Consider the following 288,358-nt stretch of genomic DNA (forward strand, 5'->3'; position numbering starts at 1 on the left):
TGTATAGTTGACTAGTATGCTGTGTGTATAGATGTCTAGTATGCTGTGTGTATATATGTCTAGTATGCTGTGTGTATAGTTGACTAGTATGCTGTATGTATAGATGTCTAGTATGCTGTGTGTATATGTCTAGTATGCTGTGTGTATAGATGTCTAGTATGCTGTGTGTATAGATGGCTAGTATGCTGTGTGTATATATGTCTAGTATGCTGTGTGTATAGATGTCTAGTATGCTGTGTGTATAGATGGCTAGTATGCTGTGTGTATAGATGTCTAGTATGATGTGTGTATAGATGGCTAGTATGCTGTGTGTATAGATGTCTAGTATGATGCGTGTATAGATGACTAGTATGCTGTGTGTATAGATGACTAGTACTGTGTGTATAGATGTCTAGTATGCTGTGTGTATAGTTGACTAGTACGCTGTGTGTATAGATGACTAGTATGCTGTGTGTATAGTTGACTAGTATGCTGTGTGTATAGATGACTAGTATGCTGTGTGTATAGTTGACTAGTATGCTGTGTGTATAGATGTCTAGTATGCTGTGTGTATATATGTCTAGTATGCTGTGTGTATAGATGTCTAGTATGCTGTGTGTATAGATGTCTAGTATGCTGTGTGTATATGTCTAGTATGTTGTGTGTATAGATGTCTAGTATGCTGTGTGTATAGATGTCTAGTATGCTGTGTGTATAGATGTCTAGTATGATGTGTGTATAGATGTCTAGTATGCTGTGTGTATAGATGTCTAGTATGCTGTGTGTATATATGTCTAGTATGCTGTGTGTATAGTTGACTAGTATGCTGTGTGTATAGATGTCTAGTATGCTGTGTGTATAGATGTCTAGTATGCTGTGTGTATAGATGTCTAGTATGTTGTGTGTATAGATGTCTAGTATGCTGTGTGTAAAGATGTCTAGTATGCTGTGTGTATAGATGTCTAGTAGGATGTGTGTATAGATGACTAGTATGCTGTGTGTATAGATGTCTAGTATGATGTGTGTGTAGATGTCTAGTATGCTGTGTGTATAATTGACTAGTATGCTGTGTGTATAGTTGACTAGTATGCTGTGTGTATAGATGTCTAGTATGCTGTGTGTATAGATGTCTACTATGCTGTGTGTATAGATGTCTAGTATGCTGTGTGTATAGATGTCTACTATGCTGTGTGTATAGATGTCTAGTATGCTGTGTGTATAGATGTCTAGTATGCTGTGTGTATAGTTGACTAGTATGCTGTGTGTATAGATGTCTAGTATGCTGTGTGTATATATGTCTAGTATGCTGTGTGTATAGATGTCTAGTATGCTGTGTGTATAGATGTCTAGTATGCTGTGTGTATATGTCTAGTATGTTGTGTGTATAGATGTCTAGTATGCTGTGTGTATAGATGTCTAGTATGCTGTGTGTATAGATGTCTAGTATGATGTGTGTATAGATGTCTAGTATGCTGTGTGTATAGATGTCTAGTATGCTGTGTGTATATATGTCTAGTATGCTGTGTGTATAGTTGACTAGTATGCTGTGTGTATAGATGTCTAGTATGCTGTGTGTATAGATGTCTAGTATGCTGTGTGTATAGATGTCTAGTATGCTGTGTGTATAGTTGACTAGTATGCCGTGTGTATAGATGTCTAGTATGCTGTGTGTATATGTCTAGTATGTTGTGTGTATAGATGTCTAGTATGCTGTGTGTATAGATGTCTAGTATGCTGTGTGTATAGATGTCTAGTATGATGTGTGTATAGATGTCTAGTATGCTGTGTGTATAGATGTCTAGTATGCTGTGTGTATATATGTCTAGTATGCTGTGTGTATAGTTGACTAGTATGCTGTGTGTATAGATGTCTAGTATGCTGTGTGTATAGATGTCTAGTATGCTGTGTGTATAGATGTCTAGTATGTTGTGTGTATAGATGTCTAGTATGCTGTGTGTAAAGATGTCTAGTATGCTGTGTGTATAGATGTCTAGTATGATGTGTGTATAGATGACTAGTATGCTGTGTGTATAGATGTCTAGTATGCTGTGTGTATAGATGTCTAGTATGCTGTGTGTATAGATGTCTAGTATGCTGTGTGTATAGATATCTAGTATGATGTGTGTATAGATGTCTAGTATGCTGTGTGTATAGTTGACTAGTATGCTGTGTGTATAGATGTCTAGTATGCTGTGTGTATAGATGTCTAGTATGCTGTGTGTATAGATGTCTAGTATGCTGTGTGTATAGATGTCTAGTATGATGTGTGTATAGATGTCTAGTATGCTGTGTGTATAGATGATCTATTTATACCGCTTGCCCTGCTTGCCTGCCGCCTCCTCTTGGCCGCACCCCAAATCCGCCAAACCCTACAAGGGTTGACCTCACGCGGAGAGTCCCCGCCGTCCAACCACTACCACCACCAGCACCACTAGCACTACCAGCACTACCACCACTACCTCCACCAGCACTACCACCACTACCAATACCTCCACCAGCACCACCAGCACTACCACCACTACCACCAGCACCACCAGCACTACCAGCACTACCACCACTACCTCCACCAGCACTACCACCACCTCCACCAGCACCACCAGCACTACCACCACTACCACCACCAGCACCACCAGCACTACCACCAGCACTACCAGCAATACCACCACTACCTCCACCAGCACCACCAGCACTACCACCACCACCACTACCTCCACCAGCACCACCAGCACTACCACCACTATCTCCAGCAGCACTACCACCACTACCTCCACCAGCACTACCACCACCACCACTACCTCCACCAGCATCACCAGCACTACCACCACTACCACCACCACCAATACCTCCACCAGCACCACCAGCACTACCACCACTAACTCCAGCAGCACTACCGCCACTACCTCCACCAGCACTACCGTCACTACCTCTACCAGCACTACCACCACTACCGCCACCAGCACTACCAGCACTACCACTACCGTCACTACCACTGCCTTGGTCTCCGTCGTGTTGGTGTCTCCACACACATCAGCAGGTATTCATTTAAGGATGAGTTGACCTAGGGGAGGCCCAGGACCGGTTGAGACTCCGCTCGCCACTGATGCTTTGCTTGGCTGCAAAATCAAACTCAGGTGGTCAAGCTCACGCTAATCACTGCACCACCGCTCCATCCTTCCCGTTGAAACTTCGACACAAAGACAAAGATCCCCCGTATAGCCTTAACAGACTCTGAAGGCCAACAAGGCACACGAGGTGGTGGGTGGCCAACACCATACCCAGCCGCCTTTGTTTTCCCAGTGGCGATGTTTAAACACCGCACCAGGTACTCATTTGAGGCTGAGTCGGCCTAGGGGAGGCCCACGACCAGTTCTGATAATCACCACCGGTGTCGGCCGTGAGTGGGAATCGAACTCGGGTCGCCGGGTTCGCAGCGCGGCGTAGCGCTAACCGCTTCACCACCGCTCCCCACCTACACAAAGACGCACACACAGACACACACACACACACCTGAGGCTATCGAACTCAGGTTTGCCCGGGTTTGCAGCACAGCGTGCTTTTCACCGACTGCGCCCCCGACAACTCTCCGCGAGCGTCCACCTCGTCGCACCAAGATAAATCCCATCAGCCCCGCCGCCTCAGTCGCGAGAGCCGACCTCTCGGCTCCGAGACCTACGGCAAATTTATTTGGTTGCGTTTTATTTTTGTTATGCCCGCGGGAAGTATCGAAATTTTTGGAGAGACCCAGACGACCGGTTGGGACGTTGCCCGCCACCGACTTTGGGCCTGGCCGGGAAATCAAACTCGGGCGGCAGGCGGTGGCTCGTAGCGCGGTGCGCTGATCACCGCGCCACCGCTCCACCGCTTTCCGCTAAGAGACTTCTACGCAGGGACGAAGATCCCCCTCGTAGCCTGAGCCCTCTGCGCGTTGCAGGTTGGGGGGGGGTTGGGATGTCCCGTTCACGCCGCCCAATCACGGAACGGCGCAAGCGGATTCGGCGCTAATTTTACTGAAGAGAGGCAGCAGCAGCAGCGCCGTTGTGTTTAAAGACTTTTCTTACTCGCCGCAAATAACCGTGGCGACGCGGCGGCCGCCGCTCTGCGATAGCCGGCGCGCCAAACCGGGTCCCACGCCTCTTCCCGCAAGGCCTTGTGGGAGCCTTGGTACCGATGAAGTTTTTTTTTTAGCCATCGGAACGTACGGAAAGACTGAGAGCGTACACCGAACAAAGATCCCCCTCGTAGCCTGAACCCTTTTTCCCATTCCGAGACGTCTCGGGGAGTGCCCCGTACGTCATCGGAACGGGAAAGGGAGGCGAGTGGTGTTAGTGAGCAGCACCTACGAAGGCTGGAACAGCACAGCGATGACAACCTTCCCGCTCACGTTGGAGGGGGGTTCTTCGTGTGCTCATTCCCAGAGCCCCCTCCGTCTTCCCCTGCCTCTGCGTCACGTCCGGGTCTGGGCTGCGTCGCGGAACAAGAAGAAGATCGCTCCGACGCCGACGCGATCCGCCCTCGTCCCCCCCGGCCAGCTTTAACGCCGACCCCGCCTGCAGGCATTGTCCGACCGTCTCTTCCCGATCCGTAAAAAAAAAAATTCTGGCAGCCCGTCGCCAAGTTTTCCCCGGCGGTTTTGCCGCGACGCCGACGCCGCCGCGTTCGCCCAACGCACGCCAGCCGTGTTCTCGTCACTTTTTGGCGACTCGGTCCGCTGCCATGCTCCGCCCGCGTCAGTGTCCACCGATGGTTGCCACCATCCGGGCCTTCTGGGATTCTTTCGCACCGTACGTAGCCAACCGTGCTAGTCCTTGCCAACTCGTCACAACTGCTGCCCGTCACATTTGGGAGTACTCCCTAGCACCGTGTCCAGCTTCTGAACGAAACGAAATTTGTTTAAAATGTTTTTAAACTAAACTATTTTTTGGTTTTACCAGGTAAGGCCCACTGAGCTGTCTGGCTCTTTTTCAGCAGCGACCTGTCCACAAATGATCGCTCAACGAAGCGGCTTATCATCATTTACAGCAGCCAAAGACTCTAAAACGCGTGATAAAGATTCTGAATGTGCAGGAGAGCCCGGAGAAAAATCCACGTGACCACGGGGAGAGAGACACGCAAACTCCAAATATACAGCAGCAGGCGTCAGGGTCGGGATCGAACCCACGACCTCCTGCACACCAGGCGAGGGAGTTAACATCTCCTAGCCACCGTAGCGCCCTTGAAGGCCAGAATTGCGCACGAGAGCGTGGCATGGCCTGCACCACCACATCTGGCTGCCTTTGTCTCAACGCTCACGTTTATACACCGCACCAGGTACTCGTTTATGGCCAAGTCCACCTAGGTGAGCCTCAGAACCGGTTAAAACATTCGCGACCGCCACTGGTCGTGAGCGGCACCCGCGTTCCCCCAAAAGAATGTAGATAGGTGCGACCCACCACACACTGACCCAGGGAAACCCTTTCAGATATAAAAATCTCACGCTGAGTCTTATGCGGCAGATCAGTTGGTTCTCAACCTTCCGCTGTTACCGCCCTTGTTGAACTTTGTTTTGGCCGAGTGTACCACCCCCCTCCCCCCTTCTCGCCTGACCCAACACAATCTAACCCCAAAAAAACTGTACGTAATACTCTCTGTATTATGGATGATATTGGTCGCGAGAGCCGACGTGTTCAAGTGGTCCTGAGGAATAAATGTGTGACTAATGAACATCACCATACTGCTTGGTTCTTTCGGTAAAGTCACGTAGGTATAAAATAAAATAAATCACGACTTTACGGAGAGAACCAAAGAGTATGGATTCCTGCAGTCACGAACGCTTCAAATCAAGATTGAACCTCATTATTTTAATGTGTTGTCAATTTTGATCGTTACCCTAACTAGCTAATCAACTGCGAGTGAATAAAAAACTAATTCTGCGCGCGTCACGTAATTAGCGCTCGTGCACCGGTTACCCTTGGAAACCCCGCGTGGTTTGCGATCGGTGAGTTTGGGAAGGTCGTTTACGTCGTCCTTAGGTTGCCAAGTGGATTTTAATGTCATCGTAGTTACGTTATATTGGCGCGATTCACCACGTAACTATTCACCGATGGCTCTCACGTATGACGTAATATCACACGCTCATGAATCGCCTCCCGTGCTCCCCCCAAGGGGTTCCGCGTATCCCCGATTGAGAAACCACCGCTGTAGATCACGCGAGGGGTCAGCGAACGCCGATCAAGGCTCTCCTTCGCATTCCTCGGTTGTCCACGGCGCGCTGTTCGGCACTTGCACGTGCCGAGAGCTTCTTCAGCGACTGAACTCGGTCCTGTGAGCGAAACGTCAGACGCCGCGCCGAGAGCACGAGGGACCATCGGCGTTGCCGGCTCAGAGCGGCGGCACCCCGACAGGCACCCGGCGGCACGCCCGCGAGCGAGCGGCGCGTGACGCGGCATCTCGTCGCGCGCGGCACGCCGCCCGTAATCCACACCGGCGGAGCGCGACAACGCCACACCTTGTGCCGCCCCAGCCGCCCGGCGGGGATTAACCGCGGGCCGGAGCGGGCGGCATGCCGAGGGCGAATGCTGCGCCAGGCCTTCGGCGATCGCCGATCTGTTCGCTAAGGTCGCTCCCCCCACCGTCCCTCCACCGGCACCCAATCCCTCATCGCCACGAGCGCGATCAAGATCTCTGGGGCACCGCGGTGGCGCGGAGATTCCATCTCCCTCGCCTGGTACGCAGGAGTTCGTGGGTTCGATCCCGGACCCTGACGATGCCTGTTGTATATTTGTAGTTCGTGTGATGTCTCTCCCCGTGGATTGTCCTCCGGGTTCTTCCAGTTTTTGTCGCCCTCCGCATTTAGAATGAACGCGCCTTGAGATGATTTGACCGCTACTTTTATCTCCCCACATCCCCGGCCATCACCAAACTCCAGATGAGCCAAAATGCCACTGCGAGATTTCTCAAGTGCACGAGGCGATGCCACTCCTACCCCCCGGTCCCTCCACCGGCTACCAATCCAATCCCAGATCCAATTCAAGGTCGTGCGACTCAACCAGCTTCCAGTGCCTCCTCCATGGACTCACCCCGACCTGCCTCTCCCCCATATCTCACTCTAGTCCCCTCCATGCACTCTCCTAGCTCTCCCCCATCATCTCACTCTACTCCCCTCCACGCACTCTCCTACCTCTCCCCTCTCATCTCACTCTACTCCCCTCCACGCACTCTCCTACCTCTCCCCCATCATCTCACTCTACTCCCCTCCACGCACTCTCCTACCTCTCCCCAATCATCTCACTCTAGTCCCCTCCACGCACTCTCCTACCTCTCCCCCATCATCTCACTCTACTCCCCTCCACGCACTCCCCTACCTCTCCCCCATCATCTCACTCTACTCCCCTCCATGCACTCTCCTACCTCTCTCCCTCATCTCCACGCACTCCCCTACCTCTCACCTCGTATCTCACTCTACTCCCCTCCACGCACTCCCCTACCTCTCTCCCCTCGACAAAGGCCCCCAGCCAGCGTGTGCTCAGTGGGAGGCCGCTCTCATTCTTCGTCGCCGCCCCGTTGCGTGAAACTCCGTTCCCGCAGCCGAGGACTCTCTCACACACACACACAATTACGCGCGCACTCACGTCTACACAAATGTTCCCTGCTCGTGAACAACCAAGTGGTTGTAAGACAGCGCCACGCCCGGCCGCCTTTGTCTCCACAGTGCTGATGTTTACACACCGCAGCAGGTATTCGCTGTTAAGGCTGAGTCACCCTATGGCAGGCCCCCAGGACCGGTTCAGACATCACTTGCCTCTGATGTTAGCCGTGACTAGGAATCTAAGCCAGGTCTCGCCGGATTAATAGGCCAGTGCGCTAGCAATACCACCACTCCACCCTTTCCATTAACGACTTCTACAAAGACAAAGATCCCCGCGTATAACCTTAACAGATTTCTGGTGGAGGCAAGTGCTGTTAGCGAGCAGCATCTATGAATTATGTATGTTAAACTTTTTTCGCACTGTACGTAGCCAACCGCGCTAATCGGAGGTGCGGTGGAAGGACAACAAACTATGGGTCTCTGTGTGAGTCTGTGGGTCTCTGTGTGAGTCTATGTATCTCCGTGTGAGTCTATGGGTCTCTGTGTGAGTCTGTGGGTCTCTATGTGAGTCTATGGGTCTCTGTGTGAGTCTGTGGGTCTCTGTGTGAGTCTATGGGACTCTGTGTGAGTCTATGGGTCTATGTGTGAATCTATGGGTCTCTGTGTGAGTCTATGGGTCTCTGTGTGAGTCTATGGGTCTCTGTGTGAGTCTGTGGGTCTCTGTGTGAGTCTATGGGTCTCTGTGTGAGTCTGTGGGTCTCTGTGTGAGTCTATGGGACTCTGTGTGAGTCTGTGGGTCTGTGTGAATCTATGGGTCTCTGTGTGAGTCTATGGGTCTCTGTGTGAGTCTATGGGACTCTATGTGAGTCTGTGGGTCTCTGTGTGAGTCTATGGGTCTCTGTGTGAGTCTATTGGTCTCTATGTGAGTCTGTGTCTCCGTGTGAGTCTATGGGTCTCTGTGCGAGTCTATGGGTCTCTGTGTGAGTCTATGTGTCTCCGTGTGAGTCTATTGGTCTCTGTGTGCGTCTATGGGTCTCTGTGTGAGCCTATGGGTCTCTGTGCGAGTCTATGGGTCTCTGTGTGAGTCTATGGGTCTCTGTGTGAGCCTATGGGTCTCTGTGCGAGTCTATGTGTCTCTGTGTGAGCCTATGGGTCTCCGTGCGAGTCTATGGGTCTCTGTGTGAGCCTATGGGTCTCCGTGCGAGTCTATGTGTCTCCGTGTGAGCCTATGGGTCTCTGTGCGAGTCTATGGGTCTCTGTGTGAGTCTATGTGTCTCCGTGCGAGTCTATGGGTCTCTGTGTGAGCCTATGGGGTCTCTGTGCGAGTCTACGTGTGTATGTTGAACTTCTTTCGCACCGTACGTAGCCAACCGTGCTAATCGGAGGCGCTGGAGCGGGCGGCCCGCAAGGCGGTGTGGGGTGACCAGCACCACAGTGACCACACACGTGGGCCAACGCACGCCCCCGTGTTGCAGGCCGTTCTGGACGAGCGCTGCTTGGCAAGCGCCTACTGAGGCTGATGTGGAGCACGAAGGAGGAAGTTGGGTGGTCAGTATCGCAATGTTTCGTCTCCACGATTTCAGACACTCATTGTACGCCGAGATGACCTGGGGGGGGGGGGGGGGGCCAGGCCAATCACCCTAATGGATTCCCTCAAGCACACAAATGCACACATTGATCATCTCACTTCGGCGCAACTAAAAAGGCAAAGATCGCCCGCGTAGCCTTAAACAGACCGTTGGGGAAAGTGCCGTTAGCGGGTAGCGCCTACGGAGGCCGCAACGGCACACGAGGGGGTCGGTGGCCAGCACCACGCCCGGCCGCCTTTGTCTCCCCAGTGGCGATGTTTTTACACATCGCACCGGGTACTCATTTCAGGCTGAGTCGACCGAGGGGAGGCCCAGGACCGGGTTCGGATAATCGTCACCGGTGTTGGCCGTGAGCGGGAATCGAACTCGAGTCCACGGGTTCGTAGCGCAGCGTAGCGCTGACCGCTACTACACCACCGCTCACTTCTGTACACACACACACACCTACACAAAGATAAAAAACGATCCCCCGTATAGCCTTAACAGACTGTAGGGGCAAGTGCTGTTAGCGAGCACCTATGAAGGCCGGAACGGTACACGAGGGGGTGGGTGGCCAGCACCACGCCCGACCGACTTTGTCTCCCTAGTGACGATGTTACACACCGCACCAGGTACTCATTTGAGGCTGAGTCGACCTAGGGGAGGCCCGGGACCGGTTCAGATAATCGTCACTGGTGTTGGGCGTGAGCGGGAATCGAACCCGGGTCGCCAGGTTCATAGCGCAGCGCGCTAACCGCTACACTATCGCTCCCCACTACACACACACCTACACACACACACCTACACACACACACCTACACACACCTACACACACACACCTACACACACACACCTACACACACACACCTACACACACACCGGCTATTTAATAAATGCACACCTGTAAACATACGGCACACGTGTACACACAACTACAATAACACATGCACATACGTAAATACCTACACACACGCATACGCACCCGTACATCATCATACACACGCGCGCGCGCACCAAAAGCCATCACTGATTGCCCGAGTGACAGTGAGGTCACCGGGGCACTTGTGCCAGGCTATGTGCACCTAGAGTGCCACCTAGAGATCACACAAACACACACTCACTCGTGTAAGTGTGCACGCGCACTCACACAGTCACTATACATGCTAGCATGTAGGCGAGGTGTACGTTACAGGATTGTATTTGCCGCTGTCGTAACAACCAGATATGTGGAAACACACACCTACACACACTTCTACACATCCACGCAGACACACACCTACACACATGCACGCAGACACACACCTACACACACCTACACGCAGACACACACCTACACACACACACACAAAACAAAGATCCCCCATATAGCCTGCAACAGACTGTAGGGGCAAGTGCTGTTAGCGAGCAACTATGAAGGCCGGAACGGTACACGAGGGGGTGGGTGGCCAGCACCACGCCCGACCGCCTTTGTCTCCCTAGTGGCGATATTTACACACCGCACCAGGTACTCATTTGAGGCTGAGTCGACCTAGGAGAGGCCTGGGACCGGTTCAGATAATCGTCACTGGTGTTGGCCGTGAGCGGGAATCAAACCCGGGTCGCCAGGTTCATAGCGCAGCGCGCTAACCGCTACACTATCGCTCCCCACCTACACACCTACACACGCACACACCTACATACACCCACACACCTACACACACACACCTACACACACCTACACACGCACACATCTACACACATACACACCTACACACACCTACACACTTACATACACACACACACCTACACACACCTACACACACACCTACACACGCACACACCTACACATATCTACACCCACACACCTACACACACACACCTACACACGCACACACCTACACACACATACCTACACACACACACACGCACACACCTACATACACCTACACATACACACCTACACACGCACACACCTACACACACACACCTACACACGCACACCTACACACGCACACATCTACACACACACACCTACACACTTACATACACACACCTACACACACCTACACATACTACACACACACCTACACACGCACACACCTACACACACCTACACATATCTACACCCACACACCTACACACACACACCTACACACATACCTACACACACACCTACACACGCACACATCTACAAACACCTACACACACACACCTACAAACACACACCTACACACGCACACAACCACGCCTCCGCCCGTGCCACTGCTAATACCAAACATGGCCAGGTATGGGCACAGCGCGGATTACACGTGACGTGTTAAGTGTCACGGCAGAACAAACACCACATATACTACACACACACAGACATAGTACACACACACTATACACAGCACACCCACTCACTGTCAAAAGGCACACACAGTACACACAGTACGGACACAGACAGTACATACACAGTTCACATACACTATATATACGCACAATCAAAACACACACACACTATACACACGTGGTGTACACACAGCACACAAGTGCACACAGCACCGTTATGTCTCACGTGTTCAGCGTCATTGCAGAGCACCACACAGACAAAGGTGCTCCTTGTAGCCTCGAGCAGGCTGTTGGGGCAAGTGCTGTTAGCGAACACCTCTATGGACGGGAACACAGCAACACAAACTCTGTAAAATACACATATACACACAGCAACACAAACACACATCTACACAGACTCTGTAAAATACACATATACACACACACATCTACACAAACACAGCAACGCAAACACAGCAACACAAACAGCATCACAAACATTTATATAAACACACACATCTACACAGACTCTGTAAAATACACACATACACACACACATCTACACAGACTCTGTAAAATACACATATACAAATACACACATACACAGACTGTAAAATACACATACACACAGACACATCTACACAGACTCTGTAAAGTACACACATTCTTCACACGTGGCATTAGCCATACACAGCAGCACCGTTATAAGTCTGCGTGAGCACACGTGACGGCAGACGACGGTGCTCACACAGCAGCATCACACACACACGCAGGCACACACACACGCAGGCACACACACACACGAGCACACACACACGCGCACACGCACACACGCAGGCACACACACACGCGCACACGCACAAGCAGGCACACACGCGCACACACACACGCACAAGCGCACACACACAAGCGGAAACACACACACGCGCACGCACGCACGCATGCGCGCACATATGCGCACACACACACGCATGTACACACACGCGCGCACACGCACACACACACGCACTGTGTTGCATCTGCACTATACGCGTAGACTATTCCGTAGTATACACAACACACACACACGTGTACAAAGATAAAGGTTCCCCCCCCGCCGTGTAGCCTGTAGCAGAAAAGGGGGGGGGGGGTGTTTGGGTGACCAGCAACCACGCCCGGCCGCCTTTGTCTCCCCAGTGACGATGTTTACTACACACCGCGCCGGGTACTCGTTTGAGGCCGAGTCGACCTAGGGGAGGCCCAGAACCGCTTCAGATAAATCGTCAGCGGTGTTGATGGCCGTGAGCGGGAATCCCAACTCGGTTGGCCGGGGGCAGCGCGCTAACCACAACAACCACCGCTCCCTATAACCCACCTGTACAAAGACAAAGATCCCCCGTGTAGCATTCAACAGACTGTTGGGGCAAGTGCCGCTAGCGAGCAGCAGCAGCACCCTATGAAGAACGGGGGGGGGGCGGAGTGGCACAGCAACCACGCACGGCCGTCTTTGTCTCCCCAGTGACGACGCACGGACACGCTAATTCACCACACACGCACATGGTGCCATCCCAGTCCGCATAGACCATACATAAGCACACACGTACGCGCGTGTGCACTGCGTATTGAGATGCAGTTTTACCGAAATTAATTCAACATTGATTGTGCTGACTGTACACTACACACGTGCTGCACTGTATACACCGACAAACACGCGTGTACTGTATTGAACGCAGCACCCACTGTATTATATACAGTACTTACTGTACTCGCAGTACAGTAATGCACACGTGGGCGCTATGTTTGACACGCGCTGCCCTGTGACGCCTCTACTCCAACCTAGCCACGCTGTAGACACAGCACACACCGCACAGCATACCACAGCACACAGAATACCACAGCACATAACCACACATCATACCACAGCACATAACTACACAGCACACACCACACATCATACCACAGCACATAACCACACATCATACCACAGCACATAACCACACAGCACACACCACACATCATACCACAGCACACACCACACATTATACCACAGCACACACCACCCATCATACCACAGCACACACCGCACAGAACACAACCACACATCATACCACAGCACACACCGCACAGCACACCACACACACGTGTGCTACACACATACACGTGTGTGTAATCACACACACCCACGTGTGTGAATCTCACATACACCCACGTGTGTGAATCTCACACACACACCCACGTGTGTGAATCACACACACCCTTGTGTGTGAATCACACACACACGTGTGTAATCACACACACACGTGTGCAAAACACGTGTGGGTACACACACACACATCCATGCGTGTGTTTAGCAGCGTGTAATCAGCGTGCAACAACACTAAACGCGCCCCAGTAAAACGTGCAACGTTGTTGGTGGCAATGTGGTTGGTTGGCAAAGGGGGCCCACACGCTCCACGCTTGCTGGCGATCTCCACGTGTGCGCGCACGGAGGAGCTGCGATGGAGATGTGTCCATGTGTGTGTCTCTCGGCATTCGGCTCACGACGCCACAGACTCGGGATGTCCCGAGTGGCCGTGGACGACGCACGCTGGGAATATCGCAAAGACAAAGGTGCCCCGTGTAGCCTCCTCTGCCTGTTGGGGGCAAGTGCTGCTAAAGGCGAGGAGCGGCACCCGTGAAGGTCCGGCAACTGTGGTGACACCACGGAGGGGTGGGGTGTGTGGGTGACAGAGCCAGGCACACCCCAACACGCAACACCCTACACACCAGACAAGACAAAGGTGCCCAGTGTAGCCTCAACACAGACTGTTAGGGCAAGTGCTGTTAGGGAGTACCTATGAAGGCCGGCACGGCACACGATGGTGTGGCCAGAACCACGCCCGGCCGCCTTTGTCTCCCCCAGTGGCGATGTTTACTACAATTCCGTACCAGGTACTCATTTGAGGCTGAGTCGACCTAGGGGAGAGGCCCAGGACCGGTTCAGATAATCGTCACCGGGTGTTGGCCGTGAGCTGGAATCAAACTCTGGTCGCCGGGTTCGTAGAGCAGCGTAGCGCTAAGGCTGATCGATTAATCGATTTAAAATCGAAATCGCAAATTTCAAACAATGCGATTAGCAAGTCGCCAAGGCTGCGATTTTTTGCGATTTTAAAAGTCCGCTTACTTTCTTATAGGAATTGTTTTATTTTGTACTATTATAACTTTATTTAATCTTGATTTCATTATTTGAGTTAACATATTGTTCTATGTTTGATTGTTCTACTTCAGTTAAAACTATTTTAATAAATACATGTTGGAAGCAATTCATATCCTTTAAGTTCTCATCTCTGCATGAGAATATATAGAGCAGTTCATATTGTGATGGTATCACGTGGTAACGCTCCATCACGTGTTTTACATCGATTACACAATGCATATTGAAATTGAAGCTTGTATTACAAACAAACAAAATCGCAAATCAAATCACAATATCTGTCAGAAAAATCGCAATTAGACATCCCCCCCCCAAATCGTTCAGCCCTAGCGCTAACCGCTCCACCACCGCTCCCCACACACCGCAACGATACAACACAGCGGTGACACGTGCCCACAGCGGTGACACGTGCACACGAGATTACACGGCTGGCATTCGCAGAGCTTGTACCAGGCTTGGTGCACTTTGATGCCATCGGCAGGAGGTCTAACCGACTAGAATGACTGGAAACACGTAACACCCTCGCTTACACAATCATACACCGCTGGCCACGTACGGCGCGAAAGAAGTTCATCAAACACACATCAGTACACTGTACATACGTACACCAGCATACACACGAGCATACACACGAGCATACACACGAGCATACACACGAGCAAAGCACCCCAGCTAACAAAGATCCCCCGTATAGCCTTAACAGACTGTAGGGGCAAGTGCTGTTAGCGAGCACCTATGAAGGCCGGATCGGTACACGAGGGGGTGGGTGGCCAGCACCACGCCCGACCGCCTTTGTCGCCCTAGTGGTGATGTTTACACACCGCACCAGGTACTCATTTGAGGCTGTGTCGACCTAGGGGAGGCCCGGGACCGGTTCAGATAATCGTCACTGGTGTTGGCCATGAGCGGGAATCGAACCCGGGTCGCCAGGTTCACAGCGCAGCGTAGCGCTAACCGCTACACTATCGCTCCCCCTAACCCCAGCTAACACACACAAACACACGCATCAGCTCACACACTTTCACACCAACGATACCAAACCCACACGCACCAAGACACGCCACACACTTGACACACAGACACACACAAAATCTCACTGAACCCATTAAGAATTCTGGGAGACTCAACCTTGAACCACCCTGTAGTGCCCCCCCCCCCTAAACACACACCCCCCTCGTTAGCCAAGCAGCGCTGCTTCTCTGCGCACGTGGGCCCCGTCGCCCAGCGCTGGTGGATGCGACGTTCAGTTGGCAGCGCGAAAATGTTGCTCAATGGGAATTGGAGGTGCCAGCATTATCCCCGTCCCAGGGGGCTTTGCCGGCAGAATGTGGCAACCAGCAGCAGCAGCAGCAAAGGTGTGGACTTGACAAACATCTGTCCACGCTATCTTCTGTGTAGGATAGAGCGTTTCCCCCCCCCCCCCCCTTTCTCTTCCCTGCGTGCCTTATAAATAAACACTTTACCATTGCGCTGAAAACATCTTAATGCGTGTGCATAGAGAGAGAACTGCAGAGCAATTGCCGATGCCGCCGGTTCAGCACTTGGCAGAATTCCGGCGATCGTGAGACGCAATTTGCGTGAACGACGTTGTACGAGTCACATTGGTTGCCGTCATTCGTTCCACGCCCACAAGACCGCCCACTGCTCAGGTAGCCCCGCCCACCACCACGTTAAACCGTGCTTCAAGTAAGCCCCCGCCCACTGTCAAGGTAGCCCCGCCCGCTGCTGTTCCTGCAGCACCGCCCACTGCGCCGTTGGCCCGCCCACCGCTCCAATAGCTCTCCCGTCCATTGCTCAATATCTAGTAGCCCCGCCCATTGTCGCAATAACCCCGCCCACTGTCGCGATTACCCCCGCCCACTGTCGCGATAACCCCGCCCACTGACGCGATAACCCCGCCCACTGCCCACGACATAAGTTGCGAGAGAAAGGAGGGCTCGGGAAATTTTTGTTTGGGAACAAAATCCAGATTTTTTCCCCCCCCCCGCAAAAGCTTTTGAGTCAAAGAGGAAGGCGGAGAGAGATGATGACGACGACGATGTTCATGGGACATCTTCACTGCCTGGCCAAGAGTGGTAACTCCAAGACTCTGTCCCGGAAACAGCTTTGTTGTATCACACGCAGCTACTTTGGACAAGTCCTCGGTGTGGGACAAACTCTCTTCTTTGTAATAACTGCGGACGGACAAGAGCCCCGTGGCGTATGGGAGAGTCGTCCATCTCTCGGCCAAATCCTCTAAACGGAACTTTGGGACACGGGGACTGACTTCCTGAAACCCACCAGGACTGAATCTAGATCTGAAAGTTTCTGCCCACTACAGCAATTTGCTTCTTGCTGTGGCTGTTGTTCCACCTGATGACGGACGCTTGTGTTGCTTCCGGTAACGTCGTGATTTCATGTATTTTATTTTATACCTACGTATAAAAGAACCAAAGAGTATGGACCACCAGGACTGCTCTGGTCAAACCAGGATGGCTCATAGGCTTCAGACAACACAACAAAGACAGATCACAAAACTAAGACAGATCCACCCCCCCCCCCCGTATAGCCTCAACAGGCTGTTGTTGATGGGACAGATGCTGCGTGCGAGCACCTATGAAGGCCGAAAACCACGTCCGGCCGCCTTTGTCTCCCCAGTGGCGATGTTTACACACAGCACCAGGCACTCATTTGAGGCTGAGTCGACCTTGGGGAGGCCAAGCATCGGTTCGGATAATAATCATCACCGGTGTTGGCCGTGAGCGGAAATCGAACTGGGATCGCCAGGCTCACACCGTAGCGCTAACCGCTGCACTACCGCTCCACATAAGGACGCAAAAGACAAAGATCCCCCTTGTAGCCTTAACAGACTGTTGGGGCAAGTGCTGTTAGCGAGCAGCACCTATGGAGGATACAACACACATCAGCACACACCGAATATGATGGAACACCCATGAACACCAGGACACACACACACACATCACGCTGAGTGTGTGTGTGTATCCATCACAATGGCAATGCCATCTTGGGCTCAACCCTAAAAGGAAACTGACCGTCAGGCCACGGCGATTTACGATGATGACGATGGTGACGACAACAACGAAGGGCATCACGACCGTAGTCAGTACATGACGAAGCACAGTACAACGTGGGGTGTAGTACTCAAGTGGGAAGCACACAGCTGCCAACCCATCACGGTTCACCCCGTATTCCTGTACGGGCAAATAGAGTTTTCAGGTATATACGGCGGACAGCCGTTTAAATACGGTCAACAAAAATAAGTGTTTGTCTATTTCTTTGTGTTTCTCCCTTGTGGTGATGGGACTTTGTAGGATGAGCGTTGAGATTTATAAGGGCACGGGGTGACCAATAGGGTCTGGATTGGTCTGTAATAAGGGTGGGGGGGGGCACTGACAAGGGATTGACGGGTATGGAAGCAGTAAGGGTGAGGACATCCCAGTTCACAGCACAGGGGCGACACACAGTACGCACCACAGTACACAATGGTGGTGCATCACACAGTACGCACCACAGTACACAATGGTGGTGCATCACACAGTACACACCACAGTAGACAATGGTGGTGCATCACACAGAACACACCACAGTACACAATGGTGGTGCATCACACAGAACACACCACAGGACACAATGGTGGTGCATCACACAGAACGCACCACAGTACACAATGGTGGTGCATCACACAGTACGCACCACAGTACACAATGGTGGTGCATCACACAGTACGCACCACAGTACACAATGGTGGTGCATCACACAGTACACACCACAGTACACAATGGTGGTGCATCACACAGAACGCACCACAGTACACAATGGTGGTGCATCACACAGTACGCACCACAGTACACAATGGTGGTGCATCACACAGTACGCACCACAGTACACAATGGTGGTGCATCACACAGTACACACCACAGTACACAATGGTGGTGCATCACACAGTACACACCACAGTACACAATGGTGGTGCATCACACAGTACACACCACAGTACACAATGGTGGTGCATCACACAGTACGCACCACAGTACACAATGGTGGTGCATCACACAGTACGCACCACAGTACACAATGCTGGTGCATCACACAGAACACACCACAGTAGACAATGGTGGTGCATCACACAGTACACACCACAGTACACAGGGGTGGTGCATCACACAGAACACACCACAGTACACAATGGTGGTGCATCACACAGTACACACCACAGTACACAATGGTGGTGCATCACACAGTACGCACCACAGTACACAATGGTGGTGCATCACACAGTACACACCACAGTACACAATGGTGGTGCATCACACAGTACGCACCACAGTACACAATGGTGGTGCATCACACAGTACACACCACAGTACACAATGGTGGTGCATCACACAGTACGCACCACAGTACACAATGGTGGTGCGTCACACAGTACAGAACACACACCACAGTACACAATGGTGGGCATCACACAGTACACAATGGTGGTACATCACACAGTACACACACATATCACAGTACACAATGGTGGTGCATCACACAGTACACACACCACAGTACACAATGGTGGTGCATCACACAGTACACACACCGCAGTACACAATGGTGGTGCGTCACACAGTACACACACACCACAGTACACACTGGTGGTGCATCACACAGTACACACCACAGTACACAATGGTGGTACATCACACAGTACACAGTACACACACGACAGTACACAATGGTGGTGCATCACACAGTACACAATGGTGGTACATCACACAGTACACACACATATCACAGTACACAATGGTGGTGCATCACACAGTACACACCACAGTACACAATGGTGGTGCATCACACAGTACACACACCGCAGTACACAATGGTGGTGCGTCACACAGTACACACACACCACAGTACACACTGGTGGTGCATCACACAGTACACACGCCACAGTACACAATGGTGGTGCATCACACAGTACGCACCACAGTACACAATGGTGGTGCATCACACAGTACACACCACAGTACACAATGGTGGTGCATCACACAGTACACACCACAGTACACAATGGTGGTGCATCACACAGAACACACCACAGTACACAATGGTGGTACATCACACAGAACACACCACAGTACACACTGGTGGTACATCACACATCACACAGTACACACACGACAGTACACACTGTTGGTGCATCACACAGTACATCGTACAGTACATCACACATCACACAGTACACACACGACAGTAAACACTGGTGGTGCATCACACGGTACACACTGTTGGTGCATCACACAGTACATCACACATCACACAGTACACACACGACAGTACACACTGGTGGTGCATCACACAGTACATCACACAGTACATCACACATCACACAGTACACACACGACAGTACACACTGGTGGTGCATCACACAGTACATCACACAGTACATCACACAGTACATCACACAGTACACACACGACAGTACACACTGTGGTGGCCGTGGTCTCGTACCGTTATTTCGCCTGGGGTTGGACTGTTTCCTGCGCTTGCACCTGGGCCCGTCAGCCATGGCGTGGTCACACTTGAGGCTTACATCTGGCGGACATGGGGCGAGTGGGTGTGCATGTCAACACGGGGGTGTGCAGGTGTGTGTCTGTGTGTGATGTGCAGGGGTGTGTGTGATGTGCAGGTGTGTGTCTGTAATGTGCAGGTGTGTGTCTGTGGTGTGCAGGTGTGTGTGTGATGTGCAGGTGTGTGTCTGTGTGATGTGCAGGTGTGTGTCTGTGCAGGTGTGTGTGTGGTGTGCAGGTGTGTGTCTGTGGTGTGCAGGTGTGTGTGTGTGATGTGTGTGTGTGTGTGAAGTGCAGGTGTGTGTCTGTGTGATGTGTAGGTGTGTGTCTGTGTGATGTGTAGGTGTGTGTGTGGTGTGTAGGTGTGTGTGTGTGTGATGTGTAGGTGTGCCGGTGTGTGTGTGGTATATGTGTGTGATGTGTAGGTGTGTGTGTGTGTGGTGTGCAGGTGTATGTGTGTGATGTGTAGGTGTGTGGTGTGGTGTGCAGGTGTGTGTGGCGTGTGTGATGTGTAGGTGTGTGTAAGATGTGCAGGGGTGTGTCTGTGTGATGTGTAGGTGTGTGTGTGTGGTGTCCAGGTGTGTGTGATGTGTAGGTGTGTCTGTGTGTGATGTGCAGGTGTGTGTCTGTGTGATGTGTAGGTGTATTGTGGGTGTGTGTGCGGTGTGTATGCGTGTGTGTAGGTGTATTGTGGGTGTGTATGCGTGTATGTAGGTGTGTGTTGTGGGTGTGTTGTGTGGGTGTAGTCGTATTTTTGCACAGCAGGACAGGCCATGCATCTGTCAGTCATCTGAGTCAATCAACACATGGCACTTGGGTTTGTCCTGTGAGCTCCTCTGTCAGCGAGACTTAAGACACTCCACGTGGCCTCAAGGTGCACCTAGCCTGGCACAAGCCCTGCGGTTACATCAACGCTACTTAGTGTGCGAATGACGACGACTGGTGTGTTTGGGGTATAGGTGTGTGTGTGTAGTGCACGTAGTGGGGAGCGGTGGTGTAGCGGTTAGCGCGCTGCGCTATGAACCTGGCGACACGGGTTCGATTCCCGCTCACGGCCAACACCAGTGACGATTATCTGAACCGGTCCCGGGCCTCCCCTAGGTCGACTCAGCCTCAAATACTTGGTGCGGTGGATCAAAACATCGCCACTGGGGAGACAAAGGCAGTCGGGCGTGGTGCTGGCCACTTACCCCCTCGTGTACCGTTCCGGCCTTCAAAGGTGCTCGCTAACAGCACTTGCCCCTACAGTCTGTTAAGGCTATATGGGGGGATCTTTGTCTTTGTAGTGCACGTGTCCCGCAGGTGTGAGATGTGGGTGTTGCGTTTTGGTGTGCGGTTACGTGCAGGTGAGTTGGATGGTGCATAGCGTGCGGTGTTCAGGTGTGCGGTTGCATGAGAGTCTGGTCTGTGGTGTGTGTGCAGCTGTGTGTGTGTGCAGCTGTGTGTGTGTGCAGCTCTGTGTGTGTGCAGGTGTGTGTGCAGGTGTGTGTGCAGGTGTGTGTGCAGGTGTGTGTGCAGGTGTGTGTGCAGGTGTGTGTGTGCAGCTGTGTGTGTGCAGCTCTGTGTGTGTGTGTGCAGCTGTGTGTGTGCAGCTGTGTGTGTATATTGAGTGCAGCTGTATGTGTGTATGCAGTGTGGAGGGTGTGGTGGATGTGAGTATATTGGTGTGTGCATGTACAGTGAGGGAAAAAAGTATTTGATCCCCTGCTGATTTTGTACGTTTGCCCACTGATAAAGAAATTATCAGTCTATAATTTTAATGGTCGTTTATTTGAACAGTGAGAGACATAATAACAACAACAAAATCCAGAAAAAACGCATGTCAAAAATGTTAAAAATTGATTTGCATTTTAATGAGGGAAATAAGTATTTGACCCCCTCTCAATCAGAAATATTTCTGGCTCCGAGGTGTCTTTTATACAGGTAACGAGCTGAGATTAGGAGCACACTCTTAAAGGGAGTGCTCCTAATCTCAGCTTGTTACCTGTATAAAAGACACCTGTCCACAGAAGCAATCAATCAATCAGATTCCAAACTCTCCACCATGGCCAAGACCAAAGAGCTCTACAAGGATATCAGGGACAAGATTGTAGACCTACACAAGGCCGGAATTGACTACAAGACCATTGCCAAGCAGCTTGTTGAGGTGACAACATTTGGTGCGATTATTCGCAAATGGAAGAAACACAAAAGAACTGTCAATCTCCCTCGGCCTGGGGCTCCATGCAAGATCTCACCTCGTGGAGTTGCAATGACCATGAGAACGGTGAGTAATCAGCCCAGAACTACACGGGAGGATCTTGTCAATGATCTCAAGGCAGCTGGGACCATAGTCACCAAGAAAACAATTGGTAACACACTACGCCGTGAAGGACTGAAATCCTGCAGCGCCCGCAAGGTCCCCCTGCTGAAGAAAGCACATATACATGCCCGTATGAAGTTTGCTAATGAACATCTGAATGATTCAGAGGACAACTGGGTGAAAGTGTTGTGGTCAGATGAGACCAAAATGGAGCTCTTTGGCATCAACTCAACTCGCCGTGTTTGGAGGAGGAGGAATGCGGCCTATGACCCCAAGAACACCATCCCCACCGTCAAACATAGAGGTGGAAACATTATGCTTTGGGGGTGTTTTTCTGCTAAGGGGTCAGGACAACTTCACCGCATCAAAGGGACGATGGACGGGGCCATGTACCGTCAAATCTTGGGTGAGAACCTCCTTCCCTCAGTCAGGGCATTGAAAATGGGTGGTGGATGGGTATTCCAGCATGACAATGACCCAAAACACACGGCCAAGGCAACAAAGGAGTGGCTCAAGAAGAAGCACATTAAGGACCTGGAGTGGCCTAGCCAGTCTCCAGACCTTAATCCCATAGAAAATCTGTGAAGGGAGATGAAGGTTCGAGTTGCCAAACGTCAGCCTCGAAACCTTAATGACTTGGAGAAGATCTGCAAAGAGGAGTGGGACAAAATTCCTCCTGAGATGTGTGCAAACCTAGTGGCCAACTACAAGAAACGTCTGACCTCTGTGATTGCCAACAAGGGTTTTGCCACCAAGTACTAAGTCATGTTTTGCAGAGGGGTCAAATACTTAATTCCCTCATTAAAATGCAAATAAATTTATAACATTTTTGACATGCGTTTTCTGGATTTTTGTTGTTGTTATTCTGTCTCTCACTGTTCAAATAAACCTACCATTAAAATTATAGACTGATCATTTCTTTGTCAGTGGGCAAACTTACAAAATCAGCAGGGGATCAAATACTTTTTTCCATCACTGTATATATAATTGTGTATATATAAGTGTATAGATAGGTGTGTGTATATATACAGTATATAGTACTGGTGTATACAGAGGCTTGTTTGTGTATAGTTGTGTATATATACTCGTGTGTACACACGTGTGTGTGTATAGGTGTACACGTGCGTACTGTATACCTATGCCCAAAGGATTGGTGGGAAGGGGTTAACCACACACCACACACAACACATACACAACACACACACAACATACGCACAGCACACACACAACATATACAACACACACAACACACACACACCCAACACAACACACACGCACCACATACACAACACATACACACAACACATACACACAACACATACACACACACAACACACACACAACATATACAACACACACACAACACACAGACCACACACACACCACACACACCACATACACACAACACACACACAACACACCACATACACACAACACACACAACATACACAACACACAAACACCACACACAACACACACACCATATACACACAACACACACACCACAAACACACCACATACACACACAACACACACACAACACAAGTGAGACACAAAGGTTGGCCAATGGTCTAACACAGTACAGGAAGTACAGCCACACACAACACACCACGTGTGTGTACAGTATTGTATATCACGCGCACACACGGAATGTCAGTGACACACAACACACATACAGTATGTCTGCAGGTATCTACGTACACAATTGACACAATCACAACATTATACATATTGCACGGACACACACACAGTGTTACTATCCACGCAGGTACAAACATAGGTAAAAGGTGGACACACACAGACACACAGAGACACACAAAGACACACATACACAATGGCTTATACTATGTATGCTTGCAGGCACGTGCATAGGTAACAGATGGACACAAATACACACAAAGACATTAGACACACACAGACACCAGCGCACACAAAATCATGGAAGTCCGTACATAGGTAACAGATGGACACAAATGCACAAAGACATTAGACACAAACACACACACACAGAGGCTCACACAACCGCACAATGTATTCATGCAGGTACGAAGATAGGTGAAAGATGGTCACACACACAGACACACACGCAGACACACACGCAGATACACACACACAGACAAAAAAACAGACCCAAAGCCACAAAGCTGGTACACAAGAAACGCCTACACAGCGGACACATGGAGGAGGGCTGAAAGGAGAGACGGACAGACAGACCGTGTGGGTGGTGAATACGAAACGTACCGATGTTGTCGAGGTAGTGGTGGAGGTTGTGTTGGTGTTGTTGGTGGTGGTGGTTGGTGGTGGTGGTTGTGCTGCTTGGTTCGTGGCGGTTGTGGTTCTCACCCCCCACCACCACCACCAACCACACCAATTCACATTCACGTGAAACGCGGCACCGTTACGTGAGCAGGGAAACAGCGGCCCCGCCCATCCCTCCCACCCACACACAGAGAGAGCCACACACACACAGCCCTACACACACACACAGCCCTACACACAGCCACACACACACAGCCACACACACAGACACACACACAGCCCTACACCTACACACACACAGCCACACACACACAGAGAGCCACACACACACAGCCCCACACACACATACAGCCCTACACACACAGAGAGAGAAAGACACACACAGCCCTACACACACAGCCACACACAGAGAGAGCCACACACACACAGCCCAACACACACACAGCCCTACACCTACACACAGCCACACACACACACACAGAGTGCCACACACACACACAGCCCTACACACACACACAGAGAACCACACACACACAGCCCTACACCTACACACACACACAGCCCTACACACACAGCCCTACACACACAGCTCTACACACACACAGCCATACACACACACACAGCCATACACCTACACACACACACAGCCCTACACCTACACACACACACAGCCCTACACACACACAGCCCTACACACACACAGCCATACACACACAGCCATACACCTACACACAGCCCTACACCTACACACACGCAGCTTTACACACACACACAGCCCTACACACAGAGAGAGAACCACACACACAGAGAGAACCACACACACACACACAGCCCTACACCTACACACACACAACCCTACACACAGCCATACACACACACAGCATATACCTACACATACACACAGCCCTACACAGAGAGAGAGCCACACACAAAGCCCTATACCCACACACACAGCCCTACACACAGCCCTACACACACAGCCCTACACACAGTCATACACACACAGCCCTACACACACAGCCCTACACACACACACAGCCCTACACACACACAGCCCTACACACACACAGAGCCACACACACAGCCCTACACACACACACAGCCCTACACCTATACTCACACACACACACAGCCATACACACACACAGCCCTACACACCCACATAGAGAGAGCCATACATACACAGCCCTACACACACACAGAGAGCCGTACACACACACAGCCCTACACCTATACTCACACACACAGCCATACACACACAGCCATACACACCCACCCCTACACACCCACCCCTACACACACAACCATACACACACAACCATACACACACAACCATACACACACAACCATACACAACACTAGGTGCCGGTGACGTCACCACAACGCTCGTGCCAGGCTAGGTGCACTTTGAGGCCACGTGCAGTGTTGAAGGCTCGCTGTCAGGAGGTCACGGGACAGACCCTGCAGGTGTTATGAGTCGACTGACTGAGATGACTGACAGATGCACCACCTGTGCCCCCTACTGTGCCAACCACCACTAATAACAAAGACAAAGACCCCCCCCCCCGAATAGCCTAAATAGTGTTGAGGCAAGTGCTGTTAGCGAGCAGCACCACGCCCGGCCGCCTTTGTCTCCCTAGTGGCGATGGTTTTAGATCGCACTCATTTGAGGCCGAGTAGAGTAGACCTAGGGGAGGCCCAGGACCAATACAGAGATAATCGTCACTGGTGTTGGCCGTGAGCGGGAATCGAACCCGGGTCACCAGGTTCATAGCGCAGCGCTGACCACCACACGACCGCTCCCCACACACACACACAGTCACACACACAAAGACAAAGATCCCCCATATAGCCTTAACAGACTGTAGGGGCAAGTGCTGTTAGTGAGCAGCACCTATGATGGCCGGCACGGCACACGAGGGGGAGGGTGGCCAGCACCACGCCCGACCGCCTTTGTCTCCCCAGTGGCAATGTTTACACACCGCACCAGGTACTCATTTGAGGCTGAGTCGACCTAGGGGAGGCCCGGGACCGGTTCAGAAAATCGTCACTGGTGTTGGCCGTGAGCGGGACTCGAACCCGTGTCACCAGGTTCATAGCGCAGCGTAGCGCTAACCGCTACACTACCGCGACAGACCAGGTAGCTTCCACACAGCGTTACGCAACCGATGAAAAGATATTGCCGCTCGACTGATTGGGAGTGAGACCTCTGCTGTTAAACTGGAGCCGGTCATAAGCACACTGCCCAGGTATGGGAAACTCTCCACTCTCTCCACAACTGTCCCATCACACATACACACACTCACTCATACACACACTCACTCACACACACACAGTCACACACACTCACACAGACTCACTCACACAGTCACACACTCACTCACACACACAGTCATACACACTCACACACAGTCATACACACTCACACACACACAGTCATACACACTCACACACACTCTCCAACAGTCACACACTCACACACACACTCACACACATACTCACACACATACTCACACAACAACAACAACAACAACCGCCAATCGCCACTAAGTGGCGGTGACGTCACCACGACGCTTGTGCCAGGCTATGTGCACCCTGAGGCCACGTGAAGTGTCGAACGCCCGCTGGCAGGAGGTCACGGGGCAGACCCAGGTGCTACGGGTCGACTGACTGAGATGACTGAGATGGCTGGCTGATGCACCACCTGTGCCCCCTACTGTGCCAACCCGCTGTGCTTTAGCCACCCGGCGCTCCGCTCGTTGTTCTGAGCGTCGCTCCTCCGCCCTCCGTTGTTGTTGGAGGGCGACTGCCTCCAACTGCCCAGTAGCATCCTTCACGAGCCTCCTCCACAGAGGCCGATCTTGACACCGCTGGTACCAGTCATCGGCAAGTCCACTAAGCTCCACGCCCTCCTGTATCACATCACTCCATCTCTTCTCTAGCCCGTGCCGCGCCCGTTTAGCCCCCTCGATCCGGCCGAACAAAATCTGTTTCGGCATGCGGTGGCTGGACATGCGGGCTACATGACCCAGCCATCGCAGCCTTGCCTGCCGGAGGAGCTCACCGATGGGACCTTGCCCAGATCTTTCAAGGATTTGCGAGCTCCTCACAGAATCCAGTCTGGTTAAACCCAGGATGGATCGTAGGCAGGCCAGCCTAAATGTTTCTAACCGGCGAAGATGTTCCATTAGGGGGGTCCACGTTTCGCAAGCGTAGAGAAGGGAGGGAATGACCGTGGCCGAGAAGACCTGAAGCTTAGTGCGGAGCGACAGACCAGGTAGCTTCTACACAGCGTTACGCAACCGATGAAAATATATTGCCGCTCGACTGATTCGGAGTGAGACCTCTGCTGTTAAACTGGAGCCGGTCATAAGCACACTGCCCAGGTATGGGAAACTCTCCACTCTCTCCACAACTGCCCCATCACACATACTCACACACACTCACTCATACACACACTCACTCACACACACACAGTCACACACAGTCACACACACTCACTCACACAGTCACACACACTCACTCACACTCACTCACACTCACTCACTCTCACACAGTCACACTCACTCACTCACACTCACTCACACACACACACTAACTCACACAGTCACACTCACTCACACACTCTCACTCATACACACACACTCACTCACACACACACAGTCACACACACTCACTCACACAGTCACACACAGTCACACACACTCACTCACACTCACTCACTCTCACACAGTCACACACACTCACTCACACTCACTCACACACACTCACACACACTCACTCACACAGTCACACTCACTCACTCACACTCATACACACACACAGTCACACACACTCACTCACACAGTCACACTCACTCACTCACACTCACTCACACACACACACTAACTCACACAGTCACACTCACTCACACACTCTCACTCATACACACACACTCACTCACACACACACAGTCACACACACTCACTCACACAGTCACACACAGTCACACACACTCACTCACACTCACTCACTCTCACACAGTCACACACACTCACTCACACTCACTCACACACACTCACACACACTCACTCACACAGTCACACTCACTCACTCACACTCATACACACACACAGTCACACACACTCACTCACACAGTCACACACACACTCACTCACATTCACTCACACTCACTCTCACACACTCACTCACACACACTTACTCACACACTCACACTCACTCACTCTCACACTCACTCACACTCACTCAGTTTTATTTCAGTTTTCAGTTTATTTATTTTGGTATAGCCCTGTGAGCCATTCGGCTCTTGAATCGGGTGCAACCACAACAAACAAAAAAACAAAAACATGAACAAGAAAACATCTTAAAGTGACTATGTGTGACTGTGTAAACAGAAAATCCATGAACAAAAACAGCAAAATATTCCTGAAAAAAGCACCGTACACCAACGCTGTGTGCAAAAAATCCCAGTGGGATGCAAGTCAAACAACAACAACAACCACAAGAAAACTTAGATTAAGGCCATCAGTCTAACTCCGTACTACAACAAAACAAACATGTCCAAACCAAAAAACGTTTTCCAAATCACCAAAAACTAAAGCCATAATTGCAACGTAACAGTGATCACAGGGACTGTGACCGAATTTTTACAATAAACTACATAAATAACATGTAACACCAAATCCTAGAGCCATAGCTGGCTGCATGAGTTACTCCACAACAACTCACTCACACACTCACTCACACACACTCACACACACCTATAAATACATACACACGCGCACGTGTATACACACACTCATAAGACAAATATCCCCCATGTAGCCTCAAATTAACTTTAGGAAAAAGTGTTGTTGGCCAGCACATGTGAAGGCCGGGCACAGGACACGATGGGGTGGGTGGCTAACACCACGCCCGGCCGCCTTTGTCTCCTCAGTGCTGATGACAAAGACAAAGATCCCCCGGATAGCCTTGACACAGACCGCTGGGGCAAGTGCTGCCAGCAGTCTACTTAGCACAACGAGTCGACATCTGAGCTTCCGTGCTCACTCACCTGGCTGAGGAGGCATCGACGAAGACTTCTTCGTCTTCAAAGTCTGAACAATTCCCCTAGTAAACGTGCCGTGCCTCACGTGGTGGCCACGTGGTATGAGAACCGTTAGACCAACGTTGGGCCAACGTTAGCGTGTGGTTAAAACCGTTGGGCCAACGTTGGGCCAACATTAGCCTGTGGTTAAAACCGCTGGACCAACGTTAGCCTGTGGCTAAAACCGTTGGGCCAACGTTGGGCCAACGTTAGCCTGTGGTTAAAACCGTTGGGCCAACGTTGGACCAACGTTAGCGTGTGGTTAAAACGGTTGGGCCAACGTTGGGCCAACGTTGGGCCAACGTTAGCGTGTGGTTAAAACCGTTGGGCCAACGTTGGACCAACGTTAGCGTGTGGTTAAAACCGTTGGGCCAACGTTGGGCCAACGTTAGCGTGTGGTTAAAACCGTTGGACCAACGTTAAGCCGACGTTCCATGCTTACCGGGCTATAACATTTCAAGCACAACGTGGGCCTACGCTGCAGTGCCGCCGCTGTCAGTGTCTGTGACACACTCACAACACCACGCCCGGCCGCCTTTGTCTTCCCAGTGCTGATGACAAAGAAAAAGATCCCCTGTATAGCCTTGACAGACTGTTGGGGCAAGTGCTGCCAGCAGTCTACTTCGCACAACGAGTCCCATCTGAGCTGCCGTGGGGAATGGGCCATGGCTCAATCACTGCACGGGATGGAATTCCTAGCGAACCAGCATCAGGGATTGTTCATCTGAGCCAGGGTAACTGATGAGCCACAACACTCGTGATCACTCGGCGAGTCAGTCACCTCCTGATCATCTGTCGCTGCTACTGCTGCTGCTAACGTGACAATTGTTGTGAACTTCAATCACTGACTCATTCGACCGTGTTGAGGACTCGGTCGACCATCCGCACTGTGTGTGAACCACCACACTGCAGGTCACAACAACACGCTCACCCACCCGCTCACCCACTCACTCATCCACCCGCTCACCCACTCGCTCATCCATCACACTCACCCATCACACTGCAGGTCACAGCAACACGCTCACCCACCCGCTCACCCACTCACTCACCCACCTAATCACCCACCCACTCACCACACTGCAAGTCACAGCAATTCACCCACACACTCACCCACCCACACACTCACCCACACACACGCTCACCCACCCACACACTCACCCACTCACTCACCCACCCACACACTCACCCACTCACTCACCCACCCACTCACCCACCCACACACTCACCCACTCACCACACTCACCCACCCACACACTCACCCACACACCACACTCACCCACCCACACACTCACCCACACACTCACCCACACACACGCTCACCCACCCACACACTCACCCACTCACTCACCCACCCACACACTCACCCACTCACTCACCCACCCACTCACCCACACACTCACCCACTCACCACACTCACCCACCCACACACTCACCCACACACCACACTCACCCACCCACACACCAACCCACACACTCACCCACCCACTCACTCACCCACACACCCACCAACACACTCACACACACCCTCACTCACCCACTCACTCACCCACACATCCACCCACACACTCACCCACTCACTCACCACCACACTCACCCACCACCACACTCACCCACCCACACCCACCCACACACTCACCCACTCACCACACTCACCCACCCACACCCACCCACACACTCACCCACCCACTCACCTACCCACTCACTCACCCACCCACTCACCCACCCACACACTCACCCACACACTCACCCACCCACACCCACCCACCCACACACTCACCCACACACCCACCCACACACTCACCCACCCACTCACTCACCACACTGCAGCTCAACTTTTCTGTCCGCTTCTTCCCTCGCACCGCTCCACTTGGGAAACTCCTTCCTCCCACCATCACCGTCTCCACCCCCTCCCCACAAGACTCTATATTGTACATTGCGATATAACTGTTCCCCAATTCAAGAAACGTGTTAACTGTTACCACTTCGAGCAGTGCTGCTGGTTGCTGGCCGTTAGGCGTTTTTTGGGGTTGGGCGAATTCTAGCCCACGTGCTCTGTAAGTGTAAAAAAAACCCCACTCACTGTATACACCACCATCATCACCATCACCGCCATCATCATCACCGCCATCATCATCACCGCCATTACCATCATCACCACCATCATCACCACCATTACCATCATCATCACCACCATCATCACCACCACCATCATCACAACCATCACCACTACCATTATCACAACCATCACCATCATCACCACCACCATCATCACCACCATCATCACCACCACCATCATCACAACCATCATCATCATCACCACCACCATCATCACAACCATCACCATCATCACCACCATCATCACCACCACCATCATCACAACCATCACCATCATCACCACCATCACCATCATCACCACCACCATCATCATCATCATCACCACCACCACCATCATCACAACCATCACCATCATCACCACCATCATCATCATCACAACCACCATTATCACAACCATCACCAGCATCACCACCATCATCACCACCACCATCATCACCACCATCACCATCATCACTGTTGGGGCAAGTGCTGTCAGCGAGTAGCAGCGCACCACGCCCGGCTGCCTTTGTCTCCCCAGTGGCAATGTTTACACACCGCGTCAGGTACTCATTTGAGGCTGAGTCGACCTAGGGGAGGCCCGGGACTGCATCAGATAGTTGCCAGCGGTGTTGGTGTGAGCCACCAGCGGGGATCGAACTCAGGTCGCCGACTTCGTAGCGGAGTGGGCTGACCACTGCGTCACCGCTCCCCATTCACTCACAATCATATCAACAGTATTAGCACCACCACCACCATCATCATCATCACAACCAACAACCCTCACCACACACCCTCACCACCATCATAGCAAACAACCCTCACTACACACCACCACCATCATAACCAACAACCCTCACACACACCACCACCATCATCACAACCAACAACCCTCACACACACCACCACCATAACTAACAACCCTCACCACACACCACCACCACCATCATCATCACGACCATCAACCCTCACCACACACCACCACCATCGTCATCACTACCAACAACCCTCACCACACACCACCACCACCATCATAGCCAACAACCCTCACCACACAACACCATCATAACCAACAACCCTCACACACACCACCACCATAACTAACAACCCTCACCACACACCACCACCATCATAACTAACAACCCTCACCACACACCACCATCATCATCATCATCACAACCAACAACCCTTACACACACAACCACCATCACAGCCAACAACCCTCACACACACCACCACCACCATCATAACCAACAACCCTCACATACACCACCACCACCATCATAGGCAACAACCCTCACACATCATCATCACCACCACCACCAACCTCCCACACACACCCCTATCATCAACACCATCACCACGTCACACACACACACCTATCATCAACACCATCACCACGTCACACACACACCTATCATCAACACCATCACCACGTCACACACACACATACAGTACACACATCAAAGACAAAGATCCCCCTATATAGCCCTGACAGACTGTTGTGGCAAGTGCTGTTAGCGAGCACACACATCATCATCATCACCACACACACACACATCATCACCACACACACCACCATCATCATCACCACACACATCATCATCATCACCACACACACACATCATCACCACCACACACACACATCATCATCATCACCACACACACACACATCATCACCACACACACCACCATCATCATCACCACACACATCATCATCATCACCACACACACACACATCATCACCACCACACACACACATCATCATCATCACCACCACACACACATCATCATCACCACGTACACACACATCATCATCATCACCACGTACACTCACACACATCATCATCACCACACACACACATCATCATCATCACCACACACACACCATCATCATCACCACCACACACACATCATCATCACCACGTACACACACATCATCATCACCACGTACACTCACACACATCATCATCATCACCACACACACATAATCATCACCACACATCATCATCATCACCACCACGATAATCATCACCACTACCAACCTCACACACACACCACCACCATCACCACCACGTCACACACATACAGTACACACACATACAGTACACACAATCATATCAACTACACACACACAGCACCACACACACCCAGCACCACACACACCCAGCACCATCACCACACACACCTCTGTCACCATCACCACACACACCCAGCACCACACACACCCAGCACCACACACACCCACACCTCTGTCACCATCACCAGACACACCCAGCACCATCATCACACACATCCACCACCACACACACACCTCTGTCACCATCACCATCACCGCGTCACACAGAGATACAGTACACACAATCACCATCACCACACACACCCAGCACCACACTCACACACACACACCCATTTCTGTCACCATCACGTCACACAGATACAGTACACACAATCACCATCAACACACACACGCAAACACTCCCATCACCACACACACACACCCAGCACCATCACCACACACACACCCAGCACTACACACACCCAGCTCCATCACCACACACACACCCAGCACCACACACACACACCCAGCACCACACACACACATCTCTGTCACCATCACGTCACACAGATACAGTATACACAATCACCATCACCACACACACACACAGCACCACACACACAAACACCCAGCACCATCACCACACACACCCAGCACCACACACACACCCAGCACCATCACCACACACACCCAGCACCACACACACCCAGCACCATCACCACACACACCTGGCACCACACACACACACATCTCTGTCACCATCACGTCACACAGATACAGTATACACAATCACCATCACCACACACACCCAGCACCACACACACCCAGCATCATCACCACACACACCCAGCACCACACACACACACCTCTGTCACCATCACGTCACACAGATACAGTACACACAATCACCATCACCACACACACACACAATCACCACACACACACCCAGCACCACACACACACACCCATCTCTGTCACCATCACGTCACACAGATACAGTACACACAATCACCATCACCACACACACACACAGCACCACACACACACACACCTCTGTCACCATCACGTCACACACAGATACAATACACACAATCACCATCACCACACACACACGCAAACACTCCCATCACCACACACACAAACACACACCTCACTCACCTCGACCTTGCCTCGGGGTTGAACCCGACCTGGTGGACTCTTGTTCGACGCTACCTGGTGTAGGGGCCGAACGTTAACTTGACCAGGGGGTTGGAGGTGGTAGTTGGTGGGTCACTGGGCTTGGTTTGCGATTCGCATGGTGGTTGTGTATGAACCGCTTTTTATCCCCCCGCCAACCCCCCGTGTCTCTTCCCTTGCTGCTGTTTCTGCTGCCCTCTAACGTGAGGCACACGCACGCGCACTGGGCGAGCAATGAGAATGTAACGGTGCCTCGTGTCGATTTCCCCCAACGTGAGCGAGGCCGACCAGCCCCGGCCATTGTGAACCCACTCCAGGCGCTCACTCGCACAAGCCACTCGCTAGAATGAGGCGCCCAGACAGCCAGAGGACTAACCCGCCTAGATTGTACTAACTTTAGGCGGTTAAACCACTAACAGTACTTTGCTCACCCAGACAGAGTGTTAAACCCACACAGTTAAACTAATAAACCACCGACCCAGACTATGAATCCACCTCAACTACTAATCCATCATATCAGCGATCTACTAATCATACACAATCATACACGGACCCAACCTGTCAGCTAACTAATCATCCAGCCAGCTATTTGTCCAGCCACTCGGCTATGTAACCAGCCATAAGCCACTCAGCCATCCACCCATTCAACCACTAATCCAAGCATTCAGCCAACCACCCACCCATCCATGCAGCCACCCATTCAGCCATTTGACCATCCAAACAATCAACCAACCACCCATTCACTCAGCCAGCCACTAAACCATCCACCCATACAACCATCTACCCATTCAGCCATCCAATCAACTACCCAGCCATCAACCCAATCGGCCACTCAACCCACCCATACAGCCATCTACCGGCTCAGCCATCCAATAGTCCACCCAGCCACCAATAACAACCACAAACCCGGCCAGCCATCCACTCACTTACTCATGCACGCAGCCAACTATCAATTCACTTAGTCATTCAATCAGCCACCCAGCACACCAACTCAGCCAGCCTCCCAAGACACAAAAAAAAATCTGGATTACATTTCTTTCATAGGGGAATTATCATCCAAACGCTGTCAGCAGGACGTTCCAGATAATAATTAAATGGGTGTTTGGAGACTCGGTGAATATTTTCAGAGTAAATATGTGAATTGAAATCATTAGCTAACGAACATTGCAGAATTATTTTATGTATTTGTAATACTTTTATTGTGAATGAAGGAAGCACTTTAACATATGTCGCATGCCAGTTCTGTCTTAATGGTTTATCAAGAAAAGTTTCTTTCCGAACCGTGAGCCCAGAGTGAGAGTCAGGGTGCGTGTGTGCGTGTGTGTGTGTGCCTGTGTGTGTGCGTGTGTGTGTGCGTGTGTGTGCCTGCGTGTGTGCGCGTGTGTGCGCGTGTGTGTGCGTGCGTGTGTGTGCGTGTGTGCGTGTGTGTGTGCGTGTGTGTGCGTGTGTGTGCGCGTGTGTGCGTGCGTGTGTGTGCGTGCGTGTGCGTGTGTGTGCGTGTGTGTGTGCGCGTGTGTGCGTGTGTGTGCGCGTGTGTGCGTGCGTGTGTGTGCGCGTGTGTGCGCGTGTGTGTGTGTGCCTGTGTGTGTGCGTGTGTGTGCCTGTGTGTGTGCGTGCGTGCGTGTGTGTGCGTGCGTGTGTGCGTGTGTGTGTGTGTGCGTGCGTGTGTGTGTGTGATCCGAGTTCGATTCCCGCTCACGGCCAACACCAATGACGATTATCTGAACCAGTCCTGGGCCTCCCCTAGGTTGACTTACCTGTTTGGGAGTGTGTAAACATCGCCACTTTCGATACAAAGGCGGTCGGGCGTGGTGCTGGCCACCCACCCCCTCGTGTACCGTGCCGGCCTTCATAGGTGCTCTCTAACTGCACTTGCCCCAATATGATCATCATTTGCACGTGAATATCTTATGATTAACTGCAGATGTTTCAACACCGTAGTGTATACATAGCATTGCACAATATTGCACTCTCGTCCCTTGCAGTACAATGTCGTCTACTTCATGTGCTGCCAGTGGTAATTAAAAACTATAAACTCAACTATAAACTATTTTTTGGTTCTTTCGGTAAAGTCACGTAGAACGAAAATAAATTAAATAATAGAATACGACGTTTCGATTGCAACAGAAGCAATCGTCATCAGATAGAACTACATTTGAAAGAGAGACAAAACACAGACACGGAGACACACAGACAGACACACAAGCAGAGAGAGACAACACAGAGACACACAGAGAGAGAGAGAGACACACAACATAGACACACAAACAGACACACAAGCAGAGAGAGACAACACAGAGACACACAGAGAGCGACACACAACATAGACACAGAGAGAGAGAGAGACACACAACATAGATACACAGAGAGAGACACACAACGTAGACACACAGAGAGAGACAACACAGAGATACACAGAGAGAGACACACAACATAGACACAGAGAGAGAGACAACACAGAGACACACAGAGAGAGACACACAACATAGATACACAGAGAGAGACACAACATAGACAGAGAGAGACACACAACATAGACACACAGAGAGAGACAACATAGACACATAGAGACCCAATGCCTCTGTGTCGTGGCCTTAAATAGAGAGAGAGGTGGGGGGGCAGAGAGAGAGAGGTGGGTCTGCTGGTGCAGAGAAATTAGCATATCAATGAGAGAGCTGAGTGGAAATCCACCCCGCGGTGGCAGGGGGAGAGAAAGACCCAGCAAGTCTGGTAAATTTTAGAGAGAGTTGCGTGGAAATCTATTAAAAAAAACTATTTTTGTTTTACCAGTTAGGCCCAATGAGATGTGTAGCTCTTTTTCAGAAGCGACCTGGCTCTCACAAATTAAAGTTAAATGAAGTGGCTCATCATCACTTGGAAATGTATAGCATCCCAAATGCTCTAAACGCGTGACATTGATTATAACTAGATGTGGAGGGGAAAACCGGAGGACCCGGAGAAAAATCCACGCGACCACGGGGAGAGAGAGAGACACCGCAAACTCCAAATATACAGCAGGCATCGTCAGGGTCGGGATCGAACCCACGACCTCCTGCACACCAGGCGAGGTGGTCAACATCTCCTAGCCATCGCTAAGAGCAGGCATTGTCAGGGTCGGGATCGAACCCACGACCTCCTGCATACCAGGCGAGGTCGTTATGATGAACCCTAATGATGCCGAAACCGGTTGACGGTTGTGTCTTTGTTTCGGCAATGCCCATCGGTGGCAGTAATCGACCGAATGGTCAAATCTTATCGAATCTTATTTGATATTTACGTTGAGTGCCTTCGCGCGAGGCACGCAGCATAATGTAAAATAACAGCGACAAAACGACTGCAGTGTTATTATTATTAAGATGGCAGGGGCGTGCTACAAGAGTTTAAGAATCAGTGGCAGCTATGCAGGGGTGCTTTGGGGTCACGACGAGGTATGGGGGAGGGACGTGAAGGAGTGGAGGTGCGAGGGGAGAGGAAGGGAATAGAGAAGAGGTGAGGATTTAAGAGAGGAACGGAAGGAGGATCAAGCAATGCGGACTGCCTTAATGTGCAGGGGGAAGTTTATTCCATTCAGTTCTTTTGAACCTGTGGTCTGGATAAGGCCGACGCGAAGCTTTCGCGAGCGCAGCGCCGCGCCCACCTTTGCGTGTCGCTAAATCCACCCGAGGTTCAGGAGTTGCACGGTGCATGCTTTCTCCATTTGGGGAGGTCAGATTAGTCCATCGGAGAGGCACGCTTTAGATTGCCGTGCACGGTGAATCTGCACGTGGTGGCCACTACGTGGTGGCCCGCCCTAGCTCTCGACCGCAAGCCACGTAAAGCCCCGCCAAGGTGCAGAGCCTGCGGTGAAAATTCCGAATTCATATTTCCGGGACAAGCCTCGCCCATACAGGACAACCAGTGCCGGTTCTGTTGATGATGGACTACTGTGCTGTTATGAATGCAAAACCAAAATACTAATTTAAAGCAATTCTAGATTTGAAGCTTTCGTGACTGCAAGGATCCATACTCTTTGGTTCTAAAGAGTAATTTAAAGCACCTTGGTCAATCCACTGCTGGATGAAGTCCCCTCCCACACGCCGTGTCTGTCATGGGGGTTTGTGTATACGTAGGCTGGAGGGGAATCTTTGTGTTCGGCCATACTTCACCGCGCTGTTCACTGCGGGTTGGTGAAGGGTAGTCCCAGAACGGACCAGGCTCAGGTATCGTTCGCCACTGTTCTTGGCCGTGGACCGGAATCGAACTCAGGTCGCTGGGTTCTTGTCAACACGACCAGGAATGGGATTGATTTTTAAAACAATGAGCACCGCATTGAGGGGCATTCAACAGCGGTTGCCCTATGCAGGGCATCCCGTCATAGGAACGGGGAATTTCCACCACTGCCTCATTTGAGCAGGAAATGTTTTGGTTTTAAACGCCACGTGGTTGACGGTGGCGTCAGCCGCAGCGTAGAGTTCACAGAGCGGTGAGGATCCGTGGAAAATAACAGGTGAAGGGTGGGCCCCATGTCTCCCCCTTCACAGTCCACGTCTCCCATCCCCTCCACTACCTCCAGTCCACATCTCCCAGCCCTTTAACCATCCCCAGTCCACATCTCTCAGCCCTTTAACCATCCCCAGTCCACATCTCTCAACCCTTTAACCATCCCCAGTCCACATCTTCCACCCCCTCCACTACCCCCCCCCAGTCCACATCTCCCACCCCCTCCACTACCCCCACCCCCCACCAGTCCACATCTCCCATCTCCCACCCCCTCCGCTAGACTTGATGTAGCCCAAAACAAAAACCAGACAATACAAACCTCCTCCCCAAATTTGTCTTAAATACAATTCAGTTTTTTGTGGTTTGTTTACAAATTCCAGAAGCGTGTTCAGTTCAGTTGAGTTCATTTATTAGTTATAGCCCTGTGATTAGTTATAGCCCTGTGATTAGTTATAGCCCTGTGATTAATTATAGCCCTGTGATTAGTTATAGCCCTGTAATTAGCTATAGCCCTGTGATTAGTTATAGCCCTGTGATTAGTTATAGCTCTGTGATTAGTTATAGCCCTGTGATTAGTTATAGCCCTGTGATTAGTTATAGCCCTGTGATTAGATATAGCCCTTTGATTAATTATAGCCCTGTGATTAGTTATAGCCCTGTGCTTAGTTATAGCCCTGTGATTAGTTATAGCCCTGTGATTAGTTATAGCTCTGTGATTAGTTATAGCCCTGTGATTAGTTATAGCCCTGTGATTAGTTATAGCTCTGTGATTAGTTATAGCCCTGTGATTAGTTATAGCTCTGTGATTAGTTATAGCTCTGTGATTAGTTATAGCCCTGTGATTAGTTATAGCTCTGTGATTAGTTATAGCCCTGTGATTAGATATAGCCCTGTGATTAATTATAGCCCTGTGATTAGTTATAGCCCTGTGATTAGTTATAGCCCTGTGATTAGTTATAGCCCTGTGATTAGTTATAGCTCTGTGATTAGTTATAGCCCTGTGATTAGTTATAGCCCTGTGATTAGTTATAGCTCTGTGATTAGTTATAGCCCTGTGATTAGTTATAGCCCTGTGATTAGTTATAGCCCTGTGATTAGTTATAGCTCTGTGATTAGTTATAGCCCTGTGATTAGTTATAGCCCTGTGAGCGTGTGGCTTTAACATGGCCAACAATCCTCGACCTGGTTCCTATATTCTGCGTCTCATCGGGAAACCAATGCTGGTCAACTCCCGGATGTTGATAGGCAATGGTTTGTTTTGTCATTCGGTGTCTTATCGGCAGTCTTGCTTGCCCGAACCAATGCTCGTGAACTGCCGGATGTGTGTTGGCAAGGGGTCGTCTCTGTTAGATATGGGACGTGGTTCATAACACAACATTATCGCTCTATACAACAAAACACACAAACATACCGAGGCTTTCGTCCAACTAGGACTCATGTACGAGTGTCCTTGCCTACAACGTCAGGCAGTTCACGCCTCGTTGGTTAAAGGGAGCCTGCCTCTGCTGATGAAGCACTGAATGTCAAAACTGGTCCTTGCCTGTAAACATCTTTCCCGTTCACAAGCATTGCTTCAAGCGAGCCTGACCCTGCTGATGGGACAATACATGTTGACACCCACAATCATCAGCGTCGTTGATAGTTCCACACACAGATGGCCATTGCCAAGGAGGGAGTGATGTTGCCCGTGTCTCGATCGGTTTGTCAGCACCCCTCGCCCGTCCGCCTTTGTCTTCCTAGGGGAGGCCCAGGAATAGTTTTGGCCGTGAGCGGGAATCGAACTCGGGTCGCCGGCTTCGCAGCGCTGCGCGCTAACCGCTGCGCCACCGCTCGCCACACCCTCCTCGTTTGCAGGTGTCCGGCCTTCATCATCGGTGCTCGCCGACAGCACTTGCTCCAAAAGTCCGTCGAGCTTATACGGGGGATCTTTGCCCTGTCTCGTGGTTACATAAAGTTTACCCGGCTGGACTTGACGCCCCCCTCACCCTCCTGGCACAGGAGTTTGTCGCTCACCCCTCCCCTCACCCCTCCTCTTACCCTGGCCAACACAGCGCAAACAATAAATACATCACTGGAGCGGAAATTCCTCCCTTGTACGCTCAGGCAAACTCCCATACGCACGCGCGCGCGCGCACACACACACACGCAGACCATGCACGCTCGCTCATACAATCTCATGCACACCCATGCACTCTCTTACACTCGTACGCATGTACACACAACAACAGCAGCCATCACCACTCGACTCTAAGCGGCGGTGACGTCACCACGGGCGATTGTGCCAGGCTAGGTGCACGTTGAGGCCACGTGAAGTGTCGGAAGGCTCTCGCTGTCGGCAGAGGTGACGGGACAGACCCAGCAGGTGCCACGGGTTGACTGACTGAGATGACTGGCTGATGCACCACCTGTGCCCCCTACTGTGTGAACTCGCTGTGTTTTAGCCGCCCGGCGCTCTGCTCGTTGTTGTGAGCGTCGCTCCTCCGCCCTCCGTTGTTGTTTGAGGGCGACTGCCTCCAACTGCCCAGTAGTAGTGTCCTTCACGAGCCTCCTCCACAGAGGCCGATCTTGACACCGCTGGTACCAGTCATCGGCAAGTCCACTCAGCTCCACGTCCTCCTGTACCACATCACTCCATCTCTTCTCTAACCCGTGCCGCGCCCGTTTAGGCCCCTCGATCCGGCCGAACAAAAGCTGTTTCGGCACGCGGTGGCTGGGCATGCGGGCTACGTGACCCAGCCAATGCAGCCTCGCCTGCCGGAGGAGCTCACTGGTGGGACAGTGTCCAGATCTCTCAAGGATCTTTGAGCTCCTCGCACAATCCAGTCTGGTTAAAACCAAGACGAATCCTAGGCAGCAGGCCAAGCCTGAACGTTTCAAACCGGCGCCGATGTTCCTTCAACAGGGTCCACGTTTCGCAAGCGTAGAGACGGGGGAGGGCAATGACCGTGGCCGAGAAGACCCGGAGCTTCGTGCGGAGCGACAGACCAGGTCGCTTCCACACAGCGGTAAGCAGCTGATTGAAATATAATGCCGCTCGACTGATTCTGAGTGAGGCCTCCGCTGCCACAAACGTGAACACCCCCACCCCCCCCCCATCATCATCTTCGTCGTTCTGCTGTCAAACCCAACAATGGTTTCAAAACGGTGTGGCGGAACCCCCTGACGCTGACGATGCCTTATCGGCGAAAGCGGCTCCCGTCTGAAAGTTAGTGAAGCAAAGCGGCTCTACGTCCTCTTCCACGGCAAGTTGGAAGATCTTTTCAGTTTTTCAGTTTCATTTATTTTGGTATAGCCCTGTGGGCCATTCGGCTCTTGAATCGGGTGCAACCGCAACAAACAAAAAACACATAAACAATAAAACATCTTAAAGTGATAGTAATAGGTTTTACCCTTTTAACTGGCACAAAAAACTGACACCTTTATTCAAGACATCATATCTACAATAACCGCAACACAAGCAGTCAAAATGCAAACAAAAAGACAACTCGATTATTGCAGACATAATGCCCTGAATAAAGGTGTCAGTTTTTTTGTGCCAGTTAAAAGGGTAAAACCTATTACTATATCTTGTTACTGGCAAAGGAGGTCTCATAATGTAAATCTTAAAGTGACTATGTGTGACTGTGCAAACAGAAAATCCAGGACAAAAAAAAACCCAGCAAAACATTCCAGAAAAAGCACCGCACACCAACGCTGCGTGCAAAAAATCCCAGTGGGATTCCAGTCAAACAACAACAACAACAACCACAAGGACAACTTAGATGAAGGCCATCAGTCTAACTTCGTACTACAACAAAACAACAGGACAGTGGCAGCGCCCAGACTCGCCCCCCGCCAGCTGCACCGCGACCAGCTCGTGGTCGACCGGCCAGCCCCGTTGGAGTTTGTTCCCCGATTTGAATGCCGCGCCGAGAGACTGAATGGAACCGGCGGCACAATTTTTTTTTTTTAAACCTGTGGATTGCAGAGCCAGCGTGTTCCGCTTAACCGCCGCACACCGTCGCTGTTGGCAAGCGGCCTTCGTTGCTCGGATACAGAGGTAAGGAAGGGCTACGTTCGGTTATTTCTGGACAGTTTCGATCCGTGCGGAACGCCGGTAACTGGGTGCCACCGGCGTTTTCGTTCCCTAGTCGGTTCCCAGCAATGCGACGAGGCAGACGGCGCACGCCCCAGTCCAATTGGTCACTCGCGTGCTGCGTGGCGAATATAAATAACACAGACACAGGAGCATTGCGTTATTCGCGTATCTGCCCCTCCACGTGAACAAAGAAATACCAAAAAAAAGGATTTACACATCACAACAGCCGCACATACGCGGCATTCTGGGAGTGCGTCATTTACCAGCAGCATTGATTCAAAGCAAGCAACAACTCATCATGTTTGTGCAGTATGTTGAACTTCTTTCGCGTCGTACGTAGCCAAACGTGCTAATCGGGAGCTGCGGGGGAAGGACAACAAACTATGGGTCTCTGTGTGAGTCTGTGGGTCTCTGTGTGAGTCTCTGGGTCGACGTGCGAGTCTGTGGGTCTCTGTGCGTGTCTGTGGGTCTCTGTGTGAGTCTGTGTCTCTGTGTGAGTCTGTGTCTCTGTGTGAGTATGTGGGTCTCTGTGTGAGTCTGTGGGTCTCTGTGCGAGTCTGTGGGTCTCTGTGCGAGTCTGTGGGTATACGTGTGACTCTGTGGGTCTCTGTGTGAGTCTATGTGTATATGCGTGAGTCTATGGGTCTCTGTGTGAGTCTATATATGCGAGTATGTTGAACTTCATTCGCACCGTACATACCTAACCGTGCAAATCGGAGGTGCGGGCGGGGGTAGGACAACACACGAAACACACAACAAGCAGTTCTAAAGAGATGACTTTGTTCAATCGAGACGACGATGATATAAAAGTGCATCACCGCTCCCAGTGGCTTCCTAATTTCGGAAGGGAAGAGCGTTCCAGACGGCCGCAGAAGCGCTTGGCTCGCAACCACAAGCCGCCGCCGCTGCTGCGAGGATGATGACCGGAGTTGCATGAGCAGCAAAGTCAGGCTCGCTTGAACCATTGATTCAACACAGGCAGAAAACTCTCCACCAGTTTCGACACGCAGTGTCTCATCAGCAGGCAGGCTCGCTTAAATCAATGCTGGTGAATTGCCGATCTCACAAGCAGATGTATCCACGTGATGCTCTGCGGATCGCTATATAACAATTATTAGCTGTGCTACCCGGCTTCGCCCGGGACTTGGATTCACCACGCCCGGCCGCCGTTGTCTCCCCAGTGGCGATGTTCACACAGCAGAGCAGTTACTCGTTTGATGCTGAGTCGACCTAGGGGAGGCCCAGGACCGGTAAAAATAATCGTCACCGGTGGTGGCCGCGAGCGGGAATCAAACTCGGGTCGCCAGGTTCGTAGCGCGGCGCGCTAACCACTACACTACAATGCGTTACGCTTCCACACAGACACACACACAGACAGACAGCGCGCTAACCACTACACTACAATGCGTTACGCTTCCACATGCGCGGGTCACGTGACAGATTTGACGTCACAGCTCACTTGCCGTGAAAAAAAATATAAATGCATTATTGAGCTCCCCCCCCCCAAAAAAAATCAAAAATGTATTTTGATTATTATTGCATGGTGTACAGTCTGGAAAGTACCCACATGGCCAATTTCTAGTTTGTTGCATGTCGGGAAGTACGCTAAACATTTTGAACAGACACACACAATCACAACTTTGCCCTTTATATATGAAGCAATTGGCGGGACCCCGGGGTCCCATCACTGCCCCGGGGTGGGAAAACCCGCGTAGCGACACGAGTCTTGTCGCCTTACCGACAACAACAAAACTGGCGGTCAATCGATTGGCCTCGCCGAGAGCTACTCGAGGACACTAAGTTTTGTAAAAAGTTGAAAAATTACACAAACACGTTAAATTCACCGCCTGGGGGTGGCGGTGGGGCTCGCCTTGCCAACGAAGCCGAGGATCGGCGACGGCTGACCGGAGGGCGTCGTCGCCGCTCGCGACTGCGGCGGACGCCCCCCGGGGCTCGCGTTTGGCCGGTGGGGTGGCGCCCGTCGTGGTGATCGCCGCCTGCTGGCGCTTGTTGGTGTCAGCAGGCGGCGTCCTTGCGGGGTCACGAGTGGGGCGGACTGAACAATAATAATTATTGACCTGATTTTTGCGGGACCCCAGGGTCCCGCCAAATGATTCATATGTAGATAAACAATTATAAGTAACTCTTGACACGACTGGTACCAGCGCAGTCAAGATCGGCCTCTGTGGAGGAGGAGGCTCGTGAAGGACGCTGCTGCTGCTCCTGGGCAGTTGGAGGCAGTCGCCCTCCAGCAACAACGGAGGGCGGAGGAGCGACGCTCACAACAACGAGCGGAGGGCCGGGCGTCTAAAACACAGCGAGTTGGCACGGTCAGGGACACAGATGGTGGTGCATCTGCCAGTCATCTCAGTCAGTCAACCCATGGCACCTGGGGTCTGTCTGTCTCCTCCTTGCAGCAGCGAGAGCCTTCGACACTTCACATAACGCCAATTGGTTTACTACTTCAGCCCACCGGTGTGTTGGAGAGTAAATCCACAACATTAACAATTTGTTTACTAATTGGCTGTGTCGGGTGGTGGAGGGTTACGACACATTCTTACTTACGTGATCTAACCCAAAAAAACCTTGAATACGAATAATCTCCATGTGTTCCACAGTGCCTTCCCGTGAGCTAAGATGGTGAGCCGTACCCCTGGCTCACCAGGGGAGGGCGATACAGCAAAGTGTGGACTAATCTCCATCCGTTCCATCTGTTTTGCGATATAGTGTTTCCCCCTCGCACGCGTATAGCTTTTGTCCGGGTGCTCCGGTTTCCTCCCGCACGGATTGGCCGATGACATCTTCATATGTAGAGGACCGCAGAGCTTGGGGTGGTGGTGGTGTTGGTGGTTGGGGGGTAGTTTGTGTGTTGCCTCTCACACTCGTCCGTGGTACCTCCTCGCACTTCTGCTTCGAATGCGACAAATCCGTCCACACTCATTCAAGGCGCTTCCCCCTGCACACGTTACACACTTCTCCTGCACGGTATCCGTGCCGCAGCCTGTGGGCCCACCCCCGCCCCTCCACCCCACCCCTAAAAGCGTTTGCGTCCCGTGTGTACACGCACGCACGCACGTGTACGTCACCGCGAGAGTGAGTGAGATCGCAGGGCCATTGGAGAAAACTCCAGGCCAGGATTTTTTGCATCCTAAAAGCCCAAAGGCAGCAGCAGCAGCTGCAGCTGCCTTTGGGGCCACATGGGCCAGAGGTCAAATGTCAGAGGCTGCCATAGCGCCCGGGCCATTTCTCAAAAGGGTCGCGTCTGTTTGTTAAAATAAATAAGGGTACGTGGCGTGGAGGAGGGGTGTGAGTGTGTGTGGGGTGTGAGTGTGTGTGGGATGTGTGTGTGGGATGTGATTGTGTGTGTGGGGTGTGGGTGTGGGTGTGGTGTGTGATTGTGTGTGTGGGATGCATGTGGCGTGGAGGAGGGGTGTGAGTGTGTGTGGGATGTGTGTGTGGGTGTGTGTGTGGTGTGTGATTGTGTGTGTGGGATGCATGTGGCGTGGAGGAGGGGTGTGAGTGTGTGTGGGATGTGTGTGTGGGATGTGGGTGTGTGTGTGGGGTGTGGGTGTGGTGTGTGATTGTGTGTGTGGGATGCATGTGGCGTAGAGGAGAGGTGTGAGTGTGTGTGGGGTGTGTGTGTGGGATGTGAGTGTGTGTGGGGTGTGGGTGTGTGTGTGGTGTGTGATTGTGTGTGTGGGATGCATGTGGCGTGGAGGAGGGGTGTGAGTGTGTGTGGGGTGTGTGTGTGGGATGTGAGTGTGTGTGGGTGTGTGTGTGGTGTGTGATTGTGTGTGTGGGATGCATGTGGCGTGGAGGAGGGGTGTGAGTGTGTGTGGGGTGTGTGTGTGGGATGTGAGTGTGTGTGGGGTGTGATTGTGTGTGTGGGATGTGAGTGTGTGTGGGGTGTGAGTGTGTGTGGGGTGTGATTTTGTGTGTGGGGTGTGAGTGTGTGTGGGGTGTGATTGTGTGTGTGGGGTGTGATTGTGTGTGTGGGGTGTGATTGTGTGTGTGGGATGTGAGTGTGTGTGGGGTGTGAGTGTGTGTGGGGTGTGATTTTGTGTGTGGGGTGTGAGTGTGTGTGGGGTGTGATTGTGTGTGTGGGGTGTGATTGTGTGTGTGGGGTGTGATTGTGTGTGTGGGGTGTGATTGTGTGTGTGGGGTGTGGGTGTGTGTGTTGGGTGTATGGGGGCAAGTGCTGTTAGCGAGCACCTATAAAGGCCTGCACGGCACACGAGGGGGTGGGTGGCCAACACCACTTACACCCACAGTCTGTTAAGGCTATACGGGGGATCTTTGTCTTTGTTGGGTGTATGTGGCGTGGAGGAGTGTGTGTGTAGGTGTGAGTGTGTGTAGGTGTGAGTGTGTGTGTGAAGCGGTAGTGTAGCGGTTAGCGCACTGCACTACGAACGTGGCGACCCGCTTTCCGCGCACGATCAACACCGGTGACGATTATCTGAGCCAGTCCTGGGCCTCATCGCCACTGGGGAGACGAAGGCCGCCGGGCGTGGTGCTGGCCACCCACCCCCTCGAGTGCCACGGTGCCGGTAGCCTTCACAGGTGCTGCTACTCGCTCACAGCACTTGCCCCTACAGTCTGGTACAGGCTACACGGGGGATCTTTGTCTTTGGCGCGATTGTAAGATGTGGAGGATGGGTGTATGTGTGGTGTGTGTGATTGGTGTGTGTGTGTGATTGGTGTGTGTGTGTGATTGGTGTGTGTGTGTGATTGGTGTGTGTGTGTGATTGGTGTGTGTGTGTGTGTGATTGGTGTGTGTGTGTGATTGGTGTGTGTGTGTGATTGGTGTGTGTGTGTGATTGGTGTGTGTGTGTGATTGGTGTGTGTGTGTGTGATTGGTGTGTGTGTGTGTGATTGGGGTGTGTGATTGGTGTGTGTGTGATTGGGGTGTGTGTGATTGGTGTGTGTGATTGGTGTGTGTGTGATTGGTGTGTGTGTGATTGGTGTGTGTGTGATTGGTGTGTGTGTGATTGGTGTGTGTGTGATTGGTGTGTGTGTGATTGGTGTGTGTGATTGGTGTGTGTGTGATTGGTGTGTGTGTGATTGGTGTGTGTGATTGGTGTGTGTGTGATTGGTGTGTGTGTGTGATTGGTGTGTGTGTGATTGGTGTGTGTGTGATTGGTGTGTGTGTGATTGGTGTGTGTGTGATTGGTGTGTGTGTGATTGGTGTGTGTGTGATTGGTGTGTGTGTGATTGGTGTGTGTGTGATTGGTGTGTGTGTGATTGGTGTGTGTGTGATTGGTGTGTGTGTGTGTGATTGGTGTGTGTGTGATTGGTGTGTGTGTGATTGGTGTGTGTGTGTGTGTGATTGGTGTGTGTGTGTGAGATTGGTGTGTGTGTGTGTGATTGGTGTGTGTGTGTGGTGTGTGTGATATTGGTGTGTGTGTGTGTGAGATTGGTGTGTGTGTGTGATTGGTGTGTGTGTGAGATTGGTGTGTGTGTGATTGGTGTGTGTGAGATTGGTGTGTGTGTGTGATTGGTGTGCGTGTGTGTGTGTGAGATTGGTGTGTGTGTGTGATTGGTGTGTGTGTGGTGTGTGTGATATTGGTGTGTGTGTGTGAGATTGGTGTATGTGAGATTGGTGTGTGTGTGTGTGATTGGTGTGTGTGTGATTGGTGTGTGTGTGTGTGATTGGTGTGTGTGTGTGAGATTGGTGTGTGTGTGAGATTGGTGTGTGTGTGTGAGATTGGTGTGTGTGTGTGTGATTGGTGTGTGTGATTGGTGTGTGTGTGTGATTGGTGTGTGTGTGTGATTGGTGTGTGTGTGTGTGTGATGGTGTGTGTGTGTGATAGTGTGTGTGTGTGAGATTGGTGTGTGTGTGTGTGATTGGTGTGTGTGAGATTGGTGTGTGTGTGATTGGTGTGTGTGTGTGAGATTGGTGTATGTGTGTGTTTGGTGTTGCGTGTGATTGGTGTGTGTGTGTGTGATTGGGGTGTGTGTGTGTGATTGGTGTGTGTGTGTGTGATTGGGGTGTGTGTGTTTGGTGTGTGATGGTCCTGAGTCTGCCACGTCTTTGTCATCCTTTGCGGTCGTGTATTGTTCTACGTATGTGTGTTGGACTTCTTTCGCACCGTACGGCGGTGTTCCAGGACGAGTCGACCTAGGGGAGGAGGCCCCGGACCGGTTGAGGCCAACATCCCTCGTATTGGTGGCCGTGAACGGGAATCGAACTCGGGTCGTAGCCGGGTTTAGTAGCGCCGTGCGCTAACCGCTGCGCCACCTTTCCTCCCCACCCACCCACCCCACTAATGAAACAAATCAACAAATAAATGGACGCTCACACTCCAAATCTGTGCAGAAACACAAAAACCAAACCGCGAAACTCCACGAAAGCGCCCGAGATGAGAAGCGAAACCCCTGGAGCTATTGAGCTCCAAAAAGATGAGGTGAGGGGGGTTGGTGGGAGATGAGGTGGGGGGGGGGGGGGTTGGTGGGAGATGAGGTGAGGGGGGGTTGGTGTGAGATGAGGTGAGGGGGGTTGGTGGGAGATGAGGTGAGGGGGGGGGGGTTGGTGGGAGATGAGGTGAGGGGGGTTGGTGGGAGATGAGGTGAGGAGGTTGGTGGGAGATGAGGTGAGGGGGGTTGGTGTGAGATGAGGTGAGGGGGGTTGGTGGGAGATGAGATGAGGTGAGGGGGTTGGTAGGAGATGAGGTGAGGGGGTTGGTGGGAGATGAGGTGGGGGGTTGGTGGGAGATGAGGTGAGGGGGGTTGGTGGGAGATGAGATGAGGTGAGGGGGTTGGTGGGAGACGAGGTGAGTGATGATGGTTGTGAGCGTCCCACGTGAAGAGCTCTCGATGTCTTCTGCGTCTTGGCGATGCTGATTTCGGCAAGGTTCTGAGCAAGGCTGTAGCCATGGAGTCAACATTGGGGGGGGGGGGTGTGGGGGGGATCTTCCAGGGGGTCTTGGGGGTCCTCCCCCCCCCCAGAAAAAAAATCTAAATTTGAAAACTCATTTCCTGCCATTTCCTGCCTAAAATATAAAAAAAAATTCACGAGGGTTACTGCTGCTCGATTATACTTGAACGCTTCAAGGCGTTTTCTCAGCCCAATGAATGACGGAGGCGCGTTTCTTGTACGCGCGGAGCACAAGGGGAAAACCCCCACGCCTTGCGCGAGGGGGAAACGCTCTATCCCCAGGTCGCTTCCGAATAAGAAGCTAATGTCTGAGTGGGCTTTACCTAGTACAGTAAGATAAAACATATATATTGTTTTCGTTTAATTAGCATTTTTAAGTGATTAGTTAACTTTATCAATACTTCGTACTCTTATCGTATTGAGATCCTAATGTGCATTACAAATTTGATGTATTATCATGTTTTTGCATTTTTGTTGGTGTAACGTTCTCACCCCATTCCCCTTTACTGGACATCTGTGAAAAAGAGCTTTATAGCTCATCCGATTCCGCCAATATAAATACATATTCTGATTCTGAGATAGATGGCGATTGATCCACACTTGCTGTGCCGCGTTCCGATCGCGAGCCAGGGGGCATACGCCTCCTCGTCTTGGACGTCCACGAAAAGGGGGAGTTTCACAATCCCATCTGTGTGCGATCCACTAACCCTCGCCGCTGCTGCTGTTGCCACCACCACCACCACGTGCATAGCGACCACCTTCCGACGGGAACATCGCATCTCTCCCACGCGAACATCATTACCACTCATTCATGAAATGCGCTCTGAAGGAGGCCCATTGCCCGAAACGACGCACGATACCTCTCCATGTATTTTTCCCTTTCAAGGTCACGCGAGGATTTCTCCGCCGCGGACGATGCAGCATAGATCTTGACGTATGACTTTCGTGACTGCGGGAATTCATATTTACCTTGGGTCTTTCGGTAAAGTCAAATAAGATAACAATTGTTATTTTTTACCCAAAGAGTACCCAAAGAATAGTCTAGATTTGAAGCTTTCGTGACTGCAAGGAATCCATACTCTTTGGTTCTATTCGGTAAAGTCACGTAGGTAAAAAATAAAACAACAAAAATCACGACGTTTCGGCCACAACACAAGAAGAAGGCTACTTGTGTTGTGGCCGAAACGTCGTGATTTTTGCTGTTTTATTTTTTTTACCTACGTGACTTTACCGAATAGAACCAAAGAGAATGTTCTTTGGTTCTTTCGGTAAAGTCACGTAGAATGAGAATAAAATAACAAATTGATAAAATATTCTCATTCTACGTGACTTTACCGAAAGAACCAAAGGAGATGAATCCTTGCAGTCACGAAAGCTTTAAATCGAAATTTCACCAAAGAGTACCCAAAGGATATTCAGCATAGACTCTCGCTAGCGCCACCCCGTGTCAGGGCGCGAGTACTGGAAGCCGCCACCGGTCGAAAGGTCCCACGTGTACGCGGGTCACGGCGTATTTTGTTCAACCAGCTGAGTTGAGAAGTCTTATTTAGAGGGGGAGGGGAGGGGGCCGAGAGGATAAGAGCCTCCCATTGGCAGCAGTGAACTCCTGGACAGAACCAAATTGGCAAAAGTCCAAGGAACAAAAGCACGCGTGCGTGCAGCGAAGAGAAATCATCGCGAGAGAGAGAGAGAAAAAAAGACCTAACAGCTGATCGCTTGGTTGCTGCTGCGTCGTCGCTTGAGAAATCGAAAGATATTGCACACAAACATAAACCAAAATATTTATTTATACTGGAGCAATCCGATGAGCTGTAAAAGATATTTTCCTCCCACAGATGTCCATAAAAAAAAACAATCGGTGGTCAGATGTAGGTCATCTCACGTCGCTGACGTCGGCCGGGGCAGATTATGTTTAGACGGATCGTAGCAGACTTACAATTATAGAAACAAATAGGGTGATTATTATGAGATGGGTTACGTGATGATGATGATGCTGGGTTGGCAGTGATGAACAAACAACAACAATCACTCAACACGGTCCGTGTAAATAACACTGCGCGTGGGTGGCCTTAATAAGACAATTATATAATAGGCGACGTTTCAAGCAATGGCCCTGCTTCACAGGACATCAACAGAAGAGAAAGGTAGAGCAAAATAAGAGTTGAAGACATCACGAGTCGGCGACAGGACTGGTGATGTTGACTGTTGTTGTTGTTGTCTTGTTGTGGTCTGGGACTGTTGTTGTTGTCTTGTTGTGGTCTGGGACTGTTGTCGTCTTGGTGTGGTCTGGGATTGTTGTTGTTGTCTTGTGGTCTGGGACTGTTGTCGTCTTGGTGTGGTCTGGGATTGTTGTTGTTGTTGTTGTGGTCTGGGACTGTTGTTGTTGTTGTCTTGGTGTGGTCTGGGACTGTTGTTGTTGTCTTGGTGTGGTCTGGGACTGTTATTGTTGTTGTCTTGGTGTGGTCTGGGACTGTTGTTGTTGTCTTGGTGTGGTCTGGGACTGTTATTGTTGTTGTTGTCTTGGTGTGGTTTGGGACTGTTGTTGTTGTTGTCTTTATGTGATCTGGGACTGTTGTTGTTGTTGTCTTTATGTGATCTGGGACTGTTGTTGTTGTTGTCTTTATGTGATCTGGGATTGTTGTTGTTTTACTGCCTTGCCCCAACCTTGCATTTGGTGTTTACAAATCGTCAGGAATGTCTGTACTTGTGCAATTTCTACTGTACTTGTATATTTTATTTATATTTATTTAGTCACACCGTCTTGCTGGCTTTCTCTCGAGCTTCCCTTTCTATCGTCTCGTGCATTGCTTGTTGATGTAACTCGCTGACCCGGGCCCTACAGGACATCTGTGAAAAAGAGCTGTATAGTTCATCGGATTCCTCCAGGACAAATGAAGATTCTGAATCAATAGAAGATTCTGAGTCAGATGTCCCACCGACTCGTCTCCACTCTTCCTTTCTGTCGTCTCTCTGCGCTGTGAAGAAGGCAATTGCCCCAAAACGTCGCTTGTGGACATACAGAACCCCGCTCCATCTTTTAGGGCCGCACGGTGTTGTTGTTGATGTTGTTATTTGACTAACGTGTATCTGCCAACCCTTTACCTTATTACAGACCAATTCAGACCTTACTGGTCACCCCGTGCCCTTTACACATCTCAACGTTCATCCTACAAAGTGTCATCACAAGAGAAACACACAAACAAAATAGACAACATGTTGTTGTTGTCCGTATTGAAACGGCTGTGCGCTGTATGGACCTGTAAACTCAATTTCCTGTACAAGAATACGGGGCGAACCGCGATGGGTTCACGGATATGGTATATTAGTGCAGTGTATTGTGCAGTGAAAGTAGTGTAATGTATAGGGGCCGTCCATAAATGACGTCACGCGATTTTTGACGATTTTTGACCCCCCCCCTTCGTCACAAAAAGTCAGACCCCCTCCCCCCTCAAATATGACGTCACAAAGCTCTGCCCCCCTTTTAAACTATTGTCATTTTAGTGCGTATTTAATGTGGCGCTCCACTCTGATGTTGTAGGAGAAAACATTTATTAAAAAGTCAATTTAATTGAGTAGAACGTGTTGTCTATATTTATTTAAAGTTGCGCATTTTGATGTGACGTCACATTTCTTAACCCCCCCCACCTCGTCACACATCGTCACAAATGTCTGCCCCCCCCCCCCCAGGTGCGTGACGTCATTTATGGACGGCCCCTATATAGTAGTGTATATTAGTGTAGTGTATATTAGTGTAGTGTATAGTAGTGTAGTGTATAGTAGTGTAGTGTATAGTAGTGTAGTGTATATTAGTGTAGTGTATAGTGTAGTGTATAGTGTAGTGTATAGTAGTGTAGTGTATAGTAGTGTAGTGTATAGTAGCGTAGTGTTTCGTAGTGTATAGTAGTGTAGTGTATAGTAGTGTAGTGTATAGTAGTGTAGTGTATAGTAGTGTAGTGTTTCGTAGTGTATAGTAGTGTAGTGTATAGTAGCGTAGTGTACAGTGTAGTATGTGTAGTGTATAGTGTAGTGTATAGTAGTGTAGTGTATAGTAGTGTAGTGTATAGTAGCGTAGTGTATAGTAGTATAGTGTATAGTAGTGTAAGTGTATAGTAGTGTAGTGTATAGTAGTGTATAGTAGTGTAGTGTATAGTAGTGTAAGTGTATAGTAGTGTAGTGTATAGTAGTGTAAGTGTATAGTAGTGTAGTGTATAGTAGTGTAGTGTATAGTAGTGTAAGTGTATAGTAGTGTAGTGTATAGTAGTGTATAGTAGTGTAAGTGTATAGTAGTGTAGTGTATAGTAGTGTATAGTAGTGTAAGGTGTATAGTAGTGTAGTGTATAGTAGTGTATAGTAGTGTATTTGTAAATTAGTGTAGTGTTTCGTAGTGTATAGTAGTGTAGTGTATATTAGTGTAGTGTATAATGTAGTGTATAGTAGTGTAGTGTATAGTAGTGTATAGTGTAAGTGTATAGTAGTGTAGTGTATAGTAGTGTATAGTGTAGTGTATAGTAGTGTAGTGTATAGTAGTGTAAGTGCATAGTAGTGTAGTGTATAGTAGTGTATAGTAGTGTAGTGTATAGTAGTGTAAGTGTATAGCAGTCTAGTGTATAGTAGTGTTAAGTGTATATTAGTGTAGTGTATAGTAGTGTAGTGTATAGTAGTGTATAGTAGTGTAAGTGTATAGTAGTGTAAGTGTATAGTAGTGTAGTGTATAGTAGTGTAGTGTATAGTAGTGTAAGTGTATAGTAGTGTAGTGTATATTAGTGTAGTGTATAGTAGTGTAGTGTATAGTAGTGTAGTGTATAGTAGCGTAGTGTTTCGTAGTGTATAGTAGTGTAGTGTATAGTAGTGTAGTGTATAGTAGCGTAGTGTTTCGTAGTGTATAGTAGTGTAGTGTATAGTAGTGTAGTGTATAGTAGTGTAGTGTTTCGTAGTGTATAGTAGTGTAGTGTATAGTAGCGTAGTGTACAGTGTAGTATGTGTAGTGTATAGTGTAGTGTATAGTAGTGTAGTGTATAGTAGTGTAGTGTATAGTAGCGTAGTGTATAGTAGTATAGTGTATAGTAGTGTAAGTGTATAGTAGTGTAGTGTATAGTAGTGTAGTGTATAGTAGTGTAAGTGTATAGTAGTGTAGTGTATAGTAGTGTAAGTGTATAGTAGTGTAGTGTATAGTAGTGTAGTGTATAGTAGTGTAAGTGTATAGTAGTGTAGTGTATAGTAGTGTAAGTGTATAGTAGTGTAGTGTATAGTAGTGTATAGTAGTGTAAGGTGTATAGTAGTGTAGTGTATAGTAGTGTATAGTAGTGTATTTGTAAATTAGTGTAGTGTTTCGTAGTGTATAGTAGTGTAGTGTATATTAGTGTAGTGTATAATGTAGTGTATAGTAGTGTATAGTGTAAGTGTATAGTAGTGTAGTGTATAGTAGTGTATAGTGTAGTGTATAGTAGTGTATAGTAGTGTAGTGTATAGTAGTGTAAGTGCATAGTAGTGTAGTGTATAGTAGTGTATAGTAGTGTAGTGTATAGTAGTGTAAGTGTATAGCAGTCTAGTGTATAGTAGTGTTAAGTGTATATTAGTGTAGTGTATAGTAGTGTAGTGTATATTAGTGTAGTGTATAGTAGTGTAAGTGTATAGTAGTGTAAGCGTATAGTAGTGTAGTGTATAGTAGTGTAGTGTATAGTAGTGTAAGTGTATAGTAGTGTAGTGTATAGTAGTGTAGTGTATAGTAGTGTAAGTGTATAGTAGTGTATAGTAGTGTAAGGTGTATAGTAGTGTAGTGTATAGTAGTGTATTTGTAAATTAGTGTAGTGTTTCGTTGTGTATAGTAGTGTAGTGTATATTAGTGTAGTGTATAGTAGTGTAGTGTATAGTAGTGTATAGTGTAAGTGTATAGTAGTGTATAGTGTAGTGTATAGTAGTGTATAGTAGTGTAGTGTATAGTAGTGTAAGTGTATAGTAGTGTAATGTATAGTAGTATAGTGTATAGTAGTGTAAGTGTATAGCAGTCTAGTGTATAGTAGTGTTAAGTGTATATTAGTGTAGTGTATAGTAGTGTAAGTGTATAGTAGTGTATGGTAGTATAGTGTATAGTAGTGTAAGTGTATAGTAGTGTATGGTAGTATAGATTAGTGTAGTGTGTAAGTGTAGATTAGTGTAGTGTTTCGTTGTGTAGTGTATAGTGTAGTGTTTCGTAGTCTAGTGTATAGTAGTGTATATTAGTATAGTGTGTAGCAGTGTATAGTAACAAACCTGTCAACCCCTTATCAGTGCCCTACCTTATTACAGACCAATTCCGACCTTATTGGTCACCCCGTGCCGCTTATAAATCTCAACGTTCATCCTCCAAATCACAGACAAATAGACGGAGCAATTTCCCCGTACAAAAGAATCCGAGTAATCCGTGTGGGTTTTGACAGCGGTGCCAACGTGGAGATTTTAGTTCTTGTTTCTCAAGAGCCACAATCAGGCCGCTTGAACACGTGCCGCAGACACCGAAAGACGTGGGCGGGGAAGAGGGTGGGGCTTGCAACGGAATGGGCGTGGCTTCATTGTATTCCACGCTTCTGATTGGCCAGCGGGCGACGATAATTTATGAGTCGTGGAGTGGTTGATCAAACTGATTGGCGGGGGGCGTGGGCGGGGAAGAGGGTGGGGCTTGCAACGGAATAGGCGTGGCTTCATAGTATTCCACGCTTCTGATTGGCCAGCGGGCGACGGTAATTTATGAGTCGTGGAGTAGTTGATCAAACTGATTGGTGGGACGGGCGGGCAGGGGGCGTGGGCGGGGAAGAGGGTGGGGCTTGCAACGGAATAGGCGTGGCTTCATAGTATTCCACGCTTCTGATTGGCCAGCGGGCGACGGTAATTTATGAGTCGTGGAGTGGCTGACCAAACTGATTGGCGGGGGACGTGGCCTCGTTGAGGGCGTGGTCTATCCGTGACGTCACGGGGGTTGTTTGAGTAGACGGAGCTCAAAGTGCACCTAGCCTGGCACAGGCGCCGTGGCGAGGTCACCGTCACTGAGGCCACTCAGGTTGTGTTGGGGAGGTTGGTGAAGGACGCCGCCGCTGCTGCTGGGCAGTTGGAGGCAGTCGCCCTCCAGCAACAACGGAGGGCGGAGGAGCGACGCTCACAACAACGAGCGGAGCGCCGGGTGGCTAAAGCACAGCGAGTTGGCACAGTAGGGGGCACAGGTGGTGCATCAACCAGTCATCTCAGTCAGTCGACCCGTGGCACCTGCTGGGTCTGTCCGGTGACCTGTCAGCAGCGAGCCTTCGACACTCCACGATGCCTCAACGTGCACATAGCCTGGCACAGGCGACGGTGGCGACGTCACCATAACCCCGTGGTGATTGGCTGCTGTTGGTATCGGGGGGAGGGGTTATAAAGTAGGCGTGGCTTATCGCGCGAGTGGCCGGGGTTTATGGGAAAACGAGGCGGGATCTAGATTTGAAGTTTTTTGTTGTTGTTGCCCACTTTAGCAATTGTTTATTGCTGTGGTTGTTTCCACCTGGTGACGGGCACTTGTGTTGCGCCCGAAACGTCGTGATTTAATTTATTTTATTTTATACCTACGTGACTTTTACCAAAAGAACCAAAGAGAAACGAGGCGGGGCTTGCGACGACATCCCCGGACGTGACGTCACAATCAAAGGCGCGCGCTCCACACGTGGCAGTCGACGTCGTCTTTGTTGTTACAGCAGTTGGCTGGAGGTGGCGAACCGGAATGTTTATGGTGGAGGAATCAGATGACCTTCAAAGCTCTTTTTTTTTATTTCCACAGCTATCCAGAATCCTCATCGGTAGTGCGGGGTTAATGTGAATACGTTAATACATGAGTGGGCTTTGCCTGGTAGGATGAGGATGGTTTAGTGTTGTAGTTGTACGTGTTTGGGTGATTTGTTTAACACGTCGTCTTTCGCGAACAATATCCCCAAAAAATGTTTGGGTTAGTGTTGAAACTGGAGGATTTCTCCACAAATCTGGCTGTCACCTGATGAAGCTAGCTGTAATTACTGGCGAAACGTCGCACTCATTGTACTAGTAATGAACTGGCAATTGGCACGTTCTGTTTACGTGACAAACCTTACTGACTAGCCTTTTTGCCCGTCCAAGGACGGGTGTATTTAAATAAATCTGAAACTTGCAAGCGAAAAGCTGCCCGTGACGTGATATTTATTGCATCAATTCGTGTGCAATTTGTAACGCCGCGGTGACACAGACTTGCTTCAGTTATAAAGGTTATAATCCCTTGTTCATCACGACGTCCTTTTTACTTCGATGTCTCAACAGCGTTATGGAGATCACGTGACGTGATGAGGGTTCTGCTTTGTAGTGAGGGTTGTAAGTTGACGCCGAGGAGGGGGGAGGAGGAGCCTCGCCCCCCCCCCATGTGGAGTGACGTCATGCGCTGGAAGACGTCACCTCTTCATAATTATTAATGTGGGGGCTGTTCCGATGCGGAGTGACGTCATCTGCTCATTAATGAGGGGGGTGCTACATGTGGAGTGCCATCACCCGCTTATGATTATTAATGAGCGGGGGGGGGGGGTCCATGTGGATGACGTCACCTGTTCATGAGTATTAATGAGGGGGGTTGGCCGACGTGGAGTGACGTCTCGCACGGGACACACAGACATTCTTGGCTCATAGTAAATTGGCTGTGTCGGGTGGTGGCGGGTTTAACGATATATTTACACGATCTAACCCAAAAAACCTTGTCATGGATTTGGGTGATTTGTTGACCTCTCTTGCACGTGGCAGTCCTGTAGTTTTGTTGTAATGTTTGTCGTTGTAACATTCTTACCCTCCCCGACTGGACATCTGTGAAAAAGAGCTTCATAGCTCATCTGATTCCTGCAGTATTAATGTCCACGTGATAAGCCACTTTCTTGAGCTATCGTTTGTGGCCAGGTCGCTTCTGAAAAATAAGTTAATACCTCAGTTGGTTTCATCTGGTTAGATCAGAATAGTTTAGTTTCATTTGTATCTTTTTAAAGTGATTTGTATACCTTTTCTATACGTCCCGCTGTTTTTGTTTTTTTGTATGTATTGTAACGTTATGACCCGTACCCCTACTGGACGTCTGTGAGAAAGGGGTTTATAGCTCATTGGATATCTCCTGTATAAATAAATATTCTGATTCTGTCTGGCCTGCGATGACGTTTCAGGCAATGGCCCTTCATCGCTCATAAATATAGAGGTTAGATAGATGACAGTGTGGTTTTTAAAAAGTTGGAAGCTGCACTTTAGACCATTGGGGCCTGATAAAAATTATATTTGTCATGTTAATATTTATCTATGCATATATATTGAGTCACAAACAAACCTTTAAATAAAAAAATAATACTAATTACAACTAAAATAAAATAATTTAATGTGAGGAGTTTTTTGTTTGTTAATTTGTGCTTATGCACCGCTGCCAACGCAGCAGAAGCACATCAAATAATTTATCATCAAATTTCGTTGCATGTGTAGAGGTGTTACGGGAGGGTGACACGCGGTTGTAGGGCGGTGGCCACAACCACATCCGCTACGGCCACCACCCTGGGGGGCTGTGGGGGACGCTGTGATCCCTCCCAGCCCCACCCCTCAGAGAGGGACAGTATAAAAGGTGGAACCCGGGGAGCTGAGAGGGAGTTCGACTCAAGCAAGATGAAGAGCCAGTGAAGAAAGAAGATCGACTAGCCAGACCCTGGAACTCCTTTGGCCCGCTGTCCTTCTGAGGGCCGGGCAAAGCAAGCCAGGGTGTGACACCAGAGCCGCGTGGGCCGATGTCCTTCTGAGGGCCGGGCTCGTGTGGCTGGTGAACGGGACCTGCGCCGAAGCTGGGCCAGGTCAGATAGCCTCCTGAGAGAGGACCAGGATAGAGGGAACCAGGGAGCTAGCGTGGGCTAAAGCTCGGGGAACGTTCCCTCTATAGAGTACGGGTGAAGAGGCCGTTACCTCTTCAAGTATCAGATTCGCCACTGTAATTGAAGCGTCTGTAATAAATACGTGTTGCCTCAAGTGAACAGTCTCCGACGTCAATAAGGCCACTACACATTTAATGTTGAACAATGACCAGGAATGTATAAGCATGTGGCTGCAAATGATAGCTCAACTTCGTTGGCGATTGTTCAACTTCGTTGAGCTATCATTTGTGATGGCCAGGTCGCTTCTGAAAAATAGCTATATAGTAGATCAGTGGGCCTTATTTGGTCAAATAAAATAGTTAAGTTTTCACACGGGTCTCTATCAGTGGATTTCTGTGGGCCTCTATAAGTATGGATCTATGTGGGTCTGTATGGGTCTTCGTGCGTGTGGATTTCTGTGGGTCTCTATAAGTATGGAACTCTGTGGGTCTGTATGGGTCTCTGTGAGTGTGGATTTCTGTGGGTCTCTATCGGGTCTCTGAGTATGGATCTCTGTGGGTCTGTATGGGTCTCTATGAGAGGATTTCTGTGAGTGTCTATGGGGCTCTGAGTATAGATCTCTGTGGGTCTGTATGGGTCTCTATGAGTGTTGATTTATGTGTACTGTATCTCTATGGGTGTCTGAGTATGGATCTCTGTGGGTCTGTATGGGTCTCTATGAGTGGGGATTTCTGTGAGTGTCTGTGGGTCTCTGGGTATAGATCTCTGTGGGTCTGTATGGGTCTCTATGAGTGTTGATTTCTGTGTATTGTATCTCTATGGGTGTCTGTATGGATCTATATGGGTCTGTATGGGTCTCTGTGAGAGTGTGCATTTCTGTGGGTCTCTATGAGTATGGAACTCTGTGGGTCTGTAGAGGGTCTCTATGAGTGTGTATTTCTGTGGGTCTCTATCGGATCTCTGATTATGGATATCTGTGGGTCTGTATGGGTCTCTATGAGTGTGGATTTCTGTGTCTCTATGGGTGTCTGAGTATGGATCTATGTGGGTCTGTATGGGTGCCTGTGAGTGTGGATTTCTATGGGTCTCTGTGAGTGTGAATTTCTGTGGGTCTCTGCGGGTCTCTGTGCATATGGATGTCTGTGGGTCTCTGTGGGAACACGCGTTCAGAATAATTGGCCGATGCTATCCATTTCCGCGTGATGATGATGAACCACTTCGTAAAGCTATCATTTGTAATACGCAGGTTGCTTCTGATAAAGAGCTGTACAGCAGCTCAGTGGGGCCTTACCGGGTAAAATAAAAAGTTTAGTTTAGCTTTTACTTACGCAAATTGTACTTGTTTTTCTCTACGATTGTTTGAATCTTTATTTATTCTGGAGGAATCCGATGAGCTAAGACGGTCTTGTTCACAGATGTCCAGTAGGGGGCACAGCGTTAGCACGTCAAAACAATACACAATGAGAATCATCTTGATTTGAAGCTTTCGTGACTGCAGGAATCCATACTCTTTGATTCTTTCGGTGAAGCATGGTCTACAGTCATTTTGCTGTGCTTTTTTACACCTGATGAAGGAAGCTTGTGTTGCCTCCGAAACGTCGTGATTTAATTTAGTTGTTTTCATTTTTGTTTTATTTAATTTAATTTTATTTTTACAGAAAGAACCAAAGAGTATGGATCCTTGCTGTCACGAAAACTTCAAATCTAGATGTTAAACCACCAAACTGAAACCTTTTTACAAGGAATCATGTCTGCATTAACCACAATGCTTGTGGTCAGAATGCAAACAAAAAATATATTCTTATAATACAGTAATACCTTAGATTGCGAACATAATTCGTTCCGGAAATGTGTTTGTAATCCAAAGCACTCGTATATCAAAGCACTCGTATATCAGTTGTGATCACGTGACGCTCGGCAGACAAAGCGTAAACGTACTACTCGTATTGCAAGACCTCGCTCGTTTATCAAATTAATATTTATTTTTAAAAAAATTGCTCGTCTTGCAAAACACTCGCAGACCAAGTTACTCGCAATCCAAGGTTTTACTGTATTTGCATTAAATTTTAATTTAAAGCTTTCGTGACTGCAGGGATTGATATTCTTGGTTCTTTCGGTAAAGTCACGTTGATGGGAAACAATAAAATAATAAAAATATATAATAATAAAATTATCACGACGTTTCGACTGCAACACAAGCAATCATCAGGTGTGAAAACCACAGCAAGAAAATTAGAAAAAATAAACAATTTCAACCGAGAAGACGGATTCTGGCTTAGCAATCATTGGAAGGATTTGATCAACCATTTCGCGTCTTAATTTATTGTTCACGCTTTTGGTGGCTTTCAGACCGCATCCATTATTTTCGTCTCCCCCCTCCTCTTTTCCGAACATAGATGGACTCGTCCATCTGAACAAACTGCCAAATCGCTCTCCGTAGTGCTGACGTTAAAAAACGCCACTTTTTTCAAATTTTCTTGCTGTGGTTTTCACACCTGATGATGATTGCTTGTGTTGCAGTCGAAACGTAGTGATAATTTTATTGTTTTATATTTTTATTACTTTTTTTGTTTCCCTTCTACGTGATTTTACCGAAAGAACCAAGAATATGAATCCCTGCAGTCACGAAAGCTTCAAATCAAAATGTAAACTGATCACTCAAACACATGACGTCACCGCAAACCATCGACAACCATGACATCACGTCACCGCGACCGATTACGCTTTTTTGACGTCACCGCAACAACAACAACAACAAAAACCCCTTACCGACATCCCAACGGTGACGGCAACCGCCGGGCCATCGACGACACCGATGACATCACGCTCACGCCACCGCCCGAGCCATTAAAACAAAAGGTGACATGACGTCATCGCAAGGCATACCTCCGCCACCAACACCGCCACCACCACCCCCTCTCAGTCGCGCGCGGTGCAGTTTGGGACCTCACCCCCACCCCCATAGCCCCGCCCCCTTCTCCCTCACCCCGCCCCCCTCCCCCATGCGCATAAAAAAACTCCATATTCTGGCAGCAGGCAAGCAGGCAGGGCAGCAGGAGACGAGGTGAAAGCAGCAGCAGCAGCAGAAAGAGGTGGTGGTGGACGAGGTGAGGAGATGCGTGTGTGGGGGATGTTGACGTTGACCGACTGACCGCCCCCCCCCTCTCTCTCCCCCTCTTTTTTTGTTGTTGTTTTGTAAAAGCCATCGAGAGAGAGAGGAGAGAGAGGAGAGGGAGGCGGCGCTCGCCGCCTCTCTGGGCCCAGAGACTGCTGTGTTGTTGAGGTTGCTGTAGGAGTAGAGGTGGTGGACGAGGTGGACGAGGTGGAGGGAGGAGGTGGAGAGGCATGACGGGGTAAGGAGGAGGAGGAGGAGGGGACACCTCCTGACCGGCTGAACCTTTTGTTGACCCAAGGATTTTAGGAGTTTTTTTTTGAAGGGTTCGGGCCCGCGGGGAGTGTTTAGCGACGAGTGGAGGAGGAGGAGCCTTGATGAGGGAGGTGGAATGAGGTGGACGAGGTGAGCGGAGCCTCGAGCCGTGTGATAGGGCCTAGGGGGTGGGAGGAGGAGCAGGGGGAGGGGGGTCTCCTTGGGTCCCAAAGATTGGGGCCTGGGGTCGGGGTCGACGAGGAGCGGGACGAGTGCGATGAGGATGTTTTAATTTGGTCTCTCGCCGCCTTTGTGTGGTGGTTGTTGTGGTGGTGGTTGTGGTGGTGTTGGTTGCAGGTGTTGTGGTGGTTGTGGTGGTGTTGGTTGCAGGTGTTGTGGTGGTTGTGGTGGTGTTGGTTGCAGCTGTGGTGGTGGTTGTGGTGGTGTTGGTTGCAGCTGTTGTTGTGGTGGTTGTGGTGGTGTTGGTTGCAGCTGTTGTGGTGGTTGTGGTGGTGGTTATTGTGGTGGTGGTTGCAGCTGATTTGGCGGTAGTGGTTATTGTGGTGGTGGTTATTGTGGTGGTTGCAGCTGCTGTGGTGGTGGCTTATGTGGTGGTGGTAATTGTGGTGGTGGTTGCAGCTCTGGTGGTGGTTATTGTGGTGGTGGTTATTGTGGTGGTGGTTATTGTGGTGGTGGTTGCAGCTCTGGTGGTAGTGGTTACTGTGGTGGTGGTTATTGTGGTGGTGGTTGCAGCTCTGGTGATGGTGGTTATTGTGGTGGTTATTGTGGTGGTTGCAGCTCTGGTGGTGGTTATTGTGGTGGTGGTTATTGTGGTGGTGGTAATTGTGGTGGTGGTTGCAGCTCTGGTGATGGTTATTGTGGTGGTGGTTGCAGCTCTGGTGATGGTGGTTACTGTGGTGGTGGTTACTGTGGTGGTGGTTGCAGCTCTGGTGATGGTGGTTACTGTGGTGGTGGTTACTGTGGTGGTGGTGGTTACTGTGGTGGTGGTTGCAGCTCTGGTGATGGTGGTTACTGTGGTGGTGGTTGCTGCTGCTGTGGTCATGGTTATTGTGGGGGTGGTTGTTGCTGCTGCTGAGGCGAGGACTGCACTGTAAATAACAAGGCCCCAAGTTTGAGGCCCTTCATCTTTTCCCTGTGACACTTTCCCCCCTCACCGCCTCCCTCACCGCCCCCCCCCCCTGGTGGGACTCGCGAAACCCGGGGCAACCCGGGGCAACCCAGGGACCCCAGGGCCTCGAGTCATCGTCAACCCATCCTCAACCCATCGCGCCTGATCCAACTAAAGTCTTGCTCCCGCCTCGTTTCCCCGAGTCTCGTGCTGTCATCTGGGACCAGCTATTGGTCTTGGGCTCTTGATTCCACAGGCCCCTGGACCTGTGGAACTTGAGTCCTTGCTTTTAACCAGGTTCGTTGTCACGTGTACGGTGACACGGTCTGGTCTCAAGCTTTAACTACGCTCGTCTTTATTGGTGGCGGTGTTGAGCCCCTTTTCCGGTTTCCACGTTCCGAGCTGTAGCCGCCAGTTTCCCTCGTCACCTGGGCTTGGGCTGGTTCCGCGGTTGTAAGAGACCCGAGACTGGGGTTTGGATCTGTGGCTCCTCCGATTAAGCGCGATTGGCTCCGTGACGGTGTGAAAGAAGTTCAATGTACGTCCGTCTCCGATCTTGGTACCGAGTCGCTGGCCTTTCAAGTCTGGTCACGACTACAACCGGTGCAACATTCCCTAGTTCCTGGCCCTGGTTCCCTAGGACATTGGCTGTCGTTGTACTTTGTCATACGTGGCCCTGCATATTTAAGTCTGTGTTCTTGGGTCTGTTTCCATGGACCCCTGCTGTTTGGTCCCTTGCTTCCTGGTCTCTGGTTTGCTTCTCTCCAATTTTCCGGTTCCCTCTTTAGTAGACCTCTGATTTAGCACGGTTGGCTATGTGCGGTGTGAAATAAGTTGAACGTACATACAGACAGTTTAACACACAGTAGTAGGCTTTCGCGACCAATATCCATAATCAAGCTTTTTTGGGTTAGATGGCATGAATATAAATATGTCGTTAAACCTGCCACCACCCGACACAGCCAATTAGTAAGATTTTGTCAGTAAACAAAACATGCCAATTTGTTACTATAGTATTTGGTTCTTTGGGTAAAGTCACGTAGGTATAAAATAAAATTAAAATAAAATTATTTTAAACCAGTCACGAAAGCTTCAAATCAAGATTGAATTTGTTACTTGTTCAGCACACCGGTGTGTTGGAGAGCAAACCCACAACATTTACAATTCGAGTACATACAGACCTGGGGCTTGTTGAGACCGAAATTAAACTATTTAGTATTTTGCCAGGTAAGGCCCACTGAGCCATGTATGTTCTTTTTCAGAAGCGACCTGGATATCGCAAATGATAGCTCAACAAAGTGGCTCATCATCGTGTGGTCCACACCTGATCCAGACCTAGTCTGGACCAGGTCTGGATTGTAGGTTAGATCCAGGAGAGAGTTCCGTCGTGGAGGGAGAATGTTTGATGCGCATAAACCTGGCAGTGCAGTTTTGGGCCTGGTCTTGGAGACCTTGGGGGAAGTCGAGAGAGTTGCGTGTCTGGCACCATGGCCATGGTGGCCGAGATGTTAACTTCCTCGCCTGGTACACGGCGGTCGTGGGTTTGATCTCGACCCTGATGCCTGCTGTATATTTATTTGGAGTTTGCTTGTCTCTCTCCTCGTGGTCGTGTGGATTTTTCTCCGGGACCTTCGCTTTTTTCCTTCAACATTTTAGAAACGTGCATTTAGAGTATTTGGCTGCTATACATTTCAATTTTATATGTCAATGCATTGAGCTGTCATTTTATGATGGGCAGGTCGCTTCTGATCGAGCTATACAGCTCCGGTAGTTTTTAGTTTATCTTCTCGGCGACAAGCGAGGCCAGTTTGGTCCATTGTGCCAATGATACAGGGAAGCTTTTCGGAGTCTCAAAGCTTCTTCACAGGAGAACTGCTCTGTGTGTTTAGCTTGTTGACCCCCCCCCCCCCCCCCCGCAACTCCGACCAGCACGGTTGGCTACGTACGGTGCGAAAAGAAGTACCAACGTACAGGAGGGTCCCTTGCTCCATTGGGATGTTTGGCAATTCCATGAATAAGTGGGTTGGCTTCGTGTGGGAGAGAACACAGCATGCATCCGAGGTGTGGGGGCTGACTCTGAAAACTACCGTCTGGACGCAGAATTGGCGATCACCAATCCAACCACAACCACTAGCCTGGCTCAACTTGAGTGCCACACTCTCCCTGCGCCTTGGACCGCTGGCTCTAAGGTGGCGGGGGGGGGGGGTGTCACTCACGTTCACCAGGCACGTAGGTGAATTTGCACTCGCGATCTGTTCGCCTCCCCCCCCCCCCCCAAGCCGTTGCCATCGCTCGCGGGCGTTGCGATGGCAACGCTCCAGCTGGCTCCAGTCCACGAGCTTATTTCGTAGCTCCATCTCCACGTTGGACGCTGCCTTGGTCGCGTTTCCCTCCTCTTGGCTCGGCCATCGTCGGAGCGAACTTTCCTGCCCATATCCCACTTGATACTCTTCTTGAGTCGACACATGCCTCGCCCCAGGGTACGCTCTCAAATCCGTGTGTTTCTCTTCCTGCTTAATGTGTGTACATATGCCTGTTGACCTTCTTTTGCACCGTGCATATTCAACCGTGCTAATCGGAGGTGTCTTAAGTCAAGTTCTATGCGTGCACCCCCCCCCCCCCTCTCTCTCTATGCTTCTTTTACATTTTATTCTATTCTCTTTCGGTTGCTTTCATGTTTCTGATCCATAAAAGAACACTAAAACGGTCTTCTTTCCGCACCATGGTCTTTTATTTATCATCGTCACGTTCAGCTTCCCAGGAAGCACTCCCCCGCTCTCGTCCACCTACCTCCCTCCTGTGTGTCCATCAATTTTTTGGTCCCAAAAAATCTCCTTTCAACAACCGCACCGAGTACGCGTGCTCCGCCGTGGCTTCCCAGTCCCTCCCGAACGATCTCGGCAATTGTTGCGCGAGTTTGTTGTGCTCGACTTTTTTTTTCTTCTTCTTCGCTAATATTTATCTGGAGCCCAACTTTTCGCCGCCTACCTTTTTTCGAAGCCCCCCCCCCCCCCCCCCCCCGTCGTTTCTTCTGCGGCAATTCCCCGCGTTCAGCGCGGTGGCGGTAGTGGGATGCGTTCCTGAAAAGTGCCGCGTTAAGCGGGAAACAATTTTACAAAGTCAAGGGAAACCGATCGAGTAATTTAATCTTCATGTCATGAAATGCAATATTGCATTGTATTGTATCGCGGGAAATTGTATCCACACTGTGCATTATGTACACGACCACCATCTCTCCTCGTGTGTGCGCGCGTCTTCGTCATCTCTGCCGTCTGCCACGTTTTAAAACCAGGTATCTCGTCCTGGCCGGGTCTGCCACCAAGCTTCCGGTGCGCGGGCATCATCCCGAACCATGGTCAAATGAACCGCCAACACCTCGCTGCTGATCTCGTCAAGGAGCTATAGACCGTCATCAAGCGAACTCCGGGCGTCTTCCTCGTAGCAGCGGCTTTTTGGCTGCTCGCCATCGAACAAAGACTGTGGTCACCGCGTCGCGTGCCTTCGGACGCGCTTCTGCGGCCGTCTGGAATGCTTTTCCAATATTAGGGAACCATTGGAGCCATGTACTTTTCAATCATCAAGATCGACGAACTAATTTCTTTCGAACTCCTTTTTGTGTTTTAGTTTTTGTTGTCTTTGCCCTGCACCTCTGATTTCGCACGGTTGGCTACGTACGGTGCGATAGAAGTGCAACGCACACACTTCCATACAATCCACTGCTGGATGAAGGCCTCTCCCAAGCCGTAGCCATATCTCACGATCGTTTGTTAGTGAATCCTCTTCATCCTCTATGGGACATGAGGCTGCCGCGTCTCGCGATGCTGCGGTGCGTAGCAATCCATCCGCTCCGTGATCTTCTTGTTATTCCTCCGGTGATGCTACTGCCTTTTTGGTTGCCGCTCCGATAAAAGTCTTCGCCCAAGCGCGTGGATAAGCACGGGTTCCTTCTTCGCATTCGCTGCGTCCGGGAACAAACCGCTCCCCGTAGCGCGGCCTGCTGGTCTTGCCGGGCCTCGCAAGCCAAGCAGACGCTGAGACCCGTTCGTTCCCTCGGATGGGAGACTGCCTCGGCAAGAGCATGCGTTCGTAGACTCGGGCCAGAGAGGCTGTGTGTGTGTGTGTGTGTACGTAGAACTTCTTTCGCACCGTACGTAGCCATACCGCGCGCTAATCGGAGGTACGGGAGGAAGGGCAAACAAACTAATACACAAAAAGCACTTTTAAATAAATGAGTTTTCAATCTAGGAGTACGGCAGTGAATTTATTGCTCAACATTCCTCAACAGTTAATGTGCCTCTTTTCAATTGAATCCATCTGTGTGGAGGTGTTGGCTCCCTGTCCGCGCACCCCCTTTGTGCATCGTGGTTTTTAACCTCCAGGTTTCTCCGCTTGACGCAAATGGAGCCAAACTTTTTAATCGCGTTCCCTGCTGTAGCAGGACCCTCCTTCGGTAAGGCCTTGAGACTCCCTTTTTACTCGTGGCTTTTCTGAGTAAGCGAGTGAGGTCATTGTTTTTCAGGCGAGTGCAGTCTGCTGAGGGTGGTGTGATCTTCATTTATTATTTAAAGGTGCAAGCAACTTTCCCCAGTAGTTTTCGATGAAAAAAAAAGTCAACCGGACGTAATTTTGCGACTGCCAACTCCGTTTTTTTAATCTTCCCCACCACCTTTCTCTGCATTTCAGCCTTAACTCGTCCCTTGGGGGATCTAACAATGCGTCGATTTAAATTATTTCAAAATCCATTCCTTGTAAAAGTTTCTAAAACGCTACATTTTTTTCCCTCCGATTGTAATCCCCGATCGGTGCTACCATCGAGGTAGAACGGTGGACCGTACTTCGCTCCCAACCTGGTGATCTCTTAAGTTCGATTCCTAAGCCACGGCTGACGAAATAAACATCGGTTATGACCGTCGTGCGGCCGAACCGTTAACTCTCGCTGGCAGAGCAGGTGGGGAACGTGCCCACACGCTGGCACCGCCATTCCTCCGCTGTGTGGGGCGGAGGTGGCGCGAAGGGATTTCTGATGTAGCTCCGCTATATCCGCTTCCGCGAACCCGTCGTTTGACGCGAGGTTGTCGTACGGCTCCGTTAGAGATCATAACGGATTCTCCAAGAGCACACAACTGTTGTCATCACATCTACCCTTCTATTTAAGGAACTAAACAGGAGTAGATTTGAAGCTTTCGTGACTGCAAGGATTCATGCTCTTTGTTTTTTTTTCGGTAAAGTCACGTAGGTAGAAAATAAAAATAAATGAAAACAACTAAATTGAATCACGACGTTTCGGAGGCAACACAAGCTTCTTTCATCAGGTGTAAAAAGGGTACAGCAAAATAACTGTAGAGAGAGCTATTTGTGATTGATAGATTGTTTTATATATATACACCTGATGAAGGAAGCTTGTGTTGCCTCCAAAACGTTGTCATTTAATTTAGTTGTTTTCATTTATTTTAATTAAATGTTTTACCTACGTGACTTTACCGAAAAAAAACAAATAGTTATAAACAGGAGTACTTCTCCACAAATCTGTCTGTCGCCTGATGAAGCCAGTTGTAATTACTGGCGAAACGTCGTACTCCGATGGTAAATGTTGTGGCTTGGCTCTATGCTGTACTAGTACAGCACACCGGTGTGCTGCACACCGGTGTGCTGTACTAGTAACGAATTGGCACGTTTTATTTGCGTGAAAAACCTTACTAGTTGGCTGTGTCGGGTGGTGGCGGGTTTAACGACACATTTATATTTACGCGATCATGGATAATATTGGTCGTGAGAGCCTTCTACTACTGCGTGTTAAACCAGCATCAAAATATAAGAATATATTCTTATAATTGATTTTATTTGGATTGTTCGTCACATCTCGCACCTCCAATTTAGCACCGTTGGCTACGTTTGTTGCGAAAGAAGTTCAACATACGTACTGCTTCTGACGACCCTAGACGCCGATTGTGCAGTTGGGATACATTTAGTTGGGGGGGGGGGGGGATTTTTTTGAGCGTTTTAAAGAAAGGCCAAGTTCGAGTTCTTTTGACACGTAATGAGAAAAGTAGACTGAATATAAATGTTATTTTTTACTGGGATTGTAGGTATCACAAGAAGCCAGGCCAGCCGGCGAATTACGTTTCACCGAAAGCAATTGGATTGCAATTGGGAGCATCCACTGTACGTATGTATGTATGTTCAACTTCGTTTGCGCCGTACGTAGCCAACCGTGCTAATCGGGCTTTGCTAATGCAGAGTTCTTGAGTAAATATCACGACGCAGAGCTATAAACTATTTTACATATGATTTTACCAGGTGAGGCCCACTGGCTATCACAAACGATAGCTCGACAAATTGGTTTGGCGTGTGGACATTAATCGCAGCCAAATAATCGATGAAAGCATCTCAAATGTGGAGGGAAAAACCGGAGAACCTGGAGAAAAATCCACGCGACCACGGGGAGAACATGCAAGCCCCAAATATACAGGCGTCGGGGTTTAACCCATGACCTCCTGTAAACCAGGCGAGGGAGTTAACATCTAGCAACCGTGGCGCTGAATGGAAGGAAGGCCACAATCGCCGGCGTCTTTGAGAAACGGCGCGGCACACTCGGAGGGTCCGAACGACGCGTTGGTTTTAAAAATCTCTCGTTACGCTCGTGACAATCGAGGGTGGACCGTATATTTGTCACGTGGGCAGCTTAAATTCGACCCCGCTGACCACCAAACGGGTGCGCCGCAGCCCATCGGCGGGTCACCTGCTGTGGGGTAAAGTGTGGGTGCGAGAACCGCTTCTTCCAAAACGTCGGGCCAGCGTTGAAAGAGGAGGCCAAAATACCCTCCTGGAGGTGCTCCGGAGAAGTCCCTCTCTGGAACTCCCTCCTCGTGGAGGAGCTTAATAATAATAATAACGATGTAAATTTATAAAGTGCCCTCAAGCAATCATTCTCGGGGCCGCTACGCATGGAAAGGCAGAACATGTTTAACAACAACCAAGTCGAGAAGGAGAGACGCTTGAAAATAACCAGAGAGAGACATTTTTTTTTAGGCGCGATGTGAACATTTGTAAGTGGCGCCGCCTCGCAAGTCGTGACCCCCTCGAGAGGGGGCTACAAGTTCCAGAGTTGTAGTGCAGCAATTGCAGAGGCACCGTCGCCCACCCCCAGGTGTGACGTCTGGAGACCGTGAGACGGTGAGCAATGCACAATCTGAAGATCTTGATGGCCCAAGGAGGTCGTTAATGTAGGGAGGAGCAAGTTAATTTATTCCAGTTGTGGCGTGAGAAAGGAATAGCAAGGCTGCACATTTAGCCGTTTTTTAAGGTTGCGTGTTATTTGGTTACTTGTAAAGTCCTGGAGCCCGCCACAGGCGCTCGCTAGCAGCACCTGTCCCCAGGCAGTCTGTTAAGGCTATACGGGGGGGGGGGGGGGGGGTCTTTGTGTGTGTACGTTTGTACGTGTGTGTGAGTGGGGAGGGACAGTGTCGTGGTTGGTGCTGTGCGCTCCTATGACCCGAGTTTGATTTCCACTCGCAGCCAACACCAGTGACGATGATCTAAATCGGTCTTGGGCCTCCCCTAGGTCCACTCAGCCTCAATTGAGTACCTGGTGGGGTGTGTAAACATCGCCACTTGGGAGACAAAGGCGGCCCGGCGTGGCGCCGGCCACCGGACCCCCTCGTGTGCCGCTGCGGCCTTCATAGGTGCTGCTCGCTAACAGCGCTTGCCCAAACACTCTGTTCAGGCTATACGGGGGAATTTTTGTCTTTATGTTTTATGTGCGAGTATGTGTATGATAGCATTCACTTTGTCGTCGTTGCATGGAGCGATGGCACCGGGTCTCTCGGTGTATTATTATTATTATTACTGCGACGCCACAGGATCCTGAGGAGGTGGCGGAATTTTTTGTGGGGGGGGGGAAGGCATCCGCCCGGCGGTGGATTGACCGTGGCTGGCTACTGACGACGACGGTGTGGAACCGACGTTGCTGGCTGCGATTGGATTTGTGCCGTTTGGCGGGCGGCCCGTTACATTCACCCCCCCTCCCCCCCCCCCCACCACGCGCGCCACTGCAAACTCGTTGGCTCGTCCCCCGATCGGCGCCTCCGTCTCGCCAGTTCCACGGGCCGCACCTTCACGCGCCGCTCTTACTCTTCGTCTCGCTGCCGCCGCCGCCGCCGCCTCCCGCGGCGTGCCGTTGTTTTTAGAGTTGGGGGGGGGGGGGGGGGGGCACCGTGCTAACACGTGCGCCTCCTCGGCAAGAAGAGCCTGGGTTCGATGCCCTACTCGGGGTGCCTTTTTTTGTGTGCGGAGTTTGTATGTTCTCTCCCCTGCTCTGCTCTGCATGGGTTTTCCTTTGGATTCTCCGGTTTCCTCCCATAGCTATAAACAAAAATAATACCCTGTAACAATAGTCAGTCTGGTGTTGGCCAAAACCACATTCCGTTGCTGAAAAATTATCTGCAAAGTTACTCAATTGGGTTTAGACACCGCAGCATCCCCCAAGCGTAATAATAAAAGATGCGGGGCTTTACTCCTTAGGCGTGTAATGATGATCCCTTTCGATTTTACCGATTCGATATGCTGACAGTGCACGCGTGGAATGGTGCACGCGAGATTGGGTTTCGATGCACACAGTCTATTGCTTGCAAATTTACCTTCACGAGAATTGAATGAACAAGACTAGCAAGATGACACCCGCCCTGCCCCCCCGCCACGCTTGGCATTGGTGGGTTGATGATATTGGAACCTGTGCAGGGGGCCTACTCTGGGTTGCCTCGACGCTTTGTGCACTGGGACGGCCTTTTAATGGCTGCCCGCTATCAGCAACGGCCTCCGTTCAGCGACGTGCGTGGCCGTGCGGAGGATCTTTCCGTGTTGACACATCCGCGTTTGTTTATATTTAATTTCCAGGTCTCTCGCTCTTCCCGCGTGCCGTCATGCCGTCCGGCCCGACAAAGGGCCCTCTTCATCCGTGCCGCTCCGCGCGGCCCTGACGAGGAGGCAGACCAACGGATCCGAACCGGACAATCGGACGCACCGGCGCAAACGATCGGGGAGACGAGAGGGGCGATCCGACCGGGGCGATCCGACCGGCACGGCCGGCTCGGGGCCTGGCTTCTTCGTCACCATGGCTGCCGCCGCATTTCCCGGCCGGCGGTGGCTTTGGCGTTGACGAACGGGCTGAGACGCGAGGCGCCGCGTCGGCGTCGGCATCGTCTTTAAATCGCCGGCAGGGTGTGGCGGTGCCCGGCGATCCACCGTCGCGATGACGCTTTTGCCCCCGCACCGCCGCTGAGCAGCCGGCATTGGTTCGGCCGGCGTGGTGGTTGCGGAGGGGTGTTGGCTGGGGTGGGGTGGGGTGGGGGGGGGGTGGGCAGGGGAACGAGACGTGGAAGTCCGAGAATCGTCTCCGACCGATCGTCGTTGGCGGCGGCGGCGGCGGCGGCGGCGGCGGCGGTGGGTTGACGACGGCAGCGAGACGTCCGAGGGGGGCGCCGCGTCTCCGGCCGTCGCGTCGCGGCGCCAGCTCGCGGGGGGCGAGCGCGCCAGCATGACGTGAGACGCGGCCCGGGCGACGGGCGGGCGACGGGCGGGAGAGGACGAGAGCGGGAGAGGACGAGAGCGGGAGAGGACGAGAGCGGGCGAGCTGGAAGGGAGCCGAGAGCGAGAGAGGGAAGGAGCGGGTTGGCGGGTTGGCGGGGGGGCGGGGGGGTGGCGGCGGCGGCGACGCAGCCGTCACGGCGACATGAATGGCGCTAAAGAGGGCGAGACGTCCGGCGCTCACGAGGTGCTGGTGGTGGCGGCGGCGGCGGCCATGGTGCCCGTCGGGTGGCAGCGCAAGGTGGAGTCGCACGCCGTCACCTACACCAGGTACAAAGATTCCCCCGTGTCGTCTTTAGCAGACTGTGGGGGGGGGAGCCGAGCGCTGTTAGCGAGCGGCACCCAATGAAGGCCGGCACGCGAGGGGGGTGGGTGGGCCAGCACCTCGCCCGGCTGCGTTTGTCTCCCGAGTGGCCATGTTTACGCACCTCGGCAGGTACTCGTTTGAGGCCGAGGTCGATCTCGGGGAGGGCCGAGGTCGGATCGGATAATCGTCACCGGTGATGACCGTGAGCGGGGTATCAAACCCGGGTCGCGGGGCTCGGTAGCGCGGCAGCGCGTTAACCGCTGCACCACCACTCGCCATACATCAGGTGCGGCCGTGGCAACAGCAGCTACAGGTTGCCGTACTTGACGGCTTGGTGCGCACGTGTACGCCCCTTTTGTGGTTGGTCAGCAGTCGGGTGGGTCGGTGGCACACCGTGTCAATCCACCACAGCTCGCCCCGTATTCTCATACAGGCAAAGTGAGTATAGCCGTTTCAATACGGGCAACAAAAATTAAGTTTTGTCTTTGTGTTTCTCCCTTGCGATGGGACTTTGTAGGATGAACGTTGTGATTTATAAGTGGCACGGGGTGACCAATAAGGTGTGAATTGGTTTGTAATAAGGTAGGGCACTGATCAGGGGTTGACGGGCATGTTCAGTGGTGAAGACATCAAGCCTCACAGAAAGAAGTGCCTGGATTCGATGCCCAACTTGCGCGTTTTGCTCTTGGAGTTTGTAGTTCTCGCCCACAATTTTGTTTGGGTTTCCTCCGGCTTCTCCAGTAGCTAATGGACAGGCACGCACACACACACGCACGCACACACACACACAATGTAATCGGTATTTTCCAAAAACATCGTAATGCTAAAAATAATTATCAGTAAAAATTTACCCATTTGATGTTAGCGAGCACACTTGGCAGCAACATCGCCTCCCCCCCCCCCGTCCTTCCTTGCCCCCTCTCTGCAAAAATAAAACTTGGCAGAACCCTCCTGCAAAAGATTATTGAGACTCGTTTGAGCCCTTCCTGCACAAACAAGCGTAGGTGTCGCGATAACTAACAATCGGGCTGCTACCACGTGGGGGTGGGGGACTCTTTGTTCTTTGTCCGCATTCAGTCCCGGAGGCAGCGTGCTGTGCTCCATGGAGGAGGTGAAGAGTTACCTGCTCGCTGACGGCACCTGCAAGTGTGGCCTGGAGTGCCCCCTCGTGCTGCACAAGGTGAGCACAGACGGTCCGGGACCCTACCATCGCACACGGTCCAGGCTAGTCTGGGACCCCCATCACCCACGGTCCAGACCCATCTGGGACCCCCATCACTCACGGTCTAGACCCATCTGGGACCCCCATCACACACGGTCTAGACCCATCTGGGACCCCCATCACACACGGTCTAGACTCATCTGGGACCCCCATCACACACGGTCTAGACTCATCTGGGACCCCCATCACTCACGGTCCAGACCCCATCTGGGACCCCCATCACTCACGGTCCAGATCCATCTGGGACCCCCATCACACACGGTCTAGACCCATCTGGGACCCCCATCACACACGGTCCAGACCCATCTGGGACCCCCATCACACACGGTCTAGACCCATCTGGGACCCCCATCACCCACAGTCCAGACCCATCTGGGACCCCCATCACCCATGGTCTAGACTCATCTGGGACCCCCATCACACACGGTCTAGACTCATCTGGGACCCCCATCACACACGGTCTAGACTCATCTGGGACCCCCATCACTCACGGTCCAGACCCATCTGGGACCCCCATCACCCACAGTCCAGACCCCATCTGGGATCCCCATCACTCACGGTCCAGACCCCATCTGGGATCCCCATCACTCACGGTCCAGACCCCATCTGGGACCCCCATCACACACGGTCTAGACTCATCTGGGACCCCCATCACACACGGTCTAGACTCATCTGGGACCCCCATCACTCACGGTCCAGACCCATCTGGGACCCCCATCACCCACAGTCCAGACCCCATCTGGGACCCCCATCACACACGGTCCAGACCCCATCTGGGACCCCCATCACACACGGTCTAGACTCATCTGGGACCCCCATCACACACGGTCTAGACTCATCTGGGACCCCCATCACTCACGGTCCAGACCCATCTGGGACCCCCATCACCCACAGTCCAGACCCCATCTGGGATCCCCATCACTCACGGTCCAGACCCCATCTGGGATCCCCATCACTCACGGTCCAGACCCCATCTGGAACCCCCATCACACACGGTCTAGACTCATCTGGGACCCCCATCACACACGGTCTAGACTCATCTGGGACCCCCATCACTCACGGTCCAGACCCATCTGGGACCCCCATCACCCACAGTCCAGACCCCATCTGGGACCCCCATCACACACGGTCTAGACTCCATCTGGGACCCCCATCACTCACGGTCTAGACCCATCTGGGACCCCCATCACACACGGTCCAGACCCATCTGGGACCCCCATCACACACAGTCTAGACCCATCTGGGACCCCCATCACTCACGGTCTAGACCCATCTGGGACCCCCATTACTCACAGTCCAGACCCATCTGGGACCCCATCACACACGGTCTAGACCCCATCTGGGACCCCCATCACACACGATCCAGACCCCATTTGGGACCCCCATCACTCACGGTCTAGACCCATCTGGGACCCCCATCACACACATAGTCTAGACCCCATCTGGGACCCCCATCACACACATAGTCTAGACCCCATCTGGGACCCCCATCACTCACGGTCTAGACCCCATCTGGGACCCCCATCACACACAGTCTAGACCCCATCTGGGACCCTCATCACTCACGGTCTAGACCCATCTGGGACCCCCATCACACACAGTCTAGACCCCATCTGGGACCCCCATCACACACAGTCTAGACCCCATCTGGGACCCCCATCACCCACGGTCTAGACCCCATCTGGGACCCCCATCACACACAGTCTAGACTCATCTGGGACCCCCATCACTCACGGTCCAGACCCATCTGGGACCCCCATCACACACAGTCTAGACCCCATCTGGGACCCCCATCACTCACGGTCTAGAGTCTAGACCCATCTGGGACCCCCATCACTCACGGTCTAGACCCCATCTGGGACCCCCATCACACACGGTCTAGACCCATCTGGGACCCCCCATCACCCACAGTCTAGACCCATCTGGGACCCCCATCACTCACGGTCTAGACCCCATCTGGGACCCCCATCACTCACGGTCTAGACCCCATCTGGGACCCCCATCACTCATGGCCGGAGCTCGGCGTTGCCGCCATAATCTTTGTTTGTCGCGACGCGCTACGACATCGTGGCCGCGTGGGGTGTCCGCGGTTGTGCTGCCGTGTGCGGCCTCTTGCGGTGTGTGGTTGTCCGACGTTTCGCTGCGCGTGCTGGGAGCTTCTCCAGAAAGGAGTTTCCGAAGCCCGGATGTTTTTTTTATATTATCCTTCGGGTTCATATTCTTGGTTCTTTCGGTAAAGTCACGTAGAAGGGAAACAATAAAATAAAATAAAATTTTCTTGCTGTGGTTTTCACACCTGATGGTGATTGCTTGTGTTGCAGTCGAAACGTCGTGATAATTTTATTGTTATATTTTTATTTATTGTTTCCCTTCTACGTGACTTTACCGGGTGTCTGCTATCCCAGCTTAATAGAGAAAGTAGGCGTTTTAATAATACAAATTATTTGCTACGGCACCTCGGTGCCAGATATTGGCCGGAAGGCAGTTTGGGCAACCTGAGGCACACATCGGAGAACGGCCGGATAGTAATCTTCATGGCCTGACGATTATTGCGAGCTTACTTTGGAGCGTAGCATGCGAACCGCTGCAGGACTGCTGCCCAGACACCATATACTGACCCGCAGAGTCGCATACTGATACAGAGACGCATACTGACCCACAGAGATGGACACAGCGACACAGGATGACCCGCGTACGAATGGACCCATACGCCAACAGGCCTGTGCAACAACGGGCGTCAGCACAGCGCTTGTGCCTGGCTAGGTGCAACTGTCAGGTGGCCACGTGGAATGTCAAAGGCTCGCTGATCATGGCAGGAGGTCACACGGAACAGAACCAGCAGGCGCCATGGGTTGATCGACTGAGATGACCGGCAGATGCGCACCACCTGTGCTGCTCCCTACTGTACCAACTCGGTGTGACTTAGCCATCTCAGGCGCGCTCCGCTCTTTTAATGAGCATCGCACCTCCGCCTTTCATTGTTGTTGGAGGGCGCTACCTGTACACAATGGCAAAGATCCCCCGTATAGCCTCGGCATACTTTGTGGGGTAAGTGCTGTTATTGAGCACCAATGAAGGCCAGAATGGTACACGAAGAGGTGGGTTGCCAGCACTATGCCCGGCCGCCTTTGTCTCCCCAGTGGCGATGTTCTCACACACACACACAGACCCATACACAATCTCCCTCCCTCGCCCCCCTACCCCACATGGGTCAGGTGTTCAACTTTGAGCGCGGAGCTGCGGTGCGGCCGCGTTCGGCGGAGGACGTGAAGGCGGACGCCGACATGACCAAGCTCTGCAACCACAAGCGGAAGATAATCGCCATGGCAACGCTCCACAAGAGCATGGAGACGGGAGGGCACCACCACTGCCACCACCATCACCGCACCACGACCGCCACCGCCATGGTGCTCTCTTCTGCTGGTGAGTGGGCCGGTGGGAATCGCTGCGCGATCGTTGTGGTTGGTTGGGTGGATGCGGTGGATGGGTCGGATGGAGAGAGTGAATTGCCACGCACCGAGCCACTCGTACATTTGCCCGCTCGCCACCATCGCCACGGCGCCACCGCTGATCTCCTCTCCCGTTGCAGGCGAGGGCGGCGTGCGTCCCGCGCCACGCAGCGCCGGGTCCGGCGCCCGCTCCGGCCGGGCCAAGCCGGGCACCGAGTTGCTCTTCCCCTCGTGCCTCTCCGCGCGCGCCAACTCCTTCCTTTCGCGGCTGCGCGCCGGCCACGGCGCCAACGCCGTGCGGCCGTGCGAGGCGGCGCCCGAGCCGCCCGTGCCCGCCGGCGCCCGGCCTCGGCTCGGCGGTTCCGAGTGGGCTCTCGGCGGCACGCCGGAGCCCCAGGACGCTTGCGCCGGCGGTGCCAGCGCCGGTTCGTCCGGGGGCCGCCAGCGAGTGGGGAGCGGCGAGCGTGGCCAGCGGTCCCCGTACTACGGCAGCCAAGGTAGCCTCAGCAGCGCCGCCTCCTCCAGCAGCTCGTGCTTCTTCGGCGAAGGCGCCACCTCGCCCTGCGCGGAGTCGGTTGGCAGCCCCGACGCCTACGGCAGCCGGTGCAGCCCGGGGTTCTGCCCCTCGGCGGCGGCGGCGGCGGCGGCGGGAGGGCTGCTCCCCGCGGGCTGCCCGCCAGCGGCGGCGGCCGCCACGAGCCGCGCCGGCGCCGTGCCGCACTCGCCGACGCTCACGCCCAAGAGCCCGTTCGCCAAGAAGGCGGCGCCGTTCGGCCTCCCGCTGGCGGAGCACGCGGCGGCCGCGGCGGCGGCGGCGGCGGCCGCAGCGGCGGCCGCCGCGGCCCATGGCTACTATGGCGGCAAGCCGGCGTGCGCGCTGCGCCGCAGTCCTATTGGCGGCACCGAGAAAGACCCGCTCGGCATCCTGGATCCCATCCCGGCACGGCCCGCCAATCCCGGCGGTGGCGCCGCTACCAGCGGCGGCGCCAGCGGACAGTTCATGAACCCCACGGCGTTTGCGCTGCCCTCGCCGCTCAACGCCACGCCAGTGGTTGTGCCGTTGCCTAGCAACCTGCCGCTGCCGACCGCCATGAAGCACGGCGGCGGCGGCGGCGGCGGCGGCGGCGGTGGCGCGGGAGGAGGGGGCGGTGGCGCCGGATCGGGGGGCGGTCACGGTAACCATCTCTTGGCACGGGCGGCGGCGGCGGCGGCGGTGGCGGCGGCGTCGTCGTCGATGATGATGCCGACATCCGCGTCTCAGCACCTTCACCACCACCAGCAGCACCACGTGGGCTCGCCGGACGGTTACCACGGCGCGGGGCCCGCGGGCTGCCGCGCCGACGCCTCGCCTCAGAGGCCGCGCTCCGGCTCGGGGTGCGTCGAGGGTGCCGGCGGTGCTGGCGGCACGCGGGGTCCGGCGGCCCGGTCGCCCCGGCTGAGCGGGGACACCAGCTACAAGGAGCTGGCGCCGTCCATTCTCATCGGTCTGCCTGGTGCGGCGGCAGTGGCGTCGCACTCGTACGCCAGCAACCACCACCAGCAGCAGCAGCAGCAGCAGCAGGGAAAACAACAGCCGGGCCTCCTGGGCACACCACTGTGCCAGGTGCGGTGAAGGCTCGCTCGCGAGGCTGCGCTGTCTGGTTTGTTGTGGCGTAGCACCGGCACGTGTGTGTGTGTAGTCGTGTGAAAGTGTGTGTGTGTGCGTGTGTAGTCGTGTGAAAGTGTGTGTGTGTGCGTGTGTAGTCGTGTGAAAGTGTGTGTGTAGTCGTGTGAAAGTGTGTGTGTGTGCGTGTGTAGTCGTGTGAAAGTGTGTGTGTGTGTAGTCGTGTGAAAGTGTGTGTGTGTAGTCGTGTGAAAGTGTGTGTGTGTAGTCGTGTGAAAGTGTGTGTGTGTAGTCGTGTGAAAGTGTGTGTGTGTAGTCGTGTGAAAGTGTGTGTAGTCGTGTGAAAGTGTGTGTGTGTGTAGTCGTGTGAAAGTGTGTGTGTGTGTAGTCGTGTGAAAGTGTGTGTGTGTGCGTGTGTAGTCGTGTGAAAGTGTGTGTGTGTGCGTGTGTAGTCGTGTGAAAGTGTGTGTGTAGTCGTGTGAAAGTGTGTGTGTGTGCGTGTGTAGTCGTGTGAAAGTGTGTGTGTGTGAAAGTGTGTGTGTGTGCGTGTGTAGTCGTGTGAAAGTGTGTGTGTGTAGTCGTGTGAAAGTGTGTGTGTGTAGTCGTGTGAAAGTGTGTGTGTGTAGTCGTGTGAAAGTGTGTGTGTGTAGTCGTGTGAAAGTGTGTGTGTGTAGTCGTGTGAAAGTGTGTGTGTGTAGTCGTGTGAAAGTGTGTGTAGTCGTGTGAAAGTGTGTGTGTGTAGTCGTGTGAAAGTGTGTGTGTGTAGTCGTGTGAAAGTGTGAAAGTGTGTGTAGTCGTGTGAAAGTGTGTGTAGTCGTGTGAAAGTGTGTGTGTGTAGTCGTGTGAAAGTGTGTGTGTGTAGTCGTGTGAAAGTGTGTGTGTGTAGTCGTGTGAAAGTGTGTGTGTGTGTGTGTAGTCGTGTGAAAGTGTGTGTGTGTGTGTGTAGTCGTGTGAAAGTGTGTGTGTGTGTAGTCGTGTGAAAGTGTGTGTGTGTGTGTGCGTGCGGTGGTTAAGTGGTTACATACCCGGCGAATATTTGAACCGGTGCTGGGCCTCCCCTCGGTCGACTCGGCCTCAAATGAGTACCTGGTGCGATGTGTAAACATCGCCACTGGGGAGACAAAGGCGGCCAGGTGTGGTACTGGCAACCCACCCCATCGTGCGCTTTGCCGGCCTTAATAGCTAGTACGTAAAGCTACAAGGGGAATCTTTGAATGTGTGTGTGTGTAAGAGATTGTGTGGGTAATTACAACCTTTTGGTTTCTTCATTGCTTTCGGGTTCCCTGACACTGCTCAAAATCATTTAGGGTCTCCACGATGGCGAGCATGCCCAGGTGAAGCTGCTTGCCCGGGAGTCGGAGCCGTTCCCTGTCCTACAGAGCATGTCCTCTGTTCCCCTACACTATTTTACATCATCTTTGATCACGTGGTGCGACAAACTCCACACAGAAAGGGTGTCCGAGTCGTCGGGAAGTGAACCCAAGGCTTTCTTGCTGCGAAGCCAACAAGTGTTATCACTGCCGCTACCCTGCCGCGCAAACATAACTTGCTAAAATCCCCCCCTCCTCCCACTCACTCACTCACTCACTCCCACTCTCACTCGTTTCTACTTCTCCAGGTGCTGAGTCAACAGAACCCGACCTCCTACCCGGCCAGCAGCCTCCTGTCGGCCGCCGCCAAGGCCCAGCTCGCCAACCAGGGCAAGCAGCCCGGCGGCACCGACCTCCCGAGCAAGCGCGGCGTCTTCCAGGGTGCCGGCAGCGTGCTGCTACCCGGCGGGGACGGCGCCGGCGGCCCCGTCGGCGCAGCGCCGTCCCTGCGCGAGCGGCTGAGCGGGGGTCACCACCGGCGCCACCGCGCGCCGCCGTCGTCGGGCCCCACCGCCGCCGACGTGCTGAGCATGCTCCGCCAACAGGTGCCGCAGCAGCAGCAGCAGCAGCAGCAGCAGCCGGCGCAGCAGCTGATGCACCAGCGGCAGCAGCAGCAGCAGCAGCAGCAGCAGGCGCCGTCCGACGGGCGGGCCGGCTCGCCGCAGGTGCTGTGGCGCGGCGGGCTGCTTGGGAGCCACCCCATGTCGCAGCTGCTGCAGAGCATGAGCTCGCAACAGGCGAGCGCCGGTGGCGTGAGGGCGGCGGGCAACCAGCTGGCTCCGGCGGCGGCGGCGCCGGCGGCGGCAGCCGAGGTTGCCTCCCCGGACGACGCCGGCACTGCCGCTGCCGCGAAGGGTCACGGCTGGGACTTGGACGGTGCCGTCGCCGCCAGGGTGAGCGTGGACGAATGCGGCGCCGGCAACGGGGTCGTTGATGGCGCCGGCGGCGCGGTGGCGACCGCGCGGTCGAAGGGGGGAGCGAGCTCGCCCGGCCGAGCACAGGAGCGTTCCGTGGGCGTGAGCGGCGCTACCGCCGTTGCCACCGCCAGCACGGCCGCCGCCGCCCAGGCCACCGGCGAGAACACCAGGACTCGCGGGCACGAGTGGAAGGACTCTGAGGAAGAGGTGGGGCTGGATCTGTCCCTGCCGGAGTCGGGCGCCGGCGAGAGGGGGGCGACCCCCGTGGACCGGCTCCCAACGCCGTCGCCAGCGCCGGACGGAACGGGAGAATCCGCGCCGGGTTCGGCCGCGCCGTCGCCCGTCCTGCCCGCCGGGGGGACCGGGAGCGCCGGCGGCGAGGACCCCGCGGGCGACGCCGGCGCGGCGCAAGCGGAGGCGCCGGATTGCGCCGAGGCCCGGCGGGACACGACCGTCGCCGGTTGGTGTATTGTTAGTTGGATCTCTCTCTTCTCTCGTTCGTATGCAACCCTTGGCAGGGTGGCACTTGTGCCTTGGGGGCAAGTGGCCCCTCTCTGTGTTGGAGCTTGTGGGATCTCTCTGCCCCTGTTCTGCACTGTGTGAGTGGCGTTTGTATGGTCTCTCCCCCTGTTTTCCACAGTGTGTGTGAGGAGAGTGGCCACGTGGAATGTTCGAACGTTCACTGCAGAGGCTGCCACTCCTGTAGGGAGCTGGACCGGCACCGCTTGGATCTATGTGATATTTGGGAGGTCCGGTGGACTGGCTCTGGTTTCATTCACCATGAGGGGTGGACAGCCCTCTGCTCGGGACAGGAGACTTCCAAACAACAGGGAGAGTGGCTCTTCTTCGGAACAAAAGAATGAAGGGGGTATGGGAACTTGGCGGTGAGGTGTGGGAAGCGGTAAGCCCCAGGCTAATGCGGGCTCACTTCCCCATCAACCAGAGGCGTGAAGTGGTGATGATGCTGATTGCTTCCGTCCCCAGCGAAGATGAACATTGGTGGAGGGATGTAGGCAAGGCTGATGAGTCCGATGCGTTCTATGACCTCCTATCACAGGTGCTAGCTAAAGAGTGGCCCCTCGGGATAGTAATCCTGTTGGGTGACTAATGCCTGAGTGTCATGATCCTGGGACCTGGTCTGGAGTGATTGGAAGGCATGGGCCAGATGAGCTCAATAACAACGGTAGGAGGCTGCTAGACTTCTCTGAAGCCCATGGGCTTGGAATCGCCAACACGCTGTTCCGTTATGGGCGCATTCACACAACATCATGGATGCATGCCGGGTCCAAGCAAGAACATCTGCTGGACTACATAGTGACGGAACAGTGGATGCGGGCCCATGTTCTTGACACCAGGACCTACTGTGGAGCTGATCTGGCCACTGACCATCGGCTAGACTCTGGTGGTGGGTGTACACCCAGGACCCCATTCAAACCCACAGTGGCCTCGTCTCGGCTAGCTGATGAAAGTTGCAAGCGAGAATTTCATCATCGCTTGCAGCTGGGTTGGCTTCGTCCCCCACTCCTCCTGATGTCCAGGGGAAATGGGCGAGGTTTAGGACTGTGACTCATGAAGCTGCAATGGCTGCTTTGGGTACACAGTCCAGACCTCCCCAGAGACCCTGGCTGACAGAGCAGGTGTTCTGGCTGGCTGAGAAGAAGCGACAGGCCCACTCCCACCTTCTTACAGCATAACACGTCGGAAAATGAGGACGTTTACCACTGCCTTCACTCGGAGGTTCGGAGAGAGCCATGTGGCTTTGCAAGGATGAGTGGTGGGTGGCACAGGTTGCTGAGGAGATGGAGTCTGCCCCAGTAGCCCGCAATCACAAATCACTTTTTAATTACATCAAATAAGTAACTTGCAGCACCACACCTTAACCATCCTTAGGGGAAGCAAAGGTGATCCGATCTCCGACCCCCAGGAACAGGTTTGCAGATTTGCTGAGCGTTTCTGTGAAGTCTTGGGGGAGGGGAAATCCCTCGGCCTGGAAAACATCATGGGGCTGATGTGCCTCAAATATTGGAAGAAGTCACCCCCTGTGAGTAGCTGGCTGAAGTACCATCTGTTGATGTACCGAAGGCGATCCAGAGTCTGAGACCATGAAAAGCAGTGTGAAGACTGCCCTATATGACATCATAATAACTGTTTAACCCGGCTGGATTGTGTGAGGAGCTCACAAATCCTTGAAAGATCTGGTTCCATCAGGCTGCATTGGCTGGGTCATGTAGCCCGCATGCCTAGCCACCGCATGCCGAAATAGCTTTTGTTCGGTCGGATCGAGGGGGCTAAATGGGCACGGCACGGGCTAGAGAAGAGATGGAGTGACGTGGTACAGGAGGACGTGGAGCTGAGTGGACTTGCCGATGACTGGTACCAGCGGTGTCAAGATCGGCCTCTGTGGAGGAGGCTCGTGAAGGCCGCTACTGGTCAGTTGGAGGCAATCGCCCTCCAGCAACAACGGAGGTTCAGAGGAGCGATGCTCGCAACAACGAGCGGCGCGCCGGACAGCATCGGCCAGTCATCTCAGAAAGTCAACCCATGGCACTTGGGTCTGTCCCGTGACCTGCCAGCGGGCGTTCGACACTTCACGTAGCCTCAAAGTGCACACAGCCTGGTACGTGATGACGTCACCATCACTTAGCGAATGGTGGTTGTTGTTGTTGTTTGTTCTCTCCTGCTCTGCACAGTGAGTGAGTGGGGAATTCGATGCCCCCTTCGTCATCTTTTGTGTGGAGTTTGTGTTATTGTTATCTCCCCCCTGTCCTCCGCTTTCCTCCCACAGCTAAATAACCCTTCCATACATTGTAACCGTTATCGGCCGAGACATCCTAATGCTGAATAAAAAAAAAAAATACTTTGAAAATTACTCAATGCGAGAGACTCGTTTAGGCTTTCCTGGGTACATAAATGGGCAATTGTTGTGGATAATTTGACATGTAGGCTTTTGCGACCAATGTCATCAATAATATAGGTTTGTTGGGTTAGATCGCGTAAATATTACAACTAGCATCATCAGGCTGAAGCTAGTTGTAATTACTGGCGAAACGTTGTACTCGGATTGTAAGTGTTGTGGATTTTCTCTCCCAACACACCGGTGTGCTGTACTAGTGACGAATTGGCACAAGATTGGCACGTTCTGTTTACGTGACAAACCTTACGAATTGGCTGTCGGGTGCAGTCGGGTTTAACGACATTTATATTTACGCGATCGAACTTAAAAAAAAAAACATCTACGTGTTAAACTGATCTATATTATGGTTGTTGATAATATCAGCTTCTCCGCATTGTCAATCGTACTTTGCCCCCCCCCCCCCCGTGTTTTAAAGCAAAAGTTGTCCGTGGTCTTATGATCCAGAGAATACGGTCATATATATGTATGTATGTACGTTGAACTTTATTTGCACCGTAGCCAACGGAGGTGCGGGGGGGGGGGGAGAACATCAAATTAAACACAAAAGCAGTTTGTCAATCTAGACGACGATTATTTAAAAGTTCATCACAGCTCCCAATGGCTTCCTCATATCGGAAGGGAAGAGCATTCCAGACGGCCGCAGAAGCGCATCTGAAAGCGCCGCGCGACGATGATGCTGTGACCACGGTCATTGTGCAGCATCCGTAGCCATTGCGCTTAACGCCCGTTCATCCCTCTCGCCGGCGTCGCTTGCACCGCGCGTTCGCCAGATGCGGAGGAGCAGCCCGGCGCGGACGGGACGACGCAAGCGTCGACGGAGCAACCGCTAGAAGAGTCCGGTGAAGACGGCGCCGCCGCCGCCGCCGTCACCGGGGACCCAAGCACCACCTCTCCTAAGCCGCCGTCCGGCACCGGCAGCCCCCAGGATACGCTGGCGCCCGCTCTGCCCCTGCCCGGCTCCTTTCCTTTACTCACCCAGGAGCAGCTGGCGCTGCTGAGCCAGTCGACTCTGCCGGCGCTCGGCGGGCCGGCCGGGCTGCTCACCTCCCTGCAGCTGCCTCCGCTCCCCTTCCCGGGGCTGCTGCCGCCCGGCAGCGCCGGCGCCGGCCTCGCCGAGAGCCTCGGGCTGCTGTCGGCGCCGGCGGCGTTCTCCCTGCCGCCGCTGCCCGCAGGCGCCGACGCGGAGTCGCAAGCGGTGCAGCAGCTGCTCTTGCAGCTGGCGCTCACGGCGCAGCAGCACCAGCAGCAGCAGCAGCAGCTGGCGGCGCTGGTGGCGGCGCAGGGGCTCGGCGCGATGCTGCTGAACCTGCCGTTCCCGGACGCGGGGGCGCCGTCGCCGCTCGGCGAGCACCCGTCGAGCCTGGCGAGCGCCATCGCCGACACCGCCTTCCTCGCCAATCTCACCGCCGCCGCGTCCATGGAGGCTGCGGCGGCGGCGGCGGCCGGAAACTCTCTGCTGCTGTCGTTGCCGGCGCTCGTGACGCTGGGGCCGCAGCTCACGGCGGGGCTGCTCAACCCGCTGTGCGGCGGCGGCGGCGGCGGCGGCGAAGCCGGCGCCGGCCACGCGCTGCCTCGGGAAGAAGCGGAGGCGCCATCGGCGCGGCCCGCCGGTGACGTTCCGGCGATTGCGCCTTCGGCGCGGTTGGAACTCGGCGAGACGTCGGCTTCGGAGGACGCCGCCGGCGCGGCGCCTGCGAGGCCCGCGCCGGCGCCGCACGACGGCCAACGGCGGCAATCGGTCGCTTCCGCGCCGGCCCAGCAGCAGAACGAGCAAGGCGCCGGCAAGTTTGCGGCGCCGCACCTCGCCACAGCCGTCTGTTCTTTGCCGGCGACGGGGGGCACCGGCGAGGGGCTGGCGGAGGCGCCGCCGGGAGCCATGCCGTCGCCCGTTGGGGTCGGCGAGGGGCTGCTGCTGCCGACGCCGGGCGGGAGAACGGCCACCGTGGCGCTGGGCGGTGGCGCCGGCGCAGAAAAGCTTCCGGCGTCGCTCGTGCCCCACCTGCTGAGCCCCCTGCTCACATCAAGCCTCCTCGGTGAGTTGGGCGCATCGGTGGAAGACAGCAGGGGGTGGGAGATTGGGGGAGCAGGAGGTGGGAGATTGGGGGAGCAGGGGGTGGGAGATTGGGGGAGCAGGGGGTGGGAGATTGGGGGAGCAGGAGGTGGGGGGGTGAATGCATGGGGAGATGAGAGGTGGAAAGACGAGGAGGAAATGGGAGATGAGGGAGCAAGGGAGTAAACTCGCTTGAGAATCTGATGTCATCACAACTCGGCCTGTGTGGGTCTAGGAGGGGTCTCTGTACAAGTCTTTGGGTCTACATTTGAGTCATTGATGGCGGGGCCGACATCGCCTCCTCGGAGCACGCGAGAGTCCGGTTGAATCTCGATTTGGCGGCCGTGATATCCGGTTACAAACCCAGGATCTCGGCAGGGCCAGCTGGGCGTGCGTGACCCCAGAACGACCTCCCCATGCTATTATCACACGTGTGGGCGTCTGTTTCTGCCGCGTGTCACTGCGCGTCTCCGTGTCTCCGTGTGCTTGTGTATCCGCGTGTCAAAGTGTGTGTGTGTGTGTACGTGACCGTGTGTCGGCTTGTGTGTGTCCCTGCGTGTTCACGTGTCCACGTGTGTGTCCACGTGTCTTGGTGTGTGTGTGTATCCACGTGTCTGCGTGCGTCTGTCCAAGTATCTGAGTGTTCACGTGTCCGCGTGTGCACGTCTTCGTGTCCGCGTGTGTGTCTGCGCGTGTCCGTCCAGCCGACCTTCCAGCTCTGGCGAGCGCCGCTCTCTCCCAAGACCTGACGGCACCACTGCTGCCGGGCTCCATGCTGCTCCCCACGTGCCTCCTCAACCTGGTGAGTAGCCTGGTGAGTGACCCCCCCCCCCCCCTCACCATCTCACCCATTCACCCCGTGTGGTCACCCACTAACCCTTGAGCAGTTCCCCCTCCTTAACCTCCTTCCGTTCCTTTCGTAAATCCTCCCCTCCTCCCCTCCATCGCCCATTCCCTTCCTCTTCCTTCCCCTCGCCCTGATCCCTTTGTGATCCCTAAGGAGCCACCCACCCCTCCTGTAGTGGCCACTCGTTCCTCAGGCCTTGCACGCCGCCTGCAATCTAAACCGGTCCAGTCCGTGTCGCCGTTCTTTAAGCTCCTTGACACCTTTTTATATCGATGTAAAATAAGGTAAAAGAGTCGCTGGTGACCGGGATGATGAGACCACTCGGTTTAATCTCCATTGGACGGCCGAGACCCGGATAAAAACCAAGACCCTCGGCCTCGCTCCACTGTGCCGGTGAGGAGTGGCTGCGTCCGAATCGCGGCATTCTCTCCGCGTCCGCCAGGTCGACGTGGGCCGAGCCGCGGAGGCGGCGACCGCGGACGGCGCCGCCGGTCGCGACTGTCCGAACGCCGCGCCGGCGGTCCCTCCGCCGCCCAGCCCGACGCGGCCCCGACCGGACCGGGACGCCGGCGCCGAGGGCGGTGGGCCCACCGCCCCCGCGCCGTCGCCGTCGGGCAACGCCGCCGGCGCCGACCGGTCGCCGCCGCCTACGCCGGCGCCGGGCTACACGTCGCCGGCGCGAGCGTCGTCCCCTGCTCCTGCTGCTGCGGACCGCGAGTCTCCTCCTGTCCCGAGCGCCGACGCCTCCGAGTCTGTCGTGACGTCACCGGCGGCTGCGCCGGAGACGGACGCCGGCGCCCCCCCAGGGTTTGGCACGGGCACGGTGGCGGGGTCGTGCGAGTTCCGGGAATTGGCGCAGGCGGGAGACGCGCCGGAGGAACGCGGGATGCCGAGCTGCTCGCCGGAGCGGCCGGTGCCGACGCCCACCGGATCGGGCGGCGGCACCGGCGCCGGGGAGGAAGCGCCGCAGGACACGTCGCAACCGGCGGACGCCGACTCCAACGGGATTTTACCCCAGTGTGGAGCCGACGAGAGGGACGAGAGAGGCGGCGGTACCTGCGAAGGAGCCGGCGTCTCGCCGACAGAACCTGACGAGCGTTGGCGGAGCCGCGACGGCGCCGCGGAGCCGGTGCGCGAGGCGGCGGTCGCCGCCGCCCCTCCTTCCCCGGCCGGGACGCCGTCGCTGCCGCAATCGCCGCCGGCGCTCGCCGAGCCGACGCCGCCGCCCGGCGAGACCGCCGCCGGGGCGTCGGCGCCGGCGGGCGGAGCGGACGCGGCTGGCGGAGAGGCGACCGTCGCTCTGTCGCCACGAGCTGCGGCGGCGACGCCGTCCGCCGACGAAAACCCGGCAAGCTGGCGCGACCCGCGAGGCGTCGAGGAGCGGAGCTCGTCGACGGCGGAGACGGGCCGCCCCTCCCCTCCGCCGGCGCCTCCCGCCAGCCCGCCGCCGTCCCCCCAGACGGCGGCGGCGCCAACCCCGCCGCCGGCCGAACCGTCGGAGGCGTCCGCGGCGCGCGATGCCGACGACGGGGAGGGGGCGCTGGGCGCGGCGGCGCCGGCGCCGCCAGGCGAGGCGCCGGCGTTCCCGTGCAACGGCGAGCGCCCCGAGCCGGTGAACGGGTGCTCGCCGAGCCCCTCGGACACGCGCAGCCTCAGCGAGGACGAGGACGAGGACGGCGGCCGGGCGCCGGGATCCCCGGCGCCCGCCGGGGGCGGCGACGCGGACGGCGAGGACGGCGAGGCCGGCGAGGCCGGCGAGGTGCACGACGCTCACTACGGGCCCCGCACGTTCAACCTGGGCGACCTGGTGTGGGGCCAGATCAAGGGCTTCCCGTCGTGGCCCGGCAAGCTGGTGCGGCACGACGAGGTGCGCAGCGCCCACCCCACGCGCTCCGAGGACGGCAAGGTGCGGCGCCAGCGCGGCCACGCGTGTGCACCGCTAGGACGACACGTGTGCACCGCTAGGATGACACGTGTGCACCGCTAGGACGACACGTGTGCACCGCTAGGACGACACGTGTGCACCGCTAGGACGACACGTGTGCACCGCTAGGACGACACGTGTGCACCGCTAGGACGACACGTGTGCACCGCTAGGACGACACGTGTGCACCGCTAGGACGACACGTGTGCACCGCTAGGACGACACGTGTGCACCGCTAGGACGACACGTGTGCACCGCTAGGACGACACGTGTGCACCGCTAGGACGACACGTGTGCACCGCTAGGACGACACGTGTGCACCGCTAGGACGACACGTGTGCACCGCTAGGACGACACGTGTGCACCGCTGTGACAATGACAACGACGACCACCGATGGCGACAACGACAACGACGAGCACGCACGCAACCGGCACCGTACGCGTCACCACGGCGCCTGTGCCGGGCCAGTTGCACCCATGAAGGCCGGCACGGCACACGACTGGGTGGATAGCACCACCCGGTCCACAGGCGTGCTGACGCAAACACACCTGGACACTGACATGGACACATGGAGCGCGCGTGGACACGCGTACGTGTGTGGTACGTGTGTGGTACGTGTGTGGTACGTGTGTGTGTGCGCGTGTGTGTGTGCGTGTGTGTGTGTGTTTGTGGGGAGCGGTAGTGCAGCAGTTAGCGTGCTGCGATATGAAACCGTCCACCCGAGTTCGATTCCCGCTCACGGCCAACACCAGTGACGATTATCTGAACCGGCCCTGGGCCTCCCCTCGGTCGACTCGGCCTCAAACGAGTACCTGGTGCTTTGTGTAAACATCGTCATTGGGGAGACAAAGGCGGCCGGGCGTGGTGCTGGCCCACCAATCGCCCCCTCGTGCGCCACCGTGCCGGCCTTCATAGCCGCTGCTGTTCGCTAACAAGCACTTGCCCCGACAGTCTGCCGAGGCTACAACGGGGATCTTTGTCTTTCTTGTGTCGCCGTGCGCGCGTGCCGCAGGTGTGGGTCATGTGGTTCGGAGATCACAGCTTCACGCAGGTGGAGCCCGAGAAGTTGAAGACTCTGTCCGAGGGGCTGGAGGCGCACCACCGCGCGCGCAAGCGATACCGCAAGTACGCTCGCCGCTCGCACTGGCACACCAGTCCCGCACCTGTCCCGCACCTGTCTCGCAGCAGGAGAGTGTGGGGGGGGGGGAGAGACTGGGTTCGATTTCTGACTCTGGTGCCTTTTTGTGAGTGGAGTTTGTATGATCAAATATTGGTTTCTCGGGTTAGGTCGCGTAAATGTAACAGTTGTGCCGTTAAACCCGCCACCGCCCGATGCAGCCAATGAGCAAGGTTTGTCACGTTATACAGAACGTGCCGATTCGTTACTAGTACAGCACACCGGTTGTGTGTTGGAGAGCAAATCCACATTGTAAATGTTGTGGATTTGCTCTATATTATGGACTAGCTTTACTACCCTGCTTTGCCCGGGACTTGCATTGTTTGTTGTCTTGGGTTAATACACGGCCTACGCGGAGGGTGCGGGGGGGGGGGGATGCGTGACGTCAGCAGGCATACTGCGTAACGTTGCCGCATGCGGGTGACATCACAGATGTGACGTCACCGCTCATTTGCCGTGCAAAATATATCCATTGCGCCTGCCCCCCAAAATACAAAAGTTTATTTTTATACTTTTTTGCATTGTGTACAGTCTGGAAGCTACCCACATGCCAAATTTCAAGTTTGTTGCATGCCGGGAAGTATGCTAAACATTTCGAACAGACACACCACACATTTCCCTTTTATATATATTGATGATATTGGTCGCCTAAGTCTACATGTTAAACAGTTTGTATGATCTCCCTCTCTTCTGCACAGAGTGGAGTTTGTATGATCTCCCCCTGTTCTGCAGTGTGAGTGGAGTTTGTATGATGTCTCTCCACGTGGCCGCGTGGATTTTTCTCTGAACGCGTGACATTGATTTAAGAATCAATGTCACGCGTTCAGAGTATTTGACTGCTATAAATGTCCACTTGATTAGCCACTCTGAGCTATGATTTGTGGCCAGGTCACTTTTTTAAAAAACTACATAGCTCAGTGGGCCTTACCTGGTAAAATAAAAAAAATTGTTTAGTTAAAATAATTTAGTTAAAAAAATAGTTTGGGTGGGTAAGTGGATGGATATGTGAGTGGGCAGATGTTTGTGTGGGTCAGTGGATCGATGCACTGGTGGAAGTGGGTGAGGTACGTGAGTCGGTAAGTGAGCAGGTGAATGAATGGATGGGCGAGCGAATGAGTGAGTGTGGATGGGTGAGTGGTTGAGTCTGTGGGTGGTTTGGTGACTGAATAAGTGAGGTGGGTGGGTGAAGTGGTTGGGTGAGCGAGGGTGGGGGTGGGCGAGTCTGCTGATGGGCAATACCTTGGGGTTGTATACAGATGTTGTTTTTTGGTTGGATCGCGTAAATATAAACGTGTTTGTTAACCCACCACATCCCGACACAGCCAATTAGTAAGGCTTGTCATGTAAACAAAACGTGGCAGGAATAAAAAAAAACATTTGGGTTGGATTGCAAAAATATAAATAACCTTACTTAATTGGCTGTGTCGGGTGATGGTGGGTTAACGACACCTATAAATTACGTGATCTAACCCCCCAAAAAAGCTTTATTATGAATAGTTGTAACGCATAGGCCAAAGCCTATAGGCCAAAGCCTATGCGTTACAACTGATTTTCGGGTTGGGTCATTTAAGCGTGGCAACCTCTACCTCTGCGCTGGTACCGATATTCTTCGACTTACTGTCACCACCACCACCGTCACCACCATCGTCGCCGTAAATTACTCCGTGCGTGCGCTCGTTGCGTTGCAGGAGCCGGAAGCTGAACAGTAGCCTCGAGGCTGCCATCCAGGAAGCCATGACGGAACTGGACAAGATGACAGAGGCTGTACGTACCATCGCCCCACCTCTACACGCACACTCGCCGTGCGTACATACACACTTCGAACTTCTTTTGCACCGTACGTAGCCAACCGTGCTAACCGGGGGTGCCCACCTGTGACCCAACGCGGACCCTGGTGCCCCTGGGCCCTGTCCAGGGCTGGCTCCCCAGGCCGTGCTCTTGTTGGGCTCGCTCCGGATCTGATTTCTAGGTTGAGACCGGGCAGGTTTTTGAAGACTGGCTCCCTGGTGAGCGTGTGGTTTGGCCTGGCCTCGGGCTAGGCAGTCCAATTAGCATCTTTCTCTCGACGGAGCGTTGCCAACAAGCGCCGCAGTGTGGGCCGAGTGGTGGCCCTGGTTCAGGGCAAGGTAACGGGTACGCGTCTAACCCGGAAGTAACCGATTGTGGCGTCCACCGCCGGTTCGTTCAGAGCTCGTCCTGGCTGCAACGGGTTCAAATGTTGCGCAAGCGAGTTTTAAGTTTTAAATGGGACGAGACTGGGGGGCGGGTAGCGACGCATGGTGCACGTGTCCGGGAGATCGTTGCTTCCTGAAGCGGCTGTGCGTGCGCTTGTCCTTCCTTTACCGCAGGCGGACGAGCAGCCGAAGGGGCGCTCGGACAAGACCCCCAAGGGAGCCAAGCGGCGGAAGATATCCAGATGACCCTCGTTCACCTAGACCCGCCGATCTCCGACCCCCTTGACCCGAGGGCACACCACACTACTTGAGCTTTTGACATTCCGTTCCGCGGGGGGCGCGAACTCTGGGCTCCGGCCCCCTCTCTCGCGCAGCGGGCGCTAAGCGGCCGCCCTTCCAACCCGGTCCGTTCACTTCGACGGTGGCGCGACGCCTCCCCCTTCGTGCGACGGCACAAGGATACGACATCGCGGTCGCTTTGTCCGGTCGCGCCGTCGGTCGGGAAAGGCCGACCGCCGCCTTTTCGGCAGCCGCGGGCAAAAACGGTGGACACGAGAAGCCACGCCGGTCCTGCTGGCGCGTCCCCCGGCCTCGGTTTGACCGGCACCGCGCTGCCGCCCACCCTCTCCTCCGATTGGCGCCACACGCGAACCGCTCCCCCCCCCCCCCCACCGCCCCCCCACCACGCAGTAAGAAGCCGCATGGCGGTAGCGGCGGTTGCGACGGTTACGTGGGCGCGGGGGAGAGGATCTTCTCCGATGTGTGTTTTTTATTCACGGTTGTACCCGAAGAAAGCTCCCCAGCACGTGGACGGCGTAAAAACGTCGGACAGACGGCCCAACAACGGCACCACGGGCAAGCGCATTGGAGAGCCGTTGCAGCAGCAGCAGCAGCAACAGCGGCACAACCGCCAGACGGCAACGACAACAAAACCTACGTGGCCGAGAGGACCCTGGGTGGAGAGAGGGAATGTTATTTTGGGGGCATTTCCTGATGGAGGAAAGGGGTGGGGGGGGGTTGGTGACGGTGGGGGGCTTCCCTTTTGTTGTTTTGGCGTGTCAACGGTCAACTCCGTTGCACTCGCGAACCTTCCCCTGACCTGCCCTACCTCTCTCCCCAATCGCAGCGCTGTAGTTGGGTAAGGGCTCGTGGAGAGAGTTTTTTTTTTGTGGTCGCGCGGATGCAAGGAGGTGGGGCAGGTGCTGTATGGGATACGTCGTCCACGCGCGTTCTTACACTGGCGCGGAGGTGAGGTTTTTGCACACGGTGATCCGCGGACTCTGCTTCAAGCCTGCCGCAGAGAGAGCGAGCGAAAGAGAGGGCGAGTGGCTCGGTGAGATTAAACCCCCCCCCCCCCCCCCCCGCTGTATAAACGGTGTACACACTTGTTACGATACTGCTGTATTATTACGATGGCCGATATTTTTTGTTTTTGTAGACGAGAAAGCGTCGGGACTCACTCTAGCTCCGGTCGCGCCGCCAAGCGGACGGGAACGCGTTCGTTTTTTTTGTTTGTTAGTTTTTGGGAGCGATTTTTTTTGTTTTGTTTTGACCGCGTAGATTGCACGGGCGGCGAGCGAACGACTAATTAACGACGTTTGTTTCATTTGCTTCACCAATTAAGTCGGTCTGCGCACTCTCTCTAAAGTGGCCGGTCTGCACAGGTGCTAACGGGCGTCGGGGGGCGGGGGGGGGTTTTTTCCAGGGGTTGAAAAGAATTTCCTGCTCCAGATTTGCTTTTCACGCCGGTGGGGTGACCCGGGGGGGGGGGGGTCGGTGGGGTGGGAAAGCGGATCTGCTTTTACGGTTACGAGCGAGGTCGGTCGCATTCGACTCAACCGGGCGTTCTGCGGATGCCCCCGATTTTGTTATTTACCCCCCCCCCCCACCCCGAGTCTCCGGTTGCGGAGCGGAAGGTGGGGGGTGGAGGTGGTGCGCACGGCGCGATAAGACGATCTGCTCGTGAGATGGCCCCATCGGTCCCCCAGGGGTATTGCCTCCTGCGTCGATGGCTGAGGAGCAGCGCAGCAAGTATATATGTACTCATTTCGACCTATGTTCACGACGGGGATTAAGCGTTCTCTCCTCTCCGTCGTACGTGCGGGGGGCTTCGTCCACTGGGGACTGTGGTTCGTTTCGAGGAACTACTTTGGGGAAAAATCGAGACGCCACATTTTCAAACTTCTTCAAAACCTTTGGCGATTTTTATTCCAGAAGGCCTCCATCGATCCCTCCTCCTCCTCACTCTCTCTCTCTCTCTCCTTAAGACTTGGCCACGTGTGAAAAAAAAATATTCTAAAACACACGAAGCAGTTTCTTTTCTCTCCTATATTTAAACGTTTTATTTCTCCTTGTAATTATTTTCGTTGGCTGGACACGGGGCTTGCAGAGGTGATAACAGGTCAATCCCAGCCGTCGCCTGGCCAGCCAAGCGCTCGCTGTTTTTTGCGCCAAATTTTGAAACCACCCACCCATGTTCTCCGTTGTTTAAAGCATTATTACTCCCCCCCCCCCACCCATCACGCCCCCTCCATAAACTTGGAACGTCCTTGTGGCGGGGCCAACGTGTTCGGCAAACGGTTCCAACCACATTGCCAAACGTTGACCCAACGTTTGCATGTTGGTTACTGGGACAAGGCCGGGGATGGGGGGGGGGCAGGTCTCTTAGGATGATTATTCCATAACCTTCCCCACACACCTCTTATCTGCGTGTGCGAGGTGGTGGAGTTCCACGGTACTTAGGGGGTTTCGCCGACTGTGCGGATTGCGCAGAGACACGGTTATCGGTGAGGGGGGGTGGCGACCGAGGGTGGAAGACGCGGCCCCCTCACCCCAACCCCCGCCCCAAACACCCCCCCCCCCCCCCGCGTCTCATGAAGTGTATATATGGCGATTCGCAGATTTTTAACGGTATAATTGTAACGTGTTTTATTTTTTGATGTAACAGATTTGGAATTAAAAAAAAGTATAATTTTAGGCTGCCTCGGTCGTTTTGCTGATCGGCCGGCGCTCACGAGGGACCGGCTTGCGCTCGCGAGGACCCGGCCGGCGCTCGCGAGGGACCGGCTTGCGCTCGCGAGGACCCGGCTTGCGCTCGCGAGGACCCGGCTTGTGCTCGCGAGGGACTGGCCAGCGCTCGCGAGGACCCGGCTTGTGCTCGCGAGGGACTGGCCAGCGCTCGCGAGGACCCGGCTTGCGCTCGCGAGGACCCGGCCGGCGCTCGCGAGGGACCGGCTTGCGCTCGCGAGGGACCGGCTTGTGCTCGCGAGGGACCGGCTTGTGCTCGCGAGGACCCGGCTTGTGCTCGCGAGGGACCCGGCTTGTGCTCGCGAGGACCCGGCTTGCGCTCGCGAGGGACCCGGCTTGTGCTCGCGAGGACCCGGCTTGCGCTCGCGAGGACCCGGCTTGCGCTCGCGAGGGACCGGCTTGTGCTCGCGAGGACCCGGCTTGCGCTGGCGAGGACCCGGCTTGCGCTCGCGAGGGACCCGGCTTGTGCTCGCGAGGACCCGGCTTGCGCTCGCGAGGACCCGGCTTGTGCTCGCGAGGACCCGGCTTGCGCTCGCGAGGACCCGGCTTGCGCTCGCGAGGGACCGGCTTGCGCTGGCGAGGACCCGGCTTGCGCTGGCGAGGGACCGGGTCCTCGCGAGCACCGGCCGGTCCCTCGCGAGCGCCGGCCGGTCCCTCGCGAGCGCTGGCCGGCGCTCGCGAGGACCCGGCTTGCGCTCGCGAGGATTGGCTGCGATGGGTTTTTTTTACCTGACTCTGTGCAACTGCGATTTTTTTTTGACCCCAATGACATTTGAGTCCCCATCATCCTGACACGTGATCGATGCATTCCACTCCCTAGTTAATGGGAATTATTTAATCTGAACATCAATTTGGTTCTGACCACCCAGGTTGCTTAACACTTGTGACGTAGTCAACTGACAGTAGCTGCCCGTGACGTCTTGTTATTAAGAAGTTGCCAAGCGATCACTTGTTCAGTTTCCTTAACAAAATGACGTCGCTTCACACTGCCTGGTGTAATTATGATCGTGACGTCAGAGCAGTCACTGGCCTGTTTGTGATGTCATGGTCGACTTGTCAACCGACAAGCGTTTTGACGTAATCAACCGTCGAATCCTCCCGCCGACCGATTGTGACGACCCTGGAACAAATACCAGAACCGGAAGTGACGTCTTCTTTGAACAGCTGTGACGTTGCCCACCAGTTTGCAGCCGGACCGTGACATCGCCCGCCGTCATTGTACAAAGCGGGGAGGGAGGGGCCTGGCGTCACCAACAAACCTGATCCCCGCGCATGACATCACTTTGTTACAATTATGCGCCGGCCCCCCACCCGAAAGGCAGATCCGCGACCTTCCCCACTGCTCCCTTTTCTCCAATCCTTTCGCATAACGTCACTTTCGTTGCGATGACGTCACCCGCCCCACCACAAACAGCGGCGTTTACTGTCATCCGCGTGACGTCATTTTTAAACCCCCCCCTCCACCGTCGACGTACCGAACCCTCCCATCCGTGACGTCATCAACTCCTAGGAGGAAGTGGGTGGGGGGGGGGCGGCCAGTGTGCTGGGGTGGTTTTAATGGTTGAGCAACACCCCGGGAGTTGTGTGGGGGGGGGTGTTTGCGGGGCGACGTCACAGCGCGCGCATGCGCGGTGCGGCTGTGTGGGTGGGGGTGGGGGGTGCATTGTGGGGCTCGCGCCGCGCGTGCTCCAGGGGCGGGAAGTTTTTTTTTCCGCCGCCGCCATCTTGTAATGGCGTCTCTCCGCTAAAGGGGAGAAAAAAGCGAAGGGAGTGAAGCTGGGGGGGGGGTCGCAGCAGCAGCAGGAGCAGAGAGAGCGCGCGCGACAAAAGGGGGTGCACGGGGGGCTCAGACGCGAACCGAAACCCGAGCACAGATTTTTTTTTTACCTCGAGCGTCTTGACCAAAAAAAAAAACACAACAACAACAAAACGACCATCCGCAACTACCCCGGCCATCGATTCACAACAACACCCGCCGCCGTCGCCGCGGAGCGAGGCGATCATGGACGCCGGGGCGAGCGGGCGCCTCAAGGAGCCGTGAGGCGGGACCCCCCGGGGTGGGGGGATCGGGGGGGAAGCCTCACGGCGGGGGGAGGTGGAGGCGCTGCCGCCGCCACCACCGCCAGCCGCGCCGTCTTTGTGTTTTTTTACCGCGTTATTTCTTGGCTTGGGGGGAAAAAAAACCAAGCGGAGATGAGTAGCAAGCTGTCGTTCCGCGCCCGGGCGCTGGACGCCTCGAAGCCGCTTCCCGTGTTCCGCGCCGAGGCGCTGCCCGACCTGCAGGACGCCGTCTCCATCAGCCGCGCCGTCCCTCAGATGCCCACGGGCATGGAGCGGGAGGAGGAGTCGGTGCGTGGCCCCGGCTCCCTCTTTTCTCTCCGCCGTGTTTGTCTCTCTCGCTCTCTCCGCCAGCTGCCTCCGCTTGCACGGCCGGCGCCTGCACTGTTAGCGCCCCCCACCCCTCCACCACCACCCCCCATGATGTCCGTCACTGCCATCTATCTCTCTCCTCACTCATGCATGCTCCGCTGTGTACTGCTCCAGGTTGACTTGTCTCCCACTCTTGGCGTCTGCACCTCTCTCGGTGTCTCCTGCTGCTGCTGCATCTCACCGGCGGTGTCACTCCCGTGCACGGCTCCTGCGTTTATCACCCTGTCCCCTTGCAACCATCTCCTCACTCTCTCACTCTTCCGCTATGCGTGCAATGTCACTGATTTCTCAACTCTCTCGTGCTGCACTCGACTGTGGTCTCTGCTGTTTCTGCTGCTTCTTGGGCTTTTCACAAGGCTGGGGCCACGCATCTCGTCTCAACCGGTGCCCCATCGCCTCTTGCTTTCCCTCTCCCGTGCACTTCCTTGCACAGCGACGTCCATCCCCTTAGCCCTCCCGCTCTCGCCTCCCTCCCCACGCGTGCCGTGCACCGATTGCTCAAAACACAAGACGGCTCGCGCTCTGATAACTCTTCCACCGGCTCTCTCACCACTCACTCATTCCCACACACGTCTCCCCACACACACACACACCGGTTGTGTGGGGGGGGGGAGCCTTCGTTCGTGCACCCAACAACTCCTCATCGTCCCCGCTTCTCGTCGACTTGACCAGCTCTTCGCGAGTCTCAGACTCTTCACTTGCCCTGCGTCGCTCTCCAGACTGCCTCATCCTCCTCCGCTGTCACGACGCCCGGCGACTTGCGTGTCCAACACGCCAGGCCACTTGCGTGTCGCCCGGCAACTTGCGTGTCGCCCGGCCACTTGCGTGTCGCCAGGCAACTTGCGTGTCGCCAGGCAACTTGCGTGTCGCTCGGCCACTTGCGTGTCGCTCGGCAACTTGCGTGTCGCCAGGCAACTTGCGTGTCGCCAGGCAACTTGCGTGTCGCCAGGCAACTTGCGTATCGCTCGGCCACTTGCGTGTCGCTCGGCAACTTGCGTGTCGCCAGGCAACTTGCGTATCGCTCGGCCACTTGCGTATCGCTCGGCCACTTGCGTGTCGCCAGGCAACTTGCGTGTCGCTCGGCCACTTGCGTGTCGCCAGGCAACTTGCGTGTCGCCAGGCAACTTGCGTGTCGCTCGGCCACTTGCGTGTCGCCAGGCAACTTGCGTGTCGCCAGGCGACTTGCGTGTCGCCAGGCAACTTGCGTGTCGCCAGGCAGCTTGCGTGTCGCTAGGCCACACTATTTTGCGTCTCGTTCCTGCACCGCACTCCACCCCCGCCGTGTTTACTCTCTTCCAACTCCCCCTTCATGGCCTTCCCCGCTACACATCTATCGTTCCATACCTCCACATTTCACTGCATCATTCCCCCTTTCCAACTCTCTCTGATGCCTCCTGTTATTCTTATTAAGCCGTGACCCCCCCCCCCCCCCACACACACTCTCTGCTCGCTGTTGGATGGATCTCCTTCCTCCAAGTCTGCTCTTCTCTCGAGTTGACTCTCTTTGACTCCTTCCCGCACACCATTCGCTCAATACACACACACCACTAAACCTCTGTTGTCTTGCTCGCTCTCGCCCCCTACCCCCCCCCCCCCCCGGTTTGCTCACAAATTTCTCCCCTCTTTCTTTCCCACTCATCGTTCGATGTCTCTCGGCGTGTCCCCTGGTCCGTCCTCCCCCGCTACTCTCTCCACCGTCAATCTCGCCACACGCCTCGATGGTGGTGCCGCTTTCCCCGTCTCACGCGTCGTGTACCTGTGGCATGTTTTCCTTGCTCATCCCTTGCCTCGCACAATGCCACCTCCATGTGTGTTCGCTGTCACTACGCGTGCGTGCGCGTGCGTGGTGTGTGGAAGATCTTCTTACTGGCCGGGCGTTGTGTTTGCCACACCATCACCGACCAAGCACCTCGTGTTGTCATTTCTCGGCCTTCATCGGCGATGCTTCTTGCTAACGGAACTTTTCCCCTACAGTCGGTTAATGCCATACGGGGATGTTTTGTCATTGTGTATCGGGGGGAACACGTGTTGTGTTTACATGTGTGTTTGTACACGTGTGTTTGTACACGTGTGTGTATGCAGGGCAAAACACGTGTTTACATGTGTGTATGCAGGGGAGAGCGTGTGTTTACATGTGTGCATTTACACGTGTGTATGCAGCGGGGAAACACGTGTGTTTACGTGTGTGTATGCAGGGGAAAGCGTGTGTTTACGTGTGTGTATTTACACGTGTGTGTGTGTGTGTGTTGAGGTTGCAATCCTAACGGCGTCAGCTGCTCTCAGCCGTCATTGCACGTGCTTGTGTTGACATGCGTGTGCACGTGCTTACGGTTGTGCGTGTTGCGTTAACAATTGTGTGTGTACGTGTTGTGATTACACGGGGACAGTGGTAGTGCAGTGGCTCGTGCATATTATGTGTCGTATGCTGGACCTTCATAGCCTCAGCCTGCTAAGGCTTTCAGGAGGGATCTTTGTTTACAAGCGTGTGCGTACAAATGAGTCTACGTCTCTGCATGTTTATGTGTTTACACCTTTGCACGTGTTTACGCTTGTGTGTTTACACGCCTGTGTTTACACGTGTGTGTGCTCGTATGCATGTTCGTGTGTATATGGGTGTTTAGACGAATGTGTGCAAGTGCACACGTGGGTTTTATGTTTTGAGTGTTAGCGCCGAGGAGCACACGTGAGACCGTGGGTCACTTTGCACGTGGGCTGGTGCAGCTGTTTGTCTAGAGGCGTGTGTGTTTAGGTCGACTCAGCCTCAAATGAGCACCCGGTGCGGTGTCTAAACATCGCCTCTGGGGAGACAAAGGCGGCCGGGCGTGGTGCTGGTCACCCACCCTCTTCGTGTGCCGTGCCTGCCGTCATAGGTGCTGCTACTTGCTAACAGCACTTGCCCTAGCAATCTGTTAAATGCTGCACGGGGGGGCATATTTATATTTGTGCGGACACGCGTGTCCAATGCACCGTATGAGGCTGCTTTCATGAACGTGTGTGCCTACATCTGTGTGAGTGTACACGTGTGACCATGTTTGTGTGTGTGTGTGTATGTACAAAGGCGGTCGGGGGTGGTGCTGGCCACCCACCCCCTCGTGTGCCGTGCCGGCCTTCATAGGTACTCGCTAACAGCACTTGCCCTAACAGTCTGTTCAGGCTATACGGGGGCTCTTTGTATTTGTATGTTCAGTGCACGTGGGTTGGTGCACACGTGGTTTTGTGTTTGCATGTACGGACACACGTGTGTGTTTGCCTTAGCATGTGTTCGTTTACTGTAATGGTACCGCATGGGTATATGTGTTGGAATGCGTTCGTTTGTCGTGATAGTGGTACAGCGTAACTTTATATTGATGTGTGTTGTCGTACATGGGGGGTTGTGTTGACTTAACAGTACACGTGCATTTATGTTGACACGTTAGTACACGCGGGTTGATGTTGACCTGACAGTACACGTGCATTTATGTTGATATGTTAACATACACGTGGATTTGTTGACATGTCAGTACACACGGGTTGATGTTGACCTAACATTACACGTGGATTTATGTTGATATCCATAATACAGGTTATTTGGGTTAGATCGCGTAAATGTATAAATGTGTCGTTAAAACCCGCCACCACCCGACACAGCCAACTAGTAAGGGTTGTCATGTAAACAGAACATGCCAATTAGTCACTAGTACAGCACACCGGTGTGTTGGAGAGCCAAGCCACAACATTACAATCTTGGCTTGGCTCTCCAACACACCAGTGTGCTGTACGAGTGACGAATTGTCACGTTCTGTTTACGTGACAACCCTTACCAGTTGTCAGTGTCGGGTGGTGGCGGGTTTTAACAACATATTTACGCGATGTAGCCCAAAAAAAACTCTTATGGATCATATTGGTCGCGAAAGCCTACGTGTTAAACCTTATGTTGATATGTTAACGTACACGTGGTCTTATTGACCGTACATGTGGGTTTGTGTTGACAGTGCACGTGGATTAATGTTGATACGTTACCGTACACGTGGGCTTGTTGACATGTCAGGACACGGGGGTTTATGTTGACGTGACTCCACGTGCCGTTATGTTGATATGTTACTGTACACGTCAGGACACGTGCATGTGTCACCGTGGAGTTTTGTTGCTTTGTTAGGAGACGTGGCCTTGTGTTTATTGTGTGTTCGTGGTGCTAGTCAGTGGGTCGGTGTTTACTTGTTTGAATACGCGTCGGCTTGTTGTACGTGGGGGGGGGGGTAGTGTAGCGGTGAGCGCGATGCGCTACAAACCCGGCCATCCGAGTTCGTTTCCCGCTCACGGCCAACACCAGTGACGATTATCTGAATCGGTACTGGGCCTCCCCTAGGTCGACTCAGCCGCAAGTGAATACCTGGTGCGGTTGGTAAACATCGCCACTGGGGAGACAAATGCGGCCGGGCGTGGTGCCGACCACCCACCCCCTCGTGTGCTGATCCGGCCTTCGTAGGTGCTCGCTAACAGCACTTGCCCGAGCAGTGAGTTAAGGCTATAATACGGGGGAACTTTGTTGAATGCCCACGTGGACTGGAGTTGAGATGTGTGAATTCCTCGAGTCCACGTGTGCCGATGGTTGCATGTGTGAGTGCAGTGTTCTTCACTCATTTTCAGAGGGGGCGGGCCACTTTTGCCGATAGACATCACCAGTGTGAGGGCCGCCACACGTTTGAAACCATTGTTGGGTTTGACAGCACCACCATGATGTTGATGATGGGGGGGGGGGGGTGTTTTCACGTGTTGTGTATTGTCGGGGGCCGTACTAAAGGCCACCAGGGGCTGCCAGTGGCCCGTGGGCCTTGCAGTGAAGAACTCTGTGTGAGTGCATCCACTTCTCTTTGTATGCACTGGCACATTTCACACGTATAACAATGCACATTGTGTGCGAGGTCCGCATAGCCTAGGTACTGAGACATCAGTTTGGGTATTGCACCCTTACATATGAACCAGCACTCGTATGTGTGAGCATGTGTCTTCTTGTTTAAATGTAGTGTGTCTGTGTGTGCGAGAGAGAGGAAGGGCCTGTTGACTATCCTCTTCTGTTTTGCTTGTTATCATATATTGTTTGGTGGGTGTGAGTGAACAAGCGTAGATGTACACACGGGTCTAGGAGTGGAGAGCGGTGGTGCAGTAGCTGCTGGTGCACTGCGTTAGAAACCCGGTGACCTGCTTATCATTCCTGGCCACTTCTAACATCGGCGTCAAACGATATCAGGCCACAGTCGTCGACCTCTTGCCTAGCCTTAAATGGGTACCTAGTGTGGCATGTAAACATCGACTATCACCACCTCGTGGTGCCATCCTGTCCCGAATAGGTGCTCGCTAACAACACGTACTCTAAGGTCACATGGGGGGGGGTGGGGGATCTTTGTAGAGTTTACGTGTGTGTAGGAATGCAATTTGAGGTGCTCACGTGGGTGTGTGTGTACACGTGGGCGGGTGCCTGGACTTCCTCGTATGCGTTGTTGGTGCTGGGGTATTGTGGGAGACACCACAGGACGCTGTAGAGAGGCGCGTGTGATATTAGACCACAGTCCTGCACCTTCCATAGGCCCTCTCCAGCCTTAGATGACCTTTAAAAGGGCCCCATAGATATATACGTGCTCATCTCGAGCTATAAATGCTCTGATAAGTTACTTGCATTGTCTTTGTACTGTTCGCCTTTTTGCGTTGTTCTCTGGCCTAACACTGGTGGTGAGAATAGGCCCTAAAGAAGGCTGTCACCGGTGTAGGCCAATCACATGCCAAGACAATGCATATATTATCAGAGCATGTTTGCATGTTTTTCCACAATTACTGTGTGTGGTTAATGCAGACTTGATGCCTTTCAAAGGGTATCCAGTATTTGGTGTTTGAACGTCTTAACACAATTCCTGGTTTATTTTCAGTAAGGGCAAAAGCTATTCTTGATTTTGATACTGGCAAAAAAAGGTCCTAAAGATACTTAATTCAGTACTTAGTACACGGTGTGTAAAGATACGCACTGGGGAGATCTGTCTGGGCTCTCTTGGTGCTCTGAAGAGGGATCATTGCCCAAAACGTTGGCTATTATATATTTTAACTTTTAAGGCCACAGCGTTATTTGAATGTGAGTTATTAATTGTGCGTGTGCATCACTGCCAACGCAGCAGCAGCAGCATCACCACCACCAGATAATTTGCGGACACGCGAAAAGGCATCCCATGATTGTGTGAGTGCGTTTGGTTAGCCTTAATAGATGCTCGCTAACAGCACGCGTAATGTATACAGCGGCCTCTGGGTATACATACATCCGTGATTGCTTGTGGCTACGTGAGAGTCAGTTGAAAGCAACATTTTCTCGCATTAGCGATGGTTCGTGCGCGCGTATTATTTATTTATTTAACATGGTGCGTGCTAGTCATAGTTGTTAGTGCCACTGTCTGCAAGAATAAATGTGAGCTTTGGAATATTTTGTCCCTTATTTGTAGATATTGTTGCTGTATTTGTGAGCGTGTGATTGTGAAACTGCGTCCGACTGTCCGTGCGTGTGTGGAGTGGCGTGAATGTGTGAGACGCATTGTAGGTCGACTGGGCCTCAAATGAGTTCCTGGTGCGGTGTGTAAACTTTGCCACTAGGGAGACAAAGGCGGTCGGGCGTGGTGCTGGCCACCCACCCCCTCGTGTACCTGTTCCGTCCTTCATAGATGCTCGCTAACAGCACCTACCCCAACAGTCTTTTAAGGCTCTACGGGGGATCTTTGTCTTTAACGCATTGTATGTCTGTGAGAGGTTGTTAGGAACTGTATATGGAGCGGCCGTGCAGCAGCTCTCGCGCCGCGCTACAAACCCGGCGACCCGAGTTCGAGTCCAGCTCACGGCCAACACCAGTGACGATTTTCTCAACCGGTCGTGGGCCTCCCCTCGGTCGACTCAGCCTTAAATAAGTACCTGGTGCATTGTGTAAAAACATCGCCACTGGGGAGGTCAAGGCGGTCGGGCATGGTGTGTTTGACCACCCACCCCCTCGTGTGCCATGCCGGCCTTCATAGGTGCTAGCTAACAGAACTTGCTGCAACAGCCTTTTAAAGCTTGTCTGAGATGCATTGTATGTCTGAGAGAGGTTGTTAGGAACTGGAAGTATTCCCAATGAGCTCTATATACAGGGCCGACTTTTTTGCTGGCTCTCGCTGTGCAAATCAAAAACGTCCTCCAGTTTTGCTCCCAACTGCCTGCCGCTTAATTAATGAGATTTAAGTGATGGCCAGAATACCATGGTCTGTCTCTCTTGAACAATATACTTCTCGTCCAAATGAGCTCTTAACTAGTCATACATACATACATTGTCTACAACTGGTACAATGGAGTGGCAGTGTTTCTTTGGCAATTTGATTTATAGACACGCGTACACGTGCATCGCTTGCAGATGCTCTCTCCTGACATGAGCATTCTCATCATCGACTCCTTGAGCAAGGCAACCATGACAACCTATTATGTGTAGCAGTGTAAACATGTTCAGTGGTTCACAAGCCATACTATAAATGTCAACAGACCCATATTCGCAATAAATGCAGTGGTGCTTTAATGGAATAGGTTACACGTCAGTCATTCGGACGTGTTCCTCTCCCTTTGGAGTGCAGTTGTGTTTCACATTGGCAAACGTTTAAAAATGTTTTTAGATGTTACGGTGGGAGAAAGACACTGCTGTTACGTAGACAAAGGTATGTCTGCCTTTGATGAAAAACACATTTAACCCATAGTTAAAACATTTTCCCCAGGATTTGTTTAAGCACACAAACAGGTATTGACTTTTTCCAGTCTATTCAGCAGTCATGCCTGCTAAATAAATGCTACTGGAATGGCTAATGTCACAGACATAAGAGTATGGCTTTTGCAATGTCCTTTTCAATGTTTAGATGTTTTAACCTTTTGGTTTTGTCCACGTGCTTGTGCTACATTTTCCCAGCTATTATTTCCTCAAAGTGCCCTCGCCTGATTAAATAAAAAAAAACTAAAATTCTCTGCCCGCGTACGCTTACACATGTTATTCTATCAGAGTTTAATGTGTGCGCGCTACACGAGTACAGACGCACACTGGGGACTGTACCCAATACGAGCTCCGTGCAATGAGATGCTAACGCCTCTGGGCGTTGTGGAAAGCAAGCATCCGCAGGCTTGGCTGACCCATGACCCCTCGCGGCCCCCGCGGAATTACATTTTGTACCGAGGCCACGTTCTTGCCCGCTCACCGCTCACCAGCTGAGCTCACCTAATTGGCTCGCCTCTCTTTGCGAGTCTTAATGTGTCGGCTGCAGCACATTGCCATCTTCTTCTGTGCCAAAACGTCCCATTGTTGCGTGGGGTCAGCCGCTCGCATTCGCTCTTTCCGTTCTATTCTGTGACTCTTCTCTCATCACGTCCAGTAGCTTTGCATAGGGATCCATAGACTTGTATGACGACCTATAAACTCGCGTTCACTCTCATGATCATTGGTCTTTCATAGAGACCTATATACTTGCATAGAGACCCATAAAGACATACATAAGAAGCCCACACTTACATAGGCTTACATAGGGATCCGTGATTGCATAGGGTACTCCGCTCGTATTTGCTTCATATATGTCTGTTCTGTGCCTCTACTCTAGTTGCACCTCCGATAATTAGCGCGGTTGGATACATGCATTGCAAAAGAGGTTCAAGATACATCCACTGTCCTAATATCTTGGTCCACCACATCCTTCCAAAAATAATCCCTCGCCTGCCCTGCATTGGCAGTATCTCAGTCGTCCTAATTACATCATCTGTCTCTCAACAGATACCCCAAACGATGCAAGTCTCGCCTCCCTTGCCTTCTTGAGAATATTGGCAAGCCCTTCTAAAGCTTTAACTTCTTCATTCCACCTCCTTTCCCTCTAGCAGCTCCTCGGCGTGGTGCTTTGTAAAAACAACATTCACACCCCTGTCCCCCCATGTGTATGTGCGTGTGTGTTGGTTGGTGGGGAGCGGTAGTGTAGCGGTTAGCGCGCTGCACTACGAACCCGGCGTCCAGAGTTCAATTCCCGCTGATGGCCAACACACCAGTGACGATTATCTGAACTGGTCCTGGGCCTCCTCCTCTAGGTCGACTCAGCCTCAAATGAGTACCTGGTGCGGTGAATAAATATCACCACTCGGGAGACTAAGGCGGCCGGGTGTGGTGCTGGCCACCCCACCCCCTTTGTGTGCCGCTCTGGCCCTCATAGGTGCTCGCGAATAGCACTGGCCCCAACAGTCCGTTACAGGCTATACGGGGCATCTTTGTCTTCGTTGTTTGAAAGTTGTTCCTTTAGAGAATGTACGCAGCAAATAACAACGAATATGAATAACAGGTTTTTTTTACTGTCTCTTTTAGTGAGAGTACTTACCAGGAAATGCCCAGGTTTAACGTACTTCGCATGGTTTCAGTTAGCACTCAACTGCGGACTCCTGTTACTGTCCGTCCTTCTTGTGAGTGGTAATATCAGTCTGATTAAAGAATTACTGCACCCATGAACATTCAGCCAGATGTGAATTCCCTTTCTTGAACCAGCTGGGAGCCCAATGAGCATTGTTATCAGTTTTTCAAAGAAAATACCCATGTGGAATTCACGGGGTAGATTTTAAAACCAGGAGATATGTGTTACCAGTTGCACCCAGGGGTCATGTTTATTTTGTTTAACCAGGTGAACACTGAAGAGATCAGGATTGTCTCATTTGGAATAGTTACCTGGGGCATTCGTCTTCCAGTAGGGTACAAAGATATCCCCAAATATAATTTTATTGGTCTTTTTTTTATTTGGAAATTATTTGGATCCTGACGCTGGACACAATAGCGCACTCTTGCGAATTACGTCAGAGGAACTTTAATTATATTTTTGGTTCTTTCGGTAAAGTCACGTAGAAGGGAAATAATACAAATCATCATCAGGTGTGATGATTGCTTGTGTTGCAATCGAAACGTCGTGAGAATTTTATTGTTAAATTTTTATTCTTTTATTATTTCCCTTCTACGTGACTTTACCGAAAGAACTAAGTCACAAGCTAATCACGCAGCTATTTCAATGCTAAATTATCCGAACCAAACATTAAACTAATTTTCAATGGTACAGTATATTTTCATCATGCTAAGTCCACCAATTTAATGCTAATTTTTATGCTAATTCCTTTGTCAAGGTGCTCTGTTTCTTCTCGCACAGCTTAAAGGTCGCGGTCTGAGCTTGGCTGTGTTTGCTCGAGTGCTGTCCTCCAGACAGTCTCGTCCCTTCACCTGATGAAGGCCGCTTGTGTTGTGGCCGAAACGTCGTGAGAATTTTATTGTGTTATTGTATTAATTTATTAATTTATTCTCATTTTACGTGACTTTACCGAAAGAACCAAATAAACTTTAAATAGGAACTTTAATGTTCACTCTGAAGCAGACTGCGCGTGGTATTACTCTGGTTATTACACACCACCGCAGTAATAATCAGGGTGGCCGCTGGATTCGAACGGTGACACCTCTGAAACAAAGCGGCGCTTGGCCATGCCGCCACTGTCTGCCCCCTCTCAAAATCGCAGCGCCCCTCAATGTCGCATCGACAGCAGAAGAGGCACTTTCCTAATCCACATTTGCACGCAGAACCGTATTGGCTTCAAACTATCGACTCGGTGCAAGCAGTACTCGTGACGATTATGCACGGCTGTAATTGGGCTGCACTTTGAAGTCGCCGTATCGATCGTAGAGTGGTGGCGTGGGGTTTCTCTTTGTTTGTGTTCACTTGTTCCGCCGGCTTTCGCCTTTTAAGCTGATCTGTTTTATTCAGAGCATTAGCATGGATCTGTTAATTTATCTGTTTTGCTTGGTCCGTGGGCTCTTGTCTTGAAGTTACTATGTACGCTATAGTGCTAAGTTGATGGCGTGAGTCTGTTTTCTGTTTACTTGACTCATTGGCTACGTTGTGAAAGATGCATGTATGTTGAACTTCTTTGACACTGTACATGCTAATCGGAGGTGCGGAGGACCTCCATAGAGTTGAGTGGTGGTGTAGGTCTGTTTTCCCGTTGGCTTTTTAATTTGCCGTGTTGGCATGCAGTAACCCTGTATACGGGGGAGTGAAGGGGTGGGTCTGTTTATGTTGCTTTGTTCCTTGGTTTATTGGCTGTGTTATTAAGTACCTCAGCGTAGAGAAGTAGGGTAGGTCTCATTTTTGTCCATTTGCTTGTTCCATTGATCGTCTTGGTACATGGGTCTGTCCCTTGACCTATCGGCGAGCCTTTGACACTTCACGTGACCTCGGGAGTGCACCTGGCCTAAGACGAGAGCCGTGTTGACGTCACCGCCACTTCGTAGCGAATGGCGGCTGTTGTTGTTTGTATGAAGTAATGTATGGTTATGTTTAACTGTAATGTTTGTGAGCCGTGCTCTTTTACTCATGTACCTGTTGGCGCTGCCATTGTTCGCTGGTGCTCATGGTGTAAAGCTGTTGTCCATATTCCCATGGTGGGAAGCAGTAGATCCTGACTGAACTTGAACCATTGTTGAATTAATCTACATTTTGTGACGCAGACTCACCAGCTGATGCTCTTTCCCCAGCCCTGGAGGGGGGTGGGGTGGTCATGGTGACAATGATTGTGACGATTGGTGACGATGACAGCGATAATGACGGTAACGTTGCCGTTCGTGTTCCATAACCGAAAGCCCTGCCGCTGCGTTGGCTGCCCACTCCGTTGCAGTCGGAGGTTTCTGCTTCAAATGAATGACTGCTGACCGTGTTTGTTCCCTCGCCGTGCCCGTCCATCTGTGCAGGAGCACCACCTGCAGCGGGCGATGTCGGCGCAGCAGGCGTACGGCGAGAAGCGCGAGAGCATGGTGATACCCGTGCCCGAGGCGCAGAGCAACGTGCCGTACTTCCACGATCTCTACCCCAGCACCTACCGTCTGCCCAAGCAGCTGATCCGCCTACCACGTGCGTAACGCTGCTGCTCCTGCTACCGCAGCCGCCACCTGCCCCACTCCACCACCCTCTCTCTACAGCGACCTGTCACATGACACCAGAACCACTTGAAGTCATCACAAAAAGCCCCCACAAACATTTTCCACCACAACAAGCGTCTATCATAACCACATTCCACCAGAATCGACCTTTCACCAGAGTCACATTCCACCAGACTCACAAGAACTCACCTTCCACAAGATCCCTTGCCTGCTAATAAATAATAATAATAAATACTGACGAGCACATACAAACAAATTTGAAAGCGTCGCAAAATCCCGTGTGTGCGTGAGGTAGTTAACATCTTACCACAGTGGCGAGATGTTAATTACCTCGCCTGGTATGCAGGATCTCGTGGGTTCGATCCTGACCCTGACTCCCCGTGGTCGCGTGGATTTTTCTCCAGGTCATCCAGTTTTATCTCTGCACTTTTAGAATCGACGTGCATTTAAGAGTCTTTGGCTGCTAAAAATTTCCATGTGACGATGAGCCAAATAGTCGAGCCATCATCTAGCCAAGGTCATTTTGCCGGGTCACTTCTGAAAAAAGATACACGCAGCTCAAGTGGGCCTTACCTGGGTAGAAGAAAAAATTGTTTGATATTCACAGTTTATGATATTATATGAGTTAAAATGATGACGTCACCCTGCTGCTCTATATAAAACCGGGAGCAAGCGAGGGCTTTACCATTCTGGCGAATTGCCCGATGATGCTGGATGTATTTACCAGCGAAACGGCGTACTCCAACTGTAAATGTTGTGGATTCACTCTTCAACACACCGGTGGGCTAAAGTAGTGAATTATTTGTCTTTTGTCAACGTGACACTTGTTTTTTTTGCTGATTGGCCGTGTTGGGTGGTGGAGGGTTACGACACATTTATAAATAACGCGATCTAACCCAAAAACCTTTATTATGAACAATATTGGTCGCGAAAGCCTACGTGTTAAATTGTTTGATAGTCTTAATAGTTTTTTCTATCTCCCATCAACAGCGCTGAGCCTGGAGCCGGACCTGCCCGAGTATGACTTGGACTCGGAGGACGAGGTGTTCCTGGCACGGTCCGGCCGCCGCTACCCCATCACTCCGATACAGCTGGAGGCCATGGTGGAGCGGCTAGAGAAGGGCAGCGGCATGCAGGTGAAGGGACCCCCTCCCACTGCCCCCACCGTCCCCCCCCCCCTGCCCCCACCGCGGCTGCTTTCCGTCCGTTGAGCACACACGCCAGGTGTGTTGTATTTTTTTGGTGACACGAAATCATCATTGTTCAGAACCGGGAAACGGAATCACTTTAAATATGTACACAAATAAAACGAAACTATAAATGTTTTACCCTTAAATTTCGATTTAAAGCTTTCGTGACTGCAAGGATTCATCTTCTTTGGTTCTTTCGGTAAAGTCACGTAGAATGAGAATAAAATAATAAATTGATAAAATAAAATAACACAATAATATTCTCACGACGCTTCGGCCACAACACAAGCGGCCTTCATCAGGTGAAGGGACGAGACTGTCTGGAGGACAGCGCTGGAGTGTTGTGGCCAAAGCGTCGTGAGAATATTATTGTGTTATTTTATTTTATCAATTTATTATTTTATTCTCATTCTACGTGACTTTACCGAAAGAACCAAAGAAGATGAATCATTGCAGTCACGAAAGCTTTAAATCGAAATTTAACCGCCTCTACGGGGAGGGATTCCACACATCCTTAAGATCATTCAACAGACTTCGGGATAAGAAGGCTCAACTAATCGAGTCTCTCACCTTTCTGAAGAGATGCCGCGACTCTAAGGCTCTTTGTTCCTCTCACACAGCTTAAAAGCCGTGATCTGAACGTGGCTCTCTCACTCCAGCGCTGTCCTACCAGACAGTCTCGCTCCCTTCACCTGATGAAGGCCGCTTGTGTTGTGGCCGAAACGTCGTGAGAATATTATTGTGTTATTTTATTTTATCAATTTATTATTTTATTCTCATTCTACGTGACTTTACCGAAAGAACCAAAGAAGACTTTGTTCGGGACTTGAGGAATGAGAGAATCCGAGGTGCTATGAAGCTCTTTTTCACACGCGCCCAGGGGTTACGACAGCAAACATCGTTAAAAAAAACAGCAACGATCAGGAGTGTAAAATAGAGAAAATGGTGATCAAGTCGCCAAAGGCTGTGTACGCCTTTTGGCGTCCTCTGGTCTAACACCGTTTTGAGACGAGGCTCAAAAGAAAGCTGTCTCTGGTGTGGACCAATCAGTTTCGAGGACAATGCCAATATATTATCGGAGTGTTGTTTTTTGTTTGCATTCTGACCACAAGCATTGTGGTTAATGCAGACATGATTCCTTGTAAAAGGTTTCAGTTTGGTGTTTAAACATCTTAACACAGCTGTTTTGTTGCCAGAAAAAAGTCACCAATTGTAAATAATCAATTATCTAAGTTCGATTCATCAAGCTTCGGCATGGTTATATTTGGCGCCATGGTGGAGAGATGTTCACTGCCTCGTCTGGTATATAGGAGGTCGTGGGTTCGTTCCCCACCTTGACGATGCCTGTATATTTGGAGTTTGCGTTTTCTCTCTCCCCGTGGTCGCGTGGATTTGTTTCCGCGTCCACCGGCTTCTCCCTCCATTTAGGATTGACGTGCGTTCAGAGTATTTGGCTGCTAGGAATGTCCACGTGATGAGTCACTTTGTAGGGCTATCGTTTGTGGCCAGGTAGCTTCTGAAAAAGAGCTGTATAGCCCAGTGGTCCTTATCTGGTAAAATAAAAAAAATGTTTAGTTTAGTTTAGTTAGTCTCTGCACAGTATTAGTCTCTGGGTACTTAGTTTTAGTAAAATTATCACCCATCGTGGGAGAGTATACGTTAACAAAATAGATAAGTAGACAATACGGCTGCTTCGTATTTGTCTCTGCACGTAGACAATACAGGTTTCCCTTGCTCTGTGAGGTGGTAGTAGGAGGTGCGTTCCAAGAAGAGGCGCAAAAGCGAAACCACACGAGGAGTCAGCTGCCTGCCGAGTAGTGCGTGAAGTACACTGCACAGTGTTGTGGGGAGTGGTAGCGTAGCGGTTAGCGCGCTGCCCTACGGACCCGGCGACCCGAGTTCGATTCCCTCACGATTTTCTGGATCGGTCCTGGGCCTCCCCTAGGTCGACTCGGCCTCAAATGAGTACCTGGTGCGGTGAATAAACATCGCCACTCGGGAGACTAAGGCGGCCATGTGGTGCTGGCCACCCACCGCCTTGCGTGCCGTGCCGGCCTTCATAGGTAGTCACTAACAGCACTTGCCTCAAAAGTCTGTTAAGGCTATATGGGGAATCTTTCTTTTGTGTCTCTGTGAATGTATCTGTATGTATCTCTGTGTGTATCTTTCTGTGTATCTATATGTGTATGTATCTCTCTGTCTGTGTCTTTGTGTGTATCTCTATTTATATGTATCTCTGTGTATGTGTCTCTCTGTGTGCGAGACTGCTGCCTGCTGAGTAGCATGTGCAGTTCACACACAGTGTCCCACGTCCAACCACATAGCCGCATACGAGTGCATTCAAACTGCATAATATCGCGAATTTTGGGAAGTAATAGGTTAGCCGCATATACACGAAAATGCACAAACCGAACCCGCAGAAAAGCGGGAAAAACCCGTATAAAAGCATTGTTTACACAACCCATCGGCCGCACAATCCGGGAATTCATAAATTCAGCAGCATTGATTCAATACAACCAATCTCTGGACCAGTTTCGACATCGTGTCTTATCAGCCGATTTAGTACTGCTTGAATCAATGCCGGTGAACTGCCAGATGTATAAGGATATCGCTGTTTACATAGGTTACATCAGTGAGGCAGGCTGTGACGTAGGGGTAACACTCGTGCCTTACAGCTAGAAGTTCCTGGGTGCGATTCCCGACTGGGGCACCATTCTGTGTGCATGAGTTTCCTCCGGGTTCTCCGGTTTCCTCCCAGAGCTGAAATAATAGTTCTCGACCTCGCACCTGGGAAAGTGCATCATGTCAATATAGCGTATAGCTATAGTTTATAAATAAACTAGCTTTACTACCCGGCTTCGCCCGAGACTTGGATTCTTGTCTTGGATTAATACACGACCTACGCGGAGGGTGGGGAGGGGGGTGGTGCGTGACGTCAGCAGGCACTCTGCGTGACGCTAACGCATGCGGGTGACATCACAGATGTGACGTCACCGCTCACTTGCTGTGCAAAATATATCCATTATTGCACCCCCCACCCCCACCAAAACACAAAAGTCTGTTTTTATACTTTTTGCATTATGTACAGTCTGGCAGCTACCCACATGCCAAATTTCAAGTTTGGTGCATGTTGGGAAGTATGCTAAACATTTCGAACAGACATACATTCACAAATTTCCCTTTTTATATATATAGATGATGTACATGCATCAATATGTAAGGTCCTTTTGTGCATCCGCTGCCGGGCTTCTTCATGCTGTATCGGCCGTGGTTGGTTGTTTGGCCATGCTTCACCACGCTGGCCAGTTGGTTGAGGTGCGCCCAAGGGCCGATTCTGAAATCCACTGCTGATGTTAGCCGTGGCCAAAAATCAAACTCGGGTCGATGGGTCGTAGCACAGCTTGCAAACCATTGCACTACAGCCCTGCCTCTTCACCGTTAACATTGACTTTAATGGTAATGAAAAAGTATAATGCGTGAAGCTCAATAGCCTAAGGGAACCACAGTATTGTTAAGGTTCAGTTCCAATATCTTCACTTTTTTTCCCACTGCTTTGCTTGCCTCTGCGAAGCCCGGCTTGGGTTTTTTTTGCTTCAGGGGAATTGAGGCTCCTTGTCGTAATTTCTGATTTTACAACAAATTGTATGAGGCCTTGTGAGGCGTGTTTATCTCTTAGTAATAATAATAATTATTATATACTGTATGTCCTAGCTATGTTTGGGTTGTTTTGTGGGCTTACTCCGACCACTTACTTTGTTCCTAAAGTAAGTGGTCGGAGTAAGCAGGTACAGCCCACTGAGCTGTACAGCTATTCTAGATTTAAAGCTTTCGTGACTGCACGGATCCATACTCTTTGGTTCTATTGGGTAAAGTCACGTAGGTAAAAAATAACAAAAATCACGACGTTTCGGGCCACAACACAAGCGGCCTTCATCAGGTGAAGGGACGAGACTGTCTGGAGGACAGCGCTGTACAGCTCTTTTTCAGAAGCGACTTGGCTACCACAAATGATAGCTCGATGGAGCGGCTTATCGCGGGGAAATTTATAGCAGTCAAATATGCTAAACGCATTATTCTAAATGTAGAAAAAACTTGAGGACCCGGAGAAAAATCCACGTGGCCACGGGGAGAACATGAAAACTCAAATATACAGCCATCAGGGTACCCATGCCCTAGTGTATATTATACATGTCCATTACAGCTATCAGTGCGTTGGCTTGCCTTTGTGTCCGTGTCTTGTTCTGTGGAGCAATAGCGTTGTTGGTTAGTGTGTTGCGCTTTGAACGCGGAGGCCCAAGTTTAGTTCACGGCAACGACTAATATCAGTGACTTTTGATATCTGGATTATTACTGGGATTTCGCCTAGCTCCACTCGGCGTTAAATGAGTACAAGGTGCAATGTGTAATCATCAGACAAAGGTATCCAGGTGTGGTGCTGCCTGCACACCACCCCTTCATGAGCCGTGGACGCCTTAATATGTGCTTACCTATAAAGTATTTGCCCCAACAGTTGATGTAGGCAATACGGGGGATGTAAATATTCTTTTGTGTGCGTGCGTGTCTCCTTGTGTTTGTGTGTGCAGTCCGTCACGCTTGCAGAGGCTCGACTACTGCTGCAGGAGGAGAATGAGCTGATAGAGGAGGTACTAATACACCAATTCTAATCACATCACCAACGCATAATTTTGGTACTTAATAATGATGAGTGTTAACAATTGTAATAACAAGCCTATTGTTTAATTCTGATGTTTAACCGTACGTCAATATGGTGCCCACATTGTTGTTTTTATGACGGCGTTCATCGACGTTTGATGATGGGTGGCGTGACTCCCACATCCATGATGATGATGATGTTGACGATATTGCGTGACGTGTCCACATCCTCGACGATGTGCGTAATTGTTCTCACATCGTCGTTATCGCCGTTGATGAACGTGCTTATCTTGATCTCCTTTTCCACCGTACGTAGCCAGCCGTGCTTATCGTAGGTGCGATCCAGCCGTGCTAATCGTTGATAAGCTCGCGTGTTGTTGCCCACGTTGGCAACGATGTGAGCAGTGACGCCCACAACCACATCCCTGCCGTCGCTTTTGAAATTTGCGTCGGTACCGTCGTTCCTGCGCGCACGCTCTGACCTTGTCGGCCCTCCTCGTCCTCCTCGTCGTCCTCCTCTTCGTCCTCCGCCCTCCTTTTTTCGTCGTCCGCGGCGCTCAGGTGTGGGAGTACTGGCGCAACAAGCGGCGGCGCTGCCGGGGCTGCTCGCTCATGCCCTCGGTGCGGCAGGACCGGCGCGACGCTCCCGCCACGCCGGCCGGCAGCAACAGCAACAACCACAACCACAACCCCTACGTGGCCTTCCGCCGGCGCACCGAGAAGATGCAGACGCGCAAGGTATGAAAATTAAACAAACATCAATAAAAGAAATATATATATACAGGCGCTCCCGCTTTTACGACTATTTTTTATTTTACCAGGTAAGGCCCACTGAGTTGTATAGCTCTTTATCGGAAGTGACCTGGCTATCACAAATAACAGCCCAGTGAAGTGGCTTATCACGTCGATTCTAAATGTGGAGGGGAAAAACCGGAGAAAAATCCACGCGACACTCCCACGTAGTAAATTGGATCGTCGAAAATGGGACCTTATTTTCCCATAGACAGTAGAAATGGTAGAAACATACTTGCCGATGTGTATTTCCTTTTTACCGGCTTTATTTGACGGGGTATAATAGGTAAAAAAAAACCCCACACTAACACTGGAAGATAACAAAAGCTCCAAGCCAAGTCACGTCGGAAACCAAAGACCGGGTTCTGTTCAAACACATTCGGAGCCATGCCAGAAGACGCGTCGTAAATCAAGTTTCTGCGTCGTAAATAGAGCCATGGTGGCGTTATTTATAAACGTCGTGAATGTGGATCGTACTAAATTGGACCGTTGTAAACCGGAGACCGGCCCTCTATGTCGATTTGACTCGTCGCACTAAGAACGTTACTGTTTTCCGCGGCATATTGAGTGTCACGGTGTCCCCTGCTCCTCCTGTGTGTGAACCAGAGGGCAGTTGAAGATATCTCAAGAGGTAGTTCTGTGATATCCGCTTCCGTGGGCCGCTCTCTAACTCGGTAGTTTGCATTGCTTGGCGAGATATCTGAACGGATTCTTTGTCATGCGCCACGATCGGCATATCGGAGGCGAAAATATCATTGGAGAAATAGACAAAATGAAGAATCGTGCACATGCATGCATTCTGTAATGCAAATCTAATGCACCATTGCCCTAGGAAGTATTTCAATAAGCGTTCGTGACATTACGTGGCAAGCCGCACAACAAGATGATCGTCACACACGGCGCGTGGTGCCGCGAGGTGGCGAGATGGCATCGTGCGGTGGCGTCATCGGAGGCGGAGTGTGAAGTAGCTTTGATTTTGGCGCTAGTTTTTGTCTTGCAAGTGCTGGGCGATTTGGCCGGTCTCCGGCCCTCATAGCAACACAACTTTTTTGAACTGTTATCATTATTATTATAAAAAAACAACCCCCCCTCTCCCTGCTGTGGCCGTGCCCGTCGCCAGAACCGCAAGAACGAGGAGGCGTCGTACGAGCGCATGCTGCGTCTGCGCCGCGAGCTGAGCCGCGCCGTCACCATCCTGGAGATGGTGAAGCGGCGCGAGGCCAACAAGCGCCAGCTCCTGCACCTCACGCTGCAGGTCGCCGTCAAGAGGTGCCCGCCGCCGACACCAGCCGGCACCAGCACGCGCCCGCGCGTGTGCGTGCGTGCGCGCGAGCGAGCGATAAACTGCGTGTGGGAGACTCCGTGTGTGTGCGTGACACTTATGTGCTAACAGCACCTGCCCCAAGAGTCTGTTAAGGCTACAGGGGGGATCTTTGTTTTTGTGTGTGTGAGACTTCATAGGTGCTCCCTAACAGCACTTGCCCCAAGAGCCTGTTAAGGCTGTAGGGGGGATCTTTGTCTTTTGTGTTTGTCTGTGTGACCGTGTGTGAGAGACTGTGTGTGTGTGTGAGTGTTAGCCTGTGTGTGTGAGTGTTAGCCTGTGTGTGTGAGTGTTAGTCTGTGTGTGAGTGTTAGTCTCTGTGTGCGTGAGTGTTAGTCTGTGTGTGCGTGAGTGTTAGTCTGTGCGTGTGTGAGTGTTAGTCTGTGTGTGTGTGAGTGTTAGTCTGTGTGTGTGAGTGTTAGTCTGTGTGTGCGAGTGTTAGTCTGTGTGTGCGAGTGTTAGTCTGTGCGTGTGTGAGTGTTAGTCTGTGCGTGTGTGAGTGTTAGTCTCTGTGTGTGTGAGTGTTAGTCTGTGCGTGTGTGAGTGTTAGTCTGTGTGTATGTGAGTGTTAGTCTGTGTGTGCGAGTGTTAGTCTGTGTGTGCGTGTGTTAGTCTGTGTGTGTGTGAGTGTTAGTCTGTGTGTGTGAGTGTTAGTCTGTGTGTGTGAGTGTTAGTCTGTGTGTGTGTGAGTGTTAGTCTGTGTGTATGTGAGTGTTAGTCTGTGTGCGCGAGTGTTAGTCTGTGCGTGTGTGAGTCTGTGCGTGTGTGAGTGTTAGTCTGTGTGTATGTGAGTGTTAGTCTGTGTGTGCGAGTGTTAGTCTGTGTGTGCGTGTGTTAGTCTGTGTGTGTGTGAGTGTTTGTGTGTGTGTGAGTGTTAGTCTGTGTGTGTGAGTGTTAGTCTGTGTGTGTGTTAGTCTGTGTGTATGTGAGAGTGTGTGTGTATGTGAGAGTCTGTGTGTGTGAGAGTTTGTGTGTGTGTGTGAGTGTTAGTCTGTGTGTGTGTGAGTGTTAGTCTGTGTGTGTGTGAGTGTTAGTCTGCGTGTGTGAGTGTTAGTCTGCGTGTGTGAGTGTTAGTCTGTGTGTGTGAGTGTTAGTCTGTGTAAGTGTGTGAGAGACTGTGTGAGTGTTAGTCTGTGTGTATGTGAGTGTTAGTCTGTGTGTATGTGAGTGTTAGTCTGTGTGTATGTGAGTGTTAGTCTGTGTGTGTGAGTGTTAGTCTGTGTGAGTGTTTGTCTGTGTGACCGTGTGTGAGAGACTGTGTGTGTGTGAGTGTTAGTCTGTGTGTATGTGAGTGTTTGTGTGTGTGAGTGTTAGTCTGTGTGTATGTGAGTGTTTGTGTGTGTGAGTGTTAGTCTGTGTGTGTGTGAGTGTTAGTCTGTGTGTGTGTGAGTGTTAGTCTGTGTGTGTGTGAGTGTTAGTCTGTGTGTATGTGAGTGTTAGTCTGTGTGTATGTGAGTGTTAGTCTGTGTGTGTGTGAGTGTTAGTCTGTGTGTATGTGAGTGTTAGTCTGTGTGTGTGTGAGTGTTAGTCTGTGTGAGTGTTAGTCTGTGTGTGTGTGAGTGTTAGTCTGTGTGAGTGTTAGTCTGTGTGTGTGTGAGTGTTAGTCTGTGTGAGTGTTAGTCTGTGTGTGTGTGAGTGTTAGTCTGTGTGAGTGTGAGTGTTAATCTGTGTGAGTGTTAGTCTGTGTGTGTGTGAGTGTTAGTCTGTGTGAGTGTTAGTCTGTGTGTGTGTGAGTGTTAGTCTGTGTGAGTGTTAGTCTGTGTGTGTGTGAGTGTTAGTCTGTGTGAGTGTTAGTCTGTGTGTGTGTGTGAGTGTTAGTCTGTGTGTATGTGAGTCTGTGTGTGTGTGAGTGTTAGTCTGTGTGTGTGTGTGAGTGTTAGTCTGTGTGTGTGAGTGTTAGTCTGTGTGTATGTGAGTGTTAGTCTGTGTGTATGTGAGTGTTAGTCTGTGTGTATGTGAGTCTGTGTGTGTGTGAGTGTTAGTCTGTGTGTGTGTGAGTGTTAGCCTGTGTGTGTGAGTGTTAGCCTGTGTGTGTGAGTGTTAGTCTGTGTGTGAGTGTTAGTCTCTGTGTGCGTGAGTGTTAGTCTGTGTGTGCGTGAGTGTTAGTCTGTGCGTGTGTGAGTGTTAGTCTGTGTGTGTGTGAGTGTTAGTCTGTGTGTGTGAGTGTTAGTCTGTGTGTGCGAGTGTTAGTCTGTGTGTGCGAGTGTTAGTCTGTGCGTGTGTGAGTGTTAGTCTGTGCGTGTGTGAGTGTTAGTCTCTGTGTGTGTGAGTGTTAGTCTGTGCGTGTGTGAGTGTTAGTCTGTGTGTATGTGAGTGTTAGTCTGTGTGTGCGAGTGTTAGTCTGTGTGTGCGTGTGTTAGTCTGTGTGTGTGTGAGTGTTAGTCTGTGTGTGTGAGTGTTAGTCTGTGTGTGTGAGTGTTAGTCTGTGTGTGTGTGAGTGTTAGTCTGTGTGTATGTGAGTGTTAGTCTGTGTGCGCGAGTGTTAGTCTGTGCGTGTGTGAGTCTGTGCGTGTGTGAGTGTTAGTCTGTGTGTATGTGAGTGTTAGTCTGTGTGTGCGAGTGTTAGTCTGTGTGTGCGTGTGTTAGTCTGTGTGTGTGTGAGTGTTTGTGTGTGTGTGAGTGTTAGTCTGTGTGTGTGAGTGTTAGTCTGTGTGTGTGTTAGTCTGTGTGTATGTGAGAGTGTGTGTGTATGTGAGAGTCTGTGTGTGTGAGAGTTTGTGTGTGTGTGTGAGTGTTAGTCTGTGTGTGTGTGAGTGTTAGTCTGTGTGTGTGTGAGTGTTAGTCTGCGTGTGTGAGTGTTAGTCTGCGTGTGTGAGTGTTAGTCTGTGTGTGTGAGTGTTAGTCTGTGTAAGTGTGTGAGAGACTGTGTGAGTGTTAGTCTGTGTGTATGTGAGTGTTAGTCTGTGTGTATGTGAGTGTTAGTCTGTGTGTATGTGAGTGTTAGTCTGTGTGTGTGAGTGTTAGTCTGTGTGAGTGTTTGTCTGTGTGACCGTGTGTGAGAGGCTGTGTGTGTGTGAGTGTTAGTCTGTGTGTATGTGAGTGTTTGTGTGTGTGAGTGTTAGTCTGTGTGTATGTGAGTGTTTGTGTGTGTGAGTGTTAGTCTGTGTGTGTGTGAGTGTTAGTCTGTGTGTGTGTGAGTGTTAGTCTGTGTGTGTGTGAGTGTTAGTCTGTGTGTATGTGAGTGTTAGTCTGTGTGTTAGTGGGGAGCGGTAGTGTAGCGGTTAGCGCGCTGCGCTATGAACCTGGCGACCCGGGTTCGATTCCCGCTCACGGCCAACACCAGTGACGATTACCTGAACCGGTCCCGGGCCTCCCCTAGGTCGACTCAGCCTCAAATGAGTACCTGGTGCGGTGTGTAAACATTGCCACTAGGGAGACAAAGGCGGTCGGGCGTGGTGCTGGCCACCCACCCCCTCGTGTACCGTTCCGGCCTTCATAGGTGCTCGCTAACAGCACTTGCCCCTACAGTCTGTTAAGGCTATACGGGGGATCTTTGTCTTTTTGTTAGTCTGTGTGTGTGTGAGTGTTAGTCTGTGTGTATGTGAGTGTTAGTCTGTGTGTGTGTGAGTGTTAGTCTGTGTGAGTGTTAGTCTGTGTGTGTGTGAGTGTTAGTCTGTGTGAGTGTTAGTCTGTGTGTGTGTGAGTGTTAGTCTGTGTGAGTGTTAGTCTGTGTGTGTGTGAGTGTTAGTCTGTGTGAGTGTGAGTGTTAGTCTGTGTGAGTGTTAGTCTGTGTGTGTGTGAGTGTTAGTCTGTGTGAGTGTTAGTCTGTGTGTGTGTGAGTGTTAGTCTGTGTGAGTGTTAGTCTGTGTGTGTGTGAGTGTTAGTCTGTGTGAGTGTTAGTCTGTGTGTGTGTGTGAGTGTTAGTCTGTGTGTATGTGAGTCTGTGTGTGTGTGAGTGTTAGTCTGTGTGTGTGTGTGAGTGTTAGTCTGTGTGTGTGAGTGTTAGTCTGTGTGTATGTGAGTGTTAGTCTGTGTGTATGTGAGTGTTAGTCTGTGTGTATGTGAGTCTGTGTGTGTGTGAGTGTTAGTCTGTGTGTATGTGAGTGTTAGTCTGCGTGTGTGAGTGTTAGTCTGTGTGTATGTGAGTGTTTGTGTGTATGTGAGTGTTAGTCTGTGTGTGTGTGTGAGTGTTAGTCTGTGTGTGTGTGAGTGTTAGTCTGTGTGTGTGAGTGTTAGTCTGTGTGAGTGTTTGTCTGTGTGACCGTGTGTGAGAGACTGTGTGTGTGAGTGTTAGTCCGTGTGTGTGAGTGTTAGTCTGTGTGTGTGTGAGTGTTAGTCTGTGTGTGTGAGTGTTAGTCTGTGTGAGTGTTTGTCTGTGTGACCGTGTGTGAGAGACTGTGTGTGTGTGAGTGTTAGTCTGTGTGTGTGAGTGTTAGTCTGTGTGTGTGAGTGTTAGTCTGTGTGTGTGAGTGTTAGTCTGTGTGTATGCGAGTGTTAGTCTGTGTGTGTGAGTGTTAGTCTGTGTGTATGTGAGTCTGTGTGTGTGTGAGTGTTAGTCTGTGTGTATGTGAGTGTGAGTCTGTGTGTGTGTGAGTGTTAGTCTGTGTGTATGTGAGTGTTAGTCTGTGTGTATGTGAGTGTTAGTCTGTGTGTATGTGAGTGTTAGTCTGTGTGTATGTGAGTGTTAGTCTGTGTGTATGTGAGTGTTAGTCTGTGTGTATGTGAGTGTTAGTCTGTGTGTATGTGAGTGTTAGTCTGTGTGTGTGTGAGTGTTAGTCTGTGTGTGTGTGAGTGTTAGTCTGTGTGTGTGAGTGTTAGTCTGTGTGAGTGTTTGTCTGTGTGACCGTGTGTGAGAGACTGTGTGTGTTTGAGTGTTAGTCTGTGTGTGTGAGTGTTAGTCTGTGTGTGTGTGAGTGTTAGTCTGTGTGTGTGAGTGTTAGTCTGTGTGAGTGTTTGTCTGTGTGACCGTGTGTGAGAGACTCTGTGTGTGTGAGTGTTAGTCTGTGTGTGTGAGTGTTAGTCTGTGTGTATGCGAGTGTTAGTCTGTGTGTGTGAGTGTTAGTCTGTGTGTATGTGAGTCTGTGTGTGTGTGAGTGTTAGTCTGTGTGTATGTGAGTGTTAGTCTGTGTGTATGTGAGTGTTAGTCTGTGTGTATGTGAGTGTTAGTCTGTGTGTATGTGAGTGTTAGTCTGTGTGTATGTGAGTGTTAGTCTGTGTGTATGTGAGTGTTAGTCTGTGTGTGTGTGAGTGTTAGTCTGTGTGTGTGTGAGTGTTAGTCTGTGTGTGTGAGTGTTAGTCTGTGTGTGTGTGTGAGTGTTAGTCTGTGTGTGTGTGAGTGTTAGTCTGTGTGAGTGTTAGTCTGTGTGTGTGTGAGTGTTAGTCTGTGTGTGTGTGAGTGTTAGTCTGTGTGTGTGAGTGTTAGTCTGTGTGTGTGTGAGTGTTAGTCTGTGTGTGTGAGTGTTAGTCTGTGTGTGTGTGAGTGTTAGTCTGTGTGAGTGTTAGTCTGTGTGTGTGTGAGTGTTAGTCTGTGTGAGTGTTAGTCTGTGTGTATGTGAGTGTTAGTCTGTGTGTGTTAGTCTGTGTGTGTGAGTGTTAGTCTGTGTGTGTGAGTGTTAGTCTGTGTGTGTGTGAGTGTTAGTCTGTGTGTGTGTGAGTGTTAGTCTGTGTGTGTGTGAGTGTTAGTCTGTGTGTATGTGAGTGTTAGTCTGTGTGTGTGTGAGTGTTAGTCTGTGTGTATGTGAGTGTTAGTCTGTGTGTGTGTGAGTGTTAGTCTGTGTGTGTGTGAGTGTTAGTCTGTGTGTGTGTGAGTGTTAGTCTGTGTGTATGTGAGTGTTAGTCTGTGTGTGTGTGAGTGTTAGTCTGTGTGTATGTGAGTGTTAGTCTGTGTGTGTGTGAGTGTTAGTCTGTGTGTATGTGAGTGTTAGTCTGTGTGTGTGTGAGTGTTAGTCTGTGTGTATGTGAGTGTTAGTCTGTGTGTGTGTGTGAGTGTTAGTCTGTGTGAGTGTTAGTCTGTGTGTGTGTGAGTGTTAGTCTGTGTGTATGTGAGTGTTAGTCTGTGTGTATGTGAGTGTGTGTGTGTATGTGAGTGTTAGTCTGTGTGTGTGTGTGAGTGTTAGTCTGTGTGTGTATGAGTGTTAGTCTGTGTGAGTGTTAGTCTGTGTGTATGTGAGTGTTAGTCTGTGTGTATGTGAGTGTGTGTGTGTATGTGAGTGTTAGTCTGTGTGTATGTGAGTGTTAGTCTGTGTGTATGTGAGTGTGTGTGTGTATGTGAGTGTTAGTCTGTGTGTATGTGAGTGTTAGTCTGTGTGTATGTGAGTGTGTGTGTGTATGTGAGTGTTAGTCTGTGTGTATGTGAGTGTTAGTCTGTGTGTATGTGAGTGTTAGTCTGTGTGTATGTGAGTGTTAGTCTGTGTGTATGTGAGTGTTAGTCTGTGTAAGTGTGTGAGAGACTGTGTGTGTGTGAGTGTTAGTCTGTGTGTATGTGAGTGTATGTGAGTGTATGTGAGTGTTAGTCTGTGTGTGTGTGAGTGTGTGTGTGTGAGTGTTAGTCTGTGTGTATGTGAGTGTTTGTGTGTGTGTGTGAGAGACTGTGTATGTGAGTGTTAGTCTGTGTGTGTATGTGAGTGTTAGTCTGTGTGTGTGAGTGTTAGTCTGTGTGTGTATGTGAGTGTTTGTGTTTGTGTGTGTGTGAGTGTTAGTCTGTGTGTATGTGAGTGTGTGTGAGTGTTAGTCTGTGTGTATGTGAGTGTATGTGAGTGTTTGTGTGTTTCTGTGCGTGACATATACCCCCAACGCAACCCACACGAGCTATGCATTATTATCCTCTTACATAGGTAATGTAAAGTGTATCAAAGTCTTTACCAGGCTGAATGTAGCTCGTCAGTCATTTTGCTTTGCTGCCATCATCCCCCACCCCCCTCACCTAACCACCTGTGTGCGACCGCACGGTTGTGCTCGCTGACCAGGTACGAGGCCGGAGACCTGAACGGGGACATGCTCGCCGAGGTGCTGTCCCAGCGGCAGCAGGAGGCGACGGCGCCTGCCCACTCCCCGGCCTCCCCGCCGACGTTGCTCAACGGGGGCAGCCCCTACCACCACGTCGACTACAAGGTGCACCGGGTGAGCGCCGGCCAGCACTCCTGCGCGCGCTCGCTCGCCTAACCAACCCCCGCCCCAGGCTGAACACTCTTTTCGTACCCTGGGTTAACCAATGGATTGGTTCCCACATTCGTGTAAACATTCGTTAGTCCACCGGTCACGCCCGCAGTAGATAATCGTGCATTACTCAATCAGCTCTATCCTTTATTCATGATCATCTTAGTGCGCCAGTAAGCCAATCGAATTATTTGCCAATCCTCTGGCAAATAATTCCCCGTCGTCCCATCATCTCTTGAATGTAGGAGCCAGGTCAGCCTGGGCGGCCCAAGCGCAAGTACGAGCACCAGAAGCACCGCCCGGGCGCCGGCCGTGCCGCAGCAACGCCGCCGGCTACCAGCGCCGTCACCCCCGCGCCGGCCCCGACCTTCAACCTGAAGGACCTCAACCAATACGACTTCCACAGCTCCGGCGACGAGTCCCCGGTACCGGTGAGCCAGGCGGAGGCACGGTCATGGCGATGCCTACCAGCGAGTGAGGTGGTGTGGCGGTGCCGTGTGGTGTGAGCGAGTGTGTGTGGGGAGCGACCCAAGTTTGATTCCTGCTCACGGCCAACACCAGTGACGATTAAATTCACCGGTCCTGGTCGACTTGGCCTCATACGAGTACCTGGTGCGATTGTAAAACATCGCCACCGGGGAGACAAAGGCGGCTGGGTATTGTGCGGGCCACCCATCCCCTGGCGTGCTGTGGCGGCCTTCATAGGTGCTCACAAACAGCACTTGCCCCCAACAGTCTGTTTACGGCTACGAAGGGGATCGTCATCTTTGCTTGGTGACTGTGCAGCATAGCAATGTTGTGACAGGGTGTGGCAGACTTCCTGGAATCCCCCCGAGGCTGGTTTTGGAACCCTGGAGGCTTGTCCTGTGGATCTCTGATAGAGCCTAGTGGGCTGGCCCTGGGTGCCAGTGTGTTGGTTAAAGTGCGACTGACCGCTCATCTCGCTCTGCAGGTTCAGTCTTCGTCATCCGACTCGGAGCAGGAGAACGGTCCCGACGGGACGTTCACTTTCCGCCGGGTCGCTGGGTGCCTCTACCACGCGGTGAGATGCGCCCCCCACCCCACCACCACACCGTTACAAAATATATACGCACCGTGCATCACGGCACAACAATGCACCGCAACCGCATACACAAATACGCACCATGCTCCGCACACACCGCCATGCCTAACTCCGCACTCCACACACTTAGAGTGCACACAAAGCCGCACGGTCCACACTGTGCACCGCACTGTGCACCGCACTGTGCACCGCACTGTGCACCGCACTGTGCACCGCACTGTGCACCGCACTGTGCACCGCACTGTGCACCGCACTGTGCACCGCACTGTGCACCGCACTGTGCACCGCACTGCGTTCCTCCTGAGCTCACGACGCGCCGTGCTCGACGTGTCTCTGTGCCGAAGTAGTGGTACAGCAACAGCAGCGGATTGTCTCCGTTGCTTCTTGCCCCCTTATCACCCGTTCCCCCTCAGCGGTTCTCCTGTTTCCCCTTTCTCCCGTGAACGGTTCTCTTCTAAAGCGAATCCGCTCTCACCGATTCTCTCCATCGGTTTCTCCTGTTAACCAGTTCTCTCCCCCTTTTACCGGCTCTCCTGCTCGTGCCGCACAGCCCCGGGATTGCGAACCGAGCGGGCAGGCGGTCAGCGACGATGACAACGGCAGAGGCGGCGTGCGTGGGTACAGCCTCACGTCGCTGTCGTCGCCGCCGCGCTGCATGGGGCTCGCACGACGGCGCGTCGGGCGAGGCGGGAGGTGACCACCGCCGCCACCGCCATAACCACGCGCGCAACCGCCACCACCGCCGTCATAACCACACGCACAACCGCCACTGTCATATCCACACACAACCATCACCAGCACCGCTACCATCATCACCATCGCCAACGCCACCTCCACCACCGCGCGTGCAAACTCAGCAGCAGGTATGAAGTTCACCGTAACAAATAGGCACCCCAGAAGCACTCCATGGGCAACCTAGCCTGAATCAAACCTCCCACGTCAAACCCGATTGTACCGACCGCTCCCGCTCCCCCCCGTGCATTCAGGCTGCTCCTCGACCGCTTGCGCTCGCCGCTTGACGGCCTCCTGTGGAGGCTGAGCCCTGACGGCGGCGCGGAGGAGCGAGAGAAGCGGGAGGGGGAGGGGGAGCGGGCGACGTTGCCGAGTCCGGCCGAGCCCGGCGCGCCCTCGCCGCACCCGGCCCTCACCGATCCGCTCAGCTGCCTCCTCGCGGACATCCGCGCCGCGCGCTGCCCGCACTACCGCCCGCGGCACGGCGCCGCCGCTCACCCCGGCGCCGGCAAGCGGCCACGGCACGGCGGCGGGGCGCGGCACGTGGCCACGGACCACGGCGGTGAGAGTCACTGCCGCCGGGGTAGGAGGGGGCGGAGGTGGCGGGGGGGGGGGGGGGGGTGAGACGCCGTGGGAGGGGCAACGTGAGGGACGAGGTTCCCGGTTGGGGAATCTTTGGATCACCTCCGAAGTACTGCCGAGGTCAAGGCTCGTTTCCTGGGGTGGTCGGGCTTTTGCCAGTGCAGCTCCTAAACCGTGGAACAATTTTTCCTTTGCTTTTCCAGTCTCTTCTATAACGCGGTCGTTGTGTTCCTGAAGGATAACACCGCGTCATGGAAAAATGGTATTATAATGAATAATATTTAATGTAGGATAAAACACAGTCCGCGGTAACGCATGATATGCGTGCGCAGGCTGAACAAAGACTGAGGCTTGTGGGTAGCATCTCGCCTTGTGTGACGCTACGCCGAGGCGGCCGTACAAGCGCTGTGTCCGACTCGCGCGACGTGGTCCTGTTCACTCAATAGCGTTGCGTTCCCGATCACATTCATCGCGTTACATGCAATTCGCGTGATGAAAACACGCAACGTTATAGGAGAATCGACAGTAATCGTGAGATATATTTAAGTCCGTCTTGAAAGTTCACCTCTTTAAACCCATCTTTACCCCCGAGTTCTGCCCCTTTACCCTGCTTCTCGTTATTTCCTGCTTTCCGTGCACGGCGTGCATTGAGATCTGCGGATGAAACGTGCTTTACACGTGTAAATTATTATTATTATTACACAGGGCCACAGACTAACACACAGCTTCGTGTCGTCGTCTAAAAACCTTCATGACCGCGTGCCTGCCGACCAAGTATGAGGAGGCCCTTGCAGTGACAGGATTGACTGAGCGCACTTCCATTACACAGTGTTAGATGGATACCATTTGGGGTCTGTTTAAGGAAAATATCGCCTTATGGTGGGGGAAGCCGGATAATCCGGAGCAAACCCAATACACATACAAAATGGGTAATCAGATGATGGAGTAGATGTCACCCTTTCTGGCAATTAAAGAGGTGTTTAGATGTTCAAATACCACCAATAGATACCTTTTGCAAGGCGTCAAGTACTGCATCAATCACACGTACTTGTGGTAGAACATGCACACAAACATGCTCTGATAATATATGCATTAAACTTGATATAAACTTGATTTGAAGCCTTTGTGACTGCAGGAATTTCTCTGGTTCTTTCGGTAAAGTCACGTAGAAAGGAAATGATAAATGCATTGTTTTTGAAACTGATTGGCTTACACCAGAGACGGCCTTCTTTGTGGCCTTGTCTCACCAGTGTCAGAACAGAGAACGCCAAAAAGCGAACAGTACAAAGACAATGCCAGTAACAGAACACTTAAAGCTGAGGTCGAGCAGTTATATCTATGGGACCTTTTTGCTAGAATCCAAAACGATGCAAAATTTAATCTTAAAAGCTTTCGTGAGTGCAAACACATCAGGCGATAAATATTTCTCCTGCCTCAGCAGGTTCGCCTGCTGTATTTATTCACCTGAAGACGATTGCTTGTGTTGCCATCGAAACGTCGTGATTTAAAAAAAATACATTTTCTATCTCCGTGACTTTACCGAAAGACCCAAGGAGGATTAAAAATAAGAGAATAGGTTTGACCCTTTCTGGAAATAAATAAGATCATCACTGATGGCTTCTCGAACGAACCAACTTGCTGTGCCGCCATCTGCTGGTCAACTTGCCACCTGACACGTGTTTGCGGTTTTGAACAAATCTCTTAACGCTGAGTTTAACACGTAGTAGTAGTAGGAGGCTTTCCTGACCACTATTATCCACAATAGAGGTTTTTGAGTTAGAGTGCGTAAATATAAATGTGTCGTTAAACCCACCACCACCCGACACAGCCAATTAGTAAGGTTTAGTGTCACGTAAACAAAACATGCCAAATCGTTCCTAGTTTTTGGCGTGTTTTTGTTTACGTGACAAACCTTACCAATTGGCTGTGGGGTGGTGGCGGGTTTAACGTCACATATATATATCTCTTAACCATGTCCACCAATCCCCCCCCCTCCTCCTCCACAAAGCCGCCCCAATCACGGGCGTCCAAAGTTCTGCCCCCGGGGATTTGTTGTCAAACGGTGGAAGGCGCGAGTCGGCCTGTCGTGCACCAAATGCGGTGACCGTCGGGCGTGCCGACCACCCCCCCCCCCTCCGCCCCCTGTCCGCCGCAGGCTTCACGCAGGAGCAGTACGCGAGGCACCAGCAGCAAGTGGCGGACATGCAGCGCGAGCAGAGCGCCGCTCACTCACTGCACCAGCAGCAACAGGTACGGGGGGGAGGAGGAGGAGGAGGATTTGGGGGGGTGCTGATCACCGCAGCCGCCGTTTTGCCGTTGTCAATCGCGCGGCTCATCTTCAGTCTTCCCGCTTTGTTAGAAGAAAAAGGTAGATGTTTCTTCCCGCGCGCAGCTGTCCAGTTTAGCCTTAATGTTACGTTTAGCATATAGGTTGATAGTCATTTATATATAGATCAAAATCCTGGTATCCACGGTTATATGGGGGATCAATATTGTGGATCTTATCGTCTGCGATTTTACTCTTATCCACGTGGTATATCGTGGATTTAGGATGAATCTGCTGGGTAAATTTACTTGTCCGTGAAAGAAATTGTGTGCGTCTCATTCTGTCTCTGTGTCTCCTTAGTATGCATCTTCATGTCTGTGTCGACACATCTTTGTCTCAATATCTGTGTCTTTGTGTCTGTATGTGTGTCTCAAGGCGGACGGGCATGGTGCTGGCCACCCACCCCCTAGTGTCCCGTGCCGGCCTTCGTAGGTGCTCGCTAACGGCACTTGCTCCTACAGTCTGTTAAAAGGTTAAACGGACAGTCTTTGTACGTGTGTCTCCCCCATTATTAGTGTGTGCCTCTTTGGCTTTGTGTCGGTCTCTGTCTCCCTCTGTGTCTCTGTGGTCGTGTCTTCTTGTCTCTCTGTGTCTCCGTGGTTATGTGCGTGTCTGTGTTGACTCATTATCAAAATAAGTGCGGCGAACTTGCACTTGCTTTGATCACGGGATAGGTTTATTAATTAATTAAATTTCCGATAACCCCACGGATAACAAGTAATTTTCAGGATAATGAGTAATTTGGCGTGTGACTCTTACATGTGGAAAGTTTACGAGTGATCGGCATGGTGGATAATCGCAGATAATCTGAGTAGACCCACAGATGTCAGGCGTTTTTAAAGGACTCGACAGCCACGGATAAAAGGAGTTCAGTAGTATATCCTTATCATATGGTGATTGATCTTTGTAAATTTCTCACGTGTCCTCTGCCATCCCTGCCTCTCATGTCTGCTCCTCGTCCTCCCTGCTCTCTACTCTCCCATCCATCCCTCTCTTTTCTCCTGGTGTTCGCATCCCTTTTTAACCTCCATCATCTGCTGCCTTATCTGTCTCTCACACCCCCTTCATATCATACTCCTCTCTCACTCTTCCCCCTCCACCTCTCTCACCTCCATTCTTATCTCTCTTGTCTTCTGATCTCCCCCCCCCCCCCCCTATTAATTTCTCCACTCAACTCCCACTCTGCTCACCTCACCCTTCTCAGGGCCCCCGTTTGGGGAACACTCTGGACTCAGCCGGCGCCCTCTTCGCCGTCACGGCGCTGCTGGGCCCCACCGACCCACTGCCGCTAGCCTCGGGCGGCGCCGCCGCGGTCACCGGCGCGTCTGCAAGCGCCCTCTCTCCCGCACGCGCCGGCACCTTGGTGGGCACGGTGCCTCTCCCCGCCAGCCTCGCCAACTGCGTCCCGGTGGGCCCTGGGGCCTCGGTGGCGCTGGGCGGCGGAGGGCCATCGGCGCAACAGCCCACGGCACTGGCGGCCATGCGGCACGTGGCCCCGATGCACCAGCATCACCTCGCCGGCGCGGGCGGCGCCATCCCACAACAGCCGACGACCGTGGCTGCACTGCAGCACCAGCAGCAGTTACAGCAGCAGCAGCAGCAGTTACAACACCTTCAGCAGCAGCAGCAGTTACAGCACCAGCAACAGTTACAGCAGCATCAGTTGCAGTTGCAGCAGCAGCAGCAACTGCTGCAGCAACCGGGCACGATGGCTCAAACAGGAAGCTGCGTCCCAGCACAGCCGCTAGTGCGGGCTGCCATGGCAACGCACGCTGTCGGCAGCAGCGTGGCGATCGCTCACATCGCAAGCAAGGCCGCGGCGGTCGTGTCGTCGGCGGCGCAACCGGTGTACGCGAGGACGGCGACGGTGCAGCTCGCCGGCGTCCGGCCTCTCGCAGCCGTGCCGGCGCAGCACGCGCCGCGGCCCCACCACGCCCGCCCGGCGCCCGTGCCGGTGCCCGTGTCGGCGCCGGCGCCCTGCTCGCGCCCAGCCGGCTGCTCCTCGCCGCTGCCCGGCGGCGGCGCTCCCCTGCACGCCCACGCGGCGCCGCGGCCTCCGCACGGAGCGGCGGCCGCGGCGCCGCCGCCGCCTCGGGCGCTGGCTGTGGCGCCGGCGCCGTCGCCGGGGGCGCTGAAACTCGCCATGGCGGCACGGTGAGCGGCTCGCGCAGCGACAGGGGCGCGTGTCTACCGTCCGTACGGGCATGCCGTTCACGTGCGTGCACACGTGTACTGGTCCTGACGGTTACCGGTTGGTTGGGTTACACTCGACGTACTGGTCGGAACGGACGTACTTGTTGTACGCAAGTACTGAACGTAACATTTGGGTCTTGCACACGTACTGGTCTTAACACCTTTATTGCGTCGGTGACAATTGGGCATGCAAGGGTTCGTTTTGTTTTGGCTCGTTTGTCGAATTGTAACACTCCCCCGTCATGTCACAAAGAGCTTCACTCATCTTTGCTTTAATTAAATTGCATCGCTCACCTTCATTTACCTCTCTCTTTCTCTCTCCTCTGCGCCTTCTCAAAAGAACATTACACCATCGCTCACCTCGCCAACGCACCCCTCAAGTCACGAGCACGCAGAGTTGTGATGACGGCCGTGTGTTCGTGCAAGCACATCAACGCGCCTGTGTGCGAGCATCCGCGCGCTGTTTGGGGTATATGTGCGCTTGTGCGTGTGTCCGTGCGTGTGTGTCTGTGTGCATGCGTGGGGAGCGGTAGTACAGTGGTTATCGCACTGCGCTACGGACGTGGCAGAGACCTGAGTTTGATTCCCGCTCATGGCCGACACCAGTGACTTATCTGAACCGGTCCAGGGCCTTCCTTAGGTCGACTCAGCCTCAAATGAGTACCTGGTGCAGGATTGTAAACATCGCCACTCGGGAGACAAAGGCGGCCGGGCGTGGTGCTGGCCACCCACCCCCTCGTGTGCCACGGTGCCGGCCTGCATAGGTGCTGCTCGCTAACAGCACTTGCCCCCAACAGTCTGTTAAAACTACACGGGGGATCTTCTTTGTGTTTTGTGTAGGGAGAGCCACGAGGCCGACCTCGGCTCCCTGAGCAGCCTCGCCGACAAGCCTGCCCCCATGGAGGTGACGTGACCTCTGACCGGGTCGCCGCACCTCACCCCCCCCACCACCAACCCTGCGACCTCCCAGAGTTGTGGGGGGTGGGGGGAGGACACCAGCCAACTACAGCGCACTGCCGCGCCATCAGCCCCGCCCGCCTCCTTCGCCCGCCTCGCTGCCACCCAGGCCACCGGGCCTAGCGACTTGGTCAACGCCACAATACCACTACGCCACACTGACCGCCGCTCGGGATTTCCAGCCAATCGGGGCGGCCCTGTGAATCGCTTAGCGTGGCTGGGGCGCGCCCCCCCCCCACCCCCCTCCCTCACACTTGAGCCGGACCGCACGACTGGAATTGGACTCTGCACACCGAGACGAATCCAGATCTGGAACCAGACCGAGATGGCATTAAAGACGCGTGAGGAGCAGAGGTCGTGATGATGGAATTAACATAAAAGTCTTTAGTAGGGGCACTGCTTCGAATCCAGCATTTGATATTCGTTTTAACCTTTTTTTTTGCTCCTGAACAGGTCCACTTTGATTTCAATTTGTTGTCGTTTGGTTTGGGTTCGGTGGGTGACATTTTGCCCACAGTCTTATTGTTGCGGATTGTGAAATACTTCCCGGAGATGGCTCCCAGTCCGGTTTCTGCGTTCCCGGGTTCCAGATTCTGGGTTCTTGCTCAGTGGAAATTCACCTGCCCCACGCTCCGCTGCGACGTGGTTTATTTTTTCTGGGCTGCGTGGGAGCGCCGGGTCTGGCCTCTTGCCGCCCGCACCTTCGTCCGTCTCGTCTGTACGGACGCGCGCAGATTTCGCACCGGAACGCTCGCCTTTGTAATATTGTGTACATATATAAATGTAGAAAATATAAACAAACCGATTCATCCGTTCGTTGGTAACTTGAAATTCGGAAACCTCAGCCTGTTATGCTTTGCACTTGAAACACGTTGGGTTTGGAGAGTGGGGGGCGAGATTGAGACAGCCAAGTGTGAGCAGGAGGGGGGCGTAGGCTGGGGGAGGGTACTAACGGGGGGGGGGGGGGGGAGTCTGTGAGGTCAACTTGGTGGGGGAATCGGCTGATGGGGGATGCGCGAGGGACTGCAGCAGGGAATTTCGATGGCGAATCAAGCGCGGCTTTTTACCCCCCTCGCTCCCCACCGCCAACCCCCCTTCATCGCCGCCATCGCCACCGCTGGTTTCTCGTGGGGGGGGGGGGTGTTTATCTATTTATTGTACCGTGTTTACGAGATTTCTATTCCCTTTATTTTTGTTCTTTTTGTATCTTTTAATAATGGGTTTGCTGTAGTGACGTCGCCCGAGAAGGGGTGGTGGGAGCGGGGGGGGTCCTGCAGGTCTCTTCGCTGCTCCTTGTAAATTGTAAAGTTAAAAAAGGATTCAAAAACAAGAAGAAGAAAAACTAATGTTTCTCAAAAAAAGTTTCTTCTGTTATTATTATTGTTGACATTGTTATTTTGGGCCTTACAAAATGTTTAATGGTTTATCATGGCGCAGAGGCTGCAACACAACACACACACAAATGTATAGAGATGTATAGAATTATATGATTGTATATGTATATGCGAACCTAGGGTGAAAGAAGAGAGATCTATTTTGTACGGGGTGTGGCTATAGCCATCTCGCACTCCTCCCTCACACACGCACACACACTGCGGGTGCTAAGCTCGGCTGATCCATGGGTACCTCTTTAACCCCTGACCCCCGAGTAGCCATGCCAGCCACCTCATACCCCACTGCCAATCTCTCTCTGCCCCCTTCCCTCAACTCTCCCCCTGTTCCTTTACCCCCTCCCCTCTTTACCCATCACCCTCAGTCCTCGCTGTAAATTCGGGTGGGGGCGGGGGGTCACGACTGAGCGATCGGTTGCGCTAATAACGAGAGTCGTCGGGTCGTACCTCGTCGCTCCCAAGTGGCTACGCCGAGCGAGCGAGCGAGTTCATTGGCATGCGGGCCAATTATCGCGACTGGTCGCTCAGGGCGTGGGTCGGGGAGTAATTGCTTGCGTCTCCCGACAAACTGATTGCGACAGGTTTTTTTTTTCTTCAAAATCTCTCTCCAAAAGGGCGTTTCGTGTGGCGACTTAAACAAAAGTGAAACATCGTCAAGTTTGGTTTTGTTTCTCTTGCTGCAGCCCCAAACACAACCCACACCGTTCACCCGCCGTTTGCAAATGATGCACCCTTGCTGCTGTTGTTGTTGTTGTTTGGGAATATTTAGCGTGGGGAAGGCGCCGCCGACGGCGCCACTCCTTTTTTCTTCAGGAGGGTCCTGCATGGGATGTTTCGGCCAGTTATCTTATTCAAGCGTTTAAATAATCTCCGTTGGGAGGGACTGCAGAGGACGGAAAATCCTCAAACGCTGCGCCCGCACGCACGGGGCCTGCCACAGATCTGCTTGCCGTACCGCCTCGTGGAGCCGGAGTGGTCGGTCGGCTCCCATCTGTGCGCGATCCGTAAACCCTCCCACGCAGCCGGACCTACTGCACGTGCGTCTCCTGGGTTGTTTGGGAAAAACCCGCGCGGTGGCTTGCAGATGGTATGGCTCGCGGATGGATGGATGGACAGACCCCCCCCCTCCCACTCATTCCCACCACCCCTCACTCCCCCCCCCTCACCGTCTCAATGTCCCGCAAACTCGGGGCACTCCCCTGCCAAGCGTTACGTTCCCCGAATTGTTTCATGCAAAAAAATTAACATTTACAATAAAACGGCAGGCGAGGGAAAATAAAAAAAAGTATGGACGCGTTTTAGACGACTCTCTACCCACCCACCACCACCTGTCTTGACTCCACGTGGCGTCGCACTGAGGGAGGGGTTCACCGAGCGAGCGAGTGACCAGAGGGCGAGACAGACGGTGGTGGTGGGTGGGTGGTGGGTGGGTGGGTGGTGGGTGGGTGGTGAACTGCCACTCGGTTTATTTTGAAGGAGGGGCGGCGGTGCTGCAAACGCGCCGTGGTGGTTTTGTGGTGCTGGTGGCGAAGCGCCGCCGCTGTTGGAACGGCGTGAGGACACCCCGGGACCGCGTTCCTCCTCCTCCTCGAGACGGGAGCAGTCCGTCGTGTGAGAGCGGTGATGGGGGCTTCGTGAATGCGTTCTGAAGGCTGCAGACGAGGACACGGATTGAAGTGCAAAACCGGAGTGGGCGGTTACCGCGTCACCTAGCGTCACCTCTCGTCACCGGCTCTGCTGCTGCTGCACGCTTCATCCGTACTTCACCGCCACCACTTCTCTTTTTCTTTCTTTGGCTCCTTCACCTCCTCTTGTCTCCTCTTCTTCACTGGCCAAGTTGCGTCACCCGTGCCTCCAGACTGGCGAAGTTTGTCTGCACAGAGGCCACGTTCTCCTTGAGCGACTGCTCCATCTGTGGGCGAGAGGAGTGACGGTGGTGTGACGTGGTGTGACGGTGGTGGTAATGGTGGTGTGACGGTGGTGTGATGTGGTGTGACGGTGGTGTGATGTGGTGTGACGTGGTGTGACGGTGGTGGTAATGGTGGTGTGGGGAGCGGCTGCACAGCGATCAGCACGCTGCGCTCCGGGGTCAATCCAGGGCCTCCCCTAGGTCGACACGGCCTCAAATTAGTACCTGGTGCAGTGTGTAAACGTCGCCACGAGGGAGACAAAGGCGGTCGGGCGTGGTGCTGGCCACGCCCCCTCGTGCGCCGTGCCAGCCTGCATAGGTGCTCGCTAACAGCACTTGCCCCAACAGTGTTGAGGCTTTACTGGTGGTGGTTAGCGGACGCTGTTAGACCTAAGACTGACAGCAGTCTGGCTCGCGCCAGCGTGATGAGATTGGAGCTGCATAGTGGTGAGTTCTAGGCGTTGGGCTTAGACTTCGCCTGGGAGCAAATGACAGGCTGTTGTTAGGGCTGTGAGACGGGGGTGTTATGGCTATGGCGGACTGTTAAGGCAACGAGCTGTGATGGCATGGATGTGTGTGAGAGCTTTGATGGGGGTGTTGTTTGGATGATATTGGAGGCGGAAACGGGGGGGGGGGTATGGCAAGGACGGTTGTTCGGGGCCTGTTATGGGGTGTTGTGCCGGTGTGTGGCTCACGGGAGCAGCAGGTGTGTGTGTGTGTGGTGGTTGTCAGGGGAGCGGTAGTGTAGTGTTTAGCGCGCTGTGCTACGAACCAGGTAACCCGAGTTTGATTCCTGCTCACGGCCAACATTAGTGACGATTATCTGAACCGGTCCCGGGGCTCCCTAGGTCGACTCAGCCTCAAGTGAGTACATGGTACGGTGCGTAAAAACGCCACTAGGGAGACAGGCGGCTGGGCGTGGTGCTGGCCACCCACCCCCTCGTGTGCCTTGCCAGCCTTCATAGGTGCTGCTCGCTAACAGCACTTGCCCCAACAGTCTGTTCAGGCTATGGGGCGGGGGGGGGGCGTGTCTTTGTTTTGTTGTTTGTTGGTGGCCGTGCGTGCGTGCGCGCGCGCGTGGTGCCACCTCAAGCAGCAGCGCCACGTTGTCTCTGAGGGTCCCAGCCCGGCTCTGCTGCGCTGCCTCCATGCCATGCAGCTGCTGCCCAAAGCGGAGCGCTGGGGGCACGCGCAGAGTGAATGGGGCCCAGGGAGGCGGCGGTAGTGGTGGTGGTGGGGGGTGAGAAAGAAAATTTTCAACATTGAGGTCGAGAAACTGTGGCCCCCAGGTCCTGCCCACAGCCCCACAACTCACCCCGACGGTGAGATGAGCAATCCCATCTGCCTCGAAACGTATGGAGTGTGGAGCGGTCAGCGCTACGAACCCGGCGATCCGAGTTCGATTCCCGCTCACGGCCAACACCCAGTGACGATTATCATAACCGGTCCTGGGCCTCCCCTAGGTCGGCTCAGCCTCAAATGAGTACCTAGTGCGGTGTAAAACCACATCGCCACTGGGGGAGACAAAGGCGGCCGGGCGTGGTGTTGGCCACCCACCCCCTCGTATGCCGTGCCGGCCTCCATAGGTGCTACTCGCTAACAGCACTTGCCCCAACAGTCTGTTAATAATTTACTGAGGGATCTTTGTCTTTTTTGTGTGTGGCCGTATGGTGGAGTGGCTAGCGCACTGCGCTGTGGAATCTAGCGACCCGAGTTCAATACCTGGCTCACGGCCACTAAGCCCTTGCCCCAATAGTCATTCGGCTATACGGGGGATCTTTGTGTTGTGTGTGGGGAGTGGTCTAGTGGAGCGGTTCGCACGCTGTGCTATGAACTCGGCAGAATTCGATTCCCGCTCATGGCCACCAACACCAGTGACGTTTATCTGAACCGGTCCTGGGCCTCCCCTAGGTAGAATCAGCCCGAAATGAGTACCTGGTGCGGTGTGTGGTAAACATCTCCACTGGCGGGAGACAAAGGCGGCCGGGCGTGGTGTTGGCCACCCACCCCCACCTCGTGCGCCGTGCCGGCCTTCATAGGTGCTGCTACTCGCTAAGTCTGCGCAGGCTACACGGGGGATCTTTGTCTGTGTCCCCACCGTGGTCGTGTTCCGACGCTTGCACCACCAGCCTGTGCACGATGCCGGGCACTGCCTGCACCACCCACTCGAACCTCTCCAGCACCGCGCGCAGCGCCTCCACCTGGCAGGTCTCGCGCACAGCGCTCTTAAATAGCGGAGCAACTGATGGGAGGCACACCCACCCACCCACCACTCACCCACCACCACTCACCACCACCCACCCACCACTCACCCACCCACCACTCACCCACCACCACTCACCCACCACCCCGCATCATCTACTCCAGGGGTGGGGAACCTTTTTTCTGCCAAGGGCCATTTGGATATTTGTATAACATCATTCGCGGGCCATACAAAATGATCAACTTAAAAAATAGCCTGTTATATTTGGTCAAACATTTAATTAACTCGCCCCTAATGTGATGGGCTGGAACTGCTTCTCTTTGACGAGGCATGAGGTGATGTTAGCCGGTATTGATGTTGTTGCTACTCGCAACTGCTTTTCCAGGTTTTGCACCTAGATTTATTGAATTTCGAGTCCCGCCTGCGGTTGCCTTGGCAGGGCCAGAGACCCAATGATTTCGCGGGCCTCATACGACCCGCGGGCCGGACGTTTCCCCACCCCTGGTCTACTCAGTCAACAACAACAACGGCGTTCAGAGCAGCGGTGGACGACTTGTCTCCCGAGCTCCACGCGGCCACTGTGCAAGGGGCATAAACGTCGAACTCGCTTGCCACGCTAGCAAAGAATAATGAATGTCTCCCGTGCTGTGCCGAAAACTGTCAAACGCGCAGGGCGCTTAAAAAAAAAAAGATGCTGACGCTTCAGATAATTTGCAACAACGCCGCAATAATTGTTGTGAGCTCCGGGCTCTGGAAACCACCTGGAAAAGATTCCAGGCGCGCGTTGACGACGATGGCGAACAAGTGGAGACTTTTTGAAGCGATTAACATCACATTTGCTATCATGTTAACAGTGCAATATTCGTTATTCTTACATAAAAAACGATAGTTCCATATAAGTGTCAACGTTTTTTTGAAGCGCCCTGCATACCCATACAGCGTGCTTCAAAAAAATGTTAACGCTTACATGGAACTTTTCGTCAACGCTACGCTTGGAATCTTTTACAGGTGATCTTCAGAGTCCGGAGGCGGCGCGTTTCTTGTGGCGTCGTTGCAAAACCCCGGAAGTGTCCACGTTTATTTGAAGCAGCCTGTGTGTGTGTATATAAAATTATACACACATGGCTGTGTTCACAACTCATGGGCACGCTTTGACCTCTTGGGCCTGTCACAAGTTGGTCACCCCCCCCCGTTTCAAGGGGTTCCGCAATTAATTAATTAATTGATCGATCAATTCCTCATTTGGGTTTGACATTAAATCACGAAACTCTCCCCCCCTCGTCTGAGTTGAAAGACACGGGCCGCGCTGCTGTAGTTTGCGAGCAAGTCTCGGATAAATAACACATACAATTCCTCCCCAAATCCGCGGCGCACCGAGAAATCCTGAACGCTCGTTGCGGGGAATATGCAGTGTGGTTTTGTCTTTGAGGTTAAATTCTTTTTTTTTTGCAGTGCCTCGTGAATTACAGAGCCCCCCCGTAGGGGGTCACGGGCAGCCGACTGCATACAACAGAAACAATTCACTCGCCACACGTGCGCATGTATCTTGAGCATCACAATCAATTGTAATCAATCCACCGATTCGTTCTCGTATCTGTGGTCATAGAGGAACCCTGGCAGTCACTCTCCCCCTCCCCCACCTCCCCCCAGTCCGCCCTGAGGCTCACCTCGCCTGTGACGCTGGGTTCATCGAGAGCCGAGCGGAACGTGTCTAGCTCACTCATCTTGACCAGGAGACCCTTGGGCGACACGGGGAAACGCAGCGCAGCGGGGGGAAAGTACGTGTGTGGAGGAGGCTCGTGAAGGACGCGACCGGGGGCAGTTGGGGAGGCAGTCGCCCTCCCAAAAAACAGTGCAGAGGGCAGACGAGCGACGCTCGCAACGGCGTGCGGATAAAATGCAACGAGTTGGCACAGTGGAGGGCACAGTTGTTGCCTCTGCCACTCATCTCGGTCGAGCTCGTGGCGCCTGGGTCTGTCTCGTGACCTGCCGTCAGCAAGCCTTCGACACTTCACGTGGCCTTGGAGTGCACCTAGCCTGGCACAAGCGCCGTCGTGACGTCACCGCCACTTGGTGGCGAATGGCGGCTGTTGTTTGTGTGTGTATGTATGTGCGGTGCTTACTAACAGAATTTGCCCCAACAATCTGTTAAGGCTCTATGGGGGATCTTTGTCTGTGCACTCACCTGGAGCTGAAACTCCACGTGGTCCAGTGTCGATGTCTGCAGCAATCCGATCCTGCACTGCAACACCTCCACAGCCCCCTGCACACAGACAGCGCCTACTCACATCACTGCCACTACTTATTCTGCTCCTGGACTACTGCCATCACTGCCACTACTTATTCTGCTCCTGGTCTACTGCCATCACTGCCACTACTTATTCTGCTCCTGGTCTACTGCCATCACTGCCACTACTTATTCTGCTCCTGGACTACTGCCATCACTGCCACTACTTATTCTGCCCCTGGTATACTGCCATCACTGCCACTACTTATTCTGCTCCTGGTCTACTGCCATCACTGCCACTACTTATTCTGCTCCTGGTCTACTGCCATCACTGCCACTACTTATTCTGCTCCTGGTCTACTGCCATCACTGCCACTACTTATTCTGCTCCTGGTATACTGCCATCACTGCCACTACTTATTCTGCTCCTGGTCTACTGCCATCACTGCCACTACTTATTCTGCTCCTGGTCTACTGCCATCACTGCCACTACTTATTCTGTTCCTGGTCTACTGCCATCACTGCCACTACTTATTCTGTTCCTGGACTACTGCCATCACTGCCACTACTTATTCTGCCCCTGGTATACTGCCATCACTGCCACTACTTATTTTGCTCCTGGTCTACTGCCATCACTGCCACTACTTATTCTGCTCCTTGTCTACTGCCATCACTGCCACTACTTATTCTGTTCCTGGACTACTGCCATCACTGCCACTACTTATTCTGCTCCTGGTATACTGCCATCACTGCCACTACTTATTCTGCTCCTGGTCTACTGCCATCACTGCCACTACTTATTCTGTTCCTGGACTACTGCCATCACTGCCACTACTTATTCTGCCCCTGGTATACTGCCATCACTGCCACTACTTATTTTGCTCCTGGTCTACTGCCATCACTGCCACTACTTATTCTGCTCCTTGTCTACTGCCATCACTGCCACTACTTATTCTGTTCCTGGACTACTGCCATCACTGCCACTACTTATTCTGCCCCTGGTATACTGCCATCACTGCCACTACTTATTTTGCTCCTGGTCTAGTGCCATCACTGCCACTACTTATTCTACTCCTGGTCTACTGCCATCACTGCCACTACTTATTCTGCCCCTGGTCTACTGCCATCACTGCCACTACTTATTCTGCTCCTGGTCTACTGCCATCACTGCCACTACTTATTCTGCTCCTGGTCTACTGCCATCACTGCCACTACTCACCCTGGTCTTGGTCTACCAGCCCTAACCACTCCACCGCTTGTCAGGCCTTGTGTCAGATGTCATCACTGAAATTTGCTCAAAACGTGCATGGGCAGGTGTGTATTCTGGTTGGCGGCCCTGAGCCCGTGGTGGATATTCCACATTCCCATGACAGGGCCCAGTCTGCCTCACCTACCAGAATGTTGCTCCTCTGGAGATTGGCCAGCAGGGCGTTCTAAATCACACAACAGAGTTTCAGAGCGGTCAGCATCTCACAGGTCTCCACGATCCAACACTTCACATCGCCAAAGTGTTGTGACGGTGGACGCGTCAATGATGGTGGAGTTGATAGCAAATGAAGGTGGGATGTTGTGATAATGGTTGATGGTGGTGGTGGTGTAAATGGTTGTTCATGATGGTGTTGGTGAAAGTGGACAGTATTAGGGGTATGGCGGTAGTAGCAGTGGTGATTCATTTCGTAGTGGTGGTTAATGTTCAAGTGATGTTGGCGGAAGTTAGCGGTATTGACTGTCGTGATGGTGGCAGTGATGGCGAATATCAGATAAACAGTGTTGGCGGTTGTGGTGGCGATGGCGCTTGTGGTGGCGCTTGTGGTGGCGCTTGTGGTGGCGATGGCGCTTGTGGTGGCGCTTGTGGTGTGAATGGCGCTTGTGGTGGTGATGGCGCTTGTGGTGGTGCTTGTGGTGGTGATGGCGCTTGTGGTGGTGCTTGTGGTGGTGATGGCATCACTCGCCAACTTCTGCAGGTTGCCGTCGGGAAAGATTCCCATCATCGTTTCCAGATCTCCCAGCCTCTTCTCCAGAATCTCCAACTACACACGACACAGAGCATCCCATACAGAACCCTCATCCCATACAGAACCCTCATCACATATAGAACCCTTATCCCATACAAAACCCTCAACCTATACAGAACCCTCATCCTGTACAGAACGCTCATCTCGTACAAAACCCACATCCCATACAGAACCTTCATCCCATACAGAACCCTCATCCCATACAGAACGCTCATACAAAACCCACATCCTATACAGAACCTTCATCTCGTCCCATATAGAAACTTCGTCTCGTCCCATACAGAACCATCATCTCGTCCCATATAGAACTGCACTCACTCTCAAACACAAGACAAAAGTCTCCCGTATGACTGTTAGGGTAAGCGCTGTCAGCGAGCATCTATGAAGGCTTGCACAGCACACGAGGGGGTGGGTGGCCAGCACCACGCTCGGCTGTCTTTGTCTTCCTTTTGGCGATGTTTACACATCGCACCAGGTACTCACTTGAGGCTGAGTCGACCTAGGGGAGGCCCAGGACCGATACAGAGATAATCGCCACTGGTGTTAGTGGCGGTGAGCGGGAATCAAACTCTCTGGTGGCCGGGTTCGTAGCGCTACGCTACCAACTCCGCAGTCAGCTGAGCAACAACGGCCGCTACTCGCCACTAAGTGGCGGTGACGTCACCACGGCGCTTGTGCCAGGCTAGGTGCACCTTGAGGCCACGTGAAGTATCGAACACCCGCTGACAGGAGGTCACGGGGCAGACCCAGGTGCCACGGGTCGACTGACTGAGATGATTGAAATTACTGGCTGATGCACCACCTGTGCCCCCTACTGTGCCAACCTGCTGTGCTTTAGCCACCCGGCGCTCCGCTCGTTGTGAGCGTCGCTCCTCCACCCTCCCTTGTTGTTGGAGGGCGACTGCCTCCAACTGCCCAGTAGCAGCGTCCTTCACGAGCCTCCTCCACAGAGGCCGATCTTGACACCGCTGGTACCGGTCATCAGCAAGTCCACTCAGCTCCACGTCCTCCTGTACCACGTCACTCCATCTCTTCTCTAGCCCGTGCCGCGCCCGTTTAGCCCCCTCGATCCGGCCGAACAAAAGCTGTTTCGGCATGCGGTGGCTGGACATGCGGGCTACATGACCCAGCGGAGCGCACACACCCACACACTCCGTCTCTCTGTAGAACAGGCTGAGGGAACACACAAACTCCACTCGAACCAAGGCGCCCAAGTTGGGATATCGAAGCGAGGCCCTTCACGCTGTGAGGCCACGCGAGGCGTAGCCCCAGCGTGGCCGCCTCACCCGCTGCCCGTGCTGCGAGGCGTGCTGGTAGAGGTGGTACTGGTGCTGGTTCTGGTACTGGTGCTGGTATCGGTCGCCACTCCGGCCCCCGTCGGCCCCAGGAACCACCTGGGGCACTCGCACCTCGGGGGGTTGCTTCGCCAGGGCCGTCAGCTGGGCGCGAAGGCGTCTGCGTGTGTAGTGTGTGTAGTGTAGTGTGTGTGCGTAGTGTGTGTGCGTAGTGTGTGTAGTGTAGTGTGTGTATGTAGTGTGTGTATGTAGTGTGTGTACGTAGTGTGTGTGTAGTGTGTGTGTGTATAGTGTGTGTGTGTATAGTGTGTGTGTGTATAGTGTGTGTGTAGTGTGTGTGTACGTAGTGTGTGTGTAGTGTGTGTGCAGTGTGTAGTGTGTGTAGTGTGTGTAGTGTGTATAGTGTGTATGTAGTGTGTGTGTGTATAGTGTGTACGTGTGTGTACGTAGTGTATGTGTAGTGTGTGTGTAGTGTGTGTGGTGTGTGTAGTGTGTATTGTGTGTGTGTAGTGTGTGTGGTGTGTGTAGTGTGTGTAGTGTGTGTAGTGTGTGTAGTGTGTGTGTAGTGTGTGTTTGTAGTGTGTAGTGTGTGTGTAGTGTGTGTGTAGTGTGTGTGTAGAGTGTGTAGTGTGTACGTAGTGTGTAGTGTGTGTAGTGTGTGTGTGTAGTGTACGTAGTGTGTGGTTGTGTGTAGTGTGTAGTGCGTGTAGTGTAGTGTGTGTACGTAGTGTGTGTACGTAGTGTGTGTAGTGTGTGTACGTAGTGTGTGTACGTAGTGTGTGTAGTGTGTGTGTGTAGTGTGTGTGTGTAGTGTGTATGTAGTGTATGTGTGTAGTGTGGTGTGTGTGTGTAGTGTGTGTGTGTGGTGTGTATGTGTAGTGTGTGTGTGTGGTGTGTATGTGTAGTGTGTATGTAGTGTGTACATGTGTGTACGTAGTGTGTAGTGTGTGTGTAGTGTGTATGTAGTGTATGTGTGTAGTGTGTGTGTGTGGTGTGTGTAGTGTGTGTGTACGTGTGGTGTGTATGTGTAGTGTGTGTGTGTAGTGTGTATGTAGTGTGTACGTGTGTGTACGTAGTGTGTGTGTGTGTGTAGTGTGTGTACGTAGTGTGTAGTGTGTGTGTAGTGTGTGTGTAGTGTGTGTACGTAATGTGTACGTAGTGTGCGTAGTGTGTGTGTAGTGTGTGTGTAGTGTGTGTGTGTAGTGTGTTTGTAGTGTGTGTGTGTAGTGTGTTTGTGTAGTGTGTATGTGTAGTGTGTGTAGTGTGTGTAATGTGTGTGTGTAGTGTGTATGTAGTGTGTGTGTGTAGTGTGTACGTGTGTGTACGTAGTGTGTGTGTGTAGTGTGTGTAGTGTGTGTGTGTACGTAGTGTGTGTGTGTAGCATGTGTAGTGTGTGTACGTAGTGTGTGGTGTGTGTGTGGTGTGTGTGTGTAGTGTGTGTAGTGCGTAATGTGTGTAGTGTGTGTACATAGTGTGTGTAGTGTGTGTACGTAGTGTGTGTAGTGTGTGTGTGTGGTGTGTGTGTGGTGTGTGTGTGTGGTGTGTGTAGTGTAGTGTGTGTAGAGCGTAGTGTGTGTGTGTAGTGTGTGTAGTGTGTGTGTACGTAGTGTGTGTAGTGTGTGTGTAGTGTAGTGTGTGTAGTGTGTGTGTAGTGTGTGTGTGTAGTGTGTGTAGTGTGTGTACGTAGTGTGTGTAGTGTAGTGTGTGTGTAGTGTGTGTGTGTAGTGTGTGTACGTGTATGTAGTGTGTGTACATAGTGTGTGTGTGTAGTGTGTGTACGTAGTGTGTGTAGTGTGTGTGTGTAGTGTGTATGTGTAGTGTGTATGTGTAGTGTGTGTGTGTAGTGTGTGTGTGTGTAGTGTATGTGTAGTGTGTGTGTAGTGTGTGTGTGTAGTGTGTGTGTAGTGTGTGTACGTAGTGTGTGTAGTGTGTGTGTAGTGTGTGTGTAGTGTGTGTGTGTGTACGTAGTGTGTGTGTAGTGTGTGTATGTAGTGTGTATGTGTGTGTACGTGTGTGTGGTGTATGTGTGTAGTGTGTGTAGTGTGTGTGTAGTGTGTGTGTGTACGTGTGTGTAGTGTGTATGTAGTGTGTATGTAGTGTGTGTACGTGTGTGTGTAGTGTGTGTGTGTACGTAGTGTGTGTAGTGTGTGTGTAGTGTGTGTGTACGTAATGTGTAGTGTGTGTGTAGTGTGTACGTGTGTGTAGTGTGTGTATGTAGTGTGTAGTGTGTATGTAGTGTGTATGTACGTGTGTGTACATAGTGTGTGTGTAGTGTACGTGTGTGTGTATGTAGTGTGTACGTGTGTGTAGTGTGTGTGGAGTGTATGTAGTGTATGCGTGTGTGTACGTGTGTGTGTGTACGTGTGTGTGTACGTGTGTGTGTAGTGTGTACGTGTGTGTGGAGTGTGTGTGGAGTCTCAAATAAGTATCTGGTGCGGTGTGTAAACATTGCCACTGGGGAGACAAAGGCGGTCGGGCGTGGTGCTGGCCACCCACCCCCTCGTGTACCGTTCCGGCCTTCATAGGTGCTCGCTAACAGCACTTGCTCCTACAGTCTGTTAAGGCTACACGGGGGATCTTTGACGTTGGTGGCGGTGATGCTGGTCATGATGGTGGTGTGAGCCACTCAGGTGTGGTTGTGGTGGTGGTGCAGGTAGTGTGTACAGGTGTAGGCACAGGCGTGGTGGTGGTGGTGTGTACAGGTGTAGGCACAGGTGTGGCAGTGGTGTAGGTGCTGTGTACAGCTGTAGACACAGGTGTGGTAGTGGTGCAGGTGGTGTGTACAGGTGTGGTAATGTGGTGGTGTAGGTGGTGTGTACAGGTGTAGACACAGGTGTGGTGGTGGTGGTAGTGGTGGTGGGGGTGTGACAGGTGTAGGCACAGGTGTGGTAGTGGTGGTGGTGTGTACAGGTGTAGGCACAGGTGTAGGTACAGGTGTAGTAGTGGTGTAGGTGCTGTGTACAGGTGTAGGCACAGGTGTGGCAGTGGTGTAGGTGCTGTGTACAGGTGTAGGCACAGGTGTGGTAGTGGTGTAGGTGTGTACAGCTGTAGACACAGGTGTGGTAGTGGTGTAGGTGGTGTGTACAGGTGTAGGCACAGGTGTGGTAGTGGTGTAGGTGGTGTGTACAGGTGTAGGCACAGGTGTGGTAGTGGTGTAGGTGTGTACAGCTGTAGACACAGGTGTGGTAGTGGTGTAGGTGCTGTGTACAGGTGTAGGTACAGGTGTGGCAGTGGTGTAGGTGTGTACAGGTGTAGGTACAGGTGTGGTAGTGGTGTAGGTGTGTACAGGTGTAGGTACAGGTGTGGTAGTGGTGGTGGTGTACAGGTGTAGGTACAGGTGTAGGTACAGGTGTAGTAGTGGTGTAGGTGCTGTGTACAGGTGTAGGCACAGGTGTGGCAGTGGTGTAGGTGCTGTGTACAGGTGTAGGCACAGGTGTGGTAGTGGTGTAGGTGCTGTGTACAGGTGTAGGTACAGGTGTGGTAGTGGTGTAGGTGTGTACAGCTGTAGACACAGGTGTGGTAGTGGTGTAGTTGCTGTGTACAGGTGTAGGCACAGGGGTGGTAGTGATGTAGGTGCTGTGTACAGGTGTAGGCACAGGTGTGGTAGTGGTGTAGGTGCTGTGTACAGGTGTAGGCACAGGTGTGGTAGTGGTGTAGGTGTGTACAGCTGTAGACACAGGTGTGGTAGTGGTGTAGGTGGTGTACAGGTGTAGGCACAGGTGTGGTAGTGGTGTAGTTGCTGTGTACAGGTGTAGGCACAGGTGTGGCAGTGGTGTAGGTGCTGTGTACAGGTGTAGGCACAAGTGTGGTAGTGGTGCAGGTAGTGTGTACAGGTGTAGGTACAGGTGTGGTAGTGGTGTAGGTGCTGTGTACAGGTGTAGGTACAGGTGTGGTAGTGGTGTAGGTGTGTACAGGTGTAGGTACAGGTGTGGTAGTGGTGTAGGTGCTGTGTACAGGTGTAGGCACAAGTGTGGTAGTGGTGTAGTTGCTGTGTACCTCGCGTTGCCCCCTGCCGGGGTCGTTCCCTCCCCGGGTGGCCCTGCCCCCAGGGCGCCCTCCAGCCGGCTCAGCTGTTCCCTGAGGGCAGACAGCTGAGCTGGAGATGGCTCCTCTCTAAGTGTGGAGCCAGGAACGGTGGCCTGTGTGGGAGAAATGATACCAGTGATCGTGATTATGGTGATGCGTTTAGGAGGATTTTGAGTCTAAGAGAAACTAAACTACACAAACTAAACTTTTTTTAAAATTAAATCTTACCAGGTAAGGACCCCACTGAGCTGTGTATCTCTCTTTCAGAAGCGACCTGGCCAACACAAATGGTAGCCCAACGAAGTGGCTCATCACGTGGACACTTACTGCAGTCGCCAAACACCCCAAACGCGTGGTGATGTTGATTGTACAGTGAGGGAAAAAAAGTATTTGATCCCCTGCTGATTTTGTACGTTTGCCCACTGACAAAGAAATAATCAGTCTCTAATTTTAATGGTAGGTTTATTTGAACAGTGAGAGACAGAATAACAACAAAAAAAATGCAGAAAAACGCATGTCAAAAATGTTATAAATTAATTTGCATTTTAATGAGGGAAAAAAGTATTTGACCCCCTCTCAATCATAAAGTTTTCTGGCTCCCAGGTGTCTTTTATACAGGTAACGAGCTGAGATTAGGAGCACACTCTTAAAGGGAGTGCTCCTAATCTCAGCTTGTTACCTGTATAAAAGACACCTGTCCACAGAAGAAATCAATAAGATTCCAAACTCTCCACCATGGCCAAAACCAAAGAGCTCTCCAAGGATGTCAGGGACAAGATTGTAGACCTAGATAAGGCTGGAATGGGCTACAAGACCATTGCCAAGCAGCTTGGTGAGAAGGTGACAACAGTTGGTGCGATTATTCGCAAATGGAAGAAACACAAAAAAACGGTCAATCTCCCTCGGCCTGGGGCTCCATGCAAGATCTCACCTCGTGGAGTTGCAATGATCATGAGAACGGTAAGGAATCAGCCCAGAACTACACGGGAGGATCTTGTCAATGATCTCAAGGCAGCTGGGACCATAGTCACCAAGAAAACAATTGGTAACACACTACGCCGTGAAGGACTGAAATCCTGCAGCGCTCGCAAGGTCCCCCTGCTCAAGAAAGCACATATACATGCCCGTCTGAAGTGTGCCAATGAACATCTGAATGATTCAGAGGACAACTGGGTGAAAGTGTTGTGGTCAGATGAGACCAAAATGGAGCTCTTTGGCATCAACTCAACTCGCCGTGTTTGGAGGAGGAATGCTGCCTATGACCCCAAGAACACCATCCCCACCGTCAAACATGGAGGTGGAAACATTATGCTTTGGGGGTGTTTTTCTGCTAAGGGGTCAGGACAACTTCACCGCATCAAAAGGACGATCGACGAGGCCATGTACCGTCAAATCTTGGGTGAGAACCTCCTTCCCTCAGCCAGCATGACAATGACCCAAAACACATGGCCAAGGCAACAAAGGAGTGGCTCAAGAAGAAGCACATTAAGGTCCTGGAGTGGCCTAGCCAGTCTCCAGACCTTAATCCCATAGAAAATCTGTGGAGGGAGCTGAAGGTTCGAGTTGCCAAACGTCAGCCTCGAAACCTTAATGACTTGGAGAAGATCTGCAAAGAGGAGTGGGACAAAATCCCTCCTGAGATGTGTGCAAACCTGGTGGCCAACTACAAGAAACGTCTGACCTCTGTGATTGCCAACAAGGGTTTTGCCACCAAGTACTAAGTCATGTTTTGCAGAGGGGTCAAATACTTATTTCCCTCATTAAAATACAAATCAATTTATAACATTTTTGACATGCGTTCTTCTGGATTTGTTGTTGTTGTTATTCTGTCTCTCACTGTTCAAACAAACCTACCATTAAAATTATAGACTGATAATTTCTTTGTCAGTGGGCAAACGTACAAAATCAGCAGGGGATCAAATACTTTTTTCCCTCACTGTAAATGTGGAGGGAAAACCCGGAGGACCCAGAGAAAAATCCGTGCAACCACAAGGAGAGAGAGACACCCAAACTCCAAATATACAGCAGCAGGCGTCAGGGCCGGGATCGAACCCACGACCTCCTATATACCAGGCGAGGTAGTTAACATCTAGCCACCGTGATCATGATGAGAGAGAGAGACACGCAAACTCCAAATATACAGCAGCAGGCGTCAGGGTCGGGATCGAACCCACGACCTCCTGCATACCAGACGAGGTAGTTAACATCTCCTAGCCACCGTGGCGACAGGTAGAGGAGAGAGGGTAGGATGGTGATTATGTGGTGGTGATGATGATGATGAGACAGTGATGGAGATAAGGCGAATATAAGTACGTGATGGTAATCATGATAACGATGACGAAGACACTGACAAGACATCAACATCATCACAAGACGACAGTGTTCATGACGACATTGGTGATGATGACAACACTGACAATGACGAGGATGATGATGGTGGTGACGATGACGACTCTGATCATTATGATTATGATCGTATTAATGATGATAATGATGGCGCTGGTGGAGTTGATAGTGACTGCGAAAACGACGTCGATTATGATGTTGAAGACGATGATGATGATGATGACCATGATGTTGACGATGATATTGATGACGATGACAACGATGATGACGATGTTGTTCACGATGTTGACGATGATAACGATGATAACGATGATGACGACGAAGACGATCTTGACGATGATGACGAAGACGATGTTGATGATGACGATGATGACGAAGATGATGTTGATGATGACGTTGATGATGTTGATGATGACGATGATGACGATGATGACGAAGACGATGTTGACGATGTTGATGATGTTGATGTTGACGATGTTGATGATGACGATGATGACGATGATGACGAAGACGATGTTGACGATGATGACGATGTTGATGATGACGATGATGACGAAGACGATGTTGACGACGATGATGTCCCTTACCTCGAGCTCCAACACTTCCCTCCGCAGGTGCTCGCATCGCTGGTGCAGGCTCCCGCCGGGCTGCCTGCCCCACGTTCTCAGCTCGCCTGCAACTCACAGAGCGACACGGCCCCCCAAAGTCCCTGCCGGGCCCCCCAAAGTCCCTGCCGGGCCCCCCAGTGTCCCTGCCGGCCCCCCAAAGTCCCTGCCGGCCCCCCAGTGTCCCTGCCGGGCCCCCCAGTGTCCCTGCCTGGCCCCCCAAAGTCCCTGCCGGGCCCCCCAGTGTCCCTGCCGGCCCCCCAGTGTCTCTGCCGGTCCCACAGAGTCCCTACCTGGCCCCCCAGAGTCCCTGCCGGGCCCCCCAGAGTCCCTGCCTGGCCCCCCAGAGTCCCTGCCGGCCCCCCAGAGTCCCTGCCTGGCCCCCCAGTGTCCCTGCCGGCCCCCCAGAGTCCCTGCCGGCCCCCCAGTGTCCGTGCCGGGCCCCCAGTGTCCCTGCCGGTGGGAGGGGGGAAGGTGGGAGGGGGGGGAAGGTGGGAGGGAGGGTGAGAGGGAGGGGTGAGAGGGAGGGGTGAGAGGGAGGGGGGTGAGAGGGAGGGGTGAGAGGGAGGGGTGAGAGGGAGGGGGGTGAGAGGGAGGGGTGAGAGGGAGGGGTGAGAGGGAGGGGGGGTGAGAGGGAGGGGTGAGAGGGAGGGGGGGTGAGAGGGAGGGGTGAGAGGGAGGGGGGTGAGAGGGAGGGGGTGAGAGGGAGGGGTGAGAGGGAGGGGTGAGAGGGAGGGGGGGTGAGAGGGAGGGGTGAGAGGGAGGGGGGGTGAGAGGGAGGGGTGAGAGGGAGGGGAGGTGAGAGGGGGGGTGAGAGGGAGGGGTATGCACGATCGGGGTAGTCAGGACGAGTCGTTATAACAAACGAGGACCCCGGAGTGTAACGAGAGGGCTTCCCCCTTCGCTGTAGGAGCGGCAGGTCAGCAGCACTGCTTCAAACGAGCTTGAAGCTGTTGCTGGTGAGACGCCAGCAACAGCCGTGCGACTGGCTGATGTGATGTGTAATAAACACAGTGCCATGATGTGTAATAAACACAGTGCCATGATGTGATGTGTAATAAACACAGTGCCATGATGTGTAATAAACACAGTGCCATGATGTGTAATAAATACAGTGCCGTGATGTGATGTGTAATAAATACAGTGCCATGATGATGTGTAATAAACACAGTGCCATGATGTGATGTGTAATAAATACAGTGCCATGATGTGATGTGTAATAAACACAGTGCCATGATGTGATGTGTAATAAACACAGTGCCGTGATGTGATGTGTAATAAATACAGTGCCGTGATGTGATGTGTAATAAATACAGTGCCATGATGTGTAATAAACACAGTGCCATGATGTGATGTGTAATAAATACAGTCACTTGCATGTTTACGCTGTGTGTGTGTGTGAAGGAGACATTGTCTGCTCGTGTATTGCTTTAGCGCAAAGTTGCTGTTCGGAATCAGAACATTTATTGATACTGGAGGAATCCGATGAGCTATAAAGCTCTTTTGTCGCTATTACCGGAGATAATTCGGCCAAATTGATCAAGGAATTTCCGAGAAAGCCTTCCAATGACACTCGCGTATTAGAAATCAGAACAACGTGGTTCGCGCTTACACAATGCACGACTTTACCAAGTTGTTCTCATTATTAATGCTGAGTCTACCTAGGTGACTCCCAGACCACCTTTGTCTCGAATGCCGTTCCAATCAGATGTTGTTCACGACTGCTTCCACCACCGTCATTCCGTGCGCGTGATCCTTCTTCCTGTTGTCGTGCCTATTGTTTAAGGCTGAGTCGACCAGGGCGTGGCCCACACTGCACCAGATAAATGCACTCCCATGCACTCATCAACAACCAGGAGAGCTGAATACCTGGAGGTGACCGCTGGTTCTTCACCGTGACCTGGTCCACACCATCACCAACGCCATCGCCACCGCCATCACCACCGCCACCACCATCACCACCATCACCACCACCACCATCATCTCCCTAAGGGCAGGGATGGCAGACTGCATGTGTGACCCATCACCACCACCATCATCACCACCATCATCACCACCACCACCATCATCACCACCACCACCATCATCACCACCACCACCATCATCACCACCGCCACCATCATCACTGCCACCGCCACCGCCACCACCATCACCACCATCATCACCACCACCATCACCACCACCATCATCACCACCATCACCACCACCATCACCACCACCACCATCACCACCACCATCACCACCACCATCACCACCACCATCATCTCCCTAAGGGCAGGGATGGGAGACTGTGTGTGTGATTCACCAACCCCTAGCCTCCACATTGTCTGTATTACAGGTCCACAGACTGAGGTGGCTTTATGATTCTGTATCAGTGCCCCGGGTCGTATGTGGACTATTGATGAGATTTTAAGCTAACCATTTTGTAAATGTAATACTTTTTTAATAGTCTATATATATGTTTGTCTGTTAAACTGTTGTTCTTAAATACGCTATCGTTAGTTGTAATGCTGGGTTAGAAAAAGGCTTAGGTCTGTGTTGCTCTCCACTTTGCATGGGTAAAAAGTGGGTTTACGTTTTGCCTATTCCTGGCCCAGCTGGTTCAACAACTTAATGAGCTAACAAACGAACCTTGTGAAGGACTGTGACTCGCAGAGCAAGAAGAAGGCACCTTCAGGATTGTTAAATAAATGTGTGTCGTTAAACCCGCCACCACCCGACACAGCCAATTAGTGAGGGTTGTCACGCAAACAGAACGTGCCACAATTGTTGTGGGTTCACTCTCCAACACACGAGTGTGCTCAACTAGTAACGGATTAAATACTGACTTAGTGACTGGAGGAATTCATATTGTTTGGGTCTTTCGGTAAAGTCACTTAGATAGAAGAAAAAAATAATAATAAAAATAATAAAAAAATATCACGACGTTTCGATCGCAACACAAGCGGTCGTCATCAGGAATAATAATAATAGTAACGGATTGGCATGTTTTGTTAAACATGATTATTACGTGTTACAAAAGATGATGAGATTTCGTGGTTAATGGACGAGGGTCATAGCCAGGCAGAGGTGGTGGTGGTGGTGGCTACGCTGCTGCACGCGGCTGCCTGTAACCCAGCGCTATGGAGGCAGCAGCAGCAGCAGCGAGGGTTGGTGGATCACCGCGCAGATGGGGTGTGAAACTCACTCCCCGTGGGCGTCGATTAGCCCCGAACCCCCCTGGCCCTACCAGGAGAAGGCAGTAGGCAAAAGTGCGGACTAATCTACATCTGTTCCACACTACCTTCCCGTGGGCATAGATCATGAGCCCTACCCCTGGCTCTAGAAGGCGGCGGAGCAAACGCACGGACTCCTCCACCTGTTCCACCTGCATGGGATAACGAGTTGCACCTGCTCCCAGATGTTCACACTCATTGGTTGGCCGATGAATCCCATTCGTTAAGACAAAGAGGACGCCAGAGCTTGGGGCAAATGTTTTGGCATTGCCGGCCTCCCCCGCCACGTGACTGCCTCCCCCGCCACGTGACTGCCTCCCCCGCCACGTGACTGCCTCCACCGCCACGTGACTGCCTCCCCCGCCACGTGACTGCCTCCCCCCGCCACGTGACTGCCTCCCCCGCCACGTGACTGCCTCCACCGCCACGTGACTGCCTCCCCCGCCACGTGACTGCCTCCCCCCGCCACGTGACTGCCTCCCCCGCCACGTGACTGCCTCCCCCACCACGTGACTGCCTCCACCGCCACGTGACTGCCTCCCCCGCTCCGCTGTGATCCCGACGCCTCGTGGCGCCTGAGGATCGTTACACGTTGACATTATTATAATTCTGGTAATAAATTAATAATTATAATTCATGATTATAAGTAATTATAATTAACAATTAAGCAGTATGATTATAATTATATTAATTATGCTTTTTAATAATATTATAATTATTATTCTTTGGCTCTTTCGGTATAATAATTATTATGGAGCCGGACAAGGCACGGTTCGGATTTTTCATGGTTAATCGTGCGATCAGCGACACCTGCGTCTCTCTGGTCGCCTCGTGCGAGCGAGCCGATTGAGGCGGTGCGCGTCGTCTCGACGTGCACCTAGCCTGGCACCAGCGCGTCGTGACGTCATCGCCTCAAAGTGGTGGCAAATGCGGGAGTCGAATCGGTTCCAATCGTACCTCGCCAGATGAACGCAACTTCGATTCGCCGGTCTCATAGACATCAGGCTCCAGATTCTGCAATGAAAAAGACAAAGATCCCCCGTATAACCTCAACAGACTGTTGGGGCAAGTGCTGTTGGCGAGCAGCACCTGTGAAGGCCGGCACGGCACACGAGCACCACGCCCGGCCGCCTTTGTCTCCCCAGTGGCGATGATTATACACACCGCGCCAGGCACTAATTTGAGACTGAGTCGACCTAGGGGAGGCCCAGGACTTGGTTCAGATAATCGTCACCGGCGTTGGTGGCAGTGAGCGGGAATCGAACTCGGGTTGCCGGGGTTCGCAGCGCAAGTGCGCTCACCACTGCGCCACCGCTCCCCGCACACAACAACAACAGCCGCCATTGGCCACTAAGTGGCGGTGACATCACCACGACGCTTGTGCCAGGCCATGTGCACCTTGAGGCCACGTGAAGTGTCGAACGCCCGCTGGCAGGAGGTCACGGGGCAAACCCAAGTGCCACGGGTCGACTGACTGAGATGGCTGGCTGATGCACCACCTGTGGCCCCTACTGTGCCAACCTGCTGTGCTTTAGCCGCCCGGCGCTCCGCTCGTTGTTGTGAGCGTCGCTCCTCCGCCCTCCGTTGTTGTTGGAGGGCGACTGCCTCCAACTGCCCAGTAGCGTCCTTCACGAGCCTCCTCCACAGAGGCCGATCTTGACACCGCTGGTACCAGTCATCGGCAAGTCCACTCAGCTCCACGTCCTCCTGTACCACATCACTCCATCTCTTCTCTAGCCCGTGCCGCGCCCGCTTTGCCCCCTCGATCCGGCCCAACAAAAGCTGTTTCGGCATGCGGTGACTGGGCATGCGGGCTACATGACCCAGCCATCGCAGCCTTGCCTGCCGGAGGAGCTTACCGATGGGACATGGTCCAGATCTTTCAAGGATTTGTGAGCTCACACAATCCAGCCTGCAGGTGAAACCCCCAGGGTAAACGTTCTTATTTTTTATACTTCGATATCGGCAAAAAAGGTATCCCACGATACATCTGCTGCTGCTGCTTTTAATACTACGTTAACGAAGCGAAACACGTGACGTTACTAGGAGATATATAATCATAAATAACCTGCTAATTGGTTTTCATTCCATTCGGTTATCGGTAATTAACCCTCCTCCCACCACCCCCGATTTTAAAAGGCAAAGAGATCTTACATTTGTCCACGTACGAAAGATGTGTTTCTGTGTATCTGTTGACACATTGTACGCGGCTGTAATGCATGTGTCCATAATAGAGGGGGCTTTTGGTGGTTTGATCGCGTAAATATATAAATGTGTCGTAAAACCCGCCACCACCCGACACAGCCAATTAGTAAATCAATTATGGGTATTGGTCACGAACGCCTACGGCTTATACTGCATGTCTGTGTAGACTGTACTGTGTATCAGTGTGTGTGTGTGTACTGTGTGTGTATGTACGTGACCCACGTGGGTATGCGCGTTATCTGAACCGGTCCTAGGCCTCCCCTAGGTCGACTCAGCCTCAAATGAGTAACCTGGTGCGGTGTGTAGTAAACATCGCCACTGGGGAGACAAAGGCGGCCGGGGCGTGGTGCTGGCCACCCACCCCCTCGTGTGCCGTGCCGGCCTTCATAGGCGCTGCTCGCTAACAGCGCTTGCCCCTACAGTCTGTTACAGGCTATACGGGGGATCTGTGTGTTAGTATTTTCGTGTAAGTCCGTGTATATATGTCACTACATGTGTGTGTATGTGCATGTATGTATGTGTATGTATGTGCATGTATGTATATATGTGCGTGTGTATGCGTGTCTTTTAACGCTATATGGGGTATCTTTGTGCGTATGTATATGCATCCATGATACACACATACGCAACACTACTAATAATGTGTAATGCATCTCTCTGTGTGTGTGTGTCCATGCACATGCGCTGTTATCCGTACCGTGTCACCAAACATTCTCCGTCCCATCCCGACAACAGCAGCAGCATCAGGAGTCTCTCCATCCATCATCACCCCCCCTCCCTTCACCTCTTCACGATCCCAAATTAAAACAACGAACAGATCTCAAAGCGCCAGAGCAGAGGCAGACGGCGACTGTGACAGCACGTGACGAGTTGACTCGGGGAGACAGGACGGGGGTGAGCTTGAGAACAACGCCTACTCAGAGACACACACACACAACGCCTACTCAGAGACACACACACACACACAACGCCTACTCAGAGACACACACACACAACGCCTACTCAGAGACACACACACACAACGCCTACTCAGAGACACACACAACGCCTACTCAGAGACACACACACAACGCCTACTCAGAGACACACACACACGCAACGCCTACTCAGAGAGACACACACAACGCCTACTCAGAGACACACACACAACGCCTACTCAGATACACACAGACAACGCCTACTCAGAGACACACACACACAACAACAACCGCCATTCGCCACTAAGTGGCGGTGAGGTCACCACGACGCTTATGCCAGGCTATGTGCACCCTGAGGCCACGTGAAGTGTCGAACGCCCGCTGGCAGGAGGTCACGGGGCAGACCCAGGTGCCACGGGTCGACTGACTGAGATGACTGGCTGATGCACCACCTGTGCCCCCTACTGTGCCAACCTGCTGTGCTTCAGCCACCCGGCGCTCCGCTCGTTGTTCTGAGCGTCGCTCCTCAGCCCTCCATTGTTGTTGGAGGGCGACTACCTCCAACTGCCCAGTAGCAGTGTCCTTCACGAGCCTCCTCCATAGAGGCCGATCTTGACACCGCTGGCACCAGTCATCAGCAAGTCCACTCAGCTCCACGTCTTCCTGTACCACATCACTCCATCTCTTCTCTAGCCCATGCCGCGCCCGCTTAGCCCCCTCAATCCGGCCGAACAGAAGCTGTTTCGGCATGCGGTGGCTGGGCATGCGGGCTACATGACCCAGCCATCGCAGCCTTCCCCGCCGGAGGAGCTCACCGATGGGACCTTGCCCAGATCTTTCAAGGATTTGTGAGCTCCTCACACAATCCAGTCTGGTTAAACCTAGGATGGATCGTAGGCAGGCCAACCTAAATGTTTCTAACCGGCGAAGATGTTCCATTAGGGGGGTCCACGTTTCGCAAGCGTAGAGAAGGGAGGGAATGACCGTGGCCGAGAAGACCTGAAGCTAAGTGCGGAGCGACAGACCAGGTAGCTTCCACACAGCGTTACGCAGCCGATGAAAAGATATTGCCGCTCGACTGATTCGGAGTGAGACCTCTGCTGTTAAACTGGAGCCAGTCATAAGCACACTGCCCAGGTATGGGAAACTCTCCACTCTCTCCACAACTGCCCCATCACCGATTGGGAGTTGTGTGGGTGGAGTGTCCGATGGTACAAAATACCCAGGCAGGTGCTTAGTTTTGGTGGGGTTGATGGTAAGGCCCCACCTCTTAGTGGCACGCTCCAGTCTCAGCAGCAGCATCTCCAACTCTTCCTCTGAATGAGCAGCTATTTCCAAATCATCAGCATACATAACGTGGTTGAGCAATAGGTAGCCATCCCTTGACCACACCCGGGCATCGATCAGCCTCCCATTATATCTGTACCATATGGAGATTCCCCCGGTACAGCTATTGAAGGCTTCACGAACTACGTGGTCAAAATAGATGTTAAATAATGTGGGAGCCAGAGGACATCCCAGTCGCACCCCAAGGTGTACAGGGAATGGCTCTGACTCCCGGCCACGGAGTTTTACCCGGGCCCGCTCACCATCATGAAGGTTCTTAATGATCTTGAGCAGAGGGTCAGGTACTCCAAAAGCACGAAGAACAACCCAGAGCCCAGGCCTACTGATGGTATCATAGGCCTTGACCAGGTCAATAAAGCAGAGATGTAGGTCTTGTTGGAATTCCCTACACCTCTGCTGTAGCAGACGGACAGAAAATATGGCATCTGTGCAGGACCGCCCTTTCCCGAAACCGCATTGGGGCTCTGGAAGCCTCTCCTCAGCGTGCCTTGCAAGGCGATGTTGAATAATCCTTGCCAGGACCTTTCCCGGCACACTGAGGAGTTAGATGCCCCTGTAGTTGTTACAGTCTGTGTGGTCCCCCTTCTTAAAAAGGGGGACCACCAGGGCATCCTTCCAATCCTGCGGAACCCGTCCAGTGGTCCAGACTGTTGTTATGATGTCATATAGGGCAGTCTGTGCACAAACGCCGCCCTCCCTCAGCATTTCGCTTGGGAGATCATGTCTGCCCGCTGCCTTTCCTGGTCTCAGACTCTGGATCGCCTTCAGTACTTCCTCAACAGATGGCACTTCAGCCAGCCACTCACAGGGGGTGACTTCTTCCAATATTTGAGGCTCCGCAGCCTCAGCAGGGTCATCCTCACTTTGTGCCACGATGTTTTCCTGGCTGAGGGATTTTCCCTCCCCCAGGACCTCACAGAAATGCTCAGCAAATCTGCAAACCTGTTCCTGGGGGTCGGAGATTGGATCACCGTTTTTTCCCCTAATGATGGTAATAGGTGTGGCGCTGCAGGTTACTTTTTTGATGGAGTTAAATAGAGATTTGTGATCACGGGCAACTGAGGCAGACTCCATCTCCTCAGCAACCTGTGACCACCACCCATCCTTGCAGCGCCTCACGGCTCTCCGAACCTCTGAGCGAAGGCTGCGGTAAGCCTCCTCATTCTCTGACGTGGGATTCTGTAGCCGATGACAGTGGGCCTGTCGCTTCTTCTCAACCATCCTGAACACCTCCTCTGTCAGCCAGGGTCTCTGGGGAGGTCTGGACCGCGTACCCAAAGCAGCCATTGCAGCTGCATGAGTCACAGTCCTAAACCTCGCCCATTTACCCTCGACATCAGGAGAAGTCGGGGACGATGCCAATCCCAGCCGCAAGCGATGATGAAATTCTCGCTTGCAACTTTCATCAGATAACCGAGACCAGGCCACTTTAAGTTGGAATGGGGTTCTGGGTGTACACCCACCACTGGAGTGGAAGAATGGCAGGCGCATCTTACAGATGACTAGTTGATGGTCAGAGGGCAGATCAGCTCCACGGTAGGTCCTGGTGTCAAGGATATGGGCTCGCATCCGCTGGTCCCTCACTATGTAGTCCAGCAGATGTTCTTGCTTGGACCCGGCATGCATCCATGATGTTGTGTGGATGCGCCGATGCCGGAACAGCATGTTGGTAATTACAAGCCCATGGGCTGCACAAAAATCTAGCAGCCTCCTACCGTTGTTATTGAGCTGATCTGGCTCATGCCCTCCAATCACTCCAGACCAGGTGCCAGTATCATGACCAACTCGGGCATTGAAGTCACCCAACATGATGACTCTATTCCGAGGGGCCACTTTAGCCAGCACCTGTGACAGGAGGTCATAGAAGGCATCTGACTCATCGGCTTTGCCTGCATCCCTCCAAGGATGTTCATCTTCGGTGGGGGCATAAGTAACCACGACCACCATTCCTCGCCTCCGGTTGATGGGAAGGTGAGCCCAAAGTAGCCTGGGGCTTACAGCTTCCCACACCTCACTGCCATGCTCCCACGCCCCCTTCATTCTTTTGTTCAAAAGAAGAGCCACACCCTGTTGTTTGGCAGTCTGCTGCCCCGAGTAGAGGACTGTCCACCCCTCATGGTGGCAGGAGCCAGAGCCGGTCCACCGGACCTCCTGAATGCCACATAGATCCAGGCGGTACCGGTCCAGCTCCCGACAGAGGAGTGGCAGCCTCTCCTCTGCAGTGAGCGTTCGAACATTCCAGGTGGCCACCCGTAGTGGTTTTTCGTTGTTTCTGGAGGAGCCCCGAGGGTAGATATTCAATCTCCTGGCTCCGATAATTGGGGTTTGGCCAGGAGACGTCATAGACGCCTGGCCCCCTGGGGCCTCCGGCACAAGCTTATTAGTTATATACTTAATTCGTGGTTTAGTGGTAATTAATTGAAGGTGGAGGGGTAACCTGCCCCTCGCACCCGTCCAGAGCCCCCGTTTAGCCCCTGTGGTGGTCACAGACGCCATGAGGGGAGGAGCCAATCAAAATTGGCCCTCCCCCCACAGCACTGTCCACGACAGAGTTGCCCGTCCGGCACCGCGAGGAGGTAGGGGGTTGTTTTGCCTGACCAACACAACGCCTACTCAGAGACACACACACAACGCCTACTCAGACACACACACACAACGCTTACTCAGAGACACACACACATACACAACGCCTACTCAGAGACACACACACACGCAACGCCTACTCAGAGACACACACACACAAACAACGCCTACTCAGAGACACACACACACAACGCCTACTCAGACACACACACACAACACTTACTCAGAGACACACACACACAACGCCTACTCAGAGACACACAACGCCTACTCAGAGACACACACACACACAACGCCTACTCAGAGACACACACAAAACGCCTACTCAGAGACACACACACAACGCCGACTCAGAGATACACACACACACAACGCCTACTCAGAGACACACAACGCCTACTCAGAGAGACACACACACAACGCCTACTCAGAGACACACACACACAACGCCTACTCAGAGATACACACATACACAACGCCTACTCAGACACACACACAACGCCTACTCAGAGACACACACACAAAACGCCTACTCAGAGACACACACACACAACGCCTACTCAGACACACACACAACGCCTACTCAGAGACACACACACAAAACGCCTACTCAGAGACACACACACACAACGCCTACTCAGAGACACACACACACAACGCTTACTCAGAGACACACACACAACGCCTACTCAGAGACACACACACACAACGCCTACTCAGACACACACACACAACGCCTACTCAGAGACACACATACAACGCCTACTCAGAGATACACACACACACAACGCCTACTCAGAGACACACACACACAACGCTTACTCAGAGACACACACACACAACGCCTACTCAGACACACACACACAACGCCTACTCAGAGACACACACACACACAACGCCTACTCAGAGACACACACACACAACGCCTACTCAGACACACACACACAACGCCTACTCAGAGACACACACACACAACGCCTACTCAGAGACACACACACACAACGCCCATCATACACACTCACCCTGTCACTCACACACAACACACACCCATCAAACACTCTCACACTCACCCTGTCACTCACAACACACACCCATCACACACTCTCACACTCACCCTGTCACTCACACACAACACACACCCATCACACTCTCACAGTCACCCTGTCACTCACACACAACACACACCCATCACACTGTCACACTCACCCTGTCACTCACACACAACACACCCATCACACACTCACCTATCACTCACAACACACACCCATCACACACTCACACTCTGTCACTCACATACACAACACACACCCATCACACACTCTCACCCTGTCACTCACAACACACACCCATCACACACACTCACACTCACCCTGTCACACACACACAACACACACCCATCACACACTCTCACACTCACCTTGTCACTCACTCACAACACACACCCATCACACACTCACACTGTCACACACAACACACACTCTCACACTCACCCTGTCACTCACACACAACACCCATCACACACTCTCACTCTGTCACTCACAACACACACCCATCACACACTCACACTCTCACCCTGTCACTCACACACACAACACACACCCATCACACACTCTCACACTCACCCTGTCACTCACACACAACACACACCTATCACACACTCTCACACTCACCCTGTCACTCACACACAACACACACCCATCACACACCCATCACACTCACCCTGTCACTCACACACAACACACACCCATCACACACTCTCACACTCACCCTGTCACTCACACACAACACACACCCATCACACACTCACACACTCACCCTGTCACTCACACACAACACACACCCATCACACACTCTCACTCTGTCACACACACAACACACACCCATCACACACACTCACCCTGTCACTCACACAACACACACCCATCACACACTCTCACACTCACCCTGTCACTCACACACAACACACACTCATCACACCCATCACACACAACACACACCCATCACACACTCTCACACACAACACACACTCACCCTGTCACTCACACACAACACACACCCATCACACACAACACACACTCATCACACACTCACACACACTCTCACACACACCCTCACACACACTGATATAAACGGACTGTCACACACACGCACAGCTGCCACATTTCCCACACCAGATAGGGACAGCGTGGGAAGACGCGCGCTTTCTTATACGAGCTGCCAAATTGCATTGACACGCACGGACAATAATTGCGTCATTACGCGCGCGAGACAGTGCGATGACGTCATAATTGTGTCCAGTCACTGACAATTCGCTGACACAATATCAGTAGCAGCGCACTATAATCAAATTACATAATAATTTCATACAGCCTCACGCCCGGCCGCCTTTGTCTCCCCAGTGCGCGACGTTTAACGCACCGTGACAGGTGCTCGAGGCTGAGTCGACCTAGGGGGAGGCCCAGAACCGGTTCAGACAATCGTGATCACTCGTGGTGGTTGTAGTGGTGGTTGTGTGAGTCGAACTCGGCTCGGGGCCAGGTTCGGAGTTCAAACGGGGTGACGTCACGCAACGTTTAGCGCGGTGACGTCACGCAACGTTCAGAGCGGTGACGTCACGTATTGTTCAGCGCGGCAACGTTGAGCGCAGTAATGTTACGTAACTTAGAGCGCGGTCACGTCACGCAACGTTCAGCGCGATGACGTCGCGCAATGTTCAGAGCGGCGACGTTGAGCGCGGTGACGTCACGCAACGTTCAGTGCGGTGACGTCACGCAATGTTGAGCACGGCGACGTCACGCAACATCGAGCCCGGATTGCGTCACCCGGAAGCGGGGCGAATCGCAATTGCGTAGTTCACATAAGCCGCCGGGCGGCCTCTTGGCCAATGGCGTCGCAGTATCGCCCGACCGCGTGCTCGAGCTCGACCAATAAGCGAGCCGGGCGCGGTGTTGTTGGTCGCGCGTTCACGCTAGGGAATTTGAAGCCGGCGTGCGTCCGATCCTTAGGTTTCGCCTCTGCGTGGGTTCGACTCCTGTCGCGGCTTCAGCGATGGATTTGTACCAGGAGGAAGGGAATCCCGGTAACCTCAAGGTGGCCGCCGCTTCAGAGTTCGTTGGGTTCAAGCTCAATGTCCACGAGGTCAATGCTGACGGTGAGAGAGAGAGAGAAGGACCTTGAGGGCACCGGTTAATTGTCCGGCTTTGGCCGCCTCGAGACGCCCCTTTCCCGGCTGCGAATGCAGGCGAGCACCGAGGCTTGGGCCTAGTCTTCGGGTGCCACTTTTTAAGATGAATACTGTGCAAGTTACGGCGTGTTATTATTACCCTAAACACGTTCAATATAGAATTACTGTTACATAATACAACCTTTTAAACAATATATTTATTTTCAAGTTACTGTGGAGTCGTATCACGTTTTCCGTATGTTAATGTGTGTTAGTTCAGTTGGGTTATGCTGAACGAAGGGTCTGTAACCAAAGTAACAAGAGGCAGATTTTTGTTTAAATTCTGTAACAACAACAACAAAACCCCGCGCTGTGGTGCATTGCTTTCCTTAGTAAGTAACTGTCACGAAGCGGCACGCGGCCGACGAAAGCCCCTCGGTTAGGCCCTTTGAGCTCAGCAGCTGTTTCTCGTTGGCGACCCGGCCGACGGAACGGGCAATCGAATGCAAGCACGCCTGGCCGCCTTTGTCTCCCTAGCGGCGATGTTTTCACGTCGCACAAGGTACTCTTTTGAGGCTGAGTCGACCTAGGGACAGCCGTGTCTCTCTCAGTGGGTCCACGTGTGGGTGGGGGAGGTCTCGGGGACAGCCCGCTGTGCTGCTGCTCCTATTGTCTGACTGTTGTCTGTGTCTGTTGCTGCTCCTGTTGTCTGTATCTAACGGATCCAGCTACAGCAGCTGCTACAGCAACTTCTACAGCAGCAGCTACAAGTATAGATATTTTTGTTCTTTACCGCTTGTGTGTTAATCTGTGTTAACCCCGGATATTTTAGAGATGGCAATTCTCTTGCTGTGTATCCTACTGCTGTCCTTCCCGGCCATATCTCGTGCCACACTCAACTCTACAAACAGCTACCCTAATTACTTTGCGTCCATACTTGTTGCTCGATTTGCCACTACACCTGCAAATGAAACAGCTCATAGACACTTCTACACTCCATCATTGTATCCGTTTAAACCCTATCTTTGTCCCATTACTTCACCAGCACTCCTTCCAAACTTCATTCTGCTCTTAAAAATAACACCATCTGCGAGCTGCTGCTTATCGTCCAAGGTTCGCCGCTCTTCATCCTTTCACACAAAATGCTTGTGCAAACTATTAATTCTACTTTTCTTATTTCTGGGTGGTATTGAGCTTCATCCTGGCCCAAATGTAAAGAACTCGTATAATTCTGCAGATTTTTCTGGCAGAAAAGGTGTTGGTGTTCTACATGTCAACATCAGAGGGCTTGTGACTAAATTAAGTCAACTAAAACTAGAAGTGGCAAATCTTGACCCGGACATTTTTTGCCTAACAGAAACATTTCTCACTCCTGCCGTCAATGACTTTCAGATTATGATTGACAACTACAACTTTTTTCGGCTTGACCGAGGATCTAAAGGAGGTGGAATTGCCATCTATGTTCGTAATACTATTGTATGTTCACCAGCTCACTCCTTGTTTAAAAAATGTTGCTTTGAAGGTTTAGCTCTCAGAATAACTCTCCCAAATAATCAACAGATATTGGTAGTGTGCTGCTATAGACCGCCTAGTGGGAAGGATGTTGAAGTTGCATCTGCACTGAGGAGAGCTTTTTGAGGGCCTCCCAAAAGGTTAAATAGTTTTAGTGGGTGATCTAAATTGGAATTGGCTAAACCCGCCGGCCATGGCCACAAATTTTACAGATGAATTTAACTTTTTTCAATTCATAAATGTCCCCACAAGACCCAACCTAAAAAATCCGGGACAGTCAACTCTGCTTGATGTCCTATTGATAAATGCCCCTCACAATTTCGCACTGACTGGTGTTCTGGGAAATAACCTTAGTGATCACTCCTTCATTTTTGGGGTGAGATCATCAGCCAGACCCAAAGCCCCCCCTAAAATTGTTGAGAAGCACTCTTTGAGGCACTTCAGCACTCAGGCATTTACTAATGGTGTGCTTCACTTGGATATTGACAAGGTCTGTGATATCCCCAACCTGACTACGGCTTGGGAGACTTTCAGGTACACGTTTCTCCAAATTGTTAACAAACATGCTCCTTTGGTTAGATTTAAAACTAAAGATAACCGCCCACCATGGTATGATCCTTTGATTACAAAGCTCATGAAAACTAGGGACAAGGCTTGGGCATGTGCTCAGAAAAGTAATTTGGTAAATGACTGGCTAGAGTACAGGATTTTAAGGAATAGATGCAGGATTTTTTGGAAAACAATCAAATGTATCGAAAAGGCATCCAAAACAGACAATCTGCCTGTTGAGCTAAACCGAAATGGGGAATATTTTTCAGATCCCAAAAAAATAGTTGACAATTTTAACCTTCATTTTTCTGAAGCTGGTAATCTTTTTGGTAATGTATTGGGAGTCATCCCTGCTCATGAAAATTCCTACACCCCTGTCGAAACATTAAACGAATTTAGTTTCCAGCCAATCCACGAAAGTAATGTTCTGAAACAGCTGTCCTACCTCAAAGGGTCCTCCTGTACCGGAGCAGATAGTTTTCCCGTCTTTGCTCTACAAACTGTTGGTCACCTAATATACAAACCTATAGCCCATAAATTTCGATTTAAAGCTTTCGTGACTGCAATGATTCATCTTATTTGGTTCTTTCGGTAAAGTCACGTAGAATGAGAATAAAATAATAAATTGATAAATTAAAATAACACAATAATATTCTCACGACGTTTCGGCCACAACACAAGCGGCCTTCATCAGGTGAAGGGGCGAGACTGTCTGGTACCACTCCAGCGCTGTCCTACCAGACAGTCTCGCCCCTTCACCTATAGCCCATAATTTCAACCTGTCCATCAAAGAAGCATCAGTTCCTCTAGAATGGAAACATTCCTATGTCCGTCCACTTCACAAAGGGGGCCCTAAAGATGATCCCAATAACTACCGACCTATCTCAATTTTGTCCCCACTGATGGAAATTTTTGAAAAATTATTGAACTACCAAATTAGCAGTTTCCTCTTCTTTGGTTCTTTCGGTAAAGTCACGTAGAATGAGAAGGGCGAGACTGTCCTACCAGACAGTCTTGCCCCCTTCACCTGATGAAGGCCGCTTGTGTTGTGGCCGAAACGCCGTGAGAATATTATTGTGTTATTTTATTTTATCAATTTATTATTTTATTCTCATTCTACGTGACTTTACCGAAAGAACCAAAGAAGATGAATCATTGCAGTCACGAAAGCTTTAAATCGAAATTTAGCAGTTTCCTGTCCACCAACAATCTATTACATCTAAAACAATCTGGGTTCCGAAAAAAATACAGCACCACATCTGCTGCATTAGACTCTCTGAATCAAATTTACAGTAGCCTTGATAATAAGCAGTACTGTGCCTGTCTTTTTCTAGACCTGTCCAAAGCTTTTGATACAGTAGAACACAACACCCTGCTTAGTAAACTAAGTTGCCTCGGTTTTTCCAAAAACACAGTAAAATGGTTAAAAAATTACCTCTTTTCTCGCACCCAAACTGTATTCACAGATGGTTGGAGGTCAAACAGTGTTAAGATAACAAAAGGGGTTCCACAGGGTTCCATCCTCGGCCCCCTCTTATTATCTCTCTATGTCAATGACTCGGGCACTGACCTGGATCATTCCAGGGTAAATCTTTTTGCAGATGACACGATACTGATTACTGCTGGCCGCTCTCCAGATGACGTGATTGCTAAGCTCCAGGGTGATTTCAACAAACTACAACATCAGCTAGTTGCTCTTAAACTAGTCCTAAATACCTCCAAAACCAAGGTGCTATGCTTCTCACCCAGACTAAAGCAGGAAGTTATTTTTCCCAAATTACATTCCTTAAATAATGATCAAATAGAGCAAGTCAAGTTCTATAAGTATCTTGGGGTCATCCTGGATTCAAAACTGAATTTTGAAGATCACATTGATTATATTGGTAAAAAGACAAAAATAAAAATTGTTTTTCTGTATCGACACAAGCACTGCTTCCCCCCTATGTTCCGTTTGGAATTTATAAAAGCTACCATACTGCCTCTACTTGACTACTTTGACATCGTGTATAAATCAGCCCCAAGTACTGTACTGAAGAAGCTTGATTCCATCTATCACTCGGCCTTAAGATTTGCATTGAACTGCCCATATAGGACTCACCACTGTGATCTCTACATTGGGTCAAACTTAACATCTCTTAATGTTCGACGGCTTGTGCACCAGATCTTATTTATTCACGATGTACTTACAAAAAAAATCCGCAGACTACCTGCTGGATCTCCTCTCTGTTTCAAAGAACAAATTTGACCTCAGGTCTTCGCTCATTTACCAGCTTCACATTCCCTATTGCCGTACAAAAACTGGAGGAAGGGCCTTTGCTATTGATGCCTCCAGGGTCTGGAATGCTATTGTCAATAAACTGCAACTTGAATAGCTACCTATGAGATCTTCTCTTAAAACTGCTCTAGAGGAGTTGTACACCCCTAGCTGCCGCTGCTATTCAGTGGCCTAAAATAAAATGTTTCGCTCCGGATGACCGCTGCAAATTATTATCTGTATTTTGATTTAGTGTGCTGATCTTAAAGGTGCATTAAAACATGTTGATACTCCGACTGATGCTTCTGTTGTTGTGGAGTGACTCATGCAGCCAGCTGTGCCTCTAGGGTTTGGTGTTACATATTATTTATGTAGTTTATTGTTAAAAATTCGGTTACAGTTCCTATGATCACTGTTACATTGCATTTGTGGCTTTATTTTGGTGATTTCTAAAAGTTTTTTGGTTTGGCCATGTTTTTGTTTGTTGTAGTACGGAGTTAGACTGATGGCCTAAATCTAAGTTTTCTTGTTGTTGTTTGACTTGCATCCCACTGGGATTTTTGCACACAGCGTTGGTGTACGGTGCTATTTCAGGAATATTTTGATGTTTTTTCCTGGATTTTCTGTTTACACAGTGACACAAAGTCACTTTAAGATGTTTTCTTGTTCATGTTTTTTGTTTGTTGCGGTTGCACCCGATTCAAGAGCCGAATGGCTCACAGGGCTATACCAAAATAAATTAAACTATGAAAACTATGGCTGCTGCTGCTGTTGTCTGTGTATGACTGTTGCTGCTCCTGATGTCTGTGTCTGACTGTTGCTGCTCCTGCTGTCTGTGTATGACTGTTGCTGCTCCTGATGTCTGTGTCTGACTGTTGCTGCTCCTGCTGTCTGTGTATGACTGCTGCTGCTCCTGATGTCTGTGTCTGACTGTTGCTGCTCCTGTTGTCTGTGTCTGACTGCTTCTGCTGTCTGACTGCTGCTGGTGTCTGACTGCTGCTGGTGTCTGCTGCTGGTGTCTGACTGCTGCTGCTCCTATCGTTGAGGGGGGGGGGGGGTCCCTGTCCCCTCCCCGTGCTCTCGCGAAACTGAGCGACGCGGAGACCCCCGCAGGCTCCCCCCGTGGGTTTTCGAGGAAGTTTTAACCGAAACCTTTCACGTCTGTGGTTCTTGCTGCCTCCTCAACTTCGTTGTGCCGAAACGTCAACAAACGCGATGCTCAAATCGATGTGCCTGCGCGTTTGACTCCGTGCTCTACAGATGGAACACTCTTTCATCTGAATTCTGCCAGTCGCTACCAAGCGGCTGTGTATAAATAGATCGTGATATTGCCCTCGCGGTTGTCATTGCTATCCTTCCACCACATACACACACCTCCGATTAGCACGGTTTAGGCCTACGTACGGTGCGAAAGGAGTTCAACATACATCATCATCGTCATCGACGGTTAGTTCTTGTTAACCGATAAGTAACAACTATTGCCGGTTGAATGTAACGTCGGTCTCGCCTTGACTGTTGTTCACCGTCCTCATGGAGCTCATGCCTCTACCGCTGTTGGTTCCCCTCCCCCACCCTCAGTGTGGCCGCCTGTGCTACCCTCCTGGTCGAAGCTGCCCGCCCTTCAGCTGCCCAGCGGCACGGTGCTCTTCTCGACCAACGCCATCTGCAGGTGCGGCGAGCCAGAGTCACCCTCACCACCTCACCAGAGTCACCCTCACCAGAGTCACCCTCACCAGAGTCACCCTCACCACCTCACTGCCTCACCACCTCACCAGAGCCACCCTCACCACCTCACCAGAGTCATCCTCACCGCCTCACCAGTCACCCTCACCACCTCACCAGAGTCACCCTCACCACCTCACCAGAGTCACCCTCACCGCCTCACCAGTCACCCTCACCACCTCACCAGAGTCATCCTCACCGCCTCACCAGTCACCCTCACCACCTCACCAGAGTCACCCTCACCACCTCACCAGAGTCACCCTCGCCACCTCACCAGAGTCACCCTCACCGCCTCACCAGTCACCCTCACCAGAGTCACTCTCACCACCTCACTGCCGCACCACCTCACCAGAGCCACCCTCACCACCTCACCAGAGTCATCCTCACCGCCTCACCAGTCACCCTCACCACCTCACCAGAGTCACCCTCACCACCTCACCAGAGTCACCCTCGCCACCTCACCAGAGTCACCCTCACCGCCTCACCAGTCACCCTCACCAGAGTCACTCTCACCACCTCACTGCCGCACCACCTCACCAGAGCCACCCTCACCACCTCACCGGTCACCCTCACCACCTCACCGGTCACCCTCACCACCTCACCACCTCACCAGTCACCCTCACCAGAGTCACCCTCACCGCTTCACCGCCTCACCGCCTCAGACCTGCGCGCCAGATGAGGGCCGTTGTCTTTCTGGAGTAATTTACCCTCCCCAGTTTTAGCGGGTAGTAGTCGCAGTTGGCTTTCGCGACAAATATTATCGTGAGAGTGTTTCTTTGGGACGTACCGTTTCCTTCGCCCCGGGCGCGGGGCCCTGCCGTCAGTGTCGCCAATGGACCCTTTCCCGCTCCGGGATGTGCCTGCAAGTCGCGGGGTTTCCGTTGTCCCGTTCACCTCTGAATCTCGGAACGCCGCAAGCGGCTCGGCGTTCATTTTATTTCGAGAGGCGTGGTAGCGGCGCCGTTGTTTTTAAAGACGTCGTTGCTCACCGCAGAGACCCGGAGCGACACGTCGGCCGCACTCTACGATAGATAGCCGGCGCCAAACTGTGTCGCACGCCCTCCCGTATGGACTTGTGGGAGCCTCGGTACCGATTAAGTTTAAATTTTTCTCCCGGGAAAGGGGTTCAATTACCTGTGAGGACAAACGCACGTTGGAACGAGTTGCGTAATCCACGCATAGCCTTGATTCTCCTTCCTTGTTTATTTTATTCTGTGTGTGTGTGCGTCTGTGTGTGGTTTTATTTTCCACAGGTACATGTTCGAGAGCACTGGGCAGGAGCTGGGCACGGAGACCGATCAGTGTCTGGAGTGGGAGCACGCCGAGCTGGAGGTGAGAGAGATTTGTTGCACGTGATTGAACTCTGACCTCAGATCTCTTTCACACACGGGTGTACAGCCCTGTTTGTCCATCCACTGCTGGATGACGGCCTGCCCACGCCGTGCGGGTCGTTCGTTATTTGACCGTACTTCAGGCTGGTCAGTGCAGGTTCGTGGAGGCCGGGGAGCCATAGATGGAGAACATAAGTACACTGTGCGGCCCCGACCACAATAGGGCTGCAACCTGTAAAATCACCCGCCATGCGTGGCGGTCGTCCCATCTGATCACTGTCCAGTCTCGGCCCTGATTTGCTTCCGAGATCTCATTCGATCGGTCGCGTTACCGGGGCGATTCCGAGATCTCATGAGATCAGTCGCGTTACTGGGGCGATTCCGAGATCTCATGAGATCAGTCGCGTTACCGGGGCGATTCCGAGATCTCATGAGATCAGTCGCGTTACCGGGCGATTCCGAGATCTCATGAGATCATTCGGGTTACGGGATGATTCCGAGATCTCATGGGATCGGTCGCGTTACCGGGGCGATTCGGCATCCTAGGTCGCTGTTGTCTAGCCCGCGGCTGCGCCCGCGTCATCGTCGCCGCCGGTGCCGTCCAACTCCGACGTCGTGAACTTGCAGTCGTTCACGCCTGGTGCGTGGCCGGCTCGTCGATGGGCGATCGATCCGCAGACGGTCGTGTTTCTCGGATTGGTGATCCATCCCACAAACGTCACGGAAAACGAACCGTTGAATCCGGCTCGCTTGCAGCCACAACGGCGTCGATGGGGCAACGCGCGGACGTTGAAACCGCGCATGGAGCGCGTCCACGACCGGTCGAGGGGCGGCCAAGGCGCCAGCGGCGGGGCACGTCCATAGTGTGTAGTGTATAGTGTAGTGCATAGGGTAGTACGTGTAGTGTATATCAATGCAGTGTATGGTACTGGTGTGTATAGTGTAGTACGTATGTTGAACTTGTTTCATAACCTCTGTAGCCAACCGCGCTAATTGGAGGTGCAAAAAGCAGTTTAAAAAAAAGAGTTTTCAATCTCTCTCTGGAAAGGGCTTCTTCCGAAGGCGCGCGGCTCGACTTTTATATTTCACCACCGAGAGATTTGTCCGCGTTGGGTGCCGAACCGATACGATTGCTACCGATGGCGCTAAAAGACTGAACTTAAGCCTGCGTGCGTCCGTGCTCGCAGCCGGCGACGCTGGCATTGCTGCACGTGACGCTGGCGAAGGACCGCACTGGCGCGGAGCTGGCCGGCACCCAGGAGGCCGCGATGGATCGCCTGCGCCAGATGGACGGCGCGCTCCGCTCAAGCGAGGGAGACTTTCTCTTGGGGGTGCGGAGTGCACGCGCAGACGGCAAAACCAATAACAACAAAGACCCCCCCCCCCCCCCCCGTATAGCTCCCACCGACGGTTGCGCGAGTGCCGTTAGCGAGCAGCACTTACGGAGGCAAGGGGGGGGCGGAGTGGCCGGCACCACGCCCGGTCGCCTTCGTCACCGCAGTGGCGATGTTCACGCGCTGCGCCCAGGTACTCATTTGAGGCCGAGTCGACCTAGAGCGAGGCCCAGGACCGGTTCGGACAATCGTCACGGTAATTGTATCGCTTTCGACAGCACTTTCCCACGTTGCTCCGGTGATCTTTGTCTTCGAATTTATTTGTGGATGGGTATTTGTACGCGTCTGTATTCACATGTAGGTCGACTGAGCCTCAAATGAGTACCTGGGTGCGATGTGTAAACATCGCCACTGGGGAGACAAAGGCGGCCAGGCGTGGTTGCTGTGCCACCCACCCCCTCGTGTGCCGTGCCGGCCTTCGTAGGTGGTGCCACACGCTAACAGCACTTGATAAGTTTATTGGTGGGGGTAGGGGGGGTCTTTGTTGTTGTATTCACATGTGTGTGTGTCTTTGTTGTTGTATTCACATGTGTGTGTGTGTTTGTTGTTGTATTCACATGTGTGTGTGTGTCTTTGTTGTTGTATTCACATGTGTGTGTGTCTTTGTTGTTGTATTCACGTGTGTGTGTGTGTGTCTTTGTCGTTGTATTCACATGTGTGTGTGTGTGTGTCTTTGTTGTTGTATTCACATGTGTGTGTGTGTCTGTCATTGTATTCACATGTGTGTGTGTCTTTGTTGTTGTATTCACATGTGTGTGTGTCTTTGTCGCTGTATTCACATGTGTGTGTGTGTCTTTGTTGTATTCACATGTGTGTGTGTCTTTGTCATTGTATTCACGTGTGTGTGTCTTTGTTGTTGTATTCACATGTGTGTGTGTCTTTGTTGTTGTATTCACATGTGTGTGTGTGTCTGTCATTGTATTCACATGTGTGTGTGTCTTTGTCATTGTATTCACATGTGTGTGTCTTTGTCATTGTATTCACGTGTGTGTGTCTATGTTGTTGTATTCACATGTGTGTGTGTGTGTCTTTGTTGTTGTATTCACGTGTGTGTCTTTGTTGTTGTATTCACATGTGTGTGTGTGTCTGTCATTGTATTCACATGTGTGTGTGTGTCTTTGTCATTGTATTCACATGTGTGTATGTGTCTGTCATTGTATTCACGTGTGTGTGTCATTGTTGTTGTATTCACATGTGTGTTATTGTCGCTGTATTCACATGTGTGTGTCTTTGTCATTGTATTCACATGTGTGTGTGTCATTGTTGTTGTATTCACGTGTGTGTGTGTGTGTCTTTGTCATTGTATTCACATGTGTGTGTGTGTCTTTGTCGTTGTATTCACGTGTGTGTGCGCGCGCTTATTCATGGAGGACGTGCGTTTGTTTTTCCTGCGTGTGTTTCCGTTGTGCGTGTGCAGACGAAGCCAAGCCTGGCCGATCTTGTATTCTGGTCAACGCTCTTCCCCGTGTTTAGCGATCGTGTCCTTCCGCTAGGTCAGGCCTCGCCACTGCAACTCACGCTGCCGCCCGTAGCTGCACCGCACCTACGTTCACTCGGCATCGTTCAATCTCTTTCGCACGAAAAGCAGCTGTAACCGAGTAATCGCAGGTATTTTTTTTTTCAACAATTGGGGGTGTTGTTTGGCCAGTACCAGTGACATTGTTTATTTAGCTATGAGAGGCAACTGGAGCCAACCCATGCTGAACAGGGAAAGAGAATACAAACTCTAATACACACTCACGCTCACTCTCGTACACTCTCACACACTCGCACTGCAGAACAGGGGGAGAGAACATAGCAACTCCACACTCGCACCCCGCTTTACACACTCTCGCACCGCACCTCCCGTTAGCACGGTTGGCTACGTAAGGTGCGAAAGGCGTCCAACATGCATGCATGCGTGTAGCATGCAAACGGCCACACGGCAAGGCCGTCCCGAGTCGGGAGTGGAACCCAGGTCCCCCTGGAGCTGCGAGGCACCGGCCTCACAAAGGCCTGACCTCTATCGTCATCTAACCCCCAGCGGAGGAAGCGGACTCCGTGACGAGGCTGCGGGCGTGGTTTCACGCCGTCACGTCGCACCCGCGCCTGCGGGAGACCTCCGACGTCGCCGCGCGGAAGTTCGACTCCGGGCCGGCGGCCGCCTGCGGCGACTGGATCTCGAAGCGCCCGCGGCAGCGGCCGTCGCCGCGGGCGCCCGGGCACGTCCTGCACCTCGGAAAAGCCGCGGTGAATGAGCCGGCGGTGGGCGGGGCTGCTGCTGCCGAGATTTAAAAGTCTCGTGCTGGGGTTGAGCGCCGCTTTAGAGTTGGCCTCCACTTGGGGTTGGAGCGGTGTGAATTAGACCACGGGGGTTTGTGAACATTTACCTTACTCGGGGCCGAATGTGTTATTGGAGTTGGGAGTTGGGGGGGGGGATGTGTGGGGAGGGGACTGTTGACCATATTTCACCGTGCCGGTCAGTACAGTTTGACTGATGGCAGCACTCGTAGTGTGATTGTGTGTTATGGTTCAACTTTGGGGGAAGCGGTGGTGTAAAATGAACAAGACAAACTCCACACACACACACATATACTGCGATGTGGAGCTGGCGACCCGAGTTTGGTTCCCGCTCACGGCCGAGATCGGTGATGAATATCTGAAGCTGTTCCGGGCCTCCACTAGGTGAACTCAGCCTTTAATTAGTTCCTGGTGCGGTGTGTAAACATCAGCACTGGGGACGACGAAGGCTGCCGTACGTGGTGTTGGCCACCCACCCAGGATGCCACTGGAGCTATGCACTTTTAAATCCAGATTTAAAATTAATTTCTTAAGAACTGTTTTTTGTCCATTAAATTAGTTTTTTTGTGTTAGATTATGTAAATATATAAATGTGTCGTTAAACCCGCCACCACTCGACACAGCCAATTAGCAAGGTTTGTCACGTGAACAGAACGTGCCAGTTCGTTACTAGTACAGCACTAATCGGTGTGTCGGAGAGCAGATCCACAACATTTTTCCGAGGACTCGGATTGTAAATGTTGTGGATTTGCTCTCCAACACACAACCGGTTAGTGCTGTACAAGTAACGAATTGGCCACGTTCTGTTTACGTGACAACCCTTACTAGTCGGCTGGTCGCGAAAGCCTACGTGTTAAACTGCTTTTTGGATTTCGTTTGTTGTCCTTCCCCTGCACCTCCGATTAACACGGTTGCCTACGTACGTACATACACACACGAGTGCAACTCGCGAACAGCACTTGCCCCGAACGTCTGCTGAGGCTATACGGGGGGTGGGGGGGGGGGATCTTCGTCTCTGTGTGGGGCGTAGGAGCCGCAGAATCAGAGCAAGATGACCCCGCAGTTGCCCCTGGAAGGGGCCCCGGAGGCCACGCAGGAAGTGAGCGACGAGGAGGCGAGCAGGGCAAGGGAGGCGTTCCTGCAGGGCTACGCGGGGCTGCCCAAACCGCGAGTCGCCACTCACCCCATGTGAGCGAGCGCCAGACGGCGGTCTAGAGAGCGTGCTGCGCGGTTTCCACTGGAATCGCGTTTGTGTGTGCGAGTGTGTGTGTGTCAGTATGTGTGTGACGATTATCTGAACCGGTCCTGGGCCTCCCCTAGGTCGTCTCAGCCTCAAGTGAGTACCTGGTGCGGTGTGTAGTAAACATCGCCACTGGGGAGACAAAGGCGGCCGGGCGCGGTGTTGGCCACCCACCCCCTCGTGTGCCGTGCCAGCCTTTATTGGTGCTCGCTAACAGCACTTGCTCCTACAGAGTATGGATCCTACAGTCTTGTTAAGGCTATATGGGGGATTTTTTGTGTGCGTGTGTGGGGAGCGGTAGTGTCGTGGTTAGTGCGCTGCGCGATGAACCTTGTTACCCAAGTTCGATTTCCGCTCACGGCCAACACCGGTGACGATTATTTGAACCCATCCTGGGCCTCCCCAAGGAAGAGTCGGCCCCATGAGCACCTGGTGCAATGTGTAAACATCACCACTAGGGAAACAAAGGCGGCCGGGCGTGGTGTTGGTCACCCACCCCCTCGTGTTATGTTCTGGCCTTCATAGGTGCTGCTCGCTAACAGCACTTGCCCAACAGTCTGTAAAGGCTATACGGGCAATCTGTCTTTTGTGAGTATGTGAGTGTGTCAGTGTGGTGTGTATGTGAGTGTGTGTGTGTGTCGATCCATGGCACCTGGGTCTGCCCTGTGACCTCCTGCCAGCGGGGGTTCGACACTTCACGTGGCCTTAACGTGCACATAGCCTGGCACAAGCGCCATTGTGACGTCACTGCCACTTAATGGCGAATGTTGGTTGTTGTTGTGTGCGAGTGTCGTGCCGACCTTCAAAGTCTGTTACAGGCTACGCGGGTGACCTTTGTCTTTGTGACCCTCACCTGAGTTTGCCTCTCCGGCCTTCATAGGTGCTGCTCGCTAACATCACTTTACCCCAACAGTCCGTGGAAGGCTACACGGGTGACCTTTTGTCCTTGTGTGTTCCCCAGTCTGCCGCAAAAGGGCGAGAAGAACATTCTGATCACGAGCGCTCTGCCGTACGTCAACAACGTGCCGCACCTCGGCAACATCATCGGCTGCGTGCTGAGCGCCGACGTCTTTGCACGGTGACCTTCCGGCATCAGAACATTCACCCTGGAGAAATCCGACGGGCCAAGAAGCTCTTTGTCAAAGGGGGCGAATCGGCCGGCAGGCAACATCAAAGCGCATCACGGGACCCCCCTTGCCAGTATCAAAATATAAAAATAGGTTTTACCCTTTATGGCAATAGAAAGGTGTTAAGAAGTTTTAACATCAAAGCGTTACACAATTACAGGTTAAAAACAAACTCCATAATAATAGCTGTGACAGTAATACACCCGATTGATAATGATGATGGTGTTGACGAGGGTGGTGAGAATGACGACGATGATCCATAATATATATTTTTTTGGGTTGGATCGCGTAAATATAAAAGTGTCGTTAAACCCGCCACCACCCGACAGCCAACCAGTAAGTTTTGTCACGTAAACAGAACGTGCCAATTCGTTACTGTTACAGCACCGCCGGTGTGTTGGAGAACACATTCACAACATTTACAATCTTGAGTACGACATTTCACCAGTAATTACAACGAGCTTCATCAGGCGACAGCCAGATTTGTGGATGATATTGGTCGCCCAATGATGATGATGATGGTGACGATGATGGCGATGATGTCGATCATGGCGGTGACAATGACGATCACCGTGATCGCGATCACGATAATAATAACAATAATACCGCGCCGACGCCGGGCGCGACCAGGTACTGCCGCCTGCGTGGCCGGAACACGCTGTACGTGTGCGGCACGGACGAGTACGGCACGGCCACCGAGACCAAGGCCGTGGAGGAGGGGCTGAGCCCGCGGGAGATCTGCGACAAGTACCACGCGCTGCACGCCGATGTCTACCGATGGTTCGGCATCTCCTTCGACTACTTCGGCCGGACGACCACGGCGCTGCAGACCCAGTGGGTCGTCGCGCGTCCGCCCCTGACCTCCGTCGCCACCTCCTCGTGCCACCTCGTGCCTCCTGTTACACCTCTTCACATCGCTTACCTCCTAGCACCTCCTCGCACCCGACTCTCTTCCGCGCTGTCCTTCACCTCCGCCGCGTTTCACTGTTGAGTCCGCCTCTCGCTCTCCCCCCGGCAGGCCTACACGCGGCCTGTGACGCCTGCCGCGCCCTCTGTTCACCCCAACTATTGCGTCTGCCCCCTCTCTGCGCTTCCCACTCCGATGTTCCCTCCCTCCCTCCCCCCACCCCGCCCTCACCGCAGGATCGCGCAGGACATATTCTGGCGTGTGCGTGAGCGTGGCTTCCTGCTCACCGACACGGTGGAGCAGCTGCACTGCGAGCGTTGCTCTCGCTTCCTGGCCGACCGCTTCGTCGAGGGCACCTGCCCCCTGTGCGGCTACGGCGACGCCCGCGGGGACCAGTGTGACAAGTGTGGGCGCCTCATCAACGCCGTCGAGCTCAAGGTGCGCGGGTGGGGGGCCTGGGGGGTGGGGGCCTGGGGGGTGGGGGCCTGGGGGGTGGGGGCCTGGGGGGTGGGGGGGCGTAGGGAGTAGGGGGGGCCTGGGGGGCGGGGGGGGGGGCCGGTGTGATTTTTCCGAACTGCCCAGACGTGCGAGTGCCTGGCCCCGCGTGTAACGACGACGGTCTCCCCTCGCCCCGCCAGAACCCGCAGTGCAAGATCTGCAGGGACACGCCAGTGGTCAAGTCGTCAGAGCACCTCTTCCTCAACCTCCCCAAGGTGACACACCCCCCTCCCCCCTCCCTCCTCCCTCATGCTCCCACCTCCATCCCTCTCTCCCCCCTCCCTTCCTCTCCCCCCCCTCCCCCCTCCCCTCTCCCTCATGCTCCCACCTCCCTCCCTTCCTCTCTCCTCCCTTCTCCCTCCCTCCCCCCCTCCCTCCCTCCCCCCTCCCCCCCTCCCTCCCTCCCTCCCCCCCTCCCTCCCCCCCTCCCTCCCTCCCTCCCTCCCCCCCTCCCTCCCTCCCCCCCTCCCCCCCTCCCTCCTTCCTTCCCCCCCTCCCCCCCGTCCCCCCTTCCCCCCCTCCCTCCCATCAGTATCATCCCTGAGCTTTACTCTCTGCGTGTTCTCCCCCCCCCCCGTCCCCCCCTCCTCCCCCCCCCCCCCGCCGCCCTCCCAGCTGGAGGCTCCGCTGCAGGCGTGGCTGGAGGGGGCGTGGGCGGGCGGCGACTGGACGGCCAACGCCCGGCTCATCACACGCTGCTGGGTGCGCGACGGCCTCAAGCCACGCTGCATCACCCGGGACCTTCAGTGGGGCACGCCGGTGCCACTCGAGGGCTTCACTGACAAGGTGGGGGCTGGGTGGGGGGTGGTGGGGGTGGGTGGGGGGTGGGTGGGTGGGGGGTGGGTGGGGGTGGCCACCCGCTAGCGTACCCTCCACGTGACTCCCACCCCCATCTCTCACTACCCCTGCCACAGAACTAAATCCTCCCCCCCCACCTCCCGATGTTGTAACCCTGCCTTGACCCTGCCTTGACCCTGCCTTGACCCCGCCTTGACCCCGCAACCCAAACACTCGGCCTCTATCCCCTGATGCCTACCCCTCCCTCTATCCCCTGATCCTACCCCGGCCTCTATCCTCTGATGCCTACCCCTGCCTCTTATCCCCAAATCTCATCGACATCCCATTAACCTTATCCCCCTAACTCCATGCTGAGTCGTGTTTGCTAGCTCCCGTCTGAACACGACCCCTAACCCTCCACACTTGTCTATGTTACACAAAGACAAGTGGTAGTCGTAATGAAGTTGATTTATTTTCACGATGAAGCTGCACCTGTCCCCGGTTCCCCGTACCTCCCTAACCGCCCACCCCCGGCGCCGCGCCCACGGGCTGCACCCACCGTGCCGCCACCCTTGCCGGCCGCTCGCAGGTGTTCTACGTGTGGTTCGACGCGCCCATCGGATACCTCTCCATCACGGCGAACTACACACCGCACTGGGAGCGCTGGTGGAAAAACCCCGACGAGGTGAGCGAGGCGTGGGGGGGGGGGCCGGGTGGTGGGGGGGGGGCCGGGTGGGTGGGGGGGTGGTTGGCGGGGGAGGGGGGTGGGGAGGGGTGGCAGGACGCGGTAGCGAGGAACTGAGGACCCGGGGAAAAATCGACGCGACCACGGTGGAGAGAGAGACGCGCAAAATACAGCAGGCGTCAGTGGTCGGCATTGAACCCACGACCCCCTGCTACCCCCCTCTGCCACCGCCCCACCTTGCAGGTGACGCTCTACAACTTCATGGCCAAGGACAACGTCCCCTTCCACAGCGTCGTCTTTCCCTGCTCGCTGATCGGCGCCGACCAGAACTTCACGCTCGTCAACTCGCTGATCGCCACGGGTAACCCCCCCTCCCCTCCCCTCCCCCGCCCCCTCCCCCCACCCTCCGTCATCGCCATCCTTCCCCGTTCCCCTACCGACCTCCTCAATCGGAGGGACGGAACTGCGTCCCTGGCTGCCGTGGACGCGTGGATTTTTCTCCGCATCCTCCGGTTTTTCCCGTGCACGTCTCGGTTCGTCGTCGCGCGTTCACGGTGTCTGGCCGCCGCTGGACACTTCCACGCGACGAGGATGAGCCGCTGGACACTTCCACGCGGCGAGGATGAGCCGCTGGACACTTCCACGCGGCGAGGATGAGCCGCTGGACACTTCCACGCGACGAGGATGAGCCGCTGGACACTTCCACGCGACGAGGATGAGCCGCTGGACACTTCCACGCGACGAGGATGAGCCGCTGGACACTTCCACGCGACGAGGATGAGCCGCTGGACACTTCCACGCAACGAGGATGAGCCGCTGGACACTTCCACGCGACGAGGATGAGCCGCTGGACACTTCCACGCGACGAGGATGAGCCGCTGGACACTTCCACGCGACGAGGATGAGCCGCTGCTTCGTTGAGGAGGTCGCTTTTGAAAAAGAGCTACACACAGCAGCTCAGGGGGGCCTTAGCTCGTAAAGTAATACATAGTTTCAATCTTCACTTAAAGCTTTCGTGACTGCAGGAATTCATACTGTTTGGGTCTTTCGGTAAAGTCACGTAGATTACCTACGTAGATAATCTGCGTGACTTTACCGGAAGACCCAAAGAGAATAAATAGTTTAGTTTATCGTATGTTGAACTTCTTTCACACCTTACGTATTGTGATGTATAGTGTAGTATGTGTAGTGCGTAGTGTAGTGAATAGTGCAGTATGTATGTATGTATGTTGAACTTCCTTCGCACCGTGCAGAGCCAACCCTGCTATTCTGTGTGGGGGAAGGACAGCACAGCTCCTAGTGGGCTTTCTAATATCGGAAGGAAGAGCATTCCAGATGGCCGCAGAAGCGCTTCTGCAAGCACGAGATGCAGTGACCGTCTTTGTTTGATGGTTAGCCAGAAACCGCTCTGAGGATGGTCGGAGTTTGCGTGATGGTGGTTTTCTGCCCCTTGACGAGATGGGCAGTATTGTGGTTCGGCAAGGTGACATCGCGTGAGACCCTGGGCCCCGTGACATCGCTGGGCGTGCGTGTGTGTGTGTGTGTGCGTGTCGCAGTTCATTCATAGGTGCTGCTCGCTAACCGCACTTGGGCCAACAGTCTGTTCAGGCTACACGGGGGGGGGGAATGTTTGTGGCGGTCAGCGCTACGCCGTGGTACAAACCGGGCGGCACGAGCTCGATTACCGCTCACGGACACCGGCGCCAGTGACGATTGTCTGAACCCCTCGGTGAACTCGGCCTCAAATGAGTACCTGGTGCTGTGTGTCGCAAACGTCGCCACCGGGGAGCTAAAGGCGGCCGGGCGTGGCTCCGGCCACCCCCCCCCCGCCTCCTTCCCATGTGCCATGCCGGCCTTCAGAGGCGCCACTCCCTCACAGCACTTGGCCCCAACGGTCTGTCGAGGCTACACGGGGGATCTTTGTCTTTGCGCGCCGCCCTGCCGCAGAGTACCTGAACTACGAAGACGGAAAGTTCTCCAAGAGCCGCGGCGTCGGCGTGTTTGGCGACCAGGCGCGCGACACCGGCATCCCCGCGGACGCGTGGCGCTTCTACCTGCTGCACCTGCGGCCCGAGAGCCAGGACAGCACCTTCAGCTGGGCCGACTTCCTGCTCACGCACAACGCCGAGCTGCTCAACAACCTCGGCAACTTCGTCAACCGGTGCGGGCGGTAGTGTGCGGTAGTGTGACAATGGCGAGATGTTAACTACCTCGCCAGGTATACAGGAGGTCGTGGGTTCGATCCCAACCCTGACGCCTGCTGCTGTATATTTGGAGTTGGCGTGTGTCTCTCTCTCTCTCATCATCACTACGGTAGGTAGGAGATGTTAACTACCTCGCCTTGTATACAGGAGGTTGTAGGTTCGATCCAGACCCCGACGCCTGCTGCTGTATATTTGGAGTTTGCGTGTCTCTATCTCTCATCATTATCACGGTGGCTATGAGATGTTAACTACCTCGCCTGGTATACAGGAGGTCGTGGGTTCGATCCCGACCCCTGCTGCTGTATATTTGGAGTTTGCGTGTCTCACTCTCTCCGTGGTCGGGTGGATTTTTTTCCGGGTCCTCCTCTTTTTTCCCTCCACGTTTAGAATCAACATCACCACGTGTTTAGAGTGTTTGGCTGTCGCTATCAATTTCCACACAATATAGCTCAGTGGGCCTTACCTGTTAAAACAAAAATAGTTTGGTCCAAGTGCGCTATTAATTCGATGGGCCTGAGTTGGCGGTGGCGTGGGGAGCTGTTCATCCAGCAGTGGATCGACCATGGCTGACGACGCTGTTGATGGGAATGTGTACAGGTACGCGTGTACTCTTGTCTGTGTGAGTGTGTATGTATCTGCCCGTGTGTGTGTATCGGTGTATGTGCGCACGTATGTACATGTATGTGTACACGTGTGTGCGGGCGTGGTGCTGGCCACCCACCCCGTGCCGGCCTTCATAGGTGCTCGCTAACAACACTTGCCCCCAACAGCCTGTTAAGGCTTTGGATGGGTGAGTGGGTGAGAGGGTGAGCGAGTAGCTGGGTGGGCTAGCAGGCGGGTGGTCAAACGAGGTGGTGAGCGATGGGTGAGCAGACATGGAGGCACGTGGGAAGGAGTGAGTGGGTGAGCGAGTTGGTGAGTGGGTGGTGTGGGTCAGCCAGCTGGCTGGGCGCGTGGGCGAGTGGATGAGCCGGCGGACATCTGTGAAAAAGAGCTTCATAGCTCATCGTATTTCCTCCAGCATTAATAAATACTCTGATTCTGAACGAGTGAGTTAATCAGTACGCCCCACGGAAGCGTGTCTCGCAGAACTACCTGTAAGATCCCTTTCCAAGTGACCTCCGTTCCGCACAGCCGGTGCGCTTTGCCCACCTTCCTTGCCGCCGAGAGTGACGCTCATCGCGGAGTCGGCAATCGCGGGAGTTGAGCCAAAGGAAGAGCGGTGCGCAGATCCCGATTTGAACGCGCCGCGGTCATCTGCGACCGGGCCGAGACCACCGACTCGCCTAGCTCGAGGTACCCGGCTCGGCGTCTCTGACATGTGACCTGGCCCACCCACCCCCCCCCGTCCCCCCCCACCGTCCCCTGCGCCCCCTCCCTCCCGCTGTCCCGCTGTGTGCGTGCGTCGCCCGTGCCGTGCGCAGCGCCGGCGTGTTCGTGGTGAAGTTCTTCGAGGGGCGAGTGCCGCCCATGGAGCTGACGGCGGACGACGCGCGCCTCTTGGCGCTGGTGACGCGCGAGCTGCACGCGTACACACGCCTCCTCGACAAAGTGCGGTGAGCGCACGCACGTGTCTCTGGCTTTGTCTTTACGTGTCTGTGCGCGTGTGTGTGTCTGTGCGTGTGTCTTTGTGTGTCTGCGCGTGTGTGTGTGTGTCTGTGCGTGTGTTTGTGTGTCTTTGCGTGTCTGTGCATGTGTCTGTGTCTTTGTCTTTGCGTGTCTGCACGTGTGTGTGTCTGTGCGTGTCTTTGCGTGTCTTTGCGTGTCTGTGCATGTGTCTTTGTCTTTGCGTGTCTGTGTGTGTGTCTGTATGTCTTTGTCTTTGCGTGTCTGCGCGTGTGTGTGTGTGTCTGTGCGTGTGTCTGTAATGGCTTTTCGTTGTTTCTGGAGGAGCCCCGAGGGTAGAGATTCAATCTCCTGGCTCCGCCAATTGGGGTTTGGCCAGGAGACGTCATAGACGCCTGTCCCCCCGGGGCCTCTGGCACTTGAAACAAGCTTATTAGTTACATATTTTAGTCGTAGTTTAGTGGTAATTAATTGAAGGTGGAGGGGTTACCAGCCCCTCGCACCCGTCCAGAGCCCCCGTTTAGCAACTGTGGTGGTCACAGACGCCATGAGGGGAGGAGCCAATCGGAAATTGGCCCTCCCCCCACAGCACTGTCCACGACAGAGTTGCCCGTCCGGCACCGCGAGGAGGTAGGGGGTTGTTTTGCCGGACAACGGAGGGTGGAAGAGCGACGCTCACAACGAGCGGAGCGCCGGGTGGCTAGAGCACAGCAGGTTGGCACAGTAGGGGGCACAGGTGGTGCATCAGCCAGTCATCTCAGTGATCTTAGTCAGTCGACCCGTGGCACTTGGGTCTGCCCTGTGACCTCCTGCCCGCAGGCGTTCGACACTTCACGTGGCCTCAAGGTGCACATGGCCTGGCACAAGCGTCGTGGTGATGTCACCGCCACTTAGTGGCAAATGGCGGTTGTTGTTGCGTGTGTTTGTGTGTCTTTGTCTTTGCGTGTCTGCGCGTGTGTGTGTGTCTGTGCGTGTGTCTGTGTGTCTGTGCGTGTGTCTGTGTGTCTGTGCGTGTGTCTGTGCATGTGTCTGTGCGTGTGTCTGTGTGTCTGTCTTTGCGTGTCTGCATGTGTGTGTGTCTGTGCGTGTGTCTGTGTGTGCGTGTGTCTGTGTGGGGAGTGGTAGTGTAGCGGTTAGCGCTACGCTGCGCTATGAACCCGGCGACCTGAGTTCGATTCCCGCTCACGGCCAACACCAGGTGACGATTATCTGAACCGGTCCTGGGCCTCCCCTAGGTCGACTCAGCCTCAAATGAGTACCCGGTGCGATGTGTAAACATTGCCACTGGGGAGACAAAGGCGGTCGTGCGTGGTGCTGGCCACCCACCCCCGCGTGTACCGTTCCGGCCTTCATAGGTGCTGCTCGCTAACAGCACTTGCCCCTACAGTCTGTTAAGACTACAGGGGGGATCTTTGAACTTTGTGTCTGTGTGTCTTTGTCTTTGCCTGTCTGCGCGTGTGTGTGTCTGCGCGTGTGTCTTTGTGTGTGCGCCTCAAAGTGCACCCGGCCCCACAGGCGCCGTGGTGACGTCACCACCACTTAGCAGTGAATGGCGGCTGTTTTTGTTGTGTCTGTGTGTCTGTGTGTGGAGAGCGGTGGTGTAGCGGTTAGCGCTACGCTGTGCTTCGAACCCGGCAGCCCGAGTTCGATTCCCGCTCACGGCCAACACCCAGTGACGAATGTCTGAACCGGTCCTGAGCCTCCCCTCGGTCGACTCAGCCTCAAATTAGTACCTGGTGCGATGTGCAAACATCGCCACTGGGGAGACAAATGTGGCTTGGCGTGGTGTTGGCCACCCACCCCCTTTGTGCACCGTCCCAGCCTTTACAAGCGCTGTTCACTCACAGAGCTTGCCTCAGCAGTCTGTTATAGGCTACACGGGGGACCTTTGTCTTAAATGCAGCCGGGCGTGGTGCTGATCGCCCACCCCTCCTGTGCCAACTTTCATAGGCGCTGCTCACTCGCAGCACTTGCCTCAATAGCCTTTGTGGGCTACACGGGGGATCTTTGTCTCTGTGCGTGCAGGATACGGGACGCCCTGCGCTGCATATTCAACATCTCGCGCCATGGCAACCAGTACATTCAGCTGCACGAGCCGTGGAAACGCGTCAAGGGCTCGGAGAGCGAGAGGTACGAATGTGCGCGTGACGCTTTGGGCTGGAGAAGAGATGGAGCTGATGCGGCACAAGAGGATGTGGTAGCCGAGTGGACTTGCTGATGACTGGTAGCAGCGGTGTCAAGATCGGCCTCTATGGAGGAGGCTCGTGAAGGACGCTGCTGCTGCTGCTGCTTACTGGGCAGTTAGAGGCAGTCGCCCTCCAGCAACAATGGAGGAGCCACGCTCACAACAACGAGCGGAGCGCCGGGCGGATAAAACGCAGAAAGTTGCCACAGTAGGGGGGTACAGCTGGTGTGCATCTGCCAGTCATCTCAGTCAGCCAACCCATGGCACCTGCTGGGTCTGTGCCGTGACCTCCTGCCAACAGGTATTCGACACTTCACGTGGCCTCAAAGTGCACCTAGCTTGGCACAAGTGCCGTGGTGACGCCACCGCGAATGATGGTTGTTCTTGGCGTTTCGGGTAATGGTCCTTCATCATGTGCTGTGAAGAAGAGTGATTCTGTCGAGTACTACTCTATGTACTATATGGAGTACTCTGTCTCTATTCCATTGCCTCTCTGCTCTATAGTCGTACGGGCCCTGTCCTCGTCAGGGATTGGAAGCGGGGCTTCTTCCTTTCCACGTCGGCACCCCGAGGAAGCAGCAGCAGCAGTCGTAGTAGTAGCAGCAACAGCAGCAGTAGCAGCAGCAACAACAGCAGTAGCAACAACAGCAACATCAGTAGCAGCAACAACAGCAGTAGCAGCAGAAACAACAGCAGCAGCAGCAACAACAGCAGTAATTACAACAGCAACATCAGTAGCAACAACAGCAGCAGTAGCAGCAACAGCAGCAGCAACAGCAGCAGCAACAACAGCAACAGCAGCAGCAACAACAGCAACAGCAGTAGCAACAACAGCAACAGCAGTAGCAACAACAGCAGCAACAACAGCAACAGCAGCAGCAACAACAGCAACAGCAGTAGCAACAACAGCAACAGCAGTAGCAACAACAGCAGCAACAACAGCAACAGCAGCAGCAACACAACAGCAACAGCAGTAGCAACAACAGCAACAGCAGTAGCAACAACAGCAGCAACAACAGCAACAGCAGCAGCAACAACAGCAACAGCAGTAGCAACAACAGCAACAGCAGTAGCAACAACAGCAGCAGCAACAACAGCAACAACAGCAACAGCAGTAGCAACAACAGCAGCAACAACAGCAACAGCAGCAGCAACAACAGCAACAGCAGTAGCAACAACAGCAACAGCAGTAGCAACAACAGCAACAGCAGTAGCAACAACAGCAGCAACAACAGCAACAGCAGCAGCAACAACAGCAACAGCAGTAGCAACAACAGCAGTGGCATGCCGACGATCGTGCGGTTCCGCTTCCTCTCAGTTCTCCGCTCGTTTATTGTCGTCGTCGTCGTCCTCCCTCTCCCCTCCCCTCCCTGCCCACTCCTTATTTTCTTTTTGGTTTCTATTTGGCTTTCATGCCCCTTTTTTTTTACACTTTCAATAAATATATAACACAGGTCACACTTTGCCGTGTGACATCAACCCCCCACCGTGTGGCCCCCTCCGGTCGCGTGCCAGGTCGCGCGCCGCCACGGTGACGGCCGTGGCGGTGAACGTGGCGGCGCTGCTCTCGGTGATGCTTGGCCCCTTCATGCCGACCGTGGCGGGCGCCATCCGTGAGCAGCTGCTGGCGCCGCCCGACCGCGACGTGCTGACCGACAGCTTCGCGTGCGCCCTCCCGCCGGGCCACGCCGTGGGCACGGTACGCGCGCGGGCACGGGGTGTGCCGCGGGGTGGGGGCCCGCCCACCGGCTGGGGAGGGCGAGGGCTGCGAGCGAGCGGGCGCGCCCAATGTGAAGGCCGGAGCGGAGCGGCGCGGCGCCGTGCCGTCGGCTCCTCGCCCGGCCGCCTTTGTCTCCCCCTCCCCTGATGTTTGCACACCGTTCCGTGGGAGCTGTTGGCTACCCGTGCGTAGGCATAGCACATGCGCACGCACACGCGGGGTGCACGCGCACACACAGGGTACACACACACAGGGTACACACACAGGGTACACACACATACAGGGTACACACACACAGGGTACACACACATACAGGGTACACACACACAGGGTACACACATACACAGGGTACACACACACACAGGGTACACACATACAGGGTACACACACATACAAGGTACACACATACAGGGTACACACACACACAGGGTACACACACATACAGGGTACACACACACACAGGGTACACACACACACAGGGTACACACACATACAGGGTACACACACATACAGGGTACACACACATACACAGGGTACACACACAGGGTACACACACATACAGGGTACACACACAGGGTACACACACACAGGGTACACACGCACACAGGGTACACACACACACAGGGTACACACACATACAGGGTACACACACATACAGGGTACACACACATACAGGGTACACACACACACAGGGTACACACATACACAGGGTACACACACAGGGTACACACACACACAGGGTACACACACATACAGGGTACACACACATACAGGGTACACACACATACAGGGTACACACACATACAGGGTACACACACATACAGAGTACACACACATACAGGGTACACACACATACAGGGTACACACACATACAGGGTACACACACATACAGGGTACACACATACACAGGGTACACACACAGGGTACACACACACACAGGGTACACACACATACAGGGTGCACACACACACAGGGTACACACACATACAGGGTACACACACACACAGGGTACACACACACACACAGGGTACACACACACAGGGTACACACACATACAGGGTACACACACACACAGGGTACACACACATACAGGGTACACACACACACAGGGTACACACATACAGGGTACACACATACACAGGGTACACACACATACAGGGTACACACACATACAGGGTACACACACATACAGGGTACACACACATACAGGGTACACACACACACAGGGTACACACAGACACACACGGGTACAAAGATCTACACCATAGTATGTAGCAGACTGTTGGGGAAAACTTTATTGGCGGGTAGCACCTATGAAGGCGGGCGGACGACACGGCGGCACACGAGGGAGTGGTGTGGCCACTCCCTCGTGTGCCGTGTCGCCACACCCGGCCGCCTTTGTCTCCCCACTATTGCACACCGCAAACAGCTACTCGTTTTAAGGCTGAGTCGAACTAGGGGAGGTCCAGGATCGGTTCAATTCGTTTGCCGCCGTTATTGGTCGTGAAGCTGGCGATACACACGGTACGTGTGGTGATGCGGTTTCGGTGATGCGCTGTATTGTGGTGTGGATAGTGGTGATAAAGTGTTGTGGCGGTTGTGGTGGGGCGGTTGTGGCGGGGTGGTTGAGGCTGTGTGGTTGTGGCGGGGCGGTTGTGGTGGGGCGGTTGTGGTGGGGCGGTTGTGGCTGTGTGGTTGTTGTGGCGACGCAGTTGCGGTGAGGGGCGATTGTGACGGCGTGGTTGTGCCGGTGTGTTTGCGGCGGGCCAGGTGAGCCCACTGTTCCAGAAGCTGGAGATGGCCCACATGGACGAGCTGAAGAAGAGATTCGCTGGCAAGCAGGTGACACCTCGCACCGCGCCAAAACAAACAAAACAAGGATCCCCCGCGTAGCCTCAACAGACTTGTGGGGCAAGCGCCGTTTGTGAGCACCTATGACAGCCGGCACGGCACACGTGGGGGTGCGTGGCCAGCATCACGCCCGGCCACCTTTGTCTCCCCAGCGGCCATGTTTACACACCGCACCGCGTACTCAATTGAGGCTGAGTCGACCTACGGGAGGCCCCGGGACCGGTACAAATAATTGCCACCGCTTTTGGTCGTCGTGAGCGGGAATCGAACTCGCGCCGCCGAGTTCTTAGCGCTGCGCGCAAACCGTTACGCTTCCACTCCCCGCACATCACACGCCAGCCTGCACCACAGCCTGCACCACAGCCTGCACCACAGCCTGCACCACAGCCTGCACCACAGCCTGCACCACACCGTGTTTCTGCACCACACCGTGTTTCTGCACCACTCGCTTCACCCATCGCCGGTTTTGCTTTCTCACCAGAACGGCTCCCCCTCCGTGGTTGCCAATGGACCGGCGGCAGCCACGGCAACCGCGGAGACCGCGTCCTCAGCAACCGCTGCCACGGCTGTTGCTACGGCAACCGCTGAAGACGTTCAACAACTCGCGGAGGAGGTCGCCAAGCAGGTACGGGGGTCAGGGCGGGGAGGGGGTGTAAGGGTCTGAGGTCAAAGGTCGATATTTTCCCCCATGGTTTTTCCTCCGGACTAGACTCGGTGCTCCGACACGGCCATTATGAACCCTCTTTGAGACAGAGGTGCCCAATGCGATGAGGGCATGAACACAGGTCCCACTCGTGCCAGGGCTGGCTCGGCCATTGTCTTTGATGTTGCCGCAGGGCCTGCGCGTTCGCGAGCTCAAGGCGGCCAAGGCGGACGCGGCGCTCATCAAGGCCGAGGTGGCCACCCTCCTCGAGCTCAAGCGGCGCCTCGGCCCGCTCGGGGTCACCGACGGTGCCGCCGCCACCGCTGCCGGCAAGGCCAAGGGCGGCCGCAAGAAGCGGTAACCGCGCGGCGGTGACGACGCAGTTAACCGGGGACGACGCGCGTGCGACCACGGCAACGGCGGTGACCGTGGGAGCGGTACCCGGAGAGCCGCCCCGTTGGTGGAGAAGAGATGGACTGATGCGGTACGAGAGGATGTGGAGCTGAGTGGACTCGCCAAAGACTGGTACCAGCGGTGTCAAGATTGGCCTCTATGGAGGAGGCTCGTGAAGGACGCTACTGGGCGGTGTCAGGCTAGGTTCACCTTGAGGCTACTGGTAAGCTGGAGGCAGTCGCCCTCCAACAACAACAGAGGGCAGGCGGCGAAAACGCAGTGAGTTGGCAGTGGGGGGGCCCAGGTGGTGCATCTGCCAGCCATTTCAGCCAACCCATGGCACCCTGGGTCTGTCCCGTGACCTCCTGTCAGTGATCCTTAAACACTTCACGTGGCCTCAACGTGCACATGTCCTGGCACGGGCACCGCGAATAGCGGGGGTATTGGTGGCAGGATTGTAAAGTAATTTAATTACTTTAAACACTCGGTATGAGCGTTTTAAGTAATTGAATTACTTTAAACACTCGGTATGAGCGATGAGAAAACCCGATAATCGCATTAGTTCACCAACAGGCACTGACCAGTGTGGTGAGAGCGTCACGCAGCAGTGGACTCACGCAAGAGGGTCTATATTTTTTATAGACAGAGCCTCCTCTGTCGCCTTCAAACTGTCGGAGCAGGTAGTGATGAGCACTCTACAGACAGGACAAACGCGCCCGCCGACATTCAAGGAAAGCCACGCTGGAGTGCATTTTAAACTTAGCGATTTTTATTTTGGGGTTACCACTGAAGCACCACCACATGAAGCCGTGCGTGTTGATGTCGCAGACGGCCTTCCCCCTTGGCTCATCTGCACATCCCTCCTCACCTCCCTCCTCCTTCTCTCTCTCGCACTTGGGCGTCGTCACAGCTCACAAACGTCTCACCTCCAAACGTCTTTGCAGAATCAAAACATGGGTATTCATAAATGCAATACGTGACTAATGAACTAACGTCCTGCAATGAATCTATATAAGGTGCTCGTGTTCATTTTGTGGTGAGTGTGTGTTCGTGGTTGAGTGGGGGAGCACAGGTGGTGCATCTTGCCACTTGCCCAATCGGTGAACCCATAGCACCTTGGAGTCCATCCCATAACTTTCCTGGCCAGTGAGCCTTCACCACTCTTTCAGTGGCCTCAGAATGCACCTAGCCTGGCACAGGCAGCGTCGTGGTGACATCACTCACTGGTGTTGTTGGTGTGTGGCTCTTGCATTGCACTACAGCCCAAACCATCTGGGTTTAATGCCGTCATCCATTGCCCATTGATGGGCAATGGATGACAATTGACATAAGGGTGCCGGTGTGTGCGGCTCTCTGCGCATGCAAATATTTTTGACAGCGATTCCACCAATTGTCGCAACTCCGGAACCCCTTAGAAAAATCAGCCGACACCCTACTGATGCGACGTCATGTCCAGCCACATCAATTACAGATGGAATAATTGCACGGACCCGGGGCGGGGGGGGGCAAGGGCACAGCTGACCACGATGTCACGGCCACCTACACCCCTGGCAATGTCGCGCTGCCACGCACAGCCATGAGAGTGGCGGAGATTGCTCAAACACCGCCCCCCATAACAACACGAATCTGCTGTGCATTTACGTGTGTGTGTACACGTGTACGTGTATGCATGTGTGTACATGTGTGTGTGTGCACACGCGTGTCTGGATAAAACGCCCCGGGGATTCCACTCGGCCTCGCCCGCCCGCTCACACAATCTGCGATTTTGACATCTAGCGGCATATCCAAGCGCCCACGGCGACAGCAACTGGCACGACTCTTACGCCCCCTTTTAACTGGCGGCTCTTGAGAAAACCAGGTGGTGGAAATTCCACGTTGCTGTGGCACGACGGGGGGAGGGGGGGGGGGATGATGGGAACCGGAATTCCATCTCTGATGGAGCTCCGGCGAGGGTTGCCGTGTGTCACTTCCACCCACGTTTGGTAATCTGGGGAATAAAATCGAACAAAGATCTCTTTTTAAGCTGGTCGGTCGGTCATTAACGACCGTTGCCAGCTGTAAATTATAATCCACTGCCTCCCGCTAAGCAAGTATGAAGCCCATAAATCGTACGGTTTAATGTTCCGCTGGGGATTTGCGGGCGGGCGGGCGGGCGTACGGGCAGCAATGAGAATGAAATAAAGACTTAACCAGGCTTACGCAAAAACTAAACAAAATCACTACTCGAGTACAGACATGCGATTGGGAACGCTACGCCGAGAAGCCTACTTAGAAGTGTTATCGTTGGGAATTAAAAGTTGCCGTCGAGTCTGCGGCCTGAAGCTTAGCCCAACCCTGGTCCACATCCCCACAGCTAAATCGGGACTCTGCAACCCCACTCTCGTCTGGATCTAAATTATGCTTGCGTCCACTCCAGTCTGAGAATTGATCCCCTCCTCCTCTCCCCCCCACCATCGTTTTGAGTTTGAATTGCTACATCAATTGGTCTTATTCCCACCAGAGATTGAGTTATGTAATCCCACAATTACGGGAGTCTTAATCCCACACTGATCAGCATCTTGATTCAACTAGAACACGGGCCTTGATCTCACCACCCAAGCTGAGGTCTTAACCAATGCCACTGCTAGACTATCAGTATCAGTGTCACTACGAGACCATCATTGTCACTGCTAGGCTGTCAAGTGTCACTAACAGTGTCAGTGCTAGACCACTAGGATCTCGACTAGCTGATTGGAGATACTGCTATTTCCACAGTGTAAGTGCGAGACCATCGGTGCCACTATCGTCAGTGTCAGTGCTGTTGTGTCAGTGCTAGACCACTAGGATCACTGCTAGCCTATCTGGTGGGGGGGGGGGGGAGGGTCTCGGCTACAGCCACAGCGTCACGGCTACCGTCACAGCGTCACGGTTGCCGTCACAGCGTTACCGTCATCGTCGCTACCGTCACGTCGTCATCGTAGTCGCTACCGTCACAGCGTCACCGCCGTTGGCGCCAGGGCGGCGGCGTCGTCGCTACCGTCACAGCGTCACCGCCGTTGGCACCTGGGCGGCGTCGTCGTCGTCGCTACCGTCACAGCGTCACCGCTGCTGGCACCTGGGCGTCGTCGTCGTCGCTACCGTCACAGCGTTGCCGCTGCTGGCACCTGGGCGTCGGCGCCACGCTCAGTGGCGCACGCGGTGCCAGCCGTCGTCGTTGGCAGCGAGCAGCGCCGGCACGACGGCGTTGAGGTCGCCGGCGTGCTCCTGCAGGAGACGGGCGTTGAGCGTGCGGTCGCCGAATCCCATCTCCAGCAGCGTCCTCATTGCAGTTGGCGTCACCGCCACGGGGCTGCCCTGGCCGCCCTGGCCGCCGCGGACGACACGGGGGAGAAGAGACGGGGAGACGGGACGTGGGGGAGATGGGGAAAAAGAGGGGTCGGAGAAAACGTGGAGACACGGGGATACGGGGGGCAGAGAGAGGCAATGAAATAGGAGTATGGTGGGAGATGGAGAGATGGGGATACGGGGAGGGATGGACAGAGGGGGGGAGACGGGACGTGGGGAGACAGGGATAGGATGAGAGGGGATATGGGGCACAGAGACCGTGAGATGGCGAGACAAGATGGGGAGAGAGGGGGACAGGCGAGATACAGGGACGCGAGGGCAGACGGGGGACAGGGGAGACAGCAACAGGGGAGGCAGGTCGGACATGGGGAGAGACAGGGACACGGGGAGAGAGGGGGACACCGCGAGAAGACACGGGGACAAGGTGCAGTGGTTACTCTTGAGTGGCCGGCCACGGCTAACACCAGGGCCGAGTTGTATGTGAACCGGTTCTGGGCCCTCCCACCGCCTTTACCAATCTCACATTACACACGTATCATATAATACGATACTATAACACACTTATAATAATACAACACACAACTGCTTTTATGTGTTTGTTGTCCTTCCCCCGCACCTCCGGTTAGCACGGTTAGCTACGTACGGTGCGAAAGAAGTTCAACACACAACGGTAAAAACTATTTACTTGGCGATACTGCGTTAGCAGTGGTGCAAAATCACACAGAATACAAACACGCCACGTTTGTCAACACCGCGGCCACATCATCAATATCGTGCTATGAAGAAGGGTCATTGCCCGAAACGTCGCCTATTATACAACTTAAAAGCCACACACACAGAGTGTTGGTATTGCCGAACGTGATCAGTGTGTATATATACAGTGATGCCCATAAGTCTGGAATCATGGGTAAAAAATAATTAATTCATATTTTTTTGTAGTAAGGAGGAACGAGTCCGGATAATTCTCCTAGTAGGAAATCGGAGTCAGAGGGAGGTCGCTGTTGAACTTTGCAGAATGCATCCAGACCGCGAGGCAATGACACAGAGCTGTGTTTTTCCTAGGATTCCAGACTCACGTGACACCCTGTATATAGATTGAGACGACTCTCTCTCGAGACACCAACATCCAGCGGCGGACAGGTCCACGGCCGACGGCGGCGACGCGGCGAGCCTCACCTGTGCGGCGGGGACCCTCAGCATGGCCCGGATGGCGCTGGAGGCGAGAGTCAGGGCGCTGTTGATGTAGCGGGGGGCGCCCAGAGGCTGCCCCTCCGGCTCCGCCCGCTCTCCGCCGGGTGGCCCCGAAGCACCGTCACCGTCGCCCCCCGGGAGCCGGGCGCTGTCGTCGGTGGGCACAGGGTGGGAGCGGACGGCGTGGACGTTAACGCGGCCGCGAGGGTCTCCACCGAACGGCTTCTGCCTCCTTGCCGCCGCCCCCCGGCCCAGGAGCGAGTGTCCGTGCGTAAGCGCCGTCCGTCCCGTGAGGCTCGTACGTAGTGTCGTGTACGGTGCACAGTGCGGAGTATGCATGTTGAACTTCTTTCCTATGAAGTGTAGTGTATAGTGCAGTATGTGTGTCGTGTACAGTAGTGTATTGTGTACGGTAGTGTAGTGTATCGTGCAGTATGCACGTTGAACTTCTTTCGCACTGTACGTAGCCAACCACGCTAACCGGAGGTGTGTGGGGGGGGGCGGGGGAAGGACAACACCACTCAACACACACAAAGCAGTCCTGGAGAGGCATGCACGGCGGGAGGGCCGGGCAGAGGCCTCCTTAGACTTGGGACGGGGAGTCGACAGCACGGATGGCCGGGGAAAGAGGAGTTCCGATGACACCGACCAGAACCGAACGGTTGCTACGCTGGCCACGCAACAAGACGGACCTCTGAATCTGGAGACAAGCAGGGCCCAGGGGCGGGAGCGAACGACGCGTTCACCGCGTGTGACGTCGGTCGGCGCCCGCCACTGGGGGCTCCCCCTCCTCGCTTGGGAGTTGCCGAGTGGATTAAGCCACTCACGGCAGACCGTTATCGAGGCGGCGCAGCGGACGCTCCACTCACCCGTCGGGTCCTCCGTGCAGCGACAGCGGCGTGAGCGGCACCGCTCCGCCGGCGGGCGGCCCCCACAGCATCTCGTCCACCGTGCCCTCCGCCGGCGCCTCTGCCATCGCCCCACCGGTGCCCGCGCCGCCCTCCTCCGCGACCTCCGACCCATCCTCCGCCACCGCAGCCGCCGCCGCCCCTCCCACGGGACCGGCACCACCCGCCCCCTTTTCCTCCGCCACCGCAGCTGCCGCCGCCCCCCTAGAGCCCCGGCCACCTTCCTGCTCCTCCTCTTCTTCTTCTTCGTCATCCTCCTCCTCCTCCGCCTCTGGCGGTGCATTGTGGGAGCTGCCCGGGGAGATAATCTCGAGCGAGAGAGGGCGACTCGTGTCGAAGCACTCGGGAAGCACCACCACAAAGTCGTCTGAGGACTGGCTGGCGCCGCCATCCTCCTCCTCCTCCTCGCGTTCGTCCCGTGCTTGTCCCTCCTCCTGTCCCTCCTCGTGGCCTCCTCCGCCGCCAGTGCCACGCGCCACCAGTACGGCGGTGCCACCCGGAGGGCCGGCCAGCGCGTCGTGCCAGCATTCGTCGTCGTCGGCGATTTTGGTCGCGGCCGGGACTGGCGTGGGGCGGAGGAGAGGTGCGGGGGCGGAGCCTGATGGGTCGGCGTACACAGAGACAAAGATAAAGATCCCCCCCCCGCCCGTCCGTGTAGCCTTTCACAGGCTCTCGGGGCAAGTGCTGTTCGCGAGCAGCGCGTGTCAAGGCCGCCACGGAGCGGCTAACGAAGGGGCGGTGTAGCCGACACCACGCCTGGCCGCCTTTGTCTCCCCAGTGTTGATGGTTAGACTCCACACCAGATAATATTTCAAGGATGAGTCGACCGAGACATGGCGTGCATGCGATGTCTTCATAACACAGATAAATCTTCGATCTGTATAAACCCACAGACAAAATAATGACTTATCCACTCGCTAACACGTAGTCACGCACTCTCATTCACACACTCACACTGACCCAACACACGCTCACTAACACAACAACCGCTATTCACCACTAAGTGGTGGTGACATCACCGCGGTGTTTGTGCCAGGATAGGTGCACCTTGAGGCCACGTAAAGTGTGGATGGCTCGGTGTTGGCAGGTGACAGAACAGACCCAGGTGCCATGGGTTTACTGACCGTGGACGTAACAATCATCTGTGAAACAGCTTCAGAGCTCATCAAATATCTCCAGGATAAACATACAGTAAAACCTTGGATTGCGAGCAGAATTCGTTCCGGAAACGTGCTTGTAATCCAAAGCACTCGTATATCAGTTGTGTGATCACGTGACGCTCGGCAGACAAAGTGTACAGATGTACACTGCTTGTATTACAAGACCCTCGCTCGTTTATCAAATTAATATTTATTTAAAATTTTTGCTCGTCTTGCAAAACACTCGCAGACCAAGTTACTCGCAATCCAAGGTTTTACTGTTTCTGATTCTGCTTTTTACTGTGCCAACACTCACGCACTAAACCCACACACACGCTCTCCCACACGTACGCTCACCTACACATGCTCTCCTACGAATATACTCTCCCACACTCTCACACACACTCTCCCACACACACACACGCTCTCCCACACACACGCTCCCCGACGCCCCAACCCACCCACCGTGGCGCGTGTCCCTGCGGGGCTGTGGCCGTGGCTCGGGCGACTCCTCGAGCGTGAGCGAGCGGATGACCGTCTCGAAGACGAAGTCCGTGCCGCTCAGCTCCTCCTCGGCACGCGGCTCGTGCGGCGACTCCGACTCCAGCAGCACCGCGTCGTCGTCGTCGGGCAGAGGGGAAGCACGGGGGCTCACGGCTGGGGGTGAGCGAGGGTGAGCGAGGGTGAGCGAGGGTGAGCGAGGGTGAGCGAGGGTGAGCGAGGGTGAGCGAGGGTGAGCGAGGGTGAGCGACGGCTGCCGATCCAGCCATGGGAGCGATCGCCCCCCCAGACCTGATGGACCATTCCCCCCCGCCACCCCTCTTGATAAGATCTGCTACCATCACCCAGTGGTGATGGTGGTGATAATGATGAGTGCGACGGTGATGATGGTGGCGATAGCGGTGATGTCGATAATGATAACAATCACAGAGTAGGCAGACGATGGTGGTAAGTAACATGATGGCAGTGATGATGGTAGTGATAATGATGAGTGTGATAGTGATGATGGTGGCGATAGCGGTGATGTCGATAATGATAACAATCACAGAGTAGGCAGTGACGATGGTGGTAACATGATGGCAGTGGTGATGGTAGTGATAATGATGAGTGTGATAGTGATGATGGTGGCGATAGCGGTGATGTCAATAATTATAACAATCACAGAGTAGGCAGTGACTATGGTGGTAAGTAACATGATGGCAGTGGTGATGGCTCCGATGGCTCTGGTGACGACAGTTGTGGTGATAGTGGCGGTGAAAATTACTGTAGCGATCACTGTAGCAAACATCGTGGAAGGTGATAATGGTGATCGTGGTGGGAATGCTGGTTAGAATCGGTGACGTTGCAACGGTGGTGACCGGGATCATGCTGGTGATCGTCATTGGTGACGGCAATGACTGCGATGATTGCCATCGCAGTGATGATTGTGACGACTGTGGTGATGATTGTGACGACCGACGACTATTGTAATGACGACCGTGATGACCGCGACGATTGCCGTGTCGTCACCGTTCCCGGCGCCGTGCCGTGCCGCTCACTCACCGACCGGCGTGTTGCTCGGAACCTTCTGCTCCTCCACCGGCAACAGCAGCTCGAACGACAGGTCCTGCGACAGCACGCACCCAAGACAAAGACACCCCCGGTAAGCCTTCAGCAGACCGTTGGGGCAAGCGTTGTCGGCGAGCACCGATGAAAGCTGGCACGGCGTACGAGGTGGTGGCGTGTACCAATACCGATGCCGGTGTATACGCAAACCGCGCACAGCCGAGCTGACCAAGAGGAGGGGGCCCCCCCCCCGATTGGTTCTAGATGTCGCCCGCGACCGACGTTGGCCGTGGCTGGGAATCGAACTCGGGGATTTTCGAACTCGGAGCCGCTGGGTTTTGAAGCGCAGTGCGCTAACCGCTGCGCCGCCGCTCCGCACGCAAGCGTTCAACACGGAGCGCACAGACACGCGCCCAACACACCTCGGCCTATCGCCTGCGTCTCGTACACACAACAAAGATCCCCCGTATAGCCTTGGAGCAAGGGCTACTGGCGAGCGCCTACGAAGGCCGGCACGGCACGCGGGGAGGTGGGTGGGCCAGCGCCACGCCAAGCTGCCTTTGTCTCCCCAGTGGTGATGTTTTACACACTGCACCAGGTACTCATTTGAGGCCGAGTCGACCTAGGGGAGTCCCATGACCGGTTCAGAAAATCGTCAATTAAGTCACCACCACACGCGTACATACACGTCACACGCACGCACCACACGCACCACACGCACCACACACGCGTACATACACGTCACACGCACGCACCACACGCACCACACGCACCACACACAGAATGCGGCGGCGGCACCTTGCGAGTGTTGCGCACGGCGCTGTAGAGGGAGTGCGTCGGGGAGTTGGGGGCCTCGGGGCCCATGGGCGGGTCGGCCACCACCACGGTGACCCACACGCGGGGCCCAAAGGGGCGTCCCTCGTGCGCCAGCCGCCAGTGCGACGTGTAGGTGCCCTCGGCCGCGGGCGCCACGAACTCCACGGAGAGGGTGCCGGTGCTGCCTGGCGCCAGGAAGGGCACGCTCACCTCGCGGCCCGTGCTCACCGCCACGCGAAGGTTCCCCCAGAGCAGCTGCAGCTGTCGCGGACGCGCACCCACGCACGTACACACACACGCGCACGTACACACACACACGCGCGCGTACACACACACACGCGCGCGTACACACACACGCGCGCGTACACACACACACACACACGCGCGCGTACACGCACACAGGCGCGCGTACACGCACACGCGCGTACACACACACACGCGCGTACACACACACGCGCGTACACACACACACGCGCGTACACACACACGCGCGTACACATACACACACAAGCGTACACACACGCACGCGTACACACACAGGAATTTAAGGACGGATGTACACCGACGTATGAGCATGTGGAGGGACACATACATACGCATGGACACACAGGAATGTAAGGATGGACGGATCCAGGCCTACGTATGTCCAGAGACAGACAGATAAAAGAGACAAAGATCCCCTGTATAGCCTGAACACAGTTGGGGCAAGTGCTGTTAGCGAATAGGATCTATGAAGGGCCGGCAGGCTACTCGAGGGGGGGTCGGTGGCCAACACCATGTTGGCTGCCTTTGTCTCTCCAAATGTTGATGTTTACTGCACAGGGTACCAGGTACTTTTGATAGCCGACCTCGGGGAGGCCCAGGGCTGGTTCAAATATTTGCCGCTGTTTTTGGTTGTGTTAAGGAATTGTCAACATCAAGTGACGGTTATCTGAACCAGTCACTGTGCCTCCCCTAGGTCAACTCAGCTTTAAATGAGTGCATGGTGCATGGTGCACACAGTGTAAACATCAGCATTGGGGAGTCAAAGGCAGCAAGGTGTGGTCCTCTGGCCACCCACCCCCTCGTGTAGCATGCTGGCCGTCATAGGTACTCGCTAACAGCCCTTGCCCCTCCAGTCTGTTCAAGGCAATATTGACGCTGCTGCTGCTGCTACTGCGCAGTTGGAGGCAGTCGACCTCCAGCAACAACGGAGGGCAGAGGAGCGACGCTCACAACAACGAGCGGAGCGCCGGGTGGCTAAAGCGCAGCAGGTTGGCACAGTAGGGGGCACAGGTGGTGCATCGGCCACTCATCTCGGTCAACCCATGACACCTGGGTCTGTCTCGTGCCCCGCTGGCAGTAGCGGGCCATCCGCACTTCACGTGACGGCCTCAAAGTGCACCGAGCCTGGCACGAGCGCCGCGGGGTGACGTCACCGCCACTTAGTGGCAAACGGCGGCTGTTGCTGCTGTTGGTGTTGTCGCTGTACCGTGGTGCGCGAGTCCCAGGCCATGTTGCCCGTGTTGCACATGCGCCAGTGCTTGATGAAGCGCATCTCTGGCTGCACGTGCGTGCCGTCCGGCAGATTCTCCTCCACGAACACGGCGTTCACACACGCCAGCGCCGGGCTGGAGGGGGGGGGCGGGAGAGTGGGGGGCGCATGGTGGGTGGGGGGTGGGCGGGCAGTGCATAAACCATCACGCGGAACTACGCCCATCCTCGCAGCAGCGGCGGCTTTTGGCTGCGAGCCATCGAACGAAGGCGGCGGTGGTCACCGCATCATCTGAAACGCTCTTCCTTCCGATATGAGGAAGCTACTTGGGAGCGGATCATCGAGATTGACAAACTCATTTCTTCCTCCCAACTGCTTTTTGTGTTTACTTTGCTGTCCTTCCTCCCGCACCCTCGATTGGCACCGCGCGAGAGCACTTTCACGCAGCCACGCACGACTTGAAGGTGCACTCGCGCAGTGCCTCCGCGACATCCGCTTCCGCGGGCCGGTCCCCGACAACACGACCGCGGCCGCCCGCCGCCCGCCGAGACTTCCCGCAAGGGGGGGTTCTACATCTCACGATGGCGTGACGCAACCGCAGCAACCGCTCACATGTGAGAGGGCGCGACCAGCTGAGTCGCCGCCGCCGCCGCCGCGGCCTCCTCGAAATTCTTCTCCTCCGGCCGCTTCTTCTTTCCACCGCCCGCGGCGCCCACCCCCACCGGGGCGCCGGCGGCCGCGGCCGCGGCCCCGGCCCAGGCGCGGCCGTAGCGCTGCATGCTCAGCTGGCGCTTGATCTCGCGAAACTCGGCCTTGCGCTGCTTCTTCTCGGCACGCAGGCGCTGCTTCTCCAGGCGCAGGAGCTCCTTCTCGGCGCGCAGGCGCTGCCTGTGGGAGGGGCGGGCGGGGAAGCGCCGGCGCTGACGCCCGTTGCCTAGCAGCACGCCACGGAGGGCGCCCGGAGGTGGGGGGGGGGTTCCCATCCCTCCTTGCGGCGCCGCGCGCACGCGGACGAGCGTCTAACGTGCAAGCGGACGTGTGAATGAGTGAGTGCAAGTGAGAGTGAATGAGTGCGTGTATAAAGGTGCGTGCTCATAGCACTTGCCGCAACAGTCTGTTAACGCTATGTGGGGGACCTTTGTCTCTGTGTGTGTGTGTGTGTGGAACGCTAGTTTAGAAGTTAGCGAGCTGCGCTAGGAACCCGGCGACCCGAGTTTGATTCCCGCTCACGGCCACCAACGCCAGTGACGATTACCTGAACCTGTCCTGGGCCTCCCCTATGTCGACTCAGCCTCAAAACAAATACCTGGTTCAGTGTGTAAACCTCACCACCGGGGAGACAAAGGCGGCCTTGGCGTGGTGCTGGCCACCCAGCCCCTCGTGTGCTGTGTCGGCCTTCATAGGTGCTACTCACAAACAGCACTCCCCTCCAGCAGTCTGTCCAGACTATACGGGGCGCCTTTGTGCGCGTGGAGTTTGTACTGCCCGTCCCACTTGTACTGCCCGTCCCTCTATTACTGCCCGTCCCTCTTGTACTGCCAGCCCTGCTTGTACTGCCAGTCAGTCCTGCTTGTACTGCCAGTCAGTCCCGCTTGTACTGCCCGTCCTGCTTGTACTGCCAGTCAGTCCTGCTTGTACTGCCCGTCCCGCTTGTACTGCCCACCCTGCTCGTACTGCCCATCCCGCTTGTACTGCCCGTCCCGCTTGTACTGCCCGTCCCCGCCGCGGTCTCGTACTTGGCGTCCCGGGCGCCGGCTCCGTTGTCCGACTCGTCCGAGTCGTGGGCCCGAGGAGAGGCTCGAGGATCTGGGGGGGCCGCCCCTTTGCCGGGGGGGGGTCCCTTCGGCGGCACGCCTCCGGCGAGCTCCCGAGCCAGGCTCTTCCGCACCTCCTTGGTCACCCTGACCGTCACGTCCACCACCACTTTCTCTCGGAACTGAAGCAGATGAAAGGGATGGGGGATGGCGGGGGGGGGGAGTCAGAGCTGTCGTATGATCTCCCCCTGTTCTCACTCTGTGTAGAACAGCGGGACATCATACAAACTCCATTCACTCACTGTGTAGAACTGGGGGACATCATACACACTCCACTCACTGTGTAGAACTGGGGGACATCATACAAACTCCACTCACTCTGTGTAGAACAGGGGGAGATCATACACACTCCACTCACTGTGTAGAACAGGGGGAGATCATACAAACTCCACTCACTCACAATGTGCAGAACAGGGGGAGATCATACAAACTCCACTCACTCACAATGTGTAGAACAGGGGGAGATCATACAAACTCCACTCACTCTGTGTAGAACAGGGGGAGATCATACACACTCCACTCACTGTGTAGAACAGGGGGACATCATACACACTCCACTCACTGTGTAGAACAGGGGGAGATCATACACACTCCACTCACTGTGTAGAACAAGGGGACATCATACACACTGCACTCACTGTGTAGAACAGGAGGAGATCATACACACTCCACTCACTGTGTAGAACAGGGGGAGATCATACACACTCCACTCACTGTGTAGAACAGGGGGAGATCATACACACTCCACTCACTGTGTAGAACAGGGGGAGATCATACACACTTCACTCACTCTGTGCAGAACAGGGGGAGATCATACAAACGCCCACTCACTCACTCTGTAGAACAGGGGGAGATCATACAAACTCCACTCACTCTGTAGAACAGGGGGAGATCATACAAACTCCACTCTGTGTAGAACAGGAGGAGTTCATACACACTCCACTCACTGTGTAGAACAGGGGGAGATCATACAAACTCCACTCACTCTGTGTAGAACAGGGGGAGATCATGCAAACTCCACTCACTGTGTAGAACAGGGGGAGATCATACAAACTCCACTCACTCACTCTGTAGAACAGGGGGAGATCATACACACTCCACTCACTGTAGAACAGAGGGAGATCATACACACTCCACTCACTCTGTGCAGAACAGGGGGAGATCATACACACTCCACTCAATCTGTGTAGAACAGGGGGGGGGGGGGATCATACACAATCCACTCACTCACACTGTGTAGAACAGGGGGAGATCATACAAACTCCACTCACTCACTCTGTAGAACAGGGAGAGATCATACACACTCCACTCACACTGTGTAGAACAGGGGGAGATCATACACACTCCACTCACACTGTGTAGAACAGGGGGAGATCATACACACTCCACTCACTCTGTGTAGAACAGGGAGAGATCATACACGCTCCACTCACACTGTGTAGAACAGGGGGAGATCATACACACTCCACTCACACTGTGTAGAACAGGGGGAGATCATACACACTCCACTCACTGTGTAGAACAGGGGGAGATCATACACACTCCACACTCTGTGTAGAACAGGGGGAGATCATACACACTCCACACTCTGTGTAGAACAGGGGGAGATCATACACACTCCACTCACTGTGTAGAACAGGGGGAGATCATCCACACTCCACTCACTCTGTGTAGAACAGGGGGAGATCATACAAACTCTACTCACTGTGTAGAACAGGGGGAGATCATACAAACTCTACTCACTGTGTAGAACAGGGGGAGATCATACAAACTCTACTCACTGTGTAGAACAGGGGGAGATCATACAAACTCTACTCACTGTGTAGAACAGGGGGAGATCATACAAACTCTACTCACTGTGTAGAACAGGGGGAGATCATACAAACTTTACTCACTGTGTAGAACAGGGGGAGATCATACACACTCCACTCACTGTGTAGAACAGGGGGAGATCATACACACTCCACTCACTCTGTGTAGAACAGGGAGAGATCATACAAACTCTACTCACTGTGTAGAACAGGGGGAGATCATACAAACTCCACTCACTGTGTAGAACAGGGGGAGATCATACACACTCCACTCACTCTGTGTAGAACAGGGAGAGATCATACAAACTCTACTCACTGTGTAGAACAGGGGGAGATCATACAAACTCCACTCACTGTGTAGAACAGGGGGACATCATACAAACTCCACTCACTGTGTAGAACAGGGGGAGATCATACAAACTCTACTCACTGTGTAGAACAGGTAGAGATCATACAAACTCTACTCACTGTGTAGAACAGGGGGAGATCATACAAACTCTACTCACTGTGTAGAACAGGGAGAGATCATACAAACTTCACTCACTGTGTAGAACAGGGAGAGATCATACACACTCCACTCACTGTGTAGAACAGGGGGACATCATACACACTCCACTCACTGTGTAGAACAGGGAGACATCATACACACTCCACTCACTGTGTAGAACAGGGAGACATCATACACACTCCACTCACTGTGTAGAACAGGGGGAGATCATACACACTCCACTCACTGTGTAGAACAGGGGGACATCATACACACTCCACTCACTGTGTAGAACATGGGGAGATCATACAAACTACACTCACTGTGTAGAACAGGGGGACATCATACACACTCCACTCACTGTGTAGAACAGGGGGAGATCATACACACTCCACTCACTGTGTAGAACAGGGGGACATCATACACACTCCACTCACTGTGTAGAATATGGGGAGATCATACAAACTACACTCACTGTGTAGAACAGGGGGACATCATACACACTCCACTCACTCACACTGTAGAACAGGGGGACATCATACACACTCCACTCACTCACTAGAACAGGGGGAGATCATACAAACTCCACTCACTGTGTAGAACAGGGGGACATCATACAAACTCCACTCACTGTGTAGAACATGGGGAGATCATACACACTCCACTCACTCACTGTGTAGAACAGGGGGAGATCATACACACTCCACTCACTGTGTAGAACAGGGGGACATCATACACACTCCACTCACTGTGTAGAACAGGGAGACATCATACACACTCCACTCACTGTGTAGAACAGGGGGAGATCATACACACTCCACTCACTGTGTAGAACAGGGGGACATCATACACACTCCACTCACTGTGTAGAACATGGGGAGATCATACAAACTACACTCACTGTGTAGAACAGGGGGACATCATACACACTCCACTCACTGTGTAGAACAGGGGGAGATCATACACACTCCACTCACTGTGTAGAACAGGGGGACATCATACACACTCCACTCACTGTGTAGAATATGGGGAGATCATACAAACTACACTCACTGTGTAGAACAGGGGGACATCATACACACTCCACTCACTCACACTGTGTAGAACAGGGGGACATCATACACACTCCACTCACTCACTAGAACAGGGGGAGATCATACAAACTCCACTCACTGTGTAGAACAGGGGGACATCATACAAACTCCACTCACTGTGTAGAACAGGGGGAGATCATACAAACTCCACGCAGAAAGGCGCCCAAGTCGAATATCGAACCCAGGCTCTGGTTTGCCGCGTCGAGGCTGCCCTCACCTTCTCCATGTATTCCTGGAACCACGGAGGCGGTGTGCCGGGCGGTACGGGGAAACCATCGCCACCACCAGCGGTGGCGGCACCATCACCGTCGACGTCACCAGGATCATCGCTGCTGCCGCTGCTGCTGCCGCTGCTGCCGCCATCAACGTCCGGGCGCTGGGTCACCAGTGGAGTCTCTTCCACCTTCACGGGCAGCGCCCACGGTATGAGAAGGCCAAATGAGATCCGCACACCACCACCACCACCAGCCGCACGCGGAGCCGTCTCGTCGCCTACTTACAGCGGCACTTTTCAACTCCGGTCTGACTTTTTCATTATTACTGTTGACTACCTTTTTTTTATTTTACCAAGGTAAGGCCCACTGAGCTATGACCCTTTTGTTTTCAAATCAGAAGCGACCTGGCCACAAATGACAGCTCAATGAAATTGACTTCTCACGTGGAATTATGTAGCAGCCGAATACTTTAAAATGCGTGAGGTTGATTCTTAAAGTGGGGGGGGAAAGCCAAAGGACCGTGACCACGGGGAGAGAGACACGCAAACTCCAAATGTAGAGCAGCAGGCACCAGGGTCGGGATTTAACCCACGACCTCCTGCATACCTGGCGAGGTAGTTAACATCTAACCACGGGGAGAGAAGAGACACGCAAACTCCAAATATGCAGCAGGCGCAAAGCCTGATCGGAGTCTACTTAGCGCGTGAACACCTTGACCCCGGATATTTATTTATGGCAGATAAAAAAAATGGTATTTGATAGCTCTCCAACGAAAGTTTAAGGCAATCGTATGTTAGCTCCGTTCGGCAGTCCACCCATAAGAGGGGTGTGCGGGACATAAACGAATCTCGTAACGACGATCAGGATACGAGCGAAGCTTCCGTATAAAGTTACAGTGCTTATCAGACATTCATTCACCCCGTTGATAATCGGGTGTGGGCTGACCTTCCCCCAAATGCTGGCACTCAAATCAGAGAGCAAAACGGAGCATTTGCAAACACGCAACCGCATCCGGCGCCAGGCACGGCCGCCCACCGGCTTGCGTACGGCCAAATCAAAACCTCCCAAGAACAAAAGCCGCGGCGCGTCTTGCGAATCCCTTCCAACAAAAATCCACGCGGCGCAACGGGCGACCTTCCCCCGCCCCCCCCCCCTTCCTCCAACCCATCGTTTTAAAAACGTCGATACGCGGCGCGGTGAGCGGCGCGGCCGTCTGCATGGCAGGGCCGGTGCCGACGCACGAAGGCGGAGTCTTGCTGAACCGAGGTCGAAGGTTACAAAAAGGGTCGTGCACAGAAGAACGGGGCCCTTCGCCCGCTCGCCTCGTGTGCCTCTGTACAACGGCGGCAAACGCTGCTCGGGTCTGGCGAGTGACCGCCAGAAAACAGGTCGAGCGGACGGCGAAGAGCAAGCCAAGTTAAATCACCGCTGCCCGCGACTTTAATTTGGCGTGACAAGACGTGCCGGGTTCCCTGAGCGGGGTACAAATCTTAACAAACCTGATTCTTCTGCTGCTGCTCCTGGACTTGCTGCACCACCGCATGCTGCTGCTGTTGAACCTGGTGCTGGAACTGCAGCACCTGCTGCTGCTGCTGCTCCTGAACGTGCTGCACCACCGCATGCTGCTGCTGTTGAACCTGGTGCTGGAACTGCAGCACCTGCTGCTGATGCTGCTGAATCTGCTGCTGGTGCTGCTGAATCTGCTGCTGGTGCTGCTGAAGGTGCTGCTGAAGCTGCTGCTCAAGCTGCTGCTCAAGGTGCTGCTCAAGGTGCTGCTCAAGGTGCTGCTGGTGATGCTTGTGGTGATGGTGGTGGTGATGAGGTTGGTGGTGGTGGTGCTTTTCGTGGTGGTGGTGGTGGTGGTGGCGGTGGCGGTGTTCATCATAATGTTGCTGCTGCTGCTGCTGCGATATAAAGACGGTTGCAGGCTCCTGCACACTTGTAGTTACTGTGCTGCTGCTGCTGCTGACGTTGCTGCCAGAGTCGTCCGTCCCGGAACTTGATTCCTCGTTGTGGATGGTAATGTGCAGCACATAGCCATGAGCACATGCCACCTGTATACATACAAAGAAAGATCACCCATATAGACTGAACAGACTGTAGGAGAAAGTGCTGTTGGTGAGCACCCTAAGAAGGCCGGCACGGCACATGAGGGGGTGGGTGGCCAGTACCACGACCGGCCGCCTTTGTATAAACAAACACGAACGTGCATATGCAAGCACACAGGCACGTGCAGATACAACAACCACCATTTGCCACTATGTGCTGGTGAAGTCACCACAGCGCTTGTGCCACGCCAGGCACACTTTAAGCCCGCGTGAAGTGCCGAATGCTCGCTGGCAGGTCCCGGGATAGACCCAGGTGCCATGGGCTGACTAGGATGGCTGGCAGATGCACCACCTGTGCCAACTTGCTATGTTTAAGTCATCTGGCACTCTCCTCGTTATTGTGAGCATCACTCCTCTGCCCTCCGATTTTGTTGGAGGGCAATTGCCTCCAACTGCCCAGTAGCATCTTTTACAAGCCTCCTCCATAGAGGCCGATCCACATCCTCCTGTACCGCATCAGTCCACCCCTTCTCTAGCCCGTACCCGTTTAGCCCCATATATACAACCAAACAGAAGCAGTCTGGGCAAGCAGTGGCTGGGCATGCGGGCTACATGACCCAGCCAACGCAGCGTCGCCTGCCGGAGGAGCTCACCGATTGCACCGTGGCCAGATCTTTAACAGATTTGTGAGCTCCACGCAATCCAGAGGCTGCAGGTTAAACCCATCGGGTGAATTCAGGACAATTTGGCCTGTAGGCCAGCTCTTGGCTCCCATCCAAACAATTATCCCCGTTGGTATTTATTATAACCACAACACGGTCTTTGCGTTGTTTTGACTCCCCTGACTACGGTGAACAATAACGCAGCATTGCCGCTGCCAGCAATGTTACGCAAGGGCTAAACACGGCACGATATTGTTAAGTTGGGGACGACAGCGCTCCTCCCTCCACCACCCTCGGGGAGGGGGGGGGGGGTTAACTTCCATCGGCTCGCAGTCACGCCCAGCCAGGTATGCGCGCGTGCATGTGTGTGTCCGTGTGTACATGTGTACGTGCGCGTGCGAGGGTGGGTGGGATGGCAGGGGGAGCAGTGGCACAGTAGTTAGGGTACTGTGCTACAAACCCGCCAACCCGAGTTCGGTTACCGGCTCAGGGCCGGCATCATTCGTGAGTTCAGATCCAGGCCAGGGCCTTCCATAGGTCGACTGAGCCTTCTTTGCGTACCTGGTGCGGTGTGTAAACATCGGCCCCAGGGAGACTAAAGGTAGCTTTATGGGAGACCTCATTTTTTATCTGCGTGTGCATGTCTGGTGTTGTACACTGTGTTAGCGCGCGAGCGTGCGAGCGTGTGCGGGCATTCTGTGAGCGTGAGCAGAATCAGAATATTTATTTACACCGGAGGAATCCAATGAGCCGTAAAGCTCTTTTTCACAAACGTCCAATTGGGGCGGGTAAGAACACATTGCGCGCACGAGCATGTATACACGAGTGTGCGCAAGTGCAGATGTGCGTGGGTAAGCGGGCGTGTGCGTGTAACAGGTATGTGCGTGTGAGCGAGCGTGTCAGGTGATGTCTGAGTCACGCGCATATCACCTTTAGCGCTTCGCCGTATTCCTCTGCGAAAACACAACACCGAGTCAAGGCACTTCATGACGCAACCCTTGCATCATGCTCACGCGCTCACACTCACCGTGCTCACACTCACACGCTCATGCTCACGCTCACACTCACCGCGCTCACACACACTCACCGCGCTCACACTCACCGCGCTCACACTCACCGTGCTCACACTCACACGCTCACCGCGCTCACACACACACACTCACCGCGCTCACACTCACCGTGCTCACACTCACACGCTCACCGCGCTCACACACACACAATCACCGCGCTCACACTCACCGCGCTCACACTCACCGCTCTCACACACACACACTCACCACACTCACACTCAACGCGACGGTGGCCGCGCCCGGCACGGCGGCGACACAGCCGCGCGGTCGGGCAGTGTCCCTGTTGTCGCTCGCGCCGCGGTCGATTTTATCTTTCAATTTTGTTTTGCCTGGGAAAGCGTCGCCGAGTCTCAAAGACGCTTCTACAGCAGGGTCCTGCCTGCTTCTCTTGGTAACGGGGTGGGTGGGGGTGAGCGGTGTTGCTGCCGCCGCCACTACTGTACGACGATTCCAACCGAGCCACTTTTTGCAGGAAATTGTTTCGGCACTGGGAGGTTGTGGCCGACAGCGGTGCACAATCAGTGTGTGTGTGTGTGTTTTGCTTTGCCCCCATTTGGAGCGAATAAAGGTCAAAGTCTTAATGTCGTCATCAAGCCCCGACCAAGCCTCACGGCAACCAGATTTTGTACAAGGTTATTTTTAAACACAGGCCGGGGTGGGCGTCTTCTGTGCAACGTCCTTCGCGCCGTACGTAGCCAACCGTGCTCATCGGAGGTGTGGGGGGGGGGGTGGATAGAAATGAGTTTTTTTCCAATCGAGATTTACAGGTGTATAGCTCTCAAAGTGGCTTTCTAATAAAATAAATCCGGAGACGGCCGGCATCGGAGCAGGAAAAACATTGAGACGCTCGCCCTCGCCCTGGACTGTGCGTGCGTGCGTCCAGCGCAGTGGTTGGGCGCACCGCGCTACAAATCAAACGACGCAAATCCGATTCCCCCGCACAAGAGGTAACGTTGGTCCTGTGTGCCTCCCCCCTAGGTCAACTCGGCCTTAAATGTCCACGCGCCGTCTTACTGAGGGACTAACTACCGCCGTTGTCGTGCTAACTCGTTGTGGTCTGGGACTCTTGTTGTTATTTTTGCTGCCCCGACAACGCTCTATGAATTAGATTTAAATGAGGGAGCAATTGATAATTACATCATTGGACCTCCTTTGCCAGTACCAAAATATAATAATCGGGTTTTCCCCATTTTTTCTGGCAACAAAACTGAAACCTTTTTTTGTTACAAGGATTCATGTCTGCATTAACCACAATACTTGCAGTCAAAATGCAACTAAAAAGCATGCTCTGATAATATATGCATTGTCCTTGAAACTGATTGGTCCACACCAGAGACAGCTTTCTTTAGAGCCTAGTCTCAATTGGTGCTAGACCAGATGACGTCAAAAGGCTAGACCAGAGTGTGTTTTTTGTTTGCATTTTGACTGCAAGTATTGTGGGTAATGCAGACATGAATCCTTGTAAAATAGGTTTCAGTTTTGTTGTCAGAAAAAAGGGGAGAAACCCTATTATTATTATTGATAATTATTTTTGTATTTAGTGACCTGCTTACTCCTTTTCTCTAATTTGCACTGCCGTTGTTAAGTTTGTGTATCGCTCGCTGTTGTAAACCCCCCCCCTCCCCCGTGCCCACGCTAGAGAGACCTCTGCGAAAAACAAAGAGCTTCGCAGCTCATCAGATTGCACCGCCTGCTGTCCACATAAAGACTCAGATTGTGATTAAACACCCGTGTGCCACGTGTACACGTCGGCACTGGGGGGGGGGGGGAGACAAAGCAGGCCGGGCGCGGTAGTGGCCACGTGTGCCGTGCCGGCCCCTGACAGGTGCTCGCCAAAGACACTTTCCCTCCGGAAGCCCGAGGCTACACGGGGGATCTTTGTCTTTATTTGTGTTGTGCAGGGTGTATGCTTTGTTGCTCCGCCCTACCTTCAGTGTCGATGGACACCTGTGGAGAGAGAAAATGAGACGCAGCATCACCTGACACGGCATGGGACTTTGGAATATTCTTGGTTCAACCCCACTGCTCCCCCAACCTGCGTGTGTGTGCGTGCGTCTTTATCCGTGTGTGTCTCTATCCGTGTGTGTGCATCTTTACACGTGTGTGTGCGTCTTTACCCGTGTGTGTGTGTCTCTATCCGTGTGTGTGCGTCTTTACACGTGCGTGTGCGTCTTTACCCGTGTGAGTGTGTGCGTCTTTACCCGTGTGAGTGTGTGCGTCTTTACCCGTGTGTGTGCGTCTCTATCCGTGTTTGTGTGTGTGTGCGTCTTTACCCGTGTGTGCGTCTTTATCCGTGTGTGCGTGCGTCTTTATCCGTGTGTGTGTGTGCGTTTTTATCCGTGTGTGTGTGTGCGTCTTTACCCGTGTGTGCGTCTTTATCCGTGTGTGCGTGCGTCTTTATCCGTGTGTGTGTGTGCGTTTTTATCCGTGTGTGTGTGTCTTTATCCGTGTGTGTGCGTCTTTATCCGTGTGTGTGTTTGTGTGTCTTTATCCGTGTGTGTGTGCGTCTTTATCCGTGTGTGTGTTTGTGCGTCTTTATCCTTGTGTGTGTTTGTGTGTCTTTATCCGTGTGTGTGTTTGTGTGTCTTTATCCGTGTGTGTGTGCGTCTTTATCCGTGTGTGTGTTTGTGCGTCTTTATCCTTGTGTGTGTTTGTGTGTCTTTATCCGTGTGTGTGTTTGTGTGTCTTTATCCGTGTGTGTGTGCGTCTTTATCCGTGTGTGTGTTTGTGCGTCTTTATCCGTTTGTGTGTTTGTGTGTGTTTGTGTGTCTTTATCCGTGTGTGTGTTTGTGTGTCTTTATCCGTGTGTGTGTTTGTGTGTCTTTATCTGTGTGTGTGTTTGTGTATTTATCCATGTGTGTGTTTGTGTGTCTTTATCCGTGTGTGTGTCTTTATCCGTGTGTGTGTGTGTTTGTGTGTCTTTATCCGTGTGTGTGTGTTTGTGTGTGTGTCTTTATCCGTGTGTGTGTGTTTGTGTGTCTTTATCCGGTGGCGCCACGGTAGCGAGATGTTAACAACCTCGCCTGGTATACAGGTCGTCGGTTCAATCCCATCCCCGACGATGCCTGTATATTTGGAGTTTGCATGTTCTCCCCACGATTTTCCTTCGGGTCTTCCGGTTTTTCCCTCCACATTTAGAATCAACGTCACGCGTTTACAGTACTTGGCTGCTATAAATTTCCACACGATGATGATGAGCCACTTTGTTGAGCTATAATTGATGGTCAGGTTCCTTCTGAAAGAGCTACACAGCTCAGTGGGCCTTATGTGGTTAAATAAAGTTTAATATTTTACTTTATCACCGTGTGTGTCTTTATCACTGTGTATGTGTGCATTTCTATCCCCGTGTGTCTTTATCACCGTGTGTGCGTGTCTATCCCCGTGTGTGTCTTTATCACTGTGTGTGTGTTCGCGTCTCTATCCCTGTGCACGCACGACCGCCCACGTCTGGGTTTTGCACTCTGTGATTTACGAGGCTGAAATCATCGGACCCTTAAATATTTATTTGCTGCAAGAGAGGGTTTTGGGCCCTTAACGTCGAGTAACGCCATACAAAAAAATACTGACGTGTCCATCTATAAATGCGTGGAGTCACCTTCAGAGGCCCGCTGTTTGCCTATTTTAGTCTCCAAACCCCACCGCAGGCCGTCCTCCGAGTCTAGAACAGAGGGCGCCTGGCAATCGGGTAGTGCTGCAAACTCTTAAAAAGAGGAAAGTTTACCAAACGAGTCTCAATCGGCTCGCAGGCGTCGCTCCAGAGTCCTCCTTGCAAGCGTTGTCAACATAACCGCTGGGTGATTTGCCATGTCTATTAAAAGACGGCGAAGCGGCACGGGGACTGGGCACGCGTCCCCGCCGAATGCGGCTCAGCCGCAGGGCGAACTCGCTGTTTGAGCGGAGCGTTGCGTAGCTTACTTGTTTGGTTTGGCTGCGGGGGCCGCTGTCTTCCGCTAAAACCGGCGAGCGAGCCGAGTGAATGAGTAACGCTCGTACACGTGGACATTTTAATCTCTCTGTCTGCGTCGGATGGTCTCAAAGACACACATTTGGCTCGATCAGTACGTGGCCTAACCCGGCGGGTTCCCAACGTTTTCGAGTGAGCGGGCCCCTTTACAACCTCCAAACATCTTGCGGGCCGCCACCACCACACGCTAGCAGGAGCAGTTGTTTGAAATTTGGCTGCGAGTTAACGGCTCGGTGGGTTTTACCTGGTAAGATTAAAAAAAAAACAATCGTTTAGTTTTATTTGCGTATTAAAAAAAAAAGTGATTTGGTTACCTTTCTTAGACTTTGCACTCCTATCGTGTTTTCGCATTGTTTGTTGTTGTAACGTTCTGACTCCCGTACCGCTACGGGTCGTCGGTGAAAAAAAGAGCTTTGTAGCTCATAGGATTTCCCCACCTCTGTGGGGACCTCGCGGACCCCTGGCAGTCCGCGAGGGGACCACAAGGTTGGGAATCCGCTTGTCCTAACCCGTCGGGAAACAACTAGATTACGAATCGTCAAATATACCGGCCGCTAAAAAAGCCGGACCGGACACGTTTCCGTTGAAACCAACCCAAGGTTGGCAACACCGGCGGTGCAGGGCGGCGTAGGCCTGGCAGCCTGGGGGTCCCCGTGCACGTACCTCCTCGTTGTCCTCGTCCAGGTAAGTGTAGTGCGCGCTCGCCAGTCCGAAAGACGCGAGGATCTGCAGAAACAAAAAAACCAGCTGCGGCGACAGACCGAGGGGACACCTCCCCCTAACCACATCCAAATTTGCCATAAGCTTAAAGTTGTAACCACTTAGTCACGGTGGGTAGGGGATGTTAACTACCTGGGGCCTGGTATGCACGAGGTCGTTGCTTCGATCCCGACCCCAACGCCTGCTGCTGTATATTTGGAGTTTGCGTGTCTCTCTCTCTCTCATCATCACCACGGTGGCTAGGAGATGTAGACTACCTCGCCTGGTACACAGGATGTCGTGGGTTCCATCCCGACCCTGACGCCTGCTGCTGTATATTTGGAGTTTGCGTGTCTCTCTCTCTCCCCGTGGTCACGTGGATTTTTTTTCCTCCGAGTATTCCGGTTTTTCCCCTTCGCATTCAGAATTGACATTACGCTTTTAAGAGTCTTTAGCTTATTTGACTGCGATACATTTCCACGTGATAAGCTACTTTGTTGAGCTATGATTTCTGATCAGGTTGCATCTGACAACGAACCTAATAGCTCAGCGGGATTTACCCGGTAAGTTTTTGCGTGATTTATTTACCTTTCACGTACTGTGCACTCCATTCGTGTTTTTGTATTGTTTGTTGTTGTAACTTTGTGACCCCATGCCCTCGACTGGACATCTGTGAAAAAGAGCTTCACAGCTCAACGAATTGCTCCTGCAGTCTAAATATACACGTTCTGATTCTGTTAAAATAAATATTCTGGACTAACATCGGTGGCGAGTGATATCTGAACCGGTCCTGTGTTCACCCCTCCCTCTCCCTCCAACCGGCACTGACCAGCGTGGTGAAGCATGGTAAAACAACCCCCACCTCCTCAATGACTAACACTGCATCGGGAAGGGCCTTCTTCCATCTAGCAGTTGAGTGAGAAAGAGTTAAGAGTTATAATAGGTACTAGAGTATTTATTTTATTTTACCAGGCAAGGCCCACTGAGCTATAGCTCTATTTTTCAGAGGCGACCTCGCCACAAATGATAGCTGAACGAAGTGGCTTATCATCACGTGGAAATTTATAGCGGCAGCAAAATATTCTACAACGCGTGATGTTGATTCTAAATGTAGAGGGGGGAAAAACCAGAAGACCTGGAGATAATTCCAGACAAGAGAGAGACGCAAACTCCAAATATACAGCAAGTGTCAGGGTCGGGATCGAACCAACGACCTCCTGTATACCAGGCGAGGTAGTTAACATCTCCTAGCCACCGTGGGCACCCCATATACAAGACTTTGTGGAACCAACCACGTGGCAGCCTCGGTGAACAGCACGTTTGCATTTCTGGAAAGGGTAACTAAACGCAGCCCTAGGGGCAAAATGCAGGAATTCAGAACACCAAACGTCAACACACAGCACAGACGCACTTACAGTGACGCATTTATACCGAAGTGGCGTGCCAGCTCGTAGAGCCACACGAGACCCCCGCGCCCAAGTGAACCGCAGTCAACCAAGGGGAAGCCCACACCAGAGGCCACACAAGCCATTTATAAAGACATTTCACGCTTGTGATAACCATGAAAAATAAAGTTGAAATATTTTCGTGGCGAGCGTCTGCGTTGTAACCAGTGGCGGCCCGTGGCATTCCAACGAGGTGGGGCTGTTGCGAGAGACCTCTGAAAATATGGTGTTCTACATCATGAGGCCTCCTTTGTCAATACCAAAATATAATAATAGGATTTTTCCCCTTTTTTTGGCGACAAACTGAAATCTTTTGCAAGGAACCATGTTTACATTAACCACAATACTTGCAGTCAGAATGCAAGTATTGTGGTTAAGACTCTGATAATTTATGCATTGTCCTTGAAACTGATTGGTCCACACCATAGACAGCTTTCCTCAAAAGAAATTGGCCTCAAAAGAAAGCAGCCCTTTCTAATACGAACTCAAAATGTTATCTTCATTAGGCAATTCACGTTTAAAGAATTCATTATATTTATATACAAACTTAACACGACAAATACTATTTATAGAAAAGTATTTTTGAATGAAAAAAATAATTTATCATCTCTAGCTGTTTCGGTGGGACTGCTCATCCAACGCCCCTAGTGGACGAACCGCGCCTATTGCTTGTAAACCTCAGCCCCTGCTCGAGAACTTTCTGTTGACACGGCAACAAAGACAAAGATCCCCCGTGTAGCCTTTACAGACTGTTGGCGCAAGTGCTGTTAGCGAGCACCTATTAAGGCCGGCACGGCGCACGAAGGGGTGGGTGGTCAGCACCACGCCTGACCGCCTTTGTCTTCCCCGGTGGCAATGTTTGCACACCGCACTAGGTACTCACTTGAGGCTGAGTGGACCTAGGGGAGGCCCAGGACCGGTTCAGATAATCGTCACTGGTGTTGGCCGTGAACGGAAACCGAACCCGGGTCGCCGGGTACAAAGCCAAAGATCCCCCGTGTAGCCTTAACAAACTGTTTGGGGCAAGTGCTGTTCGCGTGTAGCACCTTTGAAGGCCGGCAACGGCTCACGAGGGGGTGGGCACTTGCTAAGGCAATGCAAATATCAAAGTATTAACAGCTCGGCTTGTGTCAGCTATATCATCTTAACACCTCTTATTGGCAAGAAAGGGTAAAGCCTATTCTTTTTCATCGCCTTAATATTGCCAAAAACGTCCCATAGCAACGCTAAACCTTCCCTGACCTGGCTATCACAAACGGTAGCTCATCACCATCATTATCGTGTGGAAATGTATCGGGGCCACATATACTAAACACGTGGGGAAAAAAACCGGCGGACCCGGAGAAAAATCCACGCGACCACGGGGAGAGAGAGACACCGCAAACTCCAAATATACAGCAGCAGGCGTCAGGGTCGGGATCGAACCTACGACCTCCTGTATACCAGGCGAGGTAGTTAACATCTCCTAGCCACCGTGATGAGAGACATGAAGACTCCAACTATACAGCAGCAGGGGTCGGGATCGAACCCACGACCTCCTGCACACCAGGCGAGGTAGTTAACATCTCCTAGCCACCGTGATGATGATGATGAGAGACACGCAAACTCCAAATATACAGTAGGCGTCAGGGTCGGGATCGAACCCACGACCTCCTGTATACCAGGCGAGGTAGTTAACATCTCCTAGCCACCATGATGATGATGAGAGAGACACGCAAACTCCAAATATACAGCAGGCGTCAGGGTTGGGATCGAACCCACGACCTCCTGCACACCAGGCGAGGTGGTTAACATTTCCTAGCCACCGTGATGATGAGAGACACGCAGACTCCACCTATACAGCAGCAGGGGTCGGGATCGAACCCACGACCTCCTGCACACCAGGCGACGTGGTTAACATCTCCTAGCCACCGTGATGATGATGAGAGAGAGACACGCAGACTCCAAATATACAGCAGGCGTCAGGGTCGAGATCGAACCCACGACCTCCTGCACACCAGGCGAGGTAGTTAACATCTCCTAGCCACCGTGATGATGAGAGAGACACGCAGACTCCAAATATACAGCAGCAGGGGTCGGGATTGAACCCACGACCTCCTGCACACCAGGCGAGGTGGTTAACATCTCCTAGCCACCGACGACAACAAGTCGACGTCATCACGCGCAGTTCCCGAGAGAATTCAACCCCGGCGGCGGTGGTGGCGGCGACTGCGTCACAGCTCCCCCCCCCCGCTCCACCCTCCTCCATGGCCGACACAACCACCACCAAGTGGGGCGCCGCGCTGCGGAGAGGGCGCACGCGGCGCTCGTGCCAGGCTAGGTGCTCTCGTGCCAGGCTAGGTGCTCGTGCCAGGCTAGGTGCTCTCGTGCCAGGCTAGGTGCTCTCGTGCCAGGCTAGGTGCTCTCGTGCCAGGCTAGGTGCTCGTGCCAGGCTATGTGCTCGTGCCAGGCTAGGTGCTCTCGTGCCAAGCTAGGTGCTCGTGCCAGGCTAGGTGCTCGTGCCAGGCTAGGCGCCCGTTACAGGCTCGGTGCTCTCGTGCCAGGCTAGGTGCACCTCGCGAGCTGTGAACTCACCCCCAGGCGCAATGGGGGTGACTGACCACCCCCCCCCCCCCAGATGACCGTCAACAGTGAAGCCCCAAAACACACTAAAGGTCCGTCTCGCCACCTCCATCAACAACCCGTGCCCCCCACCCGTGCCCCCCACCCGTGCCCCCCACACTCGGTGCAAGGCGGGCGGGTGTAGCGAGCGGCGTCGCAGTTAAGCGGCAAATACCCCACCACGGCTGCCTTTGTCTTCCCAGTGTCGACGTTTCGGCTCGCACGCCCGATCCGGGTGCCCGTTTAAGGGCGATTCGGCCATCGCAGGAGGGAGAGAGAGAGAGGGGATGGACCCTGAAACAAACCGCGAACAAGGATCCCACTACTGCTGTGCGTGTTGTTTGACCATACTTCACCACGCGGGTCCTCTGCGGGTTGTTACAGGCGGGTAGGGGAGGGGAGGTTAGGCCCAGGCCTGGCTCTGACATCTGCGACGTCTGCGGGAATCGAACCCGGGGGCTCGCCACCGTCATTGTCGTTGTCATTGTTGTCATTGTTGTTGTCATTGTTGTCATTGTTGTTGTCATTGTTGTCGTTGTTGTTGTCGTCACGCTTTGACCATACTTCACCGCGCGGCTCGGCGTGCGCGAAGGGGGGGGGGGCGAACAAAGTGGGGGGCTCGGGATCGTCTCTCACCGGACGTCGTGAAGCCGCGGCCAGGGATCGCGTGGTCAGAAACTCGCCCCGTCAGCATCTCTCTCCTCCACATCATCATCACTCATCATCATCTCTCACCTCCTCACCATCACTCCTCATCATCTCTCACTTCCTCACCATCACTCCTCATCATCTCTCACCTCACCATCACTCATCATCTCTCACCTCCTCACCACCATCATCATCAGCCCTGGTCTCTCCCCTCCTCCTCACCATCACTCCTCATCATCTCTTCCCTCCTCCTCACCATCACTCCTCATCTCTCCCCTCCTCCTCACCACCATCACCATCAGCCCTGGTCTCTCCCCTCCTCCTCACCATCACTCCTCATCTCTCCCCTCCTCCTCACCACCATCACCATCAGCCCTGGTCTCTCCCCTCCTCCTCACCACCCCCCACCCCCATCGTCGTCTCCTCACTCACCATGGCGCGCACGTCTCTCCACGGGCAACCCAGGCCCACGGTCAGGGCCGTCCCGCGAGCCCCGACGTGCACGTCCAAGCGCACGGTCCCCTCCATCGCTGCTCCTTCCTCACGTTGTCTCTCCTCTTCTCCTCCACCTCGTCGTCGTCTCCTCGTCGTCTCCTCGTCGTCGTCGTCGTCCTCTGGAGCCTTCGCTCGCTGCTTCCTCCTCCCCAGAGTCCGAGGATAAACAGTGCCTACGTCACGCGATGGCAAATACGTCGTGACGTCACCTCGAAGTAAACACGCCTCGACGTCACGGCGGCGAAGAAGTAAACACGCCGAAGACGTATTCTTGGTTCTTTCGGTAAAGTCACGTAGAAGGGAACAATAAAATAATACAAATATAAAGTCACGTAGAAGGGAAACAATAAAATAATACAAATATAAAACAACAATTATTTTATTGTTTCCCTTCTACGTGACTTTACCGAAAGAACCAAGAATATTAATCCCTGCAGTCACGAAAGCTTTAAATAAAAATTTAAACGCCGAAGACGTCACGGAAAAAAAAGGACTGAACGCGCAGTGACGTCACGGCGTGTTCGCTCTTTGCCGTGACGTCACTGCGCGTTCAGTCTTTTTTTTCCGTGACGTCTCCGGCATGTTTACTTCTTCGCCGTGACGTCACGGCGAGGTTGCCTTGCAGCCCGATTGCTGATCCCGTGAGGTCTCCGTTCTCGTCCCACTAACGGAAGGTGTACTAATGACGTCATCATGGGGAGAGGGTGGGTTTGTAAAATATTCCATGACGTCATCGTTTAACGCGTTCATTAACTGGACACAATTTGTAACAGTATTTACAACAATAATGCAATCATGGGAAAGATCGGGGTCAAACGTCAATTTCAGTGACATAGTTATGACGTCACAGCTATGAGTACAGTTTCGTATATACAATAATGACGTCACCAGGACCAGGGCGTAAAGCCAAACATATTACAAGACGTCTTTGTTTTACATATACACCGGTGACCTCACATAATTACATTAGCAATTTGATTTAAATAATGACGTCATCAGGGTATGGCATAACATCGGCTTACGTAACGTCGCCATTTTATATGAAGGCTCGTGACGTTTAATCAAAACCACAATATATATTTTTTATATATATAATTCACAACTTTTTCTGTGATGAACGCTGCACTTTGCGTCGTCTTCATGCAGGGGGCGCTGCAAACCTGCACGTGCCCCCTGCATATGAACGACGGAGGCTCAGGGAGAGACGTTCGATTACGTTGGTATCGATCTGCATCTCGATGTCGCCTGATCTCGATCCCGCAATCCCAACCATAGTTCATAGTTAGTTCATAGTTTCATTTATTTTGGTATAGCCCTGTGAGCCATTCGGCTCTTGAATCGGGTGCAACCGCAACAAACAAAAACACGAACACGAAAACATCTTAAAGTGACTACGTGTGTGACTGTGCAAACAGAAAAATCCAGGAAAAAAAGCATCAAAATATTCCTGAAATAGCACCGCACACCAACGCTGTGTGTAAAAATCCCAGTGGGATGCAAGTCAAACAACAACAACAACAACCACAAGACAACTTAGATTAAGGCCATCAGTCTAACAAGTCCGCATCGAAACGAACCCCATCACCCCAGCAAGGCCATCTACTTAACGACGAGAGAAAATTCACACGAAATGTCCTTTTCGATGAAGTCTTCCAGATGTAAAATGATATAAAATTTTCACGAAGAAATACAATTATCTAAGTCAAAACATAATACAATTCAAAGATGCTTCATTTTAAAGCTTCAAAACGGAGCATCGGGTGCTTGCGTGAATGCGTAGTTTGTGTGCAATTTTTTTCGTGACTTTCCTGGCCGAAGTCGTCCCCGAATCAACACCTAGTTTATAATATTTATAACAATGACGGAGTGTACGGTTTCCGTTCTTTACACACACACATGACGTCATTATTACAAGACAAAATGAAAAACTTCCCTTGAACGTCTTTGCATGACGTATTTATGGCTCCGACAGTGTGAGTTCCGTGATGTCATCGTTGTATATACTTGTGACGTCACCCATCCGTGGGGAGTGATTATGGGAGGTCACTGGGTGCGTCCATGTGCTGTGAAGAAAGATCGTGGGCCGAAACGTCGCCGAATCCGCATTTCATTTTAAAAGCCGCACATTTTTTTTTGGAATTGAAATAAACTTCCCCGAAGCAGTCTCCCTCCTGAACCTCATTCCCTCCCTCTGTCAAATCCACGCCTCCTCTTCTCAACAGCCCATTCTCTCCCCGTCCCTCCCCCACACCCCTCCCGTGACCCCTCAGCACCCCCCTCCTACAGCCGCTGCCACTCGTTCCTCGAAATCTTCTCGCACGCGCGTGTCGACTGCCACCTCGCTCCGTTTCGTGTCATCACCGGCTCGACCGCAAAAGGGGCAGTCCATAAATGACGTCACGCACCTGGGGGGGGGGGGGGGTCAGACATTTGTGACGATGTGTGACGATAAGGGGGGGGGGGGGTGTTTGAGAAATGTGACGTCACATCAAAATGCGCAACTTTAAATATAGACAATACGTTCTACTTATATATTCTTGGTTCTTTCGGTAAAGCCACGTAGAAGGGAAACAATAAATAATACAAATATATAACAATAAAATTCTCACGACGTTTCGACTGCAACATCAGGTGTGAAAACCACAGCAAGAAAATTTGAAAAAAGTGGCGGTTTTTTTAACGTTAGCACCACGGATAGCGATTTGACAGTTTGTTCAGATGGACGAGTCCATCTATGTTCGGAAAAGAGGAGGGGGGAGACGAAAATAATGGATGCGGTCTGAAAGCCACCGTAAGCGTGAACAATCAATTAAGACCCGAAATAGTTGATCAAATCTTTCCAATGATTGCTAAGCCAGAATCCATCTTCTCGGTTGAAATTGTCTCTGTGTATGTATATGTGGATAGCCTCATGAACGTATCTCTCATGGTAGCCAGATGGCTTGCAAATAACCTCTGTCTTGGAGAAGTCAATGTCATGTGAGCCTACTGAATTATAACAATGATCTGCCACGGCCGAGGTGTTGGTCCTGCCGTGTTTTAGGTCTGCTTTGTGTTCACGAATGCGGTCCGAGACATGTCGTTTGGTTTCTCCAATGTAACTACTACCACAGAGGCAACTTAGTTTGTAGACGTTAGGGTACTTTTTAATAAATGTTTTCTCCTACAACATCAGATTGCAGCGCCACATTAAATACGCACTACAATGACAATAGTTTAAAGCGATTTGAAGCATGTTTTATATATTTTTTTTGGGGGGGGCAGAGCTTTGTGACGTCATATTTGAGGGGGGGGTTTACTTTTTGTGACGCCGTGTGACGAAGGTGGGGGGGGGGGGTAAAAAATCCTCCAAAATCGCGTGACGTCATTTATGGACGGCCCCAAAGCGTCTTGAAGCTAAGGCGGCTCTGGCGCATTGAGATGCGATCGGATGATTTGCGCACGATGAGAGCGCCAGCAGCAGTCTGCTCAGGAGCCATCCTCTCGTCATCATCATCATCGTCGTCGTCTTCGTCACGATGCATGGGGCAGCAGATAGCCCGTAGGTGTGCACTGCACGATTCGCCATTCGTCTCCGCTCGTGCTCTCCGTCTTTGTAGTGCCACTGTGTGGCGGATCAAGCGGTGGGCCCATCTCCCTGGCACCAGGGCGGTCCTAGTCGCACAAGCAGCTACACATGTAGTAGTAGTACATGTAGTAGCTACATGTGTAGTAGTAGCTACACATGTAGTAGTAGTAGCTACATGTGTAGTAGTAGCTACACATGTAGTAGTAGTAGCTACATGTGTAGTAGTAGCTACACATGTAGTAGTAGTAGCTACATGTGTAGTAGTAGCTACACATGTAGTAGTAGTAGCTACATGTGTAGTAGTAGCTACACATGTAGTAGTAGTAGCTACATGTGTAGTAGTAGCTACACATGTAGTAGTAGTAGCTACATGTGTAGTAGTAGCTACACATGTAGTAGTAGTAGCTACATGTGTAGTAGTAGCTACACATGTAGTAGTAGTAGCTACATGTGTAGTAGTAGCTACACATGTAGTAGTAGTAGCTACATGTGTAGTAGTAGCTATACATGTAGTAGTAGTAGCTACATGTGTAGTAGTAGCTACACATGTAGTAGTAGTAGCTACATGTGTAGTAGTAGCTACACATGTAGTAGTAGTAGCTACATGTGTAGTAGTAGCTACACATGTAGTAGTAGTAGCTACATGTGTAGTAGTAGCTACACATGTAGTAGTAGTAGCTACACATGTGTAGTAGTAGCTACATATGTAGTAGTAGTAGCTACACATGTAGTAGTAGTAGCTACACATGTAGTAGTAGCTACATGTGTAGTAGTAGTAGCTACACATGTAGTAGTAGCTACACATGTAGTAGTAGTAGCTACACATGTAGTAGTAGTAGCTACATGTGTAGTAGTAGTAGCTACACATGTAGTAGTTGTAGCTACACATGTAGTAGTAGCTACAGGTGTAGTAGTAGTAGCTACACATGTAGTAGTAGCTACATGTGTAGTAGTACTAGCTACACATGTAGTAGTTGTAGGTACACATGTAGTAGTAGCTACACGTAGTAGTAGCTACACATGTAGTAGTAGTAGCTACATATGTAGTAGTAGTAGCTACTACATGTAGTAGTAGCTACACATGTAGTAGTAGTAGCTACACATGTAGCAGTAGTAGCTACTACATGTAGTAGTAGCTACACATGTAGTAGTAGTAGCTACACATGTAGTAGTAGCTACACATGTAGTAGTAGTAACTACATGTGTAGTAGCTATTACATGTAGTAGTAGTAGCTACATGTGTAGTAGTACATATGTACGACAACAACAACGACGCACTTTTAACTTTCCTCTTGTTATCCATCCTACGTGTGTACAAATAGTGCCACTTTCCTGCTCATCACTGCCTGCACCACCACCACCATCATCATTAGGTCGTCGTCTTCTTCCACGTACAACCTTTGCCTGACAGCTGCGTCGGATCACTCGTTGGCTCCAGTCTCGATGGGGAGTCCTTCTGCAGCGATACATTTCAAATGCCAGTGGAGCTACTACAGACTAGGGCTGAACGATTTGGGGAAAATATCTAATTGAGATTTTTCGGACAGATATTGCGATTTGATTTGCGATCAACATTTTAAAAGTCAGGCTTCAGTTCAATACTCGCTGTGTAATCGATTTAAAACACGTGATGGAGCATTACCACGTGATACCATCAGAATATGAACTGCTCTATATATTCTAATGCAAGGATGAGAACTTAAAAGAAATGCATTTCTTCCAACATGTATTTATTAAAATGTTTTAAATGAAATAGAACAATCAAACATAGAAACATTGTTAAGTTAAATAAAGAAAGTTATAATAATAATAAAAAATAAAACAATTCCAATAAGAAAGCAATAGGACTTTTCAAATCGCAAAAAAATCGCAGCCTTTCCGATTTGCTAACCGCATTGTTTCAAATTGCGATTGCGATTTTAAAAATCGTTCAGCCTTCTCCAGATACCTCCAATGCGGAAGGCTGCTGCTGTTGAAGGAGCGTAGACCACAATGGGTTTACTGTGCGGTCCAGAGCCACAATCACACCGCTGTAGCTCGTGTCTTTAATACATCTTCATGGGTCTCTGTGTATCTCTGTGAGTCTCTGTGTATCTCTGTGAGTCTCTGTGTATCTCTGTGAGTCTCTGTGTATCTCTGTGAGTCTCTGTGTATCTCTGTGAGTCTCTGTGTATCTCTATGGGTCTCTATGTATCTCTGTATCTCTGTGAGTCTCTGTGTATCTCTATGGGTCTCTGTGTATCTCTGTGAGTCTCTGTGTATCTCTGTGAGTCTTTGTGTATCTCTGTGGGTCTCTGTGTATCTCTGTGAGTCTCTGTGTATCTCTATGGGTCTCTGTGTATCTCTGTGAGTCTCTGTGCATCTCTGTGAGTCTCTGTGTATCTCTATGAGTCTCTGTGTATCTCTGTGAGTCTCTGTGTATCTCTGTGAGTCTCTGTGTATCTCTGTGAGTCTCTGTGTATCTCTGTGAGTCTCTATGTATCTCTGTGAGTCTCTGTGTATCTCTATGGGTCTCTGTGTATCTCTGTGAGTCCCTGTGTATCACTGTAAGTCTTTGTGTATCTCTGTGAGTCTCTGTGTATCTCTGTGAGTCTCTGTGTATCTCTGTGAGTCTCTGTGTATCTCTATGGGTCTCTATGTATCTCTGTGAGTCTCTGTGTATCTCTATGGGTCTCTATGGGTTTATTGTGCGGTCCATAGCGTGGGTTGCATAGACACAATCACACCGCTGTAGCTCGTGTCTTTAATATATCTTCATGGGTCTCTATGGGTTTCTATGCGCCTCCGTGTATCTCTATGGGTCTCTCTCTCTGTATTTCTATGGGTCTCTATGGGTCTCTATGAGTCTCCGTGTATGGGTCTCTCTCTGTATTTCTATGGGTCTCTATGAGTCTCCGTGTATGGGTCTCTCTCTGTATTTCTATGGGTCTCTATGGGTCTCTATGAGCCTCCGTGTATCTCTATGGATCTCTCTGTATTTCTATGGGTCTCTATGGGTTTATATGCGCCTCCGTGTATATCTATGGGTCTCTCTGTATTTCTATGGGTCTCTATGGGTCTCTGAGTCTCCGTGTATGGGTCTCTCTCTGTATTTCTATGGGTCTCTATGGGTCTGTATGAGTCTCCGTGTATGGGTCTATCTCTGTATTTCTATGGGTCTCTATGGGTCTCTATGAGTCTCCGTGTATGGGTCTCTCTTTGTATTTCTATGGTTCTCTATGGGTCTCTATGAGTCTCCGTGTATGGGTCTCTGGATTTCAATGGGTCTCTATGGGTCTCTCTCTGTATTTCTATGGGTCTCTATGGGTCTCTATGGGTCTCCGTGTATGGGTCTCTCTCTCTGTATTTCTATGGGTCTCTATGAGTCTCCGTGTATGGGTCTCTCTCTGTATTTCTATGGGTCTCTATGGGTCTCTGAGTCTCCGTGTATGGGTCTCTCTCTGTATTTCTATGGGTCTCTATGGGTCTCTATGAGTCTTCGTGTATGGGTCTCTCTCTGTATTTCTATGGGTCTCTATGGGTCTCTATGAGTCTCCGTGTATTGGACTCTCTCTGTATTTCTATGGGCCTCTGTGGGTATCTATGGGTCTCCGTGTATGGGTCTCTCTCTGTGTATTTCTATGGGTCTCTATGGGTCTCTATGAGTCTCCGTGTATGGGACTCTCTCTGTATTTCTATGGGTCTCTATGGGTCTCTATGAGTATCCATGTATGGATCTCTCTCTGTATTTCTATGGGTCTCTATGGGTCTCTATGAGTCTCCGTGTATGGGCCTCTCTCTGTATTTATATGGGTCTCTGTGGGTCTCTTTAAGTCTCCGTGTATGGGTCTCTCTCTGTATTTCTATGGGTTTACTGTGCGATCCATCGTGTGAGTCGCAGGGCCACAATCCCACTGCTGTGGCTCGTGTATTTTAAACACACCGATGGGATTCTATGCACAGTCATACCACAATTTACATCTTCCCCCATTTTTTACGTTGTTTCACAAATACGTCGTCACTGTATTAACACCGCGATCAGATTAGCATCGCCTCCACCCACACTCACTCATTCGCCCACTCACTCACTGGCTCACTCACTCACCCACTCACACCACACTCACTCGCCCACTCACACACTCGCTCACCCACCCATACACTCACACACTGGCTCACGCATTCACTCGCCCACTCACACACTCACACACTGGCTCGCTCACTCACTCACTCGCTCACCCACCCATACACTCACACACTGGCTCACGCACTCACTCGCCCACTCACACACTGGCTCACTTACTCACTCGCCCACTCACTCACTGACACACTCACGCACTATCTCACCCACCCATACACTCACTCACTGACACACTCACTCGCCCACTCACTCACTGACACACTCACGCACTCACCCACGCACTCACTGACACACTGGCTTACGCACTCACTCACGCACTCACCCACGCACTCACTCGCCCACTCACTCACTGACACACTCACTTACTCACTCGCCCACTCACTCACTGACACACTCACGCACTATCTCACCCACCCATACACTCACTCACTGACACACTCACTCGCCCACTCACTCACTGACACACTCACGCACTCGCTCACCCACCCATACACTCACACACTGGCTCACGCACTTACTCGCCCACTCACACACTGGCTCACTTACTCACTGGCTCACTTACTCACTCGCCCACTCACTCACTGACACACTCATGCACTATCTCACCCACCCATACACTCACTCACTGACACACTCACTCGCCCACTCACTCACTGACACACTCACGCACTCACCCACGCACTCACTGACACACTGACTTACGCACTCACTCACGCACTCACCCATGCACTCACTGACACACTGGCTTACGCACTCACTCACGCACTCACCCACGCACTCACTCGCCCACTCACTCACTGACACACTCACTTACTCACTCGCCCACTCACTCACTGACACACTCACGCACTATCTCACCCACCCATACACTCACTCACTGACACACTCACTCGCCCACTCACTCACTGACACACTCACGCACTCGCTCACCCACCCATACACTCACACACTGGCTCACGCACTCACTCGCCCACTCACTCACTGACACACTCACGCACTATCTCACCCACCCATACACTCACTCACTGACACACTCACTCGCCCACTCACTCACTGACACACTCACGCACTCGCTCACCCACCCATACACTCACACACTGGCTCACGCACTTACTCGCCCACTCACACACTGGCTCACTTACTCACTGGCTCACTTACTCACTCGCCCACTCACTCACTGACACACTCATGCACTATCTCACCCACCAATACACTCACTCACTGACACACTCACTCGCCCACTCACTCACTGACACACTCACGCACTCACCCACGCACTCACTGACACACTGACTTACGCACTCACTCACGCACTCACCCATGCACTCACTTACACACTGGCTTACGCACTCACTCACGCACTCACCCACGCACTCACTCGCCCACTCACTCACTGACACACTCACTTACTCACTCGCCCACTCACTCACTGACACACTCACGCACTATCTCACCCACCCATACACTCACTCACTGACACACTCACTCGCCCACTCACTCACTGACACACTCACGCACTCGCTCACCCACCCATACACTCACACACTGGCTCACGCACTCACTCGCCCACTCACTCACTGACACACTCACGCACTTACCCACGCACTCACTGACACATTGGCTTACGCACTCACTCACGCACTCACCCACGCACTCACTGACACACTGGCTTACGCACTCACTCACGCACTCACCCACGCACTCACTCGCCCACTCACTCACTGCCACACTCACGCACTCACTCGCCCACTCCCTCAGTGACACACGCACTCACTCAGCCACCCGCTTAACCACTCACCCACCCAATCACTCGCCCTCTCACTCACGCACTCACCCACGCACTTCAGAATCAGGAGTGTATGTCCCACCGACTAAAGCCGTAGAGCTAAGAAGCTCTTTGTCAAGGGGCGACATTGCCGGGAGACAACATCAAAGCATTGCACAATTACAGATTTGAAAAAAACCCCGTAATAATAATAACAATTATGTTTGTAAATGACATTCACACTTACACCTGAGTCAATTTTAACGTGGACAGATGGCAGAATGGAGATGCCAAGAGACAAAACTTCTCAGGTGGTTCCAAACACTTTGAGAACAGCCACCTTCGATGCTTTTGAAACCCAAAATTGCGTGCGGACTAGTCCGTCCATGGGAACTGTCCATGGACAACCAGAGGCTCGTCGCAGATTCTGAGGATTGTCCAACGGTAATAACAACAACAACAACAGGTCAGACAAATAGAGAGCAGATCTGCAGACAACAATAGCCTTGTCAATGAGAACAGCACCGGCAGTGACAATTCTTTCTCAATGTGCCAAGGGGACATTTTGCCCGGGCCATGGCTTAGCTGCCAATGGCACGAATTGAACAGCAGAGGGCAGGCCGGGACCATGGCCAAGCGGGACGCACCGCACGGAGTGAAACGCAGGGCTGAATTAGCGAAACAAACTCGGCAATAATAACACCGTGGCCTTAAAATAGAAAAAAAACAATCATGATGTCTGCGACGTTTCGGGTAATGACCCTTCTTCATAACACTAAACAAAGACAAAGATCCCCCGTGTAGCCCGTACAGACGTGTAGGGGCAAGTGCTGTTAGCGAGCGCCGATGAAGGCCGGCACGGCACACGAGGGGCTGGGTGGTCAGCGCCACGCCTGGCCGCCTTTGTCTTCCTCGTTTGAGGCTGGGTCGACCGTCATAACACACAGAGACAAATATTCGCGCTTTGCGGGCGCTCTGCCATAACCTGCCACGTGTACGCTACGATCCAATAATCGGCTCGGCTATTCACTCAGCAATTAGAATATCGGCTGCATAAAAAAAAAACATGGGATATTCAAATCGAGCGGCATGGTGACAGCAGTTGGTAACACTTGTGTAGCACAGCGAGCATGCGCCTGGGTTCGATTCCCGACTCGGGCGCCCTTTGTATGTGTAGAGTTGGTGCGTTCTGCCCCCTGTTCTACAGAGTGTGTTGTGAGAGCGTGTCAGTGAACCCCCTCGAGCGGCAGGATCTGTTCATCGGCCGTGTAACGCTGCTGTGTGGAAGCTACGTGGCCTGCCGCTCCACACGAAGATTCGGGTCTGCTAAGCCGCAGTCATGTGGCTTGCGAAACGTGGACCCCTCTCGTGGAGCATCTGCGATGTGGCGTGTCTACGATCCGTCCGGGGTTTCACCTGCAGGCTGGATTGTGTGAGGAGCTCACAAATCCTCGAACGATCTGAACACATTCCCATCAGTGAGCTCCTCCGGCAGGCGAGGCTGCGATGGCTGAGTCATGTAGCCCGCGTGCCCAGCCACCGCATGCCCAAGCGGCTTCAGATGAGATAGATCTGATGCCATACGGTAGGTTGTGGAGCTGAGTGGACTTGCCGAATCCTGGCACCAGCGGTGTCAGGATCGGCCTCTGTGGAGGAGGAGGCTCGTGAAGGACGCTGCCGCTACTGGGCAGTTGGAGGCAGTCGCCCTCCAGCAACAGGGGGAAACAGAGGAGCGACGCTCACAACAACGAGCGGCGCAGCGGGTGGATAAAACGCAGCAAGTTGGCACAGGTGGTGCATCTGCCTTTCGTCTCAGTCAGTCAACGCATGGCACCTGGGTCTGACCTGTCACTTCACGTGGTCTCACAATGCACACCTCGCCTGGCACAGACGCTGTGGTGACGTCACTGGCCTGCTGGCCAATTTCTCGTCATTGAGCCTGACCACCTCGTCCTCGACCAACCACGGCGGTGTCTGTAAAGTTTCGGGACTGTGCCTCCTGCAGCTGCTAGCCTGAGACAAAGATCCCCCGTGTAGCCTTAACAGACTCTAGGGGCAAGTGCTGTTAGCGAGAACCTATGAAGGCCGGAACGGTACACGAGGGGGTGGGTGGCCAGCACAACGCCCGATCGCCTTTGTCTCTCCAGTGGCGATGTTTACTACACACCGCACCAGGTACTCATTTGAGGCCGAGTCGACCTAGGAGAGGCCCAGGACCGGTTCAGATAATCGTCACTGGTGTATCTAACTCGGGTCGCCGGGTTCATAGCGCAGCGCGCTAACCGCTACACTACCGCTCCCCCCCCGCACACAGACACACACACAGACACACACAGACACACACACAGACACACACACAGACACACACAAACACACAGACACACACACAGACACACACACACACGCACAGACACACACAAACACACACACACAGACACACACAGACACACACACACAGACACACGCACGCACTAACCAGGTATCCCAATCGCCCATCCTCACCCCACCACCACCACGATCCAAATCCCCAGCCCAGGGAGGAGAGAGAGCAGCGAGGCTTGCGCTTCAGATTGTGACAGCAGAGTAATTAAGTTAGGGTAATTAGCATAATTAATTGTGGGGAGGGGAGGGTGCCTCGTCAGCTCCTGTGGGCGATGGGGGGAGACGGAGCCACCGGCCGCGATGCCAGCGAGACGCGGGCGTAGCGTTGAGAGACGTTCAGAGACAGACGTTGAGAGACGTTCAGAGACGATGAGAGACGTTAAGAGACAGAGACGTTGAGAGACGTTGAGAGGCAGACACGTTGAGAGACGTTGAGAGACAGACACGTTGAGAGACGTTCAGAGACGTTGAGAGACGTTAAGAGACAGAGACGTTGAGAGACAGACGTTGAGAGACGTTGAGAGACGTTAAGAGACAGAGACGTTGAGAGACAGACGTTAAGAGACGTTCAGAGACAGACACGTAGAGAGACGTTGAGAGACGTTGAGAGACAGAGACGTTGAGAGACAGACGTTGAGAGACGTTCAGAGACAGACACGTTGAGAGACGTTGAGAGACGTTCAGAGACAGACACGTTGAGAGACGTTGAGAGACAGAGACGTTGAGAGACAGAGACGTTGAGAGACGTTGAGAGACGTTGAGAGACAGACATTGAGAGACGTTCAGATACAGACACGTTGAGAGACGTTGAGAGACAGAGACGTTGAGAGACGTTCAGAGACAGAGACGTTAAGAGACAGAGACGTTGAGAGACGTTGAGAGACAGAGACGTTGAGAGATGTTGAGAGACGTTAAGAGAAAGAGACGTTGAGAGACAAAGACGTTGAGAGACGTTAAGAGACGTTAAGAGACGTTGAGAGACGTTGATAGACAGAATCGTTGCGAGACGCCAAGGGACAGAGACGTTGAGAGACAGAGAGGTTGAGAGACGTTAAGAGACGTTGAGAGACGTTGAGAGACGTTGAGAGACGTTAAGAGAGAGAGACGTTGAGAGACAAAGACGTTGAGAGACGTTAAGAGACGTTGAGAGATGTTGATAGGCGTTGAGAGACAGAATCGTTGCGAGACGTTAAGAGACAGAGACATTGAGAGACAGAGACGTTGAGAGACGTTAAGAGACATAGATATTGAGAGATTGAGACGTTAAGAGACGTTGAGAGACAGAGACGTTGCGAGACGTTAAGAGACATAGACATTGAGAGACAGAGACGTTGCGAGACGTTAAGAGACAGAGACGTTGAGAGACGAACTTGATTAGGTGCTTTGTGTTGTCTCTACTGGTGTATCTGCCTTTGTGTCTTGACTTGAGTCCGTATCACTTTCTTGTCTCTGCCTGTGTATGTGACCACGCGTTTCCACCCACACCTTGCTTTGATACGTGCTCTCCTCATGCTAATTTGTGTCCCCATTGTCTCTGAGTCCCAGCTCCGCCGTTTCTCTCTATATAAGGCTTCGGCACATAGATGCACTGTGTGCGTGTCTCCCTGTGTGCGTGTCTCTCACCATATGTCTCTTTGCAATCTGTGTTCTATCACTTCTCTTAAATTTCACACTTAACTTACAATTTAGCAATCTTTGAAATAGCGTAATCAACCAGACCATGCGTTAATTGTGTTTTAACCGACCGTCTGTGTTGCTTTATATAGTTTCATTGATTTAGTGTGCTCCTCCGCCTCTCTCTGTGTCCCCTGATGTGTCTGTGTTAATTCTGTATCTGATGATGATTGCTTGTGTTGCAATCGAAACGTCGTATTCTATGATATAATTCTTTTTTTTAATTATTTATACGTGACTTTACCGAAAAAAACAAAGAGTACGTTGAGAGACGTTGAGAGACAGAGACGTTGAGAGACGTTCAGAGACAGAGACGTTGAGAGACGTTGAGAGACGTTGAGAGACAGAGACGTTGAGAGACGTTCAGAGACAGAGACGTTGAGAGACGTTGAGAGACAGAGACGTTGAGAGACGTTGAGAGGCGTTCAGAGACAGACGTTCAGAGACGTTCAGAGACGTCAAGAGACACGTGGCCTCCATCTCCCAGTCGCCACGCTCTCTGCGTCACCATACTTCACCAAACAATTTCCCCCTCCCTCTCTCGATCCGCACCACGACCTCCCTCCTCCCTTAAGAGTTTATGCTACGCTCTGTCAACCAAAATGAATGAACGAGGGGGTGGTCTAGAGCGGGTGGAGGGGAGGGGATAAGGGGGTGATGGGTCGGAGGGAGATGATGAGTCGAGCTATTAACACGGTGACGATCAGCTGCCCGTGCGATCGGAGAGATGTTGAAACGGTGGCTGGGAAACTCGCAGGGGGTCTCAAAAGTCGCTTCGATAAGGGTCCTGCCCCCCGCGACGGGGATGTCAATGAACCATTGGTTATTATTGTTATAATTATATATGTGTGTGTTTGATTTCTTCCACGGAACCTTTCTTGCCGGTATCAAAATATAGTTAACTGGTTGTGCCCTTTCTGGAAATAAAGGTCCCATATTGTAGCTGCTCAATGCCGAGCTTTAAATGCCCTGAGAGTGGCTTTTGTCTTTGTGCTGTTCGCCTTTTGGTGACCTCCGGTCCAACACCGCTTGAGACCGGGCCCGAAAGAAAATTGTCTCCGGTGTGGACCAACCGCATCATCGACTACCAGAGCGTGTTTTTGTCTTCCTGTTGTTACATTTTGATTTAAAGCTTTCGTGACTGCAGGGATTCATATTCTTGGTTCTTTTCGGTAAAAGTCACGTGGACGATGATTGCTTGTGTTGCAGTCGAAACGTCGTGAGAATTTTATTGTTTTATATATATTTATTATTGTTTTATTGTTTCCCTTCTACGTGACTTTACCGAAAGAACCAATAATATGTTGCTACATTAATCTTTGTTTTTTTTTCGGTAAAGTCACGTAGAAATAAGAAAAATAAAAATGTTCTTATTTCAACGTGACTTTACCGAAAAAAAACAAAGATCAATTCCTGCAGTCACGAAAGCATCAATTCTAGTATGTTGTTACATTGTATTTTATAGCTTTCTTTTGGTGATTTCTGAAACATATGGTTAACCCATGCTTCTCGCGGACGTGCGGAGTTGGCCTGAAAACTTGAATCTAAATTGTTTTATAGTTGTTATTCATTGTTTGTCTTGCATCACACTGAGATTATTGCACACGGAGTTGTAATACGGTGTGTTTTTTTCTGGAAGATTTGCTGGTTTATCCAGGATGTTTCTGTTGCACGTCGTAGCTTTAAGATGTTTCTCTGTTCATATTTTGTTTGTTGCATGGCTCACAGGGCTATACCTAATACATGAAACTTGAATGTTCACCACAGGTACTGTGTGTAGTTAATGCGGACGTGATTCCTTGCCGAAGGTTTGCTGTTTTAACACCTACTTTCTTGCCAGAAAGGGTAAAACCAATTCTGATATATTTATTTTACTCTAAGCTTCGTAGTTATTTTTCAGAAGCGACCTGGCCACAAATGATAGCTCAACGGAGTGGCTTATCATCACAATGTGGACATTTATAGCAGCTAAATACTCTAAAGGTGTGATGTTGACTATAAATGCGGAGGGAAAAACCAAAGAAAAATGCACGCGACCACGGGGAGAGAGAGCTAGAGACACCGCAAACTCCAAATATATGGAAGGCGTCAGGGTCAGGATGGAATCCACGACCTCATGTATACCAGGCGAGGTAGTTAACATCTCCTAGCCACCGTGGCGCCCATGGACGGTCAATAAACAACAATCAACACTCACCATCATCAACATCAACAGCATCAACATCATCAATCCTTGGAATTTCCCATCCGCATCATCATCAACATCATCATCCCACTGTAAATCACAATCCGCATCATCATCATCACCGACATAATCGTTTGCATCATCGTCAAGAGCTTGAATCAGAATCCTACTATTTATTTATAGTGAATTCATCGCGATCATCATCATTTCGCTTGGTTGTCCCAGAAATGCCTCAATGCTCTTTTTAAAGAGGGTCCTGCCCGGTTTTCGCACGACAGACGTCCGCGTTTGGGGAGAGAAGAATAACAATCTGCTGCTGCTGCGTGATCCTAATTGAGTCGTCGGTGGCTCATCGATCAGCATTGGGGGGATGCCTTGCCCGATACCCGTGATATTTATGGATGTTCACTGGCCTACGGGAGCAAAGCGGAGAAACCGGGAGGAAACCCGGGCAGAACAGGGGGAGACCGCACAGACTCCACTCACTGAGTCTCACACACGCAGACAACACGAGGGGGTGGGTGGCCAGCAACCACGCCCCGACCGCCTTTGTCTCCCCGGTGGCGATGTTTTACACATCGCACCCGGTACTCATTTTCAGGCTGAGGCGACCTAGGGGAGACCCAGGGCCGATTCAGAGAATCGTCACCGGTGCTGGCCATGAGCGGGAAATCGACTGGGGCCGCCGGGTTCGTTGAGCAGCGTAGCGCTAACCGCTGCGCCACCGCTCCAAAGACAAAGATCCCCCGTATAGCCTGTAACAGACTGTAGGGGCAAGTGCTGTTAGCGAGCACCTATGAAGGCCGGAACGGTACACGAGGGGGTGGGTGGCCAGCACCACGCCCGACCGCCTTTGTCTCCCCAGTGGCAATGTTTACTCACCGCACCAGGTACTCATTTGAGGCTGAGTCGACCTAGGAGAGGCCCAGGACCGGTTTAGATAATCGTCACTGATGTTGGCCGTGAGCGGGAATCGAACTCGGGTCGCTGGGTTAGTGGCGCAGCGCAGCGCTAACCGCTGCACCCCATTCGCCACGAAGTGATGGTGACGTCACCAGGCGCCCGTGCCAGGCTAGGTGCACTTTGAGGCCACGTGAAGTGTCGAAGGCTCTCTGACAGGAGGTGACGGGACAGACCCAGCAGGTGCCATGGGTTGACTGACTGAGATGACTGGCTGGTGCACCACCTGTGCCCCCTACTGTATCAACTCGCTGTGCTTTAGCCACCCGGCGCTCCGCTCGTTGTTGTGAGCGTCGCTCCTCCGCCCTCCGTTGTTGTTGGAGGGCGACTGCCTCCAACTGCCCAGTAGCGTCCTTCACGAGCCTCCTCCACAGGGGCCGATCTTGACACCGCTGGTACCAGTCATCGGCAAGTCCACTCAGCTCCACGTCCTCCTGTACCACATCACTCCATCTCTTCTCTAGCCCGTGCCGCGCCTGTTGAGCCCCCTCTATGCTTGGGCATGAGGTGGCTGGGCATGCGGGCTACGTGACCCAGCCAACGCAGCCTCGCTTGCTGGTGGAGCTTACTGATTGTGAATGTGTCCAGATCTTTCAAGGATATGTGAGCTCTTCACACAACCCAGCCTGCAGCTTAAACCCAATACGGTTCGTAGGCAGGCCCAGCCTGAATATTTCCAACCGGCGCAACAGCAACGCGTGCACTGTGTGTGTAATAAAAAAATCATTTTGCAAACCACTAGTTCCTGAAGAACTGCGCTGTGGTCTTTCAGGAGCTGGTGGTGGCGGTTTTTTGCATAATGCTTCGTGATGCTAAGAGCTCTTTGTAAAACCACCACCGGTACCTGAGAGAGAAGAGAGAGAAATAGGAATCGCAGAGAGTACAGCGTCGTATCTGGACCGGGGCTGTAAAATTGTTATAATTTTTAAGGAGTTATTGAGAGAGCAGTGGTGAGATCAGATCAGGAAGATGAAACGAAAAGCAGAGAGACAGAGAGAGGGACACGGGCAGGCGTAGAGAGATGAGCAGTGAGCAGGGGAGAGCAAATGGTGGGGACACCGAGAGACACGGAGGGAAATAGTGGGAGGCTGACATTGAGAGATGCAAAGGGAGAGTTCCCTCCTTATTTCTACCCTCTTTCTCCTATCTCTCCCTCTTTTCTCTACCTTCTCTAACTCCCTTCTCCCTCTCTCCCTGCCATTTATCTCTCTCCCATCTCCCCCACACCCCGTGCTCTCCCCTGTCTGTCCCGTCCCTTTCCATTCTCCCATCTCTCTCTCTCTCTCCCCGCCACCTCTCTCCCGCTCACTCACTCACACACACACCCCTCTCCCCCATCACTCTCCCTCATCTCCCTCTCCCCCACCCCTCTCTCCCCGTGTCCCAACACAAGTAGGAGTAACGAGCGAGTGATTTTCACCACCGACTGCGATCCGTGGCGTCTGGGAGCCTACACCCAGCACGAGGGAGATAGATCATTCATCACGGCGTGGGGCTCAACTCTCAACCCCCACCCTCCCAATCCCCATCTCTTACCCCCCCCCCCCCCTGGGCTATCTCTCCCCCCCCACCAACCCACCCACCCCCACCCACTTCGTGTCACAGCGGTGATCATTAATCGCAGGGTGGGGAGTAACCCTGTCTGCCCGTCTCACCACCCCCACGCGTCATTCATCACTGAGAGGAGGCCCACGGCTGATGATGCACTGCGGTTTGGAGGGCGATGTGATGGGGGCGGGGTGCGGAGGGGAGGGGCGGCGGCGGGGGGGGGGGGTGACCTCCCGCACTGTCATCGTTCGACGTCATCGTTATCGATGACGTCACCATCATTTTCATCATCGTCCGATGTAACCCCGTCATCGGTATAATAATATAATCATAATCCCAGAGCACCCACAATTTTCCTTATCATTATCAATGCATTGTCATTGTCCATAATTATGTGCACATCATAATCGCCTGTCACAATCACTACAGTCATTATCCATCAACAACATTATCAATACATTGTCATTATTTATCATCATCGACATATTGCAATTATTCATCATCAATACATTGTTATTATCCGTGATTATCATCACGAGAGAAAAGAGCAGAGATAAATATTTTTGGTCATCATCATCAATGCATCGCCAATATCCATCATCATCATGATCATCAAAAACACGTCTGATCACCCGGCATCATTATCGTAAATACATTGTCATGATCCACCATTACCAATGCACTCTAATCGTCCACAATCAACATCATAAAGGCATTGTCATTATCGATATTCGTCATCGTCATCATCATCATCATCTATCATGGGACCTTGTTTTGCCAGGATCAAAATATCAAACATTATTAAAATAAGAATAATAATAATAATAGGCGTTTGCCCTTCATGGCAATGAAACAGGAGCTGGGTGAAGATGTTCAAACACCAAACATTGGCTGCGACAAGCACTGTGTGTGGATGATGCAGACTCGATTCCTTGCAAAAGGTATCGATTTGGTGTTTGAACATTTTAACACCTGTGGTATTGTCGGAAAGGATACAACCTATTCGTATATGTCATATCATCATCATCAACAATAGTTGCTGATCTCCCGCCATCACCATCATTACCATCACTGTAAACTCCACGCTTCGCGATTCACCGTCAATCACCAGCCACGTGGCAAATCACTGCCATCTCCATTGTGATGTCAGCATAATTGTCCTCATCATCAACACAATATCATCAACACAACATCATCAACACAATATCATCAACACAATATCATCAACACAACATCATCAACACAACATCATCAACACAATATCATCAACACAACATCATCAACACAACATCATTAACACAACATCATCAACACAATATCATCAACACAACATCATCAACACAACATCATTAACACAACATCATCAACACAACATCATCAACACAATATCATCAACACAACATCATCAACACAATATCATCAACACAACATCATCAACACAACATCATCGACACAATATCATCAACACAACATCATCAACACAATATCATCAACACAACATCAACACAATATCATCAACACAACATCATCAACACAACATCAACACAAAATCATCAACACAAAATCATCAACACAATATCATCAGCACAATATTATCAACACAATATCATCAACACAAAATCATCAACACAATATCATCAACACAATATCATCAACACAACATCATCAACACAACATCATCAACACAACATCATCAACACAACATCATCAACACACAATCACCAATCGTCGCCTTCATTATTAACGCCACACGAGGAAAGTGTTCCGAGTCAGCTTAACTCGACATGAGAGCTGGGTTCGATTCCCGACCCGAGCGCCCTTTGCTCTTGTGAAGTTCCTGATGACCTCCTGCTGTCCTGCAGCGCGCGAGTGAGTGGAGTGGAGTCTCGCGTGGGGAGCGGTGGTGCAGTAGTTAGCGCACCGCGCTACGAAACCGGCGACCCGAGATCGATTCCCGCTCACGGTCAACACCGGTGACGATTATCTGGACTGGTCCTGGGCCTCCCCTAGGTCGACTCAGCCTCAAATGAGTGCCTGGTGCGGTGCGTAAACATCGCCACTGGGAAGACAAAGGCGTCTGGGGGTAGTGCTGGACACCCACCCCCTCGTGTGCCGTTCCGGCCTTCATAGGCGCTGCTCGCTAACAGCACTTGCCCCTACAGTCTGTTAAGACTATACGGGGGATCTTTGTCTTTTTTGTGGCGTTTGTATGGTTACGCGCTGCGCTACGAACCAGCTTGGACCCGAGTTGGATTCCCGCTCGCGGCCACCAACACCGGTGACGATTTTCTGAACCGGTCCCGGGCTTCCCCTAGGTCGACTCAGCCTCAAACGAGTACCTGGTGTGGTTTGTAGTTAACATCGCCACGAGGGAGTGGTGCTGGCCACCCACCCATCCTCCTCGTGTGCCCTCCCGGCCTTCATGAAGGCGCTACTCGCGAACAGCACTTTCCCAAAGAGTCTGTTCAGGCTACACGGGGAGCATTCTCTCTGCCTTTGCCTTTGTGTGCGTGCCGCTTGCAGGTTACCTCTCTCTGTCTCCGTGAGGTTTCCTCTGGGCTCTCTGGTTTCCTCCCGTGGATATAAACCCACAGACAGACACAACAACAACAACAGCCGCCATTCGCCACTAAGTGGCGGTGACGTCACCACGACGCTTGTGCCAGGCCATGTGCACGTTGAGGCCACGTGAAGTGTCGAACGCCCGCTGGCAGGTCACGGAGCAGACCCAGGTGCCACGGGTCGACTGATTGAGATGACCGAGATGACTGGCTGATGCACCACCTGTGCCCCCTACTGTGCCAACCCGCTGTGTTTTAGCCGCCCGGCGCTCCGCTCGTTGTGAGCGTCGCTCCTCCGCCCTCCGTTGTTGTTGGAGGGCGACTGCCTCCAACTGCACAGTAGCGTCCTTCACGAGCCTCCTCCACAGAGGCCGATCTTGACACCGCTGGTACCGGTTATCGGCCAATCCACTCAGCTCCACACACACATATACACAGGCACACACACAGACACACACACAGGCACACACACAGGCACACACAGACACACACACAGGCACACGGGCACACACACAGGCACACAGGCACACACACACAGGCACACACACACACAGGCACACACAGACACACGCACAGGCGCACAGACACACACACAGGCACACACACAGGCACACACACAGACACACACAGGCACACACGCAGGCACACACGCAGGCACACACACAGGCACACACGCAGACACACACACAGGCATACACACAGGCACACAGACACACACAGGCACACACAAAGACACACACGCAGGCACACACGCAGGCACACACACAGGCACACACACAGACACACACACACACAGACACACAGAGGAACACACGCGCACGCAAACACTGTGACAACAACTGGCATCGGCCAGAAACATCCCCAACGCGGAAAAATGACGCTGCAAATGACTCCATTGGGAGGGATCACAGCACCAGCAGCAGCACCATGAGTAGCGGTGGCGGCATCAACATCATCATCAACCTGGCAGGGCCCTCTTGGAGAAAGGGCCTTGGGACTCATTGAGGGTTTTCTGGGATAAACAAACGTCGTAAAAAATAACGATTATGTAATTCTTAACGGGAGGGTGGAGGAGCAGGAGGAGGAAGAGTTCGAGGAGGATGAGGAGGAGTGAGAGAAGCAATGCGGTGGAGGGAGGGGAGAGGAGGCGTGAAGAGGAGGGTAGAGAATGAATTAGGTGGAGGGTAGAGGAGGAATGAGGTGAAGGAATGAAGAGAGGGAGAAATTAAAAAGAGGGGCATATGATATGGGATAATAGAGGATATGGGGTCATCGAGGATATGGGGTTATATGAGATCATAGAGGATATGGGGGTCATAGAGGGCAGCAGATTGGTATGCAACTGACATATATAGATGAAGAGGAATGGACAGAGAGGAGCGATGCGATAAAGAGTGTGGAGAGAGAGAGATTGTGGACCAGAGGCAGAGAGAGGGGCACTGATTTAAGAGGGGCAGGGGATGATACTGACGACGGTGATGTTAGACACGAACAGATTTGGATGGATAAAGGGTAGAGGAATGAATAAACATAATTAAATAAAGGGATGATTATGAGATAGATGAACGAAAGGAGAGAGAGGAATGACTTGAGGAATGAATTGAGATGAACAGAGACGATCAGAGTGAAGAGCGACAGAGAGAGAGAGATGCAGGAGTGATCGCGATGATTGGGTTGAGATGCGCAGATAACAGGAGCAGGGAGAACGATGCAGATTGAGACGCAAAGAGTTCCACAGAGAAGGGGAAACGTACAGAGAAGCGATTAGATGGGGGGAGTGGAGAGCCGGGAGCTCAGGGAGAGAGCGATGGAGAGAGAGAGAGTTGGAGAGAGAGAGTTGGAGAGAGAGACAGAGTTGGAGAGACAGAGAGAGTTAGAGAGACAGAGAAAGTTAGAGAGACAGAGTTGGAGATACAGAGAGAGTTAGAGAGACAGAGAAAGTTAGAGAGACAGAGAGAGTTAGAGAGACAGAGAGAGTTAGAGAGAGTTGGAGAGAGGTAGGGAGTTTCAGAGAGATATTTGGAGCGAGAGAATTGGAGCGAGGGAGTTAGAGAGAGAGAGAGCTGGTGGGTGGGGGGGGGATGAGCTACACATTTGGTCAGGTGCCCTATCTGGGTCACTTGACGCAGCGTGGCGGTAAAAGTCAAACACGTGGCGGTCGCTGGCTAAATGGAGGTCGCATTTACTCTAATAGCTGACTAATCACCCATCCAGCCGGGCCGGGGTGAGGTGGGGGGGTAATACGGTAGAGCACTCTCACCGCGAGTTGTTATCACGCGACAAAGACAAAGCACGCCCGGATAGCCTTAATGTACTTTCGGGGGCAAGTGCTGTTAGCGGGTAGCACGTACGAAGGTTGGCACGGCGCACGAGCGGGTGGAAGGCCAGCAGCACGCACGCCCCGGCCGCCTTTGTCTCTATAGTGGCGATGTGTAGGACATCGCACCAGGTCCTCACTCACACACACACACATAGACACTCATTTATGCATCCAGTAGGGCCACGCGGAGTCGTCTTTAATCACAGGATGTTTTAAGCCCAATGAGTGATGAGGCGCGTGGATTTAATTATTCGCGTGGGGAGGAAACCCGAGCACCCGGAGAAACCCACCCCTTGCACGAAGATGGTAACACGACATCCCCGTACAGATGGAAACAGATGGCGATCGGTCCACTTGCTCTACTGTCTTCTCCTGGCGAGTCAGGGTAGGGCACCTCCCCTCCTCCTTCTCCATTGCCCGCATTTCTTGGGTACACTCTGAGAAAGAGCATATTTAACTAACTCCTCGCCACCCCCCCTCTCCACCCCACCGATTTCTTGGGTACACTCTGAGAAAGCGCATATTTAACTAACTCCTCGCCACCCCCCCTCTCCACCCCACCGATTTCTTGGGTACACTCTGAGAAAGCGCATATTTAACTAACTCCTCGCCACCCCCCCTCTCCACCCCACCGATTTCTTGGGTACACTCTGAGAAAGCGCATATTTAACTAACTCCTCGCCACCCCCCTCTCCACCCCACCGATTTCTTGGGTACACTCTGAGAAAGCGCATATTTAACTAACTCCTCGCCACCCCCCCTCTCCACCCCACCGATTTCTTGGGTACACTCTGAGAAAGCGCATATTTAACTAACTCCTCGCCACCCCCCCTCTCCACCCCACCGATTTCTTGGGTACACTCTGAGAAAGCGCATATTTAACTAACTCCTCGCCACCCCCCCTCTCCACCCCACCGATTTCTTGGGTACACTCTGAGAAAGCGCATATTTAACTAACTCCTCGCCACCCCCCCTCTCCACCCCACCGATTTCTTGGGTACACTCTGAGAAAGCGCATATTTAGTTAACTCCTCGCCATCTCCCCTCTCCACCCCACCGATTTCTTGGGTACACTCTGAGAAAGCGCATAGTTAGTTAACTTTCCCCCCCCCCACTCCGCGCCCGACCAATCTATTGGGTACACTCTGAGAAAGCGCGCCGTCCGCCACGAGATGATTTACGCGCGACATCGCCGCGATTTACGGAGTCGCGCAGCGGCGAGGCTCAAGGTCGGGCTGGGTCCCGTCCCCCCGGGCGGGGGGCTGGGGGTGAGGGGAGGGTGTGAGAGGGGGGGGGGGTGAGAGGGGGGGTTAGATGGGGGGGGGGTATGATGGGTGTTGAGGGGCGGGGCTGGGGTGATTAAAGGGACAGGCGCTGGATTGGGGGCTTTGGGGGGTTGGGGGGAGTGGTGATTGAAGGCGGGAGTCAAAGTCCCTATTTGCATGCTCCGTTCAAAACAAACTCATCATCACGTTCTTCACTACGACTCGGCGTGTGGGGGTTGCGCGGTTAGGGCGCTGCGCTACGGACCCGTTCCACATTCAAACCCCCAGTGACGGCTATCTGAACCGGTCCCGGGCCTCCCCTAGGTAGACTCAGCCTCAAATGAGTGCCTGGTGCGGTGTGTAAACGTCGCCACTGGGGAGACAAAGGTGGCCACCTACCCCCTCGCGTACCGTGCCGGCCTTCATCGGTGCTGACAGTATGGCAAGGTGACATGGGGGGGTCGGGGGGGGGTCTTTGTGTGTGAGAGATGGTGTGTGTGTGAGAGATGGTGTGTGTGTGAGAGATGGTGTGTGTGTGTGTGTGTGAGAGAGATGGTGTGTGTGAGAGATGGTGTGTGTGTGTGAGATATGGTGTGTGTGAGAGATGGTGTGTGTGTGTGTGTGAGATGGTGTGTGTGTGAGAGATGGTGTGTGTGAGATATGGTGTGTGTGTGAGAGATGGTGTGTGTGTGTGAGAGATGGTGTGTGTGTGTGAGAGATGGTGTGTGTGTGTGAGATGGTGTGTGTGTGTGAGATGGTGTGTGTGAGAGATGGTGTGTGTGTGAGATGGTGTGTGTGTGTGTGAGAGATGGTGTGTGTGTGAGAGAGATGGTGTGTGTGTGTGAGATGGTGTGTGTGTGTGTGAGAGATGGTGTGTGTGTGTGAGAGAGATGGTGTGTGTGTGTGAGAGAGATGGTGTTTGTGTGTGAGATGGTGTGTGTGTGTGTGAGATATGGTGTGTGTGTGTGTGAGAGATGGTGTGTGTGTGTGAGATGGTGTGTGTGGGAGAGAGATAGTGTGTGTGTGTGAGAGATGGTGTGTGTGTGAGAGATGGTGTGTGTGTGAGATATGGTGTGTGTGAGAGATGGTGTGTGTGAGAGATGGTGTGTGTGTGTGAGAGAGATGGTGTGTGTGTGTGAGAGAGATGGTGTTTGTGTGTGAGATGGTGTGTGTGTGTGAGATGGTGTGTGTGTGTGAGATGGTGTGTGTGTGAGATATGGTGTGTGTGAGAGATGGTGTGTGTGTGTGAGAGAGAGATGGTGTGTGTGTGAGATATGGTGTGTGTGAGAGATGGTGTGTGTGTGAGAGATGGTGTGTGTGTGAGAGATGGTGTGTGTGTGAGATATTGTTTTTGGAGCGATAGTGTAGCGCTATGAACCTGGCGACCCGGGTTCGATTTCCGCTCACGGCCAACACCAGTGACGATGATCTGAACCGGTCCCGGGCCTCCCCTAGGTCGACTCAGCCTCAAATGAGTATCTGGTGCGGTGTGTAAACATTGCCACTAGGGAGACAAAGGCGGTCGGGCGTGGTGCTGGCCACCCACCCCCTTGTGTACCGTTCCGGCCTTCATAGGTGCTCGCTAACAGCACTTGCCCCTACAGTCTGTTAAGGCTATATGGGGGATCTGTGTGTGTGTGAGAGATGGTGTGTGTGTGTGATGGTGTGTGAGAGAGATGGTGTGTGTGTGTGTGAGATGGTGTGTGTGTGAAAGAGAGGGAGTGTGTGTGTGAGAAAGATGGTGTGTGTGTGTGAGAGAGATGGTGTGTGTGAGAGATGGTGCTGGACTACATAGTGACGGACCACCAGGACCTACCGTGGAGCTGATCTGCCCTCTGACCATCGACTAGTCATCTGTAAGATGCGCCTGCCATTCTTCCCCTCCGGTGGTGGGTGTACACCCAGGACCCCGTTCCAACCTAAAGTGGCCTGGTCTCAGTTATCTGATGAAAGTTGCAAGCGAGAATTTCATCATCGCTTGCGGCTGGGATTGACTCCTCCTGATGTCGAGGGTAAATGGGCGAGGTTCAGGACTGTGACTCATGCAGCTGCAATGGCTGCTTTGGGTACGCGGTCCAGACCTCCCCAGAGACCCTGGCTGACAGAGGAGGTGTTCAGGATGGTTGAGAAAAAGCGACAGGCCCACTGTCATCGGCTACAGAATCCCACGTCAGAGAATGAGGAGGCTTACCGCAGCCTTCGCTCGGAGGTTCGGAGAGCCGTGAGGCGCTGCAAGGATGGGTGGTGGTCGCGGGTTGCTGAGGAGATGGAGTCTGCCTCAGTGGCCCGCGATCACAAATCGCTATTTAACTCCATCAAAAAAGTAACCTGCAGCGCCACACCTATTCCCATAATTAGGGGAAAAAACGGTGATCCAATCTCCGACCCCCAGGAACAGGTTTGCAGATTTTCTGTGAGGTCCTGGGGGAGGGGGAATCCGTCAGTCTGGAAAACATCATGGGGCAAAATGGGGATGACCCTGCCGAGCCTGAGGTGCCTCAAATATTGGAAGAAGAAGTCACCCCCTCTGAGTGGCTGGCTGAGGTGGCATCTGTTGAGGAAGTACTGAAGGCGATCCAGAGTCTGAGACCAGGAAAGGCACCGGGTAGAGATGATCTCCCAAGCGAAATGCTGAGGGAGGGTGGCGTTTGTGCACAGACTGCCCTACATGACATCAAAACAACATCTTCTTGGTTATTTCGGTAAAGTCACGTAGAGAAGATGGATTCTGGCTTAGCAATCTTTGGAAGGATTTGATAAACCATTTCGGGTCTTAATTGATTGTGTTCACGCTTACGGTGGCTTTTCAGACCGCATTCCATTATCTTCCTCTCCCCCCTCCTCTTTTCCGAACGTAGATGGACTCATATTCTTGGTTCTTTCGGTAAAGTCACGTAGAAGGGAAACAATAAAACAATTATTTTATTGTTTCCCTTCTACGTATTGTTTCCCTTCTACGTGACTTTACCGAAAGAACCAAGAATATGAATCCCTGCAGTCACGAAAGCTTTAAATCAAAATGGATGGACTCGTCCATCTGAACAACTACCAAAATCGCTGTCCGTGGTACTAACGTTAATAACCGCCACTTTTTTCAAATTTTCTTGCTGTGGTTTTTACAACTGATGATGATTGCTTGTGTTGCAGTCGAAACGTCGTGAGAATTTTATTGTTTTATATTTTGTTATTTTATTGTTTCCCTTCTACGTGACTTTACTGAAAGAACCAAGAATATAAATCATAACAACAGTCTGGACCACTGGACGGGTTCCGCAGGATTGGAAGGATGCCCTGGTGGTCCCCCTCTTTAAGAAGGGGGACCGCACAGACTGTAACAACTACAGGGGCATCTCACTCCTCAGTGTGCCAGGAAAGGTCCTGGCAAGGATTATTCAACATCGCATTGCTAGGCACGCTGAGGAGAGGCTTGCGGAGCCCCCATGCGGTTTTAGGAAAGGGCGGTCCTGAACAGATGCCATATTTTCTGTCCGTCTGCTACAGCAGAGGTGTAGGGAATTCCAACAAGACCTACATCTCTGCTTTATTGACCTGATAAAGGCCTACGATACTATCAGTAGCCCTGGGCTCTGGGTTGTTCTTCATGCTTTCGGAGTCCCTGACCCTCTGCTCACGATCATTAAGGACCTTCATGATGGTGAGCGGGCCCGGGTAAAACTACGTGGCCGGGAGTCAGAGCCATTCCCTGTACACATTGGGATGCGACAGGGATGTTCTCTGGCTCCCACATTATTTAACATCTATTTTGACCACGTAGTTCGTGAAGCCTTCAATAGCTGTACCGGGGGAATTTCCATTTGATACAGATATAATGGGAGGCTGATCGATGCCCGGGTGTGGTCAAGGGATGGCTCCCTATTGGTCAACCACGTTATGTATTCCGATGATTTGGTAATTGCCGCTCATTCAGAGGAGGAGTTGTAGATGCTGTTGCTGAAACTGGAGCGTGCCACTAAGAGGTGGGGTCTTACCATCAGCCCCACCAAAACTAAGCACCTGCCTGGGTATTTTGTACCATCGGACACTCCACCCCCACAACTCCCAATCGGTGATGGGGCAGTTGTGTAGAGAGTGGAGAGTTTCCCATACCTGGGCAGTGTGCTCATGACCGGCTCCAGTTTGGCAGCGGAGGTCTCACTTCGAATCAGTCGAGCGGCAATATCTTTCATTGGTTGCATAACGCTGTGTGGAAGCTGCCTGGTCTGTCGCACGAAGCGTCAGGTCTTCTCGGCTACGGTCATTCCCTCCCTTCTCTACGCTTGCGAAACGTGGACCCCCTAATGGAACATCTTCGCTGGTTATAAACATTTAGGCTGGCCTGCCTACGATCCATCCTGGGTTTAACCAGACTGGATTGTGTGAGGAGCTCACAAATCGTTGAAAGATCTGGGCATTGTCCCAATGGTGAGCTCCTCCGGCGGGGAAGGCTGCGTTGGCTGGGTCATGTAGCCCGCATGCCCAGCCACCGCATGCCCAAACAGCTTTTGTTCGGCCGGATTGAGGGGGCTAAACGGGCGCGGCACGGGATAGAGAAGAGATGGAGTGATGTGGTACAGGAGGACGTGGAGCTGAGTGGACTTGCCGATGACTGGTACCAGCGGTGTCAAGATCGGCCTCTGTGGAGGAGGCTCGTGAAGGACGCTGCTGGGCAGTTGGAGGTAGTCGCCCTCCAACAACAACGGAGGGCGGAGGAGCGACGCTCACAACAACGAGCGGAGTGCCGGGTGGCTAAAGCACAGCAAGTTGGCACAGTAGGGGGCACAGGTAGTGCATCAGCCAGTGATCTCAGTCAGTCGATCCGTGGCACCTGGGTCTGCCCCGTGACCTCCTGCCAGCGGGCGTTCGACACTTCACGTGGCCTCAAGGTGCACATGGCCTGGCACAAGCGTCGTGGTGACGTCACCGCCACTTAGTGGCGAATGGCGCTTGTTGTTGTTATTGTTGTGAGAGATGGTGAGCTCTTATTTTGTTTCACCGATGTCTACCACCCTCCCCCCAAACCAGCCGGCCCTGACCAGCGGGGTGAAGTATGGTCACACGACCTCCATGGCAGACGCAGCGTGGGGTGCGCGCCTGTCGTTCAACGGCGAGAGATGGTTTGGGATCATTTATTGATTAAACTAATCATCATCATCATTACGTAATTAATTACTCATTGCAGTACTACGCACTCGTGCATTGTTAATGAGAACATTTTGTAAACGATGCGTTACGTAATATTAAAATGTTGAATGTATTAAAGCTGTGTTTTGTTGATGGATGTTCACCCAATCGCATTTGTTGTTGTTCTTTACCTCGATCTTCTGTTTGCCCTTCCTCCTTCAAGTGCCCGGCCTAAATCACCCCCCCTCCACCCCGCCCCTCCCCCTCTCCACCCCGCCCCTCAACCCTGCCCCTCCCCCCTCTCCACCCCGCCCCTCCCCCTCTCCACCCCGCCCCTCCCACTCTCCACCCCGCCCCTCCCCCTCTCCACCCCGCCCCTCCCCTCTCCACCCCGCCCCTCCCCCTCTCCACCCCGCCCCTCCCCTCTCCACCCCGCCCCTCCCCCCTCTCCACCCCGCCCCTCCCCCCTCTCCACCCCGCCCCTCCCCCCTCTCCACCCCGCCCCTCCCCCCTCTCGACTCCGCCCCCCCTTCTCCACCCACCCCGCCCCTCCCCCCTTTTTCCACGACGCCCCACCCCCCTCTCCACCTCGCCCCTCCTCCTTAACCAACTCGCCCCGCCTCCTTCTCCGCCCCTCCCCATCTCGACCACGCCCCTCCCCGCATTCCCCCCCTCTCCACCCCGCCCCTCCTCCCCCATCCGCCACGTTCCCCATCTGAATGCGCGGCCCCCCTCTTCTCGCTGCCCCCCAGGCGGGGTTCCGTCTGCCAAGCCCCCCAGGCGACGCGTCTGTCCGTGACTGATAAGAGTCAAAAAACAATCTGTCCAGCAGACGGAGGGGGGGCAGCCCCCCCCCCCACCCCCTCTCTCAACTCCCCCCCCACCCTCTTCTCCACGCCTCTCTCTCTCTCTGTCCCTCTTCATCCTCATGCACAGACGCGCCCGTTGTGCCACCCGCTCCCCGATCGCTCTCTCCGTCTCTCCACCACTCTCCCCCTCCCAACTCTCCACCACTCTCCTCCATCCGTCTCTCTATCACTCTCTCACTACAACTCTCCACCACTCTCTCTCTACAACTCTCCACCACTCTCTCACTACAACTCTCCACCACTCTCTCCCCACAACTCTCCACCACTCTCCCCCTCCCAACTCTCCACCACTCTCCTCCATCCGTCTCTCTACCACTCTCTCACTACAACTCTCCACCACTCTCTCCCCACAACTCTCCACCACTCTCCCCCTCCCAACTCTCCACCACTCTCCCCCATCTGTCTCTCCACCACTCTCTCTCTACAACTCTCCACCACTCTCTCACTACAACTCTCCACCACTCTCTCCCCACAACTCTCCACCACTCTCCCCCTCCCAAGTCTCCACCACTCTCCTCCATCCGTCTCTCTACCACTCTCTCACTACAACTCTCCACCACTCTCTCTCTCATCTCTCCACCACTCTCTCTACAACTCTACACCACTCTCTCCCCACAACTCTCCATCACTCTCTTCAACTCTTCTTCTTTGGTTATTTCGGTAAAGTCACGTAGAATGAGAATAAAATAATAAATTGATAAAATAAAATAACACAATAAAATTATCACGACGTTTCGGCCACAACACAAGCGGCCTTCAACTCTCCACCACTCTCTCTCCACAACTCTCCACCACTCTCTCTCTACAACTCTATAGCATTGTGTATAATAATAATAATAAATAGTATAACAGTGTAATGTTTAACATAATTCATAAGGCAATATATAGTACCGTAATTGTATGGTGAATATACAGCAGTGTGGTATACACTAGGGTTAGTAGAACAATACATAGTGTAATAGTACAAGTATAATATTTTATAGTCTAAAGTATAGGGTAGTGCATGGTAACGCATTGTATAATTTAAGCGTGGGGTTTGTCTATGGATACGATACAATGTAGTTTAGATTGGAAGGTATAATATTGTAATGTATAGTAGTCCAGTTTATAGCGTAGTTATAACGCAACACAGGACAGAACAGCGCATCGTGGCTGCTTCCTCCTCTTCCCCCCCCTCCTCCGTTCCATACATAGATGGACTCGTCCGTCTGAACAAAGCTCGTCGCTCTTCATGGCGCTCATCCCTCACACCAACATCATGCTAATCCCCCAGTTGCATGCTAATTTACTGTTGATATGTAAACTCCTCTGCCCCCTCCTCCGTTCCGTACATAGATGGACTCGTCCGTCTGAACAAAGCTCGTCGCTCTCCGTGGTGCTAATCCCTCACACCAACGTCATGCTAATCCCCCAGTTACATGCTAATTTATATGTAAACTCCTCTCCCCCCTCCTCCGTTCCGAACCTAGATGGACTCGTCCGTCTGAACAAAGCTCGTTGCTGTCCGTGGTGCTAATCCCTCACACCAACATCATGCTAATCCCCCAGTTGCATGCTAATTTATATGTAAACTCCTTTGTCAAGGCGCTCTGCTCTTCCCACACAGCTTAAGAGACGCTGCCAAGCTTGGCAGGGTTCACTCAAGCGCTGTCTTCCGGACAGTCCTGTTTCTTCACCTGAGGAAGGCTACTTGTGTTGTGGCCGAAACGTCGTGAGAATTTTATTCTGTTATTATTATTTTATCTCCATTCTACGTGACGTTACCGACAGAACCCAGAAGATAGGAGAAATAGGTGAAATAGGTGATATAGGAGAAATGGGTGTAATAGGTGACATGGGTGTAATAGGTGAAATAGGTGATAAAGGAGAAATGGGTGTAATAGGTGACATGGGTGTAATAGGTGAAATAGGTGATATAGGAGAAATGGGTGTAATAGGTGACATGGGTGTAATAGGTGAAATAGGTGATATAGGAGAAATGGGTGTAATAGGTGACATGGGTGTAATAGGTGACATGGGTGTAATAGGTGACATGGGTATAATAGGTGAAATGGGTGAAATAGGAGAAATAGGTGTAATAGGTGAAATGGGTGAAATGGGTGTAATAGGAGACATGGGTGAAATGGGTGAAATAGGAGACATGGGTGAAATGGGTGTAATAGGAGACATGGGTGACATGGGTGTGATAGGTGACATGGGTGTAATAGGAGAAATAGGTGTAATAGGAGACATGGGTGAAATGGGTGTAATAGGAGACATGGGTGAAATGGGTGAAATGGGTGTAATAGGAGACGTGGGTGAAATGGATGTAATAGGAGAAATAGGTGTAATAGGTGACATGGGTGAAATAGGTGACATGGGTGACATTGGTTAAATGGATGCTCGCTAACTCCGTGCGTACTGTGCGTGTGGGGAGCGGTGGTGCAGCGGTAAGCGGCCTGAGCTACCAATCCCGGCGACCCGAGTTCGATACCGTACCTGGTGCGGTGCTGTGCAAATATCAAAATTGGGGAAACAAAGGCGGCCGAGCGTGGTGCTGGCGACTCATCCACTTCGGGTACCGTGTTGGCCTTAATAGGTGTTCGATAACAGCACTTGCCCCCTGTTAAAGGCTATATGGGGGATCTTTGTAGTTGCCTTCATATCCTCTCGCCGAGAGACAATGATCTCAGCAGGGAAAGGTTGCGTTAGAAGTTGGGATTACAGTTCAATGGATGTCGCTATCTCGCCCCCTCCCTCCCTCGATCTCCTTCCTCTCTCCTCCGTCTCTTCCCCGTCTCCCACTCCCCTCTCTCTTTCCTCCCCCCCCCTCTCTCTCTCTCTCTCTCCTGCCTCTCATCCCTCCACTCCGTCTCTTTACCCCTTGCTGCCCATCTTTGCGTAACAAGAGCGAACGACGGTTGTGTGGGTGAGGGATATAGCTGGGGTGAGGGATATAGCTAGGGTGAGAGATATAGCTAGGGTGAGGGATATAGCTAGGGTGAGTGATATAGCTAGACTGAGAGATATAGCTAGGGTGAGTGATATAGCTAGGGTGAGAGATATAGCTAGGGTGAGAGATATAGCTAGGGTGAGGGATATAGCTAGGGTGAGAGATATAGCTAGGGTGAGAGATATAGCTAGGGTGAAGGATATAGCTAGGGTGAGTGATATAGCTAGGGTGAGTGATATAGCTAGGGTGAGAGATATAGCTAGGGTGATGGATATAGCTAGGGTGAGTGATATGGCTAGGGTGAGAGATATAGCTAGGGTGAGAGATATAGCTAGGGTGAGGGATATAGCTAGGGTGAGAGATATAGCTAGGGTGAGAGATATAGCTAGGGTGAGAGATATAGCTAGGGTGAGAGATATAGCTAGGGTGAGAGATATAGCTAGGGTGAGTGATATGGCTAGGGTGAGAGATATAGCTAGGGTGAGGGATATAGCTAGGGTGAGAGATATAGCTAGGGTGAGAGATATAGCTAGGGTGAGAGATATAGCTAGGGTGAGAGATATAGCTAGGGTGAGAGATATAGCTAGGGTGAGAGATATAGCTAGGGTGAGAGATATAGCTAGGGTGAGGGATATAGCTAGGGTGAGAGATATAGCTAGGGTGAGGGATATAGCTAGGGTGAGAGATATAGCTAGGGTGAGAGATATAGCTAGGGTGAGTGATATAGCTAGGGTGAGGGATATAGCTAGGGTGAGGGCTATAGCTAGGGTGAGAGATATAGCTAGGGTGAGGGATATAGCTAGGGTGAGAGATATAGCTAGGGTGAGAGATATAGCTAGGGTGAGGGCTATAGCTAGGGTGAGGGCTATAGCTAGGGTGAGAGATATAGCTAGGGTGAGAGATATAGCTAGGGTGAGAGATATAGCTAGGGTGAGGGCTATAGCTAGGGTGAGGGCTATAGCTAGGGTGAGAGATATAGCTAGGGTGAGAGATATAGCTAGGGTGAGAGATATAGCTAGGGTGAGAGATATAGCTAGGGTGAGAGATATAGCTAGGGTGAGGGATATAGCTAGGGTGAGAGATATAGCTAGGGTGAGAGATATAGCTAGGGTGAGGGATATAGCTAGGGTGAGAGATATAGCTAGGGTGAGAGATATAGCTAGGGTGAGAGATATAGCTAGGGTGAGAGATATAGCTAGGGTGAGAGATATAGCTAGGGTTAGAGATATAGCTAGGGTGAGGGATATAGCTAGGGTGAGGGATATAGCTAGGGTGAGAGATATAGCTAGGGTGAGAGATATAGCTAGGGTGAGAGATATAGCTAGGGTGAGAGATATAGCTAGGGTGAGAGATATAGCTAGGGTGAGGGCTATAGCTAGGGTGAGGGATATAGCTAGGGTGAGAGATATAGCTAGGGTCAGGGATATAGCTAGGGTGAGAGATATAGCTAGGGTCAGGGATATAGCTAGGGTGAGGGATATAGCTAGGGTGAGCGATATAGCTAGGGTGAGGGTTATAGCTAGGGTGAGGGATATAGCTAGGGTGAGAGATATAGCTAGGGTGAGAGATATAGCTAGGGTGAGGGTTATAGCTAGGGTGAGAGTTATAGCTAGGGTGAGGGATATAGCTAGGGTGAGAGATATAGCTAGGGTGAGAGATATAGCTAGGGTGAGAGATATAGCTAGGGTGAGAGATGGAGCTAGGGTGAGAGATATAGCTAGGGTGAGGGCTATAGCTAGGGTGAGGGCTATAGCTAGGGTGAGAGATATAGCTAGGGTGAGAGATATAGCTAGGGTGAGAGATATAGCTAGGGTGAGAGATATAGCTAGGGTGAGAGATATAGCTAGGGTGAGAGATATAGCTAGGGTGAGAGATATAGCTAGGGTGAGAGATATAGCTAGGGTGAGAGATATAGCTAGGGTGAGAGATATAGCTAGGGTGAGAGATATAGCTAAGGTGAGCGATATAGCTAGGGTGAGAGATGGAGCTAGGGTGACAGATATAGCTAGGGTGAGAGATATAGCTAGGGTGAGAGATATAGCTAGGGTGAGGGCTATAGCTAGGGTGAGGGATATAGCTAGGGTGAGGGTTGGAGCTAGGGTGAGAGATATAGCTAGGGTGAGAGATATAGCTAGGGTGAGGGATATAGCTAGGGTGAGAGATATAGCTAGGGCAGGGGTGGGCAAATTTTTTGACTCGCGGGCCACAATGGGTTCTAAAATTTGACAGAGGGGCCGTGCCAGGAACAGATGGATGGAGTGTTTGTGTGAACCAATATAAATGACATGTAAAAATCATTACATGAAAGAATTTGGCCTTTGACAGGTAGCATAGCATTTATTTGCAAGGCAATTTAACAAATTGCGCGAACGTGAACAATACAAAAGCATGTCGTAACTCCCGGTCAAAGTGCGCCATCTAATGGGGAAATGGGGGCATTACAGGAGAAGGGGAAAATTTAATTTAATTAAATAATAATATTTTGGACAAGTTCGGCGGGCCGGATTAAAAAGCCCAACGGGCCGTATACGGCCCGGGGGCCGTACTTTGCCCACGTCTGAGCTAGGGTGAGGGATATACAGTACATATACATCATCATTGTCATCGTCATCATCATCATCATTATTGTCATCATCACAGTGGCCGCCTCCTCTCTTGTCACGGATGTGAAGCTCAGCGGGCTGGAGCCTGGATACTTGGTGAGGAGCACAAAACGAGGCAGGCGAACACAGACTGTGCTGTGAGCGAGCATCTGTGGAGGACCGCACGGCACACGAGGGGGTGGGCGGCCAGCACCACGCCCGGCCGCCTTTGTCTCCCCGGTCGCGATGTTTACACACCGCACCAGGTACTAGTTTGCAGGCTGAGTCGACCTAGCGGAGACCCAGGACCGGTTCAGATAATCGTCACAGGTGTTGTGCCGTGAGAGGGTAATCGAACTGGGGCCGCCGGGTTCGTCGTGCAGCGCTAACCGCTGCGCCACCGCTCCCCACACTCTCACTCTCACACTCTATCCCTCTCTCACTCACTCTCACGCACTCACACTCTCTCTCACGCTCTCTCACTCTCACACACTCACTCTCACTCACTCTCATTCAGTCTCACACATTCTCACTCTCACTCTCTCTCACTCTCTCTCACTCACTCTCACTCACTCTCACACTGTATCTCACTCTCACTCTCTCTCACTCACTCTCACACACTCACCCTCTCTCACGCTCTCTCACTCTCACACACTCACTCTCACTCACTCTCATTCAGTTCCACACATTCTCACTCTCACTCACTCTCACGCACTCTCACTCACTCTCACTCACTCTCACTCTCACTCACTCACACTCTCTCACTCTCGCTCACACTCTCTCACTCTCACGCACTCTCACGCACTCTCTCACACTCTCTCACACTCTCACACTCACTCTCACTCACTCTCATTCAGTCTCACACATTCTCACTCTCACTCACTCTCACGCTCTCTCACTCACTCTCACTCACTCTCTCTCTCACTCTCACTCACTCACACTCTCTCACTCTCGCTCACACTCTCTCACTCTCACGCACTCTCACGCACTCTCTCACACTCTCTCACACTCTCTCACACTCTCACACTCACTCTCACTCACTCTCATTCAGTCTCACACATTCTCACTCTCACTCACATTCACTCTCACACTGTATCTCACTCTCTCACACTCTCTCTCTCTCTCACTCACTCTCACCCTCACTCACACTCTCTCACTCTCTCTCTCACGCACTCTCACTCACTCTCTCACTCTCTCACCCTCACTCACACTCTCTCACTCTCTCTCTCACGCACTCTCACTCACTCTCTCACTCTCTCACACTCTCACACTCTCTCTCACACTCTCTCTCACTCACACTCTCACTCTCTCTCTCACTCACTCTCACACTCTCTCACTCTCTCACACTCTCTCTCACTCACTCTCACTCACGCTCACACTCTCTCTCTCTCACACTCACTCTCACTCTCTCTCTCACGCACTCTCACTCACTCTCTCACTCTCTCACACTCTCTCACACTCTCACACCCTCACTCACTCTCTCTCACTCTCTCACACTCACTCTCACACTCTCACACTCTCTCTCACACTCTCTCACCCTCACTCACACTCTCTCACTCTCTCTCTCACCCTCACTCTCTCTCACTCTCTCACACTCTCTCACACTCTCTCACTCACTCACACTCTCTCACACTCTCTCACCCTCTCACACTCTCTCACTCTCTCTCTCACCCTCACTCTCTCTCACTCTCTCTCACTCTCTCACTCTCTCTCTCACACTCTCTCACTCTCTCACTCTCTCTCACACTCTCTCACTCTCTCACACTCTCTCACACTCTCACACTCTCACTCACTCTCTCTACCCCTCTCACACTCACTCTCACACTCTCTCACTCACACTCTCTGACACTCTCTCTCACACTCTCACTCTCTCTCACACTCTCTCTCTCTCTCACTCTCACACTCTCTCTCTCCCTCTCACACTCACACTCTCTCTCACTCTCTCTCACTCTCACTCTCTCACACTCTCTCTCTCACTCTCACACTCTCTCTCACACTCTCACGCTCTCACTCACTCACTCACCCTCTCTCTCACCCTCACTCTCACACTCACTCTCACACTCTCTCTCTCTCACACTCTCTCACTCTCTCTCACACTCTCACACTCTCTCACACTCTCTCTCACACTCTCTCGCTCTCTCACACTCTCTCACTCTCTCTCACTCTCACTCTCTCACACTCTCTCTCTCACTCTCTCGCTCTCTCACACTCTCTCACTCTCTCTCACTCTCACTCTCTCACACTCTCTCTCTCACTCTCACACTCTCTTTCTCTCACACTCTCACTCTCTCACTCACTCACTCACCCTCTCTCTCACCCTCACTCTCACACTCACTCTCACACACTCTCTCTCACACTCTCTCACTCTCTCTCACACTCTCTAACACTCTCTCTCACACTCTCTCGCTCTCTCACACTCTCTCTCACTCTCTCTCTCTCACACTCTCTCTCTCTCTCACGCTCTCACGCACGAGAGGGAGGAGTTGTCTGGACTCGACCTCCGGCGGCTCTTGCCTTGATGCCCGCCCGCCGTGAGTTTGGTCAATCCCCGCTCGTGACCGATTCGTTCTTCAAGGAACTTTATCGCAAACGCCTTTTGACGTTTCGCCTCAACAGTCAGTTGGCGAATGTTGTCGTGGTTTTTTTGCTTGTTGTTGCTGTTGCTCGTTAATAATTACAGAAACACTTTCTGGGGAAATAAAGCACGGATAGAATTTTAAAAAACAACAACACATAACGCGCAGCGATAATCACGACACGCGGACAATTTGCCAAACCGACGATGCGATTAGCGAACGATATGACGATTATCGTGCATACGATTATCGCGATATTGCGCGATATTCGTGCCGTGGTTTCTCCCACATCACGGCGACGTGTGAATGCTGCGGGCAAACGCGTCGACACACGCGCCGCAAATCCAAGCGACGGGGGGTGTCTTACTTTGTCATTTGTGTTGAGTAATTTTTTTTAAATGAAATATAACCCATTTTCATTATGAGACCTCCTTTGCCAGTAACAAGATACAGTAATAGGTTTTACCCTTTTAACTGGCACAAAAACTGACACCTTTATTCAAGGCATCATGTTTGCAATAACCACAATACAAGCAGTCAAAATGCAAACAAAAAAGACAACTCTGATAATAATATTGGCACTTGTCCTTGAATTTGATTGGTCCACACCCGAGACGGCTTTTCTTAGAGCCTAGTCTCCACTGGTGTTGGACCAGAAGACGCCAAAAGGTGTACAACTCAAAAACAGCGCACTATCAGAGTATTGAGGGCTCGGGTGAGCATTTACATTATGAAACCTCCTTTGCCAGTAACAACATATAGTAATAGGTTTTACCCTTTTAACTGGCATGTAAATGCTCACCCGAGCCCTCAATACTCTGATAGTGCGCTGTTTTTGAGTTGTACGCATTTTGGCGTCTTATGGTCCAACACCAGTGGAGACTAGGCTCTAAGAAGAGCCGTCTCGGGTGTGGACCAATCAAATTCAAGGACAGTGCATATTATTATCAGAGTTGTCTCTTTTGTTTGCATTTTGACTGCTTGTGTTGTGGTTATTGCAAACATGATGCCTTGAATAAAGGTGTCAGTTTTTGTGCCAGTTAAAAGGGTAAAACCTATTACTACTGAAATATAACCCGTTAAGGCTTTCGCCACCAATAGCATTCGCGCTAAAGTGTGTCTGTTGTTGTGTTCGATCGGGTCAATGTGTCGTTACAACCCTCCTCCACCCGACGCAGCCACATTGAGTGAGGTTCGTCACGCTGTGAACAGAACGCGGCCGTGAGTTCCCACTTCAGAACCACCGCTGGGATGGAGAGCAACCCCACATAGAGAGAGTCAGCACCAACTACTACTACTACGACTACAGTCTTACTTTTCACTACTTTCATACTGGCTACAAAAAAACAACGGTTCTCACGATAACCCCACACCCGTTTACAATTCTGCCCAATCGCCTGCTGCTGCTGCTGTTGTCATCGCCAGCGAAACGTCGTGAACTCAAATTGTAAAAGTGCTGCTTGGTTTACGCTCTCTGAGACTCACACACACAATTGGCTGTGTCGGGTGGCGGTGGGTGTACGACACAATTACATTTAACGCGATCTAATACAACAAAACGAATTATTCCGATTCGTTGTGTTTTCCTCGCGATTATTCCAAATGTATTTGGAGCACAACCCTCGAATACAACAATAACAACAACCGCCATTCGTCACTTAGTCACGGTGACGTCAACACTGCGCTTGTGCCAGGCTAGGTGCACTCTGAGGCCACGTGAATTGTGGAAGGCTGGCCGCTGGCAGGAGCTCCACGGGACAGACCCAGGTGCCATGAGTTGACTGCGGTGCCAGGCTAGGTGCAGGAGGAGGCCACGGGACAGACCCACGTAGGTGCAATGGGTTGCGTGACTGAGATGACTGGCAGATGCACCACCTGTACTCGTCCACTGTACCAACTCGCTGCGTTTTAGCCGACCGCTGTTGTGAGCTTCGCTGCCTTCAACTGTAGCCCAGCAGCGTCCTTCACGAGCCTCCTCCTCTTCCTCCTGCACAGAGGCCGATCTTGACACCGCCGGTACCAGTCACTGGCGAGTCCACTCAGCTCCACGTCCTCCTGTACCACATCACTCCATCTCTTCTCTAGCCCGCACCCCGATAGACACACAGACACAGGTGAGGTGGGAGGCTGTGTCTGCGTCTGAGAGAGGGGGAGAGAGGGGGGAGGGAGAGAGACTTCGTTGCCTGAATCCATTGCGACGTCTTTTACAAGCAATTTCACACTTCAGTGATATCCGCTTGAGAGAGAGAGAGTGGGTGGGGGGACGAGGAGGCGGAGGGGAGAGAAGGGGGAGGAGAGGGACGTGGGAGAGGAGAGAGAGAGAAAGAATCTATTTCAGACGAGGGGGGAGAGGAGCGTTTGATGATGAGATAGTTTGATTGAGATGAGAGAGGGGAGAGAGGGGAGGGGAGATGGGGAGGAGAGAGAAGGTGTCGAGAGAGAGAGCCAGCTCTCTCTATATAAATATATATAGAGAGAGCCATCTCTCTCAATATAAATGTATATACACACTGATCACGTTCGGCAACACCAACACTGCGCTTGTGGCCTTTAAAGGATAGAGATATAAAATAGGCGACGTTTCGGGCAACGACTCTTCTTCATAGCACGATGTTGATTGTTGATGTTGCCGCAGTGTGATTGACAGACGTGGTGAGTTTGTATTCATTAGCTGTGCTTCCGCACTATCAACAAATACATTGGACGTACGCATGTCAACCTTCTTTCTCAACGTACGTAGCCAATCGTGCTAATCGGAGGCGCGGGTGGAAGGACAACAAACTAAACACACAACAAGAACAACAAGAACAACAAGAACAACAACAAGAACAACAAGAAGAACAACAAGAAGAACAACAAGAACAACAAGAACAAGAACAACAACAACAAGAACAACAAGAACAAGAACAACAACAACAAGAACAACAACAACAAGAACAACAACAACAACAAGAACAACAATAAGAACAACAACAAGAACAACAATAAGAACAACAACAAGAACAACAAGAAGAACAACAAGAACAACAAGAAGAAGAACAACAACAACAAGAACAACAAAAACAACAAGAGCAACAAGAACAACAAGAACAACAACAAGAGCAACAAGAACAACAAGAGCAACAAGAACAACAAGAAGAACAACAAGAACAACAACAAGAACAACAACAAGAACAACAATAAGAACAACAACAGCAAGAGGAACAACAAGAAGAACAACAACAACAAGAACAACAAGAAGAAGAACAACAACAACAACAACAACAACAACAAGAACAACAAGAACAACAACAAGAACAACAAGAAGAACAACAAGAACAACAACAACAACAAGAACAACAAGAAGAACAACAAGAACAAGAACAACAACAACAACAACAAGAAGAGCAACAACAAGAAGAACAACAAGAACAACAACAAGAAGAACAACAACAAGAACAACAACAAGAAGAACAACAAGAACAAGAACAACAAGAACAACAAGAACAAGAAGAACAACAACAAGAACAACAACAAGAAGAACAACAAGATGAACAACAAGAACAACAACAACAACAACAAGATCAACAACAAGAACAACAAGAAGAACAACAAGAACTAGTAGTTCTAGAGAAATCAGTTTGTCAATTCGAGACGATGTCGAGGTGCACGGCTCTCCAGTGGCGTCCGCGTGAAACGCGAGGGGCCACTGGGGTCGGAGGCCTCGCGGCGTGGCCGGGGCCCCTGGGGGGGGGGCCCTGGGGGCACTCAGTCGTGAGCCACGTCACTAGGGGGGGCCCTGGGGGCACTCAGTCGTGAGCCACTAGGGGGGGCCCTGGGGGCACTCAGTCATGAGCCACGTCACTAGGGGGGGCCCTGGGGACACTCAGTCGTGATCCACTAGGGGGGGGCCCTGGGGGAACTCAGTCGTGAGCCACGCCACTAGGGGGGGCCCTGGGGGCACTCAGTCGTGAGCCACGTCACTAGGGGGGCCCTGGGGGCACTCAGTCGTGAGCCACTAGGAGGGGGGGGGCCCTGGGGGCACTCAGTCGTGAGCCACTAGAGGGGGGGGCCCTGGGGGCACTCAGTCGTGAGCCACGCCACTAGGAGGGGGCCCTGGGGGCACTCAGTCGTGAGCCACGCCACTAGGAGGGGGCCCTGGGGGCACTCAGTCGTGAGCCACGCCACTAGGAGGGGGCCCTGGGGGCACTCAGTCGTGAGCCACGCCACTAGGAGGGGGGGTCCGTGTGGGACTTTGGAGGGAGTGAGATTGTAAAGAGGGCATGGGGGTGGAGTTGGTTTAGTTTGAGACGGAGGCAGAGAGAGAGGCAGGGAGACAGGGAGATGAAGCAGAGGGCGAGCTGTGAACAGTGGCGCTGTCGTGGAGACAGGGAGGGGACTGACGGAGAGTTCCGGAGAGAAGCGGAGTGGGGGAGAGAGGAAGGGGGGGGGGAGAGGAAGGGGGGGGGGCGATGGGGAAGGGGCGGAGAGAGGAAGGGGGGTGCGATAGGGAAGGGGGGGGCTATAGGGAAGGGGAGGGGGCTATAGGGAAGGAGGGGGCTATAGGGAAGGGGGGGCTATAGGGAAGGGGGGGGGCTATAGGGAAGGGGGGGGCTATAGGGAAGGGGGGGCTATAGGGAAGGGGGGGCTATAGGGAAGGGGGGGCTATAGGGAAGGGGGGGGCTATAGGGAAGGGGGGGCTATAGGGAAGGGGGGGCGATGGGGAAGGGGTGGGGGCTATAAGGAAGGGGGGGTCTATAGGGAAGGGGGGGCTATAGGGAAGGGGGGGCTATAGGGAAGGGGGGGTATAGGGAAGGGGGGGGCTATAGGGAAGGGGGGGCTATAGGGAAGGGGGGCTATAGGGAAGGGGGGGCTATAGGGAAGGGGGGGCTATAGAGAAGGGGGGGGCTATAGGGAAGGGGGGGCTATAGGGAAGGGGGGGCTATAGGGAAGGGGGGGGGGCGATGGGGAAGGGGGGGCTATAGGGAAGGGGGGGGCTATAGGGAAGGGGGGGCTATAGTGAAGGGGGGGGCTATAGGGAAGGGGGGGGCGATGGGGAAGGGGTGAGGGCTATCAGGAAGGGGGGGGCTATAGGGAAGGGGGGGCTATAGGGAAGGGGGGGCTATAGGGAAGGGGGGGGGCTATAGGGAAGAGGGGGGCTATAGGGAAAGGGGGGGCTATAGGGAAGGGGGGGGGGCTATAGGGAAGGGGGGGCTATAGGGAAGGGGGAGCTATAGGGAAGGGGCTATAGGGAAGGGGGGGCTATAGGGAAGGGGGGGCGATGGGGAAGGGGTGGGGGCTATAAGGAAGGGGGGGTCTATAGGGAAGGGGGGGCTATAGGGAAGGGGGGCTATAGGGAAGGGGGGGTATAGGGAAGGGGGGGGCTATAGGGAAGGGGGGGGCTATAGGGAAGGGGGGAGCTATAGGGAAGGGGGGTCTATAGGGAAGGGGGGGCTATAGGGAAGGGGGGGTCTATAGGGAAGGGGGGGGCTATAGGGAAGGGGGGGGCTATAGGGAAGGGGGGGGGGCGATGGGGAAGGGGGGGCTATAGGGAAGGGGGGGCTATAGGGAAGGGGGGGCTATAGTGAAGGGGGGGGCTATAGGGAAGGGGGGGCTATAGGGAAGGGGGGGCGATGGGGAAGGGGTGGGGGCTATAAGGAAGGGGGGGGGCTATAGGGAAGGGGGGGCTATAGGGAAGGGGGGGCTATAGGGAAGGGGGGGGCTATAGGGAAGAGGGGGGCTATAGGGAAAGGGGGGGCTATAGGGAAGGGGGGGCTATAGGGAAGGGGGGGCTATAGGGAAGGGGGGGGCTATAGGGAAGGGGGGGGCGATGGGGAAGGGGGGGGCTATAGGGAAGGGGGGGGCGATGGGGAAGGGGGGGGCTATAGGGAAGGGGGGGGCTATAGGGAAGGGGGGGCTATAGGGAAGGGGGGGCTATAGGGAAGGGGGGCTATAGGGAAGGGGGGGCTATAGGGAAGGGGGGGGCTATAGGGAAGGGGGGCTATAGGGAAGGGGGGGCTATAGGGAAGGGGAGGCTATAGGAAAGGGGGGGCTATAGGGAAGGGGGGGGCTATAGGGAAGGGGGGGCTATAGGGAAGGGGGGGCTATAGGGAAGGGGGGGCTATAGGAAAGGGGGGGGCTATAGGGAAGGGGGGGCTATAGGAAAGGGGGGGGGCTATAGGAAAGGGAGTAACATCTGCCAGAGACCAAGGAAAGATAAATAAATGAAGCTGATCATTAACGGAATTGGTGAAATAACAACATCGAGCAGGACTCTCCTGGAAATAATAAAACACGGCTTGAGACTCGGAGAGTGCACCTGGGTATCGGCTCATCGCTCCAGATCCTGAAGATAACTTACACCGCCAATGACTCAGTGGGGCCTCCCCTAGGTCGACTCAGCCTCAAGTGAGTACCTGGGTACGGTGTTTAGTAAACATCGCCACTGGGGAGACAAAGGCGGCCGGGCGTGGTGCTGGCCACCCACCCGGTCGTGCGCCGCGCCGGCCTTCGTAGGTGCTCGCTAACCGCGAACAGCACTTGCCCCTACAGTCTGTCAAGGCTATGAAGGGGATCTTTGTCTTTGTTGTGTACGTCTGTGCACGTGTTTTTTTTTTGGGGGGGGATAGGGGGGCACACGGCTGTGTGTGCGGGCTAGAGAAGAGATGGAGTGATGTGGTACAGGAGGACGTGGAGCTGAGTGGACTTGCCGATGACTGGTACCAGCGGTGTCAAGATCGGCCTCTGTGGAGGAGGCTCGTGAAGGACACTACTGGGCAGTTGGAGGCAGTCGCCCTCCAACAACAACGGAGGGCGGAGGAGCGACGCTCACAACAACGAGCGGAGCGCCGGGTGGCTAAAGCACAGCGGGTTGGCACAGTAGGGGGCACAGGTGGTGCATCAGCCAGTCATATTAGTCAGTCGACCCGTAGCACCTGGGTCTGCCCCGTGACCTCCTGCCAGCAGGCGTTCGACACTTCACGTGGCCTCACGGTGCACATAGCCTGGCACAAGCGCCGTGGTGACGTCACCGCCACTTAGTGGCGAATGGCGGTTGTTGTTGTTGTTGTTTGTACTTTCCCCAGCAGAGGACCGGTGGGACTGAGCCGGGGCGGTGTTGTGAGCTGCAGAGTGAAGCTAAGGGGCGAATCAAATACTTGGTCGCACATGGAAGGAGGGGGAGACGTGGGGGGGGGGGGGGCGGGTGACGAGGGGGGGGGGCGGGTGACGAGGGTGGGGGGGCGAGAGTGGGGGGGGGGCTGCTTGGGATCCAGGAGGGGCGCCATCCCCCGTACAATTGAACTCCGCTCTCCGATGGCAGGCGACGATGGCACCCACTCGGCCGTGGGTGGGAATCGAACCCGGGTGGCACCAAATACCACACTCGCCACCAAGTGGGCCCGGGCGCCCGTGCCAGGCTAGGTGCACTCTGAGGCCACGTGAAGTGTGGAAGGCTGACTGTTGCCAGGAGCTCCACGGGACAGACCCAGGTGCCGTGGGTTGACTGCTGTGCCAGGCTAGGTGCAGGAGGAGGCCACGTGAAGTGTGGAAGGCTGGCTGCTGGCAGGAGCTCCACAGGACAGACCCAGATGCCGTGGGTTGACTGCTGTGCCAGGCTAGGTGCAGGAGGAGGCCACGTGAAGTGTGGAAGGCTGGCTGCTGACAGGAGCTCCACGGGACAGACCCAGGTGCCGTGGGTTGACTGATTGAGATGACTGGCAGATGCACACCAACTGTACCCCCTAATGCGCCAACTCGCTGCGTTTTATCCGCCCGGCGCTCCGCTCGTTGTTGTGAGCGTCGCTCCTCGGCCCTCCGTTGTTGTTGGAGGGCGACTACCTCCAACTGTCCAGCAGCAGCGTCCTTCACGAGCCTCCTCCACAGAGGCCGATCTTGACACCGCTGGTACCAGTCGGTGTCAATTACCACATCACTCCGTCTCTTCTCCAGCCCGTGCCGCGCCACTTCAGCCCCCTTAGAAGCTGATTTGCGCATGCGGTGGTTCGGCATGACTCAGCCATATACGCACAAAGACAAAGATCCCCCGTGTAGCCTTAATAGATTGTTGGGGCAAGTGCTGTAAGCGAGCGCCTATGAAGGCCGGCACGGCACACGAGGGGGTGGGTGACCAACACCACGCCCAGCCACCTTTGTCTCCCCAGTGGCGATGTTTACACACCGCACCAGGTACTCATTCGAGGCTGAGTCGACCGGTTCACAAAATCGTCACTGGGTGTTGGCCGTGGTTCGTAGGGCAGCACGCTAACCGTTGCGCCACAGCTCCCCCCACACACACACACGTACAGACACACACACACACACACGTACAGACACACACACGCACACACACGTACAGACACACACACAAACATGTACAGACACACGTACAGACACACACACGTACATACACACATGTACAGACACACACACATATGTACAGACACACACACATATGTACAGACACACACACATATGTACAGACACACGTACAGACACACACACGTACAGACACACACACAAACATGTACAGACACACGTATAGACACACGTATAGACACACACACACGTACAGACACACACACAAACATATACAGACACACGTATAGACACACACACACACGTACAGACACACACAAACATGTACAGACACACACACATGTACACACAAAGACAAAGACAAAGATCCCCCGTATAGCCTTAACAGACTGTAGGGGCAAGTGCTGTTAGCGAGCACCTATGAAGGCCGGAACGGTACACGAGGGGGTGGGTGGCCAGCACCACGCCCGACCGCCTTTGTCTCCCTAGTGACGATGTTTACACACCGCACCAGGTACTCATTTGAGGCTGAGTCGACCTAGGGGAGGCCCGGGACCGGTTCAGATAATCGTCACTGGTGTTGGCCGTGAGCAGGAATCGAACCCGGGTCGCCAGGTTCATAGCGCAGCGTAGCGCTAACCGCTACACTACTGCTCCCCACACATGTACACACACACACGTACAGTCACACACACATGTACAGACACACACACACGTACAGACACAGACACATGTACAGACACACACGTACAGACACACTCACACACACACATGTACAGACACACACGTACAGACACACACACACACGTACAGACACACACACGTACACACACACACATGTACAGACACACATGTACACACACATGTACAGACACACACACATGTACAGACACACACATGTACACACACACACACCGTCTCTGAATTATGCTTCTTAATGTCAGGAACGCGACTCTCGCTAGAGCGGCCCCAGGAATGCGATGTTTATTTATTTTACTTTCCCTGTTTAAGAAAATATAGCAGTGTATTTATATACACACATACACACACACGTACACACACAAACAAAGATAAAGATCCCCCGTGTAGCCTTAACAGACTGCTCGGGCGGCACACGCCCGGCCGCCTTTGCCTCCCTTGTGCGCGACGTTTACACCACACCGCAGCAGGTACTCATTTGAGTCTGAGTCGACCTAAGGCAGTCCCAGGACCGGTTCACATAATCGTCACCGGTGTTGTGCCGTGAGCGTCATTCGAACTTGGGTGGCCGTGTTGGCAGCTCATTGCCACACCGCCGCCTCTTCACCAAATCCACAAAGACACACACGGACACTCGCAACTTTCCCACAATAAATGCAAACCGTCTTTCACACGCGGATAAATCGGTCCCGGTTCATCCGTGGAGAGAGGAGAGGAGAGCGACTCTCGAGAGGGAAGAGAGAGCGGAGAGAGAGCGGAGAGAGGGAAAGAGAGGGGAGGGAGTCGCGTTTGCAAGAGTGATTTATTGAGTGAATGAATGAATGAGTGGCTGAGTGAATGAGTATGTGGGTGGGTGAATGAGTGGGGGAATGGGTGGACGAGTGAATGAGTGGACGAGTGAATGAGTGAGTTCAATTTGATTGTGTCGAACCAGGTGAGACCTCAAGAGACCAGCGTAGAGTATCGTTTGCAAGAGTGATTTAGTGAAGGAATGAACAAGTGGCTGAGTGAATTTAGTGTGTGGGTGGGTGAATGAGTGTGTGGGTGAGTGAATGAGTGGATGAATGAGTGTTGGGGTGAGTAGTCTAGTGAATGAGTGTGTGTGTGTGTGTGTGATTTATTGATCAGGATAGAGTCTCATTCTCAAGAGTGCGTTGGTGACAGTCTGCTGTGTGCATGGCGAGTGGTGGTGCAGCGGTTAGCGCTCCACGCTACGAACCCGGTGACCTGAGTTCGATTCCCGCTCACGGCCAACATTGGTGACGAATATCTGAACCGGTCCTGGACCTCCCCTAGGTCGACTCAGCCTCTGGAGAGACAAAGGCGGCCGGGCGTGGGGTTCTAGTCACCCACCTCCTCGTGTGGCGTGCCGGCCTTCAAAGGTGCTACCCGCTAACAGCACTTGCCCCAACAGGCTGCTAAAGGCTATACGGGGGATCTTTGTCTTTGTGAGTGTGAGTGGAGTGCCTGGAATGATGTGCGAAACATCGCCACTGGGGAGACAAAGGCGGCCGTGTGTGGTGCTGACCACCCACCCCCTCGCGTGCCGTACCGGCCTTTACAGATGCTACTCGCAACTGACAGCACTTTGCCCCAACATTCTGCTCCGGGCTCCACGGGAGGAATCAAGGAAAAGTCCTCCTGAGTAATCCGCGGCGTCAAATTTTCTATTTTGCAAAAATTTGGGCCACGATGCCCGGCACACGAACGGTAAATCGGCGCTCAACTCAGCGCAGTCATTAAGCCCATTGTCAAACCCCAAGACCCCCGAATTGCATTCTGAATCTCCCGAGAAGAATCACTGCAACAGATGACAAAGCCAATGTCGTTGCAGCAGCAGCAGCAGCAGCACCACCACCACCACCACCAACGTGTCTTTTAATTTGTTTTGTTGGAACAACGTCTCGATTCGTCGCTTAACATCGCCAATCTTCTTTTCACGAACAAACAAAAAAGTATAAAAATATAAATCCCGACGCAGAAGATCGCTGCTGGACACAAGCAAGCACGCTTTGGCACGCGTGAGTTGTAACTTTGATACTTACCACCCACGTATCGATAGGTACAAGTTAATGTGCAGTTGTTGTCTCGGTGTGGTCTGGGACTGTTGTTGTTGTTTTAGTGGGGTCTAGGACTGTTGTTGTTGTTGTTTTAGTGGGGTCTAGAACTGTTGTTGTTTAGTGGGGTCTAGAACTGTTGTTGTTTTAGTGGGGTCTAGGACTGTTGTTGTTGTTGTTTAGTGGGGTCTAGGACTGTTGTTGTTTTAGTGGGGTCTAGGACTGTTGTTGTTGTTGTTGTTTAGTGGGGTCTAGGACTGGTGTTGTTGTTTTAGTGGGGTCTAGGACTGTTGTTGTTTAGTGGGGTCTAGGACTGTTGTTGTTTTAGTGGGGTCTAGGACTGTTGTTGTTGTTGTTGTTGTTTAGTGGGGTCTAGGACTGTTGTTGTTGTTTTAGTGGGGTCTAGGACTGTTGTTGTTGTTTTAGTGGGGTCTAGGACTGTTGTTGTTGTTGTTTTAGTGGGGTCTAGGACTGTTGTTGTTGTTGTTGTTTAGTGGGGTCTAGGACTGTTGTTGTTTTAGTGGGGTCTAGGACTGTTGTTGTTGTTTTAGTGGGGTCTAGAACTGTTGTTGTTGTTGTTTAGTGGGGTCTAGGACTGTTGTTGTTTTAGTGGGGTCTAGGACTGTTGTTGTTGTTGTTTAGTGGGGTCTAGGACTGTTGTTGTTTTAGTGGGGTCTAGGACTGTTGTTGTTGTTTTAGTGGGGTCTAGGACTGTTGTTGTTGTTTTAGTGGGGTCTAGGACTGTTGTTGTTGTTTTAGTGGGGTCTAGAACTGTTGTTGTTGTTGTTGTTTTAGTGGGGTCTAGAACTGTTGTTATTGTTGTTGTTTTAGTGGGGTCTAGGACTGTTGTTGTTGTTTTAGTGGGGTCTAGAACTGTTGTTGTTGTTGTTTTAGTGGGGTCTAGAACTGTTGTTGTTGTTGTTGTTGTTTAGTGGGGTCTAGGACTGTTGTTGTTTTAGTGGGGTCTAGGACTGTTGTTGTTGTTGTTTAGTGGGGTCTAGGACTGGTGTTGTTGTTTTAGTGGGGTCTAGGACTGTTGTTGTTGTTTTAGTGGGGTCTAGAACTGTTGTTGTTGTTGTTTTAGTGGGGTCTAGAACTGTTGTTGTTGTTGTTGTTTAGTGGGGTCTAGGACTGTTGTTGTTTTAGTGGGGTCTAGGACTGTTGTTGTTGTTGTTGTTGTTGTTTTAGTGGGGTCTAGAACTGTTGTTGTTTTAGTGGGGTCTAGGACTGTTGTTGTTATTGTTGTTGTTTTTTTGGTGTCTAGGACTGTTGTTGTTTTAGTGGGGTCTAGGACTGTTGTTGTTTTAGTGGGGTCTAGGACTGTTGTTGTTGTTTTAGTGGGGTCTAGGACTGTTGTTGGTTTAGTGGGGTCTAGGACTGTTGTTGTTTTAGTGGGGTATAGGACTGTTGTTGTTGTTTTAGTGGGGTCTGGGACTTTTGTTGTTGTTTTAGTGGGGTCTAGGACTGTTGTTGTTGTTGTTGTTGTTGTTGTTTTAGTGGGGTCTAGGACTGTTGTTGTTGTTGTTGTTTTAGTGGGGTCTAGGACTGTTGTTGTTGTTGTTGTTTTAGTGGGGTCTAGGACTGTTGTTGTTGTTGTTTTAGTGGGGTCTAGGACTGTTGTTGTTGTTTTAGTGGGGTCTATGACTGTTGTTGTTGTTGTTTTAGTGGGGTCTAGGACTGTTGTTGTTGTTGTTGTTGTTTTAGTGGGGTCTAGGACTGTTGTTGTTGTTGTTGTTTTAGTGGGGTCTAGGACTGTTGTTGTTGTTGTTTTAGTGGGGTCTAGGACTGTTTTTGTTGTTGTTTTAGTGGGGTCTAGGACTGTTGTTGTTGTTGTTTTAGTGGGGTCTGGAACTGTTGTTGTTGTTGTTGTTTTAGTGGGGTCTAGGACTGTTGTTGTTGTTGTTGTTTTAGTAGGGTCTAGGACTGTTGTTGTTGTTGTTGTTGTTGTTTTAGTGGGGTCTGGGACTGTTGTTGTTGTTGTTGTTGTTGTTTTAGTGGGGTCTAGAACTGTTGTTGTTGTTGTTTTAGTGGGGTCTAGGACTGTTGTTGTTGTTTTAGTGGGGTCTAGGACTGTTGCTGTTGTTGTTTTATTGGTGTCTAGGACTGTTGTTGTTGTTGTTGTTGTTTTAGTGGGGTCTAGGACTGTTGTTGTTTTAGTGGGGTCTAGGACTGTTGTTGTTTTAGTGAGGTCTAGGACTGTTGTTGTTTTAGTGGGGTATAGGACTGTTGTTGTTGTTTTAGTGGGGTCTGGGACTTTTGTTGTTGCTTTAGTGGGGTCTAGGACTGTTGTTGTTGTTGTTGTTGTTTTAGTGGGGTCTAGGACTGTTGTTGTTGTTGTTGTTGTTCGATTTAAAGCTTTCGTGACTGCAAGGATTCATCTTCTTTGGTTCTTTCGGTAAAGTCACGTAGAATGAGAATAAAATAATAAATTAATAAAATAAAATAACACAATAAAATTCGTTTCGGCCACAACACAAGTGGCCTTCTTCAGGTGAAAGGAACAGACTATCAACTTCCATCTGTAAAAGATGCTGTTCCAGACATACAGTACCCGGGCGTTTACAAACTATAGTGCCTCATTGGAGAAACCAAACAACATATCTCGGACCGCATCCGCGAACATAAAGCAGACTTGAAACACGGTAGAACGAACTCCTCTGCCCTGGAAGATCACTGTTATAATTCAGTGGGCTCACGTGACATTGACTTCTCCAAGACGGAGGTTCTTTGCAAACCAACCGGCTACCATGAGAGATTCGTTCATGAGGCCATTCACATATACAAGCAAAGAGACAATTTCAACCGAGAAGATGGATTCTGGCTCAGTAACCATTGGAAAGATGTTTTAAACCATTTCTGTTCTTAATTAATTGTATTTTACGATGACCTTCAGACCGCAGCTCTTTCGCCAGCATTGACTCTTAATACCTCTCACACCACGGTTAATGGTATGGTTTACAACATGGAGTATAATAGCGCCTCGCAGCTGTCTCTCTCCTCCTCCTCTGTTCCGACCATGGATGAACTCGTCCGTCTGAACGGGGCTCGTAGCTATCCGTGGTGCTGAAATTGAGGGTAAGAATCCACCCATTTTTTCGCCATATAGCATAGTGATATATAAAGACTTATTGTTGGTAGCTTAGCTGATTGGATAATATATAGAGTTTATTGATAACATTGGGGTAGTTTATATTTTAGTTTTTTTATTGGTTTACTATATGGTATTCATTATATATTGTAGTGTATACCCAGTTACTGTTAATAGCTCAGCTAATTGAAGAATATATTGAGTACATTTATTATATTGATGTAATTTAGACTTTGGATTTTTCACATCGGTTTACTATATGATAGTCGAGTTGTTGCAGCCCCTTTGGCGTCCATGCACTAGGTGCCTCTGTAGATGTGTAGGCTTTGACTTTAATACAGCTATTTCTATGACCAGTCACAAGCTAATCCCTCAGTTATTTCAATGCTAAATTCTCCTGTTTGATTTGTACTAGGTGCCTCTGTGGATGTGTAGGCTTTGACTTTAATACAGCTATTTCTATGACCAGTCACAAGCTAATCCCTCAGTTATTTCAATGCTAAATTCTCCTGTTTGATTTGTACTAGGTACCTCTGTGGATGTGTAGGCTTTGACTTTAACATAGCCATTTCTGTGACCAGTCACAAGCTAATCCCTCAGTTATTTCAATGCTAAATTCTCCTGTTTGATTTGTACTAAGGTGCCTCTGTGGATGTGTAGGCTTTGACTTTAACATAGCTATTTCTATGACCAGTCACAAGCTAATCACTCAGTTAATTCAATGCTAAATTCTCCTATTTGATTTGTACTAGGTGCTCTGTGGATGTGTAGGCTTTGACTTTAACATAGCTATTTCTGTGACCAGTCACAAGCTAATCACTCAGCTATTTCAATGCTAAATTCTCCTATTTGATTTGTACTAAGGTGCCTCTGTGGATGTGTAGGCTTTGACTTTAACATAGCCATTTCCGTGACCAGTCACAAGCTAATCCCTCAGTTATTTCAATGCTAAATTCTCCTGTTTGATTTGTACTACGTGCCTCTGTGGATGTGTAGGCTTTGACTTTAACATAGCTATTTCTATGACCAGTCACAAGCTAATCACTCAGTTAATTCAATGCTAAATTCTCCTATTTGATTTGTACTAGGTGCTCTGTGGATGTGTAGGCTTTGACTTTAACATAGCTATTTCTGTGACCAGTCACAAGCTAATCACTCAGCTATTTCAATGCTAAATTCTCCTATTTGATTTGTACTAAGGTGCCTCTGTGGATGTGTAGGCTTTGACTTTAACATAGCCATTTCCGTGACCAGTCACAAGCTAATCACTCACCTATTTCAATGCTAAATTATCCTGTTTGATTTATACTAGGTGCCTCTGTGGATGTGTAAGCTTTGTCTTTAACATAGCTATTTCTATGACCAGTCACAAGCTAATCCCTCAGTTATTTCAATGCTAAATTCTCCTGTTTTACATGTAAACCCATTTGTCAAGGTGCCTCACTTCTCTAAACCAGCTTAAAAGACGCTAATCTTAACAACGTTCATTGTAGCTGTCGTCCCGACGGGTCAGTTCCTTTCACCTGAAGAAGGCCACTTGTGTTGTGGCCAAAACGTCGTGAGATTTTTTTGGTGTTATTTTACTTTATTAATTTATTATTTTATTCTCATTCTACGTGACTTTACTGAAAGAACCAAAGAAGATGAATCCTTGCAGTCACGAAAGCTTTAAATCGAAATCTAGGACTGTTGTTGTTGTTGTTTTAGTGGGGTCTAGGACTGTTGTTGTTGTTGTTTTAGTGGGGTCTGGGACTGTTGTTGTTGTTGTTTTAGTGGGGTCTAGGACTGTTGTTGTTGTTTTAGTGGGGTCTAGGACTGTTGTTGTTGTTGTTTTAGTGGGTCTAGGACTGGTGTTGTTGTTGTTGTTTTAGTGGGGTCTGGGAGTGTTGTTGTTGTTTTAGTGGGATCTGGGAGTGTTGTTGTTGTTTTAGTGGGGTCTAGGACTGTTGTTGTTTTAGTGGGATCTGGGACTGTTGGTGTTGTTGTTTTAGTGGGGTCTGGGACTGTTGTTGTTGTTTTAGTGGGGTCTAGAACTGTTGTTGTTGTTGTTGTTTTAGTGGGGTCTAGGACTGTTGTTGTTGTTTTAGTGGGGTCTAGGACTGTTGTTGTTATAGTGGGGTCTAGGACTGTTGTTGTTATAGTGGGGTCTAGGACTGTTGTTGTTGTTTTAGTGGGGTCTAGGACTGTTGTTGTTTTAGTGGGGTCTAGGACTGTTGTTGTTGTTTTAGTGGGGTCTAGGACTGTTGTTGTTGTTATAGTGGGGTCTAGGACTGTTGTTGTTTTAGTGGGGTCTGGGACTGTTGTTGTTTTAGTGGGGTCTGGGACTGTTGTTGTTGTTGTTGTTTTAGTGGGGTCTAGGACTGTTGTTGTTGTTGTTTTAGTGGGGTCTAGGACTGTTGTTGTTGTTTTAGTGGGGTCTAGGACTGTTGTTGTTTTAGTGGGGTCTGGGACTGTTGTTGTTGTTGTTGTTGTTGTTTTAGTGGGGTCTAGGACTGTTGTTGTTGTTGTTGTTTTAGTGGGGTCTAGGACTGTTGTTGTTGTTGTTGTTGTTGTTTTAGTGGGGTCTAGAACTGTTGTTGTTTTAGTGGGGTCTAGGACTGTTGTTGTTATTGTTGTTTTAGTGGGGTCTATGACTGTTGTTGTTGTTGTTGTTTTAGTGGGGTCTGACTGTTGTTGTTGTTTTAGTGGGGTCTAGGACTGTTGTTGTTGTTCTAATGGGGTCTAGGACTGTTGTTGTTTTAGTGAGGTCTAGGACTGTTGTTGTTGTTGTTGTTGTTTAGTGGGGTCTGACTGTTGTTGTTGTTCTAGTGGGGTCTAGGACTGTTGTTGTTTTAGTGAGGTCTAGGACTGTTGTTGTTGTTGTTGTTTTAGTGGGGTCTAGAACTGTTGTTGTTGTTTTAGTGGGGTCTAGAACTGTTGTTGTTGTTGTTGTTTTAGTGGGGTCTAGGACTGTTGTTGTTTAGTGGGGTCTAGGACTGTTGTTGTTGTTAAGTGGGGTCTAGGACTGTTGTTGTTGTTGTTTTAGTGGGGTCTAGGATTGTTGTTGTTTTAGTGGGGTCTAGGACTGTTGTTGTTGTTGTTGTTTTAGTGGGATCTAGGACTGTTGTTGTTTTAGTGGGGTCTAGGATTGTTGTTGTTGTTAAGTGGGGTCTAGGACTGTTGTTGTTGTTGTTTTAGTGGGGTCTAGGATTGTTGTTGTTTTAGTGGGGTCTAGGACTGTTGTTGTTGTTGTTGTTGTTTTAGTGGGGTCTAGGACTGTTGTTGTTGTTAAGTGGGGTCTAGGACTGTTGTTGTTGTTGTTTTAGTGGGATCTAGGACTGTTGTTGTTTTAGTGGGGTCTAGGATTGTTGTTGTTTTAGTGGGGTCTAGGACTGTTGTTGTTGTTGTTGTTGTTGTTTTAGTGGGGTCTAGGACTGTTGTTGTTGTTGTTGTTTTAGTGGGGTCTAGGACTGTTGTTGTTGTTTTAGTGAGGTCTAGGACTGTTGTTGTTGTTGTCTTAGTCTGACCAGTGTCAGACAAGAGCACAACATCAACAAGGCGAACGGTACGTGGACAATGCACGTGTCCGAGCATCTACAGCTCGGGGCGAGCAGCTATCTCATGGATGTCTCTTGTTGTTAACAGCCGCAGTTTTAAACGGGCATCAACCTCTGCAATAACAACAACAGCAACAACAGTAACAATAACGGCAACAACAGTAACAACAACAGCAACATTAACAGGAACTACAGCAACAACAATGAGAACAATAATAACAACAGTAGCAGCAGCAACAACATCAGCAACAATAAAAACATGAACAATAGCAACAACAACAACAACATCAACAATAGTAGCAACAACAGCAACAATAACATCAGCAGAAACAATAACAGAAACAACAACAACAATAACAACAGCAACAACAACGAAGAGAGATGCGAGAGAGTGAAAGAGAGATGAGAGCAACTATTCTACATGGACCTGCAGGGCCTCCCACTGGGACAGCTGCCACCCTTCTACAGAAGCGTCCTGCAGACATGGAGCTCCCTCGCCGTCAGGAGGCTGAACCAACCGCGATCGGCCGAGGATCTGGTCTTCGAACCGATCCTCAGGAACCCACAGACAAAGCTGCCATCCACCACCACCACCACCCCTGGCATGGAGAGGCGTCTCGCCAACGCGCGGCTCACCAGGACGGGAGATCTGGTGGAGCCTTAAACACGGGGCCGGTGGCTTGGACCAGCAGACGTGGCCGCAAAGACAGGGGGGCTGCAGTCGCTCCTGGTGGCTGCCCGGATCCTGGCCGAAGCCAAGGGGGCCTTCTCAGCGGCAGCGGGGAGAACGCCCCCCATCGGCGTTGGGGATGACGAGGCCCCTCTCGATCCCCCTCCACCGGAGCTCTCAGTCGTGCCACTGCATCGCCAATGCCGACAAACGAAGGCGGATCACAACCTGTGCCGGCTAGAAGACCTGCCGTAGGTGGCCTTCGCAAATGTAAAGAGGAAGGTGCTCTACTCCTACATGGTCCGGTTTCACCAACAGGACACCCTGAGGAGCCACAAGGAGCATGCCTGGAGGAGAGCCCTGCCCTGCATCTCTCCGGAGAGGCCTCGCTGGAGGCAACTCTACTCCAGCCCGACGTACAACCGCATCGGCGACCTCAGCTGGAGAATCGCCCACGGCACCGTCACCACCGACGTCTCCCTGGCGCGCTTCACCGACACGTCCCCGGAGTGCCGGTTCTGCGGTAAAGCGGAGACGGTGGCGCACCAATACGTGGAGTGCAAGAGCCTGGACTCGCTGTGTTCAAGGTCCTGAGAAACATCCTCCTAAGGTTCAGCCTCCACTTCTCCCCGACGGTCCTCATCTTTGGATACCCGAAGGGCGACGGACCCCAACATCTTCAGGGGCCGGTCAACGTGCTCTTGGGCTACGCCAAGCTCGCCGTGTACAGGGCGAGGAAGGCGGCCCTGGAGGGGCAACGTCCGGCCAGCAGCCTGGGCATCTTCCGCGCTCTGGTCGGAGCCAGGGTGTGGCCGGAGTTCCGCTACGCGCGGCTGACCCACGCCGTGCCGGTCTTTAAGGAGCAGTGGGCGCTGGAGGAGGCCGTGTGCTCGGTGGCAGATGACGGTAGAGAGCTCTGTGCATGCAGATTGTGAGCTACCCGTCGGAGGCCGTTTGATTGTGGGAAGGGCTGCGTGCAGGTGCAGCACTTGTCGTAGTTATAAAGAAAAAAGAGAGAGAGCGAGAGAGAGCCAAATGGAGTAGGAAGAGAGGGGGCAGAGAGAGAGGGGGGGCGGAGAGGGAGGTAGAGAGAGAGGGGGGGGGCAGAGAGGGGGGTAGAGAGAGAGGGGGGGCAGATAGGGGGGTAGAGAGAGAGAGAGGAGAGGCAGAGAGGGGGGTAGAGAGAGAGGGGGGGCAGAGAGGGGGGTAGAGAGAGAGGGAAGGGGAAAGGAGGGGAAATATATATATATATTTTGTTGGGTCTTTCATTTAAAAGGGGGGGGGGGGTTACATAAAGCAAAGCATAAAAAAAACACAAAAAAAACGAAATGATGAATGGAGCAAAGTGCCGACTACACCGAGCATCTTCTTGTTTCCTCTGATCGTAAAAAAAGAGAGTGAAAGAGAGAGATGAGAGAGAGAGAGGGATGGCGAGAGAGAGAGATGGAGAGAGTAGGGAGGAGAGAGAGAGAGATGAGAGTGAAAGAGGGAGATGAGAGAGAGGGATGGAGATAGTAGGGAGGAGAGAGAGATGAGAGACCCGTCGGAGGCCGTTTGATTGTGAGGAGGGCTGCGTGCAGATGCAGCACTTGTCGTAGTTATAAAAAAGAGAGAGCGAGAGATGAGAGAGCGACATGGAGTAGTAAGAGAGGGGGTAGAGACTTTTGACTTTTAAACCAATTTTATTGCTGCCAGCAGCCACAGCCTTGGAGCCACTCTCGACGCGGGGTCACCAACATCGAGAAGAGCGACGTCGCCATCGCACAGCCGCGCCACGTGCGCCACCACGTGCTCCACGCCACCACGTGCACCACGCCACCACGTGCTCCACGCCACCACGTGCTCCACACCGCCACGTGCTCCACGCCACCACGTGCTCCACACCGCCACGTGCTCCACGCCACCACGTGCTCCACGCCACCACGTGCTCCACGCCACCACGTGCTCCACGCCACCACGTGCTCCACGCCGCCACGTGCACCACGCCACCACGTGCTCCACGCCACCACGTGCTCCACGCCACCACGTGCTCCACGCCACCACGTGCTCCACGCCACCACGTGCTCCACGCCACCACGTGCTCCACGCCACCACGTGCTCCACGCCACCACGTGCTCCACGCCACCACGTGCTCCACGCCACCACGTGCTCCACGCCACCACGTGCTCCACGCCACCACGTGCGTGCGCACCACGAGCACCGTGAGCACCGCGTCGTCACGTGCACCGCGTGTGCCACACCGCGTCGTCACTGCACGTCGCAAACTTGCAGTCGACCGGTCACAACTTGAACGCCGGTGCACCGTTTGTGGCGGCGCAGAGGGCCTGGCCGGCCCGCCACCGTTGCAGGAACGCGGCGCGCGAGTCCCCGGCATAGCAGCGGGACGAGACGGGCTCCAGACGGAGCCGCGAACTTGAGCGGCCCCTCGACGTCGCCACCGCTGAGCAGCCATCGTCCCCGTCGCCTTGCGGCTTCGTCTTCTTCGTCTTCTTCTTCTTCTTCTGGGTTTTGTAGACTGCCATCTTTGCTTGGGCGCAGACAAAGTTCGCGAGATCGTGGCGATTATTCGCCAGGTAAGGCACCCCGTAGATGGACCAGCTCTTGTGAAAGGGCACCCCCGGCTTACTGAGAATGGATCCCAAGATGGAAATAAAATAACAAAAAATCACGACGTTTCGGCCACAGCACAAGCGGCCTTCATCAGGTGAAGGGACGAGACTGTCTGGAGGACACTCCAGCGCTGTCCTCCAGACAGTCTCGTCCCTTCACCTGATGAAGGCCGCTTGTGTTGTGGCCGAAACGTCGTGATTTTTTGTTGTTTTATTTTCACCTACGTGACTTTACCCAATAGAACCAAAGAGTATGGATCCTAGCAGTCACGAAAGCTTTAAATCTAGAATGGATCCCAAGAGCCGGAACTTTGGGTTCAGCCGTGGACACCCCGAGTACCGGTGGGCCAGATCCTCCTTCGCACCGCAGAACGCAACACAGATCTGATGACCCTGGGGTGATCTTGCTGAGTCACACGGCCGAGGGGAGCGTCCAGCGTGCCAACCTCCACTGGAGGTCCCCAGAGAGAGGGGGCAGAGAGAGAGGGGGGGGGGCAGAGAGGGGGGGCAGAGAGAGAGAGGGAAGGGGTAAGGAGAGCAGAGCGAGAAATCTTTTGTTAAATCTTTCATTTAAAAAAGGGGGGGGGGGGGGGTTACATAAAGCAAAGCATTACAAAAAGACTAAATGATGAACGAAGCCAAGTGCCGACTACACCGAGCATCTTCTTGTTTCCTCTGATCGTAAAAACAGAGAGGGATGGAGAGAGTAGGGAGAGCGAGAGATGAGAGAGATGAAAGAGAGTAGGGATAGCGAGAGATGAGAGAGAGATGAGAGAGATGAGAGTAGGGAGAGGGATGGAGAGAGAGATGTGTGAGAGAGAGATAAGAATAGTGAGAGATGAGAGCGAGAGAGAGAGTGGAAGAGAGATGAGAGAGAGATGAGAGAGATAAGAGTAGGGAGAGGGATGGAGAGAGAGATGAGAGAGACAGATGAGAGAGATGAGAGTAGGGAGAGGGATGGAGAGAGGGATGGAGAGAGAGATCAGAGAGATGAGAGTAGGGAGAGGGATGGAGAGAGAGAGATGTGTGAGAGAGAGATAAGAGTAGTGAGAGATGAGAGCGAGAGAGAGTGGAAGAGAGATGAGAGAGATGAGAGTAGGGAGAGGGATGGAGAGAGAGATGAGAGAGTGAAAGAGAGATGAGAGAGAGATGAGAGAGAGTGAAAGAGAGATGAGAGATAAGAGTGGAAGAGAGAGAGAGCGAGAGATGAGAGAGAGATGAGATGAGATAGAGATGAGAGAGATGAGAGCAAGAGAGATGAGAGAGAGTGAAAGAGAGATGAGAGATGAGATGAGAGAGAGAGATGAGAGAGTAAAAGAGAGTAGTAGGGAGAGGAAGACGTCTCTCCTTGTTGGGGCAAAATGAGAGTCGTGGGACCGGGGGAAGTCGGAGTCGAGTGGCACTTTTACTAAAAGAGTTTCTTCATCTCATACAAATAGAGCACGTGTGTGTGTGTGGGGTTAATAAAGTACCTGTGTGTGTGTGGGGTTAATAAAGTACGTGTGTGTGTGTGTGGGGTTAATAAAGTACCTGTGTGTGTGTGTGGGGTTAATAAAGTACGTGTGTGTGTGGGGTTAATAAAGTACGTGTGTGTGTGTGTGTGGGGTTAATAAAGTACCTGTGTGTGTGTGGGGTTAATAAAGTACGTGTGTGTGTGTGTGGGGTTAATAAAGTACCTGTGTGTGTGTGTGGGGTTAATAAAGTACCTGTGTGTGTGTGGGGTTAATAAAGTACGTGTGTGTGTGTGTGGGGTTAATAAAGTACCTGTGTGTGTGTGTGGGGTTAATAAAGTACGTGTGTGTGTGGGGTTAATAAAGTACGTGTGTGTGTGTGTGTGGGGTTAATAAAGTACCTGTGTGTGTGTGGGGTTAATAAAGTACGTGTGTGTGTGTGTGTGGGGTTAATAAAGTACCTGTGTGTGTGTGTGGGGTTAATAAAGTACCTGTGTGTGTGTGGGGTTAATAAAGTACGTGTGTGTGTGTGTGGGGTTAATAAAGTACGTGTGTGTGTGTGGGGTTAATAAAGTACGTGTGTGTGTGGGGTTAATAAAGTACGCGTGTGTGTGTGGGGTTAATAAAGTACGTGTGTGTGTGTGTGGGGTTAATAAAGTACGTGTGTGTGTGGGGTTAATAAAGTACGTGTGTGTGTGTGGGGTTAATAAAGTACGTGTGTGTGTGTGTGGGGTTAATAAAGTACGTGTGTGTGGGGTTAATAAAGTACGTGTGTGTGTGGGGTTAATAAAGTACGTGTGTGTGTGGTTAATAAAGTACGTGTGTGTGTGGGGTTAATAAAGTACGTGTGTGTGTGTGGGGTAAATAAAGTACGTGCGTGTGTGTGGGGGGGGGGGGGATTAATAAAGTACGTGTGTGTGTGTGGAGGGTTAATAAAGTACGTGTGTGTGGGGGGTTAATAAAGTACGTGTGTGTGTGTGGGGTAAATAAAGTACGTGTGTGTGTGGGGGGTTAATAAAGTACGTGTGTGTGTGTGTGTGGGGGGGGTTAATAAAGTACGTGTGTGTGTGGGGGGTTAATAAAGTACGTGTGTGTGGTTAATAAAATACGTTTGTGTGTGTGGAGGGTTAATAAAGTACGTGTGTGTGTGATTAATAAAGTACGTGTGTGTGTGTGGGTGGTTAATAAAGTACGTGTGTGTGTGGGGTTAATAAAGTATGTGTGTGTGTGGGGGGGTTAATAAAGTACGTGTGTGTGTGGGGGGTTAATAAAGTACGTGTGTGTGGGGTTAATAAAGTACGTGTGTGTGTGGTTAATAAAGTACGTGTATGTGGGGGGTTAATAAAGTACGTGTGTGTGTGGGGGTTAATAAAGTACGTGTGTGTGTGGGGGGTTAATAAAGTACGTGTGTGTGGGGGGTTAATAAAGTACGTGTGTGTGTGGGGGGTTAATAAAGTACGTGTGTGTGGGGGGGGGGGGGGGTTAATAAAGTACGTGTGTGTGTGGTTAATAAAGTACGTGTGTGTGTGGGGGGTTAATAAAGTACGTGTGTGTGTGGGGGGTTAATAAAGTACGTGTGTGTGTGTGGTTAATAAAGTACGTGTGTGTATGTGTGTGTGGTTAATAAAGTACGTGTGTGTGTGTGTGGGGGGGTTAATAAAGTACGTGTGTGTGTGGGGTTAATAAAGTACGTGTGTGTGTGTGGGTGGTTAATAAAGTACGTGTGTGTGGTTAATAAAGTACGTGTGTGTGTGTGGGGTTAATAAAGTACGTGTGTGTGTGGGGTTACTAAAGTACGTGTGTGTGTGTGGGGTGTTAATAAAGTACGTGTGTGTGTGAGGGGTTAATAAAGTACGTGTGTGTGGGGTTAATAAAGTACGTGTGTCTGGTTAATAAAATACGTTTGTGTGTGTGGAGGGTTAATAAAGTACGTGTGTGTGTGATTAATAAAGTACGTGTGTGTGTGTGGGTGGTTATTAAAGTACGTGTGTGTGTGGGGTTAATAAAGTATGTGTGTGTGTGTGTGGGGGTTAATAAAGTACGTGTGTGTGTGGGGGGTTAATAAAGTACGTGTGTGTGGGGTTAATAAAGTACGTGTGTGTGTGGTTAATAAAGTACGTGTATGTGGGGGGTTAATAAAGTACGTGTGTGTGTGGGGGTTAATAAAGTACGTGTGTGTGTGGGGGGTTAATAAAGTACGTGTGTGTGGGGGGTTAATAAAGTACGTGTGTGTGTGGGGGGTTAATAAAGTACGTGTGTGTGGGGGGGGGGGGGGTTAATAAAGTACGTGTGTGTGTGGTTAATAAAGTACGTGTGTGTGGGGGGTTAATAAAGTACGTGTGTGTGTGGGGTTAATAAAGTACGTGTGTGTGTGTGGTTAATAAAGTACGTGTGTGTATGTGTGTGTGGTTAATAAAGTACGTGTGTGTGTGTGTGGGGGGGTAAATAAAGTACGTGTGTGTGTGGGGTTAATAAAGTACGTGTGTGTGTGTGGGTGGTTAATAAAGTACGTGTGTGTGGTTAATAAAGTACGTGTGTGTGTGTGGGGTTAATAAAGTACGTGTGTGTGTGGGGTTACTAAAGTACGTGTGTGTGTGTGGGGTGTTAATAAAGTACGTGTGTGTGTGAGGGGTTAATAAAGTACGTGTGTGTGGGGTTAATAAAGTACGTGTGTGTGTGGGGGGTTAATAAACTACGTGTGTGTGTGGGGTTAATAAAGTACGTGTGTGTGTGTGTGGGGGTTAATAAAGTACGTGAGTGTGTGGGGGGTTAATAAAGTACGTGTGTGTGTGGGGGGTTAATAAAGTACGTGTGTGTGTGGTTAATAAAGTACGTGTGTGTGTGTGTGGGGGGTTAATAAAGTCCGTGTGTGTGTGGAGTTAATAAAGTACGTGTGTGTGGTTAATAAAGTACGTGTGTGTGTGGGGGGTTAATAAAGTATGTGTGTGTGTGGGGGGGGGGGGGTTAATAAAGTACGTGTGTGTGTGTGGGGTTAATAAAGTACGTGTGTGTGTGTGGGGTTAATAAAGTACGTGTATGTGTGTGGGGGATTAATAAAGTACGTGTGTGTGGGTGGTTAATAAAGTACGTGTGTGTGTGGGGGGGGGGGGGGTTAATAAAGTACGTGTGTGTGTGGTTAATAAAGTACGAGTGTGTGTGTGTGGGGGTTAATAAAGTACGTGTGTGTGTGGGTGGTTAATAAAGTACGTGTGTGTGTGGCTAATAAAGTGTGTGTGTGTGGTTAATAAAGTACGTGTGTGTGTGTGTGGGGGATTAATAAAGTACGTGTATGTGTGTGGGTGGTTAATAAAGTACGTGTGTGTGTGTGTGGGGGGTTAATAAAGTACGTGTGTGTGTGGTTAATAAAGTACGTGTGTGTGTGTGTGGGGTTAATAAAGTACGTGTGTGTGTGGGGTTAATAAAGTACGTGTGTGTGTGGGGTTAATAAAGTACGTGTGTGTGTGGGGTTAATAAAGTACGTTTGTGTGTGTGTGGCGGGTTAATAAAGTACGTGTGTGTGTGGGGGGGGTTAATAAAGTACGTGTGTGTGTGGGGGAGGGGGGGTTAATAAAGTACGTGTGTGTGTGGTTAATAAAGTACGTGTGTGTGGGGGGGTTAATAAAGTACGTGTGTGTGTGGTTAATAAAGTACGTGTGTGTGTGGGGGGTTAATAAAGTACGTGTGTGTGTGGGGGGGTTAATAAAGTACGTGTGTGTGTGAGGGGTTAATAAAGTACGTGTGTGTGGGGTTAATAAAGTACGTGTGTGTGGTTAATAAAATACGTTTGTGTGTGTGGAGGGTTAATAAAGTACGTGTGTGTGTGATTAATAAAGTACGTGTGTGTGTGTGGGTGGTTAATAAAGTACGTGTGTGTGTGGGGTTAATAAAGTATGTGTGTGTGTGGGGGGGTTAATAAAGTACGTGTGTGTGTGGGGGGTTAATAAAGTACGTGTGTGTGGGGTTAATAAAGTACGTGTGTGTGTGGTTAATAAAGTACGTGTATGTGGGGGGTTAATAAAGTACGTGTGTGTGGGGGTTAATAAAGTACGTGTGTGTGTGGGGGGTTAATAAAGTACGTGTGTGTGGGGGGTTAATAAAGTACGTGTGTGTGTGGGGGGTTAATAAAGTACGTGTGTGTGGGGGGGGGGTTAATAAAGTACGTGTGTGTGTGGTTAATAAAGTACGTGTGTGTGTGGGGGGTTAATAAAGTACGTGTGTGTGTGGGGGGTTAATAAAGTACGTGTGTGTGTGTGGTTAATAAAGTACGTGTGTGTATGTGTGTGTGGTTAATAAAGTACGTGTGTGTGTGTGTGGGGGGGTTAATAAAGTACGTGTGTGTGTGGGGTTAATAAAGTACGTGTGTGTGTGTGGGTGGTTAATAAAGTACGTGTGTGTGGTTAATAAAGTACGTGTGTGTGTGTGGGGTTAATAAAGTACGTGTGTGTGTGGGGTTACTAAAGTACGTGTGTGTGTGTGGGGTGTTAATAAAGTACGTGTGTGTGTGAGGGGTTAATAAAGTACGTGTGTGTGGGGTTAATAAAGTACGTGTGTGTGTGGGGGGTTAATAAACTACGTATGTGTGTGGGGTTAATAAAGTACGTGTGTGTGTGTGTGGGGGTTAATAAAGTACGTGAGTGTGTGGGGGGTTAATAAAGTACGTGTGTGTGTGGGGGGTTAATAAAGTACGTGTGTGTGTGGTTAATAAAGTACGCGTGTGTGTGTGTGGGGGGTTAATAAAGTCCGTGTGTGTGTGGGGTTAATAAAGTACGTGTGTGTGGTTAATAAAGTACGTGTGTGTGTGGGGGGTTAATAAAGTATGTGTGTGTGTGTGTGGGGTTAATAAAGTACGTGTGTGTGTGGGGTTAATAAAGTACGTGTGTGTGTGTGGGGGATTAATAAAGTACGTGTGTGTGGGTGGTTAATAAAGTACGTGTGTGTGTGGGGGGGGGGGGTTAATAAGGTACGTGTGTGTGTGGTTAATAAAGTACGAGTGTGTGTGTGTGGGGGTTAATAAAGTACGTGTGTGTGTGGGTGGTTAATAAAGTACGTGTG

The 288,358-nt window shown here is 52.3% G+C and overlaps 7 protein-coding genes across 18 annotated transcripts in view; 4 read left to right on the plus strand and 3 right to left on the minus strand.

Moving 5' to 3' along the window:
* The window catches only part of LOC116954665 (uncharacterized), an 88,506-nt gene extending 52,924 nt beyond the window's left edge, over positions 1 to 35,582 (minus strand). Inside the window, exons 1-2 of the mRNA XM_076052428.1 lie at positions 35,083 to 35,582; positions 20,069 to 20,152 (exon numbers count right to left, since the gene is read on the minus strand). Coding sequence (XP_075908543.1) covers positions 20,069 to 20,126 — 58 coding nt within the window. The 5' untranslated portion in view covers positions 20,127 to 20,152; positions 35,083 to 35,582. The remainder of the gene's footprint in view (positions 1 to 20,068; positions 20,153 to 35,082) is intronic.
* A 27,796-nt stretch (positions 35,583 to 63,378) lies between these two features.
* Positions 63,379 to 97,394, plus strand: MBD5 (methyl-CpG binding domain protein 5). 6 transcript variants are annotated; one of them, XM_032975616.2, is made up of 12 exons: positions 63,379 to 63,492; positions 73,774 to 74,733; positions 75,848 to 75,950; positions 79,208 to 79,415; positions 79,582 to 81,044; positions 82,663 to 83,791; positions 87,016 to 88,278; positions 89,000 to 89,109; positions 89,585 to 91,048; positions 92,080 to 92,192; positions 93,933 to 94,008; positions 94,593 to 97,394. In XM_032975616.2, exons 2-12 carry the CDS (start codon positions 74,609 to 74,611, stop codon positions 94,662 to 94,664), a joined length of 6,126 nt encoding a protein of 2,041 aa, XP_032831507.2. In that variant the 5' UTR covers positions 63,379 to 63,492; positions 73,774 to 74,608; the 3' UTR covers positions 94,665 to 97,394. The 6 variants fall into 6 exon arrangements, with proteins under 6 accessions (XP_032831507.2, XP_075908666.1, XP_075908665.1 ...); XM_076052551.1 differs by having other exon boundaries at positions 89,585 to 91,009; XM_076052550.1 differs by having other exon boundaries at positions 89,000 to 89,097.
* A 1,730-nt stretch (positions 97,395 to 99,124) lies between these two features.
* On the plus strand, positions 99,125 to 136,784 carry LOC116954666 (enhancer of polycomb homolog 1-like). 2 transcript variants are annotated; one of them, XM_076052553.1, is made up of 14 exons: positions 99,125 to 99,794; positions 111,649 to 111,808; positions 112,828 to 112,973; positions 117,611 to 117,670; positions 118,242 to 118,418; positions 119,593 to 119,741; positions 126,699 to 126,852; positions 127,134 to 127,319; positions 127,841 to 127,930; positions 128,502 to 128,644; positions 128,938 to 129,266; positions 131,421 to 131,515; positions 132,796 to 133,745; positions 134,625 to 136,784. In XM_076052553.1, the coding sequence occupies exons 1-14, from the start codon at positions 99,639 to 99,641 to the stop codon at positions 134,695 to 134,697; spliced, it is 2,868 nt and encodes a 955-aa protein (XP_075908668.1). In that variant the 5' UTR covers positions 99,125 to 99,638; the 3' UTR covers positions 134,698 to 136,784. The 2 variants fall into 2 exon arrangements, with proteins under 2 accessions (XP_075908668.1, XP_032831256.2); XM_032975365.2 differs by having other exon boundaries at positions 99,126 to 99,794; positions 128,938 to 129,245.
* On the minus strand, positions 133,934 to 165,607 carry LOC116954791 (dynactin subunit 2-like). Of its 4 annotated transcripts, none has more exons than XM_076052554.1 (14): positions 165,444 to 165,607; positions 158,876 to 159,091; positions 156,931 to 156,987; positions 154,628 to 154,745; positions 152,741 to 152,826; positions 149,778 to 149,920; positions 145,773 to 145,941; positions 144,424 to 144,501; positions 143,866 to 143,904; positions 142,430 to 142,507; positions 141,912 to 141,983; positions 140,140 to 140,266; positions 139,129 to 139,220; positions 133,934 to 138,044 (listed from the first exon to the last, which is right to left on the minus strand). In XM_076052554.1, the coding sequence occupies exons 2-14, from the start codon at positions 158,942 to 158,944 to the stop codon at positions 137,958 to 137,960; spliced, it is 1,215 nt and encodes a 404-aa protein (XP_075908669.1). In that variant the 5' UTR covers positions 158,945 to 159,091; positions 165,444 to 165,607; the 3' UTR covers positions 133,934 to 137,957. The 4 variants fall into 4 exon arrangements, with proteins under 4 accessions (XP_075908669.1, XP_032831498.2, XP_032831500.2 ...); XM_032975607.2 differs by having other exon boundaries at positions 140,140 to 140,242; positions 165,444 to 165,605; XM_032975609.2 differs by lacking the exon at positions 141,912 to 141,983 and having other exon boundaries at positions 140,140 to 140,242.
* Positions 165,608 to 165,994: 387 nt separating this feature from the next.
* Positions 165,995 to 194,032, plus strand: MARS1 (methionyl-tRNA synthetase 1). Its single transcript, XM_076052559.1, has 21 exons — positions 165,995 to 166,176; positions 172,082 to 172,172; positions 173,479 to 173,557; positions 174,744 to 174,887; positions 176,368 to 176,443; positions 176,974 to 177,179; positions 178,261 to 178,418; positions 179,432 to 179,548; positions 180,228 to 180,431; positions 180,741 to 180,942; positions 181,143 to 181,217; positions 181,618 to 181,788; positions 182,369 to 182,464; positions 182,708 to 182,825; positions 184,412 to 184,625; positions 186,093 to 186,224; positions 188,260 to 188,364; positions 189,935 to 190,118; positions 191,910 to 191,981; positions 192,472 to 192,615; positions 192,827 to 194,032. Exons 1-21 carry the CDS (start codon positions 166,074 to 166,076, stop codon positions 192,992 to 192,994), a joined length of 2,859 nt encoding a protein of 952 aa, XP_075908674.1. The 5' UTR covers positions 165,995 to 166,073; the 3' UTR covers positions 192,995 to 194,032.
* LOC142905655 (uncharacterized) lies at positions 190,138 to 191,755 on the plus strand. Its single transcript, XM_076052560.1, has 2 exons — positions 190,138 to 191,494; positions 191,649 to 191,755. Exon 1 carries the CDS (start codon positions 190,341 to 190,343, stop codon positions 191,412 to 191,414), a length of 1,074 nt encoding a protein of 357 aa, XP_075908675.1. The 5' UTR covers positions 190,138 to 190,340; the 3' UTR covers positions 191,415 to 191,494; positions 191,649 to 191,755.
* Positions 193,774 to 222,772, minus strand: NBR1 (NBR1 autophagy cargo receptor). 3 transcript variants are annotated; one of them, XM_076052558.1, is made up of 15 exons: positions 222,414 to 222,772; positions 217,252 to 217,314; positions 214,553 to 214,571; positions 212,485 to 212,507; positions 210,344 to 210,898; positions 208,847 to 209,032; positions 205,160 to 205,359; positions 204,036 to 204,311; positions 203,421 to 203,559; positions 201,932 to 202,210; positions 201,131 to 201,194; positions 200,054 to 200,245; positions 198,411 to 199,011; positions 197,526 to 197,689; positions 193,774 to 196,376 (listed from the first exon to the last, which is right to left on the minus strand). In XM_076052558.1, the coding sequence occupies exons 1-15, from the start codon at positions 222,507 to 222,509 to the stop codon at positions 196,189 to 196,191; spliced, it is 3,045 nt and encodes a 1,014-aa protein (XP_075908673.1). In that variant the 5' UTR covers positions 222,510 to 222,772; the 3' UTR covers positions 193,774 to 196,188. The 3 variants fall into 3 exon arrangements, with proteins under 3 accessions (XP_075908673.1, XP_075908671.1, XP_075908672.1); XM_076052556.1 differs by having other exon boundaries at positions 198,411 to 199,047; positions 222,414 to 222,771; XM_076052557.1 differs by having other exon boundaries at positions 193,774 to 196,368; positions 197,527 to 197,689; positions 198,411 to 199,047; positions 222,414 to 222,770.
* Positions 222,773 to 288,358: the final 65,586 nt, after the last annotated feature.

Source organism: Petromyzon marinus, chromosome 56 (assembly GCF_048934315.1).
Source record: "Petromyzon marinus isolate PM22_M1 ecotype Great Lakes invasive population chromosome 56, UKy_Petmar_22M1.pri1.0, whole genome shotgun sequence".
Lineage (NCBI taxonomy): Eukaryota > Metazoa > Chordata > Hyperoartia > Petromyzontiformes > Petromyzontidae > Petromyzon > Petromyzon marinus.

Coding starts and splice junctions, on each gene's coding strand:
- MBD5 (XM_032975616.2), top strand. CDS start 74,609: ATGAATGGCGCTAAAGAGGGCGAGACGTCCGGCGCTCACGAGGTGCTG. Junction 81,045..82,662: donor TGGGCACACCACTGTGCCAG/GTGCGGTGAAGG, acceptor CTACTTCTCCAG/GTGCTGAGTCAACAGAACCC. Junction 89,110..89,584: donor TCAACCTGGTGAGTAGCCTG/GTGAGTGACCCC, acceptor CGCGTCCGCCAG/GTCGACGTGGGCCGAGCCGC.
- LOC116954666 (XM_076052553.1), top strand. CDS start 99,639: ATGAGTAGCAAGCTGTCGTTCCGCGCCCGGGCGCTGGACGCCTCGAAG. Junction 119,742..126,698: donor CTGCAGGTCGCCGTCAAGAG/GTGCCCGCCGCC, acceptor CTCGCTGACCAG/GTACGAGGCCGGAGACCTGA. Junction 127,320..127,840: donor GCGACGAGTCCCCGGTACCG/GTGAGCCAGGCG, acceptor CTCGCTCTGCAG/GTTCAGTCTTCGTCATCCGA.
- LOC116954791 (XM_076052554.1), bottom strand. CDS start 158,944: ATGATGGATGGAGAGACTCCTGATGCTGCTGCTGTTGTCGGGATGGGA. Junction 144,502..145,772: donor CCTCGCAGCACGGGCAGCGG/GTGAGGCGGCCA, acceptor TGTCGTGTGTAG/TTGGAGATTCTGGAGAAGAG. Junction 142,508..143,865: donor TCCAGAGGAGCAACATTCTG/GTAGGTGAGGCA, acceptor GTCTGTGTGCAG/GGGGCTGTGGAGGTGTTGCA.
- MARS1 (XM_076052559.1), top strand. CDS start 166,074: ATGGATTTGTACCAGGAGGAAGGGAATCCCGGTAACCTCAAGGTGGCC. Junction 177,180..178,260: donor TGCACCTCGGAAAAGCCGCG/GTGAATGAGCCG, acceptor TGTGGGGCGTAG/GAGCCGCAGAATCAGAGCAA. Junction 180,432..180,740: donor ACCACGGCGCTGCAGACCCA/GTGGGTCGTCGC, acceptor CCCTCACCGCAG/GATCGCGCAGGACATATTCT.
- LOC142905655 (XM_076052560.1), top strand. CDS start 190,341: ATGCGCACGCACACGCGGGGTGCACGCGCACACACAGGGTACACACAC.
- NBR1 (XM_076052556.1), bottom strand. CDS start 222,509: ATGGAGGGGACCGTGCGCTTGGACGTGCACGTCGGGGCTCGCGGGACG. Junction 217,315..222,413: donor GGAGAGACGTGCGCGCCATG/GTGAGTGAGGAG, acceptor TTGTTTCTGCAG/ATCCTCGCGTCTTTCGGACT. Junction 201,195..201,931: donor CCGTGCGCAACACTCGCAAG/GTGCCGCCGCCG, acceptor GTGCTGTCGCAG/GACCTGTCGTTCGAGCTGCT.